Consider the following 288,358-nt stretch of genomic DNA (forward strand, 5'->3'; position numbering starts at 1 on the left):
AGAAATGAAGAGAATGTGCTGACAGCTGAATGGGAGCCAAAAGGAAGGGAGATGGTTCTGGAAAGAGCATCTCAAGTCTCTTCTTGCTTAGGTAAAAAGCAGAGCTCTTACATTTTGATGAGACTTTTCTAACAATTCTGTGTGCTGCTTAGTTGTTTAAAAAGCCCATTTGTAGCCCTGGGTCAGGGAAAACCTTATATCCCAAATGGAGAGCTTTTATCTTAGACTGTGCAACCTTAGGCACAAGATATTTGACTAATGGGGAAGATCATTCCGGGGAGTCTTTACCTGAAACATGTTTCTTTCCCAGTTTTAAAACTGGAGATGCCTATAAAAGAATCTTTCCAGAGCAGGAAAAGTGAGTCACCATAAATATCTCACAGAGCAGTATTGCCCTTTTTGGCAATCCTTAAGTTTGTGAATTTCTGCAATAACTAATAGGAACTTCATTTGTAAGTTTCATTGTAGCCAAGGAAAAGTCCACAAGCCTATATGGCTGGACTTGGAACAGTTGCAGTTTAAGAGATGGATCCTCTACGGAAGTAAATCAGACTTGATGTTAAAATTCACCTGCCAGAATTGGCCTGAGAGGAAAATGCACGAAAGCAGAAGTGAAAGGAAAAGATCAAGACTGACACCCATGAGTGTCACAACTCCTGGCCACATACACCCTGTGATAATTACACTGATAGAGCCACACCATTCCAAAATAAGTTTCAATAAAATATACATCATTTTTCTAAAAGATAAGCTCTCAGGTGTTTTGTGTATATAAAATACACACTTTATGGAGGAGGAAGGGATGTCTACAGAACTAAAACTGGATAATTACATCTTGTTAAACAGTGTTGTCTGGTATCTTCTTGCTTATGTTAGTGATTAGGGAATGACTTAGTTCTGGATGTGGAGTTAGTTTCCTACAGAAAACAACAAAAAGACCACTTGAAGAAAACCCTCCTTAAGGCCAACCTGAGCTCAGGTGTAAGCAACACATCTTTTTAGGTAGAACCTTTTCCTTTTTTAAATATTTATTTATTTGTTTGTTTTGAGAACGAGAGGGAGCGCGAGCGCTGTTAGCATCTGCAGTGACAGCGGGGTTCGAACCCACGATCCGTGAGATCATAACCTGAGCCAAAATCAAGAATTAGAAGCTTGACCCACTGAGTCACCCAGGCGCCCTGAACCTTTGTTTAAAGTGCGCTAAATACACCCTTCTTCCGGGGCGCCTGGGTGGCGCAGTCGGTTAAGCGTCCGACTTCAGCCAGGTCACGATCTCACGGTCCATGAGTTCGAGCCCCGCGTCAGGCTCTGGGCTGATGGCTCAGAGCCTGGAGCCTGTTTCTGATTCTGTGTCTCCCTCTCTCTCTGCCCCTCCCCCGTTCATGCTATGTCTCTCTCTGTCCCAAAAATAAATAAAAAACGTTGAAAAAAAAATTTAAAAAAAATAAAAAATAAATACACCCTTCTTCCAATTTTGATATGATGAGTAAGACAAGAATCATGGTTCCCGTTTTATAGATTAAGAGACCAGATTTTTGAGAGGTTAAGTCACCAGTCCAATATTTAAACTCTAACGAGGGGCACCTGGGTGGCTCAGTTGGTTAAGCGTCCGACTTCGGCTCAGGTCATGATTTCACAGTGTGGGTTTGAGCCCTGCGTCGGGCTATGTGCTGACAGCTCAGAGCCTGGAGCCTGCTTCAGAATCTGTGTCTCCCTTTCTCTCTGCTCCTCCCTCACTCACTCTCTCTCTCTCTCTCTCTCTCTCTCTCTCTCAAAAATAAATAAACATAAAAAAAAATTGAACTCTAACAATTCTTATTCCCTTGTAGGCAGGAGTCTCCAAGCAGGCTTGGAGAAAGTAAGCGACTTGCCTAAGGGCAGTATTAACAGAGCTGGCAATGACAGAGACAGCAATGCCTTAATTCGGATCCTCCCAACAAGCTGACCAGCACTACATTCGTGTAGGTTAGGGTTTTGTTGTTTAACTTTTGCTACATTGCATGGTTTCTTTTTCAACATTTTAGAGAGTCTTGATTTCAAAGTATTAGCCATACACACTAGTACGGTACTCTGCTGGGGCTCAGTTTGCACAATTTCAGCCTCCAGTGAATATTCATGATTGCATTGTGGAAAGTGAGTAATCTTTGGAATTTAAGAGCTGATAAAGGAATTGCTGACACATTAAGTCCTTAAATGCAGTAGCCTGGGAGCAAATAAAGCAGATTACCCCACAGACAAGCAGTAGATGTCAGGTTAGCTGCATATTACAGAGATGTAAAGCCAGCAAGAGGCTGTTTTGGCACTTTCTTAATTTATTTTTTACAAAGTAATTATGATAATATTAATCTTTTAGCATTAGAAATCTCCCTGACAGTTTTATTTACCCTCTAGGAAATGTCTCAGAAGATTCCCTTTTGTACAGTTCTGGGACATACATAGGGAGCGCTTTTGTGGAAGGGAAAACACTTGCAACTAAGAAAAAGGAAAAATAAAAGAGGTTTAATAATCTGAGAATAACATTCTCTTTTCTCAGCTCTTCTCTCTTCCCAAAGTACATCCAGCCATCAAAGTAGGGATGTGCCTGTTTTCACTGTAGGTGATTAAGACCCTCTGATGAACAGAGAAATGATTCTGAAACAAAAGAACAAGGAATCCTGGTGATGAAAGGCATTCAGTTATTGGAAATGAATTATGGAAGTTTTTTATATGTGTGCTTGTTTATAATTCTGCTGTGCTCACTGCACGCTGTTGCATATGAATAATTGGGCCTTGTTATCTGTGGCTGCTGAGGGCATAGTAGGGAATAGGGCTGAGGGTAGATTTTCTGAACAGACTTTAAGGTCACGAGGCTTAATTTTAAAACAATGAAGACAATCGTGGAGGCAAGCAGGAACATTTAGCAATTCATCTGCCTTCTCTCTCTGGGGATTTAACAGTTAGCTAAAAGGTAGAAGAGCTTAAATGCTCTGACTTTGGCATACAGATTTTCTTTTAATAAGTTCCTTCTGTTAAGGTGGTTTGGTTTTTTGGACCATCTTTTCTTATTGTTTCTTTCTGGTGTGAGTTAAACAAGCTATAATTTTAAAAAAATGAGATGTCAGCCAGGTTTCTAGAAATCTGAGGTGGTTAGAAATTATCCACAGGTGCTATTTGTTTCCCATGGATATTATACATAATATATAATTCCAGAAAAGTCAGATTCAACTCTGACCCTTTAGACACACACAATGAGGACAGGGGCTTTTGAGGTGATAAATATTGAGCTGCTAAAAGAATTCGAGGTATCATATTTCTCTTTCCCAGATAGTTGTATGACTTCATAAAATTAATAAAATGTCTCAAGTGATTATGATCTGACCATTTGTGTATGTCTAGATATCTCAGAAACAGTTTCCATGAAAGCTACCATTTACTGTGTTTCTTTTCTCTCTTTCTTTTTAAATTCTAGTTAACATACAACGTAAAATTGGTTTCAGGAGTAGAACCCAGTGATGCATCACTTACACGTAACACCCAGTGCTCATCCCAGCAGGTGCCCTCCTTAATGCCCATCACTCACTTAGCCCATCCCCTCATCCACCTAACCTCCAGCAACCCTCAGTTCTCTATATTTTTCTTATGGGCCAGAGGACCAGCTGAGCACTTTATTAGTTACCCCTAATCTTCAAAACAATCCTGCAGAATACATGTTTTTCACTTTCCAAGTGATAAAATTGAAACTCAGAATCATTAAGTTATATACCTGAGGTACAAGCTACATACCCAAGGTATATAACTACTAATGAATGTTGAAGCCAAAACTTAATCCCACATCTGATTCCAAAGGTAAGTGCATTGTAGCTAAGGCTTTCATGTGATTAGGGCACCACACATGTATTTTAATAGAAAGTTTGACTTAGTGTGATTAGTCCAAGGAAAAAAACCTGAAAACCAATTTATAAAATCTATCCATCCATCTATCTGTTTATCTATCATCCATCTATCATCTGTTCTATGTTAAAGAATAAGGGGCCAATTGAAGTCTTCTTAAAAAAATAATACTTTATCTGAGTGATAAACTGGTCCTTCATGGCAATGAAGAGAGAATGACATCAGGACATCACAGTCATAAATGAGTGACTCAGTCCTAAGTACCTTAAGGGCCATTATCCCTTGAGTGGAGATGCCTGGTGATTGTTGTAGAAGGAGATCAGTCTGAGGCTGTGCCACCAGCACCAGCCTGCCAGGCAACTCTTGAAAACAAAGAGAGTGCCTCATTTATGCCTGGGAGCCAGAATCTCACCCAGAATGAATCAGCCTCACAGTCTCATTGTCAGCCTGAGGGTTTTAATTGTGAAATCGGAAGTTTAATTTGCCATGCTTGGATAACAATGCAATTCCAGGAAAGCATATGCAGCAAGTGATCAATGAGAGACAAGTATAGAAAGTTAATTGTAAGTAATCCTTGAATGCTGATGTAAATCAGAACAGTAGGAAAATTTCAACTTCACTTATCTTCTCTCATTATTTGATATCTTAGAGATCCAGGGAAAATAATAAATCATATCAAATTAATTCTTACATCACTTTTATCTATTATAGTTCAGAAACACACATATTTTTGTTCATTGTTTTCATTTTCTTCTGACTGAATTAGCAAAGGCCATTTAGGTTTAAATTTTTCTATTTAATTTCCACAGTACCACTATGACATATTATTCCCATCTTGCAGATAAGGAAACTGATACCCAGCTCTGATGAATAAAGTAAATAGCTGTCAATAAGTCAAGAACTAGTGCTAGAGGCAGGACTCAAACCCAGGTGCATCTGTTTTCAAAGCCCGTATTTTTTTACAACCCCACATTGACTCCCATTACAAATAATGAAGTGAGCAGACTACTAAGAGATGCTCATGGTAAAATGATATGAAGAAACCATGTCATATTAGGAACAACTAAGAGATTGTCCATATTCATCTCAATTAAGAGAATACTCAGAGAAACATAAAGATTGCCTTTAAATTTGTGAAAGATAGGGGCACCTGGGTGGCTCAGTCCACTAAGCATCTGACTCTTGGTTTCAGCTCAGGTCATGATCTCATGGTTTGTGAATTTAAGCCCCGGGTCGGGCTCTGTGCTGACTGCTCAGAGCCTGGAGCCTGCTTCGGATTCTGTGTCTCCCTTTCTCTGTCCCTCCCCTGCTCACTCTCTCTCTCTCTCTCTCAAAAATAAATAAGAATTAAAAAATTTAAATTTGTGAAAGATAATCACATGTAAGAGAGGAGTATTTCTTTATGATGTCAATAGGGAATACTCAAAAAGCAGCTTATCATGTTTGTTAGGAGTGTGGGCTTTGAAGTATATTGGAACTAAGATTAACCTCAGCTTTCTTACTCACTAGTTGGTACAAGTAAGGTAACTCTTCATGATATTATTTATACAATGTGCTTTTTAAAAGTATTACTATTTGGTGGAACTACTGAAAACATATTTTAGCACCATATACCAAAGACCTACCAAACACCCGGGGACACCCAAAAATGGAGTGGATTTGTTTATGAGTATTGACTTTCTCATCTCCACTGGAGTTCAAGTTAGGTTAGGTGTCTGATCAAAGGACTAGAGACGGTTTCAGACACTGAATGGAAGAAACCGTTGATTAGATTAAAGCAGCAGTTCCCAGAAAATTTGATTTCACCAAGTAGGAAAAGTTTTAAGAATGTATTATTTTACCAAGTAAGTATATATAGAAATAAAACAATAACAATAATTAATTTTACCTATAATTACCATTTAATACAAGAAAAAAATTCCATATTAAGTTTGAAGTACATAATCTTAGAAAATAGGCATTTCCTTAAATTGAATAAATATAGCTTGGTTAAAAATTTACTGCAATGTCCTTATTTTTCTCATTTTGCTTTGGACCAATGACACATTTGTCATGCTTGAATTATCTGTGGATCATCATTTAGAAAGCATTGGAGTAGATGTCTTTGACAAATTATTTCAACGTTAAGATTTGAAATACTAAACTATGTTGTAAGCCAGTCAATCTCTCTTCTGTCTGATGGGGCACTAGTCCAAATTGTTAGAAGCAAATAGACTTCAAGGTAGATGTACCAGGGGTGCTTTCTATAGCTTTATTAACCAGAAATGGTTAATAAAGTCAAGTCATACCTAATTCACCGAATCACTTTAAATCCTTTTGATAAGGGTGAGACCATGTTTAGCTCTGACCCCAAAGCAATTTGTCAGAGCCCCCTGCTTTTATGTTATGTTATATTATGTTATGTTATGTTATGTTATGTTATGTTATGTTATGTTATGTTATATTTAGTTATGTTCCCCCTGCTTTATTTTAACCTGAGGTCTCACATCACGAAGATGCAGTAATGAACAAAGGAAGGGATTCTGAGAAGGCTGAGAGTACATCTAAGTAGTTAATATGTGTTGGCCAATTCACAAACATGCATAGCAGAGGCCATTCTCTTTACTTCCTATGCCCAAAGCGCGTAACATTTCCATGTCTGAAATCAGCAGATTCCATGTGTATATAGAACTATTTGATGCTTTGTAATCTTATCCAATGTAAATGAAGAAATTTCAAATTTCTTATGTCACAAATAAAAACATCTTGGCAGTGACATCTATTTCAATTCAATTTGCTTAGTTTTCAAACAAAGAAAGTGAAACCCAGAGCAGATAAGGGACTTGGTCAATGTCACACAGCAAGTCCAAACAAGGAGTTTAGACTCCCAACCCTCAGTCCAGTGATCTTTCTATCAGACCATGTTGCCACTTGGATCTCTAAAGCTCATGTATAATGTTTTCAGAAAGATGTTTTTTCTCAGAATGTTCGAAATGTCAAAAAGTAATCAATGTAGTTGAGATATACAGGTTAAAATATTGATAACCTTCATTTAAATTCTGGCTATGTTAGTTGTATAATTCTGAGCAAGTGACAATCTCCCAGAGCTTTATTTTACCATCTGTAAAGTGAAATACCTACCTAATAGTGTTGGCCTTGATAAGTGAATGATGCAGTATGTATAAAATTCTTAGCCCAGAGCTAGATCCATTATCAGTGCTCCACACATTTTCATTTTTATTATCAACATTTATAGTTTCTTCAGAAATTTCAGAATTTCAAGCTTCAAAGTTTTTCAAACTTCAAATGTCTCACTTTATTAAAGGAAATCGTAGTTGTTTTTTCCTCCAAATTTTTACTTAAATTCTAGTTTGTTAACATATAGTGTAATATTGATTTCAGTAGAAGAATTTAGTGATTCATCACTTACATACAACACCAGGTGCTCATCACAAGTGCCCTCCTTAATACCCATCACCCATTTAGCCAATCCCCCACCTTCTTCCCTCCGTCAACCCTCAGTTTGTTCTCTGTCATTAAGTTTCTTATGGTTTGCTTCTCTATCTTTCCCCTTAACCCTTTCCCATATGTTTATCTGTTTTGTTTCCTAATTTCCACATATAAGTGAAATCATATGGTGTTTATCTTTCTCTGACTGACTTATTTCACTTAGCATAGTGCACTCTGTCTCCATCCATGTCATTGCAAATGGCAAGATTTCATTCTTTTTGATGGCTGAATAATATTCCATTATGTATACATATACCATATCTTCTTTATTCATTCATCAGTAGATGGACACTTGAGCTCTTTTCATAGTTATAGCAGCATTATATGGCTATATATAGCAGCAACAATGGTTATTGTTGATAATGCTGCTATAAACATCAAGGTGCATGTACCCTTTCAAATCTGTATTTTTTTACCCTTTGGGTAAATATCTAGTAGTTCAACTGCTGGATTATAGGGTAGTTCTATTTTTAACTTTTTGAGGAATCTCCATACTGTTTTCCAGAGTGGCTGCACCAGGGAAACTATTCACAGTTTAATGAATGCCAAAGATGTCCATGGAGAGGACTGGAACCAGTTTATCACTATTGATAAAGCTCCTATGAAAAAGCTTATATACATATAATATATACACAAAACTTATTATATGTAAGTTTTGTCATGGGAGCATCTGAATATATTTCTATATTTTGGCACACTGAGAAAGTACAAAGTGCCATAGAATGCTAGCCAACCTATTTTGCTAAATGGCATTATCCTCTACTCAAGCCAAAAACATGGGATTTAACCCAAATTGTGTCCATTTCTTTTTTGCGTATATACAGTCAATCTCCATGTTCAATTTTAATTCCCAGATACTTTTTATATCTGTTTCCTATTTTCCATTTTATGGGCAACTGCCTTAGTTCCAATTCTCCATGGCTTTCACTGGCTTGCTCCCAAAGTCTAGTCACCACATCCATACTTTAGTCCCGTCCTACTATGATCCACCTCCCCACTGCTGCCAAAATGGCCTAATGTTAACATTGGGCCTTGTCATTTCCCTGCTCAAAATTCACAGGTGACATCTTGTCACCTACAAGACTACCTAGCATCCTCCATGAGGCATACAAATGCAAGGGCTCTTCTTGAGTCGTTTTCAACATGCTTATCCAGCCTCCTCTCTTGCAGTCATACCTCAGTACCTAGCCCCGTGCTCAGCATGTGGTAGGCATTTAAGCAATGATAGCCAAGTGAGTAGGTGAATAAATTACTGAATAATGAATGAACACATCAAAATTTCACACGTTTTCATTCCTCTGGTCTTTTGAGCAAATAGTTGCCTTGTGACCTGGTAGAAATCATTGCAACACACTGTCAATAGTTTCAGGTTTCCTCCTTCCAGCGCATTGCTCCTCCTTCCAGCGCATTGCTTCCAGCGTATTTCCTCCTTCCAGCGCATTGCTATATGACTTCTAGACTCTTCATGCTTTACATGGAGCTCTAGTGCTATGGAATAGCCATACCATTCATTCAATTTATTGTGGCTATATTTGTATGATTAAATAATCTTCTATAACCCATATTAAATGTCTATGGAGTATTCAATCCTGAGGATATATTATAGTTCATTTAGCCAATGTCCTATTATCATAACTTCAGGTCATTTCCATCTGTTCATTTTATAAAATGTGCTTATGTGGTATGCATATTTCTTTAGGGAAAACAATTCCTAGAATGAATGAAATTTGTTGGGTTTTTAGGCATTCGTTATATGTTGCCAAATGCCCTCTAGAATGGTTTTTTAACATAGTATATAACTATCACCAGGTTAAAGAGTGCCAAGTAAGAGATTTTTTAAAATTTTACTTAGTTATTATTTGAGAGAGACAGAGACAGTGCAAGGGTGGGGGGGGGGGGGTGCGGCGGCGGGCAGAGAAAGAAGGAGAGACAGAAAGAATCCCAAGCAGGCTCCGTGCCACTAGCACAGAGCCTGATGCAGGGCTCGAACTCACAAACCGTGAGATTGTGACCTGAGCTGAAGTCCATGTGGTGTGCATATTTCTTTGGATGCACTATACCATGTGTTGTGCATATTCAGTCGGATGCTTAACCAAATGAGCCAGCCAGGTGCCCCAGTAAAAGATTTTTAATGATAGAAGATTAAGAACCACAAGAATTACTGGGAGTGTATTTTTTTGTGTTATGATAAATCTAGTGATAATATTGGTGCACTGATACCTAGTAATTCAGTGGTTGAGTTTTAATGTTTTTTCAATATCATTGTCTCTCTCTCCCTTCTTTCCTCCATCTCTCTGTCTCTGTTTTTCTCATTGTTTATATTCTCTTTATATATTCTCCTTCTCTCATAAGTCAGTAAGAACTATTTTTGCTCTTCTCTTTGGATTAATAAATCTATAATTTTCTCCTGATAAAAAAATGTTTATATATCAGTGACTATTCTTCACTATTTTGAATATACTTATCTCAAGTGGAGTTCAGAGCCCTGTTTTGGGTTGTGTACAAAGAGGAACCTGCAACACTGATCAATGTCTACTTTCAGAAACAGCCTTTTTTGTTTAATCTTTGTATGTTTGCCCCTCCCAAGTAAGTCTTGTTTATAAACAGAGTCAGAAAACTAGAACTGTTAAACATTTTCCCTTCTAAAATCATGACTCACTCTTAAAACTTTACAAAATAGACATTTCAGAAATAATAGATACAAATGACATCTCATTTATTCTTTTCTCATGAGACAAATGCTCTGAGACCTTAGGCTTAAGGATGGAATAATATTTAATTAATAATGTAAAGTATTAATTCTGTGAAGCTGCTATTCTAATGGTCATAATTTTTTTCTATTACAGTTGACACTGTGCTTGCAATTACAATAGGGAGTTATGAATACAGAAGGACCACGAGGACCTTATGAATACTAAACCTCTTCCACCGATGCTCAGGCCATTTCCACTGCCTCTTCCTTGTAGGCAAAGAGATGCAGCTAGTTTATGTTATTTTTCCTTATTTTAGTGGCCACCACTACTCTGTCCTTTGGAGATCTGATCCTCATAAGTCTAGCTGTAAGAGTTACAGACTACCCAAGTCCTGCTCCTTTAACAATTTTCCAGAAATAAGCCAGGGTGGTAATGAAAATAACAGAGAGTAGTTACAGACCTTTATTAAGTCTTAGCAAGTCTTAGCAAGGTCTCATAACGCTGGGGCTGCAGCACCATTCCCTTTCTTATGTGGCAACCTGAAACGCCAGTAGCCTTTGGATCCTTTGTCAAGATTGTCCTAAGGTACACCTGGGCTTCTTTCTTTCACCCAGAAGGAATGGAAGGCTTTGGTGATTCCTATGAAACCCCATTAAGCTTCAGTTTTTAAGTGGCCATATAATCCCATGTTTTCAAGAGACACACAATTGCTTGTGGTCCCTGCTTTTATTTACATCGGGAACCTTCATGAAAAAGACCTCTACTTCGCTCTATCCTCTTTGGTCACCCATAGGTATTGCCCATTTGGGTGCATGTTGGAGTACCTTTAAAATAATTTGCAGAGGAAAGACATTTTCTATTAGAAGAAAATTAATATCAATAGGAATGGCAGACTTTTCACATAAGATCCTGAAAGGGGAAAATTGTCCAGTACTTAACAATGAAGGACAGGTCCTTTTCATTCTGGGCTCTTTGCATCAAGGAGTAAAAGATGACAAATTCCATTACTGTGGGATGTCAGTTTAAGGGTTGATGAGAAAGCTTGCCATAATTCCATACTGAAAATGCCCACTCAGAAGGAGAGAGTCTGTTTTCTCTGTTCTCTACCTTTAATAACTCCAGCTCTGACCAAAGTTAGCGGATTCTTAGAAGTTCTTAAGAGCACAGCTGTCTATTATCATGAAGATGGAGTCTTCATGAAACCAAAAGATTTGGAATGCCCCCACCTATAATACATTTTCTTTATTTTACAATAAAATGAATTCTTCATTTTCTCTCAAAACTATTTTTTAGGCTGTCTTTTGTATGTTTGTGTATCTTTGTATCAAATGTATCTTTTGTTCAGTTAAATTAATCTACAAATATCTATGTCTGCAATTACGGTGAATGATGAAATGTGTTAATAGAGAGGAACTAAGATCTTATTTCTATGTAGTATAGGAGCTGATGGGTATATAGATGAATGGAAAACATCAGGGCCATTTTGCTAGAAAGTTCACCTCATTATTCATGATAATCACCCCCAATCTAAAGGGAGTAACAATTTCTATTTCTTCTAACTCACCTAATTTTCTCCAATCAAGGAGTCAGAACAAACTGGCCATCAAAGAAAACATTAAGTGTCCAAACTATTAAGAATCTACATCATTTGTGGAATTCAACTGAGCTTTTTCTATCTCAGCAGACTCTAACACCTAGTGACATTTGAGTTAGGTGTTTCAAAATGACCCACTAGGTGTGTGGACTTTTTCCCAAACCCATTTGGCCTGAGTGGTATCTGAAAAATCTACCATTAGTTAACTTTGGATATACTAACGGTTATTCAAAGGATATTCAAAGGATCCCATTGAACTATAGCTTTCTTTGCTGGGAGACTTAATATTCTTCTATTATTGTCTATTACTATTAATCAACTTTTGAAGAAATCTGTTTGGGACACTAAGACACAAATGAATGTGACACGTTAGTGAAAAAAGCACATTGCATGGTGATGTGACACATTGAAAGGAGAGCCATAGGGACAGAGATATGAGTACTTGGGTTTGACTCTCTCACAACTGGAAAAGATAGAGTGATGAAATATGAAGAGACTACCAACAGAAAAATGGGTTAGCCATTTTAGCAGATAAAAATCAAAGATTTTATTAGCCTAAGGGGAATTCACATAACTGGAAACACTATCAAGCCTCTACTGTATAATTCTTAAGAGAAATCAGAAATCGGAATTATAGAAAGCAACACGTTTTTATTTATTAAGAATTATACTTTTTAGGGAAATTTTTCAATTAAAAGGAAAGAGGGCTACTTTGGGGGCATTTACTGGTATTAATGGCAGCCCATTAAAAGGTGGAGGGAGATAAGAAAAGAAAACTTTTGGGGCGCCTGGGTGGCGCAGTCGGTTAAGCGTCCGACTTCAGCCAGGTCACGATCTTGCGGTCCGTGAGTTCGAGCCCCGCGTCAGGCTCTGGGCTGATGGCTCGGAGCCTGGAGCCTGTTTCCGATTCTGTGTCTCCCTCTCTCTCTGCCCCTCCCCCATTCATGCTCTGTCTCTCTCTGTCCCAAAAATAAATTAAAAACGTTGAAAAAAAAAAATTAAAAAAAAAAAAAAAAAAAGTACAGAAAGAAAAGAAAACTTTTGGTCAGAACTTGAGTAGTGCTAACATTCTCTATATTTCTATAATAAAGAACACACTAGAGTCTTTTCTTGGCTTTTAGAACATTAGATGTGTAGAGAGTAGCAATCCGAGGTAAATGGCAGAGTCGTGTTTTGCCTTACAGTATATACCAATGTATTTCTCAGTTTTAAGACAGAATTTGAGCAAGAGTAGGTATTTGGCAGTAGCCTGGCTTAGTTTATTATTTTATCCATAATGAGCAATAAAAATCTCTCCTGTCATTTCTTCCTCAGTTTTTCTGGAGGTGATAGGTCCTAGATTATAGGAAACCAGGGACTGAGAGAGATCACTTCTGCAAATGTCTGTGATCAGTCCTTCAATGTCATACTGGAGGGTCTCTCTACTAGGAAGGACATAGAAAATCCAGCAGTCTGAATTTTCAGCCTGTGAACTAAGAATTTCTCCATGGAAGCAAAGTCAAGAAATGAAACCTGGCAGTCAGTAGCAGCCTGAAGTCTGTCACAGACATGGGTATGTTTGGCAGTACAGTGCATATAATCAACTTAATAAAAAATAATTTGACGCTTTTAGACATGGCATGCACTTTCCATTTGACAGGGACTCCACTTCTTTCTGCTTTCTTATACTTAACGTGATTCAGATATTGTAGGTACTTGCTGGACCTTGTAGACATTGGAGCTTGTGACCTGGTGAAACTCTACGAGGCAGAGCAAGACAAAATATGAATCCCCTCGCTCTCCTTTTCTCCTGTCTTTCCTTTTCTTTGTGTTTGTCTCAGTTCACCTCCTTTCCCTTCTTCTACCCTTGTTAATCTCAGGCTTCATTCTAATCAGTTAGTTTCCTATCAGAATGACTATCACCATGGGAATGAACTGTGTTATTGAGGCAGAAAAGAAGGGCTAGGTAGAAAGAAACCTATTTCATGCTGTATGTTTGTTGGCTATTATTTTATTACTTAGAAAATAATTGAAAAAACTGAGCATGATTTTTTGAAATAGTTAATGAACACTACACTTCTTTCTTTCCTTTTTGCCTTGATCACTAAGGAAGCTTGGTGTTAAATTCTATGGTCATAGCTGGATGTCATTAGCCTCATTTTTTATTTATTTAAAAAAATTTTTTTAAGTTTATTTATTTATTTTGAGAGAGAGAGTGTGTGTGTGAGCAGGCTAGGGACAGAGAGAGAGGGGAGAGAGAATCCCAAGAAGGCTCTGTGTAGAGCCCGATGCAGAGCTCAAACTCATGAACCGCGAGATCATGACCTGAGCCAAAATCAAGAGTCTGGCGCTTAACTGACTGAGCCACCTAGATGCCCCTAGCCTAGGTTTTTAGTATAATTACCTGTTCCCTCAATTGTGTAGCTCTTTTCACTTTAAAATGATCATTGTTGCACTTACCGCATGCCTCTGGTGTCATTCAGATGGCTGCATATTCTGTGCTATTCCTTCTATTGGGAAATATTGTCAAATTTCTCTCCTCTTGAGTCAAGACTGGCCTTCACAACTTGTTTGACCACTAGAATGTGATGGAAGTCATGCTCTGGGACTTGACGTTTCCCAGTTTTTGCCCAGGCCTCTTGGATGACAGAGGAAAGCTAGCACCATGTAAGAAGTCTGACTACCCAAAGATTGGTATACTGTGAGGAAACTGCCTGGGGAGAATCCATGGAGAGAGAGAGAGAGAGAGAGAGAGAGACTGACTGAGCCAGCTTCAGCTGTTCTAGTCATAGCAACAGTGCCAGACATATGAATGAAGAAACCACTTTGGATGTTCCTTCCCGAGCCCATGTGTCATGGAGAAGACTCAAGGCAACCCTAGATAACCCAAATCTTTAGATATATGGCCCCATCATTTGGAAGTAGAGACAAGCCATCCTATGGTTTTATTCCCAAGATCCTGATACATACAGTTGTGAATAAAATGGTTGTATTTTATGCCATTAAATCTTGGGGTAGTTTGACACCCAGCGATAGATAACTAAAACTTTGTGCCTCACTTTTATTGTAAGCCACTTAAAATCCTTTGTAAATGTAGACATTTTGCAAGTAATTAAATCATGTCACATTTACTTACTGATAATCAGAAGGAAATCCTTTGGGTGCTGAACATTATAGTTTAAGTTTATATTTTTCCTTCTTTTAAAATTTTTTATCTTGCCCTAAATTTTATCTTGTTTTTTGAATAGGCTTCATACCCACCTCAGAGCCTAATGTGGGGCTTGAATTCACAACCCCAGGGTCAAGAACTGAGCTAAGATCAAGAGTCAGACACTTAACCGACTGAGCCACCCATGTGCCCCTCTTTCTCTAAATCTTTGATTAGAAGGATAATTACTTATATAAATTCACCAAGTTTGCATACAGGAACATGTTGGTTGTTTGAATTGTGTGAAAACATAAGGGACAGTCTCTTGTCTGTCCTTGTTATGCTGGGTGGAGGCATAGGGAATACCCAGCACTGCATTCATGGTTTTGTCACAACTGTGCCATACTCACTGGGTAGCACCACCTACACTGACATGATAATGTTTAAGTCTCCATAAAGCAACGTCTCTTTCTTAAAAATGCTCTGAACCTAAAGATAGTCCTTTCCAGTTGGACACTTTGGATTTTGCAACAGGAATACTACAATTGGGGAGTTTATGCAAGTAGCTTTTCTAACATGTACAAAAATGAACAGGATATAAGTTATACTCCATGGACAACCTGCACTCCATCTCGTGACCATTACAGTGATGAAATATTCTAGTAAATCACAGTCTATGTGGCGTCCTTGGGACTTTTGCAATCTCAGCTGCTGCAACTGTATAATGTACATTGATTTCTGCTTGGGATTCAATGGCAAGTAAAGCTGTTTAATCATGTGGCTCCTGACTAGTTAATAAAGAATCTGTCTCATTTAATAAGTTTGTTTTAGATAAGACTACCATCGTTGCTATGATCCTGCATCCTATCTGCATATCCTATCCTATCCTATCCTGTATTTCCGCTCCTTTTGGAGGTGGGGGTGTGGTAATAAATGAGGCTTCAGATGAGACAACGCAACTGTAATCTTTCTGCTTTCCTTAACCATCTCTATCATTTGCAAGGCTGTCCACCAGTCCACCAGTGAAAGCCACTTAATCATCTGCTGCATAATTGTAAATACCTTTCTGTGCCTTGAAAATCACCATTAAGTAACAGAAATCCTGGTACCCCCGTTGTTGCAAACTAAAGCCTATGCTGCAATTATAGAAGGCAGGCACCCTATTGCTATAATTTTCCACCCAATCACATCTCATTAGAATTCAATTTTGCTAAAACCACATGACATAAAAGTCACTAATAAGCTGCTGCATTCTGTTGAGTATTGGCAAAAGATGAAATCAGACACAACTGCATTAATGTTGTGTGATGGGAGGCTGGTAATAGGATTAGAAACAGCCAAAAAGGTTAGGAGGAAACCTTCTGAGAAAGTCACTCCTGATGTTCAGAGAATCAATTAGCCAGGCTCATTTGAGGACAGATGTGCATTGACTGAGGGCATGTGAAGAAGAGGGGCCGAAGGGACAGGATTGATTTCTGTTAGAAAGAAATTGTCTGTCAACTTCCAAGTATAGATTTCAGAAAAGATGCTCTTCTTTCAATACAAGGTAAATGACTCTGCTGTCCTCAAACCTTTCTTGGCTCCCCATTGACTTTGATTTCTGGGTTATCTAAAAATAAGTTAAACCTGTTTCATGTATTTTCACCTGGGCATTCATATAAACTTGGCCTTTGGCAGGACCAAGTATAGAAGAAGTCTTAGACACATCTCTAGAGATCTCTTGGAGTTCCTTAAAGTTGGAAGGGACTTGTGCTGGAGGTGGGGGCCCCTGGATGTGTTCTAGGTGACAGTAGACATTTACCCTCTAGCTGAGGTCATATGTTCCTATCCACTGAGATTTGCTTGTCCCATTTCTAAGCTGGCATGTCTATGTCCCGGACTTCCTTCTTTTAGCTAAGCCACAGAAAAATGGAGAAATAATATACCAACATTTTGCATAGGAGCTCTGCCTCTGGAAACCTCCGGCCTGTAAGGATGTGTGAGATGGGGAGCGTGCCCTGCCACATATCAGGAAGCTCCATTCAGGGCAGTTATACTGATACTATAAATTTTAATACTGAGACTTGATCTCTGAGAACAAAAGGATCAGGTTTGATTCTGTGAATCTTTGGTCATATGAGATGGTTGTAATAGTAAATATAAATGGTTTTGAGCTCTCCAACTTTCAAGGGGAGTTGCTTGGTCTGATCTGGGATAAGATGCCTAAAAAAACTTGAAATACCAGAATAAAATCCACTGACAACCCTACATGGTGATTGTTCAACCTTGTTATAAAGGTCAATACTTGCTGTGAGTGGGTATTTTATTCATCGGTGTACTTTGTGCTCAGTAAGATCTGGTTTGGGATCCAGGCTCAGTCACTTAACTGTACAGGCTTATTTAATCCCTGTAAGCCTAAATTCTCTCATCTGTGCTATCAGAATAATATGGGTGTCAGGGTGCCTGGGTGGCTCAGTCAGTTAACGTCTGACTCCTGATCTTGGCTCAGTTCATGATCTCATGATTCGTGAGTTCCAGCCCCACGTTGGACTCTGTGCTGACAGTGCAGAGCCTGCTTGGAATTCTCTCTCCCTCCCTCTCTGCCCCTACCCCACTCATTCTTTCTCTCAAAATAAATGAATAAACTTAAAAAGAATTAAGAATAACAGGGCGGCTACCTCATAATAATTGTGAACATTAAATGAGACAAAGCATATAAACAAGGCACCTGGCAGGAAGCCGAGGGTCTTGACAGCCTTTTCCATCTATGAGATAAACAATAGTTAACACCTCTAGGAAGGGAAAAAGCAGTCTCCAAGAGGTTTCAGCTGAGTGCTAGCTTGACACTGACAATTAGTTTGCGGACTTCTGTTCAACACCAATAGGTAGTGAGAATAAAGAAAGAAAATGACATAGGCCCTGCCCTTGAGAGCTTAGCTGCCAGCAGGAGACAGCGACACCTAAACAGTTATGTTACACAGTCACTCCTAAATGCCTGAAGCATTGTTCCTAGAAAACACTAGTTAATCCTGGCCTGATCACAGCACCTAGTGGATGGAGGACAAACAAAATCAACAAAATGAAAAGGATGAGGAGTCCTTTTCCTCAAGGGAAGTGAATCAAATATTTTTAGATGATTCTCTAAGTCCAGGTAGTTCAACCAGAGTAAGACAATATTTCCAAGAGCTTGGTAACCATTTTGACTTTAATATTTCTATCTTGTAATAGATATGAGTTTTTTTTTTTAAACTGACATCCTTCATTGAGTGCTAATAAATGCCAAGTACTAGGCTAAGTGATAAATACATACACACATACACATACTATACATGTTAATGTCACAAATAATTCTAGTCGGTAGTTTTAGTATTTCTTGCTTATTTACTCTTCTGAGGAAACTGAGAAGCATTGACTTCCCAAGTGACACATATCATGTAGGTAGCAGAAATCTGCCCCAATCTGAGCTGCCTGCTTTTACTGAGGCTGCGACTGAAAAGAATCTTGAACATCAGAGTCTCAAATGCTACCATTTTAGCTGTTTATGATGCTCAGATACCAAGAAATTTCTTACAGCTTGGAAATAATCATTTTAAGGCATGGCCACTCAGGGTATGTGACTTAATAAGGTTCCATTTTTATAAGCACAATGCAGCTGCATGTGTGGGCTTAACTGAAAACTGCAAAGTTGAGATTTTGGTGCTGTCTTGTGGGGAGTAAATTTGTCCTGCCAATTGAATCTGGGAGATGGTGTGTTTTCTGAAAAATGTCAAAATGCATTTCATATTTATGGTTTCTACGAGGAGCCATCAGAAGTTCTATAAACACATTTTGTGTTTTAGTCAGGTATTTACAGCCTGGTAGGTCGGATGCCATGGAAACTGCCAAATCCTCAGGAAGTGACAAGGGTCTAATGAAAAGGAAAGGGTTAGGTGGGATCCCAGAATGGAGAAGAGGGAGAGGAGAGGTATGAAGGTGACAGATTCTCTGCAAGGCTCCATAGCTGGGTGACCTTCAATGACAGGAGCCGGTATGTCAGCTAGAGACGATGCAGTGGTGAGCAGTCATGCTTCATAATTCAGGGCTCTTGCTGATTGACTTCCAGGTCAGGGGAGAGTCTGTGCTCACCAAGGCAGGGCTCGCAAATTGGCCCAGTGCATCACGGGAATGCATTCTCTCCCTTAGGGATTGTGCCAGAGGCTGGATATTTAAGGACAAGGCCTCTCATTAGAAAATTGATGATTTTCTTACGGTGAAATGATTCTAACTGCAGCCTCCTCTCCAACGTCAGGGGGGTTAGGAGTGAGGGTTGGGGAGTGGGAAGAAAATGAAAGACAGCTTTCCACACTGCCCCTGTTAATGTTGAAGTATACATGCTGAACATTCGTAGCGGGCTCTAGGAGACAGCTTGTACAGACTGACACCAATTTAATAAATATACATATAAGCTCTGAGAATCTGTGCTAGGTATTGGGTTGAGGAAAGGGGCGTGGGTGAGAGGAGTTTCCTGTTCTCAGATTTTACTGTCCCCAAGGAGATAAAACAGATTTGCAAATGACCGGAGTAGAAAGCTGAATAAAGTACTTGACAGGGGAGGATTCAGACACATTCACTGAATCTCTGCTAGGCACATTCACAGGTTACTGCATTTAATCTGCACAACAGCTTTGTGTAGAAGAGATTATCATCAGACCTACTTTACTGGAGAGGAAACGAAGGCTTAAAGAGGTTGGCTAGATGATCCCTGGTTGAGCCAGACTTCAAAATTAGGATCCCCCCAAATAGAAGGCATCTAGGGTGCCTCTAGACTCTGATGTTGCACAGGTGAATTGGGAAGCAGAGCTGGAATTAGAAGGAGGGTGAGGAGTGCCTGGGTGTCTAAGTCTGTTAAGTGTGGGACTCATGGTTTTGGCTCAGGTCATGATCTCAAGGTTCATGGGTTTGAGCCCGAACTGGGCTTCAGCTGATGGCACAGAGCCTGCTTGGGATTCTCTCTGCCCCTCCCCCTGCTAGTGCCCTCTCTCTCTCAAAATAAATAAATAAACTTAAAAAAAAAAGGAGGGTGAGATTCTCTCTAGTAGAGGGAAGAAGGCCTTTTGATGGAAGTGGTATTTGAAACTTGAAGTTTGAATCATGGCTATAATTTTGGAAAGTGCAAATGAAGAAGTATTTGGAGTAGGGGTAAGGGAGTAAAGGGTAATCTGATAAAAGGAAGAGACAAATAACCCTAGTTAACCTGCCAAAGATAAACATTATTAAATATTATATATAACAATAAGATTTCAGTATTTCCTAGTGATATTTTTCAATTAATTTTTGTTGTAAATCCCAGCTTTTCCAGATAGTCTCTACTTTCTAAACTCCTGGAGAGCAAGGATTGTGATTTAAGTTACATTCTTTGCCCTCCGTCTTATACAGCGTGAGCTCATTATGATTTATCTGACAATTCTCAAAATTTAGAGCTGTTGAGTTTTGGAAGGAGATAAGAGACACCTGATCTCACAGTCTTGTTTTATATATGGGGACCTGCAGTGACAAAGCCTGACTTCTTCAAGGACGGAGGGGTTTTTATAGCTTTCATGTGATGAAGGTGATGATGATGATGATGATGATGATGATGATGATGATGGAGAAAAACAAAGAGGAGGAGAAAGAGGAGGAAGAAGGGGATAAAGGAGGAGGAGGAGGAAGAGGAAGAAGAAAAGAAAAATACACATGGAGTGACTCATCCTTTTTCCACTGGACAACTTCTTGGAGAAGGTTTTCCTGAGAATGCACAAAAATTCACCCTGATCTACCCATTTGATCTTTTCACAGGTCCCTATTATAATAAAGGTGGTGAGCTTTAGGGAAAAGAACATGGCTTCTCACTGGGAAGGAACAAAAGCAAAATGGTTTATTTGGAGTATGAACAGACGGCCTCAGCTGTCTTGAAATATGAATTCTATAACAACCTAACACTTACAGCAATTGTGCCTTAAAGATTTCAAGTGACCTTAACAGGCCTCAAACCTCAAATTCTTTCCTCTTTGAAAGCTTATCTTTCCTCCTTGTCTATCATGATGCTATAATTTTCAAGTTGTCCTCCTTTATCTCTGATATCTGCTTTTCCACTGCCTTTTGTGGTAGGAACACCTAGATTTGAATTCCTGTGTTACAATTTACCAGCTGTGTGATTCTGAGATAGATATTGAACCTTCTGGAGCCTGAATTTTCTCGTCAGCAAACCGATAAGTAGCATACTATTCGGGGATTATAAGAAGTGCCTAATACATTATACATCGTTAGTAAATGTTTCTTCCCAGACATGCTACATTGTTGGTCCATCTAAAGGCAAGTCCTTTTATTGCTTAGATTGCTCAACCCCATTTATTCATAAGTCAAATCTGTGCTTTTTAATTTCTTTCACACCTTTCTCATATGACTCTCACATTAAGCCATTGAAGCAAGCAGGGAGTGTTTATTCTCCAGGTGGTCAAGTAATCCTAGAGAGGTCAAATGGCTTGCAGAAGACATCATCACAAATCAATGCTAAAGCAGAAATTGGAATCCAGGTATCGCTGACTGCTGGCTTTAGTCATTTCCTCCCACATTATGTCAACTTCCTTTCCTGGAATATTCAGATGCTTCTAGGAAACAGCATTTCCCTCATTCAGTTACCTGAGCCAGTTAACTTTTATAGGGTTATGATTCTTAGCTACACAGGAGACCCAGCCTGGAGTGGTTCAAGCCTTATGATACCATTTATGACAAGCATTTGCAAATATATGACTTTGAATGACCTAGCCTGGGTTGGTATACATTTAATATATTCGGTGCACAGCCTCCTGCCTCTTGTTTATGCTGTTGTACATCCTAATTTGTTATAGTGTCAACTCCTTGATTTCATGAGTATGACTTCTCATTTAGGGCTTAAATGATGTGATTAACCCAAGTTTAGAGTCCATGTTTGCCATTGATAGTATTTGTTCTTCTGAATTCTCGATAGTTTTGTATAGTTTTGAGTTGCATTTCCCCACATCGAGGTGCTGACATCTAGTCATCTCTTTAAGCAAACCATAGGCCCTTAGAAAGTATTTTTATTCTCATTTACTTAGGTAGTAAAAATATGCTATGTAGTAGGGAAAGGAGTTCCTATTAGTAAATAAGTCAGGTGACATAGAGTGGTCCTACCTCCCCAGACATTGGGTAAGTCATTCCTTCAAAGACCCAGTTATTTCTCTGAAATGTAGAACTGAATACCTGTCCCAATAACTTCAAACGGTTTGTGTCAGTTCCAAAGAAGGTAAAACATGAGAATGCATTGTAAACACAAAATTGCTTCACAAAGCATGACATATCTTCAGCACAAGGAGACCAAAATTGAAATGGCCCTTACTTCACCCTGGAGAGACAATGTGTATAGTGGTTTAGCTTCCAGTTGGTGGAATCAGATAACTTAAGTTTGAATTCTGACTCTATAGTTTCTGGGTGTGTACTTTGGGCCAGTTACCTAATGTCTCTCCACCCCAACTGTTTTCCTCATGTGTTAGGTAGATAATGGGAAGATAATAAAAGTAATTATAGAGTTATGTTAAATCACACGAGTTAACATGTAAAGTACCTGGGAAGATGAAAGGCCATTAGTAACTGCTCAGTATACATTAGCACCCAAGCCCTGAGGTCACTTTTATAACAAACTAAAAAAAATTTTGTAACCAGAGTAGAAAAAGTGATTTTAAAAGTCTCTCATAGGAAGTGGGAGATATAGGCTTCCAGTTATGGAATGAATAAGTCACAGGAATAAAAGATACAGCATGAGGAATATAGTCTGTGGTATAGTAACAATGTTGGGTGGTGACAGATGGTAGTTAACTAGTGGTGAGCAGAGCATAAGATATAGAGATGTTGACTTACTATGTTGAACACCTGAATACAATGCATACAATGTCACATTGTGGGTCAACTATACTTCAATGAAAAAAATAATATAAATAAATAAATAAATAAATAAATAAATAAATAAATAACCTTTTAACCCTTATACAATGATTTAAGATTCATGTAAAGTTCACCCAGATCAGATGATGTCTGCTGAGAGTCTAGGAGACTTATATGTAGGTTTCTGAGCACTCTCCATCTAGACCCACAGTATCTACAGGAGAATAATGAGGTGGAAACAGATGGAGAATAGATACAGGAAGTAGACAAAGGCCCCCTATAGAAACTGCTCAGACATTTGGCTAGGAGTAGCTCTGTACCCATAAATACACCTGCAGTGCCACAGAGCAACTTGAAATCTTAAACTTCATGCAGAAAGCTCTCAGGCTGACCTATCTACTACGTTGGCTTACTTTCAATTAAACAAAGCAAGATTTTTCCACTATCTGAACATTTCTAAAACTGGTAGGCAATACATAAAGTTATTTGTATTTGAAAGTATAATATTTGAAAATTCAAAAAAGATTAGGAGCAAAAGAGACCTTAATCATTATTTAAAGCATGAGTAGCCATTTATCAAAATATCATAATCAAGTTAGGGCAAGAATCTAGCTCTCCCTGAGTGCATGTCAAGTGACCCTGTATGCATATAATTTGCTGTCTAGATATGCTTGTCTGGCTTTAATAACTCTGAATTCTGGCATTCAGTAAAATGTATATACTCTCTTTAAAGCAGACCTAAACTTATCGTTTCTTACACTGTCCTAAAGGACTGAGGTCATGTAGAGAATGGAGAGAGTAGGGACCCAAATGTCAACATCGGAGCCTACTGAACTTCCCTCCTCCCATGTATACAGTGAATGGACAGCTACGCATGGAGCAACATCCTTTTAGACATAGCCAGAGACCACCTGAATGGCTTCTGCATATTGGGAGATTGAAGCAGTAATCAAAACCTAATAAACAAAAACCAGAACTAAATAGCTTCATTGATGAATTCTACCGAACATTTCAAGAAAAATTTATATCAATCCTTCCTAAACTATTTTAAAAAATAGATGAGTTGGGGGGAGCACCTGGGTGACTCAGTCAGTCAAGCATCTGACTCCTGATTTCAGCTCAGGTCATGATCTCATGGTTCATGGGGTAGATCCCTGCATTGGGCTCTGTGCTTAAAGTGCAGACCCTGCTTGGGATTCTCTCTCTCCCTCTCTCTTTGCCCCTCCCTTGCTCGCAGTCTCTTTCTAAATAAATAAATAAACCTTAAAAAAAATAGAAGAGGGAACACTTCCCAGTTCATTTTACAAGGCCAGCGTTGCCCTGATGCCAAAAGCCAAACAAGGACACTACAAGAAAAGAAAATTATGAGCCATATTACTAATGAACATAGAAGCAAAGATCCTCAATAAATATTAGCACAAATTCAACAGTGTCTTTAATGATCATATACTATGATCAGGTGGGATTTATTCCTTATGCAACGATGGTTCAACTATGCCAGTTGATAAATGTGATATATCACATTATTAAAATGGAGGGAAATTCATATGACCATCTTAATAGGTGCAAAACAAAATTCGACAAAATACAATATCCATTCATGATAAAAAAAAAACTCTCAAAAAACTGAGTATGGAAGGAACATACCTCAACATAAGATGGCCACATATGTCAAGCCCAGCACTAAGATCGTAATGCAAAAACGCCAACCTAACACAGCACGTATCATACTGAATTGCACTTGGACTATTTAGTTTTATTTTGCCAAACTGGATGACCATAAACTCTATCAAGTGAGGGAAATATCTTTGCCAATGTTGTACCACTAAAGCCTAAGACAGAGTCTAATACATAGTGGGTTTTCAGTAAACATTTATTAAATGAAAGAGTGAATGAATATAAACATATCATGCAAGGAGGAAAATTAGTTGTTTCCCATTGGAGTTTCAGGGAGTCTTGTCCAATTCAATGATTTCCCAGATAGAATGATTACTGTCCCTACTCTTGTTGTGTCTCTATTTATTGAACTGTCCTCTATCCATGAAAGGAAACATAAGCTTGGCATGGACTTGGGATGCAGTGGTCGAAGGGGTCTTAATGGCTCAAGTTCTGTACAGAAGAGGTAGAATAGTCCAAGCAAGGGACATTTTATTTGTGCCCAGAGGTCTTAAGAGATTGAGTAAGATTTATTTCTAGATATATTTTTCTATATAAATGATTGTGACCTGCATGAACACATGGCTTGTTATCCTGGATTGGAAGGTTTGGGCAAGGAGATGTGGTTCTTTGGAGGAATGCACACCATGTGGAAATGGCTGAATAAGATTTTCTCTGGTCTAAATGGTTTTTCAATTCTATGATACATGTAGAAATTACTAGAGAACAAGATTACTTTTGATTACAACCCAAAATATTTGTGAGATGAATGAGTCTCTTGAAATAGTGTGATTTTATGGAACATTTGGAGTTGCTGTTTATCTTTTCTTGCTTTTAAAATAGATACAACTCTGTTTTCTGGAGTTTGTTTCCTATAGATTGTGAATTTTTGAACCAGAGTATAGATAGAGCTTCCTTAAACGACAATAAAGAGAAACTACATTTAGCCACATAACCTGAAAACGTGAAGTATACTTTATTTCCATCTTCCTGACAGGAAGGGAGATTTTAAGCCTCCAAAAGAAGTAACTGTAAAAATGTGTAAATTCCTCAGATTGAAATACATTATCCTACAGTAACTTTTAAAACAAAAGAACATTACATATTTTCAATATACTTTTTATTTTTTTAATTTTTTAAAAAATGTTTAATGTTTATTCATTTTTGAGAGAGAGAGAGAGAGAAAGAGAGAGAGAGAGAGAGAGACAGAGTGGCAAGTGGGGGAGGTGCAGAGAGAGAGGGAGACACAGAACTCGAAGCAAGTTCCAGGCTCTGAGCTGTCAGCATAGAGCCCAATGCGGGGCTCGAACCCACAAACTGCCAGATCATGTCCTGAGCTGAAGTTGGAGGCTTAACCAACTGAGCCACCCAGATGCCCCTCAATATGCTTTTTAAACATCAACTTATTCCATATACATCTCCTGTGAAGCTAGAAGTCTACTAATTCTTTTAATAATAAAACTTTAAAAATGGTAGCTGAAACCAGCTCAACTTGTAAGAAAGAGCTCAGTGAGCTAATAACAGGTGGAATTGGAACAAAGGCTTCTACTTGCCTCATTCTATTTCTCATCCTCTAGACCATGCTACAGCTCTCAGCACTGTAACAGATGATGATAGCTGGTTGGTCTAATAGCACCAAGCTTTAAAATGTCTTTTCCATATTTAAATCCTCATGATGTCATTTTTCTTTCTAATATGTCCTAATAGAAAGTTTCCATAGGTCTTCATTTTAGAAGTTTCATGTACTGGAGATAAGTGGCTTGGAGAAAACCCAGAATTAAAATTGGGATTGTCGAATGTGAATTAAAACTCCATCCAAACCCCTGCATTTCAGAACATTTTCTATGCTTGATCCATTCCATAACATTGCTATTGGAATCCCTCTCCATTAACAATAGTTGGGATTCAGCTATTAAAACCATGTTTGGAAGTTATAAGTCAATCTGGAAGACCAAGGAACATAGTGCACAGTTGCTTTTCAGAGAATATCCCACTAGAGCTCAGAGTTTCTGCTTTTTAGAGAGCCACTATGATTGTATGGGTCTTTAAGAAGGAAAAATCTTAACTTCTGGATTATTCTACTCTGACCCATTGACCAGCCTCCTGAGAAATGAATTCTTGAATCCAGGTGAGTTTTGTCAAGGCTAGAGAGACTTCATGATAAACTTCCTGGGGCTTAAGATGCCTCGGATCTTAGGAGTTATCCTTTGTTAATAGAGAATATTAGAATCTCCAAGCTGGGTGTGTTGGGGAAGGGGGAAGAAAAGAGGTGTTGAAGTGCATTTTTCTATAGATGCAAAACTGCCCTCTTCTGTAGCACACTCTTGCACATTTGGCTCATCTGTTCAAGGTCCTCAAATCACCATCTCTGAGCTTATATATTGTGAACATTTCCCTCTACCATGTCATCTGTCCCAAAATGTTGCCCACCCTCCAATTGGAAGCCTGTTGCTTAGTTTTAACAAGTACTGCCAACCCCCTGATGCATTTCTACTTCACTTCTTCTCTTGCTATTTTCCCAAAGTGAGTGAATTGCCTCTGTCTCTTTTGCTATCATTTTGTAGTGTCCTGTGTTACCGTTTTATTCATCCTTTTATGTTAGAATCTTTCAATGTACTTCTTTTTCCCTTTGAAAACTGTCCAGAAGACATAACTTGTCATGTGAATAGACCAATGGATGAGAAGAAAAATCCTAGTGAATCTGAACTGAAGAGTACTTAGAATTCCCAAATTCCCTTCCTTTTATGGATGAGGGAACAGTGTTCTAGAGGGACTGGGTGATTTGGTGAATGGCAACTGATGCATTAGTTGCAAAACAAATGCTTGAACCCAAATTTTCCAACTCCTGTATTTTTATGAGTTTGATTCTTAATATGCACAACAAACACACATTCTATTAAAGTTCATTTCTGTGAACTTTGTGTTGTCTTAATGGGCTAAAAACAATAAGCCATTGTTTCTTTTATCAACAGTAAACAATATGTAATGATAAGGCAATATGATTTTTAAATGATTTTTTAAATGTTTATTTATTTTGGAGAGAGAGAGAGAGACAAACAGACAGATAGAGCATGTGTAGGGGAGGGGCAGACAGAGAGGGAGACTCAGAATCTGAAGCAGGCTCCAGGCTCTGAGCTGTCAGCACAGAGCCCAATGTGAGGATCAAATTTGTGAACCTTGAGATCATGACCTAAGCCGAAGTTGGATGCTTAACAGACTGAGCCACCCAGGTGTCCCTAAGCGTTTTTTTAATATCATAGTTCACACACTGAAACAAGTCACAGATGAAGTAGTGTGGAATTTGCTTAGAACATTGTTTGACTTTTTAGTGACTTTTTAATATCAGAGTTTGTACATTGAAACAAGTTTTCTAGGTACTTCCCTTGGAAATGTATACTTATCCAAGTAGTGTGGAATTTGCTTAGAACACTGAAATGGAGATGATTCAAGTACTGGAAATATTTTGAGCAGAAAAATGAACAGTTTCTAATGCCCCTGGGATTTTATCATGAACAGGTGGGTTTTGTTAGGATCAGGAGAGGTTTCTCATTCTTCTCATGTGAAAAACGCACAGCTGGGCCATGGAAGGATTAGAGGAGAAACTCTTACATCCTCTTCTGCAATTTATCATCAGTGACTTCCTGTAAAGCAAAAAGGAGACTCAAAGCCCACAACATAGTTGTATTATTGGAAGGGTCAGTGAGGTCCCTTCCATGGGCCTTAAAAAGGATTGTTATAAATATAGCAACAAAACCAAACCCAGGGTGCTTATGATATATAGAATTATATACAAAGAAAGAGTTAAATAAGGACAACAATGATGGGGACATGTTTTCAAGTGCATACTTCACAGTGGACAATTACTTTGCACTCTTTTTTCAGAATCAAGTCTGACAACCTGAAGTGGTATACTCCCTGAGAGCTGCTCTTTTTAATATAGAAGCCTGAGTTCAAGCCTTGATTGCCTGGAATTGAACTTCCATGTAAAGAATTGTTCCGGATAGTATACGTTGCTCAATCTTCAGATCCTATGACCTGGGAAACCTGCAGAGAATAAACTTCTGAGGTGAAGGTATTTGTCTTATACAAAAATACATACTATTTATTTATAAATTGTTGCTACACCTGTGGAGTTCAGTGAATATAACTTAAGAATCTTTTGGATAGTTAAAAAAAACCACAGTCCTAAATTTATGTATTTTCTGTACTTCTCTCACTTACTGAACATAAAGATAATTTGTTTAGTAATGAGGAAAAGAGCAGCATTTGATTTTTCGTTTGGAAATAATATGGGCTTGAGTAACAGAGAAGAAGTTATTTTCAGATTTGAGGAGCTATCAACTATTTCAGAAATAAATTAGTTCAAGCTCTTCATTTTGTAGATGAGGAATGTGACACCTGGAAAGGTGATAAGATTTGCACAAGGTCACAGTGAAGTCTAGTCACAGAGCTGGAATGAGTGTATGTTTAGATATTTTGCAGCAACAAAGCATGTGTATGTAATGACTTATCAACCTGGGTCAAGTTGTTTGGTGGAGAGGGGCTTTCTCAGTTTTTTATATTATGGATATATATGCACACATGCACACACACATGCATACCTATATATGTCTACACTACGTTTTGTACTTGTATCAGATCTTTGGTAACTCTTTCTTGGTTTTTGTAATTTCTAAGCATTATCCAGTGACCTTGGATTAACAGTTAAATATGATATTTAAGGTCTATATTTCATTATATCTCTGGGTTTCTCAGATAGGAATCACAACAGAGGGCCAAATTGTTAGGCTTCCTTTGGGGAATTAGTGAGGCAGTGGCAAGGAACAAATGAAGGGAGCAAAATTCATTTAATTCTAGTCTTATTGTTCACTGGGAGTACCTTGATAAAACCCAGATATCGATGGGAAGATTTGCACCTCAAACTTGCGTAGACACATAATTTCTCTATCCTTCCCTAAACTCCCTAGGTGTTCCAATCCCTGGAAGCTTCCCAGCAAAAGTCTTAGTGAGTTGGGGTGTACATCCATAATCCATACCTGGGATTAGTGAGAGAGGAACTGGATGGACACCTGGAATAGAGACGAAAAGGAATATTACATGGCAAGAACAGGCTTCAAGCAGAGAGGTGAGAGAGCTTCAGAGATTTCACATTCTTGTCAGTTCTTGTGCCACCCATATTCCTAATTTCCAGGCCTCCTAACTCTCTCAGGTCCTCTTATACCTCAGACTGCAAATCAGTGAGTTAATTTGAAGAAGATTTTGTAAATAAGGACATTGACACCTAGAAAGTCTAAGTAACATGCCCAAGGTCACTAATCAGGAGTATTTGTAATTTTGGTTCTAGAGTCTCTCCTATTTAGGGGGTGCCAGGAAAAGCCCAACAGCCTGATTGGACTTGGCCTTATCACACCTTCTTTAATGGAATTTGAAATATCCTGCGTGTAATGTCTTCCATTATCTTTGTCGCTCAGACTTTGTCTCTTTGATTTTCCAGTCTAGTTGTTTATTCTGTGGGTGGAATCCATTTTCCATAGTTATCCACTCAGAGGCAAAATCATTCTTCCAATGGGAGCACAGAAAAACATGGGGCACAAGACTTTATTTTTCTGTTAGGTAGACCAGGAAGCACCACAACAATTTGAGGCAAGTGTCATAGGCTTGGAAGTCAGGTGACCTAAGTCAGGTGATCTGAATGAACGAGAGCAACCACTTAGCCTCTCTCAGTCTTCATATATAAATTAAAGATAATAAATGAGCTGCAGTGAGGATGAAATTACATAAAATATATGTTACCTGGTATGTCATAGGCACTCAGTAAGTACATTATCTTCTCCTTTCCATCCCTAACTACCTCACAGGTTGTTTTGAGGCTGGAATGATGTAATGGATGTAAAGACATGTCAAGAAGTTAAAGTGCATTTTACAAGAATTAGAAATCATTTTTATTTATCTGAAACATTGGGAAGTTGAAAATTGCCTTCTCTGAAATGGCATTTAAGATAAATCTTCTGGTTGTGAAGCAACTTTAATCCAAAAAACATTTGCCTACCAGATAAATATAGCAAATCATCATGAGAGATGAGGCAGAGTTTTTCTGCACTTGGCCTAATGCTTCCAAACAGAATGGTAACGGTTCTGATAAGTTGTCCATATCTACAGTGTGCAGCCCCATCTATCTCTTCTGTCTTTGAACTTGGGAAACATTTTAATCAGGCCTAGGATTTTTGTTGAAAGGAATTTTCCTGCAAAGGAGCCACTTGTTTCCTGGCTATGCTGTGGGATTCTGTTTTATGTTCGAACCCATCATGTGTCCTGGGCTCTCAGTAATATTTAGTCATTTACTTTCCATATTTGGGGGTTGGGCTTAAAGCACATAAGCAGTCTCGATGTGTAGCTAGAGCATTGAATTTATACCTTTTCTTGAATATTTCAAAGTCATTTATGAGTTACTGCTTGCAAAAATCACCATGACATTATTTTCTTGCATATTTGCTTTTTGCAAGTATATATATTTAGAGGAGGAAAAAGTTATTCTTAAATAATTTCCTGGACCTTTTTTTTTCATGTTTTGAAAGAGTAACTGGTGGAACCAAAAGAGACTTCTTTGAGCAGAATGTGTGTTTTTTTATGCTAGAAATGAGCAAGGGCTAAATTAAGGGATCCTCAGGTGCTGGAAGTGATGCTCCTCCCTTCCATCTGAGCTTTCTCTTTCTTTTACTTTCTCAGCATCTCCTATGTCTGAGCAACAAGCACTGTTCTCTCCAGCTGCGAGACACTTTTCCTGTTTAGTTCTTCTTCCATCATTAGTATTTCAAGTGTCAAACTAGAACTTCAAAATTTGTAGCCATGGCAAATGGTTTTCCTTGAGGGACATTCACAATCCCTGTTGTATACATCTTGGTTCTTGGTTGCAAACAACAGAAACTGTCTTTGGTTAATGGAAACAGGGATGGAATTAATAGGAAAAATATGATGGAGATCACAAAAGGTAAGGGAAGGAGGAGAAGATGAGCCTTAGTAATATGGCCAAAGATCAAATAGGTGGCCAGAACACCAACAAAAATATCATCATTGGAACCACCTACTTAAAGTATCACTGCAGCTTCTGTTGGAGATTGAGTGCCAGCATTGAGGGCCAGAGCTGGTACTGACTAATACCGCTGGACCCATGATACCACTAGCAGTGAACTAAATTTTCAATTGTCTTTTCTTCCGTGTGCCATTTACTCCAAGTGTTCCAATGAGATATAGAAACATTATACCTTTATAGATCTACTCCCTCTTACCCTTTTCATGCTATTATTATTATATACATTGTATCTATTTATGTTGCAAACTCAACAATACATTGCTATAATCATCACTTTACTTAAGTATGGTGTCCTAGAAAATCTAAGAGAAGGGAGAGCAAGCAGGTATTTGTAACATTTGTTATATTACTCTTATTACCTATCGTTTCTGGTTCTGTTCATTTGTTTCTGCAGATCTGAATTTTCTTAATCCAGTAGAGCTTTGCTCCCATCCACCTCCTTTGTGCTATAAGTTAAATTAGACCAATTAAATAAGACCAAGTCACACACCCAGGCCCTAGCTTTCAGCTACTATAAGTGAGCAGTGAGGGCCTTGCTTCTTACCAAGACACCAGAAATGGAAGATTCCATAGTTTAAGGAATTGTGTTCAGATGTTGAGCAGCCAATGGAATATCCACTACACTCTAATTAAAACAGCATTTGTGGGGGGCGCCTGGGTGGCTCAGTGGGTTAAGCATCTGGCTCTTGATTTCAGCTCAGGTCATGATCTCACAGTTCATGGGACTGAGCCCTGTGTTGGGCTCTATGCTGAAAGCATGGAACCTGGTTGGCATTCTCTCTCTCCCTCTCTCTCTGCTCCTCCCCCACTTGTGCTCTCCCTCTCTTTCTCAAAAAAAAAAAAAAAAATGAAAACAAAAATAAATTAAAATTAAAAAACAGCATTTCCGGGAACTTCTTCCTCTGGGATTCTGGAGTTGAACACTGCCTTTAAAGCAGGAATGCCATTTAGAGAGAAGTAGGCCAGTGTCCCTACCCCCATCACCTGGACTCAGAGATTCTGCCCAGGATTATAGCTAGGCCTTGAGAACAGAGAGCTCCAAAAAGCTCTTCTCAAATTCAAGCCTCAAGGAAATCGGGAAAAAAAATGTAGACTTGGGTGGTAAGCAGTTAAGAGGAGGCCCACAGTTCCATGAGAAGTGTAAGGTAAACCATAGGCCAACTCGTTTGCTAAAGAGAGCCAGGGAAAGAGGCAGCTGAAACAAGCCCTTGAGGGTTCACAGTAAACCTCAAATAGTGACCTCAACCCTTCCATAGGAGCCTACATTTAATTGAATCAGACTGAACAGTAATTTATGACCCAGAGAATTGTCAAAAACAATAAAGAATCAGCCAGCGATTGGAGCCTAACAGCTGCCTATGATCAGGGAAAATGGCAACCAAGGGTAGCTCAGAGCAAACACACCAAGACTGTATCCTGAGGAATAAGGGAGGGCTAACGTTGTGAGGGAAGTAGACTAAGCTAAAACAGTCTAGGCTGTCACTAAACAAATAAGCTAGCAAACAGCAATGGCAAGCTTCAGAGTCAGGGATGGGGAAAGTGAGCGTTGGGTGCGAATCAATATCCAGAGTTGCTACAATATGTTATCCAAAATGTCCACTTTTCAACCAAAACATTACAAGGCATACAAAGAAACAGAAAAGTGATTCATACCTAGAGGGGAAAAGAACAGGTAACAGAAACCTTTGAGAAGGTCCAGATGTTGAAATGAACAGATTTCAAAACGGCCATTATAAATGTGTTCAAATAATTTAAAAAAAAACATACTTAAAGAAGTAACTCAGGTTATGACTTATAGCACAAAGGATGTGGATGGGAGCAAAGCTCTACTGGATTAAGAAAATTCAGATCTGCAGAAACAAATGAATAGAACCAGAAACGATAGATAATAAGAGTAATATAACAAATGTTACAAATACCTGCTTGCTCTTCCTTCTCTTAGATTTTCTAGGACACCATACTTAAGTAAAGTGATGATTATAGCAATGTATTGTTGAGTTTGCAACATAAATAGATACAATGTATATAATAATAATAGTATGAAAAGGGTAAGAGGGAGTAGATCTATAAAGGTATAATGTTTCTATATCTCACTGGAATTAATTTAGCATAAATCCAGAGTCTGGTAAGTTTAGATTTATGGGGTAAGCCCTACAGCAACTGCTAAGAAAATAACTAAAATATATATAGTAAAAATATCATTAAAGGAATATAAACATTACACTAGAAAATATTCACTTAATGCAAAAGCAAGCCACAAAAGAGAAATAGAAAAAACAAAAAAATGATATGAGACACAGGAAATAAAAAGTAAAATGGCATATATAAATCTAACTATATAAGTAAAAAGTGTATAATTCTTACTATATATCTCAACTGAAGTTGTACGATAAAAAGCCTGTCTTTATATATGTGATGGCTTTCCCAATCAAAAGGTTTTTATTTTTCTGGGTGCCTGGGTGGCTCAGTCGGTTAAGGATCTGACTTCAACTCAGGTCATGATTTCACTGTTTTGTGAGTTCGAGCCCCATGTTGTGCTCTGTGCTGACAGCTCAGAGCCTGGAGCCTGTTTCAGATTCTAGGTCTCCCTCTCTTTCTCTCTGCCCCTCCCCCACTCGTACTCTCTCTCTGTCTCTGTCTGTCTCTCTCTCTCTCAAAAATAAATAAACATTAAAAACAAAAAGCTTTTTTCCCCACATTTTCTACTAATGTAAGCAAAATGAAATAATGTTTAATTTTGAAAAATATTATGGTTAAAGTATGAATCCATAACAAAAATTGTCAGTGACAGATATTTTGTTTTCTTTGCTATGAATCAAACTTTCCAAAGCAGGGAACAAATTACCAATGCCACATAATTAGATAGAAAAAGGAAAAGCAATATGTGAATACATAATTTTCAACCAGTTTCAGGATTTATGAATAATAATGGCAGCACTTACATTGCACACTCTCTAGGTAGCAAGGACTCTTCTAAGAGCTTTCCATGTATCAACTCATTTAATTCTCAAAACTCTGTGAGACAAGAACTGTTACACTATCCTTTTTTTTTCCTAGATGAAGAAACAGAAGCACAGAAAGGTTGAGTGATTTTCCTAATATCACACAGCCAGAAAATGGAGCTAGAACTTGAACTCAGCAGTCTGGCCTTAGAATCTCTGCAGTTAAACACTATATTCTTCATATTAAGGTATGTTGTTCTTTTTTGCTTTAAATCATATTGTTATGTAGATGACTCTGAGTTGAAACTTAGAATGATTATATAATTTGATCAAAGTCATGTAGATAGAGTAGAGAACTATTTCCTCAGTACTCAGGAATTTTAGGGGATGTGTGAAACAAAAAGAACCATAGAGACCATTTAGACCCCTTTGTTTCATAGATGGTGAGACAGAGAGGCAAATTGAAGATCATGTTACTGCTTAGTGGTGAAGCTTAGCCTTAATTTCTTTCCTGGGTCTTAGTCCCATACATTTTTCATCCATAATAAATGGAAAAGTTGCAAGAAAGATTTTCCAATGCAATTATCCGTTGAGCACAATTCAGGAGAATTTTTACACTATTAGTGACATTCAGTACCAGAATGAGTTAGTTTGTAAAGGAAGAAAGTCTTTGTTACCAGATGTTTCCAAGTAGATGTAGACATAGATTGTCCTTCTGCAAGGGATGTTATAGAAAGGAGGGAAACATGGGTCACCTGGGTGGCTTTGTTCGTTGAGCGTCCGACTCTGGCTCAGGTCATGATCTCACAGTTTGTGAGTTTGAGCCCCGCATCAGGCTCTGTGCTGACAGCTCAGAGCCTGGAGCCTGCTTCAAGTTCTGTGTCTCCCCCTCTCTCTATCCCTCCCCTGCCTGTGCTCTGTCTCTCTTTCTCTCTGTCTGTCTGTCTCTTTCTCTCTCTCAAAAACAAATTAAAAAAAAAAAACATTAAAAATTAAAAAGAAAAAAAGAAAAAAAAAGGAGGGAACCAGAGCTAGAAACTACCTAAGCTTTGCCCTGACTCACTCTACAATTCCATGTTTTCTGAGTTTTCCTTTTAACTGTGTCTATCTCTCTATGAAGAAGACACATTATTTTTTAAGGTCTTTTTTAAATTTTTTTAAGTAATCTCTACACCCAGTGTGGGGCTGAAACTCATGACCCTAAGATCAAGAGTCACACACTCTTCCAACTGAGCCAGGCAGACGGCCTTAAACACATTATTTTTTAATATAAATACAGAAAAAATACAAATATAAAAATTTATCCTTAGTTAATTGTGCAATGCATGACCTACACCACACAGAAGTTCATGAAAATACATGGTACATACCACTGCTAACTGTTGTACTTTTCTTCCACTTCTTCTTCAGTACCTGTTTGTTTTTTGTTTCTTCCCCATGTGGCAGTCAGATAATATTAATTCTGCTTTCATCCCATTTATACTATTTCAATATATTAATAATAGTTGTAACTATTTTAATGACTTCATATAACTTCATACAAAAGTTACCCATAGGTCTGTAGAGCAAGGGCTTGGGTACTGCTTTAAAAGTCTACAAGTTATCTGAAGGAGGCCCTCAAGATTAAATAGACTCAGATTTTGTAGTTGTTGATCAACCTGCCTGTCTTAGTTATTGGGCAATACAGCATTTTAGTCATAAAAGGCAATAGTTGTGATACTATAATGGATCAAACGGTGGTCCTTACTGAGAAGATATCTCCACGTCATAACCTCCAGAGCCCATGGATGTGGCTCTATTTGGAAAAACAGTTTTTGCAGATATGATTAAATGAAGAATCGAGGTGAGACCATCCTAGGGCCAGGCAGGCCCTAAATTTAATGACTCATGTCCTTAAGAGAGACAGATGAGGAGATGACATGGACACATGGGAGGAAGCTTTGTGAAAATAAAGCCATTGATTGGATTTTTGCAGTCACAGCCAAGGAATACCTGGAGTCACCAGAAGCTATAAGAATGGAGGAAAGATTCTCCCCAACAGCCTCCTAAGGGAGTGTGGTCCTCCCAACCCTTGATTTTGCACTTCTTGCTTCCAGAAATGTGAGGCGAGAAATTTCTGTTTCTTTTTTTGCTTTGTTTTTAATTTTTTTTAATGTTTATTTACTTTGAGAGGGAGAGGGAGTCAGAGTGAGAGCAGGGAGGAGCAGAGAGAGAGGGAGACAGAGAATTGGAAGCAGGCTTCCGGCTCTGAGCTGTCAGCCCAGAGCACAACACTGGGCTTGAACCCGTAAACCGTGAGATCATGACCTGAGCCGAAGTCGGACGCCCAAGAGCCACTCAGGCATTCCAAGAAATTTCTGTTGTTTTAAGCCACTGGTTTGCCACAATTTGTTATGGCAGCCCCAGGAAACTAATAAACATCCTTACATCTACTTTATCATGATCAGAACTGCCAATTGGTCATTATCACCTGAGTATCAGAAAGGGGACCTTAAAAGGCAAATTGAAGCTACATGACACTAGATTTTGTTAATTATGACACTTACATTTTTTAATAGTTTTTTTTTAAAGTTTACATATTAATTTTGAGAGAGAGAGAGAGGGACAGTGTGTGCATATGAGCACTGTCAGCGCAGAGCCCGAAGTGGGTCCCAAACCCACGAACCATGAGATCATGACCTGAACTGAAGCCAAGAGCTGGTTGCTTAACCAACTGAGCCACCCAGGTGCCCCAATGACACTTAGTTTTAAAAAATTACTTCTGAAATGTGATCTGTATCCAACGAAGAAAGTTTTTCTTTGTTCTGGAGAGTGAAGCCACTCAGACATGGGGTTATAATGAAGTGAAAATCTGATCCCAGTATGATGGAAAATGGAAGGAACCAAGGCATACAAAACACAACATTTAAATAATCCAATGTCTGGATTATTTAATAAAGTGTAGGGCTTCCTCCTTCCCTCCCCCATTTCTAAGTTATTACATACAAATAACAAACCAACTTGATTATCAACAGCACGTCGTTACCATTTTCACTCATGCAGAGCAGGGTTTCCCATAAATATTCATGGAAAAATTTTCCTTTCACACATTCAAAATCCTTGCTGATGGTCTTGTGTTAGATTTCTGGCACTGTTCAATGTCAAGGGCACTGCAGCTCACCTGAATAAAAACATCCCAGCTATCTGCAGAAATGCAGCTGTAGATACAGACTTCACAGTGTTAGATCAAGTAGGCCAGCATTTGACAGAATCCTGCAAGTTGACACACACACACACACACACACACACACACACACTATTTTCTACCCCAGTCTTTGTAGCTATGTTATTGGTACAGTATCTTTAAGTATGAAGAGACCCACAGTATGTGTGCACCCATAGTGTTTCTGGCTGCAGAGACACATGAATGTGTCTGCAAATAACGTGCATTCCTTTCAAACACAGTCAAGTATTAAGTAAGTGACACTTCTATTACACTGATTGACATTTCATTATCTAAATGCCTAGCTTTCTTTTTGCTTTGGGATAATTAGTTGTCAGTTCCCTGAAGCAATTACATTTTCGGTGAAACACTAGTTCCTCAAAGGGCAATGGGATACATTAAAAAAAACTCTTATATTTAGATCAAACGGAAGTCCTGAGAAAAATGACCTGATCTCAGAGGGTTAGGCCACTGAAAAACCAATAAATGAATAAATGAATAAATAAATAAATAAATAGTCTACCACCTCTTACACTCCTTGCAGGAAGGACAAGACAGATCATTTGAATCAGTATCTCATCAGTGGAGTATACAGGTTGGGCAAGATCACTGATATTTTTTCCAGAAGTGAGAGTTGGTGGTATGCTGAATGTGAAGTTTTTATTGAAACATGGTTACCTCATCTACCCTCATACCTTAGGAAGAAACTGCTATTTAATTTTGTATATCTGTGTGTTCAGCGTCTCCAAATTTCTAGAAATATTTTTTTGCTATTAATCTCTCTCTTCTCAGGAGCTTCATAGCACATGTAGAAGCAATATCATTTTTTCTTTGGTGTCAGGCTTAGTACTGACTTTTTAAGTCAGTCCAAATTCACTCTGTAGTGATCTATATAAAGAGAAAGCATCAGGAGAATGGAAATGAAGATACAGGCAAAACACAAATGTGAAAGACGCATGAGAGTGCACAGGGTCAGGCTTAAAAGGAGGTGGGTTGATACCGGAATGGATTTAAGCTAGAGTTGGCTTCAGGTGTAGTAATGAGATGTCAGAGAAGGGAGGAAGGGACTGACCCAAGAGGGTAGCTCTTGCCTGAGCTATCAATATAGAGCATAAATGAAGTGGCCGAGAACAAGGACCTAAGTGGAGGTCAATTTGTGCCAGAAAGGATACAGGCATAGATTGGTAGATTGCTGGAACTAATTGGGCCCTAGAGGACATCAAATCTAGCTCCTTTCATTAAGTCAACAAATACAAACTTAGTTTTTATTATAAGTTGGATGTTGATACTTATCTATATCTATATCATCTCCATCTCTATCTCTATCTCTATCTATCTATCTATCTATCTATCTATCTATCTATTATAGTTAGATGCTGAGGATTTAATGGTGAGCAAGAATAACATGACCCCTTAGGGCGCCTGGGTGGCTCCGTCAGTTAAGTGTCTGACTTCAGCTCAGGTCATAATCTCACAGTGAATGGGTTTGAGCCCCGTGTCAGGCTCTGTGCTGACCGCTCAGAGCCTGGAGCCTGCTTCAGATTCTGTGTCTCCCTCTCTCTCTGCCCCTCCCCTGCTCATGCTCTGTCTCTCTCTCTGTCTCAAAAATAAATACAAACATTAAAAAATTTTTTTAAAAGAATAACATGACCCCTGCTCTCATTCATGATACACAGTCAACCAGGGGGGAAACAAAGGCTAAGAATGGGAGAGTGTGTTGCTCTAGGTCACACAGCTGGTTTGTGTCAAAGGGAATTCTAGAATTTGGGTTTTTGTAAGTTTTGAAATGGCTGCCAGTAGCTGTAAGGCAATAGCAGTTTTGGGTCAGTGCCAACTACCTGAGCTTCAAAAGCTTTGTCTTTTCATCTGAATAAACGTGTGGCCTGGCCCATTCTCCTTCAAATCTCACTCAGCTGCCTACAGAGTTTCATGTTAATGGAGCACACAGTCATTAAATCCTGACTAAAGAGAACAGATTCAGCAACTAACCAGGTGAACACAGCTTTCTAAAAAGTATTCCAGGGTTTAGTCCAACTGACCCTTCAAATGTCTACCATCAAAGATTCCAACTGTTGACTTTTTAATATTCATTTGTTCCAAAGGGCCTCCACCCAGCAAGGTGCTTTCATGTTGCTGAAATGCAATTGCTTCTGGAGTAAAAGCATTGATTATTCCATCTACAGAAGGCGGACAATTAAAATGAGGTGTCAGGTAGCCAACACTCTCTTTCTTGAGTTGAATGTGTGTCTGCATGTGATTTTGTAGGAAAAAATAGGGTGGGTAAGGAGTGGTAGAAATATTTTCTAGGCCACGCTATTCATAGATGATTAGCATTAGAACATATGCTCAGTTTTCTTGTGTGACATATGAAGAATATCATGCACAGAATTTAAGCAAGAGCTAGTTATTTGCAGAACTAGGGCAGTAAGTAGATATTCTGATTCTGAGCCCAGTTGTTTGTTCCATGTTCCTTTCCTGTTGGTTCTTAATGCAAAATCTCACATTGCCTTACATAGATGATCTGATTGTTAATGCCAGATTGAATGCAAGAGAGATTAAATATCGTGGAGGAGATGTGTTGGTGTTAACTGCCCCACAACTGTCATTGGTGACTGCCAGCCCTCTTTGCTTAACTGCCAGTTTAGCTCTTCATGGGGAGAATCATTAAGTTATAATTTAAAATGGGCAATTGCCTTTTTATGTTTATTTAAGCAAAAGAGTGCTCAGAGAGAAAAGTCCCTAAAAAATAGCTAAGTTCCAGTGGCCAGTCCTTAACAGATATCCTATAAATATTAATTGAATAAATAGGCCAAGAGTAGACCTCAAAGAGACTTGTAGCAAGGAGGAGGCAGCATGATACTGTGTAAAGAGCAGGGGATTTAGAGTCTTGAGTTTAAGATATGGAACTATTTATTTAACTTATTTGAGGTTCGGTTCTTTCATTAAGAAAATTCAGATAATAATACCCATTTATCAGGACTATTTAGGGCAATTAAAGGAAATAATATTAGAAAGTCCTCACTCTCATATAAAAGGCTATAAAATATGCTTAATAGGTACTAACTATAATCTCTTGCTGAATTATGTTTGATTCTCAGAAGTAGAATAGTATTTTATGTAGTGATTCCAGATCATGGAAATGTGGATTAACTGTGTGAGAGTCATCAAAGGGACCTGGAAAAATAGAGATTCTCAGGTTTCACCCCAAACCTACTGAGTTAGAATCTCTGAAGGAGAAGCCTGGGAATCTCAGTCTTTGTCTGTAGTCCCCTATTCCAACATGCACCCCCCTTTAGGAACACTGATTTGTGTGTGTGTGTGTGTGTAGTTTCCTTAAATAATAATGTCCAGATACCCTTTCTGGAGGCTCTGTAATGAGATTACTGGTTTTTGTTTTGTTATTTTTCTTTTTTCTGTAATTTATTTTTTTCAGTTTATTTATTTATTTTGAGAGAGGGAGAGAGAGAAAGGAAGAGCTAGTGTGAGCAGGGGAGGGGCAGAGAGAGAGGAGAGAGAATCCCAAACAGGCACTGCACTGTCAGTCTGGAGCCTGAAGCAGGGCTCAATCTCACAAACCGTGAGATCATGACCTGAGAGCCAAAATCAAGAGTTGGACGCTTAACCGACTGAGCCACCCAGGCTCCCTGTTTTGTTTTCTCTAAACACTGGTTGTTCTATGACTAATCTAGTGCCACTTTACATATTATAGGTGCTTAGTAAATATTCTCAGCCAAGGACTAACCACACAATTGGATAAACAATGTCTTTGGTCAAAACCAGATTGACATTTGTTATTCTATATCTAAAACAACTTAAGAGGAAGCACATGGACACACACATACACACACGCATTTCTCTGGGAAAATATTATATGTTCGTAATTTACAGTGACTATGCTACATGCAGACACATAAGAAGATTTATGGGCCATCTTTGCAAGTGAAAAATTCAGCTATTTTCCTTCCTTGCAAGTGACTTCTATAATTGGTCTAAAAACAATGCCTACCATTTATTGGTCAATTACCACCTAAATTATATGTGCCTAACCTGATTAGGAAATCAATTTTTCTTTTTTTCTCATAGGGCTGATTTGCCTGTGTTTGTTTTAATTTTGTCACAATTTCCACAAGACGTGTGCCAGATTGACACCAAATGAAATTCCTAGCCATAATAAACACATATTTTTGCCAGTTAACTTATGTCATTTTCCATTAGGGGGATAACTAGATCTCTTAGTCGAATAGAATGAGGTTATATGGTTACATGAAGCTTTGCTCATGAAATGACACAAACTATTTCTGTGGCTTTACCCTAATCACTTAATATGATATGAATTTTCTTATAAAATGAAATAAGAGATCAAAGTAGATGATTTTTAGTTTTTTGTTTGTTTGTTTGTTTTTATTTCCAGTTTTGCCCTGATAGAATTCTATGAGTTCCCCTAACACTGGGAGCAGGAGGAATCTAGATTAAAAAGAGCCTATAAAATGAAACCATAACTATCTCACCAATGGAGTAGGGGAAAAAAAGGATTAAGCCTTACAGGTTTATTAAATTGAGAAGGGAAACGAAATCTATAAATCTCACTGAAAAGATGCATGTGAATTACTGCCATCCAGAGGCTCAATTATAGGCTACTCTTTGAGAGTTATTAACTATGAAGCATCCCAACAATAATGGGTAATTGCCTTAGAAAACCCAGCCTGGCATAACATGAATACGTTTGGTTCCCATTCATAACCCCTCATTTAGAAAATATACATCATTTAAAGGCTAAACATAAAATATGAACTCCATAGTCCAATGAAATAACTCTCTCATCAAAATTGTAATCGTGTCTTAAATCTACACAAAGTGGCACAAAGGGAGCCAGAAGCATATCCAAGAAGAGAAGATTCTGCCTTGACTTGCATTTTCCTCAATTTCCCACCTGACTCCTTTTTCCCTCTGGGGAAATATGGACTGTGATGAGGAGCATAATGACCAACATGATGTGGGTTGCCTAGTCATATCCCTTTAATCCAATTAGAAATCCATTCAGAGCCTCTGCATGAACTCTCTATGCAACCACTTCTCAGTCAATTTATGCTCGAATCCATCAACACTACTTAATGGGCATTGCTATTCTGGGTCATCCCTCAGCTTTTCCTCTCTCTTAGTCCCTCAAGTACCATGCACATATCAGCACGTCATCAAGTCAACATATCCACCATCACCCAAACAAGGCTACTTCTTGACAGGCTTTCTCCACAGATTTTCTCTCCTTTCCCATGATTTGTCTTTTTTTCCTCTTCCCTCTCTTTTCCTCTTTTTAATTGCAGGAAAGGTGAGTGCTTATTACTTTTCAGGGGAAAGAAGCAAGGTGAGCTCCGTCCACCTACTCTAATATTGTTTCCTAAAAAATCTGACAGAAAATGGATGCATTTAAAAATTTTTCATAATGTTTTATTTTTGTTCTATTCCTTTTTCTTTCTGTCTTTGTTCCAACTGGGGAGCTTGTGAAGTTCTGCAGTTCTGTTAACCTGGCAGAGAACACAGCTTGCTCAATATTGAAATGCATTGATACGGCGTGAACAGAGATTCTCTTTGATAGGGAACTGGAAGACAAGAAGGGTTCTGACTACTGACTAGCTCTGTGACTCTAGGCAAGTTATTTCTTTCTGAATCTCATTTTTCTCATTTGAATAATACGGGAGTTAGTCTAGATCAGTAATTGTGTGGGGGCATGTGAAGGCCTGAAGTAAAGGGCAAGGAAGGGACAGCTGGTTTGGGCTTTGCAGAACCCATCAAGTGTTCATTTGAAGAAATAATGAAGACTGAGACATTTTTAAATGTCTTTTCTAGTTCTGTGTTTCCCAATTTGAGAAGTAAGAACCACAGTGATGACCATAATAACATTTGTTAATATCATTTTTGAGTTTATGAAGCATTTGAATACATGGTATAAAATGAACGAAGACCACTCAAATTAGAACAAGCAACAGTTATTTATTCAGAGCTTGCTCTAGCAAGGAGTCAGCCACCATCATCTGTGTTTGGCAGAGACTCCAATGCAGGCAGAAGAGTGAGAAAGCTGTATAGTCACAGAAAGGGAAAGGGCTAGGTGTGCACCACAGGAGGCCGTTGGCATGGGGAAGCTGCAGGCAAGCTAAGAAGAAGCAGGGCATCCTATGTGATTGGTTAGGGGTGCATATTTGGTTTTCTCCAGTTGGTCTGAATTTGGAACTGGGGCAAAAAATTGGGAGGCTGTGAGTTATTAATCAATTGGTGCTGATTATTCAGACATTGTTGTCTGGCTTCTTGAAGCGGTTCCTAGAGATAACAGCTTGATCCTGAGCTGGTTATTACAGAGAGTATGTTGGCTTCTCAGGCTGATTGCAGCAGGTCATGGGGGAGAGTACTGTTTTTATGTATAGTCCAGTCATTGTTCACTTGTATATTTAGCCTGGCAATGATTTCATTTGAGCAGTGAAAATGAAGACAATGATTGGCTTTTATTTATTTATTTTTTTATTTTTTCCCTTCTGTTAATACATTCCATTTGAGAACTCGGGGCCTCTCTTTTTATGTTAAGTCCCTACCTAGCTTATTTGTAAATTCCCTACATCTGCTGAGATTTCTTTTTACTTTTTCTTCCTAGTAAGGAAATAGAGTCTTGATAAAAAATGTCTTCTCTTCACACTTTCCCGACTAAATTTGGAATGGAAACCTTTGACCAATACTATATGGTAGACTACTTACTGCCACAAATAGTGGTTCCCATAGTCCCTGTGCAGCTCTGCCTTTGGCCACTGGGTTGATCCAAATTATGCTGCTTCAACACCACACTCTGGGTTCCAGTGAAGCCAGCCTGCTACTGTCAGCTGTAGATCACTAGAGACTTCTTACAGTATGCATGCAAAATCTGCCAGAGCTGCTCTAGAAAAGCCTGTCTGCATTTCCTTCCAGGGTCAGGCTTCTGCCTCGCCCCTTAGTTCTCTTTTGCTGTGCCACATAACAGGACATGGACTTAGTGTCTTTTCTTTTGGTCTTTGTGAGGCTACCCAAAGGGCAGTATGATGTCAAACAAGCAAGGAAGCAAACAAACAAACCCAATAACCCAAGTTTGGCATCTCATCTTTTTTCAAAGCAGATATACAAACAACCGTATTAGTGACCCTAGGTTACATGATTCTTGTCTTGTCACACGTGAAGGTTTTAAAAGACCTAACAAAAGTAAGGTGATTTTAGAATTTGGGCCTTCTGGCTTTGGCTTGAATGTGTCCATTCCACTATACTGTATGTTCTCTCGAAATACGGTACCTTGATTAAAAAATCACAATATCGGTCACACCTATTAGATAGATGGCAGGTCCGATTTATCTGAAGGCAGTAGAGAAAATCTCACAATTTGCTTGCATCTCTTGCTCTGGATTATGTAGGGCATCTTGTTTGGTGTTAAGCTAACTTAGCCTGTACAACTTCCTCCATAAACTTATGTTGGGGAACATCATTAGAGACTTTTAAGACTGGTGACCTTAATTTCTACCTCATTTTTGAATGTGATTTACAGATATTCCCCTCTGGGGAGAATATCCAGCCAGAATGTTTCATGCTGGGAAGGGCAAACATAGAAGAGCAGGGACTTTTATGTTCCCTGGCACTGGTAAAGGAAGGGCGACATTCTAGGAGATGCAGACTGCTTCTCCCAGCTTTGAGTTCCCAGCTCTGACTGAGGGACCGACATTATTTGAGACAAAGCATGGGGGCAGGGAGAGGCTCATGCCTAAAGACATTATTGAAAGCAATGCAGATTTTGTTGCCAAGCAATTAAGAAGCAGCTGGTAGTCCCATGATCCTAGTACAGCATGTGGAAATAGAAGACCAACCATAGTTTAACAGAAAGAAAGAGACAAGAAGAGCACCCCCCAGTGAGATCACACTCATCCCTGAGGGTCTGATAGGGTGTGCACATGCACTAAGCCGCTTCCACTCAAGAAAAGTCAGAATGGACTGGGGACAGACATGAACAAATTCCCTAAGCAACGCACAGAACAATCAGCTAAGAGGGGAAAGACTTCTTGGCAAGGGGCTTAAACAAAACATCTGACCAAACACTGAGTGAACATTATGATACTCAACCAGGGGCAATGTCTAGGAAGCCAGGCTTAAAAATAGTCACCCTTGGGGCACCTGGGTGGCTCAGTCGGTTGGGCGTCCGACTTCAGCTCAGGTCATGATCTCACAGTTTGTGGGTTTGAGCCCCGCATTGAGCTCTGTGCTGACAGCTCAGAGACTGCAGCCTGCTTCAGATTCTGTGTTTCCCTCTCTCTCTGCCCCTCCACTGCTCATGCTCTGTCTCTCTCTCCTTCAAAAATAAATAAACATTGAAAAAAAATAGTCACCCTTGGGGTGCCTGAGTGGCTCAGTTGGTTAAGTGTCCGACTTCAGCTCGGGCCATGATCTCACAGCTCGTGAGTTTGAGCCCCACAATGGGCTCTGTGCTGACAGCTCAGAGCCTGGAGCCTGCTTCAAATTCTGTGTTTCCCCTCTCTCTGTCCCTCCCCTGCTCATGCTCTGCCTTTCTCTCTCCTTCAAAAATAAATAAACATTAAAAAAAATTTTTTTGTAAATAGTCACCCTCAACCCTAGTGATCTGGAAGACCACATGCAGGCCCAGGCTGAGCCCTCTCTAGGAGTGACTGGAGACAAAACTTCCTAGTCCCTGGATGAATATGAGGCAAAATTGTAAATGTTCTAAATTGTGAATGTGGTCTCCAAGCCACAAACACATATCAAAAGGTAATGAATAAAAATTTAACTGACTAGTAGGGTTTCAGCATAACCTTTGACCAATATGTGGCTTTTGCTGATCCAGGAGCAAACCCCAGGAAGCCATGCTAAGAGATACAAACAAGGAAAACAATTCTAAGCAGAAACATCAGAGGCTTCTTCACACTGTGGGGAAACAGCTTTCACAAAATTAATTCAGTGAAGTCACTAAATAAATAAACAAATGAACAAACAAATAAGCCACAGAGACCAGGGGAATCTATATGTAATGCAAAGTGTGTAGCCCATTGCCTGGCTTATATCAATCACTAGTTTGGAGTCAGACTGAGTCCGACTCCAATGACAGACATTGCTGTCTCATTGACTTGCTGTGTGACCATGCATATTGCTTTACTTCTCTGTGCCTCAGTTTCCTATAATTCGGTGATAATAATAGCACCTACTTCACAGGTTTGCTGTGAGGATTAAATGAATCGTGCATGTAAAGAATTGCCACATAGCCTGTGCTCAATCACTATGAATTATTACCATCACTGGGTGGGGGTTGCCCATTTTCCTCTGTTCTACTTCTATTATGTGCTAGCTAGTTGCTGAGATTCCTCTAATAGATTTACATACCCTTTTGGATCAAGTATTAGTGCTTTTTAAATGTCAAAAGTCCTGGGAAAGTTTTTCTATGAAGTTATGGTTCCTTATAGTGAATATGCTTATCACTTTATGACTGCTATAGACCAAAAGGTCTGAAAAAGTAAAATTTGGCCAAATAGGAAGAGGGCAGCATCAAGGTGGAAAGACAGGAACCAAAGAGTTTAGTGGATGCTAGAAGACAAGTAACCCTGACTGCAATTTCACTTAGGGACAAGTCCTTTGTGCTGTCCTTATGGGTTGTAACAGAACTGCAGAGATGACTGGCATTGAATTGCTTAGATGATCTTTCTGATTTCTTTGAAACTCTCCACCCTATTTCTAGTTGCCAGGTAAGCTAATCCTGTGATTTATGTTTGATTGTGAATAGACAGAAAGATACACTACACCACCAGACTTCTCTAGAATGTTGTGGGATTTTGGGCTCAGTATTTCTTACGAGTCAAATGCAAGATCAACTTCAACATCCGTGATTCCATTTGCTGGCATTAAATGCCCAAATCTCCCGGGAGCTTTCTTGACCACAGAACAGGCCTTGCTAACAAATAAACTTAAATGCTTTATTACAAGAGGAAAAGTGCAGAGAAAAGGAAAGCTACCAATCTCCCTTATGCTAGGCTCAGGTAGAAAGGAAATGCATTTTTTTTTCTCACTAGAATTTGGTTTCCTTGGTTTTAGCCATAAACAGGATAATAAATACAAATTGCCTCAGGACACATTTAAAGAAAAATCCTATTTACAAAGGTTAGCAGTTGCAATACAATTTGAGTAAGGTTCATAGCAAATGGCTTGATGTGCTATGTACTTGTTTTATTTTTGAAAACAAATTAGCTATTGTTTCCTGCTCCTAATTGGATCTTTATGTTTCCAGGGAAGCTTTACATCTTTTCTTATTCTCATATTTTATTAAACAAATGAGTACTTCTTCCTTTTTGTTCTTTTCATTTCATAAGAGCTATTCGAAAAATTTTCAAATATTCTCAAAATAGAGCTAATGGTATGAGAAGCCGACAAAGACATTTCCAAACCCACCAATTCATCTATCTGGGTTTTGTCCCACTTGCATCATCTGTCTCTTTTCATTCTCTTTTTTCTTCTTGAAGCATTTTAAAACAGGTCCCAGACATCATGTTATTTCAATCTATAGACTTCAATATAGATCTATGACATCCATGGGCATTTTCTTACATAACCATAGTGCTGTAATCACACCAAACAAAATTAATGTTTATCCTTGGTACCCTCGATCACCTGCCCATAATCAAAACTTCTTTCTTGTTTTCTTACAGGCAGAGTGTATAAACTATGATCCAACTTGGGTCTACTATTACATATGATTGTTAGGAAACTGAGCCTCTTGAATGCTGGAATAGTAGGCCTTCTTTGTATTTTATTTATTTTTTCACACTATTGATTTGTTTAAAAACAAACAAGCAAGCAAACAAAACCCATGTCAGTTGATCTGAAGAACATTCTACAACTGGCTTTTTGCTTCTTCTATTGTTTTTCCTTATAAACTGAAAGTAAGTTCTAGAGACTGACCTTCCATTAGAATCAGGTACAACCATTTTGGTAAAAATATTTCATAGATACTGTTGTATGTCTTATATTCATCACATCAAGAGACACAAAATATTTGCCCATCTCCCTTCCAGTGATGCTGGTTTACTCATGCATTTGCATTGTGACTGCCTCATCCTTCTTTTGTTCTTTTCACCCTCGGCGGATCATGTGATGGTTCTTGCCCCCAATAATCATTGAGAGAACCAATGATTGCATTAGAAGTTGAATTTTTTTTTTTTTAAGTAAAGAAAAATATCCTTTCACATAATAAGGTGATTTGGGTGGCCTGAAATAAAATTCCTATAGGAAAAGCATAATTGTTCAATGTTTAGAGAAGGGATTTGGGGCCTGTTACTTCTAATATAACCAGTTAATTGGAAGAGGTATGGTACTCTGTCTCTCTCTTTCTCTCACATATCATCATGAATTTACAGATTTTTATATACACAATGAGTTTGAGTCTAACTACTCTGTCTGATGCTTAAATTGTGTCTCTTTGCATCTTTGTTCCCTTCATGTTGGACAGTGGGTCCTTTGACATAACCCCTAAGTCTTGGATGATTTCCTCGCTTTCTGACACAACAGATATCCCAGACTTACCAAGTATCTCTATGCTTCCCTAAATCTCAAACCAGCCATTACCTCTGGAGCTCTGGGCTTCACAATCTGGGCATGAGATGAGCTCCTTGTTCCTGAACTTTCTTTATTTTTAAACTTTTCCTGTTGTGAGAACTAGGAAATACATATTTTGGGGAAAACAGTAATGAAAATTTATTCTATTTCTAATTCATATTTGCTGCTGTGCTTTTTTTTAGTACACAATTAATTGTTTGCCTTTATTTTTGGTTGTAACCTTTAGATTATAAAGTGCCATTGTTTGGTTGAATTCTGCCTTACCTGATATTAAAATTATAACTTATTTTTTCTTTTCCTTTGCATCTGCTGGTGCATCTTTACCTATCCCATTAACTCTTTGAGTCACTTAGTATTGGGTGTGTCTCTTATATTCAGTAAACAGTTGAATATGGATTTGTTAGCCAGTCTAAACACTTTTTTCTTTCTCACAATAAAGTCAAGTACATATATTTATTGATAAACTAGAAATTCTAATTTATGTTGTATGGTTTTATGTCATTTATTAATATACATACACTAAACATTTCACTACATTGCCATTTTCAAAAATGTTTTTATTGGTATTATTTTGTTTTTTAGGGTAATTTATTCTTTTGTTCTAGTGGTTTCTATTAGACCAATACCTTTCTTTATATACTGTCTTTGATGCTGCCTTTTATAGAAATTATCAGGTACCTACAATAAATAATAAAGATTTTCTCCTCTCTTCCTCTCCCTCTCTTCCATTACTCAATTTTAAAAACAAGTATTATGGGGTGCCTGGGTGGCTTAGTCGGTTGAGTGTCCAACTTCAGCTCAGGTCATGATCTTGCATTCCATGGTTTCGAGCCCTGCATTGGGCTCTGTGCTGATAGCTCAGAGCCTGGAGCCTGCTTTGGATTCTGTGTCTCCTTCTCTCTGTCCCTTCTCCACTTGTGCTCTGTCTCCTTCTCTGTCTCAAAAATAAAAGTAAACATAAAAAAATATTTTAAAAACAAGTATTATGTTAAAGTTATCCTTGCACTCTTATAGATGCTTAAACTTTTGTTATTTCATTTGTCTTGTGAGTTAATACCAATGAGGCCATCAGCAAACATATTCTCCTTTGCACTTTCATCCTCTTCCATTTTTTGTAAATTATGTTACATCTGTATTGCCAGAACATATGACATTTACAAACTATTTTACCACTCTTATCTTCTCTAATTATTCTTATTTGAAATTTCAGTCCTGGACTTTACACCATAGTTTGTCCAATTGTTCTTGGTTGTCTGAAGCTTGTTCTTTAGTTTGTTCCTTTTGGGAGAGCTTATGGGACCAATATTCCCTAAGTGGTCAGGAGGACTTCTGTGGAGATTAAGAAACTATATTTTTCTAGGAAGTCCTAGAATCAGTGCATATTAGGTGCCAGTCATGTGTCAGACCCATGCGCCAAGTGATTGAGAGATATTTAAACCGAGGTTCTTGCCTTTAAGAAATTCACAGCCTTTAGAATACAATAGTACTATCTGGCATTAAAATCTCAGAGTTATGCTAAGGTGTTATCTTGTCCAGATAATTTTTTACCTATATTTATGAACACCAGATTTCAGATCCTTTATAATCACTCTGTTTTTTGTATATGAACTACCCTATAGTTCACCATATGGGTAAAAGTTGCATTAACATACACGGGATTGATGGTGAGTTGGAGAAAATTCCTTGTCTTTATAAGAAACTACTGAACCATAATAAACCATTTTTAAAAAATCCTAAACTCATCCTTGGTTTCTCTCCCATCTTCTAAGCTACTTCCTTTTAGAAGCTACCTGGTGCCATGAAGCTAGCTGCTCTTTTCCTAGAGTACACACCATACTCTCAATTGGCCTTAGTGTATTAATCTCCCTTTATCATCAAAGTTGACTTTGACTTTGTTTCGTTTATTGAGGGCATTACTCAATAGATAGATAATAAAATTTCTTATGCTAATTCTCATACTTACTGCCTAAAAAAACCTATGTTGCAAAAGCTTCTAAAGCCATGTCTGGTCTCAGTAGGACCACAGTGATTAATTAAGGATATTTGCCCAAGAATAAAGACATGGTAAGTGGAAACCCTGGTATTTGCAATCTCTACAATAACTCGTGGTGATGCCATGCTATTTTATATTACCTTGCTCACTTACATCGTAAGTTCTTTTAAGATTGGGGGTCCATTAAGTGTCTGAATTTTTCATCAGATAGCAACAAGAAAACCAAGGAAGATTTCAACATAGACACTTCCAATTGTTGAACATGTTTAAGGAATAAACATCTTCAGTTGAGTAAAAAACATGGCCACACTAGGATACCATAGATATCACTTATTCACTTAATAGCACTAATTAAATGTCTTGAGATAGGTTCTGGTTATTCAGAGATAAAAAGCATATTTACTTTATAGCTTAATTTTAATGATGGAAACAAACAAGTTAATAAACAAATTCAATTTAACATGATAATTATTTATAAGAGTTTTGCACAGTTACTTTGGGAGCACTGAGAAGCTCTAGCTCAGAAAGAAGTATATTCTTAAAGAATAGCAAGGTGGTAGCTAAACTCAGGGTGTTAATGAGGGGAAGTTTTTGTGAGTACAAAGAACACATGTGGTGAAGGCACCAAGGCAGGAAACAATGTGCTATACTTGTAGAACTAGCTGTTCCCTGCAGTGTAAATGTTGGATGCAAGCAGGTGTCAGAGAACTGAGGCTAGAGAAACAGCAGAGACCAGCCATTATGTGCCCCTGTGCCAATTTCAGGAGTTTTTTTTTACTTTTAAAAATAATTTTTTTAAGTTTCTTTATGTATTTTGAGAGAGACAGAGACAGCGAGAGCAGAAAAGGGGCAGAGAAAGAAGGAGACAGAGAATCACAATGCAGAGCTCCATTTCATGAAACTGAAATCATGACCTGAGCTGAAACCAAGAGTCGGATGCTAAACTGACTGAACCACCCAGGTGCCGCATTTCTTTTTACTTTATTAAGTGACTGTTGGTGCCCCCAAAATATTTTAAATAGGGAATACAGTGACCTTATTTAAAGATTTTTGTGATGAAATATGCTAACATACTGAACTATTGAACATTCATTAATTCACTCATTTATTTAACAAATAATTATTAAGCACCCACGATGTCTTAAGCACTACGTAGGCACTGAGAATTCAATGATTAGCAGTAACAAAGATGATCCTGCCTACCCTCATGGATCTAAAGCCAACTTGACATTTGTGTTTTAGATGTCTTCTTCTCTAACATATCTTCATGTGCATCATCAGATGGATTATTCCAACTGGACTAGAGGCAGCATTTAAAAAAAATATCTCCCTATCTTAAAAAATAAAAGAATATACAAAACACAAACAAAAGACAATTATCTATTTGTAACTCTCATCTCTCTACTGCTGAATTTCCTTGCCCCTCTTTACAGAAGACCCATCTATTTCTCTCCTCAGTTCTCCACTCCAAGAATGTTTTTGTTCCTACCTTTTAACTGGAATAGCTTTTACCAAGGTTAGGATCTCCATCTTTCCAAACTCATGATGAGTTCTCTTTTTTCCTTCTTTTCAGCCTCCCAGCAGCGTTTGATATCTTTTCTTTCCTAACTCTGTGATTCTACGTCTTCCTGATTTCCCTCGTACACTTGATAGATTTCTTCTTCTCAGGTTTCTTTGTTAGCTTCCCTCACTCTCCTTGGACTCTAAAAGACTCTTTTGTCCTTCTCAATCTGTACTCTTTCTTCAAATAATTTCATGTAAAACTTATCTTAACTGCTACCTGTATATTGAGAGCTCTCTGATTTATATTTCTGGTGTCATTTTACCCCCTACGACTCCAGATTCATGTGTTCAAATATCTTCTCAACATCCCCATTTGGATGTCTAATAGACACACCAGGCTTCACGTGCACATCTAAATGGAACTTTGGTCCTTTTCTCCTCTCCCTCAGTCTGGCTTTGCCTCCAGTCTTTATTGTTTTAGTAAATGGCACCACAATTCACCCAGCTGGCCTGGCTACTTTTTGTCGTTTTCTACTCTCCACATCAGCTAGTAGCAAATCTTGTTGGCTTCTCTCCAAAAAAATGTTCAAAATATGACCACTTTTGCCATCTCCTCTGTAGCTGTTCTACCTACCATCATCTTGCCCTTGGGTAATTGTAATAGTGTCCTAACCAGTTACCTTGCTTCCAAACTGTTCCCCATAGTCCATTCTCTAGAGAGCAGCCAATGTTCTTTCTCAAGTGCAAATCTGGGCAGATTCCCAGACTTCCCCCCCTATATCACCAATATCTTTCCATTACAATTACAGCAAAATCTAGGAGATAGGATAGAGGAAGCAGAAAAGAAGGGTTCATCCCCACCCTTGTAAGAACTAGGAACACAAGGCACTTCTTAGCTCTCACTGGCTGCAACTTGGTCATATAGTGACACCTAGCTGTAGGAGAGTACAGAAAATGTATTATTTTTCCTTGGTGGCCACTAAAAGTTGAAGTCCTGTAGCTAAGAAGAGAACTGATATTGGGATAAGTAACCAGTATCCTCTGCCTCATTGCTCAGTTGACTCCTCCTCAGAAGGGCTTTTATTGATCATTTTGTATGATCAATACAAAATGTCACTATCTTATTACCTTGTTTTATTTTCTTTATAATATCACTACCTGAATTTATCATACTAGTCAATCTATACCTGTCTATTCTTCTATTACTTAATCTAGTCATCCACATATTTATTTGAAATCTGCTCACATGTTTATTCTCTGTCTTTTGCTTTAGATCCTAAGAGTAGGAAACCAGAGATATCATATGTCTATTCAGTCACTATATTCCCATACCTAGAGCAATGCCTGGTGTTTAATAGGCACTCAACACATTTATGCTGAAAAAATTTCCTCTGGAAAGTCAAAATTAGGTTATCTGCTGGTCACAGGCATATATGTACGTGTGGTTGTACGGTTTCAGTGGGGATAGCAGAGTGTTAGGAGAAATGATAATGTTTAAAATGTTTGAGGAGAATGTAAGAGAAATGGTACGTTTGGGGTATGGTGTTAAAGACTCAACTGAGAGTGATGTTTACACATTTTATGACTCAAATCTATTTTGTTACATGGACTTTACCAGCAGTGCTTGATTAGTAGGATTCAGGCATGAGAAATGAGCAGCAGAGTTTATCTAGCATTCAGAGTTTAGGATATGAGTAAAGTGTTATTGGAAATGATGGGCAATTTTCATTTTTTTTTTTTTGGTCATTTTGTAGAAGAGAAGGAAAATGCTTATGATTAAGTGTTTTTGCATGAAAATAATATAAAGGAACAAAGTGAGTTGGAAGAAAATAATAACAATATTGAGCATTTCCAATGTCTTTTTTGATATAAAATGGTGATGACTGTTTTTTTAAAAAAATTTTGTAACCTCATTTAACTTTCATGAGTGTATAAGTAAAAAATAACCCATGAGGCTTGTAAAGCAGATATGACTATCCTTATCTTAGAAATGAGGATATTACAACTTAAAGACTTTAATGACTTTCCCAAACACTAAAAGAAAACTAGAGGGGAAAACAGGAATCCAAATCCCTGGCTATTCATATAATGCTCTAAAAGAGAAAGGAGATATCTTGAGGTCTTCCACCCTATTAATTAGCATGGTTTGAGCAACTTTAATAATATTGGAGAATATTAGATTTCATCATATTTACATTAACTCAAAAGAAGAAATGCATAGACATCAGTTTTTGTGGGAAAATAAGTAACATTGCTTTCAACTTGAGCCACTTATACTAATGAAACCATAACTTTAGGTGGAGTAGTGGTGTTGAATTCCACATGAATAATGGATGCAAAAATAAGTTCATTAAAAAAATAACATTTCATTTTGGAAGATGATAGGTGCGTCTTAGTGTGATATGAATGTCAACTTCAGGCAGCAAGGTGTGGCAGAAAAAGCATGGGATTTGTGATACACAAATTAGAATCCTGTCCTAGCCTCCTCTGAAAATTAGTTTTGTCATTCACAATATAGGAATGATAATGACTTCTTCATAGCATGGTTGGGAGCACTCTGGATGGACTCATACCAGGAATTAAATGCTTCTGCCTGAAAATGACACATTTCTGATCATATTTCACAAATTTTAGCAGTCATATGACTATGCCTAAGTTAAAACGGAAGGGAAAGTAAAAATCCCCACATGGACCTGAAAGAATAAAGGGAAGTATTGGTGAGCAGCCTTCAGGTATACCATAGTGATTTAAAAATTAATTAGATAAAAAACTTAATTAATAACAAATGATGTAACAACACTTCCCAAAGCATACTTTCCAGAATTCTAGATCCATAAGGATGTTGGTAGGTATTCCCAAAATAAAGAGAATTCTTAGATGAGTGGTTTTGGAAAAGATGGGGTATTTAAAGTTCAAAGTTTCTCTATTGTAGAATTTCACATAACTCCAGTAGACTAAAATGTATAAAGGATTTCCAAAGTGGGAAGTAGGAACTATAGTATGTAGCATTTTTCAATCTCATTGAATCCTAGAATTCTTTTTTGTTTATGTGTTTCCTTTCTAAAAACCATCATTTGAGATTATGCTTTGCACATCCTCTCACACTTTGAGCAATGATGACAAGAATTGTCTGGAGGCTGATGAGAAGGGAGTTGTGGGAGCCTGGGTGGAAATAAAAAAGCTTCTACATTCTCAGGACCATTGCCTCTAAAGGCAATGTAAGCAGAACCCTCAGCCCTCAGGTACTCCATCCTTGAGAAGAGGGTGCTGGTGAGTACAAGGTTTAGAAATAAAATCACTTATTTGAAACATGCCCATTGTGATATTTTCTAAGAAGAAATTGAGGACATTGAATGCAGATTGCCGTATGGAGTATAAGAAGGTTGGAGTTGGGCTAGAGGTCATGGTTTTAGCCCAGAACCTGAGGCCTAAGTCATACCACAGCTGAGGCCAGGGAAGGTGGTCTATCTTTCTCTTGGTGCAATGATTGTTCTCTTTCATTTTATTAATATTGCATTGTTAGTGACATTGATAAATATTTCACTCTGAATGCTGTGTCACAGGACTGATCTTATAAAAGTGTGAATGGAAATGAAAAAGTAGTGACTAAGATGTGGGTGGCGTCTCTTTTTTTTTTTTTTTTCTTGTTTAAATCAGCATTTTTATTTATTTATTTTTTTTTTTAATTATATCAACTATAATTTATTTTTTTTTTTATTTTTTATTTATTTTTTATTTTTTAATATATGAAATTTACTGTCAAATTGGTTTCCATACAACACCCAGTGCTCATCCCAAAAGGTGCCCTCCTCAATACCCATCACCCACCCTGCCCTCCCTCCCACCCCCCATCAACCCTCAGTTTGTTCTCAGTTTTTAACAGTCTCTTATGCTTTGGCTCTCTCCCACTCTAACCTCTTTTTTTTTTTTTTTTTTTTTCCTTCCCCTCCCCCATGGGTTTCTGTTATGTTTCTCAGGAGTACTGATGCATAGGGGCACCTGTACCCCAATGTTTATAGCGGCACTCTCAACAATAGCCAAATTATGGAAAGAGCCTAAATGTCCATCAACTGATGAATGGATAAAGAAATTGTGGTTTATATACACAATGGAATACTACGTGGCAATGAGAAAAAATGAAATATGGCCTTTTGTAGCAACATGGATGGAACTGGAGAGTGTGATGCTAAGTGAAATAAGCCATACAGAGAAAGACAGATACCATATGGGTGGCGTCTCTTTATGCACCTACCTGTACATGGTCTGAAGGTGACAAAGGTGTCTGTGTGGCGACCCTCCACAAGTTGGTAGTTTGTTTGCAAATGTCTTCTATTCAGGGTTTCCAGGCAAAGAACAATAAGTGGAGAGTTTAGAAATGTGATCCTACCTACATCAGTGGATGAATGAAAAAACACAAAGAGCTGGCCCACTGTGTAGAGAACGTCTGACTCTGAAAATAGGAGATATTTGGGATCAAATTTTATTTGTACTTGCATGATATCTATGGTTTTGGGTTTATAATTTTGGAAAGTATCTTTAAAAATATGTTACATGGGGCACCTGGGTGGCTCAGTCTGTTAAGCATCCGACTTTGGCTCAGGTCATGATCTCATGGTTCGTGCGTTCGAGCCCCATGTCGGGCTCTGTGCTGACAGCTCAGAGCCTGGAGCCTGCTTTGGATTCTGTGTCTCCTCCTGTCACTGCCCCTCCCATGCTCATGCTCTGTCTCTCTCTCTGTGTCTCTCAATAATAAATAAACATTAAAATTATACACACACACACACACATATAAAACAAGTAAAATTCAGACTGTGGCAAATTTCTGTATTAACTAGCTGTGGATTATAACAAGCTATTCCCAAATGACTTGGATTCACTGCTCATCAAGTGTGTACTTTTAAAATCAGAAGTTCTAGGGGCACCTGGGTGGCTCAGTCAGTTGGGCGTATGACTTCGGCTCAGGTCATGATCTCTCAGTCCGTGAGTTCGAGCCCCGCATCGGGCTCTGTGCTCAGAGCCTGGAACCTGTTTCAGATTCTGTGTCTCCCTCTCTCTCTGACCCTCCCCCATTCATGCTCTGTCTCTCTCTCTGTCTCAAAAATAAATAAACGTAAAAAAAAAATTAAAAAAAAAAATCAGAAGTTCTATGTTTATCTAGATAATTTGCACAAATAATGCCTGGTTAACATGATTTTATGAGTGTATTCTGACTGATGCTTCCTCCCTGTATTGATTAATATTTATTTTGGCCTCTCGCTTGATATTATTCAGAGCAACATGGTCTAATTTTTTAATATAAGTTTATTCATTCTAAATCATAGGGACATAGTTTCTCAAAATCAATCCTGAAAGTTCTGATAAACTTTTCTGTGATGAACTCTTCACTCAGAGATTAAAAATACTTGCTCTAGAACTCAACACATGATTTGATATACAATTTTATTGGAAATTAGGGGTCTTTCAGCTTCATATTTCAAAGTCAGTTTTTAGATTTTATTTTGTTATTGCTGTCCTATGATTGAATCATACTTACCAATAATCGTTAATTTCTACTATGTTATATAATTAGTAGTGCTCAATATTTCTGTACTACCTCTTCAAATTTGGAAATATGAGCAAGAAATCTGCTTTCTCTCTTATTAGACTTCTCACAGGTAGACATTGGTGGTACACATTTTATTTGGGATCATAGATATGAAAATATGTAAAACTAAGAGGCACTCACAGTTTCACATAGTATGGATGTTTAAAATTATTGGAGATTTTCCATATGTGGAACTTGAGAAGCTTAACAGAAGACCATGGGGGAAGGGAAGGGGGAAAAATAGTTTCAAACAGAGAGGGAGGCAAACCATAAGAGACTCTTACATACAGAGAACAAGGGAGGGAGGAAAATGAGTGATGGGCACTGAGGAGAGGGGAAAATGAGTGATGGGCACTGAAGAGAGCATTTGTTGAGATGAAAACTGGGTGTTGTATATAAGTGATGAGTCATAGGAATCTACCTTCAAAACCAAGAGCACACTGTGTACACTGTATGTTAGCTAACTTGACAATAGATTGTATTAATTAATTAGTTGATTGATTGATTAATTAATTATTGGAGATTTTCAAACTCCAAAATTTGGATTTTAAGAAACAGCACAATTATTTGTGAGTGTTTGGATTTCACAGTTCCAAGATCAATACTAAGTCCACAACACTGACCAGTTTATACAAATTGCAATTATAGTCTGGGTGTGATTGTCAACAGTCATTTTCATTTTACTGATGTGTCTCTTTTCACAATTGCTCTCAGGGTTTCTATTAATAGCTACATGGGACACTCTTGATTCTTAGCTAGTGTAAGTCTCATGTTCTCTTCATTTTTCTCACGTCCTCAGAGTTTAATGACTTTAGAAAAGTCCACTCTCTGGTTTCTAATTATGTTTACCCAGCCTATCCATTTTGCCTATAAAGACAGCTAATCCCAATATGCAATCTAAAAATATCTCTAATGCTACATCATTGGACATTCTGATATTTGACCAAAGGCACGCGAGTCAGCTGAATGTGCCAACTTTTCCAGGCTAAATCATGATAAAATCTGTGTCTCTATAACAAATTCATTTAAGAACTCTTTAGAGTATTTGGCACCAATCCCTCCTGAAATACAATTTAAGCATGAAGTAACTTTATTGAAATTTGTTTTATAGGTGTTCTTTTTTTTGTAATTAGTAGAATAAATGTGTTAATACTATTTTCATACTATATATGTGATCACAAATCTAAAACAGTAGGAAGTGTTGGCTTTATAACACTATAAACTATAAAAGTTTATAAAAGTATAAACTATATACAGAAAAAAACATAATGGACTCTTCTAGATATCTCATAATACTTTTTTTGTTCTTACTCATATAATTCAAACAAAAGCATTTAATTAATTGAAATTACATAGCTGTGAAATAAGATGACCAATGGACAAACCAGAAAAACTGGTTGATCTTCCTTTTTCTTCTCTCCACACATCAACCCATCATCATGTGCTGACTTTGTTTCCAAAATATCTCATATCTCTCCATTTCTCTCAATCAACTTTGTCATCACTGCTGAAAATCATACACTAAATACATTATAGTACACTATCATCTCTTGTTTGGACTACAGCCTTTTAGCTGGGTTCCCTAATTTCACTCTTAACCTCACTTGTCTTCTTATAGCAGCTGAGCAGTCTATGTAATAATTCACCAGTGACTGATTTCCCATTGCATTTAGAACCCAATTTAAAGTATCACATAATATGGCCCCTGCCTTCCTCTTTCCCTGTTGACATCTTTCCAACCATTTCTGTTTTCTTCCACAGCCTGAACAGTCTACATCCTTACCATACTCAGGGACTGTATTCTCTCTTCTTGGAAGTTCCCTCGCTTCTCTTTAAAAAGCTAGCATCTTCTTATTTTTAAAAAGTCTTAGCTTAAATGCCAAATAGAAAAACTTTTCTCAACTATCCCTTCTAAGGCAGGTAATGCTTACTATTTCCCCCCTTTTTTTGTTTCCTTAGTAATGTTAGTCATAACTTACAATGCTATAGATTTAATTATTTTATGATTAAGTATTTTTCTCTATTTCTCACTAGGATATGAATAATGATAAGCAACATGAGGCACCATCACCAAGGAGGATGTTTGTCTCATATATTACTTAACACTTTTGTTCCTAGGTGGAACAAAAGGTTTATATCAAAGGAATGAGTCTAAGAAAGGAAGGGAGGGAAGGATGAGGGAGGGAGGGAGGGAAGGAAGGAAGGAAGGAAGGAAGGAAGGAAGGAAGGAAGAAAAAAGGAAAGCAAATTTGTCAGAATAATGCCACCACCTGGGGAGGTTTATAGACTGCAAACCAAGGGGCTGGATACACATCTCTCTTTTTGTTCACCTAAAGGTCCTTATCTAAAAATTCTACCCTCTTTTCCACACTTATTTCACATTATCCTACAAATGGATTCTTCGACATAGTCCTAAAGAATTACTTCGAGTACTCCATTCTTCATTTTATCTTACTGCCTCTATACTTCTGTTTATGATGAACCAAAAAAGTTTTCCAATAAATGTTCTGTTCAAATGCAGTGTTTTCTAGGAAACCTAATCAAGCTTGACTCTAAACTATCATAATATTTTATTTTAACCTTTCTTATAAGAAATCACTTTCTGGTCAATAGTTGATAGTCTTCAGGTTTATATCTTACATCTTCTATACACTGGGCTCCACAGTAAGAAGGATCTATAGTTAATTCTTTTTTTCTTAATCCCTTACAGTATCTGATGGAATAGCTTAACCATAGTATGTTATCCATAACTTTTGTTTTAACTGAATTCTTCATCCATGTGCTAGCAAATCAATCAATGTTACATAGCTACAATTTTCACTAATATTTTTTTAGAACTTGGCTTTGAACAAGGCTCTATTATTTTTCAGATGGCAAATTAATTGCATCATGATTTTATAAGTGCCACTTTGTACTGATAACATAAAATATTACAACAAGCAATTCCAATCCACTTATTTGCAGAGCATCGATTATACAGGTATTTAGCATCTACTCCACACAGAAACATTAAACATTAGGAAAATAAATTGCTTTTTACTCCATACTTTTTTTTCTCCTTCTAAGTAGCAGTACTGTAACAATTCTGTCAGAACAAGATGCTTAATTATGGCACCTCTGCTTTGGAGGTTATTAATGTAGACAAAACTGTTGACATATTATAGCTAAGATACAGCAGAGTGAAGAGTTTAATCTGCTATAAAAACATCACTGAATTAGATTCCAAATATGACGAGCCATCACAGAAAAATGATTATTGATGTGATTCAGAAAATAAGGTCTTGGGCGGGGAATTTTGCTGAATAAGAAAATGAGGGCTTATAGCATTCTCTCCTAGAGGAGAAAATTGGCTATAAAAAGAAGGGCTTGATGTTCACCTAATAGAAATAATTTGGTATCATGCCATAAATGGTGAGCTTGCAAAATGCACAGCATGAACTAACATATTCCTTGGCTAGGAGTAGGTTTATAGCCAGAACTCAACGCTTGATGAAAAAAATACCCTAAACTTACATATCCATGGAGTGCAATCATTGTCATCTTTGACTTGTTCCTTGTCAATTTATCATGATACCAATAATGTTGAGCTAAACCCTTTTTCTTGCCTCTGGGTTTTTGCACTGCTGTTCCCTCCTTCTAAGTCATTATTTTCTTAGGTTTTTGCATGTATGTATTCATCTCATCATTCAGGTTCAAAGTCACTTTACCAGAAGGGGCTTCTATGATCACCATATCTTGTTTACTCTACTGTCTCTAGTCACACAAGGACACAACATTCCCTTTTGCTCTTTTTCATTATGTTTGTCAATATCTGAAATTCTTCTTCTGATTATCTGATTACTGTCTTTCTCACCTACTAAAATGTAAACTTAATACATATAGGATATTTGTTTGTCTCATTCACTGCTATGCTCCCAGTATTAGAATGATGTCTGGTGTTCGTTCTTCCATCGCATTATAGAACAAATGGATGGACCTCATTTGGTATGCCATTTTTCCTCAGCATTATAGAATTAGTCTTCAGCTTATAAAGAAAGGTCAAAATGCATCAGCTCTTTTCCTGCTTAGAAAATGATGTGGAATGATTAACTGTAAGGTCACTCACAAATTAACTGTGAAAATCTGCTGGAGTTCTCAAATTTTAGAAGGAAAGGGAACACCATAAGAAGAAAGCAGGACATGGGGAATTACCAATTAGTAAGGGTCTATCATGTGCCAAATAGTAGGTTAGGTGGTTTAGTCATATTACACACTTATTTACCATAATAATAATGTCAATAACAAAATTATTGAACACCCACTGTTTGCCCAACACAACTCTGAAATCTTTATTTTATTCCATTTTCTCATTAAGTCCTCACCCTTAAACTTATGAAATAGGTACTGTTATTATCTTCATTTTACAGGGATGGAAATGGCTTTTTTGCAGGCATTATTTTCTCATTTAAGACAAGAAAACCAAGGTCAATAGTAATTTTTCAAGGCCACAAATCTAGTAAATGAAAGAATTTAGATTTAAACATAGACGTTCTATAATTTGTGCTTTGCTCTTCCAATGGCAAACATATATGTATGTAGTATACATGTATCCATATGAGGTCTACCTCTGGTCAAAGATTGTTATTAATCCTTCAGAGGTAAGTGATAGAAGATTCTCCAATCAGTGAAAATCAATCATTTTCTGAATGTCTATGCACGTGCTGAAATTGAATTTATTTTTCTTAGAGTTCACAAATAGCATGAAGAACAGGAGAAGCCACAACAGGCTTACTATGAAATGGTAGGGCAGGGAATAGTAAGAATGATAAAAGAAGAAGATTGGCTTGATTATGGCATTGACTGTTAGGTATGCATGTAAACTGAGGACAAGGTTTTAGGGAGGAAGTATAAGATGAAGGTCATGGTCATCATGAGAGGCTCCGTAGTGAAGGTGAAGCTTGGAAAGGGTCTTAAAGGATGGGTGGGAATGAGGAGGACAAAGAACACCAGAAAGAGAGAGAGAGGGAGAGAGAGAGAATACTGTTAGAATACCTGTAGACAGCAAGAAGCGGAGCATGCAGTGTGAAGGTATAAAGGAGCAGGAAGAGGTTAAATAGATTGAAACTAAAGCTGAGGGTCAGAGGTATTAAGTGGCAGGTCCCACAGTTATGTGGGACCAAATTATCTATTAAACGTATATCTTCTTTTCCTGCTCTCCTTTTCTGCCAGCATCTTCTTGGCATGGGTACTAGAAGCAATATGTGAAAAGAAAGGGGGAAGGGGAAGCTTCTTTTGCAAGCACAGCTGATGGACCACAGGAGTCTTTAGAAAACACACTCTAAGAGTAGTTTGACAAAAATGGGACCCTCCTCAAGATGCCCATTATAGCCAAGGATGAAATGGGTTTCTGCTGTGTGGAAAGGCGCTCTGCAAACACAATTCATTGTGCTTCTGATCAGTTTTCTATTTTTATTGTTAATTGCTTGACTACGGGCTTCTGCTTTACTTACGAGCCTAGGGATTTTTATGAGGACAATGCACTTTCATGGACTAAAGAGACTTAAAAAAATGTCTCACCCCCTAAAATTAATTCTGGCAGGAAAAGTTAGTGTACCACATTAGCTGTTTGGAAGGCATTCTATCAACGAGAAAATTTGCTGTTGCCATCACTTTAGCAGAACAAAGATAAATTGATGTTTACAAGAAAATTATCTTGATACACGGAAATCCTGAAGTCAGAGTTTTTGCCAAGTGTGCTTTATTTGGCTCAGAATTTTAAAAGGTAATTAGTTTATAATTTATTCAACCAATATCAATAATTCAATCTTTGAGGAACTAACATGTATCCTATGCTTTCATGTATAGGATATACATGCTTTCATGAAATATTATTTCATCTAATTTTAGCATCCTTGTAATTTTACTAAGACTGAGGGTTAACCTTTGGCCCGAAGTCACAGACAGTGAGTGGGAAAAGTGGAATTTAAGCCCATGTGCTCTGACTTTATGTCTTAAGCTCTTTCTCCTTCCCCATAATATTTTTATTTTCCAGCATTAATGCAATTCCCTTCCCTTGCTGGATAATGATATTCCCTCTTTCCCTCTCTCTCTTCTTTCCATAGACAACTAATAAGATCTAAGTTCCAGGAGTTATCCTAGGTATTGTAGATTTAAAATTTTAAAAGACATTTCTGTCACACCAGGAAGGAGTAACGAATCTCCTGGTGGTGGGGGGGGGGACGGGAGGGGACTAGGTATTTAAATGATAAATGTGATGGAGTACCCACAATGTCACGATGGCTCCACATTAGTGGAGCAAAGCCTTGACCCATTTTGCAAAGGACAGTCATAAAAGGTTTCATAGTAAAAGTGACAATTGAGCTGAGTCTTAAAAGATAAGTATTTTCTAGACAATCTAGAGCCAAGGGCAATTGAGCCCCTCCACCCAGGGAATGGCATGTATGAAGGTACAGAGGTTGAAGAAAACTACAAGCAGAAGGCTCACATTTGCAAAAGCAAGTGAAGAACAACAATATATGTCATCTTTCATAAATACTCTCTTGGGTAATTAGCTTTCTGAAATATTACCAAGCAGCAGTAAATTTTATTTTCTCAGAGTTCTTGGGAATATCTGAAATGGAGGACAAATATTTTTGCCACCAAACAGTGTTAACATACCAAATTTGCATGAAACACCATGTAACAACACCTGTATTAAATGTTAAGTGGGTTGATTGCTTCCACACACAGTTTCCAGGCAACTTTATGCTGAAAACCTTGTTAACCGCACCCACAAACCTAGTGTTATTTTCCTGTTATGGAGAGAGTATTCAGGCTTAGGAGTGCATTATTGGTTATCCATGCCTTGAAGCATGGACAGAACCAGTTAGTCCCTTCAATTCAAATGTTCTTCCTAGTGCACCACGACACTACCTCTGCTTATGGTTGCACAGTGCTTTTATCTCTTCCTCTCTAGTATCTCAAGCATACCCAGACCTCTTAGCTTATATGTTCACTGCCTTGTCAACTCTCTCCTAGGAAAAAGTCTAGATTTATAAACACAAGAGTCATATGACCCAATGTGGGAGGAAGACCTTTACCTTCAACCTATTGGTCACCATTATTTTCTCCACTGACATTTTCTCTCTTGGCTAGAGTGTCACTAGATCATCTAGGGGTCTCTCTGTTCATCCCTACATTACAACCTTTGTACAGACACATCACACACAAATCCTGCTGAGCTGGTACAGGTGTGTTCAGCAGGTGCCTCAGCTGTATCACACCTGCTGTCAAACACAGCCTTTTATAGGGCATCACTGTGGGATTTACCACAGTGGGAGGCATGAGGGAAAACTTTTGCATTGGACTAGTCACCCCTAAATATCTCATTAGGTTTGATGCCCACGATGAACAGATTTGTTTCAATTTAGACAAGATTAAGGTTTTTGAACAATTTCTAATGAGCTGCTTTATTTGCCACCCTCTTTGAGCCTGCAATGTTACACGGGGTTTAGCTCCTCTCTTCTCAGAACATTTTCACTGACTGGGATGGTTAGGACAGGCTTCTAACCAGGACAACTTAAGCTGCATGGAACTGCAGGGGATGTCTGCTGAACTGGGCTCGTGAGTTATTCTGACTCTGTCAGCGGCTTGTATGCCAGCTAAACCTTGCTACAAACACTGTTCACCAGTTCGGTTCTAATGAAATACCAAAGTGCAGGCAGATAAAAATTTCAAAGAGCAGTCTTGGGCTATGGATGTTGATAGACCTAGATTCAAGTTCTTGTTCCAATCACTAATTCTGTGACTTGGGATAAATTACAATTGGGAACATGGCAATAGAAGAATTGTGTCTACTTTCTTCAAGTTGTTTGTTTTATTTCATCCTAGAGAAAGAAGTAACTATAGAAGGGGAGGTGATAATTATTTGATAACCCATTTTGCAATGGCCAAGTATTTTATGAGTGCTATATTAGTACGTTATGTAGCACTTAACTGTTCTGCTTCCTTGGCATATATTAGCTCATTTCATTGTCATAATGCATCTATGAGGAAGATGTTATCATTATCCCTATTTTATAAAGGAAAAAAATGGAAGCTCAGGGGGGTTAGATAACAAAAGTTTGTATTTGCTGACATAAGAGGCACATTTTTTTTTCTTCCTTACCTGGATCCAGTATAGCATTGTGCTCTCATCCTGTTCCTCTGACAGCACACCTGTAGACAGCTGAAATTGTCTCCTCCCAGCCCTTCCTGCTGATTGGAGTTGTTATCCGGGCAGCTAGGTTCATTGGCCAGTAGACTTCCTGAATGTGGAAGAGGCACCTCCGTGGATATTGATCAGGACCCACTGCCTTCCCCAAATTTCACTCTGGCCATAGCCAGGCAGAGCCCAATAAGGGTATATGCTATATTCAATTAAAATTGCTTAAAATGAGATGTGTTTTTCAAGCCAGGAAACAGGGAAATCCATTTTAAATTTCAGCATAGTACAATGAGGAACATGTCATGTTCCCATATTAAAGTTCACAAAGATTCCATATGAAAGATTTCATGGGAAGGGACAGTGTGTATTCTCAGTTCTCTGTAATTTTCATAAGTGGAGTTTTTTTTATCTATTTTTAAAAAATATTTTTGGGGCGCCTGGGTGTCTCAGTCTGTTAAGTGTCCAACTTTGGCTCAGGTCATGATCTCATGGTTTGTGGGTTTGAGCCCCGTGTTGGGCTCTCTGCTGACATCTCAGAGCCTGGAGCCTGCTTCTGATTCTGTGTCTCCCTCTCTCTTTGCCCCTCCCCTGCTCATGCTCTGTCTCTCAAAAATAAATAAATGTAAAATAAAAAAAATTAAGTATTTTCAATGTTTATTTATTTTTGAGAGAGAGAGAGAGAGAGTGCAAACAGGGGAGGGGCAGAGAGAGAGAGGGAGACATAGAATCCAAAGCAGCCTCCAGGCTCTGAGCTGTTAGCACAGAGCCTGATGCAGAGCTCAAACTCACAAACCAAGAGATCATGACCTGAGCCCAAGGCAGATGCTTAACTGACTGAGCCACTCAGTCGCCCCTATAAGTGGAGTTTTTTCTTAGTTAATGTTCTGATTCTGCTTATTGTGCCCCTGAAAGTGCATATAACTTCTCTGATCCCTTATGATTCACTAAAGGCACATTTTAACTTTGGACACAGCACAAACATATGTGCTCCCTGTCTTTTTTTACAAATGTGCACACACTTAACTAAAAAATGATCAGGGTCACCTGGTGGCTTAGGTGGTTAAGTGACCAACTCTTGATCTTGGCTCAGGTCATGATCTCACAGTTCACAAGTCTGAGCCTCGCATTGGGCTCTGTGCTGACAGTGTGAAGCCTGCTTAGGATTCTGTCTCTCCTTCTGTCTGCCCCTCACCTGCTTGTTCTCTCTCTCTCAAAATAAATAAACTTAAAAAAAAATGATCAGTGACTCCTGTCCAACTATGAAGCCAAATTTAGGAGTACTCAAAATTTGATTTTTGCTGATTCCGTTATCAAGATTAAAAACAACAAAAAAAGAAAAGAACAAAACAACAAAAACACCAGAGCTTTCCAAAATCCATTCTGATTTTTTTTTCTTTTCTAAACCGTAAGTTAAATTCTCTAAACCCAAATATCTCAAACTTAGTTTGGGGAGATTTACTGTTTTTTTCTTCTTTTTTTTAACTTATAAGTCATGCATCACATCTTTGTTGACAAAACATCACATTACATTTGTGTTGACAATAGACCCATTTCAAAGCATGTGGATGGTTCAGGGTTACTTTGGAATGGCCTTTGAGTACCCTATACATGGGCTGGGACCATCAGTTTATTTACAAACATAACCTTTCAGGCAGTAGACAGATGCCATCATATTTGTCTCATGATGACAAAAGACAATCTATGGCCAATGATAAACATTTTCTGGAGTTTCAACATGGTTTGTGGCATGTATAAATTAACACATACATAAAATAAAGTGTTTGCTGGCCATAAATTAGAAGCTGGCTTTAGGAGGCCTGGGCCTCTGATCTGTTTGCTTCACAATCCCACTGTCTCCAACTGTGCACTGGTTACTGGCCTCAACTGACAGTGGTTGAGTCAAACATGGCTCTGAGGGTTGGGGCTCGAAATGAAATGTTTTCTCTTCTTGCTAACACCCTGGCATCTCCCTTTTTGCTGCCCAAGGCTGATCTCTATTATATTATGTTCCTTTCTGCTCACCACAGTGAACGTTTATGGCTCTGTTTCTCTGATCTTTACCACTATTTCCAACTTCTTAGACTGGTGACATTAAGTTTCATGTCAGCCTTAACTTGGCCAAAGGGCCGTAAAAGTAAATGCCTAATATTACCAAACTCCAGAATAGTCCCACTTCTGTAAAACTGTCAGCAGATCCAAATAGTTTTCACCTACTGTGGCAACTTACGCTTGAAAAACTTTGGCAAAGATATAAATATGTTATGCATCAGAGCTATCCTTTTTTTTTTTTTTTTTTTTTTTTGCTTTTGTGTACTGAAGCAGAAGGTGGGTTTTTATTTTCACTGTCAATATTTTCATTTATTTGATGGATATTAGAGGCATAATAATCCTTCAGTTCATACAGTTAAATGCTAATTATATTAGTTTGTTTTATGTCTTAATGCTGTGTGCCTGTAGGAGAGGGAGAGTGGGAAAGCAAGATAGAAATGGGAGTAAAGATTGTTTTGCATCTTACTACTAACCTATCATCTTCAGAATTCTTTTCCAGCTATTACACTTAAGATTCTATCAATACACATTTTCAATTTGGGGTCAGGGCCATGAATTAAGTCCAACAGAAGTGGGGCTGATCGTTGTTCAATGTAAGTGAGTGAGAAGTCAAGTTCAGCATGGTCAGACAATGCAAAAAAACACATGCAGACACCATAGCAAGAGGAGGAAGAGGAGGAAGAAGGATGAGAAGGAGGTGGAAGAGGAGGAGGGAAAGGAAGAGGAAAAGGATAACGAGGAGGAAGAAGAGAAAGAGGTTGCAGGAGAAGGAAAACAAGAACCAAGGCTATTAAAATAAGGAGGAGTGCCTGGGTGGCTCAGTTGGTTAATCCTCGGACTGTTGATCTTGGCTCAGGTCATGATCTCCCAGTTCTCGAGTTTGAGCCCTGTGTCAGGCTCTGTGCTGACAGTGTGGAGCCTGCTTGGGATTCTGTCTCTCCCTCTCTCTCTGCCCCTCCCCTGCTCATTCTGTATCTCTCTCAAAATAAATAAAATAAAATAACTTTAAAAAAAAGGAACAGATAAGGAACCAGACAAAATTTCTGGCCCATAAAAATTCAGAAGCTAAACAGTGGCATTTTATGTACAGGCTATTAATAGTCAAACCTCTTCCTTTTATCTGCCAGTGTCTTTCTTGCTACCAGGAGAACTCACCTGTCTTGAATCACATTTCCAGACACTTTATTCTGTTTTCTAAGATGATAGCTAATTGGACGAATTTTGCTCACATGATCCTAAAACCAGTGGCTCTAGGCCCCGGCTGCACATTATAATCATGTTATCATCACCTGGTAAGCTTTGTAAACATAAGAAAAGTCCAGGCCTACCACATACCAATTAATTCAGATTAGCCAGACCCTTGCTACTCAACATGTGGCCCTGAGTAAGTAGCATCAGCATCACCTACTAGCTTGTTAAAAATGCAGACTCCCGGACGCAACCCCAGACTTACTAAATAAGAACCTGCATCTTTAAGAAATCTTCAGATGATTTACCTGCATATTAAAGCTTGAAAAAATGCAGCACTATGACCAGGGATCAGCAAATGTTTTCTTTAAAAACACAGATATATATAAAAACACAGCAAATATATTAGGCTTTGCAGGCCATATGTAGTCTGTCACATAATTTATTTCTTTGTATTTTTCTTTTTTTTAACAATGCTTTAGAAATGTGAAAGCATTCTTAGGTTGGGACACTCAAAATCAGACAAGATTTGGATCACTTTTTAGTTTATGAGACCAATTTACCAATGAAGAACTAACGGTCGGCATTTTAATTTCTTACCTAAGAAGAGAGAGTAGTAGAGTGGGAACTTGGATCCAGAGTCTGCCTTTATTCTTTCCGCTATTGTATTGTGCCTCTTTTTAACATTTCACATCTCTCACAGATATTTGCATTGTGACTGTGCCCTAGAGAGAACAAAGGACTAATACTGTATTAGCAAATAGTTTCAACATATGTAAACTCATTTAATAATCTTTATATCAGTGTTATGTGAAGTTACTATCATTGCCCCCACTTTCATCTGAGGAATCTGAGGATTTAAAAAGCTTAAGTAATTGGCCCAAGTCCCTTAAGTAATCAGTGTTAAAGCTAGGACGCTTGAAATGCAAGGACATGTGGACGTGCTGCACTGCATTCTCCTCGCATCATTGTGTAAAGAGTAATACCTATAAGTACCATGCTTCTCAACCTTGGGTAAATATCAAAATCACCTCTGGTGCTTCTTAAACATACATACACTTGGCTCCGCTCCTGGCATTTTCATTCAATAATTCTGTATTAAGACCTGGGTGTATGTATTTTAATGAACTTCCTAGGTGCTTCTGGTGCCCAATAAAGGGTGATCAATATATTAGTGTCAGACTACATGTCTTCATTTCAAGTGTTGAAAAAGTAGGCAAAATCTAGATTACAATTCTAAGACACAAAGAGAAAATCTCAATATGTTTCAGAACATTTACAGGCATCTTTAAATCCAGTCTAGCTCTGCTGAGACCCTAACACAGTGCCTAAAGTTACCCCACTGGGGGGTCAGGGGGAAAGAGACTAGATTCTGGTTCCTTGTCATCCACTTATTGGATATTGTTTTGCTATGGACAGATTGTTTGGAGTCACAAAGTTACCATCTGCTTCCCAAAGCCTCGGCATGTGCCTTGATCATGGTTGACACTCTCACCATGGCCCACCATCTGGACCATGGGGCACTGTATGGACTGGCCAATTGCTCTGGTGGTCATTAAAGTGGTTTATTTCCTCCAGATCAAAAACCACAGCGTCCCGTCTTTTATTCTTTTTCCAATAGCTCATAAACCTAACTTTTATAAGCAAACACTCTTACTGCCAAGCAGCGTCCTCATTTCTATGTGTCCAACAGCTATCCTCATCCACTAAAACTTTGCAATCTACTTAGTACTGCTCCAGCACCTTCCAAAGTTCTCACCACTGTTAAGTTACAGCAGCTAATTGTAACCTGGATCTGAAGTAACATTCTTAATTCCCCTTCATTGTCCAATAGTCTTCTTCCAGACTATCTCCCACTTCCCTGAGGATACTATTTATTCTCACTCTTTTCCCTGTGGCTCCTTCATATGACAGACAGCCTGCAAACCACTGGGCTTCCAATCCCCACTTATTGTTCCACAACACCAAGCTGTTGGCTAGGAAATTTATAGAGCAGTTGGTTAAAAACTCTTAAATCAATCTGGCTGTTTAAAATTGGAGACTTCCTTTGGCAGAAACATCCTTATGCATCTTGCTTGGCTGGTATTTTTAATTAACACAGCTAAATGCCTTGTAGTATTAGTCCAGGCCAGCAGGACAAAATTAACAGAGAGACAAGGCAGAGATGTTGACAAGGCTAAGAACCAACTTGGGAGAGCTTGGTTTTCATCTTATTGCAAGGTTAAATGGAGTCTCCCTAAATCCTTTAACACACCACTCCTCTCAGACCTTGAGACAGAAGTCACTGGCCTTTGGCAGCATTGTTCATTAGGGTAGTTCATTCTCTGAGGATTTTAAAAGTGAGGAACTAGATTTAACTTATGCCAAATACCTTACAATCAAAAACAGTAATTCCACACTCAATACCTATTCACATGATAACTGTGAATAACAGGATTTTAGACTGATGAAGTATAATTAATGCATGAGTTTTTTTTTCATTATCCAGCCAACCCCAGAGGTAAATATTATTATCCCAGTTTCTGGATAAGGAAACTGAGACTCAAAAGCTTTAAGGCGACTTCTTCAAGGGAGAAAGATGTAGTAAGTAAACAGTGGGGTCAACATTTATGTCAGTCCTTTCTAATTTCCAGTAATGACACTGTGATCACACTATGGCTGATTTAGTGAAGATCTTAACCAATGAGCAGACTGCCAGGTGATCTCTGGGAAGTGCTTTCCTACCTAAAGGAAATGAGACAATACTCAGCATAGCACGCCTGATCAATCCATCCAAGACAAAATGTGCAGGAGATATGTCATCTGCTGTGGCCTAATTGAAGCTTGTGCTTCAGCTAGCTTCTTTGTGTTCCCTCTTGGTGAGAATTAGCTTGGGTGGTGATCTAATTGACTTGAGAAGGTATATTTGTATTTTTGTAAGTAACAAAACAGAGGGGAAAAAAGGAAAAACAAACAAAGGTCAAGATTAGAGGTGAGGGAGCTCCCTGTTTTTAACCAATTATTGAGTTGCAAATGCAGTGAAGATTCAGGCTGGTTAACCTGTTCCTTCCCAGTGTATCTCTCTGCCTTGTAGTCAGTGTTTATAGAATGTTCTAGTATGAAGGTATAGAGAGTAAAATCTTAGCTAAACCTCAATTAACTAGATCATTTGCTTAGCAAATTATTATTATTTTTTTTCTTTCTGAACTATTCTCATCAAGAGAAAGAGACACATTTCAAGATAGCATGCTGACAGTTAGGATAGAGACAGGATGTTTGCAATATCCAGGGTGTATCCTGGGTTCATCACACATGTAGCCTAGCATCCTACACCTAGATCAACTGTGTGATCGTGGACACATCCATTTATGCTATAAGATCTTCACTTTCATTTGTGACTAGTTGAAGGAGGTATGTGGGGTGGGCACATACCCAGGTATCACCGCCTGGATACTGTCACTTGAACTCTTCGTGTTTCAGTTTGCTGATCTATAAAATGAAGATATAATCACAGATTTCAAAGAGTTACTTTGAAGATTAATTATAATATTTTCAAAATTTTTGTAACTTGCATAGTTCTATGCATTTAATAATGATTGATATTATCTAAGTACTTACTATACACTGAGCACTATTCTAAGATATGTATGTATATATGCCCACATACACATATGTTAATTTTGGGGTATCAATTCACTTTATCTTCACAACAACATGTGGGAGAGAATATTATCCATTTTAAATAGGAGGAAACTAAAGCACAAAGAGTTTATATGCATATAAGAATTATTATCATTCATTCAAAAATATTTGTTAAGCACACACTTTGAGTCAAGAACTTCTCTTTTCTCTTTCCTCCTCTTAAGTCCTCCCTCCCCTTTTCCTCTCCATCTTCTTCCTCTTCAGACAATAGAGAAAAAAAATTCTGCTAGACTCAGAGGCAAAAGATCTGTGCCAAATCCTGGTGTTATGTGATCTTGAACAAATCACTGTTTCCCTGTGTTTGTTTTCTGCCAGTCTCACAGGCTAGTTGAATTGATGAGAACATACTTCTCAATTTAACAAGCTTATGCAAAGGTAGTGAGAGTGTTACCATTAATATTACAGCAAGTCCTAGACAATTCCTAAGATCCTCTCACCCCTGACCTCCTATGAGTCATGATTCCCCATCTCTAACACAGCACAGAGCTCATGCAGTAGGATGATGACTCAGGAAGCCATCCAGTCTCAAAGGAAGGAGGCCAGGATATTGGAGTGCAACCTTTACTTAACCAGAAAATGAAAGCAGCTAATCCGCGCTTTGAACAATCTGGTTTATGGATATATTTAGTCAGAATCGAATAAGTGCTGATCTCTCTGGGAACCCGACAGGGTGGGAGAAAGACAAATTACTGAATATGAAAAGATATATAACCTATGATAGCAATTTGTCACATTTTAGTAACTAAATTAAGTTATGTACTCTTATGAGGAAAAGAAATTGAGACTGTCTGCTCTCAAAGGGCAGGGAATAAGTCAATTAAACTTGCCCTGTGAAGCACTTCTTTGTTTATGTGGTTGCTGAATAAATGCTTATTGATGGTGAGCAGGAAGCAATTAGTGTCGTAGACTCTAGGTCTAAAGTTCTCTTTTGGCCAGCAAAAGAGCGGACAGATGCAGGATTAAAGCGAGAGATGGCTAATGTTTGGAAAAAAGACAAGAGCCCCAAATAAGGGTCCTTGCCCCATTTTTATTCAGATCAGAGGTTTACAAACGTGATGGGCATGTACAAAGAGACAAAGAAACTGAACATTAACTTGTGGACGTGAGGGAAAAGGGGTTTTTTAAAGATATACAGTGTTTGGGGTTTGGGTCAATATAAAACAAAATCCAGGTGCCAGGCAGATGGGTAGATGGTTGTTAACAGCAGACAGGAGGCACCGTGCCTGTTTATCTTTGCCAGCCTAGGGGATGAGACAGATAGGGGGAATAACCTCAGGGTTAACAAGACACCTTTTGTTTTGTTAACCATCTCCGCTCAGGGCTGCTTTTTCTGCAGCCCAGTGGTCCATAGCCCAATTCACCAGTTTACCTAACCTGGCCCTATTCTCCTATGAAAGCAGCTTTCTGCTATAGTACTAAATTTGGGGTGCTTTCACCCTGAATATATGATCTTATTTATTTCACATATCTATGTACTGGGCACCTTTGTACCATTTCTATTTTAGGCCTTTGCCTCTCCCTCTCTACTTTGGGGGCTCTGTACCCCCTCTCTATTTTGGGGTGCCTTTGCATTTCCCTAATCCTGGCACCTTTGTGTTTCCCTATTCTCAGGGTGTCTTTGCGCCCCCCCCCCCATTCTTGGAATGCCAATCTGGTTTACCCAAACTCGGGTGTGAGCATTTTATGACTGTATTTCTTTATGCCTTGTTAACCCATTGGTGTAAGTCCAGGGGATTCCTAAGCTTATCCCCCACAAATTAGGAATTGGAAGAACAGAGATAAGCCTTGAAAACATTGGTCAGAATGTCTGTAGATCCTATTCTAGCCATCTTAAGGAATTTGTCACCCTGGTGGTTTTCATTTAATGAGTCACAATCAGTAAGCCATGACCTTGTGACAGGCACTGAGTTAGACTTCAGTAATACAGCAATGACTGCTTCTTTTAAGAAGCTTTGTATCTGTCGTATTAGTTGCCATTTTGAAATGATAATGTGTGTGTGGGGGGCTCTTGAGGAGAAAAACTGCTCCAATGATTGTGAAGTTTGGAAATTAATTGAATAATAGAAGTTTCTCTGGGACAGAACAAGAAGAGAAACCCAACAAACCCAAGCAAGTTTAGCAAAATCTCCAGACTGGGAGTTCAGAGGAAGAATGCAAAGCAGAAAGGTTCTTAGGTGGCTATAGTTCTCCAACCATTTGAGCATTTGAATTTCATCAGTAGGAGAGTTATGGGGAGCAGCCTTGTTTCTATTGAATCATGACAATTCCCCATGTGTGTCCATGTATATAAAGGGACAGGGGGATTAAGACCTTGTTTCCGAACTAATATTCATTAAATGCTGGTATGCAAAATGTTAATTAGTAATTCAAACAGAAAGACTTCAGTGCACAAATAACCTTGAAAAATGTTGTGTCCATGTATTATAGAGCTCCATGGAGACTTTACCATGCCAATGCATCTCATAAATCTCTAAGAAAAGTAAAATCCTGTTACTGTATATGGGGCCAGGGCTAGCCTAGAGTCAACCCGTGTTAGCATTAGAACCAGTGACCGACCAGTCACACATTTCCCACTGGAAATATTCAGGCAGAAAGAATTCTGCAAACATTTTAGTGAGGTCTTTATGTATGTCCTTACCATCTGGAGGAGTGTAATAGGATTGTCAATGCTGCCTTAAGCCCTCCAAGTTCCCAGACTCATGCTTTGTATCATAATTTCTCTTCTTCTATCGTGAATCACACTTTGACACCCTATACTTATAAAATTCCATTTAGTTGCCATGATGTATTTGGGTAGCCATCAGCAAGTGGCTATTATGGGTTCAGCATATGCATGCATGAGCCTGTGTGTGTGTTCTCTTTTCAGAAGACAGATCAGCAACAAGTTCCTGCTATTGTCTGAGTAGTAAATGCCACAGCCCAAAGTCATTTATTGTATCCTAAATTGTTACTGGCATTAATAACTGTGGAACTATGGCTGTATTTGTCGTGTCAGCCAGACATATTCCCGCTATTAACTTTTGGATAACAGCAGCAGCTTGTCTAATGAAAAATAATGACCTTAAAGCAAAGAACTCCAAATAATTTGATTCCACAGAGAAGCCAATAACAGAAAAGCAGGGCAAACTCTTCAAGTTCCCACATTTCCTGTAGCACTAGTTCTGAATGACTTTATTAACTGCGTCTCTATAGCAAGGTGGGAGATGTAAAAATTAGTATGAATATTTTTCCCCTTCACTCCTATGGTCTCCGAGGGTCAGAACAGTGCAATCGAAGTGGTTGATTGTAACATTCTTTTGGATAAATTAACCTAGTGTGTGATGCTTCAACTCAAAAATGGATCACAACATATGCAAATCTAATAAGCCAAAGAGTGTGGGTTGTTTTTTTTTTGTTTTGTTTTGTTTGTTTTTTTGTAAAGGAGGAGGGATTTCTCTGCTCCTCTTAGTAAGTTGTAAGGTTATAAGACATAGGAAACAATCAAATTCTCAGCCCAATAAAAGATTTTTTTTTCCTTTTTGCATATAGCTGTGCCAATTCTAAATGTGCAATTGCAAAATGGCTCTTGGTTTATAAGGCACACCAGTTTGATTGTGTGGATTATAAAGTCATTTATTTATGTACCCATTTGTATACAGTCTTCATCGCTACAGCATCTGGGAGTCTGACATTACTTAAAAAACACAATTAAATTTGAGTACCTCATACTGGAACCTTATTATAAACTTGTTGTTTCCCTCTCCTTAATTTCATCCCATTACTCCTAATTATAGTTTTCTATCATAAACAGTTCTTCAATTATTTCTCCCCTGGGGAATTTACAACCCAAGATGAAACCTTTCTTTCTTCCTCCCACCCCTATTTTAGTCTCCTGAAGAGTGGCAAAGGGGTCCATGCAGCCCACACTTGCTATTTCTAGAACATTTCTGTAACAGAGGCTCCTTAAAGAACAAAGGTCCTGCTCAGGCAAATGCAGTTTATTGGTAACTGAATGCAGGGTCAAAAATAGATGAAGGTGACAGTCGGCCTGGCCTTTAATTTTTGCTATAATCCAGTTAAAGTTGCTCATTTTCTTTAAAACCCTATTTCTTTATTTGTAAAATATGCATAAAAATTTGCTCTACCTATTTCATAGGGTATTTGGGCTAACCAATGCAGCAGAGTGTTTTTGGAATTTTTGTTTGTTTTTGTTTTTAATGTTTACCTATTTTTGAGAGAGAGGGAATCAGAGAGTGAGCGGGGGAGGGGAAGAGAGAGAAGGGGACACAGAATCCAAAGAAGGCTCCAGGCTCAGAGCTGTCAGCACAGAGCCTGACACGGATCTCGAACTCACGAACCATGAGAACATGACCTGAGCCGAAGTCGGATGCTTAACTGACTCAGCCATCCGGGTGCCCCCAAAAGTGTGTTTTTAAACCATGGAGCCTTATTCAAATGTTAGGAAATAGTGCTACATAGCTAATGCTTATGAAGCTTTTTTGTGTGTGCCAGGTACTGTGCTAAGGAACGTATGTACATTCTTTTATTTTATCCCTGCAACAATTCTTGAGGTATTATTTTATTCCTATTTACAGATGAACAAAATGAGGCACAAAGTGCTAAAATAGTCTGCCCAAGGTAAAATAAATAAATAAATAAATAAATAAATAAATAAATAAATACTAAGAAGAAGCAGGGCCAGAATTCAAATAAGCTCTTTCTGATTCCATAATCTGACTCAAAGTAGCAGAATTGGAAAGCAGATTAAAGGTATTCATCATATTTTGGAGGCAGAGCCTCATGGGAGTATGAAAGGTAGTCAGGGTAGGAATATTATCTATACTTGAGTAATGACAAATATAATGTTAAACCGAACCTTCAAGAGTGGGCTGGGTTTTAAACTATGGAATTTGTGTTATGATGATTAAGTATCAACCAGAGTGGCTTTAGGTGCCCAGATTAAACATTGTTTATGGGTGTACCTGTGAGGGTGTTTCTGGATGAGATTATCATTTGAACTGGTGGATTGGGTAAAGTAGATTGCCCTCCCCAACATGGGTGATGGATGGGCCCTATCCTAAAAATTGAGGGTCTGAATAGAACAAAAAGAGTGGAGAAAGAGGGTTTTATCTCTTTTATTCCCCCCTGCCTTACCAATTGAACCAGGAAATCTATCTCCTTTTTTCCTGCCCTCCAAATGGAATTTATGTCATAATCTCTTCTGGTTCTCTGAGGCCTTCATACTCAGACTGAATTATACCACCATCTTTCCCAGGTCTCCAGTTTGCAGAGGCAGATCTTGGTACTTCTCATCCTCCATAATGGCATGAACCCAATTCTCATCTATCTAATCATCTCTCTCTCTCTTTCTCTCTATAGATAGATGGATCGATCAATCAGTTGATCCTGGAGAATCTCACCATGGAGAATCCTATGCTGGTATAAATAGAATGAGCAGGGCTTCCACTGTGGGGACAGGTCAGGGATCTGTAAATGATTCCATTTTGCTAAAACACAGGCTACACAAGGGATTAATTGGGAAGTAAGGCAGGCTGGGCCTTATTACAGAGAGTTTTGAAGACAGGTTTAGAAATTCTGGATTTTTTTTAGTAAAATATCCATTTTAGGATTGATTTTCTCAAACTTAATATAAGAAGAGGAGATAGAACAGAGGAATAGAAGGAAGAAGAGAAAGAAGAAAGGAAGGCTAGAAGGAGGATGGAGTAGTGGAAGGGGAAGAGGGGGTGGAGGAGGAGAATGAAAGCAACAGCAACAAGAAAAAAGACCTGGCATTTCCAGTGTCTCTTCAGAGACAGAATAGAGTTTTGACATCCACTCCCCTCCTGCTCCCTACCCACCAGCCCCCACACCCAGCACACAGTCCAGGTAAACTCGTGCCTATGCACCTAACCCTGGAGCCACATCCTAAATACCTGACCTCCGTGCTGCTGTTTGCTTTGTGCTAAGTCTGGAGCCTCAGTTAGATGGCACTTTAGTTTGAGGCAAGTTATTACCTGGACATGTTTACGATGTAATGGCAGCTCTTGCAATTTTGTTTAGAGGAGTCAAAAGGCTTTGTACAATGAAATACTGGGACTTTTAAGTTGCCCTTTTATGAATGAAGAAAACAGAAGCACTGTTTCTGGGCATCATAGAAGAGATTTGAAGACAGGCTTTCTGAGACAGGGCAAAGCGAGGCCTCAGCAACATGGTGAGAAGCTATAGCCTCCAGAGTTTGGTGACTGCAAACTTTAGCCTCACAGAAGGCTGATGTTCACTTTTAAGGTGTTTTCTGATCAGTTCTGTAATTCTGCTTTACTTTCCCTCAATCTTCCATTAACTTTGCTTAGACCACTTATGTAGCTAATATGGAGAAAATGCAGTGGGGGAAAGGAGCACTATGCTTAAGTTTTGGAGCAAAGCAGACCAAATTGAGATCTGGAGCAGCTTTGAATCTTGGCAGAGTATCAGGGTCCATCTGAGAGAGGTCACAGCTGAGCTAGAAGCTGGACCAATCCTTGGGGTGGTAAATACTGCATCCTCCCTACTCTAGGAAATCTCAGGCACCTGGCAAAACATTGGACTTCTCAAATTTTATGAGATTGGGGTCTGGGCTTCTTTTATTTAGATACTAAAGCAAGGTGGTTTCAGAATGCTGGGGGATCCATTGATGCCTGGACAATGTAAATAACAGCTCTGAATGTCTACAGACTTCCCTTTCCATTGCTGTATTATTTATTTACTTTTCTAAAAATAAGGGGTTTAAATAGCTTCATTTAGCATCAAGGGTGTCCTAACTGTTGACACTTGACTATTGATTATAGCACTTTTCTTCAAATTACTGTCAGCATCTCCCTCTGTACCAAAGTGTAGATTAGGCCCTGTGTTACTGGCTAAAGGCAGGAAGCATTCTGTTCTCACTTATTATTAGAAAATATTTTGACTTAAAACTATTCTAAGTATTTTTTTTTACATTTTGCTGTTTTTCACATGTTATTTGGCAATTTTTATTAGAGATTTTCTCCTTGATAAGAATAATTCTATTGAACTAATAATTCATGACCACGAAACACATTTATGGTTTGGATACATTGCTATGCAATCCTAGTTGAACAGTAATATATGGGGGAAAAGCTGTCCTCTTTCCCTGGCTTGTTTGAGGCAAAGGCCCTGTCCCAAAGATACCACACAGGAGATGATTAGCATAGATAGAAACAATCTAATTGCATACAAAACACAATTTTTACATGATTTATACTTTTTGAATGTCTTGTAGCTACTCTTCACATCTTTGTAAAAATATCTAATTATTTGGTAAGTGCAGGGTTCAAATAGTTACTGAGATTCATAGCAATTAGAATTAATTTGCTTTTTAGGAGGGCTTTTTTATCCTTGCAGTTTCCTGAAGATAAATCATTTGACCTCAGGCTCACAGAAAAAATAAGCCCAAGAGAAGTATTACTTGGAAATAGTACAGTCTCAGCAAATGCTGAGCCATGAAGACTGAGTTCACCAGAGGGGACCCAAAACCATATACATCAGCGGCTTGTTCAATGGGGTAATGAGTGGCTGACACAGCCCAAGTAAGAACCTTTTTCTCTTGACTACCAGGCTAGGGATGTTTCTACAACATTCTACTCCTATAAGAAGGCATTGGAGTCAGCCAACATGCTTGGGCAATATGTGCCTAATTTTTCCTATATTTCTGTGAAGAGCAACCTCTATCTATCCTTCAAACTTTCCCTTACATGAATGGTTTTCCTGTCTTTTGTCTTTGTTACCACAGGAGTCTTTTTGTATTTTTAAGGTAGTTTCCTATTCAAGATCTTTTGATAGTCACCCAATGTCTAGGAAGTAAAGTTTCCTAATTTCACTCTAGTAATCAGAGTTTTTTCCTAATAAAGTAGCCATTCACCCTTGTCTTCTTCTATTCATAAAAAAATAGCACTTCCCATTATGGAGCACTATTTAGTTTTAGACATTTTAACATCTATGATCTCATTAACTCAATGAAATAGGCAATATTGTTACTCTTACATTTATAGATAACATTGTAATGCCAGAGAAGTTAAGTAACTGAACCAAGGTTACTTAGAAATCATCAGAAGTAGGATTCAAATTCAGGCTATCAGACCTGTGCAAGGGCTTAACCCCTGACTTGTGTTCCTTCTCGTCAACAGCGTATCCACCCTCCTCAAACCAGTCAGGATCCCTGATTCCCACTGTATACTTTGCTTATTCTCACATTGAAGCCTCTGCTCATCATCTACTACTCACCCAAATTGTCCCTCTTTATTGTCTCTCCAAGCCCTTCTTTAAAGGCCTGTATTAGTTTCCTAGTGCTATTGTAGCAAATGACCATGAATTTAATGCCTTACAACAGCAAACGTTTATTATTTTATAGTACTAGTAGTCAGAAGTCTGGAAATGGGTCTTATAAGACTAAAATCAAGGTGTCAGCAGGGCTGCATTCCTTCTGGAGGCTCGAGGCAGAGTTGGTTCCTTGCCTTTTCCAGCTTTTGGAAGCTGCTTGCACTGCTTGACTGGCTGCATCTCCCACTCCTGCTTCCATCCCTACACCTCCTCTGACTCTGATCCTCCTGCCTACCTACCCTTCTCTCTCTTGTAAAGACCCTTGTTAATATAGTGGCTTCACCCAGATAATCCAGAACAATCTTCCCACTTCAAGATCCTTAAATCACAACCCAAAGTCCATTTTGTCATGTGAGGTAGTACATTCACAGATTCCAGGGATTGAGACCAGCAACTTTGTGGGATCTTAATTCTGTCTACCACAAAGACCAATTCCAATATCATCCCAACCCTCAGGTTTCCTAAAAGCCTCCATCAGCAATCTATTCCATTCTGTATCTTATAGAATATCCTTGTATCTTCTCAGCTTTGAAAAATTTTGCTTTCCACTCAGTTATATGATTTTGGAAATTGGATTCCATTTTTTGTGGGCTCATGGTGTCTCAGCTACAACCTTAGAGACTACCCAGGCCAGGGGTAACAACAAATTGGTCTCATCTCAAATGTCTCATCTATGCAGCTAGTAGCTTCAGCTCAAGGTTCTGTGTTGGGAGGATTTTGAGGTTCCTTTTGGTTTCAAAACAAAGAAGGCTATGATCAAATAGAATGTTTTCCATGAAGGCAAGAAATGAAAATGGTAACTTGGGGGCCACATGCTTGCCACTTCTGCTCTTCTCCCCTATCTCTCCAGCTTCAAGATGAGGAAAAGCAGTAGGAAAATGGGGCAGTCAGCTTTTACAGAGGGCTTACTATGGGTCTGGCACTATTCTGGTATATTCGTACTGTTCTGGTATATTACCTAAACTTACCTTCTTTGACCCTCATAATAACCTTATAAAATAGAAGTGGAAATTAGGGTTTAAAAGTTTAAAAAAACATTGAAAGAACTTGGGACAAAAATAGAGATCTGTTGTGCTCACTTTGGCAGCACCTATGCCAAATGCTAAAATTGGAACGACACAGAGATTGGCACGGCCCCTGCACAAGGATGACATGAAAATTCATGAAGCTTCCATGTTTGTGACAAACAAAAAACCCAGACTCTTGACTATGAAGAGCAAACTAATGGTTACCAGAAGGGAGGTGTGCGGAGGGATGGGAGAAACGGGTGAAGGGGATTAAGAGTACACTTACCATGATGAGCATTGTATGTTGTATAGGATTGTTGAATCACTACATTGTACACCTGAAACAAATATAGCACTGTATGTTAATGGTACTTTAATTTAAAAAAAGAGATCTATCTAATTGCAAATCCAATTTTGTTCACTATAATAAACTTGGGATTTAAATGATTTACACAAGGCCAAGTAAAACTAGAAACAAAACTGGGATTAGAATTATGGTAAGTACATTTCCCCCCAAAAACAGGACACAGTGATGAGCACATGGCCACAATGCTGAATACTTAAAACTGGGGCTTTTATAATAAATCCAAAGGTTTACAGTTAACTGCAACCAATTATCAACACATACAGCAGAGTTCTTTTGTTTGACTACATTCAGTGACCATAGGACATTATTCATTTTCTCCGAGTGAAAACCTGGCTGGTTTTTTGGCATTGAGATTTTCCTTTCTTTTACTTACCCTGGAGTATTTGTCTTTGGTTTTCTTTAATAATTTCCTGTAAATCAGACCTTCCTGTTTCCTTTTTCCCTGTCTTTATTCATCTGAATTGCTAAACATGCTCTGGAAACTGGAGTTCTGACAGAGATGTCAAGAACCAGCTATTCCAGCTCTCTGCCCAAGGGCCCCTGTGCTAAACAAACATTTGCCTCGAGCCAAGAACCCTTTGCTAAGGTGCCCTCATTGATGAGACTCCCTGCAGTCAGGTCAAAATCAGTTTCCAAGCAATGGATCCTGTCACTGTCTTGCTCAAAATGCTCCAGGGCTCCCCATCTCTTTCTAGGAAAAAGTCACATTCTTATTCTTGGCTACAGGGCTTTCCTTGTTTTACACAGTCTATTGTACCACTAAGTTCATCCCCTCCTCCTCCCTCCACCCCCTCTGTCAGCCCACTCAGCATCCTCCTGCCAGCTGCTTTGCTGCTCTCAATCCTCTTATCTGGCTCCCAGGTTTTTGTCATGCCCTGAATTCTATCTCCTGGGTTGGACTCCTCTCCTGCCATGCCTAACATATCTGCTTAAATCATTTTTTAAAATGCAAATCTGACCATGTCATTTTCCTGCTCACATTCCTCTAGTGGCTTCCTTTCATCCAGGTCAGTGGTTCTGAAACCTAACTGATAGCAGGGTTGTAGAGATGCAGCTCTGAGTCTCACCACCCACTCCATCCCCCAGCCAAGATTCCAATTCAGAAGGTCTGGGATGAGGCCAATAATAATACCTTCCAAAGTCCCCTACTCATTCTGATGATGAATCAGGTCTTCAGAGTATACCCACATCCCTTACCAACACATAATGCGCCCTCTGGTTTGGTCCCATTCAGGTTCACACTTCATCACAATCTACACTAAACCCTAACCCCATCTCCACCCCACCTCCAACCCCTAGGACTGCTAGATTTGGGCTACTCTGACTTGTTTCCTGCACAATAACATGCTCTTTGCGATCTCCATGATTTTATACATGGCATCCTATTCTCTAAATGAGGAAAAGGTTAGCTCTGAAAGATGACTTCCAAATCCAGCTCAGGCATTGAGTTCTTGAGGAATTCCCTACTAACCCTCAGACTGAGTCGATAGCTCCCTCCTGTGTATCACTTCTGATTACTGTATTTTGCTTATTTCCTATACAGTGCTCTATTTTATAAAACAGACAATGTATTTGTTTTATGCATTAACAAGCTTCTTGTATTTCAGCCAAACTTACCATTGTGCTAGAGTTATAGTTCCTTTTATGTATATATAACTTAGAAAATGTTTTTATTCCTACAATATCATATATGATCCTTACAACAATTTCTTTTGAGATGAGAGAAATGATATTCACAGAAGCTGGCTTGCCCCATATCACATAGAAAAATGATGAGAATTCAGCTTTCTTACTCCAATGATGTGATATATGATGTACCATATAACATCTCAAGATGTACATCTTATGGTGTACTTTTCAAATTACTAGAAGAGTCACATAGTAAGTGCCATATATAGGACATTAAAGCTCTATTAAGCAATGTAATAAAGTATCCCATAAAAAGGAAAAATTATATTTTTATCAATAATTGTATCTATTAAAAAGAAAACAAACTGATCTGTTAGTTAGAAACTAAAAATGAAAACATAAGCCTCCCAACCTCCCACCATTGCCTCTTTTTCATTTTGATCCTGAGGATGATTAGAATGTCCTAATTTCTATTTTGGTAAGTAGGTTTTCAGCAGGGTTCCCCTGAGGTCTAGCAAGCTGAGATAGATATAAGGGAAGCTGCATCCAGAAAGTGTTAGACACCAAGGAATTGATCCAAATTCTCTTTTTCACAGCCATTCTTCAGTTTATTCAAAAACTCTTAGAGACCTAATCTATTAATAAAATTTCATGACTTCCTTTTTTTAAATACTGACTGGTATTTTCAAAACCAGAAGCAAGTGAGCTTAGGTATAATTCTTTAGGGTATTCCCTGAAAGTTCCATTTGATAGCATTTCCTTATTTCAAATCTAAAGATTCAGACTTTGACTTTCAGAAGAATATAACTGTTGGTATCATAGGAAAAGGCTACATGGGTCCCAGGCATATTAGAAATTAATTTTAGGAATTGATAACATCCCATAAATGGGGATGAAGAAAACCTACTGTTCCTCTGATGCTTTACTATTAAGATATCTCTTAGAAACCATAGACTTCATCATGAAAGGACCCATGATGAAATGGCCCCTCATCATGTATCAGTTAAGATTCTTTTGTCCTCATCAACAATAATCCTCTTCCAAATGCGAGAAAACAATAAAGAAATGTATCATCTCATAATTGGAATACGAGAATTAGTGTGGGGCTCCAAAATGGTGTCATCAGTGGATCAGCAGGATATTAAAGATCCATATTCTTTCTACATTTTTAGTCTTCCTTCTTTGGCAGGTTTCCTCCTCAGCCTGTATAGCAAGATGGCTTCGGCACTTATAGAAATATATTCAGAGAGAATAACATGTAGGTGAAGGAGAAGGATAGTCTCTTCCTGTGACTTTCTTTTGGGAGTGGGAAGACTTTCCTCAGACTAACTCCCACCTCAGTGACTTTCCTTCATGCTTCACTGGTCATAAATGTGTCACATGAACATCTTTATCCATAGACCAATTACTGTCAAGGTATAATGAGTGTTGGGAGTTAATCACAATAGCCATCAGATGCCATATTTTACAGTTTTTCTCTGAACCAGAGTAGCACAACTCTGTACTCAAAGCAAGATAGAACAGATTAAAGAAGGAACAAGCCTAGCCTAGAACTAAAAGTAGATAAATAGAGTCTCTAGGTGTATGGCCATCAAAAATCATGGTAGACCCAAAATAATGTCATGGTATCTTCCAAATATAGATTGAGTCAAATTGAGGGAAATGCATAAATCCACCTTGAACATGGGCATTTGCTTCCTGAAACATGTCCCTTTCTTAGCAGCATCATGTAAAGCCAATGTTTTTATTTTTTAATTAATTTATTTTTAAATTTATATCCCAGTTAGCATACAGTACAACAATGATTTTAGGAGTAGATTCCTTAATGCCCCTTACCCATTTAGGCCATCGCCCTCCCACAACCCCTCCAGCAACCCTCTGTTTGTTCTCCATATTTAAGAGCCCCTTATGTTTTGTCCCTCTTCCTGTTGTATTATTTTTGCTTCCCTTCCCCTATGTTCATATGTTTTGTTTCTTAAATTCCTCATATGAGTGAAGTCATATGATATTTGTCTTTCTCTAACTAATTTCATTTACCATAATACCCTCTAGTTCAATGCACTTAGTTCAAATGACAAGATTTCATTCTTTCTGATTGCCAAGTAATACTCCATTGTATATATATGTACCACATCTTCTTTATCCATTCATCCATCGCTGCACATTTGGGCTCTTTCCATACTTTGGCTATTGTTGATAATGCTGCTATAAACATGGGGTGCATGTACCCCTTCAAAACAGCATACCTGTATCCCTTGGATAAATATCTAGTAGTGCAATTGCTGGGTCATAAGGTAGTTCTATTTTTAACTTTTTGAAGAACCTCCATACTGTTTTCCAGAGTGGCTGCACCAGTTTGCATTCCCACCAGCAGTGAAAAAGAGATCCTCTTTCTCCACATCCTCGCCAACATCTGTTGTTGCCTGAGTTGTTCATGTTAGCCATTCTGACAGGTGTGAGGTGGTATCTCATTGTGGTTTTGATTTGTATTTCCCTGATGATGAGTGATGTTGAGCATTTTTTCATGTGTTGGTTGGCCATCTGGATGTCTTCTTTGGCGAAGTATCTATGCATGTCTTTTGCATATTTCTTCACTAGATTGTTTTTTGGGTGTTGAGTTTGGTAAGTTCTCTATAGATTTTGGATACTAACCTTCTATCTGATATGTCATTTGCAAATATCTTCCCCCATTCTGTTGGTTGCCTTTTAGTTTTGCTGATTGTTTCCTTCTCTGTGCAGAAGCTTTTTATTTTGATGAGGTCCCAATGGTTCATTTTTACTTTTGTTTCCCTTGCCTCCGGAGATGTGTTGAGTAAGAAGTTGCTGCAACCAAGGTTAAAGAAGTTTTTGCCTGCTTTCTCCTCGAGGATTTTGATGGTCTTACATTTAGGTCTTTCATCCATTTTGAGTTCATTTTTGTGTGTGGTGTAAGAAAGCGGTCCAGGTTCATTTTTCTGCTTGTCACTCTCCAGTTTCGCCACCACCACTTGCTGAAGAGGCTGTCTTTTTTCTATTGGATATTCTTTCCTGCTTTATCAAAGATTAGTTGGCCGTACGTTTGTGGGTCCATTTCTGGGTTCTCTATTCCATTCCATTGATCTGAGTGTCTGTTCTTGTGCCAGTACCATACTGTCTTGATGATTACAGCTTTGTAACACAGCTTAAAGTTGGGATTGTGATGCCTCCAGCTTTGGTTTTCTTTTTCAAGATTGATTTGGCTATTCGGGTTCTTTTCTGATTCCATACAAATTTTAGGATTGTTTGTTCTAGCTCTGTGAAGAATGCTGGTGTTATTTTGATAGAGATCACATTGAATATGTAGATTGCTTTGGGTAGTTTTGGCATTTTAACAATATTTTTTCCTCCTATCCAGGAACATGGAATATTTTTCCTTTTTGTATGTGTGTGTCTTCTTCGATGTCTTTCATAAGTTTTCTGTAGTTATCAGTATATAGATATTTCACCTCTTTGGTTATATTTATTCCTAGGTATTTTATGGTTTTTTGTGCAACTGTAAATGGGATCGATTCCTTGATTTCTCTTTCTGTCGCTTCATTGTTGTTGTATAGGAATGCAACCAATTTCTGTGTGTTGATTTTATATCTTGCAACTTTGCTGAATTCATGAATCAATTCTAGCAGTTTTTTGGTGGAATCTTTTTGGTTTTCCATATAGAGTATCATGTCATCTGCAAAGAATGAAAGTTTGACCTCCTACTGGCCAATTTGGATGCCTTATATTTCTTTGTGTTGTCTGATTGCTGAGGCTAAGACTTCCAATACTATGTTGAATAGCAGTGGCAGGAGTGGACATCCCTGTCTTGTTCTTGACCTTACGGGGAAAGCTCTGTTTTTCCCCATTGAGGATGATATTAGCATTGAGACTTTCATATATGGCTTTTATGATCTCGAGGTATGCTCCTTCTATCCCTACTTTCTTGAGGGTTTTTATCAAGAAAGGATGCTGTATTTTTCAAATGCTTTCTCTGCATCTATTGAGAGGATCATGGGGTTCTTGTTCTTGCTTTTGTTGATGTGATGAATCACATTGATTGTTTTGTGGATATTGAACCAGCCCTGCATCCCAGTATAAATCCTACTTGGTCATGGTGAATAAGTTTTTAATGTATTGTTGGATCTGGTTGCTAATATCTTGTTGAGGACTTTTGCATCCATGTTCATCAGGAAGACTGGTCTATAGTTCTCCTTTTTTGTGGGGTCTTTGTCTGGTTTTGGAGTCCAGGTAATACTGGCTTCATAGCAAGAATTTGGAAGTTTGTCTTCCATTTCTATTTTTTGGAACAGCTTCAAGAGAATAGGTTTTAACTCATCTTTAAATGTTTGGTAGAATTCTCCTGGGAAACCATCTGGCCCTGGGCTCTTGTTTTTTGGGAGATTTTTGATTACTAATTTGATTTCCTTACTGGTTATGGGTCTGTTCAGATTTTTCTACTTCTTCCTGTTTCAGTTTTGGTAGTGTATATGTTTCTAGGAATTTGTCCATTTCTTCCATATTGCCCATTTTATTGGCGTATAATTGCTCATAATATTCTCTTATTATTGTTTTTATTTCTGCTGCGTAGGTTGTGATCTCTCCTCTTTCATTCTTGATTTTATTTATTTATTTATTTATTTATTTGGGTCCTTTCCTTTTTCTTTTTGATCAAACTGGTTAGGGGTTTATCAATTTTGTTAATTCTTTCATAGAACCAGCTTATGGTTTCTTTGAGCTGTTCTACTGTTTTGTTTTGTTTTGTTTTTTGGTTTAGATACCATTGATTTCTTCTCTAATCTTTATTATTTCCTGTCTTTTGCTGGTTTGGGGATGCATTTGCTGTGCTTTTTCCAGCTCCTTAAGGTGTAAAGTTCAGTTGTGTATCTGAGATCTTTCTTCCTTCTTTAGGAAGGCCTGGATAGCTATATACCTCCCTCTTATGACCGCCTTTGCTGCATCCCAGAGGTTTTGGGCTGTGATGTTATCATTTTTATTGGCTTCCATTTACTTTTTAATCTCCTCTTTAGCTTCTTCATTAGCCCATTCATTCTTTAGTAGGATGTTCTTTAGTCTCCAAGTATTTGTTACCTTTCCACATTTTTTTTTCTTGTGGTTGATTTCAAGTTTCATAGCATTGTGGTCTGAAAATATGCACGGTATGATCTTGATCTTTTTGTACCTGTTGAGGGCTGATGTGTGTCCCAGTATGTGATCTATTCTGGAGAATGTTCCATGTGCACTGGAGAAGAATGTGTATTCTGCTGCTTTAGGATGAAGTGTTCTGAATATATGTTAGGTCCGGCTCCATTCTCCACTAGATGGTGCTGCTTAGCTTACTGGGGTGGATTACTGTGGCCCCTGTAGGTGTGTATGCACATGCATGGGAGGAGTGAAAGTGGTATCACCCAGCTACCCAGTCTCTAGTATTGGAACTCCCCTATCAGCAATCCTGCACCTGTCCTTTGTCCCTGGCTTTCATCCACTCCCTGCCTTTACACTGTCCATGACCAAGCCGTCAGGATGCCAGGCAGCATCTCCATCCTGAGTTTTATTTCAGATGCAGTTGTGTTCCCAACCTCTCACTTCTGAGGGAATGCACTTTGACCCACTCAGACCTTCTGGGGGAGGGTCTTACTGAGAAATGGCCGAGTGCCCACCCGTACCCAGGAATGTTCGCAGGGCCATGCTGCTGCCAATGCCCAGAGACTGCAGGTAGGTGCCACCACACCCCAGAAGAAGTTCACACGATTGTGTAGCAGCAGCATTTCAGGGATTATGGAAAATAACAACACACATCTGTCTCTAGGCTTCCCCCTTAACATTTTTGTTCTAGCACCAGCAAATGTAGTTGCTCTCCTGGGTCTGCTGGCACCTTTGCCTGTGGGGGGTGCTGCACAGCCTCTACCAAATGTCCTCCCAGCAGGGGATCTGCCTCTCCCCATGTGGCCCAAGGATCCCTGGACCTCACTCTGTTCCTGGGGATTCGCCCTTCTCACCAGAGCACCAAGTGTTGAGCTGTGGATTTTCAGACCTGCGCTCCCCCTGTTTATATATAGAGTCTTAATGGAATTTAAACCCTCTCCTTTCTTCTTTTTCTCTTTTTACTTCAGTCCCTGTGGCTGTTTCCACTTTTCCACTTTCTCTCCAACTGCTCTTGGGCGGGGGGCAGGGTTTCCCATACTCTCCCCCCATCTCCATACATTCTCCACAAGCAAAAACAGCTCCGTACCCTCCGTGGCTTCTCTCTTCCCCAGTTCACCTCTCTATGATGTGTACCTACTGAATTCTGTGGTTCAAGTTGTGCAGATTGTTGTGTTAATCCTCAAATCAGTTTTCTAGGTGTGCAGGATGGTTTAGTGTTGATTTGGCTGCATTTCAGGGATGAACGTTGCAAAAAAATCTTCCATATTATTCTGCTATCTTGGCCCCTCATCCTTAAAGCCATTTTAATATCCTAGAATGTGAGAAGCTGTTAATCCTTTATTTTCATTTGGGTGAGAGATTCATACCTTTCAAATCATTAAATCTATGGAGAATGAGAAGCAATATTAAAATTTCTTTTTCTTTGATCTTAACTCTGTGCTTTTTGTGTAAAGTCCTACTCATTTAGACAAAACAAAGTATTCTCAATTCAACTGTACAACAAGAAAAATGTCTTTAGTCAGACTAATACAGACATAAGCTCCTTTTGATACTGATACGCAAAGCAATTTAATAATTAGTCTACCAACACCACCCACCACAAATACACAATGGGAAACAGTACTGAAGCCATCCATACTCTCTATTCAAGCATTGAATTGGAAACCATGAGATTAATAATGATGGTGATTAGTGGATACAGATGTGGAGGAATATAAGCAGGAAAAATAACGTCTGAGTTAGGAGGGCTGACACTTCAGATAACAAACTAACTCTATGCTCCATGATGCTGGACACATAAATAAAGAAAATATTTTCCTGATCCATCTGGATGCCTGCATCACATCACTAAATCATGTCAAACAAATTCATCTTATGACAAGTATCTTTAACTCCTTAACAGCTTATTTAGATCTAGCCTGGAATTACCATATCTGGTCTCTATTCTACTTCAGAATCCTAAAGTTGCATTAATTTGGGTGATATTTCATTTTTTCCTCAGTTTAAAGTCATCAAGTGGTCTACAGTAGTCATTGTCATTTTAGGACATTTTTATTCTTAACAAAAGTTAAGAGAAATTTATTTAAGAGAATTTAAAGTGAAAATATCCAGCAAACAAGACCATCTGTTCTGGAATGATAGAATATGATGACTGGTGTAAATGTGATAGAAATGCACAAAATACCACAATATAGAATGTTATAATTATTATTGCTATTATTAATATTTGACTATCAAATCTGTCATCAGTGCTGGGCAGTAACAAATTCTTCTTACTATTTTCCAGAATCTTCTCTTATATCCTTTAATTACTAAGCTCTTATTTCCAGCTTATTAAGTATCTAGTATAGGAGAAAAAGGTAATAAAGAAGAAGTCTACCCTTGAATTGTCCAGTTTCTTCAAGATGAGTACAATTTATACTCAGGTTCAGAGTTGCATTAGAATAAGGGCCAAATGCATGCTGAAACCTTGCACACAGGAGATGCTGGTTATTTATGTCTTTGTTTCTGGGATTCCAATGGATTTCTTTAAGGAAATCAAGTTTTCTTTCTTATAACAAAGCCTCATTTCAGACACTGGGGCTTTGGTGGAAGTGATTGTACAGTTTTATTATCTGACAAGAATAATGCTGACTATCATTCCTTCAAAGAGCTTCTTTTCTCAAGGAGGTAATATGGGACTTGTCTTACAGGGTGAAAGTACCAAGAACTACATAATGAATAGTAAAAAAGAATATGGTGGAGGATTATGGTGTGTCGTGCTTCAGGAGACTAAATCTCAACGTCAACTCCTATGGATGTAAGGTGGATAATAGAGAGAGGAGGACATCAGAAACAGCTTGTTAAATGAGGTGAGTTTTCATTGCTACAATGTAACATTAATTTTAGGAAGACTATCCTTTCTGTCTAACAGGCTACCTGAATTTCCACCTGTGTGTCTGATAGTCATTTCAAATTGAGCAAGTCCAAAATTAAACTCATTATTTACTCTGCCACTAAAGTGGCTTCTCCCCTAAACTTAATTTGAATAAATGGCACTGTTGCTACAGCTCAAAACCCAGGAATTGCTTTGCTTTATTTATTTTCCTCATTCCTACCTTCCAAACCATTAAAAATTCTTGTAGCATTTATCTGTAAACTATGTTATGAATCTGACCACTACTTACCGCTTCCACTGCTAACACACTAATCAAATCCACTCTCTTCTCTTACTTGGATTATTGTATTTCCTGAATCTCTTGCTTATTCCTACTCTTGCCTCCTAGAGTTAAAATTCCCTAAACAACACTTAAGATGATCTTTTAAAAATGTATGTACAATCGGACCATTCCTCTGATCAGGACCATAATATGGCAGGATGATTAGAAAACTATCCAAAGTTCTTAGAGTGTCCAAATCACCTTTACCTTTCTCACTTCTATAAAAGTATCCATTACTAGTCTCCCCTCATTGATTCCGTTTCAGCAACACCAGATTTCTAAATGCAGAAGCTTATTTCTAGCTCAGGATCTTCCCTTTCTGGAAGATTCTTTCTTCCTTTAATTTTTCAAGTCTCTACTTTCTCTCACTAAGAATTTTCATATTCGGCAGTCATTTAACGTAGCAATGTTCAATAACACGAAAAACTTCCACTTCTGGCCAACACGGAGTAATAGATACTAGATTTACCCTCCTCCTTGAAACAACCTAAAAACTGAAAAAAGATATGAAAAGTTGTCTCTCAGGTTCCTTGACATCAGGCAATAAAGGACAGTAGTCCCTGAGATACAGGAAACAACTGAGGGAAATTTTCTATAAGTCATGCCTGGACATAGTTTACAGGTCACAGTGCAGAGAGGGGAGCTTAAGCAGAGTCCACTGTGTTCAGTGAGCTAAGAAGATGGAATTAAGAGTATGTGGAAGCCAAGGTAGCAAGAAGTCATAGAACATAGTGCCAGAGAGAAGAGAATTCCAGAGATCTTTATACGGTCTTCCTCAGCTATTCAATTAAGCATTGATTAGGACATGTGTAAAGAAGTTAGAGTAATCAAGGTAGTATGCAACTGGCATTAAGACACCTTGATCAGTGGTGGGGGTATCTGGGTGGATCAGCGGGTTAAGCATCTGACTCTTGGTTTCAGTTCAGGTCATGATCTGGCCATTTCGTGAGTTTGAGCCCTGCATCGGGTTCTGTGCTGGCAGTGCAGAACCTGCTTGGGATACTCTCTCTCCCTCATTCTCTGCCCCTCCCCCACTCATGCTGTCTCTGTCTCTCTCAAAATAAATAAATAAACTTAAAAAAATGTTTTTAAAAAGTTACTTTGGTCAGTGGAACAGGATATAATTCAGAAGCAGACCCATAAATATATGGTCAATTGGGTTTTGGTAAAGTTGTAAAGGTCATTCATTCTGTGGGAAAAGATAACGTTTTCAACAAGTGGTACTGGAAAATGTGGACATTCATATGGAAAAAAAATGGCATTTTATACCTCAGGCCATATTCAAAAGTTAGCAAAAAACACCAAATCATAAACCTAAAATTAACACTTCTAGAAGAAAAGATGGGAGAACATTTTGTGATATTGGGTTAGGCAAAATTGTCTTTCTTTTGACATCAAAAGCATCGTCTATAAAATATATTAAATAAGTTGATAACTTTGACTCCAAAATATAATAACATCTGATTTCAAAATAAGTCTTAAGGAAATGAAAATGTAAGCCACATCTTAGAAGAAAATATTTGCAAATCATATATATGATAAAAAAAACTTGTATCCAGAATATACAAAGAATTCTCAAAACTCAATAATATAAAGACCTAATAAAAATGGGCAAGAGGTCTCAACAGATACTTCATCAAATAAGATACATGGATGCATACGTAAAAATATGATAAATGTCATTATTCATTAGAGAAATATGAGTTAAAATCGCAACAATATACAGCTATATATTTGTAAAATGGTTAAAACTAAAGTCCGGCCATATTACGCACAGGTTAGGATGTAGAGCATGTAGAGTTATTCTGAGATAGCCTACTGTATCTTTAATTTCACATTCCAGTGTTTCATTGCTAGAATATGGAAATACAATTGATTTTTGTATATTGATTTTTATATCCTACAGCTTTGCTAAATTTTCTTGTTATTTCTAGCATTTTTTTTGTAGATTCCATAAGATTATCTATATTCACTTGCTATTTTGGATAGGATTTTGAGGCTTTATCTATGCTTATCTGTGAAGAGTGGTATACTTAATTAGTACTAACTGTCAGGGAAACAGAAGGAACAGTGGTAGCAACCATGAACCTATTTTTGGTACCAATTTTCCCTAATTCTCCCTTTATATAAATAGAAAATTAAGCCTTAGAAAAGTAAAGTGATGCACCCAAGTGGGGAAGGATTAAATGAAAGCCCGTGCATTCTACTCCACTTACACACAGTATTTACTATGCTTCCCACTATCTTCTCATCAAAGCCCAAAAGAAATCTAATTTCCTTCACACATCACTCAGTTCTAGTCTTCCCAAATATAATCACTTTATTTTTCCTTATGGGTAAGTGGCCCTTAGATCATATCTATATCATGACATATATTTTAGTATCCTTTTCCAATTACTACAAGGCAATCCTCTTAGATGGAAAGTGAATTTACAAACTACATTGTTAATGTCTCCTTAATATGCTTTCTTTTTTTTTTTTTAACGTTTATTTATTTTTGAGACAGAGAGAGACAGAGCATGAACGGGGGAGGGGCAGAGAGAGAGGGAGACACGGAATCTGAAACAGGCTTCAGGCTCTGAGCTGTCAACACAGGGCCTGACGCAGGGCTCGAACTCACGGATCCTTAGATCATGACCTGAGCCGAAGTCAGCCGCTTAACTGACTGAGCCACCCAGGTGCCCCACTTTGTTAATGTCTCCTAAACCTGAAATGATATCATAGAGATATCCAAGTGATTTAAAAAAAAAACAGAGATTAAAAAGGTATAAATCACCTGCTACTTTATAATACATTCATTTTCATGTCTTATCTATATGTTCATTATAATCTCCACTCCTTTGCACTAATTGAAATACTTTAAATATTAAGAGCCTACTAAATACAAAAGTATTCTTAAATCTTCAGACTGTAAATTCTTAATGAACCAAAGTACCAAACCTCTAATGTTAGAAAACCCATAATGAACCAGGCTTGTAAGACACATTTTTAGATAGGTAACTTCCTAATGACAGTGACATTAAACATGAGATTGTGCAGGCAGACATCAGTTCCGTCTACTCACAAATCTTCTTGCTTTGAATCTTCTTTAAGTATGTACAGTAGGCTAGAAATTTCACAACTTAGTGGAGATTATGTAATCATAATAATTAGTATTACTAGATAAATAATAAACAATTTTAAATAAAAATGTTAAATGAAACATAAATAATAATTTATTAATAAAACAACAATAATAAAGTATTTATTTGAAGTTGAATTTAAACTAAGGAAATCATCATACATATATGTAGGACCAGTAAAACTTTTTTATGATCAATTGGTCATGATTTGTATGGGAGAACAGATTAATATAAACTAAAATATATATAATTAGACATTTGAAACGATTATTGACTCAGCCTTGAACATACAAAGAACTGAACAAAAAGAGGTCCTGGTTTATTGTGTGAATAAAAAGAATTTCCAAAGTGACTAAGGACCACACTTTGTTCTGCAAGACCACATATGCATGAGAAAATAGAATATTCATTCCCACAAATGACAAAAATGCACTCCCAGGGAATTCCTGAATACTCCCTGGCATTTCCAGGGTGGTGAACTCATCTTTGTTGCAGGCTACCTGTGCATTTATTCTCACCAAAGTCAGGAGCTGACTATTGTCATTGTCTACACGACATTCCTCAGAGAAAATCTAGCTGAAGAGTGCCAGTGAAAGGAGTTAGAATGTATGTAGATCATCATTTTGTCAAGATTAGTCAGTCTTCCCTTTCTGTAAACTCTGCTTGTGCAGTCCTCCCACATAAAACACATGACAATCAATTTCTTCACAGCTTAGTTTGGTAGAAGGAAGATGGGCTTTGCTAATAATGAATCTGGGGTCAATTTGGGTGGCTCTGATACTTAAAATTTATGACTCAGGCATACTTTACCTCTCTGCTTTCCTTATTTCCAAAGAGTATTTGAAAATCTCTAGTTTTGCATGTTTTGTGAAATTTATAAATAATACAGACAAAAAATCCCTAAAATTGGTGACTATAAATAATAATAGTAGTGTGTGTTTTTGTGTATATGGGAACTAATGGAATGTTTTTAAAATTTACCTGGAGAATCAGTATTTCATTTTGATAGCTATTTTGCTCTCCACCCCAAGCCCTCAAATGCCATAGCATTTGCTTTTATTGGCCTTTGAATGGCTATGAGATATATGGTGTTGACCTATTGCAGTGTTTGCGAGTTTTCAGTTATTGAGTAAATTTACTCCTTTATAATGCAGGTGCCAATGTACAAGGTCAATGACCACATTACAAACTTGCCATGTGAGAGCTATTGAGCTATAATATCCATCACTGAGTATGGTAGAAAATGATTTGACCTTTTCTTGAATAATAGTTACTGGATCAAATTATTTTTCAGCTTGAAAATAATTGGAGATCTGAGATGCCCGCTTAAGCTACTGCCTTCTGAATTCACATCAATGCTTCATGTTCCCATTGCTGTTATTGTGAATCATAAGGAGCAGTACATGAAATGTGCCAAAGCAGCATGTGGTAATGGGATGACAGAAGGTTTTGGATTTAGATGATTTGAATTTACTCCTGACTCCTCTTCTGTCTTATAGATAGTATCTGTCAAATTACTTCCCTATACTGAATTAAAATTTAAAAAAATTAGTTCCCTATGTCTTAGTACTGATGTGAAGTTTAACTATAATAATATATTGTTTAAATACTGTTGTCTAGTTTTAGTTCCAACATGAAATGCTCTTGAAAGCCATCACTCCAAATCTTTACAATGAGAAAATTTGGATACACTGAAAATCAGTGACTTTTCTTGTATCCATCAGAGAACTGAGGCTGCTGGACAAAATTTCATTACAAAATCTGGAGAGATAGGTACATCCAGAGAGACACAGCTGAGATTTTCTTACCCAAAACAAAACCACTGAGGCCATAAGTGGATAGGAACACTGAAATTTGAATTTTGATGAATTGTAGACTAGTCTGTGGGTGAGAATCTCTGGGTGGCTGCAGCCTTAGGGAAGCCCCTACACATTCACAGGCATTACCTCCAAGAACCCCATTAGGTTCCCAGGGTGATGATCTGAGAAAACAAGAGAGACCCCCAAGTGGCTCTGTCAGAGGGAAAAGAAGAGTAATTATTGTAAATACATCTAGAGTTTTTTCCATAGCAAATACCTACTCTCTAGCAGAAAGGATTTTGCCAGAGCCTTATCTCAGCTGAGGAAATGTAATTCCTCTCACTCCAGTCCCCTCCAGCCTCCCTGATCCATCTGAGAGAGGGAAAAATACATTTTCAACAATGGTCAGGATTGCATAGAAGGAGTTTGGCAATACTGCAGCCAGGGAAGGAGTAGGAAGCAGAAGGTAAAAGGCTGTGTTGCTGAAGGAATATTTGTGAAATCACAGTACCAAAATACAGAGCCACCAAAAGACTGAGATTTAATTGCGAGACTATAGAAAGTTCTTTCTACCCTATACTTTAGCACCATGCCAAGAAGTCTTCAGTAAAGCAATAGTGGACTTTAGCTGAGAAGATGCATTTCATGGAATGTCTCTGAGAAGGAATACTTAGGGAAACTGAAAGTCAGGAGGGAAGATGAATGAAAGAATGAATGAATGAATGAATGATGAATGAATACAAGAGGACTTTGAAGCCATTGGCACCTATGGCTGCAGAATACATTAAACACAGCCTAACCCCTAGGCAGATTAACTAAATCCTCACACTGAAAATGTATTTACCTCAATTCCTATTACCCAGTACAATAGTTTGGCTTTTCACAAAAAATTATAAGACATATCAAATTGGAAGAAGAAGGGGAAGGAAAAAAAGAAGAAGTGGGGGAGAGGAAGCAAGGAGGGAGGGAAGAAGAAGAAGAGAAAGAAGAGGAGAAAGAAGAAGAGGAAGAAGAAGAAGAAGAAGAAGAAGAAGAAGAAGAAGAAGAAGAGAAAGAAGAAGAAGAAGAAGAAGAAGAAGAAGAAGAAGAAGAAGAAGAAGACGACAACGATGACGACGACGTTTGAAGAGACAAAGCAATCATTAGAACAAAAGTTACATATGATCCAGATGTTGGAATTATCAGACAGGGAATTTTAGACAATTATGATTAATCTGGTAAGAGCGCTAATGAGAAAAAGCAAGCAATATGTAAGAATAGATGAGTAATGTAAGCAGAGAGGTGAAAACCCAAAGAATCAATAGGTAATACTAGAAATAAAAAGCAATATAGCAGAAATGAAGAATGCCTTTGATGGGCTCTTCAGTAGATTGGACACAGCCTAGGAAAGAATCATTCAGCTCAAAGATAGGTCAACAGAAACTTCCCAGATTGGAGTGTAAAGAGAAAAAATAAAAATAAAAACAACAGAGCAGTAAGAAATGTGGACACTATCAAAAGGTGTAGCATTAACATAATTGGAATACCAGAATGAGAGGACAGAAAAAATGAGCAGAAGAAATATTTGAAGTAATAATGGATGAGAGCTTTAGAAAATTAATTACAGAAACAAATTACAGATCCAGGAAGTTCATAGAATACCAAGCAAGGGAAGCATAAGGGAGATTTACAACAATGAAAGTATTCTGCATTATTCTATAATGATGAGTGCTTGACATTTTATACTTATCAAAACCCATAGAACTGTACAACAGGTGAACCCTAATGTAAACCATGGACTCTACTAATAATAATGTATCAATATTGATTCATTAACTGTGACCAATGACCCATACTAAAATAAAATGTTAATAATAAGGGAACCTGGATGTAGGGCATATGGGAGCTCTGTGTACTATACTCACAACTTTTCTATAAATTTAAAACTATTCTAAATTATAATATGTATTTTTAAAACACCAGGTTTCCAAATATAGTAGGTTTTTAAGAAGTATTAGTCCCTCTTTACCACCTAGACTATGTCAAACATAGCCTAAATTCAATTCAGTACACTTACTGTTATATGGGATGATCATGGAAAGGAATTCCCTAGTAAATTAAATTTAAAATGTAATTAAGTATAATCGTATGGTGTAGAGAGATAACAGATTAAAAGTTTAATAGTGGAACAGTTAGGTGCATCTCTCTGGAACATAATTTAATTTTTTGATGATTTAGATGACACTTGGAAATCTTTGAAAGCCCTAAGTCATCATTATGAACATCAGTTATTTCTGTGACAAGCAGAATTTCACTAATAAAGACCTCTTATTATGGGAATGCCAATTTTAATTTGTTTAGGAATATGGATTCATCAAGAGCATTCCAGCTTTTTGAAATTATACACATAAAAATCAATCAGTGCAAAAATAAAGGTCACCACTAGAACACTCTAGTTTGGGAAGCTAAGTGTGTTAGCATTTCCCTGTATTGCCTGAACTGAAAGAGCTGCGCAAAGGATTTAAGAACTAAAGACAGAAATAAACAGGAAAGCCATTCTTGTCATCTTGGATAAACAGCAACATATGGCTTGCAGATTTTTTCCTGAGTCTATGTTGAAACATGCTAAGTCATGAGGATGTTCTTTCTCTTACAAATAACTTAGCAGGATTCCTTTGAATAGCTCAGTGGGTGGAGTGAGAAGTTTCTTTGAACTCTGGTTTCCCTAGGATGTCTTGCTACTTTATGTGATAATCTAACAAGTATTTATCCCTGCCATAAATACAGGAACTCATATATTTTTCCAAAGAGGATTTTCTGTCTTTTTCTTTTTCCTTCTGAATGCTGCAAGAGCACAAAAAAGAATTTGGAGGTGGGACACAAAATAAACTGGATAAGCAAGAGGAATTAGGCCCATGTGCGAGCTAAAAGGATTACATCTGCTGCCATCTTTGCGACCTCCAAAATCCAGAGGAGTTTCCTTTGTTGATTCGGAAGTAAGATTTCAGTTGAGAGGAAAACTGTTGCAGAATTCTGCCAGTCTGGGTGTGGGTAGATACTAATTCAAAAAAGGGGAATCTAGTAATATTTGTGATGTGCTGATGTAACAGGACCTTTGTCAATTATAAAGAACGTTAATCCAGTTTACCAAACTCAGTGCATTTGACCAAATACACTGATCCTATAGCCTTTATAAAATGATGCTAGGCTTCTCTGGCCTGGACCAAAGAAATCAGGGATTCAAGTTAATGAAAGCAGCTTATTTCATATCCCCAACACAAATATTTGAATCCTTTAAGATGCCCATTTAAGTGTGAAAGGATAACAGGCGCTATCCAGGGATGGAGTCTTTTCTAAAAAGTTCAGCTATAGAAAGACGGTTATACTTCTTTCAATAACAAACAGATAAACAAAACTAAAGATCATCTTCTTCAGCTAAGCAGAAAATCTGTAATGGTTAATGTTCCTTTTTGCCCTCGATTATGCTCATCCTTATCCTTAGCCATCAGGAGAAAGAAAATAACTTGCAGACATTTTGATAGGAGATCATTTCACCATAAAATGTATTTGGACACACAATTAAAAAAATAAAGTCTCCTTAGCTCAAAGGCAGATAAGCTACTAGCCATAAAACCAATGCTCTATGAACCCACAGACACAAAAAATAATTATACCCTAGTCACTAAGCCAATATCTAAAACTATAGATCTCTCTTGGACTCCCTTGTGATTTTAGATAGGGTCTGTATCTTCATCCAACTTAATGTTGCAAAAGCTAGTTAAATCAACAAATTACCAAGACCTTTTCTAACTGCTCTAGTTAAGAGTTTGACACTGTTTGTATTTTAAGCCTATTTGAATTAGTGAAAAAAAATCTTGCCATACTTGTACAGTTTTTGCTTATCTCTTTCCAATTTTCTTGGATAGTCACTATATATTTGGCAGCCAGCTTTTTTCCTAAATACTAGAAATAGTATACTAGAAATAGAATACTAGAAAATAGGCCACTTTATTTTATTTTAATTTGTTTTAGGGCTTCTTCAGTATGCAATGTCTATGCTAAGTGAGTGAATATGGTTTAATGAAGAGACCAAAGAATTTGAAATATGAAAGATTTGGGGTTAAATTCTAGTACTGTCACTTCTTAGCTATAAGACTTTGGGGAAGGATCCAACTAAAGTTTCCTCATCTATAAAATGGTGATAATATCCATTCTTTCTTATGAAGGTGAATATGAGGATGATCTGAGTTTACATGTGTATCACGTTAGCACAGTGCCTGACATAGCATATGTACTCAGCATATGGCAGTCATTAATCCACTGTTGGCTGGAACAATATTCAAAATATTTAAAATCACTATGACACAGGACATCCAATCAGTATGAGCGCCAACTTTAACAACACAGACTGTCTTCTAGGTTGTATTAACTGATTAGCTCCAAGTAATAAGAAGCAGAAGGGATAAAATTGGAAAAAGCAGTTGGGAGAAATGATTTTTTTTTAATGTTTACTTATATTTGAGAGAGAGAGAGAGTGCAAGCAGGGGAGGGGCAGAGAGAGAGAGAGCATCTAAAGCAGGCTTCAGGCTCTGAGCCATCAGCACAGAGCCCGACACAGGGCTCCAACTTGTGAACTGTGAGATCGTGACTTGAGCAAAGTCAGATGCTTAACCAACTGAGCCACCAAGGTGCTCCTGGGAGAAATATAATGAAGTCCTCATTTTGTGTCTAGAAGAGCACCTAAGAGTGCTTCTGGACCCTTTACCAGGAGCCAAAGTGCAGAAACCTGCAGCCCAGCCAGGGAGCAGCCTTTTTCCTAAGGTTGCTCAGCTTTTAGAACTTGATTTTATTCATTTATTTATTATTTATTTATTTATTTTGAGAGAGAGAGAGAAAGAGAGAGAATTTATTTATTTATTTATTTATTTATTTATTTATTTATTTATTTATTTTGTATTTGTTTTGAGAGAGAGAGAGAGAGAGAGAGAGAGAGAATGGGCAGGGAAGGGGCAGAGAAAGAGGAGAGAAAATCCCAAGCAGGCTCCAGCTCCGCGCTCTGTGCAGAGCCAACTCGGGGCTCCATCTCACAACTGTGAGCTGAAATCAAGAGTTGGACACTTAACCAACTGAGCCACCCGGGCACCTCAAGAACTTGATTTTACAACTTTGTCTATGGGGTGCCTGGGTCGCTCGGTTGGTTAAGCATCTGACTTCAGCTCAGGTCATGATCTCATGGTTCATGGGTTCGAGCCCTGCATCTGGCTCGGTGCTGACAGCTCGGAGCCTGGAGCCTGCTTCGGATTCTGTGTCTCCTCTCTCTCTCTCTGTCCTTCCCCTGCTCGCCCTCTGTCTCTCCCTCAAAAATAAATAGACATTAAAATAAAATAAAATAAAATAAAATAAAATAAAATAAAATAAAATAGGATAGGATAGAATAGAATAAAACTTCGTCTATCAGACTCCAAAACCCTTGCCCTTTCTTCCACACTGAAGTTGATGACTTTATCTCTCCTCAAGTTCCAGATTCTAAAATGGTACCTTCACTTTCCTGGTCCAGTGGATTTCAAAATTGCATTCCTTGAAATACTACATTTTTGTGGAAATGATTAAAATTCTCCTAGAAAAAGTATAATGGAAGCTGAGAGGGCAGAGTTATGTGTCTCCTGGAACACGGGCCTTCACTTCAACTAGAATCTTCATCTCTTTCTTATACTATTTCATCCTACGTAAAAAGGTTTTATTGTTTTAAAAAACGAATGTTGAGAATCCACTGCTCTATTCCAAACTCTTTTCTTTGTTCCTGCTTGTATCTCAGTGCAGACTCAACCTAGGTCCTTGTCCATACATTTGGGTTTTTCAGCTCTCTGTGGCCTGGATCTCTGGTCACTACATGGCTGATTCTTATGCTGGAGTTCATACTTCCCTTTAAGTTCAGAAAACTCACCTCAGCTTTACTACCCAAACTCTGAATCTCATTTGCCCCCATCTTGTGTGTTATTCTAAGAAAATACATTCAAACTCTGGTTTTCTTCTCAGGACTTCATGTGACATAGGGTCTATTTTCTCAATTTTCAGAGCCTCTGTCTTGATTGTTACTTACTCCACTCTCTGGCCAAGCCCCTGGCTTTGCATTTAGTTTATCTTGACTTATTGATATCAAAGGCCAGCCCATATTTTCTAATTTCAAGACAGATCTGGAGGACAACATGTCTAATACCTTAAAAGTGGCTCCTTTAAGCCAAGACATTATCTGCTGGAATTAAAGTTTTCAACATCATGAGGTTCCCCCCGTCCTCCAGTTCTACTTATTATTAGTTCTTTGATTCTTTTCCCCCTCACTTTGGCCCCTGCCTAGGACTCAAACTCTAATGACCATTCCACTGAAATCTCTGGACATCATCCATGCTGACTGCAGTCTGATGAGAGGGGAGGGCATTGACAAGGTGTTTGTAGTGGCAACCGGGACTGTTGAGGTGCTAATGTGGACATTTGAGAAGCCAAAGACATGCTGATAGTCCTACAGCCAGCATCTGCCACAGAGACAGCCCAGCCTGCAGCCAACTGCTGCTCCAACTACCACACCAACCGGTTCAATTAAGTTCAGGAAAATCTGTGATTACAGGATAAATCAGTACAGATAAATCTGTAGTCACAGGGATGGGGTGGGAGCTGCTCCAGCCATGGAGGGCAGCTGTGGGTCCACAGCAGTGAATTGGGGCCCTTCTTACCTCTGTGCCAACCTATCCATTGATCCCCACATACGAGGTGTATAGCATGAGATATTTACAGCAGCAGCTTAGCTAAAACATTTTCTACTTTCTGTATGATAGTTTGGATGGTTTCTTTTAACACGTGTCCATATTCACTCATCTTTTGCTTTGCAGTGTCTAATCTGCTAAAAAGTTCTTTTGGTGGATTTTTTTTCATTCTATTCTATTTTTCAGTTCTGGAAATTCCATTTGTCTCTTTTCTATAGTTTCTATTTCTTAGATGAGATTTTCCCATTTCTTTTTTCATTGGGAGTTTATGTAAGTACTTAAGTGTATGTATGTGTGTATGTGTGTATGTGTATATATGAATGAAATAGATTCTTTCAGGTCCTCTTCTTGCTAATTCCAATGACTGTGCTATTGCTGCATGTTACTGTTGATTGTTTGTTCTCCTGGTGTGGGTCACATTTTCCCGTTTCTGAGCATGTCTGGTAAATTTTAACTTTGCAATGGCCATAATGAGTACTACAGTGTTGAAAGAGGCGAATTTTTTTTTCGCCTTAGAGAATGCTGAGTTTTGCTCTTGGCAACCCATTAACATGTTGGAGAATCAGCTTAATACCACCGAACCCTGGTTTGAATCTTTGTAGGATTGATCCAGAAGAGCCCTTATTCTAATGCTAGCATTGCATTACTTCTAAGGTGTGGCCTTGCTAGGGTATCAACAAAATAATGTCTGGAGTCTCAAATTAGGTCTTTCCACTCTCTCCACTCTGGCTGATTCCAGTGCTGTGTCACCTCCATTGGCTCTATTCAGTTCATACCTCCCAGCAGCTGTTCTCTGCCATACCGTGCAGAGTTTCACTGTATCAACACTCAGCTTAATATTTGGCCAAAACCTCAAAGTCACTGCCATACAAGTTTATAGAACTTATTTTATGCACAAAAATTCTCTTCTATGTTACCTAATCTTGTAAAATCTGCATATATTTGTTTATACAGCTTAATGAGTCTACTGTGCTCTCTGTTTGGGCTCACTGCCCTCTTCAGCGTTTTGGAAGTAGATCTAACTCTGTGTGATTTCCTTCTCCCAAGCATCCCTGTGATGTTGTCCAATATTTTATTATTTTTTTTATTTTTTTAATGATTTTTAAAAATATTATTTATTTATTTTTGAGAAAAAGAATGAGAGCAGAGGAGGAGAGACAGAAAATCCTGTGCTGTTAACGCAGAGCCCAATGTGGGGCTCAAACTCATGAAGCACAAGATTGTGACCTGAGCAGAAACCAAGAGTTGAACACTTAACCAGCTGAGCCACCCAGGTGCTCCTGTGGTCCAATACTTTAAAATGTAGCTTCATATATTTTTCCCACTTTTTTTCAGTTGTTTCTGATGGAAGGATATCTACTTAGAGACTTTACTTTTGTATTTCTCATTCGTCTAATTGTTTCAAAGAACTCTAGCTGGTTTTCTTTGACCTTCCTCGTTATAGTTTCTTATGGGCTGGACAGGAATCTATATCTTATTGAAAATTTTAAATAACTGATTTTACATTTAAAATTTTAGTAGTCCAATAAATTCAGATCCACAAAAGTGAGATCTTGTTTTGGGATCCAGAAAATCGAGATGGTGATAAATGTCTAAGGGTGCTATTTCCCATAAATATAATAAGAATATGATTCTGGAAAGTAAAAACATTAAAACACCTCCATCTTTCTGGACAGTGGTGAAACAGGATTTCTGTGATCTACATTAAACTCAGTCAAAAAGAAAAATTTTGAAAAGACCTTGCTAAAGTCTCTTTTGTTTTCTTTTGACTTCAGATGTATAAAAACATTGTCTAAGTTTCAATGGATAGATACTGACTTGGACATTTGTTTGTGTTGTTATTGTTGTTACCCTATGATCCTCAGGAATTCACAACTTCTATGTCCCATATTACTGCCCCCATCAACTTTATTGCAATTATTTGTTTTCAAGTTGCCTGTGTGGATTGTGAGATGCCCAATAAACATTACTGGAGCAGAATCAAGCATTCATGGCCTAAAGGATTTCAGTGCAGTTTAAGAACCTCTATATAGCTCTAAAACCATTGACAAGGTACTGACCAGGAAATCTAGCTTACCAACTCGTCAACTAAAGTGTTCTAAGAATATAGAGGTGTCAATAAAATGTTATGCTTTTAAACAAGATATTCCTCTCTCATGTACTCCGTAAAGTACTTATAGGGGATTAATGTAATTGTTAAGAAAGCACAATACTTCCTCTGAATAGTATTTTTGTAATGCAGATTCTGCAAAAGTCAACCCAGCTTTTGAAAGTAATGTGTGTAATTTAAGCAAACAGCAGAACAGACACTTCCTGAAAGTAGAGAAGGGTATTGCTTATTGCAATTCTAATAGCTGCAGAACCTCACTATAGAATATTGTTATTCTCATCATTGTGAATCTTGTTCTTCTCTGTTTAAACCAGGAGTAGAGCTTGATATAACTGTGACTCATAGAATGAAATAAATACTTGATGCAGCCTCTCAAGATTAATTCAGAAGATGGAGTCATCAGGCAGCTGGATAATGCTTTCCTTCCTTTTCTTCCCACCTTTGTCCTTCTTCCTTCTCTTTTCTACAATATAGAACCTTGGGTACTCATATAACTTTCCGATTCAGCTTACTTATTTGCCAGCTAGACAAACTAAAAGATATTTCGTGGTTTCATTTTTTTATTCTGATGATTATGGGTCCTTGAAATGAAGTTCAAAGTTCAAAGCAGTTTATGAAACCATTGAATGCTGAGGCTAACCCCATCTCAATAGCAAGTCATGAAGAAATGAATAAAAATATCTGTGGTGTAAGAGGTCATACTAACTTTACATTTATTATTATTTTATTACTTTATATTTGCATACCAGTCAGGATTCTATCAGACAGACAGAATCAATAGGAGTACGTATTAAAAGATATATTGCAAGATACTCGTTTAAGGGACTGTGGAGACTGTCAAGGCAAGTCTGAAATCTCTAGGGCAGGCTGTCAGGAAGGGCAGGCTAGAATTCTGGGATGAGCTGAAGTTGCTATTTATGATGGAATTTCTTCTTGCTCAGGAAATGTGCTCATGAGGCAAGGCCTTTCCACTGATTGAATCAAGACCACCCAGATTATGTAGGATAATCTTTCTTACTTAAAGTTAACTGATTGTGGACCTTAATCATGTCTACAAAATACTTCTGCAGCAGCTTGATTGAATAAATGCAGACTGTTGCCTACTGAAGTGGAGACATAAAAGTCATCATTACCATTTGTATTACAATAGTCTTTATTTTTCACACCAGTTTAATAGTTGTATACTTTCTTAGTAAAATAGGAAGTTAAAAATTATAATTGGTTCTTCAAAATAATTTTCTGAAATTTTTATGGGTCCATAAAAGCCAAAAGTCTAGCAACCACTGCTGAAGCATAAGATTCTTCCTTGCATTCGCATTCCACAGATGGGAAGATACTGAACCCCCAAGAGATACTTTATTCATAAATCAAGGGTAATAAATATTAATTACTTTTAGGGAGTTTAATCTACTAGTATATTGGCTTACCTTGTTACCTTTTAGGTTAAATTAGATTGTATCAGTTTTCTATTGCTGCATGATGAATTATGGCAGTGAATAATGAATATCCATAATGAATTATTCTTTCACAGTTTTCTGTGGGTCAGAAGTCAGGGCACAGACTTCTGCTCAGGGTCTCACTAGGCTCAAATCATGGTGTTGTCTGGGGCTGTGGTATTCTTCATAGGAAATTGGGTATTCCCTTATAAATTCACTGGTTGTTGGCAGAATTTAGTTCATAGTGGTTGTAGAAATGAGGTCTTTGGTTCCTAGGCCTGCCCACCATTTCCTGAAATGTTATTTTCTCCACAACATGGAATATTGCTTCTTCAAAGCTGGCAGGAGAGAATCTATGATGGTTCTTATCATTTTGACTTCCATCTCTGACCTCTGAACCATTCTTTAATGGACTCACCTAATTAGGATAGGCCCACCCATTATAAACTCTTTTGATTAATTTACTATTAATAAATTAGGGGCCTTAAATGCATCTACAAAATCACTTCACCTTTGCCACATAACACAGCCTAATCAGAGGAGTGATATCTGCTCATATTCACAGGTTCTGCCTACATTCAAGCAGAGAGGGTTATATATTGCATGGACACAGAGGGACAGACATCTTGAGAGGCATTTTAGAATTTTGGGTACCACAGGGTCAAGTACTTTTTCAACACTATCTTATTATTTACTTTAACTTGGGGCAAGGTGAAAGTAAGAAGAGAAAATTTAATTCATTCCATTCAGTACATTTGGGAAGGTACTGAACCAAATAAAATAGGTTAAAATTAGGCTTATAAAAGCAGTAATCACCAAGCATTATTTTGTAATAGATTTTGTTCAAATAAATCAATGTGTAATGGAACCTAGATAGTATTAAACTGTAAAAAGTACAGATATTTTTACAAGCTCTAGAGATAATCATAAGAAAATGGGATATAGATCATAGACTGACATTTTTGCATCTTCTCAGCCTATGAAATTGGGCAGCTAGATTTGCTAAAGGGTAAGGTTTCTTCTCATTTGGCTGTCATTCAAATACACAATTGTTCATCGTGAAAATTTTTTAAGTATAATGAGGCTGGATGTGATGAAATTAGAGCAACAGTCAATTAGAATATGGGTGAGCAGTTCTTGTCTCAAAGTTCAAAGATAAGCACTATTTCATATCTTCTTTGTCTTTCATTCTTCTCCCCAGCAGTGGAGTTATTATGAAGCTAAAGAAGTCAAATATCAGGGTCTCCCACTTGTGCCTTCCAAGACCCTAGAGACCTTTGTGATATGACCATAGGGTTATACACTTCCATAAAAAATTTTAAAATACAATATTTCAATGCAATAGGTTAAGACTGTTGTCTCTTTTCACTCCAACTTCCCCTTTCTTATACTGGATGGAATGGAAAGATCTATGAGCATGTTTAGAAACAGTAAAGTGGAAGTTGAATTGAGGGTCCATTTATTTGGGACTTGGTGTGATATATGTACATGGCTTATAGTCATCTGGCATAGTTATTCCATGTCATCCCAGGAAAACAATAGCTTCCAGGTGCATTCTTACCACTCACTCTGCTAGCTCACACAGGAATATGACATAAGGACTTCGACAACAAATCTTCTTTTTTTTTTTAAATTTTTTTAAATGTTTTTTATTTATTTTTGAAGGAGAGAGAGAGGCAGAGAATGAGCGGGGGAGGAGCAGAGAGATAGGGAGACACAGAATCCCAAGCAGGCTCTAAGCTGTCAGCACAGAGCCCAATAAGGGGCTCAAACTCACAAACAGATGATGACCTGAGCCAAAGTCGGACACTCAACAGACTGAGCCACGCAGGCTCCCCTTGACAACAAACCTTCTAATGAGGGTCAACAACTAAAAGAATATTTAAGATCTGTCACTTTAAGTAAAGAAGACTTGATATGCTTTGAAATATGTCAGCTCATGTATGAAAGATACTTGACCACCAGTTCCCCAATTTGACCAAAATTTGCAAACACTTATACAACACAACTAAAAACAAATCATAAAGCTGAAATAAATGTTTTTAAATTATTATTTTTTTTTCTGCTCAATCATGCTTAAGGCCAAACTTTCTTTAGCAATATTCTACTTACTACTGTCTGTAAAAAATGATATTATAAAACCATTGTTACCTTGGGGCACCTGGGTGGCTCAGTCAGTTAAGTGTCCAACTCTTGATTTCAGCTCAAGTCATGATCTGATGGTTCATGAGTTCAAGCCCCACATCGGACTCTGGGCTGACAGTGCAGAGCCTGCTTGGTATTCTTTCTCCATCTCTCTCTGCCCCTCCTTCTCCTATGCGTGCACGCGCTCTCTCTCTCTCAAAAATAAAATAAATAAAACTTTAAAAACTAAAACCACTGTTCTGTCAAGAGGTAATCAGTGAGTATATAAATAAGCAAATAATAAATGAACAAACTCATATTACATATGAGATAATATGTACATCTCATATATGAGATAATAAAAAATTGCTAAATAAAACAAAATGTTGTTATATTTATGTTTCTGTGATCTTTTTCATATTTGTCATATTTTTACAAAATTAATTTCTTTCTTTTTTATTTTTCTAAATAAGTATTTGCTTTCATATTTAATTTTTTCTTTATACTTTTATATTATTTTTCTTAGGGACTCTAAATCTTATATGCTTTAGACTTCTCTAAATCTGAACTTACCCCTAAATGTTCCACTTTGTTATCCCAAAGAACACATTTTATAGAAGGTCATAACCACTCTCTAATAATGCTGTGCTGTTTTATGACTATATATTTTGTGTTGACATGGAGCATTTGCTTTCTTTTGTTTTCCTATACAGTTAAACACCAAGCAGCTCTCTAAATTTTGCTATGGCTAAACTTCTTTAAATATCAATTCCCTTATTTGTAAAATTGGCATCCAATTGCTTATATCACATAGCAAGCCCCAAATAAATGTAACTTTCCTTGTTTTTTCACTATTACTATAGTCATTATTATTCTAATAAGTGGTAGACTTTTAAATAAAGGTTTTCACTTATAGTTGAAAGGAGGTTAGCCAAGTAAACATTCAAAAAATAAGATTAGCAAATAAAGGTAAAATTAGAATAATTTCCTGAATGAGTCAGACTTCTATATAAAAGAAAGTGTTCGAGATAACTTGACTCTAATAAGGGATTACGGTTCTTCCCTCCAATATTTTTTCCTAACATGGCTTCTCTTAGGCAGTGCTAGCTGTACCCTGGGCATAAGCATGTTGATTGAACTGATCTCATTAATACTGTTAACATACTTGGCCTGTTCACACAAATGCAGAAATTGGTGTAGTGAACAATCTATTTGTGCAGTAGGATGCATAAAGATGGTGATTAAAGAGTGGGAGACTCAGGGAGTTTGCTCCAAACTTCAAAAGAAATATGGGCTTAGAAATATTATCTGTGTCTTCAGAGGGAAAAGGGGCTGAAAACAGCTATAAAATGCACCTATAAGGAAAATCATTTGGGGGCGCCTGGGTGGCTCAGTTGGTTGGGCATCCAACTTGGGCTCAGGTGATGATCTCGCAGTCTGTGAGTTCAAGCACCATGTCGGGCTCTGTGCTGACAGTTCAGAGCCTGGAGCCTCCTTCAGATTCTGTCTCTGGCTCTCTCTGCCCCTCCCCCACTCTCACTGTGTCTCTCTCTCAATAATAATAATAATAATAATAATAATAATAATAATAATAAAATAATAATAAAATTAATAAAATTTAAAAAAGGAAAATCATTTGGAATTTAAGTCGATGGCTAAAAACATGGTTATATCTCACATTTGCGTGGCAATTTGTACTTTCTACGTTGTTTTCACAAACATCATGCCATGTCATTCATTCAAAAACAAAATAGGGATGATACAGAGATGACGTGTTGTATCTGGTGATTGTTCAATATCTCACAGATGGAGCTCATGCCTTCTTTTATTAATGTGGGTGTGCAGTAACTGGGCACACATGACCTCATAGTGAAAAATGACAAAAAAGCGAAAAGGGGAAAGGAAGGGATCAAGGAAAGAGTAAATTCTAGTGAGGGTCAAGTAGAAAATTGGCATTTCAGCACATCCTATCTGATTCAGAGTGACTCTTTTTGGCCATTCTCAGTGGAGGCTTGGACTGGGCTTGGTGGAAACACCTTCTCTGGGGGTTATGCCAGGGTTAGACAGGTTGCACCGCTAAACTGAAAGGATGAAAGCATTTAGAAGAGGTAATCCAAAGCAGTATAATTTGGAGAAAAGCAAATAGCTATGGAGAAGAGTCAAGGTCAAAGGCTATAGCCAGGAAAATGGTGAAAAATACAGAGTCCAAAGGGCAAGACAAGACAGAAATGAGACATTAAATGTTCTGGCTGTATCACAAAAGTCACTAACAGGTTGGAATTACACATAACGAAAAGTGAAGGAACAAGGTTCAGAAATAAGGCTTTTAAGGTTTGTGTTTGTACTGGCCTTTCATAGTGGGTTCAGGAGAAGCATGTAGTAGGTGTTAATGTGGCTTGAAGAGATAATATAGTTCAGGCAGTAACTAAATATTTCTCTAGACCAATAGTTTTCTAACTTTTGTTGGTAGTGAAGCCCTGTCTTCAAATGACTCTTTTGCAGAAAGCTCATATACAGATGGATAAAAGGAGAATTGATCTTACTCAGGTAGAAGCAAAATTCAGGGTTGTGCCACTGGCCATCAGCTGGGCCCACAGTGCTTTGGGACCCCCTGGGTACCTTCCCAGAATATTAGGTCTTGCCTGATTTGAAAACCACACTTCTAGATTTTCTAAGACTTGTCCTTAGATCAAGTCAGATAAATAGAAAGCTATATATCTGGGCTTTATTAAATTGATTTCTAATACATCACTGACCAGTGATTTAATATGCCTTGAGTTTTAATTAAGGATCAGCATAAGAAGCAACCATGACAAGCATTTATCTTTAGCAGAACTACGTTGAAACATTGTCCACTTTCTTGCTTAGTTTTTCAGAAAGATTTCATGGGATATTTCTCTTAGAATTTAAGACTCCAGGTCTGGCCAGGCCTGATTTTTTTCCCCCTTCATGATGAAAGGTATGATCTGATAGTGGTAAGCACCCCATCATTTCTTAAATGATTTTATTCTAAACAACTTGGTTAATTAAAATTTAATTTTCAGGGGCACCTGGGTGGCTCAGTCAGTTAAGCATCCCACTTTGGCTCAGGTCATGACCTCACAGTTTGTGGGTTCGAGCCCTGTGTGGGGCTTTATACCGACAGCTCAGAGTATAGAGCCTGGTTTGGATTCTGTGTCCCCCTCTCTCTCTGCCCCTCCCCCACTCATGCTCTGTCTCTCTCTTCCTCTCTGTCTGAAAACTGAATACACATTAAAGTTTTTTTTAATTTAATTTTCAATACAATATTTATTCAGAAAATTACTTTTGGTGAATTCTGTTTGTCAGTTTCAGTATAAAGTCTATGGAAACAGACATGAATTTGGTTCATGCTGCCATTTTCCCTGTGCATTGCTCTGCCCCGGTCTCATTGGCCTCCTGTTCTCAAACCTGCCAATTTTCCTTCTGTATCAGACCATGTCCCTTTCTCTGTCCTCTCACAGAGCCTCACTGGCTGGCTCCTTCTCATCCTTCAGATCTTGTTTCAAGAACCATCTTGTCAGAGGGATCATCTCTGCTCTAACATTGCTTTTTCCCATCTATGTCACTATCACTTCATGGATTGCTTTGCTGCAGACATGCAATAAATATTTCTTGATTAAACAAAAACACACACAAAAAAACCCTGGAAAATGAAAACTTAATTCCTATCACCACCATCTCCCTATATTGGGTGAAAACAAACATACAAACAACAAATAAATAATATTATAAACTCTGTAATGAAAAGATGGGACCAAGGGCTACTGATACAAGTAATGTCTATGCCAGAGAATTTGGGGCAAAGGCAAAAACAGTTGAGTTGAGTTTTGATGGATGAATAGAAGGTCACCAAACAGGGAAATAAGAAAATGCTCTTCTAGGTAAGAAGGGGAAAGGGGACCCAAAATACAGAGCTGGGGAAGGGCAGAGGGAAAATTTCAGGGAGGTAAGGTACTATGAGGTTTGGGATTTTGCAAACAATGCTGAAAATCATGAACTTTATTCTGTAATAGCTGAGTAATTTTGCAGGATTTTAAGTGAAGAAGCATCATGATTCCATCTTAAGATAAAAACAATGTTGGGTTTGTGCAACAGCTGAAAGAAGAAGAGAATGGGTCTTTCTCAGCCTCTTCTGAGGGGAGGGGAGCAGAATTTCAGTCAAAAGGGAAAATGTCCCTTTGAAGCAGGGTTGAGGGCCGTTTGTACAGATTTTTTAAATAAATATACATACAATGAGCTTAAAAATATGAGCCACATAAAAAGTCCAAGTGACATAAAACTATCAGTAAAAAAGGTGAGGGACATGATATCTCTAATTACAAAGGCTTTTCTTTTTTTTTTTTTTTAATTTTTAAGTTTACTTATTTCTTTTGAGAGTGACAGAGACAGTGCAAGTGGAAGAGGGACAGAGAGAGAGGGAGAGACACACAGAGAAAGAGAGAGAGAGAGAGAGAGAGAGAGAGAGAGAATCCCAAGCAGCCTCTGCACTGCCAGCACAAAGCATGATATGGAGCTTGAACCCACGAATCTTGAATTCATGACCTGAGCCGAAACCAAGAGTCAGACACTTAACTGAGCCATCCAGGTGGCCCAAACTGCAAAGGCTTTTCTAGCTTAAAGACAAGTGGGAACCGTTTTTATTTATTTTTTTCTCAATTTTTATTTAATTTATTTTTTAAATTTACATCCAAGTTAGCATATAGCGCACGATGATTTCAGGAGTAGATTCCTTAATGCCCCTTACCCATTTAGCCCATCCCCCCTCCCACAACCCCTCCAGTAACCCTGTTTGTTCTCCATATTTAAGAGTCTCTTATGTTTTTGTCCCCCTCCCTGTTTTTATATTATTTTTGCTTCCTTTCCCTTATGTTTATCTGCTTTGTATCTTAAAGTCCTCATATGAGTGAACTCATATGATATTTGTCTTTCTCTGACTTATTTCACTTAGCATAATACCCTCTAGTTCCATCCACGTAGTTGCAAATGACAAGATTTCAGTCTTTTTTATTGCCAAGTAATACTCCACTCTGTGTGTGTGTGTGTGTGTGTGTGTGTGTGTGTATACCACATCTTCTTTATCCATTCATCCATCGATGAACATTTTCGCTCTTTCCATACTTTGGCTATTGTTGATAATGCTGCTAGAAACATTGCAGTGCATGTGCCCCCTTTGAAACAGCATCCTTGTATCCCTTGGATAAATACCTAGTAGTGCAATTGCTGGGTCTTAGGGTAGTTCTATTTTTAACTTTTTGAGGAACCTCCATACTGTTTTCCAGAGTGGCTGCACCAGCTTGCATTGCCACCAACAATGCAAAAGAGATCCTCTTTCTCTGCATCCTCGCCAACATCTGTTGTTGCCTGAGTTGTTCATGTTAGCCATTCTGACAGGTATAAGGTAGTATCTCATTGTGGTTTTGATGTGTATTTCCCTGATGATGAGTGATGTTGAGCATTTTTTCATGCATCGGTTGGCCATCTGGATGTCTTCTTTGGAGAAGTGTCTGTGCATGTCTTTTGTCTGTTTCTTCACTGGATTATTTGTTTTTTGGGTGTTAAGTTTGAGAAGTTCTTTATAGATTTTGGATACTAACCCTTTATCTGATATATCATTTGCAAATATCTTCTCCCATTCCTCCAGTTGCCTTTTAGTTTTGCTGATTGTTTCCTTCACTGTGCAGAAGGTTTTTATTTTGATGATGTCCCAATAGTTCATTTTTGCTTTTGTTTCCCTTGCCTCCGGAGATGTGTTGAGTAATAAATTGCTGCAGCCAAAGTCAAAGAGGTTTTTGCCTGCTTTCTCCTCGAGGATTTTGAAGGCTTCCTGTCTTACGTTTTGGTCTTTCATCCATTTTGAGTTTATTTTTGTGTGTGGTAAGAAAGTAGTCCAGGTTCATTCTTCTGCATGTCGCTATCCAGTTTTCCCAGAGCCATTGCTGAAGAGACTGTCTTTATTCTATTGGATATTCTTTCCTGCTTTGTCAAAGATTGGTTGGCCATATGTTTGTGGGTCCATTTCTGGGTTCTCTATTCCATTCCATTGATCTGAGTGTCTGTTCTTGTGCCAGTACCCTGCTGTCTTGATGATTATAGCTTTGTAATACAGCTTAAAGTCGGGATTGTGATGGATCCAGCTTCAGTTTTCTTTTTCTTTTTTTTTTAATTTTTTTTTTTACGTTTATTTATTTTTGAGACAGAGAGAGACAGAGCATGAACAGGGGAGGGTCAGAGAGAGAGGCAGACACAGAATCTGAAATAGGCTCCAGGCTCTGAGCTGTCAGCACAGAGCCCGACGTGGGGCTCGAACTCACAGACCGCGAGATCATGACCTGAGCCGAAGTCGGTCGCCCAACCGACTGAGCCACCCAGGAGCCTCTCAGTTTTCTTTTTCAAGATTGCTTTGGCTGTTTGGGGTTTTTTCTGGTTCCATACAAATTTTAGGATTGTTTGTTCTAGGTCTTTGAGGAATGCTGGTGTTATTTTGATAGGGATTGCATTGAATATGTAGATTGCTTTGGGAGTATTGACATTTTAACAATATTTGTTTTTCCTATCCAGGAGCATGGAATATTTTTCCATTTTTTGTGTGTCGTCTTCAATGTCTTTCATAAGCTTTCTGTAGTTTTCAGTGGATAGATTTTTCACCTCTTTGATTAGATTTATTCTTAGTAAAGTGGCAGAATATAAAATCAATGCCCAGAAGTCAGTTGCATTCCTATACACCAACATGAAGCAACAGAAAGAGAAATCAAGGAATCGATCCCATTTACATTTGCACCAAAAACCATAGTTTTCAAGGTTTACCCTAAAACACCTCAGTCTTCATGACCACTTAGTCAAATCTTTTCTTTCAGATTCGCTTGCATGTGAAGTTCTAGCCTGCAGCTTAGGACTTCTGTTGGAAACATGAATAAGCCCTGATGTATGTGGTTACTAACAAATTCTCACGGAATTTTCATACTGCATGGCCACTTTACTATTTATACTGGAAAGAATGATCCCTTTTCCCTGACTGCCACTACCCAAGAGACTCAACTTCCAATTATTTCCCAATATTTACTCGATGGATAATCATCATCACATTAACTTTCAGTCATGCAATGTGTAATTAAAATGTAAATCAAGGGTGCCTGGGTGGCTCAGTCATTTGAGCATCCAGCTTCAGCTCAGGTCATGATCTCATGGTTTGTGAGTTCAATCCCCGCATCAGGCTTTGTGCTGACAGCTCAGGGGCCTGTTTCGGATTCTGTGTCTCCCTCCCTCTCTGCTCCTCCCGCTCATGCCCTGTCTCTGTCTCTGTCTCTCTCTCAAAAATAAATAAACATTAAAAAATTAAAAAAAATTTTTTTAAATGTAAATCAATAAAATGCCATTGTGGCTAGCCACACTAACACTTACAAACAGTTAAATAGCAACTGAATGAAAAGAACTATTTTTTGTGTTTACATTTAACACAATTGTGAGGGTTCTCTCCTAGAAAATCTATATAATTTATATGCTGATTTGAACTGTCTGATGCAAGACTCATGCAATAACTACCATTGACCCTTGTACAATGCAGAGATTAGGGGCGTCAACCCCTGTGCAGTTGAAAATATACACACAACTTTGACTCCTCCCAAACTTCACTAAGAGCCTAAGACCGAAGGCCTTAACAACATAAATAGTTTATACATATTTGTATATGTATTACATATAGTACTCTTACAATAAAATAAACTAGAGAAAAGAAAACCACAAGGAAGAGAAAATATATTTATGGTACTGTACTGTATTTATTTAAGAAAAAAATCAGTGTACAAATGGAGCCACACAGTCCAAACCTGTTTTGTTCAAGGGTTAACTGTACTTTATATATAAGAAACTTTTTGTAAAATATCTCACAATGTTTAACTAACCTCTCTAGGATTTGTGGTGGCCTTTCTTTGCAACTTGGGGCCTAAAAAATAGGTTGGGACTTTTCTTAAAGCTGTTTCTGGAAGAGTCACCTGTTTCTTCTCCTTCCCTGGAATGTTGATTCCTTTTACGGTTCTGGTCAAGACTTCAGGAATTGACTGAAGCAGCTACTGGCCTTCCTTCTACTCTTGCCCCTCCTATGTTCTATTTCATGTACTGAAGCCCAGAGTGGTATCTTTGAAGCATAAATCAGATCATGTTATTGCCTTGTTTAAGTATTCTCCATTGGTTTCCCATTATGTTCAGAATAACTCCCAATGTCCTTGAAATAGCCAATTCTGATATCCTGGGGGTTTTAAAATTACAAATGAAGTTGTGTTTTTCAAAAGATTTTCAGGATGCCTGAGTGACTCAGTCAGTTGAGAGTTCGACTCTTGATTTCAGCTCAAGTCATGATCCTAGGCTCCTGGGATTTAGCCCCACCTCACGGTGGGTGTGGAGCCTGCTTGGGATCCTCTCTCTCCCTCTGTCCCCTGCCGCTTGCACTCTCTCTAAAAAAATAAAAATAAATAAAAAAGACTTTTTAATATATATGGACATAATCATATCCATTTTCTACTTAGATCTATTAATATATGATTAATATATATCATATTAATAGGTTTCAAAATACTGAACAAATAACACATTCTTCTAATAAATCTTACTTGATCATGGGGTATTATATTATTCTTGTCATGTTGGGTTCTATTAAAAGTGTTTTCTTTATTTTTTAAGTTTATTTACTTTGAGAGACAGAGAATTGGGGAGGGGCAGAGAGAGAGGGAGAGAGAGAGAGAGAGAGAAAGAGAGAATCCCAAGCAAGCTCCCTGTTCTCATCTTGGTGCCCAGTACAGGGCTGGATCTCACAAATGGTGAGATCATGACCTGAGCAGAAATCAAGGGTTGGACGCTTAACCAAGTGAGCCATGCAGGCACCCCTTGTTTTTATATGTGATATCAGTGTATAATTTTCTTTCTTTCTGCAATTTTTATCAGGTTTAGGAATTAAGGTTTAAAAAAGGAATTTGAAAGCATCCTTTGTTTTCTAAAGTTCTGGAGCAATTTATGTATCATTGGGACTATGCAGTGTTTGGAGATTGGTAGAATCCAACTGTGATACTATCCAGGCCTGAGTTTATTTGTTGTTCTTAAAACACTGTTTCTTCAATGGGAATTGATGTGGTTAAGCTCTTCCATCTCTGCTGTGATCTCAATGATCTATATAGTCTCATGATTTTACACATTCCTTCTGTTTCAATCTTTCTTTTCCCCTTGTCACTTCTTAGTTTGTATAGTTGAGCTTTCTTTTTCCTTGGATTGACTAGTAGTTTGTCTTCTTTGTTCATCAAAAAACAAGATTTTGATTTATTAAATTACGTCTATTGATTTTTCTATGTTCCACCTTAATTTTTGCTTTTAATTTAATCACATGCTTATTTCTATTTTTTTTTTTTTTTTTTAGCTGCATTATTCTCTTTTTTCCCTAGTATTTTAGTTGGGGCCAACTTCACTATTTTCACTTAATTCACTGGTTATTGAGTTTGTTTTTTTTATTTTTTCTTTGATCATTTAAAACATGTCCCATTGATTCTTGTCATTATTCGGTTTCAGAAATTCTATAATTTTGTTTCTTATTTTCCCTTCCAGCCAAGATTTATTACATGCCTTTTTAATTTTTAGGTTGAAGCATTTTCTTTTGTTTTTATAGTGCTATGAGTTTCTAGTCTTATTACATTGTGACCAATGTGTAGTATTTCTACTTTATAGAACTTACTAATGTATTTTGTGCCCTTCACATGACTAATTTTTTAAAATTTATTTATTTGAGAGGGAGTGCACACAAGTGGGGGAAGGGCAGAGAGGGGCAGGGAGAGAATCCTAAGCAGGCTCCACACTGTCAGCGCAGAGCCTGACACAGGACTCGTACCCACGAACATGAGATGATGACCTGAGTCAAAGTCAGATGCTTAACCAACTGAGCCACCCATGCGCCCCCATATGACTAATTTTTGTTCCAAGTGTTTTTGAAGTGTATTCTCTATTATCAGGATTCCCAGTTCCATATACAGCCATAAGACTGCCTTTATTCACCATATTGTTTAGACCCTTCCATATTCTTGTTTAATTTGTGGCCACTTGATCTGTTTTGTACAGAATGGCATCTAAAACTATTCTATTATTAGCATATTTTTATCTATGTATTCTCCTATCTCCTACAGACTTTGCATTATAGAGTTCCTATCATTTTTTTTTTGGTACAGATATTCATAACCATTATATACTCATTCTGGATTGTGGTTTTTAGCATTCATAAGTGTCCTTTGTTGAATTTGATACTTCTTAATGTAAATTTGATTTTGAAATCAGTGGAGGAATGCTGTCTTATTGTTTACATTTGCCTAGTATACCTTTGCCCAGGCTTTTATTTTTTAGCCTTTCTGAATTATTTTTTAGGTGTTTCTCAAGTATGCAGATTATATTTGGATCTTTGTTTCCTAGTCAAGTTGAAAATTTTTCTTTTACTAGATAACTTAAGCCTATTCACTTTTATTGATATGACTGATATATTAAGTCATATTATTTTAAAATCTTTGGATTAGGCAAGACCTCAATGATCATATGGCTGAAATATTTACTAGAAGTCTTAATGTGTTAAATCAATTCAGAGACTAAATCAGACACTCTTGTAGCCTCCCCAAACTCTTAATTAGAATGGTAGAACATAAGTAATATATATGGATATGATATTGTCATGTGCATTTTTAGAGCGATTCTTCATTTTCCCTTTTCCCCAATAATATGAGCAATTTGAAAACAGGCATCTTCATGCACATTCTCCTCCCCACGTCTCCTCATTCTGCTATCACATGCATACAAACCTTTGGAGTACCAGGCACGTGGTAGGTGCTCGGTAAATATTTGTTAAATAATTAATACATGAATAACTCACAGAAAGGAGCCTCTTGAAAGTTAATTATATTTATTAAATTATGTGAGTTCATTGTTCCATTTTCCTGTGGAGGAAAATTATAGACATATACAAGACATTTATCTTCCTGGTTTGGGCAGAAAATCGTCTAATTGTTTCATCCTGTTTTCATATAAATGGTTTCAGTATAACAGTTTCCAAGGTCATACAACTCTTAAGTGTTCAGATATGAACCCACATTTGTTAAACTGCCCTGCCTGGGCTTTTAACCTTACCACAAAATCACATCTCATTTGGAAAAAATTATACTGCTGTCCTGGTTCCTCAACACATACATTCCCATAACACTTGGCATATGATTTGGATCCCAGCCTCCACCTTATTATTTTGACTAACATAATTGCTCTTTTCAATGAACCCTGGGAATCTGAAATTATGTTGATTTATTGGCTCCTTAGAAAAGCACTGGTACCCCTGACTTGATAGTGAGACCTCCCTGGCATGCTTTCCCTCAGCTCTTTGTGTGCTGATTTTGTTTCCAGAAAGGACAATAGAGGTTTTAACTTTCATTTTGGATCATTAATTTCACTAAGTCATTTGGGCAGCAGGGTGCTTAAAGCTTCCTCAGCAATTTCAATGAAAGAAAGCTTTGAAAGTGCCTCAGTTGGATGCTTCTTATTCTAAGCTAGAGGCTTTCATTAGAAATAGACCACACTGTCCATGGAAGATTTACAAGTATGTGATTGAACTGGGAATGACAGATACGGTTATGTGTGAGACTCTCACAGATGCATAGGTGAAAAGACAATCATTTCCAAAATGCCATGAAATGATATTGGAAATTTAATTAACAACAACAACAAAGCTATTGGAGGAGTGTCTATTGTGTCCAAGTAGGATATTCCTACCAACCAGATGGAAGAATTAAACGTTATAAAAATACAAAGCAATGATTAAAGATGACTGTGGTGATCATTAAATTTTTAAAATTTATTTATGTTCCGAGAGATAGAGATAGCATGCATGGGGGAGGGGAAGAGAAAGAGAGACAGACAGACAGACAGAGACAGAGAGTCCCAAGCAGGCTCTGCACTATCAGCACAGAGCCCAATGTGGGACTCAAACTCACAAAACTGTGAGATCACACAACCTGAACTGAAACCAAGAGTCAGACACTTAACTTGACTAAGCCACCCAGGCACCCCAGTAATCATTTAAAAATCATTAAAATAGTTTTCTATTAAAAAAGCTATTTCATTGTTTAAAATATTTACAATATACTGATTAGTAAAAGAGGGGGAAAAATAATGCCTCAGCTGATAAGACTTTGGTATTACAATCTTCTGAACTTTTTAAAGAATTCTTAATGAATATATGTTTTTGATTTGAGATCTTATATTTTACTCAGTATACCCTTTTCACTGTACCCCATAAGTTTTAATATGTTGTATCTTAACTTTCATTCATTTTGATTTATTGATTTATTTTATTTATTTATTTATTTATTTATTTATTTATTTATTTATTTGAAGGAGAGAGCATGTAGGTGACAGGAAGGGAGGGAGGAAGGGAGAGAGAGAGAGAGAGAGAGAGAGAGAGAGAGAGAGAGAGAATCCTAAGCAGGCTGCACATTCAGTGCAGAGCTCAACACAGGGCTCAATCCCACAACCCTATATTATGACCTGAGCCAAAATCAAGAGTCAGATGCTCAACTAACTGAGCCCCCCAAGAACCTGCATTTTGGAGTGTTTTTAAATTTAGTTTATGATTTCTTATCTGACCCATTGATTATTTAGAAGTATGTTGCTTAATTTGCACATGTTTGTGTACTTCCTAGAGGTATTTCCATTATTTCTGATTTCATTCCATTGTGATTGGAGACAGTACTTTGTATGATTTCAACCTTTTTAATTTTACTTAGCCTGTTTTATGGCCTAGCAAATGATGTATTCTAGAGAATGTTTCATGTGTACTTGAGAAGAATTTGTATTCTGCTTCTCGACTGGAATGTTCTATATATGTGTGTTAGGTCTAGTGGGTTTATAATGTTCAAATCATCTATTTCGTTTTGGTCTTCTGCATACTTATTATAACAATTATTAAAATTAGATTATTGAAGTCTCCAACAATTATTATTACATTATCCATTTCTCCCTTTAGTTCTGTCAGATATTGCTTCATATATTTTGGAGCTCTGTTATTAGATGTATTTATGTTTCCAAAAACTATAACTTCCTAATAAATTGACCCTTTTTATTACTATAAAATGCCCTTCATAGTCACTAGTATCAATTTTTAAAGTCTGGTCTTCTTATATTGCCTTTTCCTACCCCAACCCTACAAGTGCCATACAGCGGGTTCAATGGCAACACAGTATTCTCAGCCTGTCATACTTGGCACAAAGCCTCTGCCCTATAAATGAGGGCCATGTGGGGAAAGGAGTTCCTGACTTCTCAGTTGCATAAACCTGGAATTTGGCCTTTGCAACATGGAGCTTGGGGAAATATGAAAAGATGGTAACTTGTCTCTCTGAAGGAGTTCCCACAGTCCTTGAATGGAAACTTTGGGAAGTGAGAGCCCCATTTTCTTGGCCTGACCTACCTCGAGTGGAACTTTCATCATGCTGAATTGCAGTGGGAAAGTGAATCATGGCTCAAGAGTCAGAGACTCTTACTATTTTTATAAGACTATATAGATTTTTTTAATAAACGTTTATTCATTTGCTGCATAATTGGGAAAAAATTTAAGTATTAAATAGTTATTAATATTATTGTTATTTTTATAATTTTTTACAAGTTATAGTTTTTTGGTTGATGTGTTTTTTTTGTTTTGTTTTGTTTTGTTTTTTGTTTTGCTGCAAAGTGGTTTCATATTCTTTATACTGTCGTCATTCCAGAGGCTATCGTCTAGCTCATTTCATGTAATAATTTGCCTCTTCTGCATAAATTAGCTAGAGTTGGTTTTTACTGATTGCATTTAAGAAGTTTAAATCGCACACACCCGTGCGCGCGCGCGCACACACACACACACACACACACACACACACACAGAAACACAAAAAATGGCCAAACTGAATCATTACTTTATGTATTTATATACTACCTATATATTTATATACTGTATATATTTCTGTTGGAATATATGCTCTTTAGTGAAAAGTAATAAAGCTCTCTTTTTTTAATGTTTATTTATTTTTGAGAGAGAGAGAGAGAGACAGACAACATGAGTGGGGGAGGGGCAGAGAGAGAGGGAGACACAGAATCCAAAGCAGCCTCCAGGCTCTGAGCTGTCAGCACAGAGCCCAACACGGGGCTCTCATGAACCACGAGATCGTGACCTGAGCCAAAGTCAGATGCTTAACTGACTGAGCCACCCACATGCCCCATAAAGCTCTTTTTTTTTTTCTTTTTGATTTAATTCATAGGTAATTGAGCATTTTTATTGGTTTTAACAAACCAATAAAAAGGAAAAATTGAACTTCTGAGGAAATAAATCAAATGTTAAGATGTGATTTCTGTCCCTTAATGGTGGGCAGGAGGAGGCCTATGCTGTTGAATAGGATATTTTAGGGATCATAATAATATAACATTCATGTGTGTGTGTGTGTGTGTGTATATATATATATATATATATATATATATATATATATATATATATTTAAATTACAAAGGAATCATGCTGCATATATATTACATATTCTGATTTCTTAAACTTAATGAATTATGAATATTTTATAATCCAGTGGCAATTCATGTTGGATTTTTAACTTTGTATCCCTACATGTACTGTGGGAGATCTATGAACTTTCTGGCATTTTATGCCAAACTCTGGGTATAAATTTAGGTCAATTCATTTATGTTTTAGAACAGGAAAGGGCCTATGGTATTCATCTGACTCTAAAAAATGGTTTGTGACCCTCAAATGTTTAATATTATAATGTACAATGTACATATAATGTACAAAAATAACTAAATAGTATTCCCTTTTGCCTTTTATTGACATATGGTAACCAATTATTTATATTGGAAGTAGATTGGTTCTGATTTTATTCTTATGACTAATGATGGCATGAACAGCCATTCTTTAGACCATTTTTTTAAAATAAATGTTTATTTATTTTTGAGAGAGAGCATGAGCAGGGGAGGTGCAGAGAGAGAATGGGGAACAGAGGATCCGAAGCAGGCTCTGTGCTGACAGCAGCAAAGCACGGCTTGAACCCATGAACCGTGAGATCATGACCTGAGCTGAAGTCAGATGCTCAACTGACTGACCCTTCAGGCACCCTCTTTAGACCATGTTTGAACACAGCCTCCTTAAAATTAATTCCTAGGATTAAAATTGCCCTGAGAAAACATACGAACATTTTAAGGCTTTTGATATGTTTTGCTAAAATTATCCTCTAGAATTGTTGTGTCACCTTTTTTCCTGAAAATTCTACAACCTAGCTAATTTGACAGATTAAAAATGGTTCCTGTGTTTTTAGTCACATGTGAGTGAAAGCCAGCCATCGCAATGAGACTTATGGACTTCTGCTCCTCTCCTGCTATGGGTATGATACATAAACTCCTTCCACTGCAACAATATTAAAAAACTCAGCTTCAACTGCAAATATCTCTTAGGGATGGCAGCCAGCCACATTCATTGTAGTGCTTACCTGCTGTGGATCCATGCAGAGTAGAGTCTGGCCTCATCATCCTTAGAATTCCTCATGACATACTCCTAGAGGCAGCTATCTCTCAGCTACACCACAGAATACATGCATTTACAACTTTGGCACACAGCCCCTGGCTTTTGCCTGCTGCTGGGATACAAACACTTCTGTACCATTGGAGATCCTCTGCTGTGATGAAAACGTTGTCAAATAAATAGAAGGCCAGATAGAGAGGTATGCTACCTGCCTGTGTAACATGTTGACATTATGGGAAATATGTATAGGCCTCCACAACTATCTTTGTCTAAGATACGAATCCTTTCCTTCATAATATTCATTTTGAATAAGAATTTTAAGGAACCAACTTTAAGATCTACAGTTATCCAGAATTTTAAGGGACTTGTAAGTTTTCTTTCTATGTGTAACTGCACACACGATAAAGTTTTTTGATGACATTGCAAGTAGTAATTTCTAGACTTGAAGAGTTTTAGTTTTATAGGTTTTCCAGTTCAACATCTGAGTATCTAAGTACGATTGATGATAGAGTTTTGAAAAGAAAGACCCACTTTCTGTCTCCCATTTACTTATGTTTATGTCTTTTTCCCTGTCTCACATTGCCAACAACTCTCTGGCATTTTCATGCATTTCTTCCCGTGTAAACTTGGAATCACAGAAGTGACACCTTTTTTTCAGCTTTTTTTTTTCAAAGCTAAGTGATAGATATATTTTGTAATACTTCAGTGGAATATGCCTGACTGAAAGAAACATCAAAGATTCTCTCACTAAAGCACAAAGAAAACATTCTGAACATCTATTATCTGACTCTATTATTTTTTAATGTAAAGCAGAATGTTTAAATTTCTATTGTTCATGAGTTAATGTAAAATAAAAATGCCTTTGAACTTTCCAGGTGGGAATTTTCAGTTGTCTTTTTATCCCATTTTCATTCCCATTGTGGTCCATAAAATGCTGGATGAAGCAAGTTTATTTCAAAAATTGAAGTGAAATAAATTTCTGCCTTTATTGATTTTAGAGAAGTTTATAGAGTTTAATTAAACCATGAAGAAGAGTAAAGACTCTCAAAGACAACTGAGTATCAGCAGAGCATTCTGTTTGAGGGCATAGCCTCTAGAATGGTGCAGACCGAGATTTGAACCTGATTTCTGCCAAAAACTATCAAGGATCTGTCTTTGTTAAGTTACTTTATCTCTCTGAATCTCAGCTTCCTGAATATGTTTAAAAGGGTATATTAATAGGGGTGCCTGGGTGGCTCAGTTGGTTAAATGTCCACCTCTTGGTTTCAACTCAGGTCATGATCTCATGGTTTGTGGGCTCGAGTTCGATGTTCGGCGTTGAGCTGCCAGTGCCGAGCCTGCTTGAGATTTTCTCTCTCTCTCTCTCTCTCTCTCTCAAAACAAATAAACTTTTTAAAAAAATAGGTATATTAATCCTAACCATATACACTGTTATAAGGATTGACTCAGACAATTATTTGAAGATATTAAGAGCATTATAGGATCTCTGGCATATAGATGTCTTTCCATAAAGGACAACTAACATCGTTGCATGCATTAGGTGCTCAGTAAAGGCTTGCTTAATGATAGAAGACAATATCTTTCCTAAGAAACCAAGATTGAGAGTAAAGTTTCAATTTTGCCCTTCCACATTGTACAGAATATGTGAAAAAAAAATCAAGAGGTCTTCTTTCTTGCTTGGTGTTCTCCATTGGTGTAGTCTCCTGCACTGCACACTTAGAAACTTCCAAGAAGATTTTCTCTGCCACCATTATAGTCTCTAGTTAATTTCATACTGTCTATGGTAAAAAGGATCTGTAATAACCGTCTCTGAGATCACCTACCAGCCTGACTGCTGCTGCCTCATATTTTGATTGCTTTTATTTGGTATCTCTTCAAGTATCTTGAGGGAAGTAATTTGAAGAATTATTGAAATTCATATTAATATATATTTTTAGAATTTTAAAAGTGCTTCCTTCAGCCTTGTGTCTTGTAATCCTTAGATGAACTTGCAAAGTCTCCCATTCATGGATGAAGAAATTGAGATTGCAAGAAGTTGTGACACATAGTTACGTGTCTGTAGAAAGTAGCAGAGCTTGTATCTCCTAATTTCTAGTTCACTGACTGTCCTCTCCATTTTAAACCCCAAATCCCTCAGACCTACCCATATTGCAAGAGTTACAACCATAGAATGAGTTCCTAGAGGGCTTCCTCTGCCTAATGCTCAAATGTTGAATTACAGTCATTCCCTTTGAGGTAAAAGCTTTGCTTAAGGGGCAGCTCTCCCCGGGAGAAGAAATCCTAATTTCTGAACTTTATTTGTGATGCTCATATGAAGATTCTGAAAGCAGATTTACAGTTGAAACAAATACATGGGTGTGGGAAGCCAGAGCGTAGAAGGCTTGGAAGTCGGCCATTTTCTCCATTATGAATTGGCCTGGACTTTTATTTCCCTTTCCTTGTGCATATTTTCAGAGAAGCCTACTCAAGGAAAAAGGCAAAAACAAAACCAATCTTTAATGCTTTCCAACGTTATGCCAAACTCTTTCAGTCTATTTTTTTGCCTTCATTTGATTTTCAAATCACATTCATGTGGTAGTATTATCTTTCCCTACAAGTTGCATAAGGTAACAGAGGGACAAGGACGCTAACTTGCCCACAGTCATCTTTCCATTAAGTGTCAGAGTCAGGATAAGAATCCATATTGGTCTAAATGTAATGCTTGTGATTAGTCTAAGAATACTAGCTGCTATTATGTTCGTGTTAGGTGTTCTCAGAATCTGAATAAGAGGTTATTAGTGACTATAAGAGCTTTTGCCATAAATCATAAGCAGTGCTGTTTGACAAATGTTAAGTGAAACTTTGGACTGTCTCTTCCTCACCTGCACAATGAATAAATAATGCCCTTTCTCTGGCTCCATAATATGCAAAGATGGAAGCCAAGATGCTTATAGTCTCACTCCCTGCTATCATTCTTTACAGATAATAATTTAGCTCTCATGTTCCAATCAACGTTCAAGGCATAGGGCTTGGTATTAAAATATGAAAAAGATTTAAATAGCCAGAAGAAGTTTGAAATTATAAATTCCTCAGTTGATGGTACATTATATTGTGTGACCACTTAAAAACCAAGATTTCCTAGTAAAACAAAACAAAACAAACAAAAAATCCAAACAGAAACACTTTTCAGTAGTAAGGTGTTTCGTAACCTTCAAAGGCTCCCCATTTCTAAGAGGACAAAGTTCTGGTTCCTGGTTCTATACATCTCACCTAAATACCCTTTTGTAGCTAATTTCCTAGTTACTTCACTCCAGCATTGTTAATATTTTGTCCATTCTTTAGTACATTTATGTTGTTTTTTCTCCCTTGCCTAGAATTCCTTCAATGTCACCGACTGTCCCCATGGAGACAAATCCTACTCTTTATAAGAACTCATACCACCTGTATCACATTGCTTAAGTATCGAGAACACCTGTGTCAGTAAGACTTAACTGTTTATTACTGGAAGATTTTAAACTGATAAATAACTTCACTGTTTGCTTCAGGATATTCTTCCATGTCCATTTATCTGAACAAACAGTTTGCTTATCTGGACAAACAGTTCTCATAGGATGATGGATTGCTCAACTAGGCAAATAGCTTGATTTTCAAGCAAGCAGTTTACTTAACGCTTGCTTCAAGATGCTCGCCATGATGTGTCACCAATCTTAAGCAATTATGTCAGGTTTCTGTCCCAGTCACAGTTACTTACCATTAAAGGCCTGATTTAAATGACTAGAGCTTAAATCCTAAACCTTATAAGTATCTTTGATTGTAAGAAACTACTAAGGCTCTGTCAAGTTGCTGTTAACTGGTTTCATAAACTTAGCTTTGCTTATTTCAATCCATTATTGTGGGGTTTTTCCTTAAGTCCATAGTCAATAATAAAATACTATGTTATGCAGAATTATTCCAGAGGCAAAAAAGGCAAAAAAAGGCAAAAAAAAAAAAAAAAAGAAGATGAAGAAAGAAAGAAACCTAACTGAAATTCATTTGAAACAAAAAAGGGAATATTTTGGCCCACATAACTAAAGGTCCACAGAATCAGGACTTAAAGGGACATTTAAACATTGTCACCAGTGGGCACCTGGGTGGCTCAGTCGGTTAGTTGTCTGACTACAGCTCAGGTCATGCTTTCACATGGGTACAAGCCTTGCATTGGGTTCTCTTCTGTCAGTGCAGAGCCTTCTTCAGATCCCCTGTCTTCCTCACTCTCTGCTCCTCCCCCACTAGTTCTCTATCTCAAAAATAAATAAATATTTTTTAAAAATTGTCACCAGAACTCAACTCTGCTCTGTCAGACTTTACGCCTGGATGGCTTCTTCCCAGGTCAGCTTTCTTATTATAGAATAGGTTGTTTGCAGTTGACTCCTAGCCTACAATCTCTCTAAGTTGAATTTTTCCCAAAACAGACTTTGAAAAACAGTTTCAAGTCCAAGTAATTTATCTGAGAGGTACAGGAGACGTCAGTAGGAACTGGGGAAGCAGGACATGGAAGGTAAAGGAACAAATAGGGAGTGCATTATAAATCAACTGCCACCTTGGGCAACCGAAGTCCTACCCTGAGGGGCAACAATGTAAAAATACATGTCACAGTTATACCACCTAAAGGACCAGGAAGATTGGACCCTTGTACACCAGCTAGTATTGGTTATTGTTTATGAGAAGAATACCCAGGCTGAGGTACATGAGGCTGCTGGAACAGACTTAAATGGCTTTAGATAAAGCCCTTAGGCAGGAACCAAATGTAAATATCCACTAGTAGGAGCTGGCAGACTTGCAGTGAAGCCACAAGGCCCTGGGGATATGGGCAGTACCCCTCAAAAAACTACCATACTCAGACCTCAAACCCTCAGCATTTACAAAAGTCAAGTCATTTTTCTTAGGACCGGATCAAGTTACATGCCTTGACAGAATCAATCACTGCACAAACTACAGGCTTAGTGATATCAGCTATAAATAGCAGAGTAAGGACTTCCAAAAATCCTATCATTCATAAAAGCAATAAGAACACTGGCAGAAATCATCACAATCAATGTTTTCAGAACTCTGGATATTAGCTAAAAGTTTTCAGCCACCTGGGGAGCATTTATTCAAGAAAAAGTTCTTGATAGGGGAAGAACAGTAAGATTTATAGTATTTTAACCTCTCCTATTCCCATCCTTCTCTTCTAAGCTCCACACCAACATCAAAAACTAACATACCACAATCATGTGAGCAAATAGCAGTCTGGAACCACTGGAAGGAAAAGAATAAGATTGAAGCTTCTTACAGTCTGCTCAGAGAATTGCTATTATTTTCCCTATTACACATAAATATGGCTTTATTGTATGAGCCAATGATTCAACTCAAATCATAGAGCCAACATAATTTACATCCTATATTCCCATAAAAACTCGTACATGAATGTTCATGATAGCATCAGTCTTATAGCTAAAAAGTGAAATGCCCATTGGAATGCCTGGGTGGCTCAGTTGGTTAAGCATCTGACTTTGGTTCAGGTCATGATGTCACAGTTCATGGGTCTGAGCCTCATGTTGGACTCTGGGCTTACAGCTCAGAGGTTGGAGCCTGCTTTGAATTCTGTGTCTCCCTCCCCCACCCCCCACCTTCTCTGGCCCTCCCCTGCTATGTTCTCTCGCTCTCTCTCTCCCTCCCTGCCTCCCTCCCTCCCTCAAAAATAAATAATTTCTTAAAAAGTGGAGTGCCCATCAACTGATAAATGAATGAACAAAATCTACTATTACCATATAGTGGAATATTATTCAGCCATAAAAAGGAATGAGATATTGATACTACAACATGGATAAGCCTTGAAAATATTCTGTTAAGTGAAAGAAGATAGATATAAAATATTATATATTATATGATTCCATTCGTATGAAACATCCATACAGGAAAATCTATGGAGACAGAAAGTAGATTAGTGGTTGTCAAGGGCTGATAGTGGATGGGAATGAGGAACAACTGTTAATAGGTACGAGGTATTTTTGGGGTGAGGGGATGATAAAATTCTTCTGGAATTAGATATTAGTGATGGTTGCACAGCTCGGTAAATATGCTGAAGATCAAAGAACTATAGCCTTTAAAAGAATGAATTCTGTGGAATGTATGTCTCAATTTCTTAAAAAAATATTCAAAAAATTTTACAGTGCTCTGTTTTGTCGGGCCTGGGTTAAATCCCTACTCCTGTGGGAGGAGGGAAGTCCCAGCATGAGCTGACAGTGGAGTGGTTACAAAGGAAATTCAAGGTGCTGTTACCAGAAGAAGGGGGAGTGGGTGTTGAACTAGCAAAAACAAGAAATATTTTTCTATTCTGGCCATCTCATCAAAGGATAATCCCACAAACCCTTTGATCAGAGCCCTTTGTCGGTGCTGCCAGTTCTACTGGTATGTTTATTAAAGGACTGTTTTCTTGCTACAAAGTTGCCACATGCTCCAATGTTGTTTTTCGCCATTTCAGGTGTGAAGACCCTATTGGTTTCGCATCTCTCTCAGATATCTGTACCCCAAATCACCTCTCTCTCTCTGTAGCAACAATAGTAGCAATCATGGAGAGTCCAGTGTTCTCATTACTAAAAACCCTCCAAACACGACAGGTTTCTCCCCAAATTCTTATGTAATTAGTGTAAATATGCTCTGGGTGGTGGAGGAGAGTGATGGTAGACCCCTAAGCTAATTTCTTCCTAATGTTCAGCTGAGTCCACTCTTGCTACATTAGCATGGATGGGAAAAGTAACCCTGCCTCCTGACTTTCTCTATCAGGTATCCTTCAATAGAAAGTCCTATAACTGAGCATGTGAACATGGATGTTGAAAGGGAAAAAATTAGCCAAAAAAAACCCCCCAAAACCAAACCAAAACAAAACAAAAACAAACAAAAAAACCTTATTTCTTCAAAATGTAAGCATAAAATGGTTAGCCAATGTTCTGGGTTATTGAATTTTGGATATCTGTATACATTCTTTCAAATATAATGCAATATACCAAAATAACCAATTATCTTTAAATGTTCATTTTGTAGGTGTTTAGTAGAGTTGGAAAAGAACACAACCATGACTGGTGATAGGAGCTTGGAAATTACATAGGTAAGTAATTAAAACTATTCTCTGTTGCATGGAATTTTCTAAACTTTTTCTGTTCATTGACATTGTCCTTGTCCAGAGTGTGAAAGTTTTGTCTCAAAGGAATAAACAAAAGAAAGAAAACTATTGTCTCCAAATCTGAACTTCCATTTTTGTGCTTAAAAAGAGAAAAGGAAAAAGAAAAAGCTACACATTCTGAATAACTCTGAAGTGAAAATTTTCTCTCCTTTTTAGTAAATGTGTCTTAAAATGCAATAACGTAGCAAAGAATGGGCCAAATTCACTTCCTGAAACCAATTTTTATTGTGCTATCAAAAGCACAATATTGTGCACAACATTTATTGTGATAGTAAGATTTTTATCTTTTGTGTGGATATTGGGAAATCAGCCAATGCATGGAATAAAATGAAGGCAAGGGTATTGGTGTCAGAGCATAAATAAAGCTGGTGCTTGAACGATCTATTTTCTCTTTGGTTTGCACTTACTTGCAATACCTTGAAAGCACAAAAGGTGCTTAGTCCCAATCACAAACAGCCAAAGATTGATTATGGAAACAGCACTTGACATAGAACAACAATTGATGGATGGTGGACAAGGATACTGATACTGAGTCGTTGACATATTGTTTCCGAGCATGAATGCTTATTTATTTTTTTTAGTCTGATACAATGAATTGGAAAGTGCATTTCTGAGAGCATTAGGGAAGAGACTGAGAGTTTGTCCATATTTCTCTGATGGCTTTTTTTTTTTTTAAGATTTTATTTTTAAGTAGTCTCTATATCCAATGTAAGGCTCAGACTTACAACCCCCAAGATCAAGAGTTACATGCTCTACCTACTAAGCCAGCCATGTGCCCCAGTGGCTTTTTATCTTAACAGTGGTGCTGCCCACAAGTTGAATGGTAATCAGATATGATTTGATTTCTGCTTCAAAATCAAATCAGATACACTGTAGAAAAAGTACTACCTGAACATTTTCCTGATCTTTAAACTTAATGGGACTAAGAATACTACTCCACTTAAAAAGAAAAAAAAAAATGACTATTGAAACTCAAAGTTTGAATATTTTGAAAATAAATATGTTCTACTCTAAAAAATAGAACCAGGCCAAGATGCTGTAAATACACACAAATCGCCATAATCTTATCGTGGAAAGAGATTATGTGGATTTGAATTTATAGACCCTTCAGAATGTGGAAGGACTAAGCTCATTAAATTTAGAGGAGCTGAGTATAAACATCTCACGCACTTTACTTTCTAATGTAAGCCCATTTTTTCAGTCGATTTGCTCCTTCATGATGCCCTACTCTTAAATCTTGCCTCCTTGCCCTGTTCAAAAAATTCTGCCTCTTCTTTCTATCCCTGTGATGATTTTAACTTATCCACATAGTACTCACTATTCAAAATAGAATTAAAGAGCTATCTTCCCCATAAAAACTTCTCTGACCCCATATTTATTTATCCTTTTTTTAAATTTTATTTTAACGTTTATTTAATTTTGGGAGAGAATACATATGCATGCAAGTGCAAGCAGGTGAGGTGCAGAGAGAGGAAGACAGATTCCAAAGTGGGTTCCATGCTGACAGCAGAGAGCCCAATGTGGGGCTTGAACTCACAAACCATGAGATCATGACCTGAGCAGAAGTCAGACACTTAACCAACTAAGCCACTCAGGCAGCCCTATTTATCCTTATTTTATGAATTTCCACAGCCTTCATTCTCTCTACCACTCATCAAACACTTATGTATTTTTACTCTTTGCAATCAAATTCTGTCAGTGTAACTGTGACCACCCAATACTCAGATCAGATTTAATTGGTATTGAAATCCAGTGAAAGATAAAAGTGTTCTTGAAAGGGAATTGGAAGTTTTAGGTCATCAGAACCGCTGTGTCAAACTTTAGATGCTGCCTCAATTTCCCAGGGTTGATCAGATTCCAACAAAAGAACAGGGACTGATCTCTTTGAAGAAATGTTTTGTAGCATAAATTTTGCAGTGACTTCCCATTACTGATGAAATATGTCCAGACCCCTCAGCTTAAAGTATGGCATTCAAGCACCAGAAAGAAGTCCATTGTGGCCAGAGATGGGTGAATCAGAGAAAGAAGGGCAGAAGAAAAGGCCACAAAGTCAGCACAGGAACAGTTTGTGTAGGATTTTATAGGTTAATGGAAGGACATAGGTTTTTCATGAGGGAGATAAACCAGTGAAGCATCTTGAGAAGTGGTAAAATCTGACTTATGTTTGGAAGTCTCCAAGATTTTATTTGGCCAGATCAACTTGAGGGATTAGTTACAACTTACAAAGTTAGGGAAGATTGTGGAGAGATAAGTTTGGGTAGATAGGAACAGTGAATCAGGAGTTCAGTCTTAAGGTTCAAAAGGCATATTATATATCTAAATGGAGATATTATGTGGGCCATAACTGTATGGAGCTCAGTGAAAAGGTCCAAGTGGGGATGTAAATTTGGGAGTAGGTGTACACTTGGATGGTTTTAAAAATGATGAGCCTGAACGAGATTACATAAGAAAAGAGCATAGAGAGAGAAGACATCCAAGGAATGAGCCCTGAATCATTTCCATGATTAATGGTTAGGCACATGAAAAGAATCAACAAGGAGACTAAGAAGGGCCTCTAGTAAAGCCCTAGAAAATTAGGAAAGAATAGTGACCCAGAAGCTAAGTGAAGAAGGATTGTTTAAGAATGAGACTATGATCAAATGTGTCAAATGCAGCTCAATTGCATAAGGTGAAAACAAAGAAATGTCCAAGGATTTAGCAACATGGAAGCCACTAGAGTTCTTCACAAGTCCTATCACAAGTGATAGGGAATGGTGGGAGAAAGGTCAGAAAACAATACATTCAAGAGAGAATGCAAGTAGAGGAACTTGAGATAGGGTGGATAGGCAGCTATGTCAAAAGGTTTGCCTTCAAAGGGGGAAAATGGCACTATAGCTGGAGATGGGGAGTGGAATTAAGGGGCAACATTTATGATGTAATCTTCAGAAACAAATTAAAATGGTGGTGGACATGACCCAAGAAAGAAGTAAAAAATTATGCAGAAGCTGAAGCAATATTCTTGAGGAGGCAAAAAGAGAGAAACACTGAAATAAAAAAAAAAAAAAAAAAGGAAGCATCTCCTTCAGAGTCAAGGTAGGGCATAGGGGTTGGGTATAGTATATAGGTACAGATGAAGGTAGGCTGGTAGCAAGTGGTGAGAATGTATGGAACTTCTCTTCCAAGGCTTCTACTTTTCAAGTATTTATGTTTATTTATGTCAATTATGAGCAAAGGGAGGAAAGTAGGTGTTGAAGGTTTGAAGAGAAAAGAATACAGTGGAAAATAGTTTATTTATCTAGCTGAGGGATAAAAGAAGGGATAAAAGAAATGAGTGATTAAAGAAGCAGTTTTAAAGTTGTCGCTGGGGGGCTCCTACAGACCCACAAGGGCCTTTACATGGGTCTGGAAGGTCAAAACTATTTTCACTATAATATTATTGGGGCGCCTGGGTGGCTCAGTTGGTTAAGTGTCTGACTCCTGGTTTCAGCTCAGGTCATGATCTCATGGTTTGTGAGTTCAAGCCCCACGTCAGGCTCTGCAATGACAGGGTGGAGCCTGCTTGGGTTCTCACTCCCTCTCTCTCTGCCCCTCCTCTGCCCTCTCTCTCTCAAAATAAATTTTAAAAAGCATTAAAAAAATAATATTATTATTTGCTTTTCCACTCTCATTCTCTTGTCAGTATACACTGGAATTTTTCAAAGACAGTATAACATATGGGGCGCCTGGATGGCTCAGTCGGTTGGGCGTCTGACTTCCGCTCAGGTCATGATCTCATGGCTCATGAGAGCCCACATTGGGCTCTGTGCTGACAGCTCAGAGCCTGGAGCCTGCTTCGGATTCTGTGTCTCCCTCTCTCTCTGCCCCTTTCCCACTCACACTCTGTCTCTTTCTGTTTCAAAAATAAATAAACATTAAAAAAAGATAGCATGACATATGGTAGTGCAAGAGATTCAGTGCAGATGCAGACAGGGGAATCTAGCTGTCTTCTCTTAAGCCAGACACTGCAGAGATTTGCAAAATATAAAATAATACTCTTTCAATCAACTTTTTTTGTTGTTTCAAGGTAGAATTATTATTCATAACATATTTATGTTAACGTGTAATGGATTTATTTTATTCTTAAATATATTAAGAAATGTTTTAAATGTTTTCTACTTTAATTTCTAATATAACAAATATTGGTAGGTACAACCCACATAAGCAGAAGCTCTTGATTATATAAATTTTTGGAGAAGAGGGTCTTGAAACAAAATTTCAAAAACTATTGAACTACAGAAATTTAGTTTGATTCCTGTGTCACACTTAAAGTGCTCTTAAAAGGAGTGATTATACATTTAAAATAAAGCCAGAAAAAACAATCCTACAATTTGTATGGAGCAACAAAAGAGCTGAATAACCAAAAAAAATAATCTTGAGAAAGAAGAACAAAACTGAGAGCATCACACTTCCTGATTTCAAACTATATTACAAAACTATCATAATTAAAACAATATAGTATAGGCGTAAAAACAGATGTGTTGATTAATAGAACAAATGGCACAGAAGTAAACCCATGCATATATGGTCAATCAATTTATAACAAACTAGCTAAGGATATGCAATGAGGAAAGGATAGTCTCTTCAATAAATGATGTTGGGAAAACTGGAGAGACACATGAAAAAGAATGAAAAAAGAATGAAACTGGAACCCTATCTTACATCATACACAAAAATAAAGATTTGAACATAAGACTTGAAACCATAAAACTTCTAGATAAAAACATAGGTGATAAACTCCTTAACATTTGTCTTAGGAATGATTTTTGGATTTGAAACCAAAAGCAAAGACATCAGAAGTAAAATAAACTAGTGTGACTACGTGAAACTAAAAAGCTTTTGCACAGAGAAAGAAACCATCAACAAAATGAAAAGACAACCTATGGTATGAGAGAAAATATTTGCAAATTGTATGCCTGATAAGTGGTTAATATCCAAAATAGATAAATAATTCATATAACTCAATAGCAAAAAAAAAAAAAACAATACAATTTAAAAATGGGCAGAGTAACTGAATACACATTTTTCCAAAGGAGATATACAAATGGCCAACAGGTACATGAAAATGTGCTCAATATCACTGATCATCAGGGAAACACAACTCAAGACCATATTGAGATGCCACCTCACACCTGCTAGAATAGCTGTCACCAAAAAATAATATGCACACCTCAGTGGCTCAGTTGGTTAAGCATCCCACTCTTGATTTTGGTTCAGGTCAGGTCATGATCAAACAGTTCACCGGTTTGCCCCATATGGGTCTCCATGTTGACAGTACAGAACCTACTTGGGATCTTCTCTCTCTCCTTCTCTCTCTCCCCCACCCCTGCTCTCTCTCTTTCTGAAAATAAATAAATAAACAAAAAAAAAAGACAAATGATAACAAGTGTTATCAAGGATGGGGAGAAGAGGGAACTCTTACACACTGTTGGTGGGAATATAAATGGAACAGCCACTATGGAATACAGTACAGAGTTTCCTCAAAAAATTAAAAATAGAGCTACCATATGATCCAGGATTTCCACTTTTGGGCATATCTTCAAGGGAAATTAAACCAGTATTTCAAAGAGATATCTGCATCCCCATATTAGCTGCAGCATTATTTACAATAACCGAGACATGGAAACAACTTAAGTCTCCATCGACAGATGAGTGGATAAAGACATGTGGTGCATGTATATATGTGTGTGTATACACATATATGTAAATATACACATATATTTATCTACACACATATATGTATATGTACATATACTATATACATATATGTGTACATACATACATATATATACACACACACACACCGTATGATATTATTCATCCATAAAAAGAAGGAAGGAAATCCTGTCATTTACAATAACATGAATGAAACTTGAGGGCATTATGCTAAGTGAAATAAGCCAGACAGAAAAAGACAAATATTGTATGATCTCACTTATGTGTGGAATCTAAAGAAACCAAACTCTAAGAAACAGAGAACAAACTGATGGTTGCCAGAAGTAGAGGCTGGGGAGGGAAGGGATGGAGAAAATGTGTGAAGATAAGGTACAAGCTTCCAGATAGAAGATAAGTAAGTTCTAGGGATGTAATATACAGCAGGATGACTATAGTTAACAACACTGTAATGCATATTCAAAAGTTGAACATTGCTAAGAGAGTAGATCTTAAAAGTTCTCATGACAAAAGAGAAATGTGTAACAATGTGGGTGATGGATTTTAACTAAAGTTATTGTAGTGATGATTTTGCAATATATACATTTATCAAGTCATTATGTTGTACCCCTTAAATTAATACAAAGTAGTATGTCAATTATATCTCAATAAAATGGGAAAAAATAATGGAGCATTGAAATTATCCAAGGCTAGATTTTGCCAAGAAACTACATTAACAGTGAGAGAAAGCAAGGTACTTAGGTTGGTTCCAATACTATGGAATTGGCTTCAGGTCAGTGAATGGATTACTGAACAGAATGGAAAATGAGATCTTTGGAGAAGAGTACGTTATGGAAACTGTCAAGAACTAAGATACTGATCTATATGCAAACCTCTTTAAGGAAGGAGAGAAAACAGAGGAGGAGATAAGGTTGTAAATGTGAAGCTCTGGAAGGAGCTTCTAGTCACCAAAAGGTCAGGGCTATTTGGGAATTTCAGAGCCCCACCAATGGGGAGAATCATGAAGACCCACCTGTGGTGAGGTAGATGTGTTAGTAACCTCCCCAGCCTCCATCACATATCCTTGGGAAAGTGCATCAACCTCCCTAATCCTCAATTTTCTTACTATGAATTGGGTAGATTAGTTATAGGGTGATCATAAAAATAAATGAGATAACACGTATCAGCAATGTACTACAATGCTTGACACCTAGTAAGCACTTAAAATACATTAGCCATCATCATTATGATTATCAGCAAAATTATTCTCTCCTTGAGGAAAAGCATCCTGTTTAAGCCACATTGATGTCCCCCTGTGTAACTATGGTCGTGCTGGGTATTACGAATGTTTGTTAAATTGAATTTGTATGTCTCACTCATTTTTTACTTCAATCAGCATTTTTCTTTTTTTTCTTTCTCTCTCTCTTTCTTTCTTCCTTCCTTCCTTCCTTCCTTCCTTCTTTCTTTCTTTCTTTGTTCAGAAAATGGTAGTAAATGAGACATTTGAAGGTATACCTTATCTCTTAGGACACTCATCAGTACCCAGTAGCAGGCCAAGAAATGCTTATTTGCCTGAAAACACTAATCTCCTATGCTTTGGAGTCTCCCTAACACAAGGATAATGATACAGTACATGTTTGTAATGGTTTCTGAGTCTGTAGATGAATGTAGCACTAGCATTAAATTGTCATCAAACTTAAACTAGATCCTCTTTAATGCAAGATGCCTCATAAACTGTTGTTTTTCTATTTAAGTCCAAAGCAAACCTATAGTTTTACCTTGTAATGAATGTTTTAGCCAAGGAATTTTATACTTGGGTTCAGAATTGTGTCTTTTTCCATAATATTTTTAATATGTCTATGATTCACCATAATATGTAATTTTAAGGGCACAAATGTGACTTGAAAATGAAAAACACATTACTTTCCATAAAATCAAGTGCTTTGCTATATTTTGCCATTTTTTTTTGTCATCTCCAATTTTGTTTTTGAACACTTGATTTTGGCCAATGCCTCAGTCTTCTGTTGCTAAGATCAGAATCTTAGCAAGATCAGATCTCTAAGTGATGAGAGATGGGACATTAGGGAGAATAAAGGACATTAATAATAACAGTAGTCATCATATCATGTATTTATTGAGTGCTTACTGTGTGACACAATTTATTTGTTAATACATTTAATTCTCCCAGAAGCCCTAACACAGAGAGGTACTCTTATTGGCTTCATTACGCAGATCAGAAAACTGAAGCAGAATCATACAGCTAACAAGTGAGCAGCCAAGATTCAAACCCAAGTAATGTAATTAGTGCAGTCACATTTTCAACCAAGATCTGAATGCTTTGACACTATCCACTGCCACCTCTTTGATACGCACTTATTTCTAGGTGGCACTGTACCCACATCTTGATATTTAACATCGCTTGTGTCTTTTAAAAGGCCTTGAACTAATTATAAAGTTTGTTTTAAGGCTGCTTTTTTTTTTTTATATCTGAGGGGACTTCCGCATGTGCTAGATAAGTATTAACCAAATAAAAAAAAAAAAAGAATTAATCAGAAAGTACATTCTAAGAGCGATTTTCACCCTTCAGTGGGATGGTCAACTATTCCTTTGTAGTGAGGTTGTTGGACGATGAAAGCTGAAAGCTTGGTGGAGTAATTCTTTTTTTTTTAAGTTTATTTATTTTGAGAGAGGGGGGCAAAGAGGGGGAGAGAGAGATCCCAAGCAGGCTCCGTGCTGTCAGCAGAGCCTTATGTGGGGCCCAATCCCACAAACTGTGAGATCATGACCTGAGCCTAAATCAAGTTAGATGCTTAACTGACCGAGCCACCCAGCTACCCCTGGGGTAATTATTCAAGTGTGGTTGTAATGGAATTTCACTGAATATGTATAAGATTTGTCTTATGGAGATATATTTGTTATTATGATTTAAGTAGTTTAAGGGGAAAAATCTACACACCCTAGATAAATAATTGGGTTTCAAAGTGACCCAAAACTTGAGATAACCTAATTCCAGGCTTAAATGCTTCCTCATTTCATTAATTTTTTGTATATCAAAAATGTTCAAAGGAAAGTAGAAATCTATTATAGGGACAGAAAAAAATATGGTTCCTGGATTCAGTGGAATGAACACTGAATTGGAAGCTCCAAAACATTCTTTCAAATTTCTGCTTTGCCTTTAAGTAGTTGATTCTCTTGGGGAAACAAATGTCTGTATTTTCTTTTATAAAAAAATTGTTGGGCTAGATGCTCCACTGTTCTTTCCAACATCTATTCTAGTATTTCCTTATCACTGATACTCAATGTACAATAAATACATCTGTTACTCTCTCTCACTTTTTTCTTCCTCCCTTCATCCCTCTTTTCCTTCCTTCCTTCCTCTTTTCCTTCCTTCCTTTTCTTTTTCTCTTTCTTTCTTTCTTTCTTTCTTTCTTTCTTTCTTTCCTTTTTTTGAATCTCATGTCTGTAGTCCTTTCAAAATAAATGAGAATTTCAGTTTCCAGATGGTTTCCTCTAATGGTTTTTAAGGAACATACATCTGAAAATTAGGACTTAGAATTGGGAAGCAAGTGAACCATATAATAGTCTAACCACCATATGAAGAACATCATTTGTCATAACCATTCAATATATCATCCATGAGCTACCATACATTTTATATTCATGAGTTTATTGAATGAAATACTAAATAATTGGCTTATATCTAAATATTCACCTTTTGAGAAATAGAATTATGATCTTTTTGAAATAGACCCTGTTTGGGGATCACATTTTATTATAGTATCATAAATCCATGATCCATTAGCAAATGTATTTAAACAGGTAAGTTTTTAAGCCTTTGAAAGACTTATGCCCCTGAGCATTACTCTTCCATTTTTTCCCAACTTCTCATGATCAGTTCAGGTTAGCATAATAAGAGAATGCCAGATAAATGCATGAGGCTTACAATTCTTCTGACAAATTTATTCCAAGGTTTTCTGAAATGACCCAACTTTCCCACCCACAATTTAATCCTGATAAAGTGTCAGTGAAACTAAAATAGATACAAGGCTTATTTCTGAGTAATATGGCTGACTGAACAATGTAAGTGGACAGTTATTGATTACCTGTCTAAACTGATTGACACTAATTTTAATAAGCGGGGACCTTTCTCTCTCCTTTAAGACAGTTGTTCATGAGTTCAAGACTTTATTTCTCCATTAAGACTAATAGAATGACTTGCTGACTTTTTCTAAGGCTTTCTATGGTCAGAGAAACAAATTATTATGAAAGCCCAGAAGCTGAATTGTAATTTTATAAAGATGCTTTTGGTCTTTTAATGTTTGATTTGCTGTTTGAGTGCTTTCCAGATAATTAAAATGTTCTACATCCAAGCCCCAAATGTGAACTAAAGGACCTCTGAGTATTTCACCTTCAGTAATGTGGATCATTGTTAGTTATGAGATTGTATTTACTGGTGCTGTGTAAAAATAGCTGGCAAGTGAGCAAATTAACTGAAAATAAGTCTGCAAGCCAAAGAATGCAGCTTGCATTTGTGACACCAACTTGATGAGAAATTATATATATAACAAACGCATGTGTTATAAAGCCATACCTCTTCTATCTACACAATAATTTTTGAAAATATCTTTGACAGCTAAAAATAGGATGATAAATGGGAGGTCCAAATACAGATAGTGGTTAAATCAGCCAGTTTAATGACTCTCCCTCTTTCCACTACCACCTCTGCTCCTTATTTTAATCATTGGATCATGGACCAAAAGTTGGAATGAGGGCTCCTATTGCAAACAATAGCATCAAAAATTAATACCAATTAGCTTGATCTTGAGGGGATAAAGCTCTGTAATAAAGGGATGAATCATTAGAACATGCTGAGTTAGTTTCATCTTTCTCCCTTCTGGGAACCTAGCATTTAAATGAGATGATTACATTCCAATTTGTGCTCCTGCAAAAGCAACAAATTTGATTGTATTTGTTGCTTACTTCTGAGAAGAGAGCATGATAGCTAGTGTATTTCCCCATATATGATTAGTAATGAAGGTGTCCATTTTCATTTTATCTTTGCAAAGAAACAGCCTTGCCAAATGCTCCCACCTGCAAGTATGTTTACTAACTCCTCATTTTCTTCTCTAATTACTCCTTGATTGTGGGGTAAATTCTCCAAGCTGTAGTGCAAAGGAAATCATTGTCTTTTTATCACCTCCCTGGGGAATTCATTCTACTTGTTTACTGATGTGTATGGCTGACTGACTGAAGTGATTTCTAATTAGAATATATGAAATAATCATTGGTCTATCTAGAGCCATAATTAATGCATTAGGAAATTTTTACTGAGCGTTAAGATAGGTATTAGCATAAATGAGTTTATTTTATCTGCTTTGAAACACAAAGGATACCTTTTAGATACAGTGTTTACTAAAACAGAGCGATAATTTTATGGCAATTTGCTATAATCATTATTGCATGTCATTGAAAATATAGATTATTGTCTCTAGACTCCCTTCTACATAATGTACCACAGTGAAAAGAAAAAAAAAAGCTGGTTTGATACCTTAGTAAAATGTAAGTGAAGGCTTAAGGAAAGAAAAAATTCAATTGTTTTTCTGTAGTGCTTTGTTGATAATTGATATGATCTTTAGTTAGCATTTTCCTGGGCTTGAGGGAAAAAAGAACCCTACTAAGGAAATTTTATATTCACTTGGGAAGGTGATCAACATCTTTTGATTACTTTAATTATATGTTTCTGGGTAGGAGATTGTAAAGGTTTGAAGCTAAGGACACAGAAGGATCAAGGGCCTCAAGGAAAAAGCTGACTGCTGGCTGCCAAGGGGTTCACAAGATGTCCTTGGCTTGGAGAATCAGCATGGTCCAGAGGGTGGCCTTCATTCAGCCTTGCCAGTTCACAGATACAATTTTGTTAGCATATTGAGAGCATATCTATCTTTTTGGAATGAATTCCCACAAATCAAGCTCCAGATAAATGATGTAAAAAGCAAAGGCTATCATATTGAGTTACAATGAGAAATTTAACGGTCAAAAAGCTGAGCACATTTGCATCGATATGACCAGTTCATCCCCTCACTAAGAAAATCTTCATGGGAAGTGAAATTACTCATTGAGTTTGATTGCTGAGCACGGAAAAGGGTCAGGTCAGTCAGTGAGTTGTACGATTTTGTGTATCACCAGACATACTCTTTGATGTCTTAATAAAACCATGTCCACAGTAGAGATCAGTTTGTCACAGGGACTGGGCTGTGGGGGCCTGTATCAAGACACCACTTAATAGTAGATGGGGGAGGGCAGGTATTACCAATGTTTACTGCCCCAACCTTTCCTTTCTGCACTTCCTTGCAAATATGCAGCTTCCTAATTGACACATTCCTCTATGGAGAAGTTAATCCCTTGGGTCAAGTCCTTGCGAGTTTTTCCATCTCTTTCCAATGTTTTTGCAAATCTTGGATCTCTGAAATTATGTAGCAACTCTACATTTTAACTATCAGAGGTCATAACTTTTTATAATTTCTTGTAGGAGAATCTATTGACCCATGTTAAATTTCTTCATATAAAGATCTTTTGAAAAAAGGAATATTCTCAGGACAGTCTCAGTTATATAATTGTTAGAACTGAAAAGTCAAAGATAATTTTGCCAAGAAGCCATTGTCACAGCACATACACGCATGCTCTATTTTTGACACTGGCCTTCAATACTCTCCCTACTCTGCCATTTCTATACTCCTCTTTGTGGTTTTTCAGTTGCTCTCCTTTATTCCCTTTCTCTGCCCTACCCCTCACACACATATATACCACATCAAGAAATTCAGGAGGAAGGGGCTTTACTGATGGTCAGGGTAGTCTTGTGGAAAGCTCCCTGCATCGGCATTCAGAATGCTGGAATTCTAAGTTGTAACTCTGCCACTAACCAGCACTACTCCTTGCAAAGACTTAACCTTTCCCGAACTTCAGTCTCCTTATCTTTAAAAGTGGGTTTGGACCTGGCAAAATTGTAATATGTCGTTGAAATTTCAGTGTGAAGTAATTTTGTGAATTGTTATCAATTAAGGAGGAATGAAATGCTGATGAAATTCAGGCCCTGATCTGAGAGAGACAGTGATTTGAAAGTTATGTTTCTCCCTAGAGATAGCCTTCTTTGAATGCTTATGGAAATATTCTTCAAAGTAGATTGTATCTATTATATCTATTACTTTTGTTTGCCCCAAATTCCTTGTTTCTTTCTTCAGGAACATCCTTCCTGTGAAGAACCTAGTGTAGGAAGACTCCTACACAGTTCATGTCTCTTACTGATCCCAAACTACTCATTCCACTATTTGGTTCCTTCTTACTTGCTTTTTAGAATCAGCCCACTTACCAGCTTCATTTCCTACCCTTTTCCCACCTCCAGCTGGAATTCACCCCATTGACTCTCTCGCTGTTCTCAGCATAACACCCCGTGCCCTTCATGACTGAATGTCTTTGCACATGCTGTTCCCTCTCTGTTCCTACCCCGTCTTCATAATCCTGACTCAATTTCAGTAGTGAGCCGTTGGCATAGCCCTCCATGACTTCCCACACAGGTAGAATCAGTCACTCTTTCTCTTTGTACCTAACCTGTACCTCCCTATAGACTCTCCAGTATAGCACATCTCACCCTGCACTGAAATTACAACTGCACTGTTCAAGTAATAAGCAAAGTGCCAAGCAAAATTTCACCTGGCTTCTTACTCTTCTTCAGCAAGTCGTAGCTTATACCTATATGACTCTACAACAGATCTATTGGAAAGCATGAGCATCCAGGCTACCTAACTCTGCTATGTTTCACACATCTGAAAACCTTAGTCTCCTGAAGTTATAATGTACCAATATTCATAATTTAATTGAGCACTTACTATGTCTAAGGCACTATATTAAAAATATATGTGCCTTATCCCATTCAATATTTCCCACTTGAGAGATAAGGAAATTAGGCTTAGGGAGTTTAGCAATTTGTTTTTTGTTTTTGTTTTTGTTTTTGTTTTGTTTTTCCTGCAACTTTACTTTAATGAAATTTAGACTAGGAACCATGGTTCTGGTCTGATCTGGGTCCAGAGGTTAACCAATGACTGCTCACTCAAGTCCTTAGAGAACCTTGCTTGAGCCTGAGTCATTCTTTGTGTGGAAGGTCCTCTGAGTCTGCTCCTGTATTGATTTGAGCTGCGGTTTTGCTGCAAATTAAGACCTCTGGCAATCCTGAGGACCCAGAAAAGATAGACTCATCTTGTCCAGATCTTAACATCCAAATTAATCTTGAAATTGAACCTTCTTTGAATCCTCTGAATCATAATGATCCTCAGGCTTCAGTTAGCCAGAAGATCAAGGAAGAACTAACTAGAGTTTAAAAGGAAAGGGGAAGGCACTTTCAGCTAGAACAAAGCTTTGAACACTGAGAACAAGTCTGAGCCACAGTGGATTGTGACAGCTATTGTTTGGATCAGAGAAGGCTTTTTGAATCCATGGTCAGCAGCTCTTGGTGTGAAAATAACAGTTAAAATAACAGCTGCCCCCACACTCTGCTAACTCCTAGCCACTCTAGCTTGTGAACATGGACGGCTCCTGTTGGAGCCAGAGCCAGCTTTTCAGAACCATGGCCAGCAGCAGCCCCACACACTAACAGCCCCTGAATAGAATCTCCTCTGTCCTGGAGCAGTTCTTTGTTAACATTGCATTGAAAATCACTCCGCAATATAACCCCTACTCATCTGGATACTTGGCTGTTACAAAACTTTTTTTGTTTTAATATAGTAAGTCTGTCACTTTACAGCCTTTCAAAGGAGGTGTGGCATATCACGATCTGAATCAGGATTTTACAAGGAGTGTCACTGCTCTCTGGGAGAGAATGATGATGTTCTGTAGATCACATGTCCTGTAGATCACATGTTCTGTGACCATGACCTGATTCCCAGTGTCTGATCTGCTCTGCAGATCATATGATCTCCTGAATATGGATAAATATTGAATCATGACATTTCCTGACTCTGTTACGTAGCAAACAGAAGTCAGTAGAAAGACACCAGAAGTGAGGGACCAAGGAAGTGAGTTTGGCTACATCGTTTCTTACATAACCTCTGCCAGACTATTTCCTATTAATAATAAAGCACTTCTTTCTAATAGTCTGTGACTCAGACAGAATACTTGTCCCCTGCATTGTCACAGTATTATTCATAATACTTTTTGAGTGCATACTATCTGCAAGGCACTATGCTAAATGCTTTATGTGTATCATCTCATTAATTCTCATAACTTTAGTTCTGTAAGATAGATAATGATATTGGCCCAATTTTATGGCTATGACTGAAATTTAGAGAGATTAAGTAAGGAACTTACTAAATGTTATGTATGCATCAGGTGGTGGAGCCAGGAATTGTGAAACTATTCTTCCAGACACTGTGCTATATTGAGAGCTTTTCATTTTAGCCTCTTCTCTCCTTCATGACTTCTTTCAATGATGGAAACAGATTTGATTTTGAGAATATGCCTCATATGGGTATTGGTGATCTCATGTCTCATTTGGTTTGTGATTTTGGCCTAGGCAAGTTTCAGCTAGAGAGTTTAGCAATTTGACCAGGGACACACAGCTAGTGACTCAGTGGAACTAAGATCCAAACTAAGTGGATTAACTTGAGTCTATGCTTACAACACAACACTGTCTTCTACTCATCATCTATACTCCTATAAACTCCCTTCTCTGCATTTCCTCCTTTTGACTTCCCCTGAATCCTTCTCTCATCCCCTTCTATTTCTACTATGCCTTCTGGAACCCTTTACAAGCAAATACCCTTATTTTAATCTTTTGATGTAAAATGTACTTTCCCTTTGTTCTAACCAAGCCTGACTCCCTCTCTGTAAGTCTTATTCCCCCTTGTCCCCATTTTAGGAGAAGTGCTCATCCTCCCTTAGTCCACATACCTATGGTATGGTTTCTAGAACAATGTTCCTTCTCTCTTTTGTAAAATTCCCTCTTCCTTCAATGTGTATGCTGCCATGTTCTATTATTTTTTACCCCCTGTATTGCTGTCTTCTGTTGACATACATTGCTGCCTGACATTTTTTTCCTATTCAAGTATTTCTATCCTCTTCAGAGCCTTTAAAATTCTAGGTAGATAACCTATTTAAGACCCAGCTCACTGTTGCTTCTCTAACTCACTCTACTGACCATTGATTCCATCCCATTTCAACCAGATAAATACTAAAATATGCCATCTTGGGCCACCTTCTACCCACAAAATCTAACGATTTTATATGTCAAAGTTTAACTACAACCTTCTATCCTTCTAGGTGTCTCCAACTGACTTATTCTTCCACTATATATGGTTCTCCATTTCCTTCATCTTCTAATGGCCAATCATTCCACCTTCTCTCAGCTTGTCAGCTCCCACCCAGTCAGGTTCTCCTCCCTACCTGCCTAGACTTCATAGTTAAATATATGAATCACTTTCTCACTAAAGTTATCAATTTCCAGACTCTTTTAGGTTTATGCGGCATCTTTCCAGGAAATGGCAACACTAAATCGTTGGTACATCTGTCCTCTCTGCATCTTGGGGCTTCTGGAGAATATTATACTGTAGTTATTACAAATGCTCATACCAGGGCAAGATAGTGGGGGTTTTTTGTTTGTTTGTTTTGTTTTGTTTTGTTTTGTTTTTAACTGAAATGTGGGGCGCCTGGGTGGCTCAGTTGGTTAAGCATCCACCTTTGGCTCAGGTCATGATCTCATGGTTTGTGAGTTTGAGCCCCGTGTCGGGCTCTGTGCTGACAGCTCAGATCCTGGAGCCTGTTCTGGATTCTGTCTGCCTTTCTCTCTGCCCCATCCCCACTCACACTGTCTCTGTCTCTCTCAAAAATAAATAAACACTAAAAAATTTTAACTGAAATGCTATACATGCATTGTAAGCACCTCTAAGGGATGTGCAGCCTGTCCCAGTTAAGAGGATTTCCCCTTCCCCACATCCACGTATATATTTCTTATCAAAAGATCGCTGGAAAAACTCTAACTTTTCACTGTTAATTTTTATGTGGCTTTGAGAAAAAAATCTCTGCTGTTCTCTATGCCTCATACTAAAAACTGAGGTTACTAAGTGACTTCAAAATTCATATTTTGTACGAGTTTCCTTTTCACAAGTCCATGGGAATAATTTCCCATGAAGCATTAGACTTGCAGAAGAATATTTTTCCATTAAATTAATCTGATAATTGTCTCAATAATCCGCTCAGGTGTGTACCTGTGAAATGTTTGCATGTGTGTACATATATATACATATAGATACAGAATTGTATGTAGACCAATATTTCCAAAGTTTTATCTAAGCTGAAAAGCTTTGAAAACCAATGTTTACCATAATGGGAAGCTAAACCCTTTGCAGTTCTCGATTGTGTGATGTGACTGCTTTGACAACCCTTTAGGCAGTAAGATCCCATACCTTGTAGTGTGATCCCTCATCTAAATCTTCTGAAACAGAGAGAGATGTCTATGAGTTTTAATTCATACTGCAGGACCTAAAAGTTTAGATAATGTTTGTAATTATTAAAACAAATAGCACAATTCTAGAAAAGAAAGGTGGATAGAGACTTAGCAGGTAGGGAATGGGGAGAGAGGGAAGAGAGAAGCATGAGAACAGGAAAGAATGATCTGAGCATTGCAACCTCATGTGTTCAGGGGAGCATTGGAACAGAGGGGAATTTGTTGCATTTCATCCTCATAACCAGACACTAGAGATCTTCAGTGCAAGCAGTAGGACACAGAAGGAGGCTACTTATAAAGATCACTTAATTATCAGGTAAGAATTTGTTTGGTGAACTCCAGATACAAAACATATTTATTTATTTATTTATTCAGTAAAGTCAGTTTTAGGGTTTTAGGGTTTTAGGGTTCTCCTTACCTGTGTGTTTTCACAAGATCCCCAGAGCTTACTGTTCTGGAAAAATAGAAGACGAGGAGTTCTTAGTCCTTAGCATTACCATCATTACTATTGTTCTCTCTGCTACACAGTCCTCCTGTGGAGTACTAGTTGTCCACCATCTGTTGGGCACTGCTTCTCTGAATAAGCTACAGAGATAAATTCTACACTGTGGTCCTTTTCTGATTATAAGCTCAGCCATGGTCTGACCCATGCTACTGCTAGAGTAGTAGCCATTAATTTCAGTCTTCCACAGATATCCACATAGCCAGCACCCCCTTAAAATAACAAAGGAGTAAACCCTAGATCTCCATTTATTTTCCAGAATTCGAGTGGTAAGCAGTGGAGATGTTATTTGAACCTAGGGGACTCCAAGACTCATACTCTTATCCACAGCTAGATAGCATAAATCTGAAGGGTTGAGGCATTCTGTCTCTTTTCTACAAGTCCAAAGGAACTCCCTGCCTCTGACAATCACCAATCTGTTCTCTGTTTCTAGGAGTTAGTTAGTTAGTTAGTTTGTTTTAGATTCCACATATAAGTGAGAGCATAAGGTTATTTGTCTTCTTCTGACTTACTTCACTTAGCATAATGCCCTCAAGGTTCATCCATATTGCCATAAATGGCAAGATCTCATTCTTTTTTATGGCTGAGTACCACTCCATTTATGTACACACCACATTTTCTTGAGCCATTCATCCATTGATGGACACTTAGCTTGTTTCCATATCTTGACCACTGTAAATAATGCTGCAATGAACATGGGGGTGCATATAATTTTCTGAATTCATGTTTTCATTTTCATCTTTAAAAGAGGCTCATAAAGAAGTTTTAATAAAAAATATTTTTCATTAATTATTTCTTCTCTCAGGAGCTCCCTGGAACTCCTTATACCACTATTCTGGAAGTCAGCTCTATGAGAAATTAATATTCATTGAGAAATTATGCTTTTAAGCACTGAAATAAGATCTTTTCATCCTTTATATCTTTTCATATTTAAAATAATCTTAAGAAGTAGCTACTAATATTATTCCTATTGTATAGAGGAGGAGGCTAAGCCCGCAGATGTTAAGTCATTTGCCTGAGCTCCTTTGGGTGCCAGACTTCTGACTTGCACCCAGGATGATCCATCCTAATCCCCATATTTCTGGTCACATCATCATTGCTGCCTCCCATGCTCTACTACTCTGCCTTAAGAGTTAATTCTAAGAGTGAGGGAAAGAAAGATATAACTAATGGACATATTCAGTGCCAGGGTTTTTCCATGAATGGGTTGTTCTGTGGAACTTGCCTGTGCCGCAAGAACTTAACTGAGTGGTTTCTGGGGAAGCCAAGCCAGCTGCTGGGAAATTGTGCCCTTGTTTGGAGAATCAGGTCCCTTTTTTATTTCTGCCAGCAGTCTTTGGGATTTCTATATTCTGATTTGATTCTGCATTCAACGTATAATTGCAATACAAGATTGAAAATGCTGTTTACAATGTAATTCTAAAGTAGTTTATACTTTTGCATAATTGAAATGGCTTGCTTGAAACAGCTCACTGCACCCAAATATGCCTACTTAGCTAAGCGGGAGGACTTCCAAGTCTATTCTTTACAAAACGTTAGAGCAACTAGACGGAGTGTACCCTGTTGTTGGCTGAGTGTTTCTAGTGTTCTTATGTCAAGGTTGTCCAGTTTAGGGTGATCATTCCCTTCTGTTCATTAGCATAGTATTGTAGGAAGGTGCATTTATGACTTTATTAATGAAAACCACTCCTTAATTGAAGACAATTGTCAAAATGCATCAAAAATTTTAGAGTTTTCCGGATGCAAGTTTTTTCATCACTTCTCAAAGACAGCCCAACAGTTCATATTGCCAACATAAAATTATAATCTTTGCTGGGATGAATTCTCCAACTTTTTTCAAAATACACTTCATGGAAATAAGTGATATGGATATTCTGTAGTCTTGTCTAGTTTCTTTTTCTCTTCAAGATAGTTTCCATGCAGTTTCAGCCTCTAAACCTTAATAAACAGATATGTCTTGGTCACCAAAGATTTATAGAACACCATGAACACAATGCTAAGCACTGGAAAAAAAATACCATGTAAAACATTGTCCTCAACCTCCAGATCACTGATGTTATGTTAGTTTTAGGAAGATAGCAGCACATGTTTGAAAGAAGTTCAAAGTTCAAATTCCAGCTTTAATACTTACTAATGACAGGACTTTCAGCAAGTTATTTAATCTTTCTGAGTCTTAATTTCTTCATCAATAAAATGAGCCACACTAATAATTATTTTGAAACTATTTATGATTTAAGCAATTTGTATAAAATTTATGTAAAAATTAGCACCATATCAGACACAGAGTAGAGTGTATACTTCTGGTGATAATGATAATAGTGATGTAATAATCATCTTTATTATTTTATATACATATATGTGTGTGTGTATATATATAGACACACACACATATGATGAATACTATACATTTTCAATGGAAATGCCAAATTCAAAGCTAATTTCAGGTTCTGAGTTTTTAAATATATTAATGCATAAAAATATAAGTGATAAGATTAAATATTTTTAACTTCAAATAACTAATACTATTTATGCATGAAATGCTGGTGGGTATAAATCAAAGCATCCAACTTTTGTTTATCAAGTTAACCCAAATTTAATCTGATTACACATCTGAGAGTCTAAGGAATGACAGTGGAAAGGGATGGAATATTGATATTTAGTAAGATGTAGAAATCATAAGAAGACGTTAAAAATAACACTAGAGCAGACGTTTGGTTACTGAGGACCTCGGATTTCAGTTGAGACTCTAATTGTTTCTAGCTTTGTGACCTAAGCACCGAATTAAATCTCCTTCTTCCTCAGTTTCCTCATTTTGAGAAAAGGTGTATAAAATGCTCAGCATGGGACCTGAAAAGAGTAACTGCTCAAAAATTGGAAATTCTTGTTCTCTTAGCTATTTTTTACATTATTAATTGGATTGAAATTTGCCTTGCATTTCTGACCAAGAAACATCAATCAAAATATATCCCTGGGTTTCATAGGTTCAGAAACTTGGGCAGTGATAGATGGGTACCAAAAACTGGATTAGGATGCCGTCATGAGATATCTAGTGAAAAGTGACACTGTGCCAGACTCCTGAGCCACAGGCACTGTGAGAAATTAATTTTTGTGTTGTTTTAAGAAACTAAGCTAGTGGTAATTTGTTATGCAGCAAAAGAAAATTAATACAAAGCTCAAGACAAAGAAGTGCAGATTTACTATGTTGGACTTCACATTTAAAGACCTGAATAGGTGTAAATGTACCATAACTGAGCATTTGTATGTGCATTATACATTTTTAATTAGAACATGATGAATTTCTCATACAGCTAATAAACCAAGGCCTCATAAATGTGCATATATGTGAAGTAGGTTTGACTTCTACCTTCCAAGCAGCTAAGAAGTTAGTGGGTGGAATACACATGGTCCTAAATTTAAAAATATACAAAGTGGGGGTGTCTGGGTGGCTCAGTTGGTTAAGCATCCAACTTCGGTTCAGATCACAATCTCACAGTTCGTGGGTTCAAGGTCCGCATCGGGCTCTGTGCTGACAACTCAGAGTCTGGAGCCTGCTTTGGATTCTATGTCTCCCTGTCTCTCTCTCTTAAAAATAAATAAGCATTAAAAAACTGTAATAAAAAATATACAAAGTGAACAATTAAGGTAGGACAGAAAAGGTGCTGAGTATGTACTAAGGAAGGAGGTATCCATTTTCCCAAGCTACCAGGTAAGACAGTGGCTCCATAGTATAGATGAAAGACTCAAAAATCAGACTCCAGAGACATTGCAATGACTAGAGGCTTCTCTTCTGGGCTTTACTTTCATTTCCACAGAAACCACTTATACCACATTTCAATTTGTGAACAACAAAGCATGTCTTTGTTCCAATTTGGGGGGGGGGGGTATTCAGTAAATGTATTATTGGTCTGAAATCATAAGAGTAATAGATTAATTCACCATCCCTTTTGGCTTGCATAAGAGCCCAAATGCAACAGAATCTGATGTCATAATAAAAAATTATATAAATAATACTGAAAAAGCATTGCCCATGGAAAATAATATAAACAGTCATATGTGAAGGATGCTACCCTAATTTCTGAAACTCCTTCTTTATTCTTCTCATTTTCAGTGGAATCTAATTATATGCCCCTGCATGATAGGCATTCTAGGAAAAGGGTGGAAAATGGCAATAAAAAGCTTATGTGGCACTAATGGATGCAATTCATGTTTAACCCTCCCTCCCCCCCATTAATTTCCAAATCATGGAGTTGCAGTAATTTATGATCATTACTCTACAATTTAGTGCTGCTTCCCCATGCCTTAACATAATGCTTGCTCCTCCTAACCTCACTTACCAGGATGAAAACAATGAGAAGGCTAACAATCCTGCATGAGAATGTGCATTTAACAGGAATAAATTGGCAATCCTATTGGGGTTTCGCTTTACATAAAGAGCTGAGATTTTCATGCTAGGGGAAAAAATAACAACTCATCTGGAAATTCTAGTTTCTAAATAGATTATGATTTGGAAGAGGCAGAAAATCTATCATTTCTAAAAACTATTTGTAAAGAAATGGTCAAGAAGTCAGTTCATTCTTTCATGTATCCATTCAATCTACATCCATTTCTACATATAACATCTGCTGAGGATCAACTCTGCTGGCTGTTGAAAAGATAAATATGGCTAAGATATGTTTCCTATCTTTAAGAGCTCTCAATTAAGAGGAGAGAATTATGTGCCCATATTACTGAGACCAAAATGATAGGAACTATATGGAATTTGAGGGCACAGGAGGCATATACTTGATTCAGACTGGGAACGGAAAGAAAGGCTATTTTGTGTAGAAAGTGCTCCCTAGGAGCTTTTAGGCATGCCTACCATGACAATATAGGATCATTAGAATGGGTTTCAGGGGAGCTGAGGATAATTATTTTACAGCTATGGTAGCTCAATGTGCCTTTTGTGTGAAACTGACTAGAAAGGATTGGGCAGATGATTGGCTTCCATGAACAGAGTCAAACAAGCAAGGGATATGTGCTATTCTTAAGTATCATCCAACATTTAGAATAGGGGAAGAAACTCAGCCTCGCTTTGTCTGGGACAGTGGTTGTGCTCTCCAGAGGGTGTTACCTAACTCAACCCTGGGGAGATGGGACATGAGTTACTTATTGCATAAGAAGCAATATGAGTTGGGTCACTGGAATAAAATAATAAATAGGGAATGTTTGAGTTTTAATACAAAGAGAATTAAGTCTATTGACACACCAACAGATGAATAGGGAAAGAAGAGCTAGTTCATGGAAGTTAAGAGGCACTCAAATCACTCCAACTAAACATGAACTAAGCAAAAAACAGTGTCCTATCTTTGCAAATACAGTTTTAAATGAACTTCCCCATTTTAACCATAAACCCTTCATATATTTAAAAAATAAGGAACGACTTCTCACTCCTCAGTAGGTAGTCTCTTAAACACAGAATAACCTAGGGTAGTGGCAGGCTAAAAGGTCCAGGGGTCCTTAAGTGGTGCCAGAGATTGGAATGCTGAAAGCAGCCCCCACTCCAAATCCAGATCATTACTACATATATACTACAAATTTTACCTGACTGATAAGTTATAAGAAAAAGGAAATATAAAATGAACTTAATGATAACCATTAGGGATACCTCATTCAAGAAAAAGAGGCATTGAAACATGAATTCTAAGAAAACTGTGGTGGCCAGACTAAACTAAATCAAATATCCTGTTGGCTTCATATAAGGTATATGTATTAGGTTAGCTTTCCTAGACAGAACCAGAGATGGGGATTCTGCCACAAATGATTCTCTTGGGTTTGTTTGTTTGTTTTGTTTTGTTTTGTTTTTGAGGTTTTATTTTATTTATTTTTTTAATATATGAAATTTATTGTCAAATTAGTTTCCATACAACACCCAGTGCTCATCCCAAAAGATGCCCTCTTCAATGCCCATCACCTACACTCCCCTCCCTCCCACCCCCCATCAACTCTCAGTTTGTTCTCAGTTTTTAAGAGTCTCTTATGCTTTGGCTCTCTGTCCCACTCTAACCTCTTTTTTTTTTCTTCCCCCCCCCCCCCCCATGGGTTTCTGTTAAGTTTCTCAGGATCCACATAAGAGTGAAAACATATGGTATCTGTCTTTCTCTGTATGGCTTATTTCACTAAGCATAACACTCTCCAGTTCCATCCACGTTGCTACAAAGGGCCATATTTCATTCTTTCTCATTGCCACGTAGTACTCCATTGTGTATATAAACCACAATTTCTTTTTTTTTTTTTTTTTTTTTTTTTTTTTTAAATTTTTTTTTTCAACGTTTTTTATTTATTTTTGGGACAGAGAGAGACAGAGCATGAACGGGGGAGGGGCAGAGAGAGAGGGAGACACAGAATCGGAAACAGGCTCCAGGCTCCGAGCCATCAGCCCAGAGCCTGACGCGGGGCTCGAACTCACAGACCGCGAGATCGTGACCTGGCTGAAGTCGGACGCTTAACCGACTGCGCCACCCAGGCGCCCCTAAACCACAATTTCTTTATCCGTTCATCAGTTGATGGACATTTAGGCCTTTTCCACAACTTGGCTTTTGTGCTACTATAAACATTGGGGTACAAGTGCCTCTATGCATCAGTACTCCTGTATTCCTTGGGTAAATTCCTGGCAGTGCTACTGCTGGGCCCTAGGGTAGGTCTATTTTTAATTTTCTGAGGAACCTCCACACTGTTTTCCAGAGTGGCTGCACCAGTTTGCATTCCACTGTTGGTGAAAATACAAATGATTCTCTTGTGCAATAGAGCGCTTTTGGGAGAAAACTTTAAGGAAGTCAAGGTGAGAGAAGATGAGAAAAATGGCAGTTGACTTTAGCTTCCTTTGGCCCAAAGATAAATGCTTAGTAAAACTCACTTTAGTCTATATTTTTGATACAACTAGAATTCTGACCTCATCACTACATAATTCTTTAATTAATTAATGAATTTAGAGAGAGCACAAGTGGGGAAGGGATAGAGAGAGAAAGGATCCCAAGCAAGCTTCACGCTGTCAGCATGGAGCCTGATGTGGGGCTTGAACCCACGAACCATGAGATCATGACCTGAGCTGAAACCAAGAGTCAAACACTTAACTGACTAAGCCACCCAGGCACCCCACTATATAATTCGTTTTAATAATACCAGTCAATATCTATATTTTACTGTTAAACTCTTCAAATCTTCTTATGGGAGCAGGATATAAATACTAAAAATATTATATAAATATTTTTCCTAAATACATATATATTTTTATATGCTACATAGTTTTATATACACATTATATAAGTATACTTTTTCAAGTAGGCTCCATGCCCAGCATGGAGCCCAACATGGGGCTTGAACTCACGATCCTAAGGATTAAGACCTAAGCTGAGATCAAGAGTTGGACACTTAACCAACTTAGCCACCCTGGCCTGGTGCCCCTATACTTATTTTTGTATATATTTGTAAATACAAAACTTTTTTATATTTGTAGTTGCTTATACAAAACAAATACATTTTTGCACATATAAATATATATATATACTTATAAATGTACTCATGTTAATTTAAAACTGTATAAATATATACATATATACTCTAAAATGGGTCATCAGATTAACAAAATTTAGCTTCAATGTAAAAGAATGTTTGCACTCTCATCCCAAGTCTGTTTTTGCAAGAATTAGAAGTTTTCATCAAATAAGTTTTTACTGAAAACCTCAAAAATATTAATATACCCATGTTTTTATTAATCAGCAAAGCCGAACAATGCAGGATTTTCCACTTAGTGTATAGACAAACTGATGGGTACATGGATGGAAAAATTGATTGATTATTTGTTTTATTCATTTAGTAATTAAGAAATACTGAAAGTCCATTGCTAGACTCAAAAATTAAAAATGAGTAAGTCTCTGCCTTGCCTTGAAGAGCTCAGTATAGTGGGAAAGTTAGAAAGTGATCAAGTATAATTAATTGTGTTAAATGCAAAAGAGCCTCTGCGATGCAAGCACAGAGAATATTAGTAGTTACCAATTAATCCTCCATTAGATGCAATAATAATAGCTATGAATTGATGTACTTTTACTAGGAATCAGGGCTAAATCCTTTATCTGAGTTAATCTCAGATACCCTGTACAATAATCTTATGGAATTAGCTACTGAAAGTAAGTAAATTTAGCAATGTTAAGTAATTTGCTTAGAGTCAAACTGCTTGTATTTTTTGCAAAAATAGTTCTGTCTTCTGCAATCAAAGACATCTCCCTGGAGAGAAGATATTTGATCCAGGTTTTTAGATATAAATAACAACTTTCCTAAATATGAGGTTGGATTCCAATGAAGACTGGATAAAAATACACTGTAAACTTTTAATGTACAGCTAGATAAAGGTTTGGTGTTAATATGAATATATTTAGCTTTCCACTGACGTTTCTTTTTCTTTTTTTTAAATATAATTGACATTCTATTGGTTTCATGTGTACAACAATGGTTCAACATTTGTATTTACTGCAAATTGATCACAATAATAAGTGTAGTTACCGTCTGTTACCATAGACTGTTAATACAACATTATTGACTACATTCCCCATGTTGCACATTACATTCCCATGACTTATTTATTTTATAACTGGAAGTTTTTACTTTTTGATCCTCCTCACCCTTTTTACCACCTCAATGCCCTTCCCCTCTGGAAACCACAAGTTTTTTCTCTGTATGTAGGAGTCTTGGTTTTGTTTTGTTTTGTGTTTTAAATTCCACTTAGAAGTTAAATCATGTGGTATTTATCTTGGTCTGACTTATTTCACTTAGTATACTGCCCTATACTATACCATGTTGTTACAGATGGCAATATTTAATTCTTTTTATGGCTCAGTAGAATTCCATTATGTATATTATATATATATAATATACATAAAGCTATATATATTATATTATATTCCATTATATATAACTATAATACAATATATATAATATAATATAATATAATATAATATAATATAATATAATCACATTTTCTTTATCCATTCATCTATTGATGGACACAGGTTGTTTCCATATCTTAGCTATTATAAATAATAAATGGACATACAAGTATATATATGTTTCTGAATTACAGTTTTCATTTAAGTTGGATAGATACCAGAAGTGGAATTGCTGGATCATATGGTAGTTCTAGTTTTAATTTTTTGAAGCTCCCTAGTATTTTCCACAGTGGTTGCACCAATTTACATTCCCACCAACAATGTACAAGGGTTTCCTTTTCTCCATATCCTCTCCAGTACTTGTTATTTCTTGTCTTTGTGATAATAGCCCATTCTGACAAATGTGAGGTAATATCTCATTGTGGTTTGATATGCATTTCTCTGATGATTAGTGATGTTGAGCATCTCTTTATGTGCCAGTTGGCCACCTATATGTTCTCTTTGGAAAAATGTCTATTTGGTCCTTTGCCCATTTTTTAATCAGATTGTTTGGGTTTGTTTTTATTGTTGTCATTGAGTTGTATGAGTTCTTAATATGTTTTGGATTTTGCCCTCTTATTGGATACATGATTTGCAAATACCATCTTCCATTCAGTAGGCTGCTTTTTCATTTTGTTGATTATTCCCTTGGCTGGGCAGGAGCCTTTTAGTCTAATGCAACCCATGTATTTGTTTTCACTTTTGTTGCCCTTGCCTTTAGAGTCTGATCCAAAACAAACAAACACACACATTGCTAAGACTGATGTCAAGGACCTTACAGACTATGTTTTCTTCTAGAATTTTTTTTGTTTCATCACTTTGTGTATTCTTAGTTCTGAAGTGAGCCTCTTGTAGGCAGCATATAGAGGAGTTATGTTTTCCAATCAACCACTCTGTGTCTTTTTGATTAGAGAATTTAGTGCATTTACATTGAAAGTAATTATTGATAGGCATGTACCATTGTCATTTTATTATTTGTTTCTGGCTATTTTTATAATTTTCTCTGTTCCTTTTTTCTTCTTTTTCTTTCCTTCAGTTTTGATAACATTCTTTGGTGTTATGTTTAGCTTCCTTTCTTATTTTCTTTTATGCATTTGCTATAACTTTTTCTTTGTGGTTAATATGAGGTGTACATATACTGTCTTATGTATTTAACCGTCTATTTGAAGTTGGTAGCAATGTAAATTTGAACACATTCCAAAACTCTACATTTTTAATTTTCCCTCATATTTTAAGTTTTTTTATGCACTTACATCTTTTTATTTTAAGTATCCCTTAGCTAATTATTATAGTTTTAGTAAATTTTACTACTTTTGTCTTTTGACTTTCGTTCTAGCTTAATGTTGAAAAAAAATTTCAACCAAGGATAATCCACCTGGCTAGGTTTCTTCCTTTCGGCACTTTGAACATGTCATACCACTCCCTTTGGCCTGTGAAGTTGTTGCTGAAAAATCAGCTAATGGGGTTTCTCTTATATTTAACAATTGTTATTCTCTTTCCTTCCCTAAAATTACCTCTTTTTCTTTAATTTTGACATTTTAATTATATTTTCTTGATGTGGATTTCCTTGGGTTCATCTTATTTGGAATTTTCTGGGCTTTCTGGGCCTGTATGTCTGTTTTCTCCCCCAGATTAGGAAAGCTTTCACTACTTCTTTTTTTCTAGGACACCTATAATACAAATGTCACTCCACTTGATGTTGTTCCTAGATCCCTCAAGTTATCTTCTCTTTAAAATTTCTTTTTTCTTTTTGATGTTCTGTCTGGGTGAGTTATATTGCTTTATCTTCCAGCTCCTTGATCCATTCTTCTGCTTCATCCAGTCTGCTATTGGACCTCTCTGGTGTATTTTTCAGTTCAGTTGTTATATTCTTAAGTTTTGAGACTTCTGTTTGGTACTTTCTTATATTTCTGGCCCTTTACTGAAGTTCTCATTATGTTTGCCCATTCTTTTTCCAAGTCTGAGCATTACATTGAACTTTTTATCATCTCCATTTTACCTATCTCCATTTTATTAAGGTCTTTTTCCAAGGTTTTATCTTATTCTCTCATTTAGAACATATTATATGTCTCATTTTGATTATCAACATTTGTCTCTATGCATTAGGCAAAAGAGCTACCTCTCCCAGCCTTGAAAGAGGGACCTTGTAAAGAAGATGACTTAGAAGCACAATCCTCCTGGCCCCCAAAACCAGGTGCTTAAGGGGCATCCTCTGTGTGGGCTTTGCATAGCCACCAACTGTGGCAGAGCTGTGGTTGCAGGGGAGCAGGGTGTGCCCGGCAGTGCTAGCAGTTTGGAGGGAGATTGCCAAAATAGTGCCCAACAACACCAACTCTATAGCAAGGTAGAATGAGAGAGGAAAATAACACCCACTAGCACTTTTTTTGCTGAGAGAATCCCAAAAACTTCTTGCTTACCCAGCAGTTGCATTAAGATTAATAAGTGGTACGTTAAATGTTGTCTTTCCATATGTGAATTTATATATACAAACCTAAAAATAATTATATCATTATTATATTATTATATATACTAAGTATTATTTTAAGATAATTATAAATATAAATCTATAGATTCACCATGTTCTATCTAAAGAATGTGAAGTTCATCAATTCTTTTTCATCCTGCCTAGAAAATATAAGCACCCAAGGCTTTACTTCCAATCTTCCATCTTTCATTTTATGGTTGCCTAGTATTTTAGTTTGTTTTTCCTTTTATTTTTATTTAGATGTATATTTAATTTTCACTCATAGATTGAAACCCAAGGCTCCAATTTTTATTTTATGCCTATTTGCTCCTCATCACCAAATTGTACACAAATGCATACCAATCTATAACTGCAGGGTAAGATTTATTTTGTTTTCACTATATAGTTAGTAGATTTATTTCATGAATATATATTAATAAATCAAGTTTATAAGATGAATTTTTATAGACTTTTATTTTTATATATTTTAAATCAACTTTTATTCTTAAAGTAATACATGCAGATGGTTTAAAAACTTAAATAATACACAAAAGCTTCTAACAAATATAGCCATTCCCATCACTCTCCTACCCCTGCCTTTGGAAATGCTCCTTCTAATTATTTCTTTGGATTGCCTCTTCTCTTATTTACTTTTTAAATTGTGAACACATGTACACACACACACACACACACACACACACACTCTCTCTCTCTCTCTCTCTCATCTCTTGAATTATCTACCATACTGATTGGCACAGTATTATGGTATAAGGTAAAAATATCTTACCTTTCTTATGGCTATAATTCCCTCCCTCACCCATCCAATATAATTAATTGTATTATAACTGTTAGTTAAGTTAATATTTGGTGTTTTAATTATAACTTTTTTTTAATTGATGAAGCAATTTGCCTTTCTTGAACGTCTTTTGATTATTTACTGGAGTTAGTGATTTTTAATTTTCTTATGCTTCTTGCCAAATATCTTCACTCCATCTAATAATTCTGTAAAAAACTTTTGAGGTAGTATTTCAAGAGTCAGATCTGTCAGGTAAGATAGTCACTCAGAAATAAACTCCTTAACTACTCCATTCTCCTGCTACAAAGTTGACTTAAAAAAAAATAGATGACTTTTTCTACCCTCATGCTGGATGGCTATTTCGGCTGGATTTTAGATTCTAGGTTGAAAAACAACTTTCTGTCCAAATTTTTAATATGTGGCTTTATTGTCTTTAGGTTTCTGACTTTAAGAAGTCGGAAATTGTTCTTATTTCTTTGGGGTCCTATGATAGCACAAATCTCTATCTTTTCTCCTTAGTCATCTCAGGTTGGATGGATCTGATAAAAGGTTATAGAAAAGTTTGGATTAGTCAAGTAGAAAGTGAATTCCAAAAGATTTAAAAATTGACTAAAATGGAAATAGAGTATGAAGTAAACAAGAGATGTAGAAAAATACCATTACCTTTATTACCAATAACACTGAAATAGGAGACTGTGGCTTAGGTCTATGTGTGGCAACAATCACTTTCCTAATAATAAACCTAGCAAGTCAACATATTTACATGTCCTTTCATAACTGTGCTAAAAAATAATTCTCCTATAACTTGGAACACGGGGAGGGGGGGCAAAGACAGGGTTTCTGATGGAAACTAGATCCCAAAGAAAAAGGGAAGAGGAAGAAGTGAGGCCATGCATGCCCAGATACTATTCCTAAATATACATTCAGACTTCACTCCCTTCCCCAAGATATGAATAAAATGAGGAGGCAGAGAAAAACCCAAATTTGCATTAAATGTTGTCCTTCCATATATGAATTAGTTTCCTAGAGCAGCTACAACAAATGATCACAAACTCGGTGGCTTAAAACAACAGAAATTTAATCTCTTACAGTTCTAGAGGTCAGAAGTCTTAAATCCAGATGTCAGTAGGGCTGCCGTTTCTCTGAAGGAAGGCTCCACTGAGAGTAATTCTTCTCCCTTGGTAAATGGGTATAAGAACACCTTGCCAAGAGAGACCCATCTTTTTTGAGATGTTTGATATACCTTCTTCTGTGTAAATGCTGAGCCCCCAGAGTCTGAAAATGGACCTGTTGATGCCTAGACTTTAAAGAAGTCAGGAGCTCTCTGTTTGAGACTGGCAGAGAGATTTGTTTTGCATTTAAAGGAAGAACAAGTGGGAAGGAAGAGGCTTATATTGGCATGAAGCAACAAGAAGAGAAAAGACACCATGGCAGTGGTGATGGAGTGGAGGGCTATAGAGAGACCTTGAGGGAGAGAGAAATGACCAAGGAGATTTTGTGGTTCTTAACTGTGGTGTATGTTGTGATGTTGTCCTACCTCATCTCCTTAGGGGAATCTCAGTAAAGTCTACAGTGGCATTAGTGTATCAGGGGACAGAGGGTTTTTCTGGAAAAAACAAGGAGGTGGTAAGCTTTGGTTCCAGACTGGCACAAAGTTAAATCAGAGACTATTCACTTGGAAGCAAGAGTCAGAGGACAAGGTGACACTGATTCTGGGGACCAATAGCAACAAAGTTTAAACTAGAATGACTGATATATAAGATCATGGAAATATCCTTGTAAAAGGACAAAGTAGAAATTTTCTTTGTCTTTGAATTGCCAATCAATCAGTCAATCAAACTTATGCCTAACAAAATCAACATGAAGATTTTCTATCACAATTGTGGGCACATAAAAGGAATTTGTTATTAATCTTCTTCTAATTTTATACCAGGATAAAATAGCAGCTGATGAAACCAGCTTAGAGTCCATAGCTTAGCTTTTTAGTAAAATCCTTGCCAGTTACTTAAAAGCTCTGCAGTTTCCCACCTGTCTCCATGAACCCAAATATCCAGGTTTTTTTGTGTCGGAACTAAAGCATCAAAGTAATGGTGGAGGGAGTTGCTTAATATTACACTTTATTACTGCTACATTTTCTTGATCATCAGCAGCAAATACGACACTCTGCAATAATGCCACTATATTTTACTGGTCAGCCTAATTTTTTCTTACTACAAATTCTTTCTTACTTTCAAATTCTCTCTTCTCAAACTTCTACCCTTCCCAACTTGTCACTCATCCTCAGTGGATTTCCTTACGTACTGTACTCTATGGGAAAAATCAAAGTCATCAGATAAGAGCTCCCTCAATTTCTTGCTATCACAACCTTAAATTTAACTACTTCTAAACCCATTACTTCCTTAGCTTTTCCTATTAAAATAAATCTATCTATTTCATCCTTTCTACCCTTTTTGGGAGGTTGTCTTCTCCTGCCTTTTCTGGATATCTGCAGTATCAATTTTCTCTAATTTTAGTTTATCCCTATTAATGTGTTCTTCCTGTTGGTATTTGAAAATGCTCAAAATCAAAACTAAACAAAATAAAACCTACCCCATTTCCCTTTTCTTCCACTTTATCTATATCTTCCTGTTAAGAGCCAAATATTTGAAAAATATCTTGTCTTTATATCTCCAAAGTTTTCACCAACATCATATATCTCAATTTATTTGAAATGGTATCTGCTTCAACAATCAATTCCCAGCAATGCTATCCCCTGAGTTCCTGATGAGCTGGAGTTAATCAGGCTCCTAATTTGTGCCCTCATTGCATCATGTAACTTTTATTTATTGTTCATAACCCAGTTTCATATTATGTATGTATTTGTTTGACTTTTTCTATGAATAACTGTCTCCCCACACTAAACCTAAGGTTTATGTGGATAAGAACTGTGGCTGTCTTTGCTTACCATTGTGTCATCAATGCCTATAACAGTGCCTAACATATAGTAAGATGTTAAAAATTGTTGTTGAAAAGTTATGACGAGGCGTAGGATCAACATAAGCTTCATTTCATGCCACAGTTAAGAGCCAAGATTTAGTTTATCCTTTGTCTATTGCCAATGATGTTTGAGTGTCCGGTGTGTACTGAAAAGAAGTGGGCTATTGCTATAAAAGATAGGTTTTCAAGGGAAACCTTCCTGGGAAGGATTGCAACCTTGCCCTCATCCCATTCAAATATTTCAATTTTATTGCAATCTTGCTTTTATTTAGAACAATTCATTCATTCATTTAAATATTATTATTTAGTTCTTAATAACTGAAAAAAACATTTTGCCAATCACTGAATTAAATTTGGCTGTTTTTTCCAGAAAAAGTCTCTCTGATTCTTTGCTTTTACAGAGAGATGCCACCATCCCTCATGTTACCCTTTTCATAGGACCTGTGTTAAAACAATGCATTAAATGTTCACTCCTGTTTGCCTCACAGAGGCCCAGATAAATGTTTGGATGGCAATGGTGTAATTATCTTTGATTAGTGACTGAGCTTCCTAACCCCCCTTCCTTCATTTTATACGACAACAACAAAAAGAGAGGAAGTAGATGTTGATTATGAGGCACTAATGTAGAGCATTTATGCATTGCTATAATTCCTCTCATGAATATGCATAGTTTGTGCATCAGTTGTTGTTCTCAACAGTATAGAAGGTACCTCAACCAGTGCTATACTCATTTAGGATTAGAAAACAGACGGAGATATTGGAAAGCAATTCTGGAGAAAATATTGGGTGGAAGCCAAGCTCTCTTGCTTGTGCTCTATATGGAAGTGGTCCCTAGGCCTTTCATCATATAAAACGTGGCTGCTGATTTAAGATACCAACAAAGGAGTTATAGAAATCTTTAGTGGCAGCCTGGAATAACGCTGATGTTGGGGTATAATGCAACAACATTCAGAGGCAACACAGTACAGTGGAAAGGCTCTGGCTTCAGGCAGCCCTGATTTCAAATTCTACTTCTGTTGCTTTCTAGTTGGGTTATCTTAGGTAGACAATTAGCCTTTTTGAGCTTCAATATCCTCACTTGCCAAACTGTAATGATTATGTTAGCTCTCAGGATGTGTATTCAAATTAAAAGAAAAAATACATTTAAGATTCAAGTATATATATATATATATATATATATATATATATATATATATATATACATACTCAGCTAATGTTTGTGGGATGAAATCTAAAGCATGTTGGTGACATTTCATTTCAATACATCTCATAAATTACTATTGTTTTAAAGATTTATTTATTTTGAGAGAGAAAATGAGTGGGGGAGAGGGAGAGGGAGGGAGAGAGAGAAAGAGAGAGAGAGAGAGAGAGAATATCTCAAGCAGACTCCATGCTCAGCACAGAGCCTGATGCACGGCTTGATCCTACAACTGTGGGGTCATGACCTGAACTGAAATCAAAAGTCAGAAGCTCAACCAACTAAGCCCCCCCAGGCACCCCACATCTCATATTATGAAAAATATACATTGCCTAAAAAATTTGCCTAGTTGAAACTATTTTGTTCCCTCTTAGTCAACTGGCAAGTATTTTACCTGTTATCAGAATCCTGCCCCCTCCATAAAACCAAAGTTCTCTCTCTCATTTACTCTATCCTAGATGCAATAGATTATTTCACATACATATTAAGTCCACATATCCCTTCCTGAGATTTTCTATCACCAGATTAACTAGCAGAAATGCAAGCCTGTCCTCTGCTCTGTTGGCTTTGTCCCCATCCCTGCTACAGCTCATTGCACCAGCAGACAATACCTGACATAGGATTGCCAGGTAAAGTACACGACACTCAGTGAAATTTGAGTTTCAGGTAACATATAAATGTAGCATAAATATGTCCCAAATGTTGCATGCACACAATTATTGGCTAAATCTGGCAAGTTTAACCTGACACAAAAAGAGTCAATCAGATTTTCTCCCCCCAGGATTTGGAATTGGGATATAAAAGTCCAGTTAGTCCACAATGTATGTTGGAACTGGTAGATCACGTAAATCAGACTGTGGACAATGAGAAGTAAAGCAAGCTGGTATACAGAAGCAAAAGGAAGAATAATACAGACAGTGAGGTTGAGAGGCCACATGGCCATAGAGAGATGGAGAGAGTTACTCCAGGTTTAACCTACTATTTCCTTCATTCACTTCATTCCAAATCCAGACTTTATACTTTCTGCTACTGCATTCCATGAAATGTCCCTGTATCTAATAAATTTCCTTCTTTGTTTAGTTAGGTGCAATGGATTTTTGCCTCTTGCAAGAAATATTCCCATCACTAAAGGATCAGTTTTAATTCACTAACTATACCCTATCCCACCATGTCCAATAGGGTTCAGAAGAGCCAGAATCCAAAACTGTTTATCATTTGGCATGGAAGATTGCCAACCTGCAGCCTTGTGCCTTTACCTGCGTCCAGAAAACACAATGTGAAAATCGTAATTAGAATTAGTAAAATCTATGATTTTATTCAAATTGAGAATATTTTGAAATATTTTAGATTTTGAGAGAAAAAAAAGAGACATTATTTGGGGAGAAGCTGAAAGCCTATTTTTTAATAAGCATTTAAGCATCAGGATATGATTTTTCCTGAGTTCTGTCATCTGATAAATGTCTTTAAATATTAGTTAGAAAATCAGATTTCAGCCCAACTAGGCCTGGCCAAACTAGCCTTTCAGTTCACTTCAGTTCCTCATTCTTTCCCACATCAGATCTTTACAATTGCCATTCTGTCTTCTGGTGAGTCTTTCCAGAGAATCATGGTTGTATCTGAAAACTTTAGTTGTTAATAATTTAAGGAACATTAATGTCCATGTCCTTCTGTTTCTTTTTCCTCCCTACCTCTTGTTGCATTTTATGTTGTTTCCCTACCCAAGAACCTGAGATTACTAGTGGCTATATCAATATCAAAAGTATTCATAGACTAGTAAATTGTAATGATATTTAATATATTTTTCATTTTGAACACAAATTAAAACATTGATTAAGTATAGATAGGCTGAATAGTAATGAAAGAGGTTATGGGAAAATGAACTGAAACATCTAGGATAATGTTATCTTGTATTTTATTTATTTATTCACTTCTTGTACATCTTTAATTATCCATTGTCAGACATCTACTTTTTTGTTAAAAATTAGAAGATCATGCATAAGAAATTATTCCTGTGTTGAAATAACTGGCAGGCTAATGGCAGAGAGAGTCAAGTAGGCAGATAATGTAGGGTTGACTGAGAAAAAAATTGATGGAAGAAACAACACCTACAGAAATGAAGAGAGTAAAACAAGTAAAGAAGGGAAATGAAAACACTTTCAAGCAGAGAAAATAACACTTTCAAACTGTTAGAGGCCTAAGAGCACAGAGAAGAATTTGGAAACTAAAAAACATGTGATGAATCCAAGCTAGAATACTCACTGCTTTATTCATTCAACAGTGCATCTTGGGACAGAGTGAAGTCTGGAGTAGAAGCAGAAGGGCAGGTCAAAAGGGGCTTTGGGTACATGATAAGAAGTTCGGAATCTGTTCTGACAGGGGAAGATTTTAAGCAGAAGAGAGACATAATCAGATTTGCATTCTAACAGGATCACTTGGGTGGCACACGGGAACGCTTTTAGGAAGGAAGAGACTTATTGCAGAAAATCTGATTATTCCAGTATAACAGGCAAACATGATGCCTGCCTAGAGTAGGACAGTGGTGAACTAGCAGTTATGTGTGTGCTAGAGGGTGGGCTGGGTACTAAGGGAATAGAACAAACACATCTTGGTGACTTCTTATTAGGATGGGAAAAGAGAGAGGATACAGTCTGCTGTGACTTCCAGAGTTCTGACTTGGACGACTGAGGACATGTTAGGGCATTTCTCTCTGTTTCGTTTTCTTTCTTTCTTTCTTTCTTTCTTTCTTTCTTTCTTTCTTTCTTCCTTTCCTTCCTTCTTTTCCCTCTTTTCCCTCTTTTCTTTCTTTTTTTTTAAATTTATTTACTTATTTTTTTAATGTGAAATTTATTGTCAAATTGGTTTCCATACAGCACCCAGTGCTCATCCCAACAGGTGCCCTCCTCAATGCCCATCACCCACTTTCCCCTCCCTGCCACCCCCCATCAGCCCTCAGTTTGTTCTCAGTTTTTTAAGAGTCTCTTATGGTTTGCCTCCTTCCCTCTATGTAATTTTCCCCCCTTCCCCTCTGCCATGGTCTTCTGTTAAGTTTCTCAGGATCCATCCACATAAAAGTGAAAATATATGGTATCTGTCTTTCTCTGTATCACTTATTTCACTTAGCATAACACTCTCCAGTTCCATACACATTGCTACAGAAGGCCATATTTCATTCTTTGTCATTTCCAAGTAGTATTCCATTGTCTCTCTGTTTCTTTCTATCTCTCTTTCTGTCTGTTTCTCTCTGTCAGTCATACCCTCTCTCTCTCTCTCTCTCTCTCTCTCTCTCTCTCTCTCTCTCTCACACACACACACACACACACACACACACACACACACCAGTCTAGAAAGATGAACTGGTTTGAGAAAAGGCAAAGAAGTCATTGTTAAATGTGCCATTTAAGGTACTTTGGGGTAACCAGGGAGAAGTGTGCAGCAAACATATTTGAACATAGGGGCTGGAGCTAAGGAGAGAGAAATACACAGGAATGATGGCTGATCATCACTAGTGTGTCCTCGCTATCCACCATGGAGCATTTTTTATAGTAAAAACTATATATAAATTTGAGTTATAGCAGTGATTTCTGAATTTTTAGAAAGGGGATTATATCTTTGGATTTCTAAAGCAAATATAAGTACATTTTAGAAAATGCAGAGTCAGCTTATCAATAAAAGAGTGCAAAGGACTCATTATTTACCTTCCTCTTTCTCTCCTTTCTGTATGTCTTCTCTTTTTCTTTTTTTCTTTTCAAATTTTGCCTCCCCCTACCTCACACTTCCTTTCTGTCTTGTTCCTTCTATAGACACCATTAATTACAGGGCATTTCAAGTCACCCACTGTTCAAAACCAAAGTTGATTTTAATAATTTGGGAGAACACTTGAATATGTATATCCCAAAGGCTTATGGGAACCTCATGGGAAACATGTATCTCAGTGTGATCTCCTTTCCTCTCATTTATCATGTCAAGAAGGCAATATAGAGTTCAGCACAGAGATGTATGCAGATTCTGGGCTTAATGAAAATGAGTCTTCCATTTTACCAGTGTCTCTCAGGCCAGACCAAACCCCACCCTGCTAATTTAAACTTTTTGGTTAGATCGTGAGAGCAGTTAAAGAAATCACTGTGCCTGTCTGATGTGATATAACCTTTTTAAGCTAAATGTTCGAAATACTTAAAAGCTGCCAATTCTGAATGAGTAGATCATAGAAACTTGAACTCAATTTTCCTTCCTTTCTCCCTGTCCACGGCCCCAAGCTATTGTAGAAAGACCAGATCACATTCAAAAGTCTCTTTTAACTATAAAAAGAACACACCCTAGAGTATCTGCTCTTCTCAAAATGTTTCTTCAGGCTATCTCTGGGGCTTTGTGAAATCAAAGAGAACTTTTAGCTTGGGAGTGTGCAAACAGGACTTTGAAATTCATACACTCCTTTCCAGTAGTTTGGTTTGGGGCAAACTGCCTGGTTTTCTAGCCCTTGGAATTGTCCTAGTCCTGAAAAGCTTCCATACTTAGTGGAAAAGATAAGAAAAGGGTACTGAAAAGGATTAACATTTCAGGAACACCTTTCTAGGCCAGGCATTTTTATGCTTTTACTTGTACATACATCCTCTCATGAAATCTTTATACTCATACTGCCAGGTGGGTTATACTACCTCTGGTTTAAAATGGGGAAAGCCAAGAGTTAGGGAGTTGAGTGACTCATCTGAGGTCACACATCTTGTTAACAGCAAGCCAAAATCCCACCCCAGCTGTGAGCACCACTGAAGTGTTCTGACTCCCATATTTTCATGCTGAACACTTGATGAAATATTCTACCTAAGGAAAGCTTATTTTCAGATAGGTACATCTGTGAGAGCCATAGGGAATCCATTTGAAAGAATTACTAAAAATAGGAGGAAAACATGTAAAACAATGCTGCAGATGTTTCCAGATGTTTCTGTTTAGCTCCTGAGACAATACTTTTGTGGAAGACAAGTTGTTAACAATGTGTTCCTTGCTACACCAAAATCTTGGACAGCACAAGATTGTGAAATGTTACTTAATCATCCACAGATAACAGGTGTTAGAGGATTTAGAGTGCTTTGGAATTAACTGCTTCATCCTGGGAGCTTTGCCTTTCTTCATGGTTACCAGATAAACTTTATTACTCCTGTGGAAAGCTAAGAACTTTCATGAACCTCTGTGGTCATGGTGTGCTGGTAAGTGCTTAACAGTGGACTCTGTGAGAAAAAAGAAAGGAGCTCCCTGGTTTGTAGCATTTACTGATTTCCATGGTGTAAGTACTCCCCCCATGGCTAATTTCAAGCTGTCAACAAGATGTCACTAAACATGGAGATGGGAAGAGGTGCTCTGTAGCTCATCACTATATAATATTTCCTTATAAATAATCAAAAGAGCATAGATAATAGCAAAAATAATTAAGAGGTGATAAATTTTGAGTATTTATGAACTTTTTAAAAATGTGATTTGTTTAGGGGCTCCTGGGTGGCTCAGTTGATTGAGCGTCTGACTTCAGCGCAGGTCATGATCTCGCAGTTGACGAATCCGAGCCCCGTGTCCATCTCTGTGCCGACAGCTCAGGGCCTAGAGCCTGCTTCAGATTCTGTGTCCCCCTCTCTCTCTGCCCCTCCCCCATTCATGCTCTGTCTCTCTCTGTCTCAAAAATAAATATAACCATTAAATTGTTTTAATGTGATTTGTCTATATATATACATATATATATTTTTTAATTTTTAATAATGGCTGTGCTTAAAAATCGACTTTTAAAAATCCTGAAAATGTAAGTCTGCTCTTAGGAGTTGGCATGAGACAGCTCTAACGCTCCATCCTGATGCTTTTATTCTACTTTTGGCTTCTCTGGGCACATCTCCTTTCAGTCTGTTCCTATCAGCACTCCGTACTATTCAGCTGTCTGCCTGCTTTGTCTCCCGTCAAAATTGGCCTGTCCAGCGTTCCCTCTTTCACTGCATGGAGTGATAGCTATGTTTGAAAATTGTCTAATAGATTAACTAGCCCCAAAGCATTTATAGCCTTAACCCCATGCATAAGAATAGTAATTTCTTAATTGAAATGAATGGTTGGCTAATGGTAGGAATTTCAGGGACCATAGCATAGCAGTGGGTAAATATCTTAGGCTGGCAGAATTTCTCAGTAACCTGAAAATTACAAGGACCACCTAGTCATCAATGCATAATATAGGCCTTAATTCCAGATATCCAATGCCATTGTCATGTGATATTCAAGTCATCCAATTTTTTTTTCGTTTTTTCACTTTTTTCTTTGAGAGGGAAAGTGAGTGGGGGAGAGGGGCAGAGGGACACAGAGAGAGAGTCTTAAGCAGGCTCCACGCTCAGCACAGAGCCCCACATGGTGCTTGATCCGAACGACACTGGGATCATGACCTGAGCAGAAGTCAAGAGTCGGACACTCAACTGACTGAACCACCCAGATGCCCCCAATTTTTAGTTTAACATAAAACCAGTTCTGGATTTATATGAAATCAAACTCAATAGTTCTAATGCTTTATCTCAAATTTCTTGAGTAAAGTGGTCTTTCAACTCTGCTTTGACTGAACTGATAAACTGCAAATGTCATCAAGAATTTAAATAAATAAAAAGCCTAGAATGGCTTCTAGATCTTAGATCTAGAAGGGATGCTGTCAGGTTATTGAGGTAGAATGAGTTGAGACCTTTTTTTTTTTTAATTTCTTTTGAAAGAGAAAGAGCGGAGGGTGGGTGGGGAAGGGCAGAGAGAGAGAGAAGCAGAGACAGAATCCCAAGTAGGCTCTGTGCTGTAAGCACATGGCCCACCACGGGGCTCAAACTCACAAACTGTGAGATCACGACTTGAGCCAAAATCAAGAGTCAGACATGTAACCAAATGAGACACCCAGGTGACCTGAGATCGTTTTTCAAAAATAGGACAGTGCTTTGATCATTCCAGACGTGTGAGAGTCTCTTTCTTTAAAGTCCAGAAGAAGATAATTAACAGCTGCTCTTGTTTAAGTTCAAGGAAGAAACTTGTTCAACAATAGAAATTACTTCTTCATTATCCATCCAAATTCATTCCTTCATCCTTTAGTCTCTTCTGCTTTACTTTAAATTTCATACTCTTCTCCCATTGACACAATTGAGAAGCATTGGACATTGCCATCTGAGGTCATAAAGCAGTCATCTCTTGAAGATTGTTAATTAGGCTGCTTGCTACCCTTCTCTTTCCATGTTTGAACAAACTCAATCCCTTTTACTTTTCCATGGCAATCTTATTTTCCTGTTTCCCTCTGTGCAAACATTTCAATCTCTTTGAAACTAATTACATGGTGAGGATTTACCATCACCATCACCACACACCTACCCATATTCATTTTTTTTTGCTAACTGCTGTAGAATTTCACTTCTGGGATTCCGTGAATGGCAGCAACCTGCTGGCACCAAGAAAACTGAACCATCCCCTGAACTGACTTATAACTATGCGTCTCCTCTTTGCTACCTTAAAGACCTAAAGAGGAAATCTGGAGCCTGCGGCTAGGATGCATCTGTCAGGAAACCAATGATACAAAGAGGTGACTAACAACAAAGTCCACAGGGGGATATGCAGATTCTCTTGCAGAAGTGGTAGTGGTTGTAATATCAGCTGTGAAATGTTCTAATATTAGTGTTATTAATAATGATATGGGGCGCCTGGGTGGTTCAGTCAGTTAAGTGTCCGACTTCAGCACAGGTCATGGTCTTACAGCTTGTGGGTTTGAGCCCTGCATGGGGCTCCATGCTGACAGCTCAGAGACTGGAGCCTGCTTCGGATTCTGTTGTCTCCCTCTCTCTCTGCCCCTCCCAAGCTTGCACTCTCTCTCTCCCTCTCTCTCTCTCTCTCTCTCTCTCTCAAAAATAAATATTTAAATTAAAAAAAATAATGATGCTATTTAACAAAGAAAGCACTGAACTGAACTTGATCACTTTTAATATTATATTCAATATAATTGACCTATAGTAGAGGTCAGGAGATTTGGTTTAATCTTGGCTCTGTCTTGATGGGTGACTTGAAAAATTTAATGCCATAAATATTGTGAAGCACCTACATCATGTAGAGCAACATGTGTAGTACTAGGAATGAAAAAGAAATGTCTTCTACTTTCAAAGTACCTATGCTGAGGTGGGTCAAATTAATCTCATTTCCAAGATTTATAAAATTAGGGTTGACATTAGATTAAATGATCTCCAGGGTCACTTTGAATTTCATATTACCAGTACTCGAGTAGCATAATCTTGAACATTGTTTGCCATTTAATTTCTTTCTTTTCTTGTTTATGAAGAAACTTAGAAGTGCACAAGTTACTTTCACCAACAATCTTGAAACCAATAAGCTGGCGTGACCTTAAAAACTTTCCCAACACATCCAAGCCTCAGGTCCCTCACTAGCAATGTCAGAATATTAATATCTACTTCTCAAAGATGAAAGAGCCAGAGGAAGTAATTTAAGCAATCACTGGCACATAGGAAGTACTCAATAAATTATAGCTATTATTAAAATAGTTAATAGATTTTTTAGAAGGATGAAATAAGATAATTTATATGAATTACCTAGTACAGTGTTGAATACATAGAAAGCTCACAAATACGAGAGCTAATCTTATTGGATTATTATTGCTATTATTTTAAACCATACTCATTATCTCATTTACATTCATTAAATTCATTTACAAACCCATATGTGAATTTTTAGTATATATTGAGAATTAGACTCATAGAAAATAAGCTACTTGTTCAAGATTACACAGTTTCCCCCTTCAAAAAAAAAAAAAAAGCCTGGGGCGCCTGGGTGGCTCAGTCGGTTAAGCGTCTGACTTCAGCTCAGGTCATGATCTCACGGTCCGTGAGTTCGAGCCCCGCATCAGGCTCTGTGCTGACAGCTCAGAGCCTGGAGCCTGCTTCAGATTCTGTGTCTCCCTCTCTCTCTGACCCTCTCCCATTCATGCTCTGTCTCTCTCTGTCTCAAAAATAAATAAACATTTAAAAAAAAAAAACGCTAAAATAGGAGAGGAAATAAGGAAAATGTTGAGTTTAGAAAGAATATGACACACCAACAATTATTAAAGTACAAAAGCAGTTTGGCTGATCAACCTCAGTCTCTGGAAGACCAGAGTTCTGCCTGTAATCACAGGTAGTGAAGGCATGTGAGTGTCATTTCCTTCGCTCCATCAACACATTCCTGACCACTACAACCAGGCACTGTGCTGATGGTGAGGATGTAGTGAGAATAGGTCTCTGTTTCCATGAAGCTAAAAGTCTAGCAAAGGAGAAATGTAATAGCCAAATTATGACCCCCAAATTGCAACTTGGATCTAGGAGAAGGTATGTTTGTATGAGTAGGAGGCTTTGGACAACAAGTGAGAGAACTTTTACATGAGTAAGTGTTTACTGAGCCACCAAATTCTGGGGAATAAATAGGAATTGTTGAGGTGATGGGAGACCTGAGAGAAGCACACGATGGAGGGAACATAGTGTGTCCTAGTAATAGGAAACCATGACTGGAGCAACAAGGCAAAGGTCAGAGTGATGTGAAAAGAAACTGAGAAAGAAAGGGTCTGGAGGAAGCAAGAGTGTAACATCTTGTGTTTCTTGTTACATACTCAGTCTTTATCACAAAAGCAACAAGAAACCACCAAAGGTATAACTTGCTGGGGATATGATCAGACTTATGTTTTGTAAAGTGCAATAAGGGTGTGACGGGAAGAAACAATTGGCATGTATAATTTTGTTATTCAAAGGGATAGCTCCAACTATCCCTAGATTTGACCTGATAAGGGATAGGGCTCTAACATACAGAATAACATGTTACCCATGTCAAAATTCTTCTCCCATCACTAGGGCTTCTTATGACCCTGGTAATATAGAGAAAATAAAAATCATTATAGATCACCAGTTCTTTAATTAACCTGATGTCTGGCAGGATATCCTCAAATGTGTTTCAAAGGAGATTCCAATGCCACAATATTTTTGCCAATACCTGTGCTGCCATCACATCATTAATTTATTTTTTCATTCATTTATTTATTCAATGAGTATATATTGACAGTCTATTAAACCCACAGTGTTTTAGATCATAAGAGTTCATCCATACATTAAGAAACAAAAACCTCTTTCTTCAGGTAGCTTATCTCTTCATGAGAGTATGGGGGCAATAAACAAATAAAATAAGGTAAATCTCATATTACAAATCTGTCAGATTATGATTAGTGCTCTGAAGAAACAGAGTGCCAGAGAGGAAATATGCCATAAGAGAAAACATCACTGAAATGATGATATTTAAGCAAAGAACTAGAGGTAGATATCTAGGCGGGGTGGAGTGTATTTATTGAGAATATATAGCATGTGAAAAGGCTCTGGGTTGGGAAGATGTTAAGGGAGCTTCAAAGAAGCCAGTGTGTCTGGAGCAGAGTGAATGAAACAGAATATACAAAATAAAGTCAGAGAGATAATGGGGGTGGGAGCAGGTTATGCAGGAATTCGGAGACCCTTCTTAGAGCTTTAGATTTTATAATTTATATGCAAAACTATGGGAGATTTGTTAATGCCACAATTGGAATTTAATATTATATTGGATTGGAATTTAATATTATAACAATTACTCTGCCTGCTGAGAAGAGAGATGGGAATAAGCAAAGAGTGGAAGAAGGACAATTAGGTAAAAGGTGATTGGTGTAATACAGGTGAGAGAAAATGGTTACTTGAATCAGATTGGGAAGGAACAATGGGTGGAACAAGACGTGTCAGATTTTGGATATATTCTGTAGGCGGAACAAACAGGACTTGGCAATGTATCAGATTTGGGAGGTAAGATGAATAAAAATGACTATAAGATCTTTGATCTGTGCAACTCAATGGAGCTCCCATACAGGAAGTGGGAAGATGATGGAAGAGCAGGTTTTAAATTTTTTCTTTTTCAACGTTTTTTATTTATTTTTGGGACAGAGAGAGACAGAGCATGAACGGGGGAGGGACAGAGAGAGAGGGAGACACAGAATCGGAAACAGGCTCCAGGCTCTGAGCCATCAACCCAGAGCCCGACGCGGGGCTCGAACTCACGGACCGCGAGATCGTGACCTGGCTGAAGTCGGACGCTTAACCGACTGCGCCACCCAGGCGGCCCTGGAAGAGCAGGTTTTAGAGGGAAGAGCTGGAGTTTGATTTTGGACTTATTAAGTCTGTTTTGCCTATTAGATACCAAAATGGTGATTTTGAATTGCCAATTGGATATATGAATCTGGAGTTCAGAGGACAAGCCTGTCTTGGAGATTAGAATTTGGGGACCCTCAGCTTTGTCATTGATTGAGATCGCCAAGGAAATGAGTGTAAACAAAGAAGAGGTCCTAAGTGTGATCACTAAGTCATTCAGTGTCTTATGATAAGGGGGATGAGGGAGAATACGCAAAGAATAAGAACTAGTTGCCAGTTTTATAGGAGGATAATTAGGGACTATTTTGCCTTGAATTCAAATGAATAACTTGCATCAAAAAGGAAGGAGTGATCAACTAAATTAAAAATGATAGATCAAAGAAGGTAAGGGCAGAGTGTTGACCAACCACATCCTCCAAGGCATGTGGGTAGAAAGGCTTCTGAAATTTGTCCCTCACAGCAGTTTTATGACTCCAACTATTTCAGAATTACCGCAAGAATCATAAGAATAAGTATGCCTTCCTGTGTACACTTCCAATCCAACATCCACATATCAAAGATGCCAGTGGAGGGACATAGGCAATATTTGCTTTTCTCTTATCTACACTATTAATCAAAATGGGTTATAACTATCCTTAAGCAAGAGTGTCTGCAGCCCCTATCCTTGAGATAAAGATTCTTCTTTTTCTTTTTTTTAATTAGAGTGCAGAAGATAGTCATTATGATTAAAAAAAAAAAACTATTGAGTTTTAGGGGAAAATGTGAGATTCATAGTTCTAATACCAAAAAAGAGCAGATGGAGGCAGTTTATAAATCCTGTACCATTCAAGCTCAAGAACCAGCAAAGTTTATTCTAATTGTGTTTGAATATTCTCCTTTCTAAGTTAGTTAAACAAAAGAGTGAACTTTAACAAAATGGGTTTAAAAAAAGATTTCTGCTTCTTTGCTTTCAAGTGAGATGACTTAGTGATATAAATGGAAGATGCTGAGATTCTTGCACATGCGGACAAGCCTAGGGTAACTCCATCTGCAGCAGAGCCCATTCTTGCCCCTCCATTAAGATCTGGCTGTCTTTATTTTCTGGAATCAGGTTGATTCGTATCTCTGACCTGCCCACATTGTCTTTCAAACTTTGAGTATTGCTTGTTAACAAACATACACTTTAATTTCCTCATCAGGAAAAGGGGATAATATATAATATACCTCAATAGGATTTTACAAGGATAAAATATATGCAAAACATGTTGAGTAATGCTTGGCCTAAGAAGTGGCTTGTTCAAAAAGGACCCCAGAAATACGCTGGGTGTTAATGAGGCAGTACTTGGAAAGGTGATGGTAGATAGGAAGAACAAATATGGCCGACTCTAAAGTTATCCCTAAGGTCTACCCTGGCACCTAACTATATGTAGCTTTCTTCAGTCATGGCTAATAAGCATCTAGATGTCATCTTTACACACTTCACAGTCAAAGAAGGGATACCTCAAAGACTAGGATTTGCTTATATAATATGTCGGAATGGGAATTTAAAATATCAAAGTGCTAAATGATTTCAAAGATGAACTTCATTATCTATATTCACCCTTCAGGATAAGGAAGAGGTTCCATGGAGGTCCTTCCTTCTCAACCTGTTATTGCCCATCCTCCAAAACAGATCCCCTCTACTCTGCTACAAATTGCTCAGCAGAATGGGGGCCTCATAAATAAAGGTTTCAAATCTGTTAGCCATCAAACAAACAAAATCAGACACTAAGATGTTAATTGGGTAGAGCAGAAAGGCCTTTGAGGAAATGAGTCTGAGAGCCGGAGGAATTTGCATCTGTATTTCTTAAATTTCCAGAGCTTTGTGGCCTTAGGCAAGTTGCTGAACTTTTGACATTAAGGCTCCCCATCTGTGAAAGTGAGATCATTTTATCTATCTCTTAAGACTGCTCTATGATTTGAATTGAATAAAATGTTTAAATACTCAATATACAACTTGACACAAAGTAAGTGCTCAATAAATGCTCTAGTCATATGTCTTTTGTGCAACTTGGATTTGAATGAGTTGTGCTTGTAACTAGCCCAGTTACTAGACTGAACGCACCTGGAAAGTGAAGACCATCTCTTACTTCTCGTTGCATCCCAATTAGTTTACAGTTCACTGTTTGCTCAAAATAAATCATACATGCTTTTAAATAAAATCAAACATTTGCTATTGGATAGTGACATATATAGACATACACTAAAATAATTTTACTTTATTTTAAGATTACAGTTGGCTGCAGAGCAATTAGCTTTGATAAATTAGTACTATTACTTTCCAAAAAAAAAAAGGTCATCCTTGATCTAATTCAAGATTGCATTGAGCCTGGCTTGCTGCTCACCAGGACAGGCCAGGAATGGGCAATACTCAGTAGAATATTGACACTAACTAGAAGGGCTCATTGACAAATTATTGTGTCCAAAGGGTATAGCAATCTTAACTTGCATAACATTCAAAAATAAGAAATCTGAGATGACACTGGGGTTGAAAAAGTAGGGCGAGAATAGTACTAAGTAATCTGGTATAGGAGTTATTTGGAAGCTCATAGGGACGGCTTGTTCTAATGTGCCCTAAGATCTCATCTATAGAATTATATTTAGGGTCATCACTGTAGCCTCAGCGTGGTGGAGGAAGAGCAAGGCAGGGCTCTTAGACTTTTTGGGAACCAAGACTTATCTTCTGTTTTCTCACAGGTATGGGTACAAAGCATTTAGCTTAAAGGACTCATCTTCCTTTTCTGAGTTTCCTTGGCCCTATCAGCATCCTGGGGTAACTTCAAAGAAAAAAAAGAAAAGAAAAGTCTCAGGTGATTTTTCCAGAGTCACATAATGTGAAAATAGGCAGTTCAAATAAAATACTGGAAGAGAACTGCAGAAGAGGGTATAAAGACAATAAAACACAATCCTCTGAATTAGGGTACTCTTCATGAGTTTTAGAAAAGAAAAGTTCAGAAGTACAAGCAGAACAAGGGCATACCTTGTCAGGATTGATCTATCCCAAACATGATAGTGTATCCACAGAATAGATACTGCCATAACCAGCAGAGGCTAATGCAACTGAGACTGGGTTTGTAGTGAAGAAAATTATGACTTCAGCTCAAAGGTAAAAAGAAGGCTGCAGAAGCTGAGTGAAATCTTAATAGAGTTTGCAATGAGTGCAACATATTGTTAATCTTTTATCTCAAATCAAGTGAGGTCATTCCTCAAAGCAATTCAGCAACATTGTAATTGGAGTAAATATTATTTATTTTCAGGCATTATTATCTGTATATAAACCTATATATGCCTTGCTAACATTTTAAACTAGTATCATTAAGTTTCTCCTCAGCACATTATTAGGTAGATATCATGAAGTTATAGTAGTAACAGTTTTCTGTTCATCTAGTATTTTGATTAGTTCAAATATATTAAATAAATAAACTCCCTAAATCTGTAACATACCTTTAAATAAAGGAACCAAGATTTTTATCACCTTTCTGCACTGAGTCACAGAGCAGTCAAATCATTATCCAAGGTCATGTAATAGGACAAATTTCAGCTCTGTTGAATCTTCCCACAAAGGTTACAATCAATAGTATTACTATAATTTAACAGGATTTTTTTTTATTTTTCCAATATGACTACTCTTTAGTAGAGTGATTTATTTCTTTATATTTATTGTTTCAACAATCATGATATGGCTCTTACCTCACAGATACTCTCTGAAAGTATTAATGAGAGCGTGTGTGTGTGTGTGTTTGTGTGTGTGTGCTGGCGAAATGGAGAAAATTGTGTTGTAAAACTAAAACAGAAAATTATCTCTTTTTTACACATCTGTGCTATCTTCATGAGGTTCTCATAAGTCACTTTAAGTAATGAGAAAATGAGAACATTAACCCAGCAAGATACTTTATCTGAAAAGATAAGGGAACTAGCTTATTTGTAGCAACAGTAGTATCTGTTGGATGAGCTTTTTGTCAAGGTTGAAATTGTTCATTATTAAAAATTTTACATTTCCCAAATATAAGGGACTAAATAATTTCAAAATGAGGTTATAGATAAGAGATTTAGTATCTAAAAAGACTGCAGGTCTAGCAAGATTGAGGGCACATAGTCAAATGTAATTTTCAATATATAATTGGGCTGTTAAAATCTGGAAAGGTTAAATTCAGAATAGTTCAGGAAAAAAATGAAAAGGTCTTAGGTCAAAGACTCATCAAGCAACACAAGAACACTTTAGGGCTATCTCAGGCATTACCTATGGTATTAAGCATAGAGCCTTTCTTTCCCTGCTATAAATTTTTTGGTAGCTGAGGTCTTTCTTCTATTTCCATAATTCTGGATACAGAAGATTTAACATAAAGGGATGACCCACCCTCCTTTACTGGGTCACCCTGGCTCTATCAGCATCCTTAGGTAACTTCAAAAACTAGGGCAGAATCTTAGGAGATTGTTGGAGCCACGCAGTGGTCAGCATAAAATGAGAATCTCATAGTACACCCATCCAAGATTTTCTCAAACATGTGTAAGCCATAATGTTTTATTAATTTTCCAAATCCTTGGCCAATTCTGACCCTGTCAATAGAAACATGATGGGATTTCAGACTATATTTATTTGGTGCCTTTATATCATTATCATCACATTATCATCACAAATTCTATCTTCACAATAATCATCAAAAACATAATTTATCAATGGATTATCTTGTGCCTGGTCATTTTACATCAAATATGTAATTTAAAACCCCCGCAATAACCTAAATAGCATGTGCTATTGTTTCCATTTAACAGCGAAGCAAATAGAGGCTGCGAGTGATAAGATAACATGCCCAAGTTTACACATTAACAGGAACCAGAGCATGGATATGACTAGGCAGTTTTACTGCAGAGTCAATGCCCTGTTACCACTAGTACAAACTGTCTTACATGGCTAAGCTATCTAAGTTTAGATGGACTGTTCATATGTTCCAGGTACTGAGCTAAGCCTATTACATATATTAACTATTTAATACCTTCCCCAAACATCCTGAGATGAATCTAGTAATACTCTCATTTTACAGATAAGGTAATAGAGGCATATGACAGGAAACAAATTACTTTTCCAAGGTCCCACTGTTAGTAAGTTGAAGAGACAGGATTCATGTTCAGACCATCTATTTCCAAAGCCCATGGATCAGTTCTAAACATTAACCATCATTGGATATGAATAGGTCCCAGTTATAGATATACTGTAGGTTGTATGCCAAGACATTACATTTGAGATTCAATGAAGTAAAAAGCTCATGGAAGAGGGCCCCTCAGTGACACATGCCTCAGATTCCAGTGGGGATAAAGAACATCCCTTTAGGCAGATCCTAGCTGCCTACACAGTTAAGTATCCAGGATACTTAGGCATCTGGCACCACCGAAAGTAGCCCTCACATTCAAGGGACTTACGAGGAATAGAATATAGAATTTTTTTAAAGTACAAAGACTCTATGATACATCATCATGTTCCTAATGTACATGATTCTCATCAGCATGGCACTGTTAGTAACTTGATTCTAGTTTAGGAATAGATAGGACTTGCACATGAACTTCCATAGAATGACTAGTGGCCATGAGGACATTGTGTAGAGAAGTCTCCTCTGGCCTCCTCTGATTTCACTGGGGAGGATCTCTGTGAGGCTTGCCATGGGTACAGGGAGTGGGCATAGTAGGAGAAGGAACTGGAAGAGTGACTGTTCCCATGATACACATCACTATCTCTTCCTTAAACCTCAAGACTGCCCAAATCACTAATATTCCTGATTCTTTGCACATGGTTGGTGCCATTTAATTCTCTATCATCTGTCTCAAAGGAGTAGCTTCATGAACCTCTTAATTCTTTCAAGAGTCTAGTTCAGAGAAATTCCCTTACTAACCCAGAAATCTTTCCACTGGAATTCCCATACACTTTTTTCCTGGTTTTCAGCCCAAGGAACACAGCTCAAATCCCACTATTCATAAGGACAAGATGATTGAATCATCAGATTATGAATTCTAGTTAGGTAGAATCTTCTATGTTTACTCAAATAAGTTCATGCCTTCCATTTCATCCCCTGATGGGCATCAGAACTGGCTTGAAAGCTGACCCAAAAATATAATAGTCAGTTGTGCTATTAGAAATATTTGCCTGTTAGCATAAAACCTTTCATGCATTGGATGTGTGTGTGTGTGTGTGTGTGTGTGTGTGTGAGAGAGAGAGAGAGAGAGAGAGAGAGAGAGGGCTGTGCCTTAATGTTAAAGACAGACAGATGATGATAAATACATAGAGCGAGGGAGGAGAAGAGAGAAAGAGAAAGGGAAGGAGTGAGAGAGAGGGGGAGAGAGAGAAAGAGAGGAATGAGGAAGAAGGAAGGAAGGAAGGAAGGAAGGAAGGAAGGAAGGAAGGAAGGAAGAAGGAAGGAAGGAAGGAAGGAAGGAAGGAAGGAAGGAAGGAAGGAAGGATTAGCCAATAAGGAATTGTAGAGCTAGGGTAGATTTAGCATAGAAGCAGAGAAGAATATGAAAGGCAACTAATATTGAATGCCTATCATGTGTAAAATAAAATATGTGCTAGATTCCTTATATACTGTGCTCAATGGTCACAACAATACTGTGAAATCAGAGGTCAAGAACATGGTCACTGGAGACCAACTGCTTGGGTTTGAATCCTACCTCCAATACTTCTAGCATTATGACTTTAAACACATTAACCTCATTGTTTCTCAGTCCTCTGGAGAATGTGGATAATAATGTTACTATTTCACAGGGTTATTGAGTCCTTAGAACAATGTCTGGCTCAAAACAAGCATTATATGAATATTAGTTATTGATATTATTACACTGAAATTAGCCAGGGATATCACAAAGTAGTAATGAATCCTGATCTAATTCCAAAGAACTAAATCTGAAATGATCCAAGAACAGTCCTCAAAATTTAATTAAGTTTTTACATTATTTTCCTTTATGTTATCCGCTATCAATTCAACAAATATCAGTAAGCACCTACTATGTACTAGGCACTTAGAGTACACCAGTGAACAAAAGAAGACAAAGATCCCTGCCCTTTTGGAGATAATCTTCTAGCTGAGGTCTAGGGAAGGCATACAGTAAACAATAATCATAATAAGTAAGTACAATACATATTATATTGGAAACGAGATAATTGTTATAGAAAAAAAAGCAGTAAAGTGGTAGAATCCAGGAGAGCAGGTAAGGTGCAAGTCAGAATTTTAAATATTGCCATCAAAATAAATAAGAAAATGAGGACACTTTTTTTGTTTAAACTTCTTCATAGTAAATAGTACTTGTTCCCAGTGGTAATTGTTAATCTTAGCTAAACATTGAAGAAATTAGGATGTCTGTTACAGTAGTTTGGAATAAACAAACCTGCATTTGAATACTGTTCCCAGAACTTAACTAGTATATGGCTTTGGGCAAGTCCTTTTTTTTTTTTTTTTTTTTACATTTATTTATTTTGGATAGAGAGAGACAGAGCACAGTGGGGGAGGGGCAGAGAGAGAAGGAGACATAGAATCCAAAGCAGGCTCCAGGCTCTGAGCTGTCAGCACAGAGCCCAACACAGGGCTTGAACTCACACACCGCGAGATCATGACCTGAGCTGAAGTTGGAGGCTCAACCAACTGAGCCACCCAGAGGCCCCTGGGCAAGTCTTTAAACCTCAATTCTTTCACCTATAAAGAGAGATAATAACATCTACAATGCAGAGTTGCTAAAAAGATTAAATAAGATAATTTAAGTGAGGTGATTTTCTCAGTGCTTATTAAGTACTCTCTGACTACAGTTAATGATAGCCATGGCCCTATATATGATGCTAAAATGTGACATAGGGATCTAGGGTTCACCATATTTAAAGCTCCAGTGTCTTGTGCGTGAAGATGTTATTTTAATCTACCCATGGATGAAAAAGCATGATGCAGTTTATTTTATTTGTTTTATTATTTTTAAAAAAAATTTTTAAATGTTTATTTATTTTTGAGACAGAGAGAGACAGAGCATGAATGGGGGAGGGTCAGAGAGAGAGGGAGACACAGAATCTGAAGCAGGCTCCGGGCTCTGAGCTGTCAGCACAGAGCCCGACACAGGGCTCGAACTCACAGACTGTGAGATCATGACCCGAGCTGAAGTCGGATGCTCCACTGACTGAGCCACCCAGGCGCCCCGCATGATGAAGTTTAAATTCCTGGGCAAGGATCAGAGATTGGAAGTTCCTGCAGAAAGAGCATATTGTGACCACCACCATAGACCCAAAAGCCTGACACTTCAGAACATGAACCCAAGACTGGAAGTCATGAACAGAGCCCTTCTTATAAGCCATTCACTGGATTATCCTTTGCACACTTACCTGCATTCCTGAGTTTAGGCTTTGTTTTAAAGTAAAAGCCTGTTCTATTGGGGACTTGTTTTATCATGGCTACCGTCTTCCACTAACCTGAGGGAAATGAATGTGTCCTAAATTTTACTTTGGAAAAAAGTGCAACCTAATTTCTATAGAGAAAGACAGAATAAATGAGATTTGTTCATATAAAATCTGAAATATATGCCCTGTGTGCTCACTGTGTGGGGAGATTGGGCACTAATGGTTTTCTATTGTAAATTCTCTAACAAAAAGAAAAAGTCCCTCTTTCACCTAGGACAGCTAGTAAATGGAATTGGATTGGTTTGAGGACTCTACTCATGATAGGGGAAAGTAGGTCTTCAAATGATTCTGCACTTGCATTCTTTGTTACTAAGCTACGTAGTAGTGAATTCCCAACTGGAACTGAATATTTATTTGTTATATGGTGAGACATCAAGATCCTAGTCCCCCTAAATGAAATTTCCATTTTGATTTAGATTTTAATTAAGTTTCGTTAGGAGTCTCTATCTTACCATAGATATTTGAATCAAAGTACCTTTTATTTTCATTTATTTGCATTAGGGCTTCAGTATTTCTTCCCTACAAGACACAATTGTTGTAGACTGATGGAGAATCGCTAGCATGCAGTGTATCTGATGAGTAGCAACTCTGGAGATCAAGCAGGAGATCCCCACCATAAGTCATGTGTTAAGTTCCTTGATGCCAGAGAGATATTTATATTTTATATTGTCATGAGTAATTAAAAGTTACATATTTCAGGAGGGTGGGTGGCTTGGGGAGGAGGCAAAACATTACCTTTGTTAAGTAGCTACTGTATGTCCCACACATTAGGCTAAGCACTTTATATATGTAATTAACTCATTCCAAATAGCCTAATGTTACATTTGCAAGGCTAAATGTCAAATTGGAGAGGCTATCATTTCACAGAGCTGGAAATGGGTTATCCTGGGTTTTCAACTAGTTTTACAACCCCTCCCCTCACAAGAAACCTCTTCCCCTTGTACTGTACCGTGATAAATCTGACACTACTCGATTTATGTGTGTGTTTTTCAGTCAGAATATTGGAACAATTACAATGGAGCCCACTTTTTCTTTGTGAAAGACGTGAACTTAACTGCAGTGTGTTCAGGATTCATAACACACATGTTGCACACATGACACCCACCTGCCACTCATGCAGTGCTAAGTCATACCGTTTCCTTGGTTTTAAATCCTCATCAATTATGGGCCAAACTTCTAACATAATATATCTTTCAAATCCTTTTTTACTTCTTTTTTGTGATAAAATACATATATAAAATGTATGGTTTTAACCACTTAAGTGTGCAGTTCGGTGGCGTCAACTACGTGCATAATGTTGAACGACCATTGCCACTGTGCAGTTCCAGAACTTTTTCACTGCTCCCCAAAGGAAACCTTGCACCCATTAACCAATCACTCATTGGCTTCTTTCCTTAGCCCCTAGAAACCATTAATCTCCTGTCTCTATGGACTTGTGTATTCTGGATATTTCATATAAATGGAATCGTACAATGTGTGACCTTTGTGACTGGCTTCTTTAACTTAGTATATTTTTAAGTTTCCCCTATGTTGTAGCACATGTTCTATCACTTTTTATTGGTGAATAATATTCCATCAGATAGCTATACCATTTATGTTTACCCATTCATCACTTGGTAGGCATTTAAGGAGAGGGGAGAGATACTATACACTAAATGTATAAATTAATCGAAAGAGGCATCCACATCTTCAAAAGGTTGGGATTGAAGTATTGGGATCATTTACTGAAAAATTCGAGCTGTGTCCCTTTGTGTATTATTTTATAGGGTTGAATCAGAGACTGGATATAGTGGCTGTTCTAATATATTTTTGTTTATTGGTTAAACAAATATATTTTCGTGTTAAAAAATCATTAGGGAAAAAGAGCTAGCAAATAAACGAGCCAAATTTCTGCTTACCTGACACCTGTTCTGGGGTTTCATAAATTCTAGGAAAGCCATATATGCCCCTTCCAGATGCCAGAAAAGTGCTGATTTAATTTGCATCCCTGCTGTGAAATATAAAATACGTAGGAAATTAAAATGTGCATCCTACTGATGAATGCTCGAAGCAGCATTATTTATGATATCCCCAAACTGGAAACAACTCACACAGCCATGCACAGGTAAATGGATAAACAAGTTGTGTAACAGCCATATCATATACTACTCAGCAATAAAAAGGATCAAGCTGTTGAGACCTACAACAGTGTGGATGGATCCTAAAATAATTATGTTGAATGAAAAAAGTCAGATTTTTAGAAGAGTACATACTGTATGATTCCATTTTGATAAAACTCTAGAAAATGCAGACTAATCTATACCAACAAAAAACACATCAGTGACTTTTGGGTAAGATGAATGGGGAGGGGCTAAAGGGAGGAGTTAAGAGAACAAGAGAGGAGCCTGAGTGGCTCAGTCCGTTAAGCACCTGGCTTTGGCTCAGGTCATGATCTCACATTTCATGGGTTCAAGCCCCACATCTGGCTCTGTGCTGACAGCTCGGAGCCTGCTTTGGATGCTGTGTCTCCCTCTCTCTGCCCCTCCCCTGCTCACACTCTGTCTCCTTCGGTATCTCAAAAATAAACAAATGTTAAAATTTTTTTTTTAACAGAACAAGAAATCTCTCAGGAATGAGGAGTCTGTTTATTCTCTTGATTGTGGTGATAGTTTCACAAGAGTATACATATGTCAAAACTTATAAAATTGTACAATTGAGTTTTTAAGTTTATTTATTTTGTGTGTGTGAGAGAGAGGGTAGAGGGGCAGAGAGGGAGAGGGAGAGAGAGAATCCCAAGCAGGCTTCATGCTGTCAGTGCAGAGCCCAAAGCAGGGCTTGATCTCATGAACCGTGAGATCATGACCTGAGTTGAATTAAAGAGTCAGGTGCTTAACCAAGTGAGTCACCCAGGTGCCCCTAAAATTATACACTTTAAAAATGTGCAGGGGCACCTGGGTGGCTCAGTCGGTTAAGTATACAACTTTGGCTCAGGTCAGGATCTCACTGTTTGTGGGTTCAAGCCCTGCATCAGGCTCTGTGCTAACAGCTCAAAACCTGGAGCCTGCTTCAGATTCTGTGTCTCCCTTTCTCTCTTCCCCTCCCCCACTCACACTCTGTTTCTCTCTCAAAAAAATTTTCTTGTTAATGTTCAGTTTATTATATCTCAATTAGACCTTAATAGAACTGTTTTTAAAAAAATACACAAGTAAAAAAATAAACACATAAATAAGTAAATGCACGTTCCAAATTATGGCTGTGAATGACTTTTCATCCAGATAAAAAAGTGAAACAAGTTATTACTATTAGTAAAAAGAGAGGGGACTATAGCTAGCAATTAGCACTTTTTATTTTATTCATTCTGTTATTGAAGTATAGTTGACACAAAATAGCAATTATTTTTTAAAATTTATTTATTTTTGAAAGAGAATACAAGGAGGGGAGGTCAGAGAGAAAGAGGGAGACACAAAATGTAAAGCAGGCTCCAAGCTGTCAGCACAGAGCCTGACATGGGGCTCGAACCCACAAACTGCGAGATCATGACTTGAGCTGAAGTCAGATGCTTAACTGACTGAGCCACCTATGTGCCTAAGCAATTATGATTTTTAATAGGAGCACTAAGACCCATCCTATTGGCTATGTTGAGGGAAACAATTTCAAGTATACACAATCTGCTGATCGAGTTCTTTGGTAATAAGTAGGAGCCTATGATTAGGCTCCCAATTTTTAACCTTACCAAAAGTGTCCATGCACTCCATTTCTCCATGAGAATTAAAAAAAAAAAAAAAAAAATTACAGGACCGGATGCCTGGGTGGCTCAGACCCGTAAGCAACTGACTTCGGTTCAGGTCATGATCTCATGGTCTGTGAGTCGAGCCCTGTGTTGGGCTCTGTGCTGACAGCTCAGAGCCTTGCACCTGCTTTGGATTATATGTCTCCCTCTGTCTCTCGTGCTCTGTCTCTCTCTGTCTCTCAAAAATAAATAAACATTGAAAAAAATTGTTTTAATTACAGGACCAATGGGTCTATCTTACTATCATAAGCAAATTAAAGCTGGAAAGCATACCCACACAGAAAACAGTCATAGTGTGATGCTACTTTTGGGCAGCTAGACATATCACAAACCTGGTTAATTCAGGAGTGAGCCTGATAAGTCAGTTAATGCCAATTCTTTGGGGGCAGGCTGAGTAGGTCAAAAATGCATAATCCACTTATGTACATGAAGAAAGTGAAGTGTTCAGCAGAATAAATTAGTACTGAACTTGAGCCTACAACTTTCTGGTTTTACCCAGTCTAAACAATGGAGTCTTGAAAAAATGGTCAGGTATGCAGATTTTATAAGTAACCAGAGTGTTTCCTTAGCATGGGATTTTAGAAAGAACAGAAAATCATTTACTGAGGATGAAGACACCATACCGAGAATCATGCTGATGGTACAGAGTCCAACACAACCAGCTTTAAACCATGTTTGATGTGTTTCTACCCTAATCTTAGTCTCCTTCACCTAGGAAAGTGGATTCATAACACAGACAGCTAAGGATATAGATCTGACCCATTTTAAAAACATTTTGTACCCCGCTGGTGTGAATACTCTGAGACCTTACTCTTATAATGTCTCCTCTTGCATTAGGACCTCTAGTGTAGTTGTTTGTTCTTAGTCATTTCGTGTTAATCTCCAGAATGTCTGTGTGCTGCTAGAGCACTGTTTAAATTGTTTTGGTTTTAATCCAAGCTATCTTTTTAATTTAATTGTCTTTTAGGATCAGCATTAATTTCCCGTCCCTTGTCCTGTGCCCTCGTTCTTCTTCATTATTCCCTTGCATGCACATGCACACACACACACACACACACACACACACACACACACACACAAACAACACCTCAATGGGAATATTCACTTTTTGCTTCAAGTCTTGCTGAAAACCCATTGCCTATTGGGCAGAAACATGGAAACATCAATGCCACAATACCTACTTATACAACTCCACTTCCTGTTGCCCTGGCAATAGTAGCTCAGGGAGTTATTACTTAATCCCTTCATTATGGGATTTTTGCAAGCAGAGTGGGAATCTCCTCTACATATTGGAGGTCAGGATACTGTGCCCACTTGTATCTCGCACAGAGTGATTTTCTCCCAGTGCTGGATCCCAATATTCTAATTATGTCTCAGCTATAAGAAAAAAGTGTGCTTCATCCTACAACGTGTTTCAAATGAAATTTTCAAAACCCACATCAGGCAAGAGACATACTGAACAGAAAATATTATCTAGAATTTCCAATGTCTCTGCCTTTTGATTTCCATGTGCTTTGGTAATTGGAAGGTGGAACAGATGGTGACAATCTCATTGAATATGGTGTGCCCATTATAATAGTCCATGCTGCCAAGCAATTCTTCACAAGCAAAGGATGCATTAAAAGGGACTGTGGCTTTCAAAAACCAATGATGAGCTCTGTGGGCCGGGGATTATGCAGGGGGTAGAATGGACAGTTTATGGCCCTTAGATGCAGCTGTTTTGTGAAACTCACAACACCTGTTGCAATCCACAGAGGAGGAAAAGGGAGGCATCAAAGTGGGATGCTGGTCTGACCCATTATTAGCACACAACTCCAGCTCAGAAAAGCATCCAGATCTTTTATCAGTGAAGCCCTCTAATTCTGGCACTCCCTGAGGATGAAGAAAAACAACGCCCAACTATGTGTGTGCTTCATATTTTGAAAAAGGAGCCAATTCAACCACAGGCAGCCCTGTACAAAATATGCATGGAAATGGTTTTGTTCTGACTCATTGGATGACTTTCAGGATCAGGCAACAGGTAGTTGTTGAAATAACCCAGCTTTCCACATCTACTGTCTCACTGCAAAAATCCTCTCTAATTATTATAGCAAGTGCAACAACTTAAAATGAAATTCATTTAATAATTCATAAAATGCCACAGGTGAATGGAAATCAACATGCTTGTAAATACTCTGCCTTTGTACATTTTCCAGTTTGCTAGGAGTCTTACAGAGACTTAATTAAGCATTCTTGGGTTCTACTTGATAAGGTGGCATTTGTTATCAATTTATAGGTTTGAATTTGCAAGACAAGCAATCAAGAGGCTAGTTATTTCCTTCTGGGTGTTTTGCACATAATTGGAATAGGCAGAAAGAGAGGGGAGGTGGCAGTGGGTTCTGCTGATGTGTGTATGAGAAACACTGTCTTTTTCCCTACCAAAAGAAACAGTATTCCGCTCATAAAACAAAACAGAAAACTTCTCTGCTCCCCATTATACATATGCTTGAAACTTATTTGTATTGCTTACATGTTCCATTTCCCCCTTTATATCCACACTTACAAGAAGTCTCTTTTTTAAATAGAACCAGGCAGAGATTAATATTTATTTTTTGATGACAAAAATTGTGCATGCTTACTTACTAAATAAAGTGGGACCACCAGGAATAAGAAAACACAGAAAAGCACAAATTTGTACAAGTCTGTCCATTTTACATTTTGATGTATTTTTCCAGTTTTGTTTCCTATACATAGGTTTTCAAACATATTTAAAAATCATGACAGAGATATAAGTCTGAATGCTTTATTTTATACATACACTTTGTGAATGAATATTTAAATTGTTGAATAATATTCTATTGTTTAGACATTATCCATTTACAATTTTTTTAATATAATTTATTGTCAAATTGGCTAACATACAGTGTGTAAAGTGTGCTCTTGGTTTTTGGGGTAGATTCCCATGGCTCATCGCTTACATACAACACCCAGTGCTCATCCCAGCAAGTGCCTTCCTCAATGCTTATCACCCATTTTCGACTCTCCCCCATCCCCCCCATCAACCCTCAGATTGTTCTCTGTATTTAAGGGTCTCTTATGGTTTGCCTCCCTCCTTCTCTGTAACATTACCCATTAAAAAAATTCATTGTATTTAAAAAAAAATTTAATGTTTAGTTTTGAGAGAGAGAGAGACAGAGCATGAGCAGGGTAGGGACAAAGAGAGAGGGAGACATAGAATCCAAAGCAGGGTCCAGGCTCTGAGCTGTCAGCATAGAACCCGATGCAGGGTTCGAATCCATGAACCATGAGATCGTGACCTGAGCTGAAGTCAGAGGAGGCTCAAAAGACTGAGCCACCAAGGCACCCCAAAAACACTCATTGTATTTTTGAACATTTAAGAAGTTTTTAAATGTTCTGATGTTATAAATAATACTCTGATGGAGAGTTTTGTGCCTAAGACCTTTCTAGATTACAATTATTTATTTAGAAACAAATTTCAAATTTAGACTGTATATTTTCAAAAATGGTGCAATTTTATACCCCATTAGCAATTTATGAAAGCTACCATGAATATGTTTACATGAATATGTTAAAATGTTTACATATTTGATAAGCAAAAATGGTACTTCGTTTGCATTTGCGTTTCTTTGATGACTAGTGAGGTTGAGTATTTTTCCACTTGTTTGTAGTCTAATTTTTTTCTGTTATGAATTGTCCGTGTCTTTTGCATATTTCTCTGTTAGAGGCCTTGCATTCTTCCCTTGGCATGAGTGCTCTGTACTGTAGTACAGGTGCTGTCATATTTGATGTTTGTTATTCCCTAAGTTGTTGCTTTCCTTTTAATTTTGGTTATTAAATTTAAATGTGCTTAGATCAATGTTAGTCTTTTCTTTTACACTTATTCTGGGACTTTTAAGCTTAGAAAGTCCCCACTGACATCCACATTCAGAAGCTCTACAGTTGAGGAAAAGATTATATGGATTATTTTTATGTATTTAACCCTTAATCGATCCAAAATGTATATTCTTGATAAACTGTGGAAACCAATATGGATTAATTCTTCTCCAAGTGTTAATCAGCAGTCCCAACAGCAGTTACTAAATAATATTTCTCTTTGCCTCTGATTGGGAATGCTTCCATAAAACACACACGCACATGCACACACACTCACACACACACACACACACACAATGAAGATAATTTATTTCTGTTCCTTTCACACAGTGAAGTTACTCCAACATGAAGGATTACTGCCTTAAACTCAGATGTTACTAGGGCTGAGACTCTTGTCAGAGCGTTCTATGTGCTGAGCCAGGCCTGCTCAATGCTACCTAAATGAATATCAGAGTTCACCATTTCCCCTTGAGCCCTACATATTAGAAGTGTGCACTACCCAACTCTCTTGAGTCAGCTCTCTAATCTCAGCAATGCCATTTCTGTTTCCACCTATCCCCATCAACTTTCAACAATGTTTGCTCTGAAGTGACAACATACTATCCAAATGAGCCTCCCTCCAAACCCAAAGGATGGTTCAGGGACTTAAAAACATCCAGTGTAGACTGTCCCCCAACCCTGGCCAGGAAGAAATCCAAGACTAATTATTTTCCCATTCTCCTATCCAAATCTGTATCTATTTTCTATTCCCATAGGGAAGATCACACTCTCTACTTAGCCCAGTAGCAACTAATCTATCAAACCAAACTTCAAATCTGACACTAAATATGCATCAGAGCCCACCATGTCTGACATACTAGCTTCCCATTGCTGCCATAACAAATTTCTCCAAGCCATAAACTTAGTGACCTAAAACAAAACAAATTTATTCTCTTATGGTTCTGGAAGTTAGAAATCTGACCTAGATTTCAATGGGTTAAATTAAGATGTTAAAAAGGCTGTTACCCTTCTAGGTCCTGGGAAGAATTCATTTCTCTTCCCAGTTTCCAGAAGCCACCTTCATTCTTTGGCTTATAGTCCCTTACTACATTTTCAAAGCCAACTGCCTACAATATTCAAGTCTCTCTCTGATTCTTCTTCCTCTTGGTTTTATTTAGAAAGATCCTTGTGATTACATTGGGTTTACTTTGATAATCCAGGATAATCTCCCCATCTCAAAATCGTTTTTTTTTTATTTTTTTATTTTTTTTACATTTATTTATTTTTCAGAGACAGAGACAGAACCCAAGCAGGGGAGGAGCAGAGAGAGGAGACACAGAATCCAAAACAGGATCCAGGCTCTGAGCAAGCTGTCAGCACAGAGCCCAACGCAGAGTTTGAACCCACGAACCATAAGATCATGATAAAGTCGGACACTCAACCAACTGAGCCACCCAGGCGCCCCTCTATCTCAAATCTTTAATCACGTCTGCAAAGTCTCTTTTGCTGTGAAAAGCAACCTATTCACAGGTTACAGGGATTAGGAAGTGGGTTAATATTTAGGCTTTTTTTTATGTTTAGTTTTGACAGAGAGATTGAGACAGAGTATGAGCAGGGGAGGGGCAGAGAAACAGGGAGACAGTATCCAAAGCAGGCTCCGCACTGAGAACAAAGAGCCCAATGCAAAACTTCAACTCATGAACCATGAGATCATGACCTGAGCCAAAGTTGGATGCTTAATGGACTGGGCCCCAGGTGCCTGGGCTGATATTTAGATATCATTGTCCTGCCTACCACTCTAAAGTTGGAGTGAGAAAACAATGACTCCGTAGACGTGATGATTTCTGGTCACAAACAGGATCAGTATGGTCATAATTAAGTGTATATATATATATGTGTGTGTGTGTGTGTGTGTGTGTGTGTGTGTATGTGTGTATGGGGGGTTGCCCATTTTATTCTTCCATTAGTTTTTCTTTTACTCTTTCCAGAGAGACAACGTAGAAGTATTTAATTAACTATTTGGTAGTAACAGAATGTCCTATTTATTCCTTGACTCTGAGTCTTACTGACTGGCAAGTTACTTAACAAATATGCCATGTCTCAATTTTCTTATGTATAACATGGTGATAATAAAAGCATCTTTGTCACAGAGATTCTGTGTCCATAAAATGAATTCATTCATGTAGAGAGCTTAGAAAAATGTCTAATAGATAAAAAATACTCAAAAAGTTAGCTGCTGTCATCCTCATCATCAGCATTATCATTACTTACTCTCTTAATAAATATTTTTCTAAGTCTGGGTATAAGGCTATGTACTAGGATTTATATGCATTTTTTCCTCAAAGCTCTCAAAATCTAGGAAAAGTGACAGGCACTTAAATAACTGAGTGTGACAAGCCATACTTTACTAAAGTGAAACCATTTATAGATCCACAGAAAAATGCATAACTGATCCCGAGGCCATTGCACTGTGTGGTGTGTGTTTGGTGGGGAGCAGAGGGCAGTGGAAGAGGAAATCTTCAATGAAGATGTGTCATTTAAGTTATGCATGGAATGTTGGCAGTATGAAGAGTGAAGACTTTAACGTGTGCTAAGTCTTCTCTCTCTTAGCATAATCAGTTTGATCCTACATTGGCTTGCAAAACACCTATAATTATTGGCCTCGTCCTGATTGCATATGCAGTGGGAAAGAGACTTAATATAAAACAGAAGAGAATTGCTGTCACCAAGGAGACAAGGCTTACATGCTCAAAACCATGAAGACACATGTGTCTGCCTTCTTACTTTGGGAATAATCAAAAGAAAGCCTGGAGGGAGCAAGAAGATTTAATTTTTCCAGAATACTGAAATAACCAATCCATAGTATACAAAGGAAGCCTTTCATTTTGTGAGTGAGGCTGAAATCTAGATTTGCCTAAACTTCTAGCTCTTAGATGGAAGACCCGAAGTGAATCCTGGTCACGTGATGCTTGATCAAGCGCTCTTTGGGCAAAAGTAAGGTGCTTCAGCTTCAAGCTATAATCTTTAACAAGTTTTCCTCGGTCCTGCCCACATTTTTACTAGCACAATACACACTTCTGACACAGCTTCACTGCCTTGGTTAAGGACAACTACTCTTCTGATGTCCTGAATAGACATCTTCACTTTCAATATTGAATTTTTAATAATTTAATAATTGACCATAAATAAATCATTGTAAGAAGTGCAGGGCCTTTGCTTCTTGCTTCAAGATGTGTGTGTGTGTTCAAAAAATGAAACATTCATTCAGGCTCACATGAGACTCTGTGGCTATTGTTATCAGCACAGAGATTTAAAATGTTCAATAACTCGCTCAAGTTTACATTTCTAGCAAGTGGAGGAGCCAGGATTTGAACCTATTTCTGCCTGTTTGAAGAATGTGTAACCTTACAAGTTTAATATGGTGATGGATGAGTCTGTTTCGTAATTTAAAAGTTTTCAAAGATGAACGGGGTATTGAAGAGGGAAAAAAAAACACTGAACCTTTATTGATTCTATTGTTGTGGCTATTTTTTCCCCAGCAAGATCCAAGAAAGGAGAGCACCCCTCAGCTAGACCCAATTTAGATCAAGTGGGAGACCAAGGAAGATGATGATTAATATGCTCTTCATTGACAGAGGCAATCAATGCCTTCCTTTCAGTCTGCTCTCTAGAGAAATACAGCCAGAGGAACATGTTACTGGCTGCCCAGCAAAAGTGCACAGGAAATAAGGGTCATCTCATCAAACCATCATCTCCAACAGCTGACCTCTCAAATGGTCTCACCTTTGATAACAAAGAAGTTTTTATTTTTATTTTATTTTTTTTAGTTTAAATTCAAGTTAGTTAACATATAGTGTAGTGTTGGTTTCAGGGGAAGAATTTAATGATTCATCACTTACATACAACACCCAGGGCCTCATCCCAACAAGTGCCATCTTGAATGCCCATCACCCACTTAGCCCATCCCCCACCTACCTCCCGTCCAGCAACCCTCAGAACAAATAACTTTTTTTTAAGTTGCTAAATATCTGATAATTTGTGAGACATCACTCTTGTTACAAATATTATATGGGATTTAAAGTTCACTTCTCTTGAATACCTCACTAATATTTTCTCAGAAAGGGCATAAACAGCAATAATGTTCTGCATGACTTCATTTTATTTTTGTCTGCATAGAATCTTGCTTTGTCCCAAGTCCTTTTTAATACTGTCTCCATTTATTCTAGTAATTGTTTAAGAATGGTGGTGAACTCTGGACTTATCAGAACTTTTATTCTTAGAGAAGATATATCATAACATTATTATGTCTATGTAGGTTAGAATGTTTATTATTACAGTTAAGGAAAGACCAAAGACAGTGGTGGCGTGCCTTCCAGTAGGTGAAGATCTGTCACATGAAGAGGACAGATATGCTGTTCCTAGGACCAGCAGCAAAATTCACGGAAAGATAGAGCCTTTGGAGAAAGCCTTTGGGCAGGCAAAGCATTTATGAGGAGGAAGATTTGAGGTCAGACAAGGAAATATATTTTTTCAATAATTTTTTAAATGTTTATTTAGTTTTGAGAGAGAGAGAGAGAGGCATAGAGACATGAAGACACAGAATCTGAAGCAAGCTCCAGGGTCTAGGCTCCAGGCTCTGAGCTGTCAGCACAGAGCTTGACACGGGGTTGAATCCATGAACTGCAAGATCATGACCTGAGCCAAAGCTGGACCCTTAACTGACTGAGCCACCAAGGTGTGCCAGACAGGGAAATATTTTTTACAAGTGGTAAAATTCTATTCTACAACAAAATCTGCTTCCTCATGAGGTAATGAGCCTTTCATCATGAGAAGTATGTAAGCTGAGGAGGAAAGATTATCTGCTGGGAATGATATAGAGAATATTCCTACATTGATAAGAAATTGGAACAAGTGACATCTAAGGCCCTTTCCAACTCTGAGCTTATGAGTCTGTGTTGTAAACTATAGAGAATAGAAAGATATCTATGTCTAAGATATGGCTAGCATAGCCAAAATCTTTTATATAAACACTTTTTTTGCCTATAGGTACTAAAAAAACCTTGCTTAATTAAGAATTTTCTCATTAATAAATAAACAATTGACAATTCATAGTTGTCAAATGATAGTATCTAGAATATTGAAAGAAAGAAGAGTGCTGAGAAAGAAGTCTTTTTTTTCCCTTTTTGCTACAATACAGCAAGCCAATTTATCAACAACCTTTTTTTTTTTTAATCCCTTTGTTCTCTCCAGGAAGTCCTTGGAGACAACAGTGAAAAAAGGAGGCGAGTCTTGAGGAGTGTCTAAATTTACCAGACCAAATTCAGCAATTTTGGTAACAGCAAGTTATTCATAGAAAAACTGAGCATCTGAAAGTTGGAAACTGATTCATCTCTCCCCACATTCTTAACACACAACTAGTTATACATTGTTGTACAGCAAAACTTTGTGACTTTAAGCAACACAGAAAAGGTGAAGGGGGATGGGAGGTACAGGTTTCTGGTTAAGTAAAGAATAAGTCACAGGAATAAAAGCCACAGCATAGGGAATATAGTCAATGTACTGTTAATAGTGATGTATCAGGACAGATGGTAGCTGCACTTGTGAACACAACATAACATATGAACTTGTGGAATCTGTTATATACCTGACGCAAATGTAACATTGTATGTCAACTGTACTCAAATAAACAAACACACTTAAATTTAACTCACAATGCAATTCGAATTGGGTTTAGCTAAGCTGCTCTGTGGCTCTCTGTTAGCCTTTCTCACTGAGTTCACTGCTAGTCACTTGGATGTCTCTGCTTATGTGAGTGAGCTGTGAACTTGTCATGGGGGCAAATGAGTCATGATTCTCTCAGATTCAGCAAGCTAGTCTCAGAGATGGTAGTAGGTGTCTAAAGGTAGGAAGAGAGAGCAAGCCCCAAAGTACAAGCACTTTTCAAACCTCTGCTTCATCACCTTTGCTATTACCTTACTGAACTAAGCAAATGGCGTGGGTTTAATTGTGTCTTTCCAAAATTAATAGGTGGAAGTCCTAACTTCCAATACCCTCACAATGTGAACTTATTTGGAATTAAGTTTGTTGCAGATTTAATCAGCTAAATTAAGATGAGGTCATATTGGAGTAGAGTGGGTGACTAATCCAATATGACATTAAAAATATGATGTAATCCACTATGTCCTTATAAAAAGGGGAAATTTAGAGATAGACACACACACACACAGGGAGAACACCATGAAGACTGGTATCATGTTACCACAAGCTAAGGAACTAACAGAAGTTAGAAGAGAGGCCTGGAACAGATTCTTTCCTAGCACCTTCAAAAGGAACTTGGCCCTTCTGATATCTCTTGGTCTCAGGCTTCTAACCCTTAGATTTGTGACACAATAGGTTTGTGTTTTTTTAGGTCACCCAGTTTGGGGTACTCTGCTGTGGCAGCCCTAGAAGACCAACACAGGAAGTCACATACCAAGTCCAGAGTCAGTATGGGACTGACCAAGAGCATGGATACAGGCAAGCATGAGCAAACTGGGGACCAATTCTGCAATAATACACCCCAGAGAGTAAAGAGGTAGGAGCCTCTATAGCATTCCTAGTATATTCAGCTAAGTATGTGCATACAAATAGCTGTGTTTTAAAATTATTTTTAATCCTTCCTCTGTGTTGCTATGCCATCAACTTGACCCACAGGTTCATTTGTTTGTTTGTTTCTTTTAAATTTAGGGATTATTTTTAAAAATTTAATATTATTTCAGAATTGAAATTATTATTTACAAATTATTTACATTGTTTATACTGTCCCAGATTCCAATATATAAAACAAAGCGTATTCTAGGAATTTTAACTGTTATGGCTATTCCTACCCTGGGGGCAGAAGTGATCTATAGCTTGCTAGCAAACCGGAGTCCTTTCCTTCTTTATACCTACCTTTATTATAGCCCTCACCACACTGAATTGTAATTCTTGAACATTTCTATTTCCTTCCTAATCTTATAAGCATTGCAATGACAGAAGTCATGTCTTAATTTTCTTTGTCTTTAATGCCTAGCTCAGATATTCATTCACTTAATTCTTTATAAAGTCAGAAAGTATTTCTTCAGGGCCTACAATGTGCTAGCACTTGGGGACAGAATGATGAAGAAGACAGACATGGCTTCTGTACTTACAGGGCCTAAATTCTCAGTCCTTAAAAGACAGTCCCTAAAAGGATAGCTATGACAAATAAAGTATGGTGAATATTACAGAGGAGGAAGAAAGTGCTCTATAAATGCTTATTCAAATTAATGTTTTGATGCCAAAGCACTGCTTGGATAATTCTCATTATAGTTACCTCTGTAAGGTTGAATAGGACTTAGAATAGAACTTGAAATTACTAGTGTAGCTGAATTTGTGTTTTTGAAATTTCCTAATCTTTGCCCCCATTGAACTGACAATGACCAATCACATAGCTGTCATGAGGAACAGAGCTGGCCTGGGGAATAGAGAGTTTTTCAAATGACACTTTCTACAGTGTTGCTGTACAAGTTAGTCACATGTAAGCAGCAGAAAGAACGTCAGATTAAATGGGACAAGGGGCAAGAGTAATAAATATGGAAATTAATAAAAAGAAAAGCCAGCACCATTCAACAGATTAAGTCTGTTTACTTCTTACAGGAGGAGCCCAGGTCCCTTTAGTCACAGAAGTTAACAGGAACAGGAGCAAAGTAAGACTCTTCAATTATTCACGGACACACATCAGTAACAAGCAATTATTGCATTTGGTTATAGGGAAGCAGTTGGCTTCAGACATGGAACCAGATGTCTTTACAGAAACTCATACAACCTCCAGAAGAAGATATCACCAATGTCTAAGTAACAGCCATTGCATCCAATCTGTATATGCTGACAGTGTAATCCAGCCTATCTCCATTCTGGCTGCACACTAGAATCACAGGAATACAAAATAATAATAATAATAATAATAATAATAATAATAATAATAATAAAGTCACAGACGATCCCTCTGGTTCTGATTTAATTGGCCTCCAGTGGGGTCTGGGCATCATGTTTTTAAAAATTACTCAGTGAGACCTTCCAATGTGCAGCCAGGTTGAGAACAATTGAGGTGGCCATCTGAGATCACCTTCAGATAAAAGTGATGAATAGAATCTTATTAACATTTATTTAACCTCTTTGCCATTTGTATTAAAATGACAATGAACCAATACTCCCAGTGGGGGTCATTGCTGGAATACTTGTTGGTACTCGAAAGTACTCATATGACCTGTACTGCTGATTCATCCTGCAATTTTGAGGAAGTCATTTTATGTCTCAATTTCCCCATCTGTATAAAGGAGGCATTGGCCTAGATGAGAGTCACAAATCAAAATGCCTACAGCAGAACAAAAGAGTATGGACTCTGGAGTCAGGTAGCCTGGATTCAAGTACCTTTTGCTAATACCATCTATATGCACTTGGTCAAGTTGTTTAAGTTCTTTCTACCTTAGTTTACTTCCATTTCTATAAAAGGGAAGTATTTTACTGCCGCAGAGGGTTGTTATAAAAGTTAAATGAATTAATGTACACAAAGTGCTTGCCGACAGTGCCCAGCTAGTGTTGTGATCATTTGCAAGGTAGTATAGCTTATAAGCATGAGCTGTGGAAATTAATTTATATTGTGTGAGCCATGATAGTTTACTTCTAAATAAGTCTTAACTTACTCTGAGTAAAACACTCCTCCTAGAGGGTTGTGTGGGCTGAATAGTTAATACAGGTAAAGTACTTGGACACTGACAAGTAGCGAACCTTGCTTAATAATTGAGCTTAATAACCCAGTGAATGCCACCTATTCTGTTATTATTTAGAATAGGGCAAGGCAGGTAAAGTAAATACTTGAAATGGCAGGAAGCCTCACATGCTAACCTAGGATGCTAATACTAAGCTTCAGTTGACTTCTGCCAAGCCAGGTCTTCTGATCTTTCCCAGAAAAAGATTTTTATCTGGAATCTCTGGATTTATAATATTGACCATTAAATAATTTAAGTAATCATGTGAAACGAACAGGTCCAGTATCATCAGTTTGTAACTTATGGTCTAAGTTGTTTGGGGAACCTTTCTAGCAGGAGAACACTTAGCTGCAATTCTCAAATCCTCTCCAAATGGTATAGTTACACAGTGGCTCTCCAATCACCCAGGAACTTGTTAGATAATGCAAATCCCTGAGTCCCATGCCAGACCTACTGAATCAGAAGCTCTGGGGGTGGTGCCCAGTAATCTAACAAGCCCTCCTCAGATTGTGATGCATTCTCCACCACATGAACCACTGGTCCAGTAGCAGTTCAAAGCATCTCTTTGAAAGAGATTCAAATCCCAGCTCCAAAGCCCAGGAGCTGTGTAACTTTGGTCAAGTTGGATGATGTCTCTGAGGCTGTGATCTAGCAGAGTGTGGTTAGAAGATAAATACAAATTGCCCCTTTCAATTTGGTCCTTCCTTTCTGTTTTTATGAGAAAAGTCACCATCTTTCTGCCTGTTATTCCTTTACTTTCAGGATCATAGTCCTGCCAATTAAAATGTGCAACCATTGCCTTCCAGGAGTTTAATTCAGTAGCAGTCTACACATACATGAAACAACAGCTCTCAAAAACAGAAACAAAACACTTTCTGATGTGTTCTGGAAAGCTCTCAAGACACCAGAGCAGTTACATCCTAGTGCCTTGGCTACTTTCATTTCCAGACTCTTGTTTACAGGGAATTTCCATCTGTGATGATTAGGCTTCTGATATCTAAGGACCCATAAAGCACCTTCTCCCTTCTCAATCCATACTTTTGGGACAGGTCTCATTTTCTTTTCTTTTGTTGTAAAACATCAAAGCAGTAGTAAAACAGTGAACTTGTTCAACTAGTAATTTAGATCTTTATATTGGCTCATAAAGAAACATAAAGTCAAAGAACAACTCTGCAATCCTAAGCCACATGGATGATACAAGAAAAATGGAAGAAAATTACACTAGTTTTCCCTTTCAGCCCTCACCTCCCTCAGTCTCTCCCGCTTTTGGGAGAGGAGACATGCAATGAATAGAGGGCAAGGAAGGTACAGGAACACAGATACTAAGTCTTGCAAAAAACTGCAAAAGGCACTTAGTTCCCAAACATGAATATTCAGTGAGAATTAACTGGAAGGAGGTCTGTTAAAAACAAATACAGGTTCCGGGGCAACACTCCCGATTTACTAAATTGTAGATGGTTACAATGGAACTTCAGAATCTGAATTTTGTTTTTAAACTCTGACAGAGTGGATTGGTATTTGGAAATCCTAATCTAGTTGCTCCTGCTTATTTAATGCTCTAGTCTCCATTTGAATAGTCAGAGAGACAGGAAACTCCTTACCAAAAGAGTAATATGCTATTATGTCCATGAATCTGGGTTCTGAGCCAGACTGCCTGACTGCCACTATAGCTGCATGACCATGACCTTCAACACTTTACTCATCTCTGTGTTCCTCCATGCCTTAGCTACAAAATGGGTCTGATGCATGTTTTAGTACCTGCAAGAGTTTCCTGTGGCTGCCATTACAAATTACTGCAAATATAGTGGCTTGGAATAACAGACATGTAAACTCTCACAGCTCTGGAGGCCAGAAGTCTGAAATCAAGGAGGCAGTAGGCCTACCCTCCTCTGGAGACTCTAAAACAATGTCCTTTCTTGCCTCTTCCAGCTTCTGGTGCCTGTCAGGCTTCCTCGGCTTCCTTGTCTTGTGGTCACATTACTTCAATCTCTGCCTCTATCATTACATAAACTTCTCTGATCTGTGTCTCCCACAAGGACACATGTCATTTGATTTAAGGACCACTCTGAAAATCAGGGTGATCTTTTCATCTCAAGATCTTTAAAAGAGAATTTTTAAAAAAGAAACCATTCATAGGTTCAGGGGATTAAGACATGGGCTTGTTTTTCGGGGTTCCATCACTCAACTCACCAAAGTACCCAAAGAGCTAAAGCATTTAGTAAAGTGCTTAGTATGTACTTGGTACATGGCAAGTGCTCTATAAATATTATTCCCAGTCCCTCATGCAGTCTCTCTCATATTTGGGGAGCTTTGACTCTAGAAATCTCTGCTTTATCTTGAATTAAAATAGCTCTGTCATATTCCTTTATTGGCCCCAGTCCTGCCTTCTGGGGTCAATTAGGCCATCCAGATTGCATCTTCCACATGATAGCCCTTAAATAATTTGAAAGCATAGTTCACATTTTCAAAGAATTGATGGCAAACACATTCACGTGAATGGCGTCTTTCTCGACTCCTTCTGAGAGGAAGCATCTCTAACCTTTGTTGTTTATCTCCCTCCCACATTAGGAAATGTTAGCTTCAGTTAATATAAATGAGTTTAGGATGGCATTCCAAAGACCTTTGTAATAAATAAACGCTCTGCTCCTCTCTGAAGTTTTCAATTCTAAAAATAAGAAGGCTGCAACCTGGACAAAGTATATACAGTTAATAATTAGGGCTACATCATATGAATTTCTAGAGCTAAAATATGATTTTCTTGGAAGAGATTAACGTGGCATGCTACTACCTCTATCAGAAATGATCAGAAGAGAGGGTAAAGATCTAATCCAATGTTATCTCAAACTAAAAGATTAATACATGTTAAGAAATAATATAAACAACCAATTTTGACAAAAAGTAAGGTTTGGATACTAGACATGTAAAGACCCAAATAAAAATACATAATAATAATAATAATAAACAGAAGGTTTTTTTCTAATTCCTAAAAATTCCCATCAGACAGTATAAGTATTGGACTGAATAAGGGACTGTCTAACATGAGAAAAAGTAAGAGCTAAATTTCTAGACTAGCTCCCATCCCTTAAAATTCCTACCTCAGGACTGCACGTCTTACAGTGTATCCACATGTGGGAACTAAGTGCCTTTTAAAAAACTACAAGTTTTTTGCAACCCTGAGTATCTGTATCCCTATACCTTTTCTTGCCCTCTACTCATTGTCTATCTCTTGTCCCTTTTAAAAGCAGGACAGACTTCGGCTCGGGTCATGACCTCGTGGTTTGTGAGTTCAAGCCCCACGGTGGGCTCTGTGTTGACAGCTCAGAGCCTGGAGCCTGCTTTGAATTCTGTGTCTCCCTCTCTCTCTCTGCCCCTCCCCTGTTCACACTCTGTCTCTCTCTGTCTCTCAAAAATGAATAAATGTTTTAAAAAAATGAAAGCAGGACACTGAGGGAGGTCAGGGCTGAACAGGAAAATTACCTTGAGATGATCACTTTGACCACTGGTTTCACCAGCAGTAACAATACAAGGCCATGGTCTCCACCAAGAGACACTGTCCTCTCTCAGACCACTACACTCACTGTAGCATCTTTCTCCTGTTTAATTATTCCGGCAATTATTCCCTGCAGTGAGACTGTGATATCCAGCATATAAATCTCATCAAAGCACTAAGGCTGGGGTGGATGGGTGGCTCAGTTGGTTAGGCGGCCGACTTGGGCTCAGGTCATGATCTCGCAGTCCATGAGTTTGAGCCCTGCGTCGGGCTCTGTGCTGACAGCTCAGAGCCTGGATCCTGTTTCAGATTCTGTGTCTCCCTCTCTCTCTCTGACCCTCCCCCGTTCATGCCCTGTCTCTCTCTGTCTCAAAAATAAATAAACGTTAAAAAAAATTTAAAAAAAAAAGCACCAAGTCTACATTTGTGGAAAAAAAAGACAGGGAGAGGGTTGGGGTGAGCATGGAGGGGTTATAGCGAAAAGAGAAATGAAGAAAAACAGGGAAAAGGGGGAAAAGACTGGGCTGGGAGGAGAGATTGAGGAGAGAGAGGGAGAAGCAAAGCATGACAGAGACAGACTGCAGAGAGAGAGGGCTAGATGCTGGGCAGGGAAGGGAAGAGGGGAAGGGGAATATGTCATGGAGCAAGGTCCTGGAAGAGAGATTAGCAGGAAGACAAAGGGGAAGGGAAAAGAGAGAGAGACTCAAATAGCCTCCTAACTCCTGTCACTTTTAGTAGGGTTTAGATTAGATAAGTGATGTTTTAACTTCTTTATTCTCCTACAGAGCTTGAAACTAACTGAGAGATAGTCACTGGAGTCAGCCGGACAGATATCAAAATGTCAACTTGATAATGGTTAAAGCTAAAAGACAAATCTGGATCTACATCTGCCTCCAACCCAGCATTGAACTTTCCTCATCCCCCGCAGGAAGTGCTGGGTACTGTAGCAGCAGCCCCACCCCCTCCCCGAGGGACAGCCTGTCCTCCATGCCATACTTACGACAGGGTGCAGGGCTGGGCAGCACACATGCTCTTGGAAAATAGGAAGCTGAGCTGGAAAGCCCAAAGGACTTCTTTCTCACAGACCTGCCAATCAGGTAAGCCACACTGACTCCTCCGGGTGGAAAGCCAGGAGGGTTACTTTGATGAGAGGTTCTCTCTCCTGTTAGCAGCTGTGTATTGAAATCACCCCACTGCTGTATTGGCTCCAGATTTCAGGGATCCTAAAGTACTGGGACTATATTCAACCCTCATTTTTATCCCCAATACCTGGCATTAGTTCTAACCTATGAGCAGCACTCAGGAACTGAATTCTTGTTGAATGAGTGACTGATTCCATTCTAAGATCTAAGGAGGCAAAGAATGAAGTGCAAAGAGTTAGTGGCCTAAGGTGAAAAGCTTAGACTTTGGAACTGGGCCAAAGTGGGGTAAAATTTCAGTTCTAGCATTTAGGAGCTGTGTGGTCCTGGCAATTCTTGAACTGTTCTTAAAAATTAGGGGGCGCCTGGGTGCTCAGTGATTGAGCAGCTGACTCTTGATATCAGCTCAGGTCGTGATCGTGCGGTCCTGGGATGGAGCTCTATGGTAGTCTCTGCACTGAGCATGGAGCCTGCTTGGGTTTCTCTCTCTCCCTCTCTCTCTGCCCCTCCCCTGCTCATGTGCTCATACTGTTTCTTTTTTTCTCTCAAAATAAATGGATAAACATTACAAAAAAATAGTACCCACTGTTATGAACATAAAACGTGATTAAAAACAACAACAAAATGTTGGCAGAGAGTTGTCACTTGTTTGTTTCTCTCTCACTCTTTGGTTTGTTTTGTCAGGCATCTTGTAGCTAAACCTCTTTTATCTTCAGGCTAAGTCCCCTAAGAGGTGGAATCAAGGGCTTCTTCCCACTGCGGAAGTTGCCAGAAGGGCAGATATTCCTGCATTCCACTCCCTGGATGGGAGGGCAAGAGTCTGTGGCCTAAGCCTGAGTAACCAGATGCTTCTGCCTGAGACTGCCAATGAAAAAAGATGTAGGGAGAGCTAGAGATTATTCCTGATGACAGCAGCATGGTGTACCATCCCATGTTGCCACAGCGAGATCAGTGGTGATCTGGTAGTGAGATCTCATAATGAATTCTAGTCACTCTTTTAGTGGCATGGCTTTGTGTTTCTTAGTGTTGGAGATGTCATCAAAAAGAAGTGAATGGGGGGCCGTGGGTGAGTCAGTCGGTTAAATATCTGACTTCAGCTCAGGTCATGGTCCCATGGTTTGTGAGTTTGAGCCCCATGTGGGGCTCTCCGCCCTCAGCACAGTGCCTTCTTCAGATGCTCAGTCTCCCTCTTTCTCTGTCCCTTCCTGCCCACCTCTCTCTCTGTCAAAAATAAATAAACATTGGGGCGCCTGGGTGGCTCAGTCGGTTGAGCGTCCAACTTCGGCTCAGGTCATGATCTCACCGTCTATGGGTTCGAGCCCCGCGTCGGGCTCTTTGCTGACAGCTCAGAGCCTGGAGCCTGTTTCAGATTCTGTGTCTCCCTCTTTTTCTGACCCTCCCCTGTTCATGCTCTTTCTCTGTCTCAAAAATAAATGAATGTTAAAAAAAATTTTTTTAATAAATAAATAAATAAATAAATAAGCATAAAAAAATACAAAAATTTTTAAAAAATGGAGTGCCTGCCCATTGACCTGTGAGCTGGACCCAGGTACTTGGAGGCTACTTACCCCCTCCCTTGTCCTTGGAATGTGGATTCTGCTGCCCTAACAGCACAGCCTTGAGTTAGTGATATGGTGCTGAGAACACCTGCACAGTAGACCTGACTGAACCTAGTGAAGGCCTCTGTAAACTTTTAGATCTGGTAGACAGGTGTAGGCATCCATTTGTCTTGCTGCCTCCCAAGAGAAGCCTCATATGTTAGTCCTGTTTGCTTATTAAAACTGCCACCTGCCAGCCTGGAGTGGCCTGCCTCTTTCATCAGTCTCTCCCTGTCCTCTGGGTTCAGGAAGCTCCAGAAAGGGTTCAAAACCAACGCTTAGCTACTGCTCCATTCCCTGACCTCATTGTCTCCCCTCCTTGCTCCCTGAATTTTTGTGGGTGTGTGTCACTCAAAGTATTTTAATAAACTCCTTTCTTTTCAGCTGAAGTTGGCTAGAATTATGAATTAAATATGTCATTTGAAAAAAAATAGGAAATAAAGATCATTATTCACAAAGAGAGCAACAGAAGGCTATCTGGCCTATTTGTGATTCAGAAAAAATTCTATTTGTCTATTGTGATTCAGAAAAAAATTCATACATAGCAAATATTCCATCTGGAACTGTCCTTCCTTTGGGAACTTGCATACATGGGGAGTTTCAGAAAACTTTGTCCAAAACCCACCAGAAAAAAGAGACTCAGTTTAAATGACTCTCCACCAATCTCCCTTTGACCAGTTCCAAGAAGCCTCATTCTGTAGGACAGCCCCAACAGTCCCCAGCAAAGTTTCTCCACATTGAATGTATTGTCCCTTATACTTTGAAGCACAGTTTGGAAAGTGAACTGCTTGAGCACTGCAGTAAAGTCTAAGTTATAATGTAAGCACATCTCAGTAAAGATGACAGCCAGGTCTACCTTCCTGCAACGAGTCAGGGTTAGGATAAACTGTCAAACAATGTAGCAGAGCATACAGCACCTCGATAAGCCACAAATGCATATATAGGATAATGGCACAGATGGAAGAAAATGATGAAAAAGAAACTATCTTTAATTTCCCTTAAATTAAGTCGCCTGTACTAGGACAATAGTGTATATACACAGAAATTTCAGCATTTATGACCACAGAGTAAGTACATTAAAATGCATTCATGGAGGAAGGAATAAAGAGAATATTTCTTTCCTAAAGAAATAAATGACATCATGAAATCATCTTTCTTGGGGTGCCTGGGGGCTCAGTTGGTTAAGTGTCCCACTTCAATTCAAGTCGTGACTCATGGTTCGTGAATTCGAACCCCATGTGGGGCTCTGTGCTGCCAGCTTAGGAGCCTGCTTAGGATTCTGTGTCTCCCTCTGTCTCTCTCTGCACCCCACCCCCCACCCCCGCTTGTGTGCTCTCTCTCTCTCAAGTAAACATTAAAACATTTTTTTAAAAAAAGAAACGATCTTTCTTGCAATCCTTAATTTGTCCCTGGTAGTCAATGAAAACAAAGCCAAGTTTCCTGCATTTTATTAATCCTCTTAGGAAATTCAAGGTCATTGCTTAGGGTATGGGAAATATTTGTCTTTTTACTGACAATATGGCACAAAATAAGATCTCCACTAGACACTGCTTGAACCCTTTAGAAAAAGCTTCACTTTGACATCAGGGCTGGGGTGCTGAGTCTCATTAAGATAGTCAAGGGTTGTTGTGGCAGTTCAGGATGACTGTGAGATTTGAAGCATCATGAGGATGGACCCTGCTGTGCTAACAGCAAGTGGAACCAACTCAGCTCTTCTAAGAAAGCTTATTGTAAAATCAAATGTACAGAGAAGAGCAATCTGGCCTCTCAGAGCAGAAGTTCAAAAAGGGGCTGGAAGTCAAAGAAGTCAAAGAAAAAGCTCATTATAAAAATCTATACCCCATGGGTGATGCTTTTGTATACATTCATCAGCTGCATACAATATTTAATTAAATGTGTTCTCTTACCTCTAGCTATTTTTTTGTACTGAATTAAAATTGAATTAGGACAGTAAAACCAGTGGAATTAATTTAGGGCCTCTATTTTGGGAACTATGTGCTGTATAAAGTCAAGTGTTAGTAAGAAATGCTGGCCCAAAAAGTCCTTGCCATATGGGGGAACTTGTAGGCAGTTCATGCTTCAGAAATCTGTGGGACAGGCTGGATTTGTAGAGTTTATGGACTAGAAAATGTTAAGTGATCCATCCCTAGGGGAGGAGTGGCCTTAAGGACACATGTGGCTTCACGTAGTGATGGAAATTGTGTCTAAAAGCCTAATTGCTATGGCAGGTAATAAACTATGGTTATCTCCAGGATAATTTTCCTGGACATCCTGAGGTTTGTAATGTGCTTTTGCTATGTACTACCTTAGCAAACTGTAATTCCCCTGTGACACAGTTGTTTTTGGTCTCTCACCTCTCTCTATTAAAGGCGAGGATTACAGATACTTTGTTCTTATATTATTAGTGCTTATCACAATTCCTTACCCATAATAGATACTTGGATAGTTACTGAAAAAAGAAGAGTAGACAGAAGAAAGAGAGCAAGGAAAAGGAAGGAAAGGAAGGAAGGAAGGAAAGAAGGGAAGAAGGAAGGGAAGGGAAGGGGAATCCAAAATGTACCTAGGTCTGGAGTCAGCAACATCAGAAAGTTCCAGGAATCAGTAAGTTTTCAAGAGGCAAGATAAATTTGTTGCATGTAGAGATAGAAAGGTAACCACCAATATGATAACTTGGTTGCAGAGACATAGCCATAGACTGAGATTAAGGAAGAAACTTTCCAGAGCCTGTTAAGAATAATAAGAGAGAGAAATCCCATCCTTAACAAGAAGGAGAGTGTGGGTTAGACTGCATGGGTGACATCAGAAAGAAGGGGGAAGATCAAGTATTTTAATAAGGACATGGGAGCAGAATTTAGAATAGAACAAGTGTCAAAGGTAATTATTTTCACAATATTTTGTTTCTTCACATCCTTTAAATCGACTTACTCCCCTTTCTTTTGTTTATTAAGATGTTAGTTACACACAATAAAATTCACTAATTGAGAACTTCTGCTCCTAAAAATATTCTCTTAAGAAAATGATAAAATCAACCAAGACTGGGAGAAGACATTTGAAAATCACTTATCTGATAGAGGACTGGTATTCAGAATATATAAAGTACCTCCAAAACTCAGTAACTAAAAAACCAAGTGACCCAATTAAAATGGGCCAAAATGGGTTAAACACTTCCTCAAAGATGTATGAAAAGCAAATAAATGCATGGAAAGATATCCATCATCATTTAGTCTTTATGGAAATGCAAAAAAAAAAAAAAAAAAAAAACCCAAACAACACAATTCAAAAATGAACAAAAGACTTGAATAGACATTTCCCCAAATAAGATCTACAAATGGCGAATAAGCAGATGAAAAGATGCTCAGCGTTACTAATCATTAGGGAAATATAAATCCAAACTACAGTGACATACTACCTCATACTGGTAATAGGCTAGGATACTGGATTAGGATGGCTACTATTAAAAAAAAAACACCAAACAAAAAAAAATAATAAACGTTGGCAAGGATGTAGAGAAATTGGCACTCTTGTGCACTCTTAATGGGAATGTAAAGTGGTGCAGCCACTCTGGGAAAGAGTATAATTACCCAAAAATTTAAAAATAGGATTACCATGTGATCCCGCAACTCCACTTCTCGGAAGATACTCAGAAGAATTGAAAGCAGATCTTAAAGAAATATTTGTACACCCACGTTCACAGCAGCATTATCCCCACACTAAAATATAGGAGCAACTCCACTGTCCGTTGACAGGTAAATGGAAAAACAAAATGTGTGCGTACAATAGAATATTATTCAGCTTTTAAGAAAGGAAAGAAACTCTGGCATATACCACAACATGAATTAACGTTGAGGACTTTATGCTAAGTGAAATAAACCGGTCACAAAAAGGACAAATATTTATGATTCCAGCTACATGAGATATATAGAGTTGTCAAATTCATAGAGGCAGGAAGTAGAATGGTAGTTGCCGGAAAGAGGGAGTTATTATTTAATGTGTACAGAATTGCAGTTTTACAAGAGGAAAAGAGTCTCTTGATAACACATTATGAATATATATATATATATATATATATATATATGATATCATTGAACTGTACACATAAAGATGGTTAAGATGATAAATTTTTTATTTACATATTTTACCACAATAAAAAAATTGGAAAAAATACAATGAGATGGCACTACACATCTATTGGATTGTCTAAAATTTTTATTTATTTATTTATTTTTTTAATGATTTATTATTTATTTTTGAGAGAGAGAGAGAGAGAGAGGCAGAGCATGAACAGGGAGGGGCAGAGAGAGAGACACACACAGAATCTGAAGCAGCTCCAGACTCTGAGCTGTCAGCACAGAGCCCGAGGCAGGGCTCGAACTCATGAACTGTGAGATCATGACCTGAGCTGAAGTCAGATGCTTAACCGACCGAGCCACCCAGGCACCCCGATTGTGTAAAATTTTTAAACTAACCATTCCACGCATTAACAAGGATGTAGAACAATTGGATGTACACAGTACTGGTGAGGATGTGGCATCCCATAAAAACTATGAAAACTAGAAATTTCTTAAAAGCTTAAATATGCACCTATCATATAACACAGCCGTTCCACTTTAGGTATACCTATAAAAAAGTGGAAGTGTACATAAATACGCATTTCAGCTTTATCTGTGATAGCCAAATAATGCACATAATTCATGTGTCCACTAACACATGAATAAATTAACAAATAGTGAGAAATCCACATAATGGAATATTACTCATCCATAAAAATAATGATCTGTTGATATGTAAAACAACATGGTTACATCTCCAAATTAATTGTGTTTGGTGAAGAAAAACCTCAAAAAAAAATAATACACACTGTAATTATTTAATTTATATAAAACTCTAGAAAGTGTGAAGTAACCAATGATAACAGGAAGAAAATCAGTGTCTTGGGATGGGGAAGAAGCCAAAAAAGAAAAGTCAGAAGGATATGGTAAAAAGGGCATAAGCAAATTTAGGGGAGGTATGGATATATTCATTAGCTTGTGTGTATGTATTCCAAAACATACATAAAATTGTACATTTTAAATATGTTCCATTTATTTTATGTCAATTATATCTCAATGAAGCTGTTATAAAATACTTATGACATGGGCGCCTGGGTGGCTTGGTCGGTTAAGCGTCCGACTTTGGCTCAGGTCATGATCTCACGGTCCGTGAGTTCGAGTCCCGCGTCAGGCTCTGTGCTGACAGCTCAGAGCCTGGAGCCTGTTTCGGATTCTGTGTCTCCCTCTCTCTCTGCCCCTCCCCTGTTCATGCTCTGTCTCTCTCTGTCTCAAAAATAAATAAATGTTAAGAAAAAAAAATTTTAAAAAAAATAAATAAAAATAAAAATAAAATACTTATGACAGAAAATAAATTTAATTTTTAACTTTTAATTTTTTTAAATTTACATCAAAATTAGTATATAGTGCAACAATGATTTCACTAGATTCCCTAGTGACCCTTACCCATTTAGCCCATCCCCCTCCTACAACCCCTCCAGTAACTCTCAGTTTGTTCTCCATATTTATGAGTCTCTTCTGTTTTGTCCCCCTCCCTATTTTTGTATTATTCTTGTTTCCCTTCCCTTATATTCTTCTGTTTTGTCTCTTAAAGTCCTCACATGAGTGAATGCATATGATTTTTGTCTTTCTCTGACTGACTAATTTCACTTAGCATAATACCCTCCAGTTCTTTCCGCATAGTTGCAAATGGCAAGATTTCATTCTTTTTGATTGCCAAGTAATACTCCATTGTATATATATACCACTTCTTTATCCAATCATCCATTGATGGATATTTGCACTCTTTACATACTTTGGCTATTGGTGATAGTGCTGCTATAAACATGGGGGTGCATGTGTCCCTTTCAAACAGCACACCTGTATCCCTTGGATAAATGCCTAGTAGTGCAATTGCTGGGTCATAGGGTAGTTCTATTTTTAGTTTTTTGAGGAACCTCCATACTGTTTTCCAGAGTGGCTGTACCAGTTTGCATTCCCACCAACAACGCAAAAGAGATTCTCTTTCTCCACATCCTTGCCAACATCTGTTGTTGCCTGAGTTGTTCATGTTAGCCATTCTGACAGGCGTGAGGTGGTATCTCATTGTGGTTTTGGTTCGTATTTCCCTGATGATGAGTGATGTAGAGCATTTTTTCATGTGTCAATTGTGCCATCTGGATGTCTTCTTTGGAGAAGTGTCTATGTATGTCTTTTGCCCATTTCTTCACTGGATTATCTGTTTTTTGGGTGTTGAGTTTGAGTTCTTTATAGATTTTGTATACTAACGCTTTATCTGATATGTCATTTGCAAATATCTTCTCCCATTCTGTCAGTTGCCTTTTAGTTTTGCTGATTGTTTCCTTTGCTGTTCAGAAGCTTTTTGTTTTGATAAGGTCCCAGTAGTTCATTTTTACTTTTATTTCCCTTGCCTCCAAAACTTGTTGAGTAAGAAGTTGCTGCAGCCAAGATCAAAGAGGTTTTTGCCTGCTTTTTCCTCGAGGATTTTGATGGCTTCCTGTCTTACATTGAGGTCTTTCATCCATTTTGTGTATGGTGTAAGAAAGTGGTCCAGATTCATTCTGCTGCATGTCGCTGTCCAGTTTATCCAGCGCCACTTGCTGAAGAGACTGTCTTTATTCCATAGGATATTCTTTCCTGCTTTGTCAAAGATTAGTTGGTCATACATTTGTGGGTCCATTTCTGGATTCTCTGTTCTGTTCCATTGATCTGAGTGTCTGTTTTTGTGCCAGTACCATACTGTCTTGATGATTACAGCTTTGTAGTATAGCTTGAAGTCTGGGGTTGTGATGCCTCCAGCTTCAGTTTTCTTTTTCAAGATTGATTTGGCTACTCTGGGTCTTTTCTAATTTCATACAAATTTTAGGATTGTTTGCTCTAGCTCTGTGAAGAATTCTGGTGTTATTTTGATAGGGATTGCATTGAATATGTAGATTGCTTTGGGTAAAAGCAATTTTAACAATATTTGTTCTTCCTATCCAGGAGCATGGAATCTTTTTCCATTTTTCTTGTGTCTTCTTCAATGTCTTTCATAAGCTTTCTATATTTTTCAGTGTATAGATTTTTCACCTTTTTGGTGAGATTTATTCCTAGGTATTTTATGGTTTTGGGTGTAACTGTAAATGGGATCGATTCCTTGATTTCTCTTTCAGTCACTTCATTGGTGGTGTATAGGAATGCAACCGATTTCTGTGCATTGATTTTATATCCTGCAACTTTGCTGAAATCATGGATCAGTTCTAGCAGTTTTTTGGTGGAATCTTTTGGGTTTTCAATATAGAGTATCATGTCATCTGTGAAGAGTGAATGACCTTCTCCTGGCTGATTTGGATTCCTTTAATTTCTTTGTGTTGTCTGTTTGCAGAGGCTTAGACTTCCAATACTATGTTGAATAACAGTGGCAGGGGTAGACATCCCTGTCTTGTTCTTGACCTTAGGGGGAAAGTGCTCAGTTTTTCCCCATTGAGGATGATATTAGTGTTGGGTCATATATGGCTTTATGATCTCGAGGTATGCTCCTTCTATCCCTACTTTATTGAGGGTTTTTATCAAGAAAGGATGCTGTATTTTGTCAAATGCTTTCTCTGCATCTATTGAGAGGATCATGGGGTTCTTGCCCTTGCTTTTATTGATGTGATGAGTCACATTGATTATTTTTGCAGATATTGAACCAGTCCTGCCTCCCAGGTATAAATCCCACTTGGTCGTGGTGAATAATTTTTTTAAAGTATTGTTGGATCCGGTTGGCTAATATTTTCTTGAGGATTTTTGCCTCCATGTTCATCAGGGAAATTGGTGTATAGTTCTCCTTTTTACTGGGGTCTTTGGTTTTGGAATCAAGGTAATGCTGGATTCATAGAAAGAGTTTGGAACTTTTCCATTTCTGTTTTGTGGAACAGTTTCAAGAGAATAGGTGTGAACTCTTCCTTAAATGTTTGCTAGAATTCCCCAGGAAAGCCATCTGGTCCCGGACTCTGGTTTTTTGGGAGATTTTTGATTACTAATTCGATTTCTTTACTGGTTATGGGTCTGTTCACATTTTCTATTTCTCCCTGTTTCAGTTTTGGTAGTGTATATGTTTCTAGGAATTTGTCCATTTCATCCAGATAGCCCATTTTATTGGCATATACTTGCCCATTGTATTGTCTTATTATTGTTTGTATTTCTGCTATGTTGGTTGTGATCTCTCCTCTTTCATTCTTGATTTTATTTGGGTATTTTCCTTTTTCTTTTTGATCAACCTTGCTAGTGGTTTATCAATTTTGGTAATTCTTTCAAAGAACCAGCTTCTGGTTTCATTGAGCTGTTCTGTTGTTTTTGGTTTCAGTAGCATTAATTTCCACTCTGATCTTTATTATTTCCTGTCTTCTGCTGGTTTGGGCTTTTATTTGCTGTTCTTTTTCCAGCTCCTTAAGGCGTAAGGTTAAGTTGTGTATCTGAGGCCTTTCTTCCTTCTCTAGGAAGGCCTGTATTGCTATATCCTTTCCTGTTATGACCTCCTTTGCTGCATCCCAGAGGTTTTGGGTTGTGGTGATACCATTTTCATTGCCTTCCATATACTTTTTAATTTCCTCTTTAACTTCCTGGTTAGCCCATTCATTCTTTAGTAGGATGTTCTTTAGTCTCCAAGTATTTGTTACATTTCCAAATTTTTTCTTGTGGTTGATTTCAAGTTTCATAGTATTTGGTCTGAAAATATGCACAGTATGATCTCGATCTTTTTGTACCTGTTGATGACTGATTTGTGTCCCACTATATGGTCTATTCTGGAGAATGTTCCATGTGCACTGGAGAAGAATGTATATTCTGCTCCTTTAGGATGAAATGTTCTGAATATATCTGTTAAGTCCATCTGGTCCAGTGTGTCATTCAAAGCCATTGTTTCCTTATTGATTTTTTGAACATGATCTGTCCATTGCTGTGAGTGGGATGTTGAAGTCTCCTACTATTATGGTATTACTATCGATGAGTTTCTTTATATTTGTGATTAATTGATTTATATATTTGGGTTCCTCCACATTTGGTGCATAAATGTTTACAATTGTAAGGTCTTCTTGGTGGATAGACCCCTTGATTATAATATAATGCCCTTCTGTGTATCTTGATACAGTCTTTATTTTAAAGTCTAGATTGTCTGATATAAGTATGGCTACTCATGTTTTGTTTTGTCAATCATTAGCATGATAGATGTTTGTCCATCCCCTTATTTTCTTTTTTTTTTTTTTTAATTTTTTTTCAACGTTTATTTATTTTTGAGACAGAGAGAGACAGAGCATGAACAGGGGAGGGGCAGAGAGAGAGGGAGACACAGAATCGGAAGCAGGCTCCAGGCTCTGAGCCATCAGCCCAGAGCCCGACGCGGGGCTTGAACTCGCGGACCGCGAGATCGTGACCTGAGCTGAAGTCGGACGCTTAACCGACTGAGCCACCCAGGCGCCCCTCCATCCCCTTATTTTCAATCTGAATGTGTCTTTAGGTGTAACGTGGGTCTCTTGTAAAGAGCATATAGATGGATCTTGTTTTCTTATGCATTCTGTTATCCTATGTCTTTTGATTGCAGCACTGAGCCCATTGACATTTAGAGTGAGTACTGAATGATATGAATTTATTGCCATTATGATGCTTGTAGAGTTGGAGTTTCTGGTGGTGTTCTCTGGGTCTTTCTAGTCTTTCTTGCTTTTGGTCTTTTTTTTTTTCATCTTTTCTCTCCTCAGAGAGTTCCCCTTAAAATATCTTGCAGGGCTGGTTTAGTGGTCACGACCTCCTTTAATTTTTGTTTGTCTGGGAAACTTTTAATCTCTCCTTCTATTTTGAATGACAGCCTTGCTGGATGAAGAATTCTTGGCTGCATATTTTTCTGATTCAGCACATTGAATACTGATTCAGCACATTGAAAATATCCTGCTACTCCTTTCTGGCCTGCCAGGTTTCTAGGTATCCTGCAATCCTGATCTCTCTTCCCTCGTAGTTAAGGACTTTTTTCCCTTGCTGCTTTCATGATTCTCTCCTTGCCTCACTATTTTGTGAATTTGACTATGATATGTCTTGTTGATGGTCGGTTTTTGTTGAGTCTAATGGGAGTCTTCTGTGCTTCCTGGATTTTGATGTCTGTGTCTTTCCCCAGGTTAGGAAAGTTTTCCGCTATGATTTGCTCACCTAACCTTTTACCCCCATTTTCTCTCTCTTCATCCTCTGGGACCCCTATGATTCTGATGTTGTTCCTTTTTAATGAGTCACTGATTTCTCTAATTCTTAAATCGTGCTCCGTTGCCTTAATCTCCCTCTTTTTTCTGCTTCATTATTCTCTATAAATTTGTCCTCTATATCACTGATTCTCTGTTCTGCCTCATCCATCCTTGCCGCTGTGGCAACCATCCATGATTGCAGCTCAGTTATAGCATTTATTTCATTCTGACTGTCTTTTAGTTCTTTTATATCTGCAGAAAGGGATTCTAATCTATTTTCGACTCCAGCTAGTATTCTTATTATCATGATTCTAAATTCTGGTTCCCACATCTTGCTTGTATCTATGTTGGTTAAATCCCTGGCTGTCGTTTTTTTTGTGCTCTTTCTTTTGCAGTGAATTCCTTCATTTTGTCATTTTGAAGGGAGATAAGGAATTAATGAGGTAGAAAAAATAAAATTAAAATAAATTAAAATTAAAAAATATTAAAATTAAAAAATTAAACACACACACACACACAAAATCAAATAAAATGTTAGATCCTAGTTGGGTTTTGGTCTGGGTGTTGAAACTGGTTTGACAGCTTAGAGGAAAAAAGGGCAGGGAAAGGAAATCATCTGAGAATTTGAAAAAAAATGAATACACAGAAGTAGAGTAAAATGAAATGATGGGAGTAAAGTAGAATTTGAAAAAAATTGCACAAAAGTAAAGAATATAGTAGAAAAAAATTAAAGAAAAACATTTTTAATAAAAATTAAAAATAAAAAGGAATTTTTTCTTTCTCTACAAGAAAAAGAAAAGTAATAAAAAAGAGAAAAAAGGGGGGAGGAAATCGTTTGAAAATTTGAAAAAGTGAATAATACACTGTAGTATACTAAAATAAAATGATGGAAGTAAAATAGGATTTGAAAAAATTTACACAAAAGTAAATAATATAGTAAAAAAATTAAAAATATTTTTAATAAAAATTGAAAATAAAAATGAATTTTTCTTTCTGTATTCAAGAAAAAGAAAAGAAATGAAAAAGAGAAAAAAAAAAAGAAAGAAAATAGAATAGATGGACCTGCTAACAGATTGAAATAGGACTGAAATTACTTCGCTTTCCTCTAGAAGTCAGACTATGAAGCACTTTATAGTCCATAAATTAAGTAGACTGTGAGATTTGTGTTCTTGAAGAGCGAGGTTGGCCCAGTTGGGCATGGCTCAGTGTAATGGCTCTGTTCCCCACTATATAGTGCTGCTAACCTACTGGGGTGGCGCTCATAGGTGTGTATGTGCATGTACGGGAGCAATGAAAATGGCATCACCCACCTACCCAGTCTCGAGTATCGAATCTCTGTTCTCCCCGATCAGTAATCGTGCACCCGTCCTCTGTCTTCAACTTTCATTCATTCCCTGCTTTTTCACTGTCCATGACCAAGCCCCAGGCAGCACCTCTCCCCCGAGTTTTGTCTCAGATGGGGCTGTTTTCCCTGGTCCCTTAACTTCTGAAGGACTGCAGCTTTGACCTGTTCCACCCCTCTGTGGGAGGATCTCACCAAGCAATGGCCGAATGAGCAATGGCTGAATATTGGCCGCACCCAGGAACTCTTGCTGGACCCTGATGCTGCTGGTGCCCTGAGACTGCGGCCAGGTGCCAGCCTGCCCCAGAAATAGTTCGTGAGACAGTGTAGCAGCAGCGTTCCAGGGATTATGGAAAATCACAACACACATCTGGCACCAGTCTTCACCCTTAACAACCTTGTTCCAGCACCAGCAAATGTGGCCATTCTCTGGGGTCTTCTGGGACCAGGTGGCTTCAAAACTCTCTACCGAATGTCCTTCCAGCAGTGGAACTGCTTTTCCCCGTGTGGCCCAAGAACCTCCTGGACCCCACTCTGTTCCTGGGGATTCACCCTTCCCACCAGAGCACCATCAGGTATCGAGCTGCGGAGTTGCACACTTTGCACTCCCTTTGTTTACAGTCTTAATGGAATTTAAACCCTCTCCTTTCTCCTTTCTCCCTTTTTAGTTTAGTCCCTGAGGCTGTTTTCAGTTTTCCACTTTCTCTCCAGCTGCTTTTGGGGAGGGCTGCTTTTCCCGTATTCCGCCTCCCCCCACCCCAGTCTCAGTCCTCTCTCCACCCTCAAAAGCACCTCCCTGCCTGCCATGGCTTCTCACTCCCCAGGTTCACCTCTCTGCCCTGTGTACCTGCTGAATTCTGTGGTTCAGGTTGTGTAGATTGTTGTGTTAATCCTCCAATCAGTTTTCTAGGTTTGCAGGATGGTTTAGTGTTGGTCTTGCTGTATTTCATGGATGTGAGACACGCAAAAAACTTCTATGCTATTCTGCCATCTTGGCTCCTCCCCAGAAAATAAACTTTAAAAGATATGTTAAGTAATAAGTCTATGCTTTACCCTGCTGTTTAGTGATGCAATAGGGATTTGAACCATTGTGTGTCTGGTAATCAAAGCCTGCGGTTATTCAGCTGGCATGTTGCTGGACTGTCAGGTATGTAGTACCTTCACGAATATAAGGAATTATTTCTATTGCTATTATAAGCCTATTGCTATTATCATTTCCTATTGAGTGAAATCGTGGGTCTACACTTACTTTAAAGTATTTACATCTCTTCTCATTAGTTTGTCTTGATATTGCCACACAGAAATGTTAAAGTATCTTTGGTGACGGTCATAAAGACAATTTTTTACAATGTGTTCAAAGAAAATGGAATAAAATTCAATATGCTAGCATTAATTTCTTCTGAGTTGTAAATATGTTCTAATTGGCTTTGTTCTAATAGGGGTGCAACGTCATCTGTCCACAGCGATTAAGAGTAGTAAGTAAAATATGGTTAGTCTAATAACATTTAATAACTAACTATTTGGAATCTTTAAAAAATAATAGATGACCATTAGTTCATTCTAGTGAATAGAAAAGTTGTTAGACATACCAAATTTTGTAAATTGAGAAATGTGATGAGATATGAGATAAAATTCCAAAAGCAAGGACACATGTGTCAACATGAAGCTGTAAACTACAGCCTTGACTATGATGGGCAGTACAAATTCATTAGAATCTCCACTATTCTTTTTTTTTTTTTTAATATATGAAATTTATTGTCAAATTGGTTTCCATACAACATCCAGTGCTCATCCCAAAAGGTGCCCTCCTCAATACCCATCACCCACCCTCCCCTCCATCCCACCCCCCATCAACCCTCAGTTTGCTCTCAATTTTTAACAGTCTCTTATGTTTTGGCTCTCTCCCACTCTAACCTCTTTTTTTTTTTTTCCTTCCCTTCCTCCATGGGTTTCTGTTAAGTTTCTCAGGATCCACATAACAGTGAAATCATATGGTATCTGTCTTTCTCTGTATGGCTTATTTCACTTAGCATCACACTCTCCAGTTCCATCCATGTTGCTACAAAAGGCCATATTTCATTCTTTCTCATTGCCACGTAGTATTCCATTGTGTATATAAACCACAATTTCTTTATCCATTCATCAGTTGATGGACATTTAGGCTCTTTCCATAATTTGGCTATTGTTGAGAGTGCTGCTATAAACATTGGGGTACAAGTGCCCCTATGCATCAGTACTCCTGTATCCCTTGGATAAATTCCTAGCAGTGCTATTGCTGGGTCATAGGGTAGGTCTATTTTTAATTTTCTGAGGAACCTCCACACTGCTTTCCAGAGCAGCTGCACCAATTTGCATTCCCACCAAGAGTGCAAGAGGGTTCCCGTTTCTCCACATCCTCTCCAGCATCTATAGTCTCCTGATTTGTTCATTTTGGCCACTCTGACTGGCGTGAGGTGATATCTGAGTGTGGTTTTGATTTGTATTTCCCTGATGAGGAGCGACGTTGAACATCTTTTCATGTGCCTGTTGGCCATCTGGATTTCTTCTTTAGAGAAGTGTCTATTCATGTTTTCTGCCATTTCTTCACTGGGTTATTTGTTTTTCGGGTGTGGAGTTTGATGAGCTCTTTATAGATTTTGGATACTAGCCCTTTGTCCGATATGTCATTTGCACATATCTTTTCCCATTCCGTTGGTTGCCTTTTAGTTTTGTTGGTTGTTTCCTTTGCTGTGCAGAAGCTTTTTATCTTCATAAGGTCCCAGTAATTCACTTTTGCTTTTAATTCCCTTGCCTTTGGGGATGTGTCGAGTAAGAGATTGCTACGGCTGAGGTCAGAGAGGTCTTTTCCTGCTTTCTCCTCTAGGGTTTTGATGGTTTCCTGTCTCACATTCAGGTCCTTTATCCATTTTGAATTTATTTTTGTGAATGGTGTGAGAAAGTGGTCTAGTTTCAACCTTCTGCATGTTGCTGTCCAGTTCTCCCAGCACCATTTGTTAAAGAGACTGTCTTTTTTCCATTGGATGTTCTTTCCTGCTTTGTCAAAGATGAGTTGGTCATACGTTTGTGGGTCTAGTTCTGGGGTTTCTATTCTATTCCATTGGTCTATGTGTCTGGTTTTGTGCCAATACCATGCTGTCTTGATGATGACAGCTTTGTAGTAGAGGCTAAAGTCTGGGATTGTGATGCCTCCTGCTTTGGTCTTCTTCTTCAAAATTACTTTGGCTATTCGGGGCCTTTTGTGGTTCCATATGAATTTTAGGATTGCTTGTTCTAGTTTCGAGAAGAATGCTGGTACAATTTTGATTGGGATTGCATTGAATGTGTGGATAGCTTTGGGTAGTATTGACATTTTGACAATATTTATTCTTCCAATCCATGAGCAGGGAATGTCTTTCCATTTCTTTATATCTTCTTCAATTACCTTCATAAGCTTTCTATAGTTTTCAGCATAGAGATCTTTTACATCTTTGGTTAGATTTATTCCTAGGTATTTTATGCTTCTTGGTGCAATTGTGAATGGGATCAGTTTCTTTATTTGTCTTTCTGTTGCTTCATTGTTAGTGTATAAGAATGCAACTGATTTCTGTACATTGATTTTGTATCCTGCAACTTTGCTGAATTCATGTATCAGTTCTAGCAGACTTTTGGTGGAGTCTATCGGATTTTCCACGTATAATATCATGTCATCTGCAAAAAGCAAAAGCTTGACTTCATCTTTGCCAATTTTGATGCCTTTGATTTCCTTTTGTTGTCTGATTGCTGATGCTAGAACTTCCAGCACTATGTTAAACAACAGCGGTGAGAGTGGACATCCCTGTCGTGTTCCTGATCTCAGGGAAAAAGCTCTCAGTTTTTCCCCGTTGAGGATGATGTTAGCTGTGGGCTTTTCATAAATGGCTTTTATGATCTTTAAGTATGTTCCTTCTATCCCGACTTTCTCAAGGTTTTTTATTAAGAAACAGTGCTGGATTTTGTCAAAGGCCTTTTCTGCATCGATTGACAGGATCATATGGTTCTTCTCTTTTTTGTTGTTAATGTGATGTATCACGTTGATCGATTTGCGAATGTTGAACCAGCCCTGCATCCCAGGAATGAATCCCACTTGATCATGGTGAATAATTCTTTTTATATGCCGTTGAATTCAATTTGCTAGTATCTTATTGAGAATTTTTGCATCCATATTCATTAGGGATATTGGCCTGTAGTTCTCTTTTTTTGCTGGGTCTCTGTCTGGTTTAGGAATCAAAGTAATACTGGTTTCATAGAATGAGTTTGGAAGTTTTCCTTCCCTTTCTATTTCTTGGAATAGCTTGAGAATGATAGGTATTATCTCTGCTTTAAACGTCTGGTAGAACTCCCCTGGGAAGCCATCTGGTCCTGGACTCTTATTTGTTGGGAGATTTTTGATAACCGATTCAATTTCTTCGCTGGTTATGGGTCTGTTCAAGTTTTCTCTTTCCTCCTGATTGAGTTTTGGAAGAGTGTGGGTGTTTAGGAATTTGTCCATTTCTTCCAGGTTGTCCAATTTGTTGGCATATAATTTTTCATAGTATTCCCTGATAATTGTTTGTATCTCTGAGGGATTGGTTGTAATCATTCCATTTTCATTCATGATTTTATCTATTTGGGTCATCTCCCTTTTCTTTTTGAGAAGCCTGGCTAGAGGTTTGTCAATTTTGTTTATTTTCTCAAAAAACCAACTCTTGGTTTCGTTGATCTGCTCTACCGTTTTTTTTAGATTCTATATTGTTTATTTCTGCTCTGATCTTTATTATTTCTCTTCTTCTGCTGGGTTTAGGCTGCCTTTGCTGTTCTGCTTCTATTTCCTTTAGGTGTGCTGTTAGATTTTGTATTTGGGATTTTTGTTGTTTCTTGAGATAGGCCTGGATTGCAATGTATTTTCCTCTCAGGACTGCCTTCGCTGCATCCCAAAGCGTTTGGATTGTTGTATTTTCATTTTCGTTTGTTTCCATATATTTTTTAATTTCTTCTCTAATTGCCTGGTTGACCCACTCATTCGTTAGTAGGGTGTTCTTTAACCTCCATGCTTTTGGAGGTTTTCCAGACTTTTTCCTGTGGTTGATTTCAAGCTTCATAGCATTGTGCTCTGAAAGTATGCATGGTATAATTTCAATTCTTGTAAACTTATGAAGGGCTGTTTTGTGACCCAGCATATGATCTATCTTGGAGAATGTTCCATGTGCACTCGAGAAGAAAGTATATTCTGTTGCTTTGGGATGCAGAGTTCTAAATATATCTGTCAAGTCCATGTGATCCAATGTATCATTCAGGGCCCTTGTTTCTTTATTGACCGTGTGTCTAGATGATCTATCCATTTCTGTAAGTGGGGTGTTAAAGTCCCCTGCAATGACCACATTCTTATCAATAAGGTTGCTTATGTTTATGAGTAATTGTTTTATATATTTGGGGGCTCCGGTATTTGGCGCATAGACATTTATAATTGTTAACTCTTCCTGATGGATAGACCCTGTAATTATTATATAATGCCCTTCTTCATCTCTTGTTACAGCCTTTAATTTAAAGTCTAGTTTGTCTGATATAAGTAAGGCTACTCCAGCTTTCTTTTGGCTTCCAGTAGCATGATAAATAGTTCTCCATCCCCTCACTCTCAATCTAAAGGTGGGGATTTCTAAAATGAGTCTCTTGTAGACAGCAAATAGATGGGTCTTGTTTTTTTATCCATTCTGATACCCTATGTCTTTTAGTTGGCGCATTTAATCCATTTACATTCAGTGTTATTATAGAAAGATATGGGTTTAGAGTCATTGTGATGTCTGTATGATTTATGCTTGTAGTGATGTCTCTGGTACTTTGTCTCACAGGATCCCCCTTAGGATCTCTTGTAGCGCTGGTTTAGTGGTGACAAATTCCTTCAGTTTTTGTTTGTTTGGGAAGACCTTTATCTCTCCTTCTATTCTAAATGACAGACTTGCTGGATAAAGGATTCTCGGCTGCATATTTTTTCTGTTTAGCACACTGAAAATATCGTGCCAATCCTTTCTGACCTGCCAAGTTTCAAAAGAGAGATCAGTCACGAGTCTTATAGGTCTCCCTTTATATGTGAGGGCACGTTTATCCCTTGCTGCTTTCAGAATTTTCTCTTTATCCTTGTATTTTGCCAGTTTCACTATGATATGTCGTGCAGAAGATCGATTCAAGTTACGTCTGAAGGGAGTTCTCTGTGCCTCTTGGATTTCAATGCCTTTTTCCTTCCCCAGTTCAGGGAAGTTCTCAGCTATAATTTCTTCAAGTACCCCTTCAGCACCTTTCCCTCTTCTTCCTCTGGGATACCAATTATGCGTATATTATTTCTTTTTAGTGTATCACTTAGTTCTCTAATTTTCCCCTCATACTCCTGGATTTTTTTATCTCTCTTTCTCTCAGCTTCCTCTTTTTCCATAACTTTATCTTCTAGTTCACCTATTCTCTCCTCTGCCTCTTCAATCCGAGCCGTCGTCATTTCCATTTTGTTTTGCATTTCGTTTAAAGCGCTTTTCAGCTCCTCGTGACTGTTCCTTAGTCCCTTGATCTCTGTAGCAAGAGATTCTCTGCTGTCCTCTATACTGTTTTCAAGCCCAGCGATTAATTTTATGACTATTATTCTAAATTCACTTTCTGTTATATTATTTAAATCCTTTTTGATCAGTTCATTAGCTGCTGTTATTTCCTGGAGATTCTTCTGAGGGGAATTCTTCCATTTGGTCATTTTGGATAGTCCCTGGAGTGGTGAGGACCTGCAGGGCACTTCCCCTGTGCTGTGATGTATAACTGGAGTTGGTGGGCGGGGCCGCAGTCCGACCTGATGTCTGCCCCCAGCCCACCGCTGGGGCCACAGTCAGACTGGTGTGTGCCTTCTCTTCTCCTCTCCTAGCGGCGGGATTCACTGTGGGGTGGTGTGGCCCATCTGGGCTACTTGCACACTGCCAGGCTTGTGGTGCTGGGGATCTGGTGTATTAGCTAGGGTGGGTAGGCAAGGTGCATGGGGGCAGGAGGGGCAGGCTTAGCTCGCTTCTCCTTAGGTGATCCACTTCAGGAGGGGCCCTGTGGCAGCGGGAGGGAGTCAGATCCGCTGCCGGAGGTTTGGCTCCGCAGAAGCACAGAGTTGGGTGTTTGTGCGGAGCGAGCAAGTTCCCTGGCAGGAACTGGTTCCCTTTGGGATTTTGGCTGGGGGATGGGCGGGGGAGATGGCGCTGGCGAACGCCTTTGTTCCTCACCAAACTGAGCTCTGTCATCCGGGGGCTCAGCAGCTCTCCCTCCCTTTGTCCTCCAGCCTTCCCGCTTTCTGAGCAGAGCTGTTAACTTATGACCTCCCAGACGCTAAGTCACGCTTGCTGTCGGAACACAGTCCGTCAGGCCCCTCCGCTTTAGCCAGACTCAGGGGCTCTGCTTGGCCAGCGAGCCGCCCCTCCGCCCCGGCTCCCTCCCGCCAGTCCGTGGAGCGCGCACCGCCTCACCGCCCTTCCTACCCTCTTCCGTGGGCCTCTTGTCTGTGCTTGGCTCTGGAGACTCCGTTCTGCTAATCATCTGGCGGTTTTCTGGGTTATTTAGGCAGGTGTAGGTGGAATCTAAGTGATCAGCAGGACGTGCGGTGATCCCAGCGTCCTCCTACGCCGCCATCTTCCGTCTCCAGTTCAGAATCTCCACTATTCTATCAATCTCAAGAGGTAGTAGCTTGATTGTGAAGAAAGGCACATTAATTTTTGGCTGACTTAGGCATATTAACTTTTTCTTGGTTCCATCATATGTGCCTACCACTAGTGAGAAAAAATGCAAATGTCTTTAATCTCATTCCTCCTGCTAAAGAATAAGTTAATACAAACAAACAAAAAAGCTGCAGATCACATGATCAGATGAGATGTACAACTACCAGGAGTGAATTGGAGAGCAGTTTGGACCAATTAAATTTGTTGTGGTAGAGAACACAGACTTCAAGATTACAGACTACATTTGAATCCTTATCCTAACACATACTAGCTGTATAAGTTAAGGAAATTTATTTAAGCTTTATGCCTTCCTTTTCTTAGTTATAAAATGATGCTAATAATTTTCCCTATTTATAGAATTTAGGAAAATCAAATAATATGATTTATCATTATTTTATTTGAAAGTACTTATATAGTGCTTATTATGTACTAGACTGTATTCTTTGCCCTTTACAAATATGAGCTCATTTAATCTTGATACTGCTTATAAAGTACTTATAATAGTGCCTGGCAAAATTTGATGCTCAGTACATAGCATCATTCTTGTTTTCTGATTCTAATGGCCTAGGCTTATTTAAGAAAATTTATAAAGTACATTTAGTTATAAAGAAGGATATAAAAAAATTACTTCCATAGATTCAAAAGAAACCATTTGAAATATTTAGGCATATTTCTCTTAATCTTTCCCTTTATTGGTAAAAGCAGAGCTTATACATGTTATACGGTTTTATCCTGCCTTTGATTTTTACTTTGTGTCTTTTTAAAATTTTAACTAAATGTTTGATTTCCAAATAATTATAGATTCACATGCAATTGTAATAAATAATACAAAGATTTCTCATATACCCTTTCTGCAATTTTCCAAAACGGACATACATTGCAAAACTATAGTAAAATATCACAGCCAGGATACTGACATTGATATAGTCAAGATACAGAACAGCTCCATCACTACAGACATCCCCACATATGCTCTTTTATAGCCACACCCACTGTTCTCCCACCCACTACATTCTACCCACCCTGTCTAATGTTCCCAGGCAACCACTAATCTCATCTTCATTTCTGTAATTTTGTCATTTCAAAAGGTAATATATGTGGAATAATAGTATTTAAGCTGTGGGTGTTGGCTTTTTTACTCAGAATAATGTTCTGAAGATTCAACCATGTTGTAGCTTTTTAAAATACTTCATATCTTTTTACCACCGTGTAGTATTTCATGGCATAGATGGACCAGAGCTTGTTCAAGCATTCTCTTGCGAAGGACATGTGGGATGTTTCCAGTTTGGGCTGTGATGAATAAATCTGCTATGAACATTTGTATACATGTTTTTCTGTGAACATAATATTACATTTCTACAGAATAAATGTCCTTCTGTATAAGCCCTGGGCTGTATGCTAGTTACATGTTTAGTTTAGTTTGGTTTTTTGCTTGTTGATTTTGGTTTGTTTGTTTTAACTTTTTTTTTTATTTTAAAGAGAGTAAAAGAGAGTGCACTAGGAGGAGAGATGGGCAGAGGGAGAGAGAAAGAGAGATTGAATCTTAACCAGGCTCCACGCTCAGGACAGAGCCTAACACAGGGCTCAATCCCATGACCCTGGGATCATGACCCTAGATACAATTGAGTCAGCTGCTCAACAGACTGAGCCACCCATGCACCCCATGCTTAGGTTTTGTTTTGTTTTTTTTTTAAGAAGCTGCCAGACTGCTTTTTCAGAAAGGTTGTACCATTTTATATTCCCATCAGAAATCTGTGAATCTATGAACATAAAGAATTCTGGACCTGGGAATTTCTTTTTTGAGATTTTAAAAAATTATGAATATAATTTTATTAATATTTATAAGGTATAATTACATACATAATTAGATAATTAGAAGTCCAATCACTGTCTGGGACACTGGACCAATACAATTTAAAATATATAGATGGCAAGAGAAATAGAATGCAGGGATAGGGAATAAAAGAGGTTTGCCTTTCATGCACAATGAAATAAATGTTCCTCCCTCCTCAGAACACTACATATAACGAAGATTATATTGTTCTAGTTACTACTTTGTTCTTTCCTGGGATGATTGCTTTCCCTTTATAGGAGTCTATTTTTAGACCTCTTAATAAGTATTTATAGTTTTCAACATATAATTCATACATGTTTCATATTACTGTAATTGTTTGTATTCCTCAGTGTTGTTGTTTGAATTATTATTTTTACTAGTTCTTTTAATTTTCTGTTGCTAGTGTATAGTACAGTATTTTGTTTTTGTTTTTGGGTGTAGATTTTATTTCAGTCGGGGTGTAAACAATCTTATAATTTTCTCCCTGTTGGTTTTATTGAGTTTTATAAGAAGACAATTAAATCTCTTGCAAGTACTAATAATTCTGTCTGTTTTAGAAAAGTAGAGAAAAAAAGATAATTTTATTGCTTCTTACTTGTTTTATGCCTTACTTCACTTTTTAAAACCTCTAACAGTGTTAGGTAAAATGGTTATTTGTGATTTCACTGGAAGTACCTCTGGTATTTATTAAGCAGGAGATTGGTAGTTTGAGAAAAAAAAAATCTTTGTTCCACCCTGTAAATTGGTTACTAACCCTCCTGGAACTTTCCCAGGTGTATTCTGAAACTGACCGCTGTACTCAGAGGGCAGGGAGAGAACTGAGAAAGAGGCAGGCCACTCCAGGCTGTTGGTGGCAATGTTTAATAATAGCAAAGGGAACTTGCATACGAGGCTTGTTTTGGACAAGAGCAAGATGCATGGGTCCTACACCAGTCAACCAGATCTTAAAAGGTTATATAGAGGCCCTAACTGGGCTCAGTCATGTATGCCATCAGGTGTTTTCAACACGATATCACCAACTCAAAGCTGTGTCCTTTGAGCAGCCCCTGGGAACTAGAAAAGACAGCAGGACCCACATTCCAAGGACCGGTTAGGGGATGAGGCACCTCCATGTGCTTGGGGCCATCTCGTGGGTCAATCAGCAATCATGTCTTTTTGATGATGTTCCCCAACTGAAGTATCTTCAGTCTAAAAATGGAGCTATGCATTATATTTTTTAAAATAACAAAAAAGGAGAGTTTCTAGATACAGGCTGATGGAATCTTAATACTTTAAAGAATCCCCCCAAATCCAATAAAAATTAAGTTAATGTTAGGTGGACCCCAAATCTTTCCTATGTAAATGCAATCTGGGGCGCCTGGGTGGCTCAGTAGGTTAAGTGTCTGACTTCAGCTCAGGTCATGATCTCAGAGTTCATGAGTTTGAACCCCACATAGGGCTCTGTGCTGACAGCTCAGAGCCTAGAGCCTGCTTCGGATTCTGTATCTCTCTCCCCTCACTCTCTCTCTCAAAAATAAATAAACATTAAAAAAATTTTTAAACCCCACAATCTGGAGACATTTACAGAACTACTAAGGAAAATATGTGGGACTCCACAGTTCTATACCTAGCTAAGTGGCTGTTTATGCAGTTAGCAATGCCTTCTGAAGCACATCATATTTTCTAAGTATATATAGTTTTAAAATTTTTCTTCGCAATTTTATGAAATAAGTATATTTTAGTGTAACACTACTTCATTGAAACTTCAGAAAAGATTCTTTGAACTTCAGATTCTTTTCATCTTTCTGGAATGTCCCCCCTGTTTACCTATCTTTACAGATTTCTATTTGCCTCCTAGTGGCTTATAGTGAACCAGAAGTGGAATTCATTTCTGGTAGAGGAGTCTGCTAAAATAAAACCGTTCACCTGCTAGATTCTGATCAAAAGAAGTATTTAGTCAATTATTAATATGGGGAACCAGTAGCTGCAGGTGCAGAAGAGCATCAATAATTCTCAAAGAGGGGCCCTAACACCAAGCTTTATGCTCTGCTTAGTGTGCATGTTTGTACCAGAAACAAAACTCAGGTGTTCTCCCATGAAGCTGCTTGTTGGGGCAGAAAAGCAGAGATAGACAATGCATGAATCAACAGCATGGCAGTGTTCCCATTAAACTGTATTTTCTCAAACAGGTAGCAGGCCAGATCTTTACATTGATTCCTCTATAGGTACTGAGTTACCATGTGGGTAACTTTGAGAGTCTCCACAGAATCATAAGACATTATCTCCAATAGGAGGGAGTTTGTGATCTGTTAGGGAAGAAATAAAATGCAATAATATGACATAATAAAATAATATAGTGAGTATCAATGGTTGCTAACTTTTAAATGTTGTAGGACTTTTCTGAAACAATTGATCCACATGGGAAAGTTGTTACTGATGGGGCAGATTAACTGGGTCTTAAAAGAGTTGTTTGAATTAGGGAGACAACATAGGACAGAGCAAGAGTTTAAGTGTGAAATTCAGAGACAAAGATTGAATCCTTGCTCTTGTGCTTGCTAGCTCTATGATATTGGGCAAATATTATTGGACTGAACATTTATGTCTCTCCAAAATTCATATGTTGAATTCCTAACCCCTAACATCATGGAGACGGTAGCCTTGATTAGGTCATGATGGTGGAGCCCTCATGAATGGGATTAGTGCCCTTTTAAAAGAGACCTGAAGGGTGCCTGTGCAGCTCCGTTGGTTGAGAGTCTGACTCTTGGTTTAAGTTCATGATCTCACAGTTCATGGATTCGAACCCCACATCAGGTTCTATGCTGACAGCTTAGAGCCTGCTTGGGATTCTCTCTCTCTCTCTCTCTCTCCCTGCCCTTCTTCTACTCTCTTTCTCTTTCAAAATAAATAAATTAACATTTAACAAATAAATAAATAAAAGATACCCCAGAGAGCAACTTTTGAGGACACAGGAAGAAGATAGCACTCTGTGAAACAGAAAGCAGGTTTTCACCAGAAACCAAATCTGTGGACACATTGATCTTGGACTTCCCAAATTCTGCAACATTGAAAAACAAATGTTTGTTGCTTGAGCCTCCCAGTCTATGGTACTTTTGTTACAGGAGTCTAAACAGATTGAAACAGTAAGTTATTCAGTCTCTTCAATTATCTCATCAATAAGCTTGTATCAAAACATTTAACTCATAGAATTGTAGTAAGAAAAGAGGAAACATAAATTTAAGCAGCTGGTTCACAGTAGTTTCAATGAGAAACTCAACGCATTTATTGAATTGCCTATAATATGTCACATATCGTCCTTAGCTGTTGAAGATATAATAAGGTACTGCACAGAGAAAGTATTATTAGGGGATGGATGTGTTAATTAACTCAATGGGGGAGTCCTTTCACAATGTAAACATGTATCAAATCATCATGTTGTACACTTTAAATATGTTACAATATTATTTGTAAATCATACTTCAGTAAAGCTAAGAAAACCAGAGAAAAATACCTGAGGAAATTTATATTCTAGGACCTCATAAACTATGTTTATGATCATTCTATTATCCCCATTGTTTTTAATCTTTAAAATATGAGTTCAAGTGTAGAAATCTAGCATAAACAAACAATACAGAACTAAGAAAAAATATGGACATGAGTGCTCTTGTGTAGAAAGTATAAAAACCTAATTGGAATTGCCACCTTAAACAGTGTTACCATGTATAGCCATGTAAGCTATACAATTTACAGAGAGCTATTTAGCATAAAAGCCCTAACACTGTTAAAGATGTTTGAGAGACAACGTTCCATTTTGTGAGAGAGGTTAAAAAAAAAGACCTGAACATCAACAAATCTAAGGAGTTTGAACTAAAAGTATCAAGGAGCTCAGAGCATCCAAGCCCTCATACCAAAGCAGGAATTTTCATTCTCCCTTTAGATGTTGCTAGTGTTCACCTGCAAATTGCGGATACATTTCAGTCATGAAGAGCAGCCATGCCCAGAGACAAGCTGATTTCTGCTCTTATTCCGTGCTGTACATAGTGGCAATTGTTATTCAAATGGGTATTCAACTAGTGGGCACAACCAGAATTAGAACAGCTCTGCCAATGTTAAGATGACAGATACAGCAAAGCCAGATGATACCTACATACAAACTTAGTTATTGATGAACAAATTAAGAAGTAATCCATAATGTATTCCCATCAATTGTTTCATTTCCCATCAATTTTATTCCCATCAATAGTTGCTACTTTCTAATGCTTCATACTGAAAGTATCAAATATTTATGTTTAATTCATTATCCATTCATTTTCTTATTCATAGATTTATTAAGCAACTGACTACTGAGTAATTACTATATTCCAGACAAATTCTAGGAACTGGGACACAGAAATGGAAAAAAAAAAATGGATGAAAATCCCTGCTGTCTTGGGACTTAATTTATTTCCTTCCTTCCTTCCATCCTTATTTCCTTCCTTCCTTCATATTTTTTTATCTTCTTTATTTAAAAATAATGCAGTTACTAAAATTAAAACAATTAAAATAGATACAATTAAATAGGAATATGAACAAAAACGTCTGCTTTAAGTTAGAGTTGAGGAGTACACACCAGACCTTCATTCCTGTTGAAACAAGAAAAGCCAGCCAAACAAGCAAACAAAACAAACAAAACAAAAACCCATACATTTTGATGGGGCTAGTTAAGATAGGTAGATGCAAAGACGTTTGCTGAATTAAACTCCCATAAGAAATAAGCCTTTAGTAGGTATGCAAGAAGTCATTCAGCCATACTGGTGGTAGTGAATGTCTGGGTTGGGTACAGTTTGGCAGGCAAGTGAGACTGAGCATTAAATTATGGTGCGGGCTAGTGGGATGGTCCCTTGAAGAAGACCAAACACAAAAATTAACCATTCAGCCTGACAATTCTCCCCTCTACTACATCCCTTGCAAAATTTTGTTGGACAAGTGGCAGACGAAAGGGAACTAGAAATTAGTAAGCAATCAGGTGCTTTGGCATATATTTCTAGTGCTCAGATGCAGACTCCCTGTCAGAACTGAATTCAGAGGAAACCAAAACTATCTGAAAATGAAGCCCACTTCTCCTCCTCAGTGCTAGTAAGATCACAAGGGCATTGCTGGTAACAGGAAGTAACGATTGATCACATCACAGGTGGATTCAGTATAATTGTAACTGTAGTCCAGCCCAGCTTAATTCAACTCCAGGAGAAAACAGAATGAACACCCTCTTGCCCTGCCAGAGAACAAAGGCTTATTGTCTCTTTGAAATAAATAAGACAAAACATAATAAAACAAAATGTGATACTTTACATTATTCTATGATGAACAATATTCAGAATATAATAAAAATTATGAGACATGCAAAGAGGCAGGAAATTTTTATCTTTACTCAAAGAAAAACAGTAAATAGGGGCACCTGGGAGTCAGTTAAGCGTTCAACTTCGGCTCAGGTCATGATCTCACAGTCCATGAGTTTGAGCCCCACGTCTGGCTCTGTGCTGACAGCTCAGAGTCTGGAGGCTGCTTCAGGTTCTGTGTCTCCTTCTCTCTCTGCCCCTTCCCCACTCTCTCTCTCCCTCTCTCTCTCAAAGTTAAATACACATTAAAGAAACAGTAAATAGAAATTGGAACTTAAATATTTATCAACAGGGAAAATAAACAGGTTGTGGTATATTCTTACAATGAAATACTACTTGTACTAAAAGAAACAAATGATGATACACATAACATTAACACACCTCAAAAACATGTTGAGCCATAAAAGCCAAACACAGTAGAATATGTGCTCTATTATTCTATCCACATAAAGTTTTAGGAAAGGCAAATCCATTTTTTAATGCTATAAAGGGAGAAGTGGCTACCTCTTTGGGTAGAGGAGGGTAGATTGACTAAAAAGTGACATGAAAGGGCTTCCAGGGACGATGGAAATACTATATATCTTGCTTGGGAGGTGGCTCATGGGTGGGTATATATTTGTCAAAATTCGTTGAAATATGCACTTAACAGAAGTCCATGTCACTGGTTTTAAATGTCACTTTAATTTAAAAATTGAAAAAGAAATAATATAGATAAAAATAAAACTTAAACATCATTACCAATGAAAGTAAAGTAGATTTATTAAGAAGGTTAACACTGGAGGAGGAAACCAGAATTCAGATTGGCTTTGTCGTATCCAATAACAATAGTTCACAAGCTTTCATATCTGCCAATTCCTACTTAGAGTATTCGATTGGAACTTGCAGAAAGAGAAGGCAGCACACTCCTGTTTAGCACGTTTGTCTACTCAGGGGTCTGCTCTGATTCTGAGGAATCTCTTCCCGTTTCCATTATGCCCTACGTCTACAGCATGGCCTCCCATCTGCATCGCCTCTCTCCTGTGTCTTTATGTACCCTCCAATCATTTTCTTTTTTTTTTTTTTATGTTTATTTATTTTTGAGACAGAGAGAGACAGAGCATGAACGGGGGAGGGTCAGAGAGAGGGAGACACAGAATCTGAAACAGGCTCCAGGCTCTGAGCTGTCAGCACAGAGCCCGACTCGGGGCTGGAACTCACGGACCGCGAGATCATGACCTGAGCTGAAGTCGGCCGCTTAACCGACTGAGCCACCCAGGCGCCCCAACCAATCATTTTCCCAAGGATCTCCCCCTTTTCTTACATGTGACTCATTTTCCTTCTCTAAAGCTTTAGCTATTTTCAGGAATGTACATTTAAAAAATATTGAAAGGAACGCCTCAATAGACTTTCCTCAACAGTCTAGTTTTGAAGAGGAGCTCAGAGGAATACAATCCACAGGATGACTGAAAGGAGAGAGTTTGAACAGACGTAGTTGGAGAGCAGAAGGGAATTTTTGCTAACTCAATTTTCCTCCAGTGTTAGAGGCAAGTGAGGTAACATTAATGGAGTAATTTTGGATGCCCGCATCTATGTTCATAATTATTTTTAATATTGAAGCTGTTGTGTTCTTAGAAGCAAATAATAGAATCCATTCTGTTCAGGTTAAAAACATGAACTTATGAAGGAGTATTTGTAGTTCATGAAATTACTAGGAGGTTTGGGGAAACAAACCCAAGTCTAAGCTTTCAAGAACCACCTTCCAGAATGAGAAAGATGCTGCCTCCTCCAAATCAATCCAGAGCCACACACTCTCTGCTACCTCTCTTACAGGCCTGAAAATCCAGTCTGTTTCCCCCTGTAGTTAAGCTCTGAAAAAGAAGTCTGGGATGGAATAATATGCTATTGGCAGAAACTAAACCAACTGCTTGCATCTTAGTTGTGAGGCAGCCTGGGAGTTTTTTGTTTTTTGTTTTTTGTTTTTTTTAGTGTAACCTGACGTTGTGAGAACATATAATATGGTAAAATTCTAAATCTAGAAAAGGTGTTCAAAAGTCTTGGGAAGACACATGTCTACTACAAATACATGATCATATTTCATGCTTGCAAGACCCCCTTGTCATCTCCATTTTTCTAAAGATAAACAGTGGCCCTGAGAAATTAATATGCCCCAAAGCACACAGACAAAAATGGATGGAATAAGATTTGAACTCGTCTGTTTATCACAAAAAGATTATGATCTCTTTGTGTTGTCTTCTAGTCTATGGAGGATGAAAACACTCTCCCCAGACACAAGCTGGTGAGAAGAGTCTGAACATCTCATGCTGGGGTGTCTTTGTTAAACAATGACATTTCTTCTGGCTTTTATTTACTGTTTTTGTTTTAATTTTTATGTTTTTATTTATTTTTGAGAGACAGAACATGAGTGGGGGAGGGGCAGAGACAGAGGGAGACAGAATCTGAAGCAGGCTCCAGGCTAGCATAGAGCCTGATGCAGGGCTTGAACTCACAAACCACAAGATCATGGACCCAAGTCAAAGTCAGACACTTAACCGACTGAGCCACCCAGGTGCCCCTACTGGTTATTTTTTAAGCTAATAATGAAAGGAATGAGATGATGAAATCTAGGGAAATTTTTTGCATTCCAAATGTAAGCACCCTACCAACACAACAGAGACTAGATGTATGATTTTCAGTTCCAAATTGGTGCTCAATTAGGGCCATTTTACTGACTTTCAGTCTTGAGGGTTGGAAAGACTTTATTTCTATAGTGCAGGAAGTAACATTTATTTGCCAGACACATAATTGGACATAATTCACAATTACAGTAAATTATAATAAAAGTCACCTTGGTATGTGACTAGTATTTCTGAATGTTTCCCCAATTTTAACTCCAGCATTGCAAAAACTAAGGTGATTTTTTTTAGTAATTAGGAAGTCTTTGTACAAACCTAGAACAAGGATCCAATTACTAGGGACTCTTTTTAATACAAGTTCTTGGTACTCTTACCATATTGTGTTACCTAAAGAATATTACTACTTTCTTTTTTTTTTTTTTTTTTTTTTTAGAATATTACTACTTTCTATGCTGATAGAACAACAAAAACATCTGCTCAAAGTGTTTACTCAGAAACTCCTCACATGGGCTGTTGGGTAAGATTCACATATTAAAGAAGTAACTGATTTTCCTAGAAACAAAAACCAAAACCACTAAACAAAAACTCTTACTCTTCAGAAGAGTTGGGTATCAGATAACTCCATATTAGATTATTAGAATATAGAAAAGATCCTAGCCACCATGGAGGATAGAGCAGACCTTTCAACTTGAGGATAATCTTTGCGCTTTCTCTAATTCATGCTGCGAATGATGTTTAGAAAGAAAAAAAAGAACTGGATTTAAGTCAGACTAATTGATTTCATAGTTATACCACTTGGATGTCCTTAGGTAAATTGCTCAGCATCTCCAAGTATAGGTGTCCTCATCTTATAAATGAGCAGGATACTGTGATGTTGGGCCAAAAGTGATTGTGCTCATGAAAGTAATTTAACGTGCTCCTGCAATTTCCTTCTTTTCCACATCATCAACTGCTCCTACTCTAATGGATCTTGAGACAGAGAGGAGGAAGGAGAGGAGGAGGAAGAAGAGAAGAAAGGATGGAAGGAAGAGAGAAACAGAGGGAGGGAGGAATGGACAGTGAAAGGAGGAAGGACCCACATTTCTCATTAGCTAACATTCCTCACTGGTATCCAGTACCCTGGCCTATGTGCTGTTTTGAACACATTGAGTATGGTCCTCTTCTCAAAATGATGTACTATGTACTCCCTCTTCCTGAAAGCCTTTTTCTCTCTATATTCTTTTGACTGACTTTTTTTTTAAACCAAATTTGAGTCCCTGCTCAAATATTGCCTGAGCTCCACTAGGCATGAGCTTTTAGATTTTTTGCATTACCATATTCCCCAGTAGCTCAAACAACATGTGGCACATAGTTAATAAGCACTTATGGAATAAATGACAGGATTTCATTAACAAAATTAATAGATTTAAAATTCTTTAAGTTTTCAATTGCCTATTAATGCTTTGGAAAATTCTGGGTCTGTGCTGGTGGTAATTTCTTTACTCATCTCTTTACCAACTTGATAATGAATACATGCGTCATACTTTACTTGTAAAAATGCCAATTTGGCTCCCAGAGTGAGGCTTCTTGTAAATCACACAGTAGAAAATGTTTTTCTATGATTTTTGAAGATTTATCCTTGCCTCCTTATAATTAAAACTTAACTGTTTAGTGTCCCATCATTTCCTGATTTGCTTAATTAATTAATCAATTAATTAATTAATCACTACACGCCAAGGTTTAATAAGACATCCATGTTATCTCTCTTAGGTAACTGGCTTGCATATTAAAGTAGCTGTGCCTTTATTTACTTGCTCCTTTACCCATTGGTCCCAACTTTGCTATATAGTAGAAACACCTGGTGAATTTAAGTAATCTCCAGGCCCAGTTTGCACCCCATACCAATTAAATCAAAATGGCTGAGAGTGGTAGCCAGGTGTCAGTATTTCTTTAATCCCTAGGCAATCCCAATGTACAGCAAAGTTTGAGACCCATTCCCTTAAATAAAATGAATAGGAGTTTCTAGCACCGGAGGGAAATTAATAATTTGTGATTCTCTTTTCTTCTAGAAATGTTAATACTTCAACATATTCTTATTCTCATATAGGAGCTAGTCTTCTGCTTTTCCATGGAAAGTATAGCATACCCATAGAATATACCTTGCATATCTCTAAAGTGCGAACTTATGGATGTACTCTGAGGGCTCCTTCCTGCCTTTGGGTCTCAGTTCCCACCGGTCCCTCTGAATGGAGTGTCCTTATTACAATCTATCCTTGTTGATAGACATATTTTAAAACCTTGTACAGATGGTACCTCCTATTTTATTCCTTCTTTCCCTATCAGAATTAAGCTTACCATAGTTAGTCATTATTCTTCTTGTCCCTCGTTTATCACAGTCTGGTATCCGTCACTGAATTGGGTTAAGTCATTATGTTTGGACTGAGATTTAATCATCTGTTAAGTGAGGGGGTTGGGACTTGAACTCTCACCTCTTTTCTGGTTCTAAATTGCTATGAGTTCTTGTATCCTGCATGCTCTCCTAGGAAAAACAGGCTTTGCCATTCCCATGTATGCTGAGTATCACAGCACACCAGTTTTCAGCTGAAAAGTGCTTTTTGGTTTCTGTCAGGAGTACAATTCCATATATACATCTTTCTTTTCTGAAAAAATAACAGTAGTAATTGTGATGATATTTAATATATGTGTATATATATGTGAATATATATACATCCACACATGTATATATACCATATGTATACTCCATATATATATATCCACATATATATGTATATGTGTGTGTGTGTGTGTGTGTGTGTGTGTGTGTGTGTGTATATCAGAAGTATACCACTTGGCAATTCCTGTGTATGTATATATGTGTATATAGACACACCATATGTATACATCATAACTATAATATATATATTATACACACACATATCTGTTATAAACCACTTGACAATTCAAGCAGCACTTTTACATATGGTTTTTTTTTTTTTTTTCATTTTACTCATATTAACAACATACAAGATAGGTGGGCAGGTAAGCATTGCACCATCTTGCAGGTAATTAAGACTCAAGAAGGTCAAGTGATTTCCACAAGGCCTCATATCACTAATGTGACAGGGCTTTTTCTGCAATGGTGTCTTCTACTTTCTAAGTTCAGAGTTGTCTCTATTCCACCAGAGTTCCTTCTTAATTTTATAAAAGAATAAATAGGACATCCACTGACTGTGGTCCACTTTACTCCATATTGTCCATTATTTTTCCTCAGAATTGGGAACTTAAAACTGAAGACAATGTCAAGGTTTGGGAGTTTGTGTGTGACTAGCTTTGAGAAACTAAAGTCATATGCTATTTGTGTGACCTCCACATACTGATGAATATCTGAACCAGGGAAAGTGTCCTTCAGTTTTCTCTGTCAAATCAAGCATATCTGACACTAGTTGTTCTTCTCTGTCAGGCATTTCACAGCTTTGTGCCTCAGAAATCCAAATTCCTGTCATCCCTCAACTGTCTCTCAGCAGGGCACTTTATTTTCAAGTTAACAATAATGTAGATGTTTCTTGAAAAGAGGATGGGTAGTTACTGCTAAGTAGAGTTTATAGAAGAGGAAGAGACTCCTTAAACAATCTTCTATCATATTAGCATTGGATTTTAACCTTTACAAAGTGATCTCCCATGCATTATTCCCATTCAACAAATAAGGAAACAGAGGCCTCAGACTGCACAGTCATAAGATCAGAAATGATAGAGTCAAGACAATTGCCCATGTTTTCTGGTGGCTAATCCAAATGAGAACAGAATGATGAATTGCCCATCCCACTCCATTCTAATGATGAAGAGGATTTTTTTTATTGATTGCTCTCTTCTGGGCTTAAAACTAAGTTTTTCCAAGCAAAGATTTGTATACTCTATACCCAAACACAACCAAAACAATTTGTGCCCAAATCAAGAAACTTTGGGCTCAGCTAGTGCCTTTGTAGAATCTTTATTGCCATTTTTATGCTTTTCTTATTTTTCCTTTTTAAGCTTTTATGTAACCATCAAGTATAGGTGTATAGGCTTTGTCTAAAAATTGATTGTTAATTATAGATGATGAGTAGGAGGGTAGGTGTGAGTGTAAAGGAGTGTATAAGGGAGGCTTGTGGTGATGGAACATTTCTGTATCTTTATTGTGATGGTTATACTTGTGATGAAATTGTAAAGATTAACAGAACTAAACAGATACACACACACACAACACATACACACACATATGCACACATTCAATTTGGCATGTAAAACTGGTGAACTCTGAAAAAAGTCTATAGATTATAACAGTATCCATTTTCTGGTTTGATATTGTACTGTATTATACAAGGTGGTACCAATGGGGGGAATTGGGTGAAAGGTACGCCGAAAGTTCCCATACATTTTTACAACTTTCTGTAAATCTATAAATTTAAAAACATTTGAAATATAGATGATGAATTAGAATTTCCAATTTAAAAAAAAAGGAAATTGGATTGTTCTATAGAAGTGAACTTTTGGTAGTGCAAATTTCTGAGTTAAGCCATGAGGGATCTCGGTGATGTCTTTCTGTCATTAGGAGGATGGAGTTGATTTGTAGGGGATGGAGTTTGCCAGTTGGAGCTCTATCAAATGCTGTGGAACTGAAGAACCAATGTAAATGGGTTCAAATCCAGGTTCTGCTGTTTACTAGATATGTAACTTCAGAGAATTTACCTCGCTTCTTTGAACCTCAATCTCCCCATCCATAAAATGAGGCTATAAATGTATCTTTTTCATAGAGTTAGGGCATAAATAAGTAATAAGTAAGGGCATAAATAAGTAATCAATATATATATATATCTATCTATATATATATATATATATATATATATATAATATTGATATATATATCAGTATATAAGTATATCAAATCAACACAGTGCACATCTTAAACTTACACAATGCTGTATGTCAAATGTATTTCAATAAAAATGTTATATATAAATTACTTAAAAGAATTATAAGGATATGTATGTGTATGGATAGAAAAATAGATAGATAGATAGATAGATAGATAGATAGATAGCGTTCAATGAAATTTAACGGTGATCATTGTTGTTTTAACTCCGTTTCTCTGAGTAGAATTAATGTAGCATTTTTTGTGTTGAAAAGAAGAAGAGTTAGGGAATTATCTTGAGTGTTCAAGCAGTTTTTCTCTAACTTGACTGAAACAACAGTCCTTGGTCCTACACAGTCCTTGTAAGGTAGTCTGGAGCTGAGACACACCAGGAGGTGGATTAGGATGTAAGGTACCCAATATCACTCAGATCAGCCTCTCCTGTATCTGAGAAGATTCCTTTTATCTGCCCCTTTTTCTGTGTGAAAGCATCCAAGTCACCTTTATGAGGACATACAACACTTAAACATTGTCTTCATTTCCAGTGAGATAAGGAAGAGGGATAGCATGCACAGATAAATATGCACCAATTATAAAATTATATGTAAAAATCTTGTATACAAAACACGTAACACTTCATCAGGAGATCTTTGGTTCTATATTAGCTAATGCCATTCATTAATAACTCTTTGAAAAAGGGCAATGATTGATAAAGCAGAGTAATTGGAGATGGAGGAATTTTCTTGGAGTGTAGGCCTTGGAGTGTATTGTAGGGGAGAGAGGTAGTGATTCACTGAAGTGTTCTGGGATGTTGCTGGGCATCCAGGTATGTTAAGGGAAGGATGTTGATAGGAAAATGCATGGGCATTAGATGGTAGAAATTGCATAGTTGGTGGAAAGGTACTATTCTGGGATTCCAGAAATCAGGTTTTGAATCTTCCTTATGCCAATTACCTATTAGTACAGCAACTTTAGATGCAGTTACATGACATAATTATGGCTCAGTATCATTATATGTATAATGGGGACAATAAGATGTATTTACCACATTCTGTGAAATTCAAATGCTTCATCATGTGAAACAATGAATGTGAATATGCTTCATGGACTATTGAGTGTCTCTTTATATGGGGACTTTCTTAGTCACTTTTACTCAGACAAGGCCTTCTTAATATAACAGCATAGGTGTCTGCATTACTCTGTGTGGGGACCCTCTAAATTTCTTTTCTTTAAAAGTGGCCTTAAAGATTTTTTTCTTAATGATAGATGTCTTATATTGGTAACTGGCTATCTCAACTCAAGAGAATATTATCCTCTTGAATCATCTAATTCTGTAGGATAAGTATTTTATTTTGTAAACTCTTTTAATGTTCATCACAAATGAGTCAGATAATGCTTATTTCCATTTCACATACAGGAAAACTGATGTTTAGATAAACTCAGGTACTCATAATTACACATCTGACAAGTGGTAGATTTGTATTCTCATCAATCTGGCTGCAAAACCTGTCATGTTTCTACTGTTCTCTAAGATCAAGATAGTGTATCTTGTACCAAAGTCCCATCATCTTCACGCAAATTATCTTAAATCAAACAAAAATAACCTGGACCGTAATTACACCTGAAAAGATTACAAATACTAAAATTGACAGATATAAAATATAAAACAAATCTTTTACATGTTTAAATGCTTATTTATTTTTGAGAGAGAGAGAGAGAGAGCACAGGGGAGGGCAAAGAGAGAGAGGGAGACAGAGTATCCAAGCAGGCTCCGTGCTGTCAGCGCAGAGTCCGAGGCGTGGCTCCCAATTCACAAACCATGAGATCATGGCCTGCTTGGGTTTCTCTCTCTCTCTCTCTCTCTCTCTCTCTCTCTCTCTCTAGGACCCTCCTTCACTCCCACAGGCATGCATGTGTATGCTTTCTCTCTTTCTCTCAAAATAAATAAAAATTTAAAATAAGAGTCAGATTTTAAAATATTCAAATAAAACAAAAACCTGATCACCTTCAAAGGACTGACATAGACTAAGAGCTGACTTCTCAACAGTAAGAGGGGATGCCAGATAATGTTTTCAATGTGTTGAGTGAAAATAGCTCCCAACATAATTTTTTCCCCTCCATAAAATGTATTTGAAGAGTCAGAGCAAACTACTTTCCAGTTAAAGACAAAATGAAGGCATATGTTCTCGTTAACTATTGCTGTATAATAAGTTATTCCAAAACCTAGTGACGTAAAACAACTATCATTTGATTATATCATACAGTTTTTGTGAGTCAGGAATAGGATGGGCTAGAGTGATTATCCTGCTCTTCATGACCTGAAATGGAGTCACTTGGTGGTACTTCCCTTGTGACTGGGAAGGTCTGAAGGGTCCAGATGACTTCCCTCACATTTCTGGTGCTTTTGGGGTAGAGGTAGAGCTGGAAAGCTGAGCTCTGCCACACTACACCCCTCTCCATGTAGTCATCCCTCCTCTACATGTGGTCTCTCTGGCAAGGTAGGCATACTTAGTCCCTGTCACCACAGGGCCCTTAGAGAGCATGACAGAAGGTTCTAATTGTCAGAAATGCCCAGAAATGGCATGGTATTACTAGATTGGGACTTTCTACTACAGTTCTACCACAATGTGCTGAATAGAACTGTCACAAGCCAGCCCGGATCCAAATGAGAAAAATTATCTCCACGTCTTCATAGGAAGAGTATGAAAGGATTTAGTGATCTTTATTCCATCACAGATTTTAGGAAGAGACAACTTGATTCCAAATGGAAAGTCAGAGCTGTAAAAAGGAATTATGAATAAAGAAACTAATAATATCTGGGTATATCTAAAATATACAAAATTAGTGTATAACACATGTACAAAGCAAAAATAGTGTATTTTACATGTAAAAAGTGAAAAGAGAGAAAACTAAAGTATACAACAAAAATAATGAATAAGTAGAGAAGATGAAGAGAATTAAAATACTCTGAGGCTTTTGTATTATTATTCAAAGAAACAAAAAGATGTTAATTAATTGCTTTCATAAGGGAAATGTGTATGCAAAACTTCAGGGTAACTTCTAAAATACTAAAAACAGGTTGTATAGCTCTCAATCAGTAAAGAAAAAGAAAAGGATTGAGAATAAACCTATTTATTATGAAAGAGAGGAATAAAAAGCATATAATAGCAAAGAGGAGACAAAAGAAAGCAGAAAGTAAAATGGAAAAAAAATCCAACTATTTCAGCAATTATAATAAGTGTAAATGGACTAATTACATTATCTTAAAATCTGACTATACATTGTTCATAAGAAACACAACTAAAACATAATAATAAAAATAAAATATACAAATAATTTCAATTCCCTATAATGGCAGCATACTGTTAGAAAATATAATTTACAAAAAACAGAAAATGTAACTTATAAATTTATATAATTTATAGATAAAATATAATTTACACAATTTACATTAGTAATAAATATATAAAGTCTTTAAGAATAAACTTAATACAAGATGTACAAGCTATGTACAGGAGAAGACTATAAATTTTTACTTAAAGACTTCAAAAACCTAGGAGTGTCTGGGTGGCTCAGTCGGTTAAGCGTCCCACTCTGGATTTTAGCTTAGGTCTCTCTCTCTCTCTCTCTCTCTCTCTCTCTCTTTCTCTCTCTCCCTCCCTCCCCCTTCCCCTTACTCTCTCTCTCTTAAGATAAATAATGATTTTTTTTAAAAAAAGACCTAAATAATTGGAGAGCTTTATCATGTTATTAAAATGGAAGTCTCAATATTGTAAAGGTACAGTTCTCCCAAATTGATTTATAAATTCAGTGTAAAGCCAACCAAATCCCAAGAAATTTAATCTTGTTTGTTTGTATTAACTTCTCAGGTGATCCTAAATTTTAAATTAAAGATCAAAGGGCCAGGAAGAATCAAAGGACTCTTGAAAAGAAAGGAAAAGGTTATGATTCAGAAAGCTAACACATCCAAATATCACAACTTATAAAACTTTACTAATTATGACAATATGACGTTAGTACAAAGACAGGTAAAACCAGTATCAATGGAACCCAACAGCAGATCAACTATACATAGAAACCTGGTTTGTAATTGGCAGGAACAGAAAGGCAGTAGTACAGCACCTCAGGCTCTGGCTTTAAAGGTTCAAAGTGCTCTGGATGCAACAGTTCTCAGGCCTCCTCATAACAATTGGCTGGACCAAAGATGGGGCTGGGGATGCATGCTCCTGGAAAGACCCTTCCAACCCTGTCCTCAATACTCAGACCCTCAGCATCAGTCAGGAACAAATGAGTAAAACAGAAATGGTCCTAGCTGTTTAAAAACAGGAACAATTTAATACATGGAAATGCTTACAAAGATGTTAGAAGGATTGGAAGAATCTAATTCTGAAGTGATTACACACACACACGCACCCCCCAAAATAAAAAACGCTGCTCATCCTGAGTCACTGTCCATCACAGTAAATGATATCTAATTACTCAGCTGCTCAGGCCCAAATCCTCAGAATCATCCTTGCTTCCTCTTTCTCTCTAACCTTACATCAAATCCATCCACAAAAACTTGTTGGAATTTCAAACCTTCAAAACTTCAAAACTTACCCAGAATTCAGTTAATTCTTACCACATCCTCTGTTACCTCCCTGTTTGACTTCCAACAGTGGTACTCCCTCCTGCTGCCTCTGCCCACCAGCAATGTGTTCTCAACACAGCAGCCAGATGTTAGTAAATGGTAGTGCTATCCACTGGATACCTCTGTTCTCTCTCCAGCACGTAGAAAGATTGTACTTCTCTGCCCCCTTGAAACCTAAATGGACGTGCCATTTCCATTGGCCAATTAAATGAGAATGGCAATGATGAGGTAACTTCTACACATCACATACGAATGGAAGCTCCAGTGGCTGGCACATCTTTTGACTAGTCTTTTTGTCACTGTCATGGAAACTAGCAGCACTCACAATGCTAACTACTCTGCCAATCTGGGTCCTGAAGTAAGGGGAACATGGACTGTAGTACCCACATAATGTGTAAGGAGTGTAACATGGGGCAAGAACAAAACATTCATGATTTGAGGTTACTGAAAATACGAGGTTACTTATTATCAAATTATAGTATTTCTGACTGATATTCATTTATGGATACAGTGATCAATGTAATTCAGATCATGTCATACTTCAGAGGCTTATAAACTTGGCCCCATGTTCCCTCTATGAACTTGTTTTCTTTTTTTAAAGTTATTTAATTTTGAGAGAGAGAGAGCATGAGCAGGGAAGGGGCAGAGAGAGAGGGAGACACAGAATCTGAAGCAGGCTCCAGGCTCTGAGCTGTCAGCACAGAGCCCCACGCGGGGCTCGAACTCATGAACCATGAGATCATGACCTGAGCTGAAGTCAGACACTTAACTGACTGAGCCACTCAGACGCCCCTATGAACTCATTTTTTATCTTCTCCTTGCTCACATTCTCCAGACAGACTGCTCTCCTGAACATACCAGGCACACTTCGGCCTCTGGAATTTTGTGTTTGCTCTTCGTGTCTGAAATATTACCCCACCACCCCAGACATTCACATAACTTGTTCCTTCACTTTCTTCAAATCTTTCCTCTAATGGTAGCTTCTTAGTAAAGTCTCTCCTGATAATCCCATGAGAAAATCCCTCCAAACCCACATTTCCTATTTTCCTCTTTTTATTTCCTTCATAGCAATGATTACCATCAAAAAAAGTCAGTTTTACTTTTATTTGTATATTTGTTATTAGCTGTTACCTATTCCCTCAACTAAAATGAAGGCTCCCTTTGAGTAGGCATTTTAATCGACTTTGTTTCCTCTGGTTCCCTAATCCCTATGGTGGTGCCAGAAATATATTAACCACTCAGTGAACATAAACTGAATGGATGAATACCAGGGGTGGCATTGGAGGGAAGGAAAGAAATAAAAGCTTATAATAAATGATGTTAGGACAAGTGCCTGTGTATATTAAGCCAAAAAGGAAACTGGACTTAAACACTATATCACATACAAAATCAGTTCCAGCCAGATACAAAAATTCAATTTGAAAGGCAAAAGTATTCAATTTTAGAAGTCTACATAAAAGCATTTTATGTGCCAGGGAAAGATTTCATAAATAAATAAACAAAAGGACAGAGCACATAAAATTAAGAACTTCTGTTTATAAAACATCATAGAGAGAATGAAAAGATAAGTGAAAAATAGGAAGAAATAGTTTCATTATATATATAATGATAAACTAATAAGAAGAACAATTCAATAGAAAAATAGTGAATAACAGACACTTCACTAAAGGACAAACATGCAATAAAAGGTCAATTAACGTCCAAAAATATGCTCCTTTTCATAAGTAATCAGGTAAATGTAAATTAAACCACAGTATTATCCTATTTTGCATCCTCCAGATGCACAAAAATGTTAATGCCTGACAATATCCAGCACTGGTGAAAATGTGGAAGGCATTAGTGTACAAATACTTTAAAGAACAATTTGGCAAAAATTTCGTAAAGTTGAAAATGTAAATACCCTATGAAACCACAAATATATGAATATGTTACATAAATGTATGACTGTATTATGAATATACATAAACTCTCACTCATATACTCCCTGTAATATGTGTGGGAATGGTCGTATATAAGAATATTCATAGCAAAATTGCAAAAGGACAAGAACCACGCAAGTTTCCATTGACCAGAAAATGATAAATAAATTGTGGCATGTTCATATAATTGAATCATATAGAGTAATGAAGATAAATCAATTATAGCTATAAATATCAACACGGATAAATATTGCAAATATGCTGTAGAGGAAAACATATAAATCACAAAAAAATCCACACCAAATGATTCCATTTACCCATGATTCAAAACCATTTAAAGTAAACAATACCTCACGTCAACCTAAAATTGAGTACAATGTTTATGATTACTTCCAACGAGGGAGGATGTAGAATCGAATCTAGAAGAAGCAGAGAGGAAATTTCAAATGAAATTGTTTTGTTTTGTTTCTCCTTAAAATAGATGGTTAGAATATAGGTTTTACTTTGTTGTTATTTATATTAATTTACATATATCTTTATAAAAATTATTTCAGATCTATTCAACATATTATAAAGACGTTTTTAAATGTCTTTGCACTTAAATGTCATTGCATTTGAACCCACCTTTCAGGAAATGCTATATTTATTTGCCACAATAACAAGCAGGAAACCTTTTGATTATCCAATTGTTTCGTATCTCTTTGGGCAGCCTGAAACTGTGCCACTCAGCATTATAAACTGCAAGTAAAGGCCTTTTGAGAAAGGCAACAAATCAGAAATGCAAAATGCCATTTCTGATTAATTTATGAAAACGAAGTTTTCAGTCTACAAGAACCAGGGACAAAACAAAACAATAACTCAACAGGGGTCCATGAGCCCCGAAGTGTGGCGTTTGGTCATGTGTAACTATTTATCACTCCGGGTCTCAAATCTGAATGATATCAATCATGCTGCTTGCCAGGGCACCAACTGAATATAAATTGGCCTTTCTGGGCATCAATAGGCCTCGTTCTGCCAAGTGATTTGATAGTTCTTTTATTTTAAAACACTTAGGATGGATTATAGAATGAAAGCACACACTTTGGAGCAGTTTAGAAAAATCAATTCAAGCCACACTTAAGGACAAAGAAAAATCCTTCTGTTCTTTCTGGTGACATATCTTACTCAATAGAATAGTCCCATGGAGATGCAAATACTTGTACAAGGTAAATTTCGACAGCAATGTGATCATTAGCACATGTATCGTCACAATATTTGCACACCGTGAACCTGTACATTTTCTCCAATGATGCAGGGAGTGCTTAAAACATTTTTGGAACTCTCACCAGGGAATAGGTTCTCAAACCTTGAATAAATTTTTACAGTGTAGGAGTGTATTTCTTTGCTTTTCAGAAAATGCCAAAAATCCTTTGGAACCAAAGTTAGACAACAAAAGGAGTTTTCAAGGACAGGGAATTCTCCATTTAACTTATACACAAGAGGCAGCTTTGTGGAGAAACTAGTTTTGTATGTGGATGGTTAATAAAGTGTCACTGACGCCAATTCCCCATGACAGGGTAGATGTAGCAGAAAATCTAGACTTCGGATTCAGGTCTCAAAGGCAGTCCTCCCTCTGCCTGTACCAGGTCCAGAGCAAATGACAAATTACTGAATGCTTCAGGTCTCAACTAACCCCCCCCACCCCTCAAATGAGGATGCATATGGCTACCTTGAAGGATTGTTATGACAATTACAAAAACATACACATGGCTTCTAACACATAATAGTCTTTAATAAATGACAAATGCAAGTAAAATGAAAACAGTTGTAATAAATCAAATTCTGAGCTCTTGAATTTAGGCAATACTGAATAGCAGTTACGTAGCTGAGCTTTAGTTAGATTCACCTGAATTTAAGTCACAGGTTCTCTCTGATAGGTAATTCACATAATTTTCAGAAAGCTCTTTAATGTTGGCAAGACTCTGAAAAATGGGATTCTATCAGTGTTTGTTGATTTGGCATAACAATAATCATATAGATATTTATTATTAAAATGGAATTATAGCAAATTCAAGTAAAGTAGAAATTTTAAACTTTTAAGGTTTATCTCATTCATAAATGAGATGCATGACTTAAAGCAGCTTGGCTTGGAAGGCCTAGGCATGGACATATAAGTTTTTTCTGCCTTTAGCTTTCCAAGGCCATGCAGAGTAAAAGTAATAGAGAGTGTACTCTGGATCAGGAGAGTCTGGGAATGAGTCTGCCTCTGTCACCTTACTAGCTGTATAACCTTGGGCAAGGTGCTTAAATTCTCCGTGGGTCTCCCTACCCTCAAGAATCCACTTGGGGTTGGGGGCCTAAGGCTTATACAATTGTGAAAGTGTCCTTTAGGGAAATGCATACAAAATTACAATGTAAACTTGGGGACCTGATTCTGAGATTTAAGCTTTGTTAACTCCAGGGTAAATTTGCCTCTGAAACCTTATAGAGTTTGGGGAGTGGGGGTGGGAATCAAACATAAATGTTTTGAACTGTGCCTGGAGCAGCTACCACTATGGAAGTGTTTGTTGTTATCTCAAGGCCACAAAGATATCTCTAGACCCTCTCTATCTCTTAAAGAAATCTTTCAAGTAGAAAAGAAGAAATAGGTCTGTTTTCCTCTACCAACCTACATTATATATTTCAGATTGTCATGGCATGCTAAATGCTTAGCTATACCCAGGACAGTACTCATTATGGGTGGGTGCTAAAGACAAAAACAAACAAAACAAAACAACACAAACACCTAAAAAAACAGTAACTTATACAAGGATAAGAAAAGATCCCAGGGGCGCCTTGGTGGCTCAGTCGGTTGAGCATCCGACTTTGGCTCAGGTCATGATCTCACAGCTCATGAGTTCGAGCTTTGCGTCGGGCTCTGTGCTGACAGCTCGGAGCCTGAAGCCTGCTTCTGATTCTGTGTCTCCTTCTCTCTCTGCCCCTAACCCACTTGCATTCTGTCTCTGTCTCTCTCAAAAATAAACATTAAAAAAAAAAAGATCCCAGAGAACCCTCTTTCACTGTTGGTAGGAATGCAAACTGGTGCAGCTGTTCTGGAAAATAGTGTGGAAGTTCCTCAAAAAATTAAAAATAGATCTACCCTATGACCCAGCAATAGCTCTACTAGCTATTTATCTAAGGGATGCAGGAGTGCTGATGCATAGGAGCAGTTTTACCCCAATGTTAATAGCAGCACTTGCAATAGCCAAAGTATGGAAAGAACATAAATGTCCATCAACTGATGAATGGATAAAGAAGATGTGACTTATATATACAATGGAATACTACTTGGCAATGAGAAAGAATCATACCATGCCATTTGTAGCAACATGGGTGAAACCTGAAGGTATTATGCTGAGTGAAATACGTAAGAGAAAGACAGATATCATATGTTTTCACTCATATGTGGATCTTGAGAAACTTAACAAAACCATGAGGGAAGGGAAGGGGAAAAATAGTTACAAACAGAGAGGGAGGGAGGCAAGTCATAAGAGAATCTTAAACACAGAGAACAAACTGAGGGTGAATGGGGGATGGGAGAGAGGGGAAAATGGGTGATGGGCATTGAGGAGGGCATTTGTTGGGATGAGCACTGGGTGTTGTATGTAAGCGATGAACCACAGGAATCTACCCCCAAAACCAAGAGCACCCTTTACACACTTTATTGTAGCCAGTTTGATAATAAATTATATTTAAAAAAAAAGATCCCAGAACTCCCATGGGCAAATCACCTTGCTAAAGGGTCTCCTCCCTTTTCTTACTTGAGGTTAGAGTGTTTAGTGGGAAGGCCAGGGAGAGTATTGTGCCTCTCCCAGGCTCACAGAGGCGATGCTCAGGAAAATGTTAGTTAACTTTTTGGCTTCACCCTCCATTCCCCTTTACACCCCACCTCACTTCCACCCTCCGTGGTTAACCTCCACACCTAAGGAATAAATCTGACCAAAATAGCTTGTTCCACGGTGTTCCGATTATCATTAATTTTGTGTTCTCTTCTATGTCATGCATTAATTTGTACAGAGGCAACAGGAGGTGATGATTAATACATAAAGGACTTTTAACTACTGTTTAACAGAACTAAAGAAGAAAATTAACTACTGTCTGGAAGCTAGGGTCATATGTTTGATCATTTTTTTTCCAGATAGAAAAATTTTTTACTGCCCTCATGTGTTTATCTGTTTTGAGCCTAAAAAGCAAGAACTATCCAATTTGCCTCTATCAGCTTTCAACTACAGAATCTGTAACTGAATGGATATATTCTATTTTTTTGAGATTTACCAGGTTTATCAAAATTTCTGCTCTACTAATAAATGACATTCTTCATGAAATATAACTCCAAAGCATAGAACAGGTACTGGACTGACTTCCTGGTGGACTTTGAAAACATCCTTTCTATATAAGAAATGAAGGTCTTGCTCCTGAGTAGCAGGTTTGTCCTATCCGATCAAATACAATTTACTGTCAAATGTGACATTTCTGGCATGACTATGGTTATAACTCTGGTTTCTCCATTTAGATCTTGGTAGAAATGAGTCAGATTCTTATTGCACCTTTGCAAATAACTACATTATCATGGAAATTAAAGGGAGTTAGTAAAGACCCAGATAATTTTGCAGACAAAGTCAGACATGCTTTCTTTTCTCTTCTCTTCTCTTCTTTTCTTTTGTTTTCTTCTTTTAATTTTTTAAATGTTTATTTATTTATTTTGAGAGAGAGAGAGAGTGAGTGCAAGTGGGGGAGGGACAGAGAGGGGGACAGATGAGCCATGAGATCGTGACCTGAGCTTAAATCAAGAAGTAGGATGTTCACCTCTTGCACTGTTGGTGGGAATGCAAATTGGTGCAGCCGCTCTGGAAAGCAGTGTGGAGGTTCCTCAGAAAATTAAAAATAGACCTACCCTATGACCCAGCAATAGCACTGCTAGGAATTTATCCAAGGGATACAGGAGTACTGATGCATAGGGGCACCTGTACCCCAATGTTTATAGCGGCACTCTCAACAATAGCCAAATTATGGAAAGAGCATAAATGTCCATCAACTGATGAATGGATAAAGAAATTGTGGTTTATATACACAATGGAATACTACGTGGCAATGAGAAAGAATGAAATATGGCCTTTTGTAGCAACATGGATGGAACTGGAGAGTGTGATGCTAAGTGAAATAAGCCATACAGAGAAAGACAGATACCATATGGTTTCACTCTTATGTGGATCCTGAGAAACATAACAGAAACCCATGGGGGAGGGGAAGGAAAAAAAAAAAAAAAAGAGGTTAGAGTGGGAGAGAGCCAAAGCATAAGAGACTGTTAAAAACTGAGAACAAATTGAGGGTTGATGGGGGGTGGGAGGGAGGGCAGGGTGGGAGGGAGGGCAGGGTGGGTGATGGGTATTGAGGAGGGCACCTTTTGGGATGAGCACTGGGTGTTGTATGGAAACCAATTTGACAGTAAATTTCATATATTAAAAAATAAAAAAAAATAAAAAAAATAAAAAAAGAAGTAGGATGTTCAACTACGCCATGCAGGTGCCCCAGATATTAATTTTTAAGACATCTCTTTGGTGGCAGGAAGAACACAGAAAAGACCATCCTTATATTTACTGAAATATAATGTATCAGGTGATTTCTAAAGTTTTGCTTATTTTTCATAACAGGATTCCAAGTTAAATATCAATATGCCCATCTTACAAATGAGCAAGTTCAAGTTCATAAAGGGTAACTCACTACTCCAGTGTCACACACATCTTTAGAAGCTAGAATACAGTTCTACAAATCTATAGATACATATCTAGATATAGATATAAGACAATATGTTCATTTACATATGTTCTTTCCCCAAATAATTATATTATACATATTTTAAGCAGCTTGTCTTTTCCACTCAGCCTCATAGCCCAGCATATGAATTTGCATTCCTTTATGCATTATAACCTGGCATATTTTTAAAGTTTAATAATTATGTATATTGTCTGCTATATATGAATAATCTGTTCGTATCATTCACCATTTCTCTATTCATTAGTAATACTTCGTTCTATATCAAAGATATAAAGCAGGATAGTCAAGGATTTAGTACAAAAGTAACATCAGCACAAAACAACTATTCTAAATACTAAATAAAAAAAGAGTGAATGAAACAGAGTCTGGTAAAGAGTATATCATTTTTAAAAATATAATTTATTGTTAAATTGGCTAACATACAGTGTATAAAATTCTGTATTTTCTACAGAATCATCATCTTGAGGTTCTTCTGATGATTCATTAACTTGTAATATACATTACATTTTCTAATAGAATATTTTTCCTGAATTCTGAGGATGAGTTGAAATAAGTTTCAAGAAATTTCCCTTTAGTGTTCACATGTATATCCAGCTATATTGAGGTTTAAAGATAAGTCAAGATGAATGAAATGGGTTTCTCCTAAAGCCCACTAAAAAACAGAACCATATAACAATACCATCAATATGCAACAATAACAATACAATTAGATTTTTTCATTAGTTTAATTCAGTTCTGCAAAATTAGTGCCTATTTGAGAAGCTATACTATAATACTAAATTGTGTACAAAAATGCCAATGAAAAATATTGTAGGGATGGAATAGGGTAATCAGAGTTAAAGCGTTGTTAAATCCTTTCATTGTTTAGAAGTATAGAAAAGACAATGATAAATTTTAGACTTCATAAAGTTAAGTATAGATGATAACATTTCAAGGATAATTGTTTGGAAATCAGTGATAAAAAGTTGGAAGAGGAAGAGAGAAAAAAAGAAATGAGGTAAAGAATAATGCCGTTAATAAAAGAGAATGTACTAAGGAAGGGAAAAATAAGCATTGAAAAGGTAAGGCAAAAAAAAGGTCAAAATGGGAACTATGAATTAGAGATTAAGGGATGTGGAGGATAGGATGAGAAGGCTTAACACAAATCCATTTGTGATTCCAGAAGAAAAAATGAAAAACAGGAAAAAATCCAGATATGTATGTAATGATAATAAATATAACTGCTTTAATTTTTCTTACGTAGTACAGATTTGTAGAACATTTCATGTCAGAAAGTTCTATTGGACAGCACTGTTTCTATTCAGGTATATGGACACTGTGCATAAAGAGGTTAAAACAAAAATGTTCATAGTCAAGTATTCAAACAAACAGACAAGCAAATAACCTGCATATTTAGCTACAGAATAAGGAAACATCCACTGTGACTAATACAAACAATGTAATAGTAAACAATAGTGAAGAGAAAAGAAAATCAGCTACAAATATCAGCATGAAAGACTCACAATATTAAGTTAAAAAGTAGATTGCAAATAGTATATACAGTATGGTACAATTTATATAGAGACAGAACCCATATAAAATTAGGCAGCACATTGTTTAGAACTCTATCAGGGAAATAATGAATAAAAAATTTGAGATAGCTTGTATCTCAGGTGAGAAGAAGATGATCAAAAAGGGGAATTAAATCAGAGGGGAATCCTCTTAATATAAATCATTATTCTTTTTCTTTTGCTGCATTGTATGTATAAGGAACCGTAAGGGTACATTGTCAATAGTTTTATATGTATAAAATATTTCATTGTGAAATAATAGTGCATGGTGGGTTTTTTTAAGACATTGAGTGTACCTCCTTTTTTTTCTTTCTTCTAAATGTTTATTTTTGAGAGAGAGAGACAGACACAGAGCGTGAGCGGGGGAGAGGAGAAAGAGAGGAAGACACAGAATCCGAAGCAGGCTCCAGGCTCTGAGCTCCGAGCTGTCAGCACAGAGCCTGATGTAGGTCTTGAACCCACGAACCACAAGATCATGACCTGAACCGAAGTTGGACGCTTAACCAACTGAACCACCCAGGCGCCCCTAGTGTATCTCCCTTAACTTTGACATGACAATTTTCAGATAGATATCATAATCAAAATATTTTAGACTGGGGTGCCTGGGTGGCTCAGTTGGTGGAATGACCTACTCTTGATTTCCGCTGGGTCATGATCTCACAGTCATGGGATAGAGCCCCGCGTGGGGCACCATGCTGAGTGTGGGGTCTCCTTAGGATTCTCTCTCTCTCTCCCCAAAAAGTCTATACATATCTATATTTATCTAATATATATCTCTATTTATATCCATATCTATTAGAGTAATTTTGATATTTATAGTTTTTTAAATCAGACTAAGAGTTGAAACTTCTCAAATTATTTTTAATAATCAATTGGGATGTTTACTTTTTGACCTATTTACATGATTTAGATTACAAAACAATAAATCATATTTGCAATTCAGTAGTGAATCCTACTTTCTTTTTGGTGCATTATATTCTTGATGTGCTGTTGGATTTGATCCACCAGCATTTTATTTTGAATACTTATAAATCTCTTTGATCCATGCTTTCCTTTTATGTGCCATCTTTGTAATGTTTTGAAATCAGTTGTACTTGCTTCATGACGTGAATTGGCCCAATTTACATCTTTTATATTTCTGGAAAAAAATAGATTTATATAGCACAGGGATTGCCTATTACAAGTTGAAAAGACTCCAAAATAAAAACATCTGACCACAAAAGACTTTTAGAAAAATTCTTAGAAAACCTTTAAAATATTTAGCATGACTATTCAAATATTGTTTTCCAACTTTATGCTATTTGTTAATTAATTAATTAATTGTTTGAGTTGTAAAGGTCGTTTTTATGTTTTTATTTTTTTAGGTGACTTATTTATTTATTTTTATTATTTCATTTATTTTTTTAATTTACATCCAAGTTAGTTAGCATATAGTGCTATAATGATTTCAGGAGGAGTTTCCTTAAAGCCCCTTACGCATTTACCCATCCTCCCTCTCGATAACCCCTCCAGTAACCCTGCTTGTTCTCCATACTTTTTTAATGAATAAACATGGCTGTGTTCCAAGAAAACTTTATTTATGAATACTAAATGTGAATTTCATAGATTGTCTACCATGCCACAATATATTATTCTTATTTTGACTTTTAAAAAATATTTTATTATTTTTCTTTTGAATTTCACTTTTATTTATTATTATTATTTTTTAATTTACATTCAAGTTAGTTAGCATATAGTGCAACAATAATTTCAGGAGTAGATTCTTTAATGCCTCTTACCCATTTACCATGCCCCCTCCTATACCCCTACCAGTAACCCTCTGTTTCTTCTCCATATTTAAGAGTCTCTTATGTTTTGTCCCACACCCTGTTTTTATATTACTTTTGTTTCCCTTCACTTATGTTCATCTGTTTTGTATCTTAAAGTCCTCATATGAATGAAGTCATTTGATATTTGTCTTTCTCTGACTGTATAATTTTGCTTAGCATAATATCCTGTAGTTCCAACCACATAGCTGCAAATGACAAGATTTCATTCCTTTTGATTGCCAAGTAATACTACATTGTGTGTATGTGTGTGTGTCTGTGTGCATATACATATATACGTGTGTGTGTATATACATATATGTATATATATATGTGTATATGTATATATATGTGTGTATATATATCACATCTTCTTTATCCACTCATCTATCGATTGACATTTGAGCTCGTCCATACTTTGGCTATTGGTGACAGAGCTGCTATAAACGTCGGGTGAATGTGCCCCTTCAAAACAGCATACCTGTATCCTTTGGGTAAATACCTAGTAGTGCAATTGCTGGGTCGTAAGGTAGTTCTATTTTTAATTTTTTAAGGAACGTCCATACTGTTTTTCAGAGTGGCTGCTCAAGTTTGCATTCCCAAAAGCAGTGCAAAAGAGATCCTCTTTCTCTACATCCTCGCCAACATCTGTTGTTGCCTGAGTTGTTAACGTTAGCCATTCTAACAGGAGTGAGGTGGTATCTCATTGTGGTGTTGATTGTATTTCCCTGATGATGAGTGATGTAGAGCATTTTTTCATGTGTCAGTTGGCCATCTGGATGTCTATGGAGAAGTGTCTATGCATGTCTTTTGCCCATTTCTTTACGAGATTATTTGTTTTTTTGGGGGGTGTCGAGTTTGATAAGTTCTTTATAGGTTTTGGATACTAGCTCTTTACCTGATATGTCGTTTCCAAATACCTTCTCCCATTCCGTTGGTTGCCTTTTAGTCTCTTGCTGAAGAGACTGTCTTTATTCTATTGGGTATTCTTCCCTGCTTTGTCAAAGATTAGTTGGCCATAAGTTTGTGGGTTCATTTCTGGGTTCTCTATTGTGTTCCATTGATCCGAATGTCTGCTTTTGTGCCAGTACCATACTGTCTTGATGATTACAGATTTGTAATACAGCTTGAAGTCCGTGATTTGTGATGCCTCCAGCTTTGGTTTTCTTTTTCAGGTTTGCTTTGACTGTTCGGGGTCTTTTCTGATTCCATACAACTTTTAGGATTGTCTGTTCTACCTCTGTGAAGAATGCTGGTGTTATTTTGATAGGGATTGCATTAAATATGTAGATTGCTCTGGGTAGTATTGACATTTTAACTATATTTGTTCTTCCTATCCAGGAGCATGGAATATTTTTCCAAGACTTTTTGGTGTCTCCTTCAATGTGTTTCATAAGCTTTCTATAGTTTTCAGTGTATATATTTTTCACCTCTTTGGTGAGATTTATTCCCACGTATTTTATGGGTTTGGGGGCAACTGTAAATGGGACCGATTCTTGATTTCTCTTTCTGTTGCTTCATTATTGGTGTGTAGGAATATAACCAATTTCTGTGTATTTATTTTATATCCTGCGACTTTGCTGAATCCATGGATCAGTTCTAGCAGTTTTTTGGTGTTATCTTTTGGGTTTTCAATATAGAGTATCATGTCATCTGTGAAGAGTGAATGTTTGACCTCCTCCTGGCTGATTTGGATGCCTTTAATTTCTTTGTGTTGTCTGATTGCTGAGGCTAAGACTTCCAATACTATGTTGAATAACAGTGGCAGGAATGGACATCCCTGTCTTGTTCCTGACCTTACTGGGAAAGCTCTCAGTTTTTTCCCATCAAGGATGATATTGGCATTGAGACTTTCATATATGACTTTTATGATCTCAAGGTATGCTCCTTCTATCCCTACTTTCTTGAGGGTTTTTTATCAAGAAAGGATGTTGTATTTTGTCAAATGTTTTCTCTGCATATATTGAGAGGATCATGGGGTTCTTGTCCTTGATTTTATTGATGTGATGAGTCACATTGATTGTTTTGTGGATATTGAACCAGCCCTGCATCCAAGGTATAAATCCCACTTGGTCGTGGTGAATAATTTTTTTAATGTATTGTTGGATCTGGTAGCCTAATATCTTTTTTTTTCTTTTCTTTTCTTTTTTTTAATTTCTTTTTTTTTTTAACATTTATTTATTTTTGAGACAGAGAGAGACAGAGCATGAACGGGGGAGGGGCAGAGAGAGAGGGAGACACAGAATCGGAAGCAGGCTCCAGGCTCTGAGCCATCGGCCCAGAGCCTGACGTGGGGCTCGAACTCACAGACCGGGAGATCGTGACCTGAGCTGAAGTCGGACGCTCAACCGACTGAGCCACCCAGGCGCCCCTAAATTTCTTTTTTAATGTTTACTTATTTTTGAGACAGAGACAGAGCATGAGCAGGGGAGGGGCAGAGAGAGAGGGAGGCACAGAAACCGAAGCAGGCTCCAGGCTCTGAGCTGTCAGCACAGAGCCCGACGCGGGGCTCGAACTCATGAACCGCGAAATCATGACCTGAGCTGAAGTCGGACGCTTAACCGACTGAGCCACCCAGGCGCCCCCTGGTAGGCTAATATCTTGTTGAGGACTTTTGCCTCCATGTTCATCAGGGAAATTGGTGTATAGTTCTCCTTTTTAGTGGGGTCTTTGTCTGGTTTTGGAATCAAGGTAATGCTGGATTCATAGAAAGAGTTTGGAACTTTTCCATTTCTGTTTTGTGGAACAGTTTCAAGAGAATAGGTGTGAACTCTTCCTTAAATGTTTGGTAGAATTCCCCTGGAAAGCCATCTGGTCCTGGACTCTGTTTTTGGGGGGAGATTTTTGATTACTAATTTGATTTCTTTACTGGTTATGGGTCTGTTCACATTTTCTATTTCTTCCTGTTTCAGTTTTGGTAGTGTATATGTTTCTAGGAATTTGTCTATTTCATCCAGATAGCCCATTTTATTGGCATATATTTGTCCATTGTGCTGTCTTATTATCGTTTGTATTTCTGCTGTGTTGGTTGTGATCTCTCCTCTTTCATTCTTGATTTTATTTGGGTCCTTCACATTTTCTTTTTGGTCAAACCGGGTAGGGGTTTCTTAATTTTGGTAATTCTTTCAAAGAACCAGCTTCTGGTTTCATTGATCTGTTCTGTTTGTTTTGTTTGTTTTGGGTTTTGAAATGCATTGATTTCTGTTCTAATCTTTATTATTTCCTGTCTTCTGCTGTTTTGGGGTTTTATTTGCTGTTCTTATTCCAGCTTTTTAAGGTGTAAGGTTAGATTGTGTATCTGAGACCTTCTTCCTTCTTCTGGAAGGCCTGGATTGCCCTATACTTCCCTCTCATCACCTCCTTTGCTGCATCCCAGAGATTTTTGGCTGTGGTGTTATCATTTTCATTGGCTTCCATATACTTTTTAATTTCCTCTTCAACTTCTTGGTTAGCCCATTCATTCTTTAGTAGGATGTTCTTTAGTCTCCAAGTATTTGTTATCTTTCCAAATTTTTTCTTGTGGTTGGTTTCGAGTTTCATAGTGTTGTGGTCTGAAAATATGCACAATATGATCTCAATTTTTTTGTATTTGTTGAGTGCTGATTTGTGTCCCAGTATGTGATCTATTCTGGAGAACTTTCCATGTGCAATGGAGAAGAATGTGTATTCCGCTGCTAGGATGAAATGTTCTGAATATATCTGTTAAGTCCATATGGTCCAGTGTGTCATTCAAAACCATTGTTTCCTTGTTGATGTTCTGTTTAGCTGATCTATCCATTGCTCTAAGTGGGGTGTTGAAGTCCATTACTATTATGGTATTATTATCAATGAGTTTCTTTATGTTTGTGATTAAATGATTTATATATTTGGGTGCTTCCACCTTTTGAGCATAAATGTTTACAATTGTTAGGTCTTCTTGGTGGATGGACCCCCTAATCATGATATAATGCCATTCTTCATCTCTTGTTACAGTCGTTAACATCTAGATTGTCTGATATAAGTATGGCTACTCCAGCTTTGTTTTGTTGACCATTAGCATGATACATGGTTCTCTATCCCCTTACTTTCCATCTGAAGGTGTCTTTAGGTCTAACGTGGGTCTATTGTAAACAGCATATAGATTAATCTTGTTTTCTGAATCATTCTGTTACTCTCTCTCCTTTGATTGGAGCATTTAGTCCTTTGATGTTTAAAGTGAGTACTGAAAGATATGAGTTTTTGCCATTATGTTGCTTGTAGAGTTGGAGTCTGATGGTGTTCTCTGGTCCTTTCTAATCTCTGTTGCTTTTGGCCTTTTTTTTTCCATCTTTTCTCCCCTCGGAGAGTCCCCCTTAAAATTTCTTGCAGGGCTGGTTTAGTGTTCATGAACTCTTTTATCTTGTTTGTCTGGAAAATTTTTTATCTCTCCTTCTATTTTGAATGACAGCCTTGCTGGATAAACAATTCTTTGCTGCATATTTTTCTGATTCAGCACATTGAATATATCCTGCCTCTTCTTTCTGGCCTGCTACGTTTCTGTGGATAGGTCTGCTGCAAACCTGATCTCTCTTCCCTTGTAGGTTAAGGACTTTTTTTCCCTTGTTGCTTTCATAATTCTCTCCTTGCCTGAGTATTTTGTGAATTTGACTATGGTATGCCTTGTTGATGACCTTTTTTTTTTTAATCTAATGGGAGTCCTCTGTGCTTCCTGGAGTTTGATGTCTGTGTCTTTCCCCAGATTAGGAAAGTTTTCCACTAGATTTGTTCACATAGCCCTTTTACCCCCTTTTTCTCTCTCTTCATCCTCTGGGACCCCTATGATTCTGATTTGTTCCTTTTTAATGAGTCACTGATTTCTCTAATTCTTAAATCATGCTCTTTTGCCGTAGTCTCCCTCTTTTTTCCTGCTTCATCATTCTCCATAAGTTTGTCTTCTATATTGCTGATTCTCTGCTCTGTCTTTTCCATCCTTGCCACCAGGGCATCCATTCAAGATTGCAACTCAGTTGTAGCATTTTTATTTCATCCTGACTAGGTTTTACTTCTTTTATCTCTGCAGAAAAGGATTCTAATCTATTTTCAACCCCAACTAGTATTCTTATTATCATGATTCTAAATTCTGGTTCAAACATCTTGCTTGTTTCTGTGCTGATTAAGTCTCTGGCTGTAATTTCTTCCTGCTTTCTTCTGGGGTGAATTTCTTCATTTTGTCATTTTGAAGGAAGAAAAGGAATTAATAAAGTAAAAAAAATAAAATTAAAAAATTAAATACAACAGAAAAAATTATATAAATGATGCTAGATTCTAGGTGTATTATGGTCTGGTTTTTGAAAGGAGTTTGATAGATTAGAGAAAAAAAGGAAAGATAAAAGAAAAAAGGAAAAAGAAAGAAAAAGAAAAAAGGGAAAACGTTTGAAAATTTGAAAACATGAATACAATGAAATAGAATAAAATGAAATTATGCAAGTAAAATAGAATTTGAAAAATTTACAAGAGAGTAAAAAGTATAGTAGAAAAAATTAAATGAAATATTTTTAATAAAAATTGAAACTAAAAACAATTTTTTCTCTTTCTTTCTGTATTCTAGAAAAAGAAAAGAAAAAGACAAAATTATTGAATAGATGGACCAGTGAACAGACTGTAATACGATTGAAATTATATCATTTTCTCCTAGAAGTCAAACTATGGAGCACCTTATAGTCCATAAACTAAGCAGGCAAAGAGACTTGTGTTCCTGAAAAACAACGTTGTCCAGGTTGGGCGGGGCTTAGTGTAACAGCTCTGTTCTCCACTAGATGGCACTGCTTAACTTACTGGGGTGGATTGTTGTGGTACTTGTAGGTGTGTATGCATATGCACGAGAGGGGTGAAAATGGTGTCACCCAGCTACCAAGTCTCTAGTATCAGAAGTCTGTTCTCCCGGATCAGCAATCATGCACCCATCCTCTGTCTCCAGCTTCTGTTCACTTCCTGCTTTTACACTGTCTATGACCAAGCCATCAGGTTGTCAGGTGGCACCTCCCTCCTGAGTTTTATCTCAGACGCAGTTGTGTTTCCCAGCCCCTCACTTCTGAGGGACTGCGGCTTTGTCCCGCTCAGACTTTCTGGGGAAGGGTCTTGCCGAGCAATGGCCAGGTGCCAGCCACATTCAGGAATGTTTGAGGGACCATGTTGCTGTCAAGGCCCAGAGACTGTGGCTGGGTGCCAGCCCGTCTCCAGAAAATGTTCACGCCATGGTGTAGCAGCAGCGTTTCAGGGATTATGGTAAGTCACATCTGACACCAGATGGCATCTCCCTACAGCTGTTTCCACTCTTCCACTTTCTTTCCAGCTTCTTTGGGGGGGGGTGTGCTTTTCCCATACTCTCCCCAACCCCCCCATCTCTGTCATCTCCTCACAATCACAAATAGCTCCCTGCCCTCTGCAGCTTCTCTCTCCCCCAGTTCACCTCTCCACGCCACATACCCGCTGAGTTCTGTGATCCAGGTTGTGCAGATTGTTGTGTGAATCCTCAAATCAGTTTTCTAGGTGTGTAGAATGGTTTAGTGTTGATCAGTCTGTATTTCATGGATACGATATGCAAAAAAGACTTCCATGCTGTTCCACCATCTTGGCCCCTCCCCTTTATCAATGTATTTTAAAACAACGTCACTTTTCATGTTAACATAAACAATAACATTTTTAATTAAAAATTCTATTTTAGGGGTGCTTGAGTGTCTCTGTTGCTTGAGCATCCCACTTCAGCTCAGGTCATGATCTCGTGGTTTGTGGGTTTGAGCCCCACACCAGGCTCACTGCTGTCAGTGCAAAGCCTGGTTTGGGTCCTCTGTCCTCCTCTCTCTGTCCCTCTCTGGCTTGATCTCAAAAATAAATAAACATAAATTTTTTTTCTATTTTAAAAAAGAAAAAAATTAGCAAGAAGGAAAATTAGTGGCATTGTTTTTTACCTTTTTGCATTTGTCTTTAATGTCTGACTTACTGGAAGACCCTGGATGCTTATATCTGCTTCTGCATTCAATCTGTTGTGATATCACATGTCAGACAGTTTCTGGAAAACTCTACTGTGTACATCCAAGACGTTGGGAGTCAGAAGGGCAAATAACATCTGAGTATTATTACGAAAATAATGTTGAAGATTCAGGTCCCCTGAGAGAGTTTTGGGCTGCCCAGAAATTTGGTACCAAAGTGAGACTGTGGAAGATTTCCAAGGTCTCTTCAGGAGGCTAACTTCTGTTCCTGACATAAAGTCTGTCTGGAATCAGTCTTTGATAAAATAATAGTGGGAAAAGAAATAAAAATACCATTATACAGATGTATGACTTTTCAGTGTGAATCATCCCTAGAGAATAGGTAGAAATGGGAGCAAGGAGAATGTGGAAGACTTGAGGGTTTTAAAAAATGATTCATTAAAACTTTTATATAATTAGTGATCTCTATGTAATTATTAATAATATTCTTCAAAATTTCCCAGGTTCCCACATTCAGTGCCATAGCCAGAATGAGAACATTGTTCTTCTGATCTACTAACCAGGTGCTCTTTCATTTATTTCATTTTTACTTTCCTGTAAAGGGAGTCAAAATACAACAATCAAATTCAAGAGTTTTGCTGGGGCAACTCATGTTTTTATATAAAATCGGATAAGTGCATGTACCGGAGAGGGAGCTTTGTAAATAGAATCGCGCTTCTTTGGAGACCTTCAGCAGCTCTCTCCCCTTTGAGTCTCTGCTCTCTCCTATGTAGGATGTAGATAATAATAGTAAATGCTTAAAATCGTTGCAAGGAAATTACTGATCACAGTGGTAATATTCACTGAATGTGCTTGAGAAAGTTTAGTTTCTTCCTAAACCTAAAAATTGTATACTATCACGACTGAACATCTATGGCACTCTATAGCCAAGCTCCTTAGTGTAATTTTTTTTCCTAGAATAAATTTTGCCTCTGAAGGAATAAAGGCTAGAAACCCTAGGAAAGCAAAACTCTGAATTGCATAGGCCCAAAACATAAACTCTCTGTAGGGTTGGAAGGAATTCGAAGTTTAAAAAAAAAAATCTCTATTCCTTAGCTTATTGAGTGAGTTGGGGTTTGTTTACAAAGCGAGAACTTCTTATGGATGGCCAGAGGAAAGGAGATACATGTTCAGCTTATAAGGCTGACAAAGTATTGTGAATTCCCTACAAAGTAAGCTGCCTAAATCTCTGAGGTCAGAGGTCTCTGCTTGCTCTCCATTTTAGCCTATGTTTACAGGTCAAGCATAATTTACACGTCACTTATTAACATTTTACATAATGGATGATTGGAATAGCTAGAAAAGTTTACTGAAAAGATATAGAAGCAGCCAACAGTGACAAGAAGGGCCCTAATGTTCTAGAACACCTACTTTCTGCTAGGCACTTAAAAGTAAAAGCTATCCAACAGATTTCATTAAGAATTCTGTAAAGTAGATTTTATTGTTCACATTTCACAGACATGAAAGTAAAACTCAGAGATGTTAAATAATTTGCCCAAGGCCCATAGTCTGTCTATCTGGATCAAATTCTTGTGCTTATTCCATCTCACATCTTTGCTTCTGGGTATGAAAGGTACTTGCAAATCAATGAAGGGTAGTCATGATGAAAGGAGAAATTTGACTGATCTGTTGGCCTAAAGGGATAAAACCAAATGCATTTAAGTTTCAACTTATAGAGATGGATTTCTGCTCAAGAAAGAACTATGTTATATATTAGTAGAAAATAAAGTGGGACAATTTGGGAGGTAAGCACAAAGCACTGAATAGTCAATTGGCAATGGGAATGTAAACTGACACCTCCTGACAATGATTTAGGAGAGAATAAATGAATTTTAGTTTTCAAAATAAATTTTTAAATACTTCCTAATCTAGAGATTTTATTTTTAAAAAGGGATACTTTTTCTATGAAACACTTGCTAACTCCTCTCACCTGTAATATCCTCTCTTTTTGTTCTGGGTTCTTTGAGCAAAATCAGGAATCACATTTAAGAAATAGAGATTGTCTAGTTCCAGACTATGAGTCTGGACATAAAAGGAACTGAGGAATAAAAGAGTGGTCTTCTTTCTGAGGGATAGTTGGTCCCAAAGAGTAAAACCAACCAACGGTGATGGATAGTATTACTACTCCTGTCAAATGGGTTGGACCTTTTTTAAACAGCTTTATTGAGATATGATTCATATACCATACAATTTACCCATTTAAAGGGTACAATTCAATGTCTTTTAGAATAATCACAGAATTGTATATCCATCATCACAACCAACTTTATCATATTTTTATTATCTCAGAAGCTCCCCACCTTAGCTCCCACCCACAAATCCCATCACTGCTCCAGTCCTAGGCAAATAATAGTCTACCTCCTGTCTCTAAAGATTTACCTATTTTGGACATTGTAATAGAAAGAGAATCACAAAATACGTGGTCCTTTGTGATTGGTTTTTTTCACTCAGTATAATGTTTTCAAGGTGTATCTATGTTATAGCGTGTATCAGTACTTAATTTCTTTTTTATTGTAAAATTTTATTCAATATATAGATATGAATGGGTGCTGAATTTTGTCAAATACTTTTTCCCTGTGTATTGAAGTGACCATGAAATTTTTGTCCTTTATTATATACATGTGGTATGTTATGTTAATTTATTTTGTGATATTAAACCAACCTTGCATTACTAAGCTAGATTCCCACATGGCCATTGTGTATAATCCTTTCTTATATATTGCTTGGCTCAATTTTCTCGTATTTTGTTGGGGTTTTGCATCTATATTTATAAGAGTGAAATTATAAGTAAACATTTTGCCACTGAAGAAAACTCTAGGTAGGAAATCATTATGTTAATATTTCTGGCATATGGTTTAAGCTGATTCAGATTATATAAATGGCATTCCAATCACTACTTAAACTCAGTCCTTAAAAATGTTTTAGAAGTGACTTTTTCCAAGGTAGTAATTTAAATAACACTACAGCCCCATTGCTTGTGTTATGGGTTTCATCAGAATGTGTAATTACTTACCCTGCAGAGAGATAATGGGCTACCCTTGTCTGGTGATGACAGAGGCGAAGAAAGATAATAATTAGAAGCACAAACCTTCAGACTAAAACACATAGATATGAATCCTGGGGTTTACAACTATTAGCCATAGGACACTGGGATATTCACTCAGTCTTTGAGTGTTTAGTTTCCTCACCCATAATATGGGAGTAATAATAAAACTCAACTCAGTTTTGTTAAAAGGATTGCACAGTATTTAACACAGTTTCATATACCTGTATATACTAAGAACGTAATAAATGTTAGTGCGTATTATGAAATAAGCCAAACCACTTGGACCGCTCACAATCACTTGAAGCCCCAGTGGTCTGAGAGACACACACCATTGAAGAGCATATGGAAGAGTCATAGAATATTTATTAATAAATGGTCCTTATAGATAAGCAAGTTCAATCCTATCATAATAAATGAGAAACTGAGGCCCAGAAAGAAGAAATGGCATTCCTAAATTCACAAAAATTTGCCATAAAGCTGGGAGAAAAATTTACAATTTCTGACTTTTGGGATGCCCCATTCATGAACATCTTTATATTTGTGGTCTCTAACCATGTATCTTCAAGCCAAATTAACCTACCCAATCTTGGTATAGTCACTTAGAAATTAAGACATATTACAGTCACCTAAGTAGTGTTTGTGGCAATTACTCAAGACTCTTCTACCTTGACAGTTTACACTGAAGGAGTACATGTGCCTCTGTATGAAATACATCTAGATGGGAATTCTGGTTTTGCTACTTAAGAGCTGCATGACCTTTAGGCAAGCACTTTAGCTTAAGTCCCAATTTCCTCAACTGTATCTTGAACAACCCTAATACATATGTGGCTCACACATTTTCCTAGAAGATTAACATATGCAAATATATGTAAGAACTTAACATAACGACTGGCAAGAAAAACCTTGCTTTTTGTTTTTTTCTTCTTTTGCTATTTTTAAACTGTCCCTACACGCGTGTGGTTTGTTTCATAGTCTTACAATCTCAAAATGTTTTTTTAGACTCAGTGCTTGCTATTGGTATCCTCTCTCAACTTTCCTTAAAAACTTTGGAGTCCAAGTAAAATCTTGGATTGTGAGTTACTTGTCCCCCGAGTGTTCTGCAAGGTGAACAAACATTTCTAATAAGTTTTAACTTGATAAGTGAGTGATATCTTGTAATGCGAGTAGTATATGATGCTGAACATCACATGATCAGAATTGAGCCAACGGTTCTTGAAATTCACTTTGATATACAAGTGCTTTGGATTACAAGCATATTTCTGGAATGAATTATGCTTGCAAACCGAGGTTTTACTGTACTTTCACTTCTGCTGCTTTTACTCTGGTTCATCTAACCTCTCTGAGACAATCCATTCCCTGAGATGATCCACTGACTAGTGCTCAAACTAAGTACTCACAACCATTTGCAGAAAAATGACAAAGTCATAGAGAAAGTAAGTCACCAGTCACATAATCAAGCACTTTTTTGTGTCTCTACTAAGTTTATCATAACAAACAAACTGTAAATTTGGTGGTCTCCACTCATGTTATTAATGAGGTGCTTTTTCACAATGCTTTTGCTTCCATGGTCATCTTGTAAAATTATATTGAATTTTACTCCTTTTTTCCAATCAGTGGTAGTGCAGATGGTCCATTTAATTACAATTATTTTTCCCCCGTGGGATATACCCCAGTTAGACCTCCGCTGTTTTCCATGTAGTTAAAAGCACCTTTCTCTTTTTCATGCCTTTCTTCTGAATAGCTGCCTTGAACATGATCAAGAGTCACTCTGCCTAAATGCATCTTAACCTGCATTGCATTAAGAGGTGATGCAATGTAATTTTCAAGCATATAGACTTGATTGCTCAGGGCTTCCTTTCTTAGTTCTGATTATTGGAGCTGGGAAGGGTGTGCTAGGGAAGGAGCTTAGTTTTTATATCTCATTCAAAAACAAAACGTCAGTAAAACGATCTCTAATTCAGAACCAGGGACTATTCCTTTCCTGATTAGGTGAATTGATACAGAAAACTTCAAAGATCAGTTGGGATTAAAAAAATAAAGACCTTCATTTTGACAGGTCAGGTCTTCCACAAAGTTACTATCAGATATAAGCTTGTGGAAAGCAAAGAGAAGCATTAATGAGCAAGCCTGAAGCCCACATGCTGCTGATTGGGGTGTTCCTTGTGGTATCCAACCTAATTGCACACATCTGGCTTGCTACAAGATTCCGCTAGCCTCTAAATTCAATAAGGATGATGGTTTAGTTTAATTATAAGTAACTAAATATGCAAGTAATTGAGGAAAGATCCTTGATGGTGTTGGAGGTAAAATCACCAGAGAAGCAGGAAAGACTGAGTAATAAGTGAATGTTTTAAGAGACCTGAAACTTATCTTGTGAAATTTAAATTTTAGCTAAGTACACAATTGACTTCCTTCACTAGAGAGAGAAAATACACAAAGGGGAAGAAATTATTGGTCCAAACATTAAATCACACGTAAGGATATTTTGTACTTCGGGATATTTCCTTCTTGGCTTGGAGTAGACATACTAGAAAGTACAAGGGCTTTGTCTCTACTTATGTGATGACTATGGCACTTGAATCCTCTGACAGTGATTTGTCTCATCTGTGTACTGGGCATAAACTGCTTTTCATCTCAAGCAGTTACTTTGAAAACATGTATCTAGGTTAGATAGCAATTCTTCAACGAATGTGTATTTCTTCCCTTTCATCTACTTCCTTTGGAAACCAATCTTCTCCAAACAACATGTTTCTATATAGTGACTTGTTCAAGTTAACTCTGCATTCTCCCCTTCATTCATGGATGAACTATTATTGAGGCTTACTAAGAGCAAAGTCTTGTGCTCAGTGCTAATGATTAAAATAGAATATTCCATGTTTTTAGAAGTTCACAGGCTAGTAGACAAACATGTAATAGAAATAGACAAGTAACCAAATTTTATTTAATTTGTCATTCACCTACTAATTGCATACACAGTACCTGCTATAACTCTCATCTAAGCATTGAAAATAGAGCTATGAACAAGTAGTCTAAGAACCCTGTCTTCATGGAGTTTACATTCTGGCAAGGAGACACAAAAAAAATCATAGCATACACTGAAGATGATAAATGTTAGGAAGAACGATAAAGCAGGGAAAGGGAATAGGGAGGCTTGGGAGCAAGGGTTTGCAATTTTAAATAGTCAAGAATAACCTCCTTGACACGTTGACATAAGCACACTTAAACAAGGTGAGGGGGCATGTCATGTAGAAATCCGGGGAAAAGCATTCCAGGCGGAGGGATCAGCCATGCAAAGACCTTGAATAAAACTGTTCCCGAAGTGTCTCATGAATAGCAGAAGCTCAGTGTGACTGGAGCACAAGAAATGGGGGTGGAGGGGAGGAGGAACAGGAGAAGACACCAGGTGGTAAACAGAAGCCAGATCATATACAGCTGAAGGCCATTGTTGAGAGTTTGGCTCTACCTCTAAGTGAAATAGAAAACCATAGGAGAGTTTTTAGCAGAAAGGTGACTGACATAGATTTTAAAAGGCCCATTCTGGCCACTGAGTAGCCAACAGGTTGTAAATAAATCAGAATAAAAACAGGGATACCAGTTAGGAGACTGGTACAGTAATTCTGTGTGGTGGTTTAAAAAGAGTCAACTACACTGACATTGGGAGGCATTGCCAGATTCTGGGTAATTCTTACAGACAAGTCTAGAGGGCTGCCAAAGTAAATAAATGTGGAGAGTGAGAGAGTTGTCAAGGAAGAATCTGCATGTTTTGGCTTAAACAACTTTAGACATGGGGTTGTCATTAACTTAAATGGGGGAAAACTCAGGTAAAAGAGGGAACAGAGGCAGAAGAAAGAGGGGGACTCTCAGAAGCCCAGTTTGAGACATGTAATATTTAGCAAATTACAGTGCTATGTATAGGACATATGAGGGTGCAAAGGAGAAATACTTATTTCTGGGTCAGAAAAAGCAAACTTAAGTTGGGTAGTTGTCTTCATGAAAGTCATCCAGAACAAAACTCACTTTTACTTTTGGATTTCATCAAATGCCCTTTTTTTATTAGTCCCTCACTTCCTAGCCAACCTGACTTCCACATTCCATTCAAGGTCTTTTGCATAAAGCCATCCTATGTCTTCCATTTTTCTGAATCCTTCCAGAACCACCCTTCACTTTGCAGTCTTAGAACACAAAATCCAGAACTTGATTGGAATTTTGCCAATACGTGTTTTCCTAGATTCTTCTTCGGTGGTTTCTTATTCCCTACCTTCCAACCTAAGACTCCTTGAGAGCAAGAGCATGTATGCCCCATCTTTTCTACCTTTTTGTAGTCCCCTCACACTCTTCTTGTCAATGGTTTTTGTTCACACCAGGCTTCTAGACTGTGTCACAAATGCAAAGAGAGCAAGTAAGACACACCTTTCTTAGGTTCTCTTGCCCAGCCTCATGCTTCTCCCTCCCAGGCTATTGCTACTTGTTGGCTGCCCCTGTGCCTCAGTGATGTGGGCTGCACACTGGCCATGCCATTCAATCACCAGAGGCCAATCAGTTGCAGATCAGTCTCCAAGTGCTCCTGTCATGCCACACTACAGTGTGTGGGACCTGGCTGCCACTCACCATCTAGCTGGATGATGCAACTCTGAAATACAGGGAAAGTCATTTCCTAAAAGGAGAATTTCAACAAGTAGGAGACAGGAGATGAAAGGAATCTAGGAAGAAAAATTCTCTATCCCTTCTTCCCTCTAATGGCCTGTTTTGAGGTTTCTCAGCACAACACCCAGAAATAATTCCAAGCAACTAATGGCTGCACTAGCCAGGAGACCAGCTGATTCTCTTGGAACACTAAAATAAAATATGTCAATACATTACAGGTTCTGAAGAATTTGTAGTACCACTGGACTGTGGAAAGCATTCTTTGTCACACAATGTCTAATATCATCCTGGAGCACACACTTTGAGAAGTTGTGCTTTAAATTACCCTCAAGAGTCACAGTCTAGACATGTGAGAGGAGCAGCTGGGAGTCCCCTCCCTGCTTCAGTCTCTAACTGTAACTCCCCTTGCTCCAGTGGGTCTACAACAGCTCTGCAGGAGAATGAGGAGTGAGCAACAGAAAGATGGATCAGCCTAAGGCGCTGTGGGTCATGAGCCTTGCAAAGTCTCCAATGAGGCAAAATGCTTCAAGGAAATATTGAGGAGAACAAGGATACGTTTTTAGAACGAGAATACATTTTTTAGACTTGATTTGCATGCTTCTGACAGATAGTTGCTATGTGTGTGGGCATCATTCAGAGAGTGGTTGCAAATTTTCTGGGTAAGAACAAGGATTCTGCCTGTTTGTTAGAAAGTTTCTGTACTTTGACTCCAACTACTATGGATGAGGAAGTATGTGGTGTTCCTGGGAACTCCAAAGAAGGGTTTATGGCCCTTCTGAATGTATTTTTCTGTAGAACATCCAGTGTGGATCACTTTTCACATTGCTACCTTAGCTAACAATCTGCAGTTCAGGTCTCTGATACAGAAACATGAACACCAGGGAACTTGAGCCACAGAGAACATAAGAAACCTGTTTCTACCAGACCATGGATTAGCCCATTGACCATCAGTGTGTTTCACAAGAACCATGACCTGTAGGAGAAACATTCATCGTTGGGAAAGCATTTCTCAATCCATCACAAACACTTTTTCTTACTTTTAAGGGATTTCATCACTAAACATTTGGTTGCTGATTGGAAGTAGATAGGTAATTTTATGTACCTCTGAATTTGGAGAAAACATTACATTTTCTTCCTCAGTTCTCCATTAGGCATGTATGGTAACCATGAATGGTTTTTAAGGACATTTTAAGTCTTCTGACCAGAGAGGATGAAATGTGCATGAGTTGTGACATAGTGCAGAGAGAACGTAAGAGGTTCCACCGTAGAATGTTTTCAAATAAATAAAGCATTAATGGAGGAAAAAATAGAAACCTTCTTAAGATTCTGCTTGCCTGAAACACAAATCTGTGAATATCATTCTGTGTGCTTAGCCAATCTCTTGACATTGTTAGAACAGTAACAGCAGTGGTGCTAATAGCATCTACTGAGACCTCATTCTGGGCCAGGCACCGACTCAAAAGCGATGGTTCATATTACCTTCAAACTCCACTTCAGGAGCAACTGCTCCATCATTGGTTGGGGCTGCTCCAAACATAGCTCTAATCAGGACAACTGCAGGTGAAACAGATACCCATGTGGGGTTGTTTTGTTTTGTTTTGTTTTGTTTTGTTTTTGTCAAGTAAAGGCTGCCATTCTGGGTCACAGACCATCGCCCTCACAATTGTACAATAATTAGCCTCTTGGTGTTTCACTTAAGTAGACCCTTTCCCTCAGCATGTTAAGCATTATTTCATATTCTATTATCGGTGTCTGTTTGCATTTGGTGCAGCTGTTTCATTATTAATGAAAAGGAGCAATTCAGAATTTCATGATTAATTTTAATGTAGATCTTCCTTCTGTAAATAATTGATGAGAAAGATGATCAGAGCAGTACCAAAGCAGGAGCTGATATTCTCTCTGTCAACTCCTATCTTCCCATATGCATCCATTTTCACATTTCCCCTGAGAACCTTCATTTGGTTGCGGGTGTTTTGTATTCCCTAACTTCTTGTCATTTAGTTCTTTGGTTGTATGGATACGAATCCTATGATAGCTTCATAAAGAAAATAAAACACAATTCTCCCCCATTTTTCTCCAACTATTTATAGGAAGAAAACCTGAGGCAGCAGAAATAAAGTTATTTTTATCCTCCCGGGTTACTGAAACCAGTGGCAAATGAGTTAGGGGAAATTGGAGACAGCAAAAACAAGTTACGTCTGTACAGCACATTGCACAGTGTTTTTAAAATTAAAGAGCGAGGTGCCAGGGCTCATAGCTCCGTAAATTATAAGATATCTCATTCTTCCTTCCTTCCTGGGCCATTCTCCCTTCGCTGCTGCATTTGTAATCACTGGCATGTGTTCTTTGCCTGGAGTCTGGTATAGGCTCCAAGCATTGCTGGAGAAGAGACTGCCAGCCTGTCAACACTACAGGACACAGCACCCTTCCAATGCACACTTGTATTTTTACGAAAAAAGGTTGAAGTGGGTTAGAATCTAGGAACTACATACTCTGTTGGAGTCAATGATAGGAATAACCTAAGAGATACGTAAAAGTCACGGGTTTCCTGGTACACATGTTTGTCCCACTTGCCATTGGATCTGGTCTCAGCCTTCTTAGGACTTCCTGGTTCTCATTCTGGAATATTAGCCTCATTTGGCTCTCCATCTTTCCTTGTCCAACTTACAGAGCAGAGGCCTCATTTGACTCTGGCTTCAGATCTGTTTGTGACAATTAATCCCCTCCTACTTCCACCCTTGTCTCTTCATCCATCTGGATGTACTCATATTATTCATGGAGTCCAGCTTCAGGCCAAAATCCTGTGTGTGATCCTCCAGGCCTGACCACTGACAGTTATAAGGTTTTGCCTGGCTGGCCTCAAAAGAGGGCGCTGCTTTCCCCACACCAGACTTGGTGCACAGCCAGTGCATTGTGGCTTTCTGGAAGGAGTGGCAGTTGAGGACTCAGTTCACCAGCCCCATAAGGCCAGCTGTGCTCATATGAATAGAGTATCCACATTCCTAACTCAGAGGCTTCCCAGACTCTTTAAGGACGGAGTGAAGGAAGGACTTGACCTAGGCAATTTTTCCCCTCTGACTCAGTACTTTTTTTTTTTTTTGCATTTATTATTTATTTTTTTTAATATATGAAATTTATTGTCAAATTGGTTTCCATACAACACCCAGTGCTCATCCCAAAAGATGCCCTCTTCAATACCCATCACCCACCCTCCCCTCCTTCCCACCCCCCATCAACCTTCAGTTTGTTCTCAGTTTTTAAGAGTCTCTTATGTTTTGGCTCTCTCCCACCCCAACCTCTTTTTTTTTTTCCTTCCCCTCCCCCATGGGTTTCTGTTAAGTTTCTCAGGATCCACATAAGAGTGAACACATATGGTATCTGTCTTTCTCTGTGTGGCTTATTTCACTTAGCATAACACTTTTCAGTTCCATTCACATTGCTACAAATGGCCATATTTCATTCTTTCTCATTGCCACATAGTACTCCATTGTGTGTATAAACCACAATTTCTTTATCCATTCATCAGTTGATGGACATTTAGGCTCTTTCCATAATTTGGCTATTGTTGAGTGACTCAGTACTTTTTCATCCCTAGCCCTTTACTCTGTCTGTCTCCTGCCCTACCCCCAACCCTGGGTTGATAAAAAAGCAGAGATATTTTGTGCTGCTCCCTGACAGTGAAATAATCCCTCCAGCTCACTGCTGTCATCTGACTCTAGCAGTTTCTTTTCATGGGGAAAATGGCACCCTGGATAGCCATGGCCTTTTTCTTTATCTCTTGTCTGCTTTGTCACACTAAGGGAATAGAGGCTTGACTGTAACTGTGAGTTGGCTCATTGACCTAAATGACTATCTCCAACCCTTGACAAATGGGCACAGTAAGCAGGGTGGTCAATAGAGCAGTATACCATTTTGGAAGAACCAAAAGCCAGAGTATTACTCAGATCACCTCACAGGTGGGCTGCAGGATTGCTAGCAGGTTGTTTACAAAGACTTTTCAGTTCACTGGTCCTTCTCTTTAGCCCTGGATGCTGTGGCTGAACTCACCCAATAGGTCAAATTAGAAATCCAAGAAAACTGAGGAGCAGGCCCTAACCACTGCTTAGGTCCTCTGACAATGAGACCAGAAACCATCGGGGGCTCTGAGCTAAGTTGTGCCTCATAACTATTATTAACTCTAAGCAGCTCTCTGTTGCTAGTAATGCCTATAGTACAAAAGGTTGTTGAGACTCATGACTTCAGTAAAAAAAAAAAAAAAAATAGTGCCTCTGAGGGCTTGCCCAGTGGCCAAAAGAGACCTTAAAAATCTGGTTATCTTGTCTTCTGTTAATGGAGGTCATCTTGTTCAATTTAGGGAGGGAGAGTAGTGTCTTGTGGCTGTGTTACCACAGATCCCCTCCTTCAGGCTGCCAAAGAAAGCCGAACATTGTCCAGTGGCTGAATAGGCCCATGCTACACTCACTCAGGCTTCATGGTACGATGGAGAGAAGACTCCTCAAAAGGCTTCCAGAACCTTTCACCCCAAAGTTTGATCATCAAAAAAAAAGGGTGATGTAAGTCTGACAACTGGGCTTCCAGGCCCAAAGCCACACAGTGCGTTTTGGGGGTAGGGCATTTGTGCCTTCCAGCCACTGACTTCTGGGTGTGATCATTTCCCCATGGAAGCCAGGACTGTGACCAAACTGGCCCACCCTGCACTACCCCAGGGGGTCCAGCAGGGAACAATTTCCTGCCTACTTACCCCAAGCTTACTGGTCTACCTGATTCTCTGCTCCCACCCTCCTCCAGATAATTCATGGCCAGACACCAATCAAGTCATGAGGGACCCCATGGGCAGCCACCTTGGGGTATGGACATGAAGGCCTCTGTGATTGACACAAGAACTATTCCTGGTGCTCTACCCAATGGGCCCAGATATGAGTCAGAGAGCCCTGACGACCCTTACTCAGACTTCTCAGCTTTCACAAATAAACAGGATTAGGGGTTAGGCTAAGGAAAAATATGCCCCCTGGGTAAACCAGAAACACTATGCCAAAGTCAAAGTTCCATGGGAGGTGGAGGAGAATTGAACTTCTTGGGCTTTTGGCATCCTGGTGCACAGATGGCTATAATTCCTGCATCCCCTGGCACTAAGCTAAGGGAAAGAAGATAATGCTCTTTGGTTTTTGATCTGAAGCCACTACCAGGAACTTTGCCTAGGGCCAGCTATGGGTGGGTTCCTTCAAGTCCTTAAGATCTCCATTGTTATGGCTCCCACTACTGAATACTTTATTTCTATAGATACACCATCCACATGCATTCTCACTTGCCTTCATCCCCAAGTCCTGATGGAAAAATCCTGCAATGAGGGTCATCTTAGCAAAGTATGTGGAGGACTGAGATTGCTCTGTGGCTAATGGACTTGTCATTTGGTTGGGCTACTAAGTTGTCTTGGCATATAAAATAAGCCCTGCCCTGTGGGGAGGAGATGTTTGGGTAAAAATCAGCTCTACTCCTTATAGGCTCTTTGTTAACCTATGTGGCTTCTTATCAAAAAAGCCCCTGCATTGACCATACAGACCACTCATGTCAGCGAAACCTGGAGATCGCCTTCTAGCTCCATGAGAGGATGGCCCATGGAAATTCAGACACCATCCCAGACTGGGTTTACATGCATGGACTATCACTGATGTGAGAAGATGCAAAACATAGCATGAAAATCTATCCTATTGGCCAGATCCTGGCCTTGGCGCAAAATCTTGTCCCAAAGATCTTTTGAACCAACAGACCAATACTCTCAATGCTCAGTGTGTTCCAGTCTATGAAGAGGTAACCCATGCTTTTCATCTGGATCCTCCACCAGGGTGGAGTTAAGGGTCCAGCTTGAGGCCAAAATCCATGCATGACCCTTCAAGATTGATTAGAGACAATAGAAGGTTTTGCCTCATGAGAGTAGCCTGTCCTCCCCACACCAGACTTGGTGCATAGCCCTGTGCATTGCAGCTTTCTGGAAGGAGCTGTGAACCAGGATGTGTGCTTCCCAAGCCAGCTGAGCTCATATACATGTCTGCTTTCCTAGCCCAGACACCTATATTCAGAGGCCTCCTTCAGGCACTTCAGCTGGGCCACTTTTCTGCACTCAAACACAGTACTTTTTTTACCCCTAGCCTTCTGCCTATCCCTTCTCCCAAACCCCAGTCCTTAAAAAGGCAGGGGCCTCGTTAGATGTTCCACAGCAGTAAGAAATGCCTCTTCCACACCTCCCCCCAACTTGGGTGTACTGCCTGTAATCAGCCTGTCCCTGGTCTGTGCTGTTCTGTGGTGAAAAATGGAACACCAAATAGTCAGTGTCTTTTCTTTTGCCTCTTGCCTGCATTGTTGCTATAAGTGAATAATGGCCTGTTACTTTTGGTTTGGCTCACTGTCCTAATTTGTGATCTCCATACCTGACTGCCCAACAATTTGTTCCTGGGTTACAACCCCCATCACTCAAGATGAGACCATAATTTGTTTGAAGACATGAATATAAATAATAGTTTTTTGAATCAGCATGCATTTACTGAGCAACTATTATGTTCCAGATGCTGAAAAATACTGGAAATTTGTCAGTGACAATTACACATTATCATACTAGTACAGATATGAGTCATTTATAGCCAGAAACAAATATAATGCCACTGAGCAAGGGAAATACAGAGACTCTGCAATGATATACATAAATGGACTTGAGACATAAATGTGCTTCCACGGTAAGGTAATTTCTGTTCAAGTGGCATGGTGAAAAGGTGGGGGGGGGGGTAGGAAAAATGCTCTGGGCCAATAGAGGAGTGGGTGTGAAATGAGACATGAAAGAGAACATGGAATTTTATTTATTTGTTTATTTATTTATCATTTGAGAAAGAGAGAGAGAGAGAAAGCAAGCAGGGGAGGGGCAGAGAGAGAGGGAGAGAGAGAATCCCAAGTAAGCTCCACACTGTCAGTGTAGAGCCCCACACAGGGCTCCAACTTAAGGGCCAAAATCAAGAGTCTGACATTTAACCGACTAAGCTACCCAGGTACCCCAAACATGGCATTTTTAAAAACAGAAATATATGTTTTATATATTTTGTGATATATATGTTTTATGAAACGTCATGTTCCCTTTCATAGGTATGCATGTAGCCAGAATATAGAGTTTAAGGGAGAAAGGAGGAAGCAGTGAATATGAAGGGATAGGCAGGCCCATATCAGGACACATTATACAGTGGTCAAGATTTCAGTGTGGTATTCAATCCATAGTGTTTCAGGGAAAGCCTTCAAATTATGGATTTTAAATATTTTATTTTATTTTAAATTTTATTTATTTGTTTCTGAGAGAGAGAGAGAGAGAGAGAGAGAGAGAGGCAGAAAGAGAGAGAGACAGAGAATCCCAAGCAGACTCCATGCTGTCAACACAGAGGCTGACGTGGGGTTTGAACCCATGAACCGTGAGATCATGACCTGAGCCTAAATCAAGAGTTGGACACTTCACCAACTGAGCCACCCAGGCACCCCTAAATATTTAAAAATATACTATCTTATTTAATCCCCACAACCTCCCTTTAAGGATGACAGTGTGCAGAAAAGTATAATACATTCTTATAGAAAGGAGAAATTAGATGTCCCAGAAATGTGTGGCCTTTCTGACCTAGTCATAGTCACACAGCTGATAAATGTTAAAACTGGGAGTCCAGCCTAAGTCTCTATATTTAAAAGCCACTACTATCCACTGTCTCATATTATATTGTCCTCCCTAAGTCTGGTACTGGTTTGGAGAGATCCCTCTGACTTTGGGGGCATGGAAAAGGACAGTTTTTTCTAAATTCCTTATATGTCACTAATTCCCAGAAAGTAACTGTACAACTCTTTTACTCAAATTAGGGATCCTGTTCTGATAAGGATGGGAAGACAGACTTAAAGGATCTGTTGTCCCATCTCATTTCCTGTGCCACTTTTGGTTATATTCTCTATGGTTCCTCTTTTATTCCAATAGTTCCCGTTGGACTATTAGGAATAATGGCCACACCAATTATTCCTGATTACCTAAGTGCTGCTTCCTCCTCTTCTCTTGCCAGAGTAGAATTACTTAATCTCTCCGGGCCCACAACAGTAGTCACATTTAGTAATGTATTATCAGAGGGTCATTGGTTATTTTCAAATTCAATCAGACCTACTTATAAAGGAGTAAAAGCAGTTGAGGGCAATGGCCTTCACATTTTTTGACCATGATCTATAGTAAGAATAATATCTTAAATCATAATCTAGTACACACATGTAATAACACTAGTAGTAGAAATTGAAGAAAAAAGTTTAAAAATAGTAATGAGTGCTTCCTATGTGTTAGGCACCATGCTAAGTATGGTGCCTTTATGTAAGCATATATAAATATATAAGCATATGGTGCATTTATATAAGCATATATAAATATATATATATATATATATATATATATATATATATATATATATTAATTTCTTGAATTTTCTCAATAACTTTATGAGGCAGTCACTATTATTAACTGTAATTTACAGATAAGGAACGTGAGTCATGGAAAGGTAAAGTAAGTTATACAAGGTCTTGCAGTTCACAAATGGCAGATCCAGGATCAGAACTCAAGTGATCTGGCTCCAGAATCTGTGCTCCCAGACATTATATGATGTTGACACATACACTCACACACACACACACACACACACACACACACACACACACACACACATTTATAGAGCAGCATTTACACTACTTCACGGTGTGTAATGCACTTGGATATTTTCTATTTTACATTGTCTAATGAAAGTTGAGACTCACAAAACTAATTTCATAACCACTTGGGTCCCTGTATGATGCATAGAAGTGGAGAGTGTCTCTGGAATTGCACAGGACAGTGTAGTGACCCTGATGCTAATGCCTTGACACCTGAAGTTTGTACAGTTCTGGCCAAGTGTTTAAGACCTTCAGCTTCAAAATCAGACAGATCTCACCTATACTACCAATTTAGCTGTGTCTTAACTCTATGATCTTAAGAAAGTCCTATTTAAGTTGCAACTTTTCAAAAATGTTTACAACTTCTTTTTTTTAATGTTTTGTGTATTATTTATTTTGAGAGAGAGACAGAGTATGAGCAGGGTAAGGGCAGAGAGTGACAGGGAGACAGAATCCGAAGCAGGCTCCAGGCTCTGAGCTGTCAGCACAGAGCCCAATGCGGGGCTCGAACTCATGAACTGTGAGATCATGACCAGAGCTGAAAACAAGAGTCAGACTCTTAACTGACTGAGCCACCCAAGTGCCCCTAAGCTGCAACTTTTATGACTATCTGTCTCATAGGTTTAGTAAGAGAATTAATTATGTAACTAGTTACTTCATTTAATTAAATTCCTTCATTTAATTAAAAATCTAGCAGAAAATCCCAGCTATATTTATTCTCAAAATTGGAGTAGATGCTATTCCATTTACGATTTTTGGCATGGTCTTGATTTGATTAAATCCAACTGGGAATTTTGAGATTAGACTAGGCTAAAGATAGAAGGGGCTACCTCAAGATCTGCACCAACAGGTTGGAAGCAGAAACTATAGCCACAGGGGGAGGCTGTTTTTACTGGGGATTCATGCATTAGATGAGGCTGGATTTGAAGTAGAGACTCTGAAGATACCAGTAAGTGAGCAATGCACCAGAACTAGCCCTGTGTCCACCAGCATCCTCAGCCATTAGTGAGGCTCCATGCAAGCCCTGTAGTATCCTTAGGTATCATGCCTCACTCAATGCCAGCTCCACTGGCACAGGAATGAACTCGACTGATGAGAAAACGCTAAGAGATATGAGCTATTCTTAGACCTCATCTTGTGATCTAAGCACAAGCTTAACCACTATTTAGATGAGCCTAGACAAGTCTCTTAGGAAAACTCAGACACCATTTTCTTGTATGTAAAATAATATTTGTCTAAACTCCACAGGGCTTTTGTGGGAATGTATAGATAGTAATTATTACAGACAAGGAAACTGACATGGTGAAAAGCTAGTTAGTTTTCCAATAATGGAGAGCTAGTAAGATCACAGCTCTTTATTTTGGAAATGTTTATTGAATACCTGTTACATTTAAGGCACAGTGTTTTTAAAGGATGGAGCATAATACCAGTCAAATAGTAGTCACATGATATAGTTTCTTCTCTTTCTTTATTTGCCACAAATCTCTCAATGCAACTACGAACAGATCCTGGGTGGTTGGTGGTAAATCAGGTGGCAGATTTCTCAGTGCTCTAGACTGCATTTATATCAGAAAATGCTGGGGGCCTCCAACTGGAGGAGACTTTTCCTGAGTCATTATTACCTTTAGTAAAACAAGACAACAAAAACAAGGGAATTGTGGTTCAATGTGGATTTCATATAAAATAATACTTCAGCATTTTCCTAAAGCGACTGTCAGAATTTTTCATTACATCAGATGGAAAATTTTCATAATTTAAGAAGTTCCCACTTAAGGATATCTTTTCCCGTTTTTAAAACTGTATTTCTCTAAACAAAGGGTGATGGAGCCTATGAAAATTAAAACTTTCACAAAATGTTGTGAAAGAGAATGTTTGCCACACCAGCTTTTATGAAGCAAAAACATGGAACAATTTGTATGTCCAACAATAAGAGATTAAATAATAGAATGTGTTACTATGTGTCTGGTACTTCCAAGACAATCAATAAATATTCACTGAATGAATATATAAACATATAAAGACATATAAAAGGTACTCCTCATGTCTGAATTTTTTTTTTTTATTCTCAGGTTAGTTAACATATAGTGTAGTCTTGGCTTCAGGAATAGAAACGAGTGATTCGTCTCTTACGTATAACACCAACAAGTGCTCACTCCGACAAGTGACCTCCTCAATGCCTATCACTCATTTCTCCGTCTCCCCAACCCCCACCCCATCAACCCTCAGTTTGTTCTCTGTATTTAAGAGTCTCTTATGGTTTTCTTCCTGCCCTGTTTTTATCTTATTTTTCCTTTCCTTCCCGTATGATCATCTGTTAAATTTCTCAACTTCTACATACGAGATCATGTGATATCTGCCTTTCTCTGCCTGACTTCTTTTGCTTAGCATAATACCCTCAAGTTCTGTCCACGTTGTTGCAAATGACAAGATTTCATTCTTTTTTCATCACTGAATAGTACTCCATTGTATATATAAACCACATCTTCTTAATCCATTCATCAGTTGATGGACATTTGGGCTCTTTCTATAATTTGGCTATTGTTGAGAGTGCTGCTATAAACATTGGGGTGCATGTGCCTCTTCGAATCAGCACTCCTGTATCCTTCGGATATATTCCTAGTAGTGCAATTTCTGGGTCATAGGGTAATTCTATTTTTAATTTTTTGAGGAAGCTCCACACTGTTTTCCAGAGTGGCTGCACCAGTTTGCATTCCTACCAATGGTGCAAGAGGGTTCCCCTTTCCCCACATCCTCACCAAGAGCTGTTGTTTCCTGAGTTGTTAATTTGAACCACTCTGACCACTGTAAAGTGGTATCTCATTATGGTTTTGATTTGTATTTCCCTGATGATGAGCGATGTTGAGCATCTTTTCATGTGTCTGCTTGCCATCTGGATCTTTTTTGGAAAAGCATCTATTCATGTCTTCTGCCCATTTCTTCACTGGATTATTTGTTTTTTGGGTGTTGAGTTTGGCAAGTTCTTTATAGATTTTTGATACTAAACCTTTATCTCATATGTCATTTGCAAACATCTTATTTTTAAAAGAAAATATGAAATAATTTAAAATTAAATATATTATATATTACATAACAGGTATGCAATACAATAATATATGGGCATGTATAGATGTATGTGGTAGGATAATGGGTGTTTTCTATATCTTTTTTTGGACTCTTCAGATTTTCAACAGTGAATTTTATGTGGGATATAAAGAAAAGTAGCATTTTTTAAAAGAAGGTATACTTAGAAAAACCCATAAGCTCACCAAAAGTCTTGGCAGTTTAGCTGTTCTAGCTTAGTTACTGTTCTAGCTTACACAAATGTTTTCAGCTTAAGTCATCAAATACTCTGAATGCCTACTAGGAAGTAAACTAGGTAATGTTGCTTTAACAGTGAATAAATGAGGACCTCTGACTTAGAGAGACTTAAGAGCTAATGAAAGAGATATAATGACATATATAGAGAATTTAACCCACGATGCTATGCTATGCAAACACAGAAGAAGCCCAGGGAAGGAATTCAAAACAGGCTTCTTAGAGGAGAAGATGCTGGAGTTGAATCCTGAATAATCATAAATAACCCAGTGAAAAGAAGTGGAAAAACATTTTGCAACAAAGAAGCATTCAAAATGTAATCTGGACATATTCAACCATCCCAAGACAGGAGTGTGGTTCAGGAAAAACAAGCAAAACTTTGTGAGAGTGTTGACCCATTAATGATTTACTCCAATTGAATGTGAGGTGTCAGGATTAGCCACAGAAGCTCAAAAGAAAAATATAAAGTTATAAACAGCCACAAGGTGCCCAGTTGGGCTATGTGGGAAGGAGGATGGGGTGTTGTCATCACAGGGCCAGATCATCCTAGATAGATGCCACAGAAGAACATTAGTTCCTGATGCCACCCTGTTGTCCCTTCCCAACTGTTGCCTGAGGGGTACACAGTCACCAGTGGTTGGGTGTGTAACTGTAACCCCCATTTCACATGGCTGAGGATGACCCTACCGAGCTATGCACACGCTACAAAGACACTATGCAGCTTTCATTTCCACTGCTTTCACCCCAGCACATAGAAAAGTGTCTTGCACAGAGTAGGTTCTATGCAGAATAGTAAATGTTTGTTAAATAATGGGTGAGTGAACAAATGAATTGAAAATATGAGACCAAACAATAATAACTGACAGACTATCAGGCACAGTGTTTCTCAATGGAATGGAATAGTAGTTCCAATGAATATTAATACATGCTGGCTAAGCAAGAAACAGAGAGGGAGAGGGAGAGAGAAGAAGAGAGACAGAGAGGATGAGAGAGAGAGACAGAGAGAGAGAGAGAAAAAGAGAATTTTAACCAGTTTTTAGGTGAAAAAGAGGGCTTAAACAGAGTTCAATGTATTTTTTATTGTAAGAAATTTTGAAAACCGAACATATATTATACAGTGTTTTCCACACATATTAAACCAATCCTCCATAATTTTATAGACAAGATTAAGGAGATACTGATCTACAGAACATAACAACTTAGTTGACGAATTTGTCCTCTGAATTAGTGCTTCTCATGTGTAATTGTGCATATGACTCAAGTAAAGGTTTTGTTAAAATGAAGATTCTGGTTAAGTAAGTCTGGCAAGAGACCTACAATCCTGCATGTCTAACAAGTTCCTTAGTGAGCTGATGCCACTATGTTCAAGAAATCAATTTGTCCTCTGATTAGGCTAAGGGAAAGTGGAGAATCAAGCATCTCTCCTAGGGTTTTGACCTGATGAGTTGGGCAACGTTGGTGCCATTCACTGAGATGGAAAATCCTGACTGAGGAATCAGTGTGAGGACAGAAATTGATTTTTGCTTTAAACACATTGAGTTTGAGTATTAGGTACTCAAGGGAGACTTTGTGATGATGCCTGAATCCAAAGCTTTATGAGACCAGGAATGGAGGTATGAATTCAAGAGTCAATGGTATTGAGATAATATTAAACCATGGAGCTTATGGATATTATGTATTAATAGAGTATAACTCAAGAAGAGGTTTGAAAATTAGGGGTCTGACTTTTTAGGGTGAAAGGAAGAGGTGGCAACAAAGAAGAATAAATAAGAATAGGATAATTGAAGTAGAAGGAAAACCAGGATATGAAGGTATCCTGAAATTCAAGAAATGAAAGCATTTTAAATAGTGATCAACTGTGAGAAATATTGCCTAAGACAATTTATCATTGCATTTGGCAAGATTAAAAATATTGGTGATTGTATTAGTTATCTATTGCTGCATAACAAAGTACCCTAAAACCTAGTAGCTTAATACAATAAATACTTATTATTTTTACATGGTTTCTGGGGCTCAGGATTCTAACAGTTCAGCTAGATGGTTCTGGCTTAGGGTTCCTCATGAGGTTGCACTCAGATATTGGCTGGGGCCCTAGTTCTCTGAAGGTTCTCTGCAGAGGATCTGATATCACGTTCATTTACATGGGCATCGATAGGCTTTAGACCCTTGCTACCTGTTGGCCTCATTCCTGAGTTCCTCACCATGTGGATAGCTTTCCATATAGGTGGCTTGTTTGTTCTCCTGTGATAGCTGGGTCCTCTCAGAGTCAGTGAGAGAAACAGAGAACACAGATGGCCAACATGAAAACTGCAGCCTTTGCAACTCAATCTCATAACTGACATACCATAACTTCTGCTCTGTGTTATCAAAGGGACCAACAATGGGACAATGCAGAAGGGTGCATAGACACTACACAATAGTAGGATGTGGGAATCATGGAGGACAACTTTGGAGGCTGGCTACCACAGTGACTTTTCCAGAACTGTCCAGTGTCATGTTGGGGACTAAAGCCCAAAGAGGTTACAATGAAAAGAAAATAAAGGATGAGAATGTAGAGATAAATAATGTGGATATTTCTTTTATGATGTTTAACAGAAGAGGAG

The 288,358-nt window shown here is 37.8% G+C and overlaps 1 long non-coding RNA gene and 1 pseudogene across 1 annotated transcript; both read left to right on the top strand.

The window, feature by feature from the left end:
* Positions 1-28,213: 28,213 nt before the first annotated feature.
* Positions 28,214-200,979, top strand: LOC132661555 (uncharacterized). Its single transcript, XR_009602283.3, has 5 exons — positions 28,214-28,397; positions 34,473-34,605; positions 92,540-92,698; positions 132,990-133,053; positions 200,821-200,979. It is a non-coding gene; the product is annotated as an uncharacterized LOC132661555 (long non-coding RNA).
* On the top strand, positions 82,790-82,888 carry LOC132662598 (U6 spliceosomal RNA; annotated as a pseudogene).
* Positions 200,980-288,358: the final 87,379 nt, after the last annotated feature.

This window comes from Panthera onca, chromosome D1, assembly GCF_046562875.1.
Source record: "Panthera onca isolate mPanOnc1 chromosome D1, mPanOnc1 haplotype 2, whole genome shotgun sequence".
NCBI lineage: Eukaryota > Metazoa > Chordata > Mammalia > Carnivora > Felidae > Panthera > Panthera onca.